The following is a 275,952-nucleotide window of genomic DNA, read 5'->3' as shown; positions in this document are numbered from 1 at the left end:
TGACTCTAATTTTAAATTTATTTTTTGCCAACCTGGATATTATAAAAAAGATATCTCATAGTTTTTTTTTGTTTGTTTTTTGTTTTTTGGTTTTTTTTTTTTTGGACTGGGGATTGAACCCAGGGAAGCTTAACCACTGAACCACACCCCCAGCCCTTTTTAAAATTCTATTTAGAGACAGGGTCTCCCTTAGTTGCTTAGGGCCTTGCTAAGTTGCCGAGGCTGCCTTTGAACTTGAGATCCTCCTGCCTCAGCCTCCCCAGCCACTGGCCGCTGGATTACAGGCATATGCCACTGCACCCGGCAATATCTCATAGTTTTAATTTTGATTTTTCTAATCATTAGGCAGTTCCTTTTTTCACATACTTGGTGACCATTTGGACTTCTCTCATATGAATTGCCTGTTATGGCTGTATCCATTTTTATACTGTTATTTTTAACAATTCCTCTAGTTTTCCTCTTGATTTTTTAAATCATGGATTTCTGTGCCAGAATGTTTATTTTATTTATAAAATTTGATCTACATCCAATAACCATTGCCAGTGTTGACCATTACAAAACATTTATCTCCTGCTCCATTACCCACCTGTCAACTCTGGTTTGTTTATTGAACAAAGATCTCGTATTTTTCTGAGGTCACATCCATCATTTTTCTCAGCTATAATTTGTGCCTTTAAAATCTTTACTCCCTCAAGGTAAAATAAGATGTCCTCTCCTGTGTTCAGCTCTTAGTTCGATGGTTGTTCGTTTTTTACAGTTAGATACTTACTCCACGAGGGCAGTGGTGGTTGGTTGTGTGGTGAGGGGGATCCTACGTTATTCTTCCATTCTGATTTGCCAGCTGTATCCACTACTCACAGCTCCCACAGTGGCCTGGCAGCCAAGTACCAGGAGAGGGGCACAAGGCCCCCTGTGTGAGGGGCAGGGACTGAGCTCTTGGGTGATTTTCTCTAGCAGCTATCTGGCATGAGGCTGGATCGAGCCAGTGCTAGGGTTATTCCAGTGCTTGAGTTGGAAGGACAAGGAGGGAAGGAAGGTCTGGATTTGGCAGGGGATCAGGTAAACATGATGGACCAGTACTGGTGTCCACACAAGGGTCTTAGGCCGGGTGTGGTGGCACTCGCCTGTAATCCTGAGGCTCAGGAGGCTGAGGAAGGAGGATCTCAATTTAGAGGCCAGCCTCAGCAACTTAGCAAGACCCTGTCTCTAAATAAAATATAAAAGAGGCTCAGTGGTTAAGTGCCCCTGGGTTCAATCCCCAGGAGCCCCTCCCCACAAAAAAGGAAGGGTCTTAGCATCCCAGTCGGAAGAAGCAGCTGCTTGGAGCACAGGAGCATGCTCACACTAGGACGAGCTAAGCAGGAGCAGGGACCGGTGTGCGCTCTGGCGCTGCCAGCAGTTGGCCCTTCTGGCTGGAGTGGCAGCTCAGCCATCGTCCCACGTGGGAAAGACTGGGCTGAGCCAGAGGGTGAGAGCCCTCACTGTGTGGGGTCCACAAGGCTGGGGTGACAGTCGCCAGGATGGAGGGGTGCATCAGCCTGGGTGGTGGTGGGCTGGCCGCCACCACTTGACGGATTCAATAGACTAAAAGGACAATGGAGGCCGGGCGGTGGCGCGGCGGCAGAGGCTGGGCTTTCGCCAGTGGGAGTGCGCAGAGCCAGCAGCTGCACGCAAGGGGCCCAGAGCCTCTCTTAAACGTGGCGGAGAAGGGAGCAAGCCCGGCCTTCGCTGGGACGTAGTGTCGCACTGGCTGGAACTTCTTACTCAGGGCGAGGAGGCCGGGCCTCTGTGCCTGGCAGCGCGGAGTGGGGCCAGCCACCACCCACTGAGCCCTGGCCCGGGAGGAGGCTGCCGGGCGCGGGGCACACGGGGGACACTCAGCAGAATGGAGGAAGGCGTCTACTGGCCACGGCACCTCCAGTTCGAGTCAGGGGACTGGAGAGCCTTCACGACTGCCTTCCTGGGTGCTGGGTTTTCTGATGTCACCGCGCGGCAGTTGGACTCCCTCCTCTCCGCTCAGGAGAGCAGACTCCGTCAATGACCGCAGCCTCCGCGCCGCCTAGGATGCAGAGGCCTGGGACCCGCCCGGGGCACCCCAGACGGGCCGTGGAAACGCAGGGGCGGCGGGGCCCAGGGCTGGGCGGGTGTCGGGTGGAAACAGGATGTGAGCGCAGGGGGCCGAGAAGAGGTGTCTCCCAGCAGAGGCGGCCACCTGGCAGGCCCTTCTGAGCCTCGGAAAAAGACCCGGCTGCGGGGGCGGCCTCACATCCTGCCCCCCGCGGGCCTCCCCGCCTGCATGGCCGCCCGCCAGGCCAGAGTCCCCATCCCGAGGCCTGGTGCTCCGGGCCCTGTGGAGGAGGACAAGCAAGTGGCTCCGGGCTGGGCTGTCCAGCCGGGTGACTCCGCCAGGCTGCCCTCCCGCACCCGCACCAGCTCAGCAGCCCGGAGGGCGCCTGCTGCCCTGGATGCCAGGCGGACTGGCCTCCTCCCGTGGGCCCTCAGGGTGCCAACCTCCACCCAGGAAGCAGTGGAGCCCAGCCAGCCTCCCGGCGACAGCTTTCCTCCCACGCACTCCCCGCGTGTTGAGAGCTTCCCCCGCACATCTTGGCTGAGACACGTGCGCAGGGCGCCATTTGCCACCTTTCTTCCCCTGGTCTTGGAGCCCTAGACCAGCCTGCCTGGACTGGCCTGCTGTCCTTTGTGGCAGAGCCTTGGTCACCCTGGAAGCATCTCATTTCACTTCGCCCCCCAGGACCGACAGTCCTGCTTCGGTACTGGGTCTGCTTTCCAGGGTCCATGCCCAGAAAAAGAGGGGTGCGGGCGGGCGTATGCTGCCGTGCTTGGACAGGGCCGGCCAGATTGCCCTCTGGGAAATACCAGAGGGCTCCGCTGACCATTCGCCCAAACCCTGCCAGCCAGGTGGCAGTCACTGAATCGTCCCAGCAGCAGACCAAGTTCTGTGCCTCCGGGCACGTGGGGTCCATGGCCTTCTCTGCCCGCGTTTCCACTGTTCCTGGAGGACCTCACCTCTGTCCTTGCTCTCTTCTTCCTTGTTTGACTTTTCCCATGACCTCCGTCTGACAGGCCACGTCTTCATTTCTGTCCCTTCCTGCGGTGTTAGTGTGAGAACCAGCAGGACAGGAATTTTGACATCTGCTCATGCCAAGGTGTCCAGCACCCAGGACGGTGGTGGCTGGCATGCCGCGGCGCCTCCCCGTTAATTGTTGGATGAGTGAATGGATTATAATCCTGCATCTGTCATTTGTTTTTCAAATATGTTCTCCATGTCCATCACTTTTACCTTTGTAATGCACGCGAGCATGCAGAAACTTCTTCTTCTCTCTTTTTTGGCACTGGGGATTGAGCCACATCCACAGCCCCTTTGGTATTTATTTAGGGACAGGGTCTCACTGAGTTACATAGGACCTCTCCAAGTTGCTGAGGCTGGCCTCGAACTCACAATCCTCCTGCCTCAGCCTCCATGCTGGGCACAAAAACTTTTTAATTCATGTGAAACTAAATGGATCAGTCCTTGCCAGAGACCTTTCTCTACCCCAAAGGTATATAGTCATTCTATTTTCCTAATTCTTGTATAGCTTGTTCTTATTTCAAGAGATTTGATGTGCACAGAATCTATTTTTACAAATGATAAGACATATGGATAAAAAGTTTTAAAAGAGATGCTTCCAGCTGGGGTGTAGCTCGGAGATAGAGCACTCGCCTAGCAGGAATGGGGCCCTGGGTTTGATCCTCAGCACCGAAAGGAAAGCAAACGACAAGGAAGTGGTTCTGACTGGTTCCATCAGTTGGGTTGTCTGCTCCTGTGCCAGGACACACCTTTAAAATCACTTGACATTTGTCATTTACTTTTACAGGAAGTGGGACACGTTCCCTGCTCTTTGTTCTTGACTTCCAAAAATTTCTCTGCTATTTTTGTGCATTTTCTCTTTCAGATGAATATCAAAACCAGCTTGTCCGCTAGGGTTTGGGTCTTTTTTTTTTTTGGCACTGGGGATTGACCTGAGGGGCACTTAACCACTGAGCCACGTCCCCAGCCCTTTTTGTATTTTATTTAGAGACAGGGTCTCACTGAGTTGCGTAGGGCCTCGCTAGGTTGCTGGGGCTGCTTTGAGCTCACCATCCTCCTGCCTCAGCCTCCCGAGCTGCGGGGATGACAGGCGTGCCCCACTGTACCTGGCGAGGTTTTTCTGTTGCGATTTCTCTCTCTCCCTTTCTTTCTGTCGTGTAGAAAGGCAATGGTTTTTGTCTGAGCTTGTGCGTGGCCTTGCCAAATTCTTCTTAGTTCTGATACTTGTTGCTTAGATTTTCCTTACGTTTCCTCCAAATTACGAGTGTTCATGCTTTGCCCCCGCATCTCTTCTGTGTTCCAGGAAAGACCAGCTCACCAGGACAGCCCGGCGGCCGTTCCACTCGTCTTGCTCCTTGCTAAGGGAAAGTGGCCCGAGTCCCTCCATCCCTATGTAAACCTGAACACTCTTCTATCCACCAAATTACCTCTCTCCCCGTCCACCTGAGTGCCACCGAAGGGTTTTGCTATGGGTCGTATGTCGCCCAAAATTAATGTTTGCAGACTTAACTCCTTAGTGCAGCAGTGTTGGGAGGTGGGGCCTGGGAAGTGTCTGGGTCGTGGGGGCCAAGTCTGGTGAGTGGAGTAGTGGGTTTGCTCTTGTGAGAGTTGAGTCCCCAACTTTTGAACATGCCTGTTGCCCTTCTGCTCTCCACCATTGGTCGAAGCAGTCCAAAGCTTCCATGGATGCCAAGCTCTTGAACTTCCAGAACCATGAGCCAAAATAAACCTTTATTCTTTATAAATTATCCAGTGTCAGCTATTCTCTTATATCAGCAGAAAAGTGGACTGATGCAGGTTTCAAGCAGGGGGTGATGTGACATGTAACAAGTTCATTCTGGATGCTCTGGGAGGGTGGATGAGGCAGAAAACCAGGGTGAAGTCAGGTCTGTCAGTCCAGCCAGAGACCACCAGGATCACACCTGCAGCTGAACAAGTCGGGCTTCTCTGTAGTGAGAACACACAGCACAGGAAACCACGAGTACGAGGGTGTGAGAAAGATCCTGTGGCAGGATTTGGGCTGTCCTTGTAACTGGCTTGGTCGCCGCCTCTGGGTGGGAAAATGGCAAGCTATCATGGCCGTCTATGCACTGAATCACAGAGCAGTCCTACTTTAGGTCTGGAGGAGTGAGGAGAGGGAAGAGAGTCATCAAAGCCCTGTGACATCTGTGGTTCTGCAGAGCGGCCATCCTGTGGGACCAGGAGACCAGGAGAAACCCAGCCACTGCCCAAGCCTGGGACAGGGCAGAGACAGAGGTGCCCAGACACCCTCTCCTCCCTGTGCTTCCTGGGGCCTCCGGGCTGAATCCTCAGGAAGCAGAGGGCAAGGAAGCGTGGACCATGTGTCCACTCAGACCAGCCTTGAGGCAGGATCTGGAGCAGAGGAAGATGGTCTGGGGAGAAAGAGGGGCAGAGGGTGAGTTCCCAGCAAGCATGGCGTTGAAGAGCTGCCCTGGAAACTGCTGGAAGAATGACCCTCCTGGTGGCCTCGGCCAGCCTGGGCCTTGATGCTGGCTCCTCCTGGGCAGCTTCGGGCTGGAGGAAAGAGCCCTGTCCCCACGACTCCCCATTGTGGCCCTCTCAGCTGTTCCTGCCCCCCGTGTGACTGGGCCACCGTGGTCCTTCCTCCCGGTTCCTGCCAGCCCCAGCCTGCTCTGCTCTGCAAGCCTGTGCTGGTCATGCACCCGGCAGGGGGCCGGGAAGTCCTCTCAGCAGCAGATGACTGCAGTGGACGAGTCCGGATTTCTCCTGGCCTGAGCCCACAGAAGGGGCCTTTGGTCTTTGTGGAAAACAAGCCTCGTGTGGGTGGACAGCGCAGAGACTCCGGGGAAGGGAGGGTCCGGGTGGGCTGGTGGAGCGTTGGCTCGCTGTTGACCGAGGGCTCCAGGTGGACCACAGGGGCCCTCTCCTCTCCCCACTGCACGTCTTACCCCAGAGCACCCACGGGGGACTCAAGGGCTTCGCGAGGAGGGTCCTGGGGGAGAGGTCTGTCCTCTGCCGTGAGAGGAGCTCACCCGCGGCCGGGGCAGCCTTGCCTGGGACGGCCTGGACGGGGCGGGTGGTCTCCGTGCAGGAGGGGCTGCCCGGCCCGGGAGGTCAGCCTGCTGTCTCGCCCTCACGCGTCTCTTTTTTCTTAATTACTTAAGTCATTTACCCACGATGGCCCTTCACAGTTTCCAGGAGGCTTCCCGGACGGTGGCTCATGCGATCCCACAGGCGAGGCCGCTCCGGCCCCTTCCCCAGCGCGGTGGCGGCCGTGGCTGGGGTGACATGACTCATGCCTGCCTGCCACCCGCACGGAGGGGCCGCCCCGCCGGGAAGGGCGGGTGCTCTGGGTGTCCCACTGCCGCTGTGGAGCGGTTTCTGCTTCCCTCAGCTGACCTGCCCGGCACCTGCTGGGCGGCCTGGGGAGCCGCTCTGGTCCCCGCTCATCCTGTGGTCCCATTCCTCCGTGGCCCAGACGCCCGTCAACCCCTCTTCCTTTTCTGCCACCGGCCTCAGGCCCCTGAGGCTGGCCTGGTGGCTTCTCTGTGGCCTGTGGGAACCACAGTGGTTAGCTGCCCGCAGCGCTGTTGCCCTGGGTGGCTCTGAGCCACCCCTGGGGCCCCACAGGCCCTCCTGGTGAGGCTGTGATGGCGCTCGGCAGGCAAGCTCTGCAAGGGGTGGAGGAGGGACAGCTGCTCTGGGCAGCCCCAGCGGGACGACGCACCCTCTGCCCGCCGGCTCTGTGCTCTGGGCTTTGCCGCACGACTCATTTCCCCTCTCTGGGTCCCGGATTCCTCGTGGGTAAAGGAGGGCTGATGGCAACCCCTGGGTAAGGACAGAGGGGCCACTGGAGAGGCCTGAGGGCCACAGAGGCAGCTGTGGGCACGGGCTCACGGGGAGCAAGGCCCAGGGGCCCCCAAGGAGGCCGGCTCCGCCAGGCTGCTAGGGGGGCTGCCTAGGAAAGCTGGGGTGCGAGGGAATGCCGAGCCTTGAGAAGGGCGCCTGGGCAGGGGCTGCTGTGAGGGCCAGGGGCGGCCAGAACCGGGTTTGGCCAGGCAGAGAAGTGACCAGAGAGAAGGAGGAAGTGATGGGGCCCTGGCTGCCCCACTGAGGGGCCTGGACTCTTCCCAGGGCCACTGGGAGCCGTGACTCACCAGCCGTCCTTCCTGGGGAAAGGGTTCCGACTGCCGTGTGGACGTGGGGGCTGGGAGCAGGTGGCAGCACCTGAGCGGGAGCCATCACAGTCTGGCTAGAGCTGACAGGGCCTGGCTCCTTCAGAAACCAGCTAGATGGCTTGGGAAACCTCTCTGGCACCTCACATGGCCTCAGACCAGGTGCCAGCGTGGGCCCAGACTGGGTGTCTGGTCCCCTCACACTGGAATGAACTACCCTCGGCCACTCTGGTTAACATGGCCTTCTTCCCATCTTATTTTATGTCCTCATCCCCTGAAATAATAATGACTTTTAAAAAAGACTGGAGGGGCTTCCCCAGCCCTGGAAGGTGAGATCTGGGTCATTTAGTTTATAGTCACATGTGAGGTCCTGCACCTGGGGTCCCGGATGACAGAACCTCTACCCCACTCCTGTTGGGTGGGGTGGGGGCTGCCAGGGGCCCAGCGAGGCCACTGCCCGCCCTTGGAGTGTCTGTCCTTTAGGACACAGGGGCAGGGTGCAGGCCCAGGTGTCTGGACTCTCTTCCCTTGGAGGAGCTTATGGCTGCCAGAGAAACGGCATCAGTGCCAAGGGGACAGGGACCTCACCAGGAAGGGCGGGGCGGGCGTGCCAGTCTGCATTGGCCACCTTAGGGCCAGGCCCTGAGTCTCAGTTTCCACATCTGCCACGGGGGTGGCGAGTCCTTTCTCTCAGAGCGAGGAGGAGAACAGGAAGGTGGCTGGTGGCAAGTCCTCGGCCGTGGGAGCTTTAGAGACAGGGACAGGGGTTCTTATTTTTGGCCTGAGCGAGGCTGGAAGCCACCCTGCATCTTGACCTTGGTCCCTCCTGGGCCTCTGGCTCTCATCCTCCTGCTGACGGACAAGTGCCCTGGCCGAGGGCAGGCCTGCCGGGAAGCTCAGGCCCTCTGCAGACCCAGCGTCCAGGCAGGGTCGCCTGCTCCTCTTCTGGCCAGGAGATGCGTGCCCTGGGCCGGCGGGGCCTGCAGCAGGTTGGGCTGCGTGTGGAGTGGACTGTAAGTTGGGGTGCTCAGTGACTGGGTTGCCCCGAGTTCTCCCAGCCAAGCTCACGAAGGAAGAGGGGCCTGGGAGAAGGGGAGAGGCGGCGAGGAGGCGAGAAGAGAGCAGGTGGGGACGGAGGAGGCCTGGGCGGCCCCGGCCGTGCGCCTTCCCCGCGGAAACCCAGAGGGCTGTCCAGGGCGCCTCTTGCCCTTCCCTGGGGTCCCCTGGGGGGTCTGGGTAGGGGTAGCACTGTGCCCAGCCTCCCATGTCCTGCGTCCCGCCCTCGCCTTAGCATCCTGGCCAGGAGGAGCCTGGTGCTGGCCGGGGCTCTGGCCTAATGAGTGTCCTCTTTGGGGCTGCGCTCTAAGCTCCGACCTTGGACCCATCCTAGCCTGGGAGGCCCATGGTGGCCACTGGGAGCCTCCTCTCCAGGGACCTTTCCTGTCTCAGACTAAACCTTGGTCCTGCCCCTGCCTATGGGACAGGGACTCCTTGCTTAGGCCCTGCAGGGAGCAAGTCAGGCTGGAACCACTGTCAGATGCCTATCCGGCTGGGGAGGAGAGGGGACAGCGGGCACGGCCTATTCCTGGCATTCCTGGGGGTGTTCTTGGGAGGGGCCCCAGGCAGCTGTGCTGGGCTGCGTCTCCCAGAGTGGGTGGGGCAGCAGGGCTCCGTCCACGGGATGATGAAGCCAGCTCATGGTGACCTGTCCCTGGGGTGGGGGCTTATCTGTATTTACCAAATCAAAGACTGAGATGATAGGTGGCGTGTGTAGCCATGAGCTCTCCAAGGTGACATTCCCTCCACGGGAGGACCCAGACGCGGGAGGTCCACCCTTTGCCGGGAGTGTGTGACCGTGTGGTGCGTGTGACCGTGTGGTGCGTGTGACCGGGTATGTGTCTGGCATGTGTGTCAGCCTGGGTGAGGAGAGGGCAGAGACCAGGCCCCCAGGAATGGCCCTGCCAGATGTGCCCCGTAGACGGAGCACATGTGCCTTCCTGGGGGTGGGGACAGGGCAGAGCTGCTGAGGAGGGAAGGGGACTGTCACACCGAGTGGCCGGGGTGAGAAGCAGGTGCAGGGTCTGACACTGGGCAGGTGCCCAGGCAGGGCCCTGTTCCATGTTAAGATGGACAGGTGGCAGGTGGGCGTCTGGGGCCAGTGGTCAGGTGTGAAGGTCGCTGGGCTGCAGGGCGGGGCAGGGCTGTGAGGAGGGCTGGCCCTGGGCTGGCAGGCCCGCTCATGGAGGGCTGCTGTGGCCCCTGCTGGTATTCGGGAGGCCACGACGCAGTGGGCGAGGGACAGCGTGTGGGTTTGGCTGTGGCACCGTGGGTCTGAGGACAGGTGTGCAGTGAGACCGAGTGACAGGCCTCGGCACACACCGCAGTGTGTGTGTGCCCGCGGGACCCTCTGGGTGTCCAGGGACAACGCTGTGGCTCTGGAGGTGCTTCTGGGAGCCGCCATCTTGGAGGAGGCCCAATCTGACTTGGAACCTGGTCCTCCCTGATCCCTCCTGGCGTCCACCCCCGGCCCTCTGTGCTTCTGATCCCAAGCCTCTGCCCGCAGCCTTCTCAGGTGGTGGCCAGGTGACCTCACTCTGGCCGGCCTGCGTTGAGCCAGCGCCCTCCCAGCTCCTGCGAACCCATGTGGGCCTGGGTGAGCCGGCGCAGAGCCCGGCAGGCGGTGGTGCCAGGAGGGAGGGTGAAAGGCCAGCCTCAGTCTTCCTGGGAAACTGCGCCCCTCTGCCCAGTCCACTGCTGGTCCTGGATCCCTCCTCCGTTTTCTTTTGCCCTCCGGGTCCAAGCCACTGTCCCCTGTCCCCTGTCCCCTGTCCCTGAGCACTGCAGCAGCCCGAGTGCTCCTGCAGCAGGCCGGCTCCCACTGGGCTCTGTCTTGAGTTCCACTGCAGGGACGGCTCCTGCCTGCCCCCTCCCCGCTGGCCCCTTGTCACTCTCCAAGTTGCAGCTGAAAGAGAGGCTGTCCCATGTCCCTCTCCTGCTGTCGCCTATCTCCCTGGGATGCTGCTCACAGAACCTGCTGCTCTCCGCTCTGCTCTCCGGCATGAGCTCATTTGTTTATTTACTGTCTGGTCCCTGGCTCCACTGCAAGGTCATCCCAGAGGGCAGGAGCCCATCTGTCTTCCAGTTGCCACCATGACTGTCATTGTGGCTGTAGCTGGGCCTCAGTCGAGTGTCAGAGGGCCCAGCATGGGCCAGCCATTGCCTAAGGTGGGAAGGAGCAATCTTGGGCTCCTTTGTGCCTCCAAGTTCCTTTGCCACCTGCCAATGGGACTGCTTTCCCCGGGGCCCTTCGGGGCGGTGGCTTCCTCCTTGCTGGGTGTCTTGCTGGGTGCCGCTGCAGGAGGGAGGAGCAGATCGCGGAACTGCTCGGAGCTGCCCCTGCCAAGGCCAGAGTTGCTGCGGCCCGTCCCAGGCAGGGTGTCCCGACTCTGCGTCGCCGGCCGGCACCTGTGCTGCCCAGGTGTTCCGGTGCCATCTGTGTTATTATTTCCCTAATGGTCTTCCTGAAGTCAACTCAGTTTTTACAAACCTAAAATTTATTTTGAAAGGAAAAGGTATCATTACTCTCAGTGGATAACTACTATCACTTGCCTCGAACACAACATAATCACAAAAGTAAACATGATCGAAACGATGAGGTCAGCTCCCCAGAGGCCGTGGTTTGGGATTTACTGCTGTATCCCCAGTGCTCGGAACAGTCCCCAGGATGTAAGGGACTTGGAGTACAATTTTTTTTTTCCTGTCTGGGGTCTGAAACCAGGGGCTCTCTTCCACTGAACTACACCCCCACACCTTTTTGAGACAGGGGCTCTCCAAGTTGCCAAGACTGGCCTTGAACTCTTGATCCTCCTGCCTCAGCCTCCCTGAGCTGCTGGGATTACAGGTGTGCACCACTGTGCCAGGCTTGGAATACAGTTTTGGAAAGATGGTTTGAGTCAATGAATAAATGCAGAAGGGCATGGGAGACATGGGTAGTGTGCAGGGGAAGCTGCTGTGTCTCTTTGTTAAAATGAGGAAAAGTGGGCTGGGGAGGTGGCTCAGCTGGTAGAGTGCTCGCCTGCCAAGCACAAGGCCCTGGGTTCGATCCCCAGCACCACCAAAAAAAAAAAAAAAAAAAGAGGAAAAGCGAGTATGTCCCCTCCGGATGGAGACCCTCTTCTTGACGCATTCAGAACACTGAAAGGGGCAGAACTTCCTCAGGGCCTCGTGGGCTGCTGCCTCGGGCATCCCGGGCATCACCTGACTCCCTGCTGGGCAGTGCGTCCAGGGGACTCACAGCTCCCCTGCGAGGGGCAGGGCAGGGTCAGGACGTGCTATGGCGTGGGGAGACCTAGGGAGCTTCCCCGGCAGGGCTGCCACGTGTGACAGAGCCCCTAGGCCACTGCAGGTCCACTTCTGAGCCAGCCTTTAGGCTTCCTCTGTCCCTTCCCCAGGAGGAGGCCGGTGACTAGGCCGTCACAGCGGAGGGCTGTCACTGAAGCCTGGCACAGGGGCTCTGGGCCCCTGCCTGGCGGGAGCCCTGACGTCAGCCCTGACTCACCGTGAGGGCCGGCGCCTGCCCGCTCACCGTTAGTGGTCTGGCCCAGGCATCTCGGCCAAGCCCCTCACATCCTGGCATCTGCTCAGGCCGAGTCAGGAAGGAGCAGGAAGGAAACCTCAAGGCCACCTCCGCAGGGAGGTGCAGCGTCACCATTGTGGAAGGGAAACCTGCTTTGCATGGGGCTGGGTGGACATGCCAGGAATCCCAAAGATGGGAGGTGAGTGACGCGAAGCACACGCAGAACAGTGGGTCACAGCCAGGGTCACAGCGTCAGCGTACGGTCCAGTGGCTCTCACAGGTTTCTTTTCTTTCTTAGAGGAATCTATGTTTCTTTGCTTATTTATTTTTGAAATTTTTATTTTGAGACAGGGTCCGGCTAAGTTGCTTAAGGCCTCACTAAATTGCTGAGGTTGGTCTGGAACTTGTGCTCCTCCTGCCTCGGCCTCCTGAGTCGCTGGGATCACAGGCCTGCGCCACCACGCCCGGCTGAATCTCACCAGTGTTTGATTTAAAAGAAAAAAAAAAAAAAGAAAATGAAAACCCCAACAAAACCAGAAAAAACTGAGTGTGGCACCCCACCTCATGTGGGGTCCCCTTACAGTCTGCTGATGAAGAGCAGGGTCCTCCCTCTAGGCCTGCGGGGCACCCCGTCTAACCGCTCCCCCTGTCCACCATGTGCCCAGAGCCCTGCTGCCTCTCTACCGGGGTCCCGAGTGTCAACTCCAGGGGTCCTGAGGGGGCGACGGGGGCGGCAGGGAGTAGCCCTCTTGCACCGTGGCTCAACCCGGGCAGCACTCGAGGGTCGGGATCTTTGGTCAGAAGTGGGGAAGGGACGTGGGTCTTCCACCCCAGCCTTGGGGTTTCACCCAGGTATTGGGGTGGGGGCTCCCCAGTGTGAGAACAGGGGAAGAAGGCAAAGGAGAGCCCCTCCTTCATGGCTAAGTCAGGCCTCGAGCCCATGTCCTAGAGCTGAAGAAGGGACTGTCTCAAGAGAGTGGCATTGAGGGGTGACACACACAGCCTCCGCAGGGTCCCAGGAACTGTGACACTGGCACCAATCACCTTCTTCAGGGCACTCCCACCCTGCATGGGACACGCCGCCGTTCTCCAGGAGGCTAAGACTGCAGCCTCCAACAGGGCTGAGCTGATTTCACTCTGCGTCAGGGATCCCTGCCCGCAGGGCCACGGAGCTGGAAGGCTGTGGCTCCACCCGGCAGGTGACGCAGGCCCCATGGGTCAGCAAGACTGGACCTGACGCTCCTCCTGCTGCTCTGTAATTTGCCCCTGGAATCAGGCATTAAGTCATTTGGCTGGTCGATGTCAAGGATAAGAGCCCCTATCAGCCGCTGGCATCTGTGGCCCAGACTCCCCGGCTCTGCTGTGGGCTCTGCTGCATCAGCCTCCAGACTGGCCGGCAGGGAGGCGCAGGCCCTCGGCTGCAAGGCCCCTGACTGTGGCGTCGCCTCATGGCCTTGGAACCAATGTGGGAGAAGGGCTGGTTTGTTGTGTGCTCCCATCTTACAGATGGGGATGCTGAGGCACGAGAGGGCAATATGGCCCAGGAATCTCTGGAGTCTCTGAGGTTTCTCTCCCCTACACACCCCATGCTCCCCAGCGCCATCTCAAACACAGAACTGTACGTAAATTATGCTCGGACACACAGCCCTTCAACACACCATCGTGAGGAATCCCACAGGGCTTGGGGGTCCACGTGGGTCCTAGATGTAGCCCTCAAAGAAAGTGGGGAGATAGGGGCCTGCAGGGGAGCTGGAAGGGTCTTATAGAAGGCACCTGGGGGGCTGGGGCTGGGGCTCAGTGGTAAAGCACTTGCCTGGCACGTGTGAGGCACTGGGTTCGAGTCTCAGCACTGCATATAAATAAATGAATAAAATAAAGGTCTATCAACATTTTTAAAATTTAAAAAAATTTTAAAAATTAAAAAAATAAGGCACCAGGGGACTGGGCTCTAAAATCCCACGCAGCTGGGGGTGGGTTGGGATCAGCTCCAGCTCAACACTGTCCCCGCCTACCTGAACTTCTCCACTCCAGAGTTCAGCCACCCACCAGCATCGCTTGCCCCCAGCCCAGGGCTCAGATCCTCCTGCACACCTGGTCTCACCACATCCGCTGACGTCTGGGGTGGGGGAGGGCAGCAGGGGTGCGATGGCCCGCTCTGTGTTCTTATTGCTCAAGAGCTGCGGCAAAGGGTCCTGGGCCCTGGCCTTGTGCGGAGAGAGTGTCACGCTGATGGGTCAGGGGCTGTGGCGGCTCTCCCTCTTCCCCTTGAAATTCCCGCCAGGCAAGGCCCAGGGAGAGCCCGGCAGCGTCAGCAGAGTTCCCCTTCTGAGCAGGCCTGCGACATGGGGAAATGCTGCTCTCAGGGCCCCTGGGGGTTTCCCTGGGCCCCAGGGGAAGAAGCTCGGCTCCACTCATAACTGGAAACTCATCACTGGCCCCGGTTTCCCCCCTGAAAAGACCCTCAATCCCACGACGCCAAAGGCCAGGGGTTTGGGATCAGGGAACTATGTCCGGCTAGCCCGGCCACCAGCCTGCCTCAAGACCCTGCCTAAGTGCTGTTCTCATCCAGGCAGTGGGGGGGGCGGGGGGGCTGGGGAGAGAAAGACCCTCCTGCTTAGGGTCTCTCACTAGGGACGCCCATCCTCCCTTAGAATCATCTGCAGCCGCAGATTTTTGTTGTAACTCCTGGGACGGGGAACCAGAGGGAGACAGGGAAAAGGCAGAGGAAGCGGGGACCAGGGGACCCCAATGGCCACAAGGACATCCTTTGAGAGAAGCTGAGTTTCCCAAGGGCTGAGCGGCTTAAAGTCGGTCAGAGGGCGGAGTGCTCTTCCGGGATGGGGTGCAAGGACGGGGAGGGGCGCGTCTGGACCCCACGACTCGGGCGAACACCCCCACCTTAGGAACTGGCCCCGGTTCCTCCGGGGGCTCCCCTCCCCAGCCCGCCTCGGGCCGCCCAGCCTGCGCCCCACGTGAGGCTGCGGGGGCGGCGCCGGCGCCTTCCTGCTCTGCCCTTGTATGGTGACCCGGGAGCCCGGCCCCCCAGTACTTAAGCCCGGGCGCGGCAGTGGGTGCCCAGAGGCGACAGATCGGGTGCGCGAGCGCCGCGAGAGCCCGGGAAGGCGAGAGAAGAGGGACGAGGAGAGGCCGAGGCGAAGGGCAGCGACTCGCCATGGGGCTGGAGGCGGCGCGGGAGCTGGAGTGCGCGGCGCTGGGCGCGCTGCTGCGGGAGCCGCGGGAGGCCGAGCGCACGCTGCTGCTCGACTGCCGCCCCTTCCTGGCCTTCTGCCGGCGCCACGTGCGCGCCGCGCGGCCCGTGCCCTGGAACGCGCTTCTGCGGCGCCGCGCGCGGGGCCCGCCCGCCGCCGCCCTCGCCTGCCTGCTGCCGGATCGCGCGCTGCGGGCGCGCCTGGCCCGCGGGGAGCTGGCGCGCGCCGTGGTGCTGGACGAGGGCAGCGCCTCGGTGGCAGAACTCCGGCCCGACGGCCCCGCGCACCTGCTGCTCGCCGCGCTGCTGCACGAGACCCGCGCCGGGCCCACCGCCGTGTGCTTCCTGCGAGGTGAGACCCGCAGCCCCCGCGCCCCGCCCTGCCCAGCCCTGCCCAGCCCTCCTGGCTAACCGACCGGTGCCCTTCCTGCAGGAGGCTTCGACCGCTTCCAGGCCTGCTGTCCCGATCTGTGCTCCGAGTCCTCTGCTCCCGTGCTGGCCCCCGCAGGCACCGAAAACGGCAGCTCCGACCTCAGGGTTCCCATCTATGACCAGGTGAGCTGAGAGCAGCGCTTCTTGACACTGTCCTCGCGCCCCTTCTAGACTCTGGGGAGAGCGAGGAGTGTGCGCAGGCACATATTCACCTGTGTGTGTGTGTGTGTGTGTGTGTGTGTGTGTGTGTGTGCGCGCGCGCGCGCGCGCGCACGTGTGTGTGGCCCCTGCAGAGGGTATGGGTTCTCCTTGTGTCTGGTTATGAGTACTTTGGGACAAGAGGTGGGTGTGCGAATTTTGAGTGCGTACTTGTCCTCTTATGTCATTGTCACAATCCGGAGAGCTGTCTCTGGTCAGGCGGACTGAGGGCTCCTCTGGTCCGGGGCTAGTCCCTGTCTCTGCCCTCTTGTGCTCCCACTCTCTGGCTAAGACTGAGACGTCCCACCCCACCCCCTCTCTCCTGCAGGGTGGACCGGTGGAGATCCTGCCCTTCCTGTACCTGGGCAGCTGCAGACACTCCTCTGACCTGCAAGGGCTGCAGGCCTGTGGCATCACAGCTGTCCTCAACGTCTCTGCCAGCTGCCCCAACCACTTTGAGGGCCTTTTCTGCTACAAGAGCATCCCTGTGGAGGACAGCCAGATGGTGGACATCAGTGCCTGGTTCCCGGAGGCCATAGGCTTCATCGGTAAGAGGAACCTCTGGGGTGAAGGGCAAGGGCAGCATCTTCTGAGCTGGGTGTCTTCCAAACTGACCCCCGTCCCCCGGCTCCTTTGCAGACCTGGTGAAGAACTCGGGTGGCCGGGTACTGGTCCACTGCCAGGCGGGCATCTCCCGCTCTGCCACCATCTGCCTGGCCTACCTGATGCAGAGCCGACGGGTGCGGCTGGATGAAGCCTTTGACTTTGTTAAGCGACGCCGGGGAGTCATCTCCCCCAACTTCAGTTTCATGGGGCAGTTGCTGCAGTTTGAGACCCAGGTGCTGTGTCACTGAGGCAGGGATCCTCTGCCTGCCTCCCCACCATGCGGGTCCTCACTGACTGTGGACAGGTGGGCTCTTGATGGCCTAGAGCGTCCCCTCACCTGACCGAGCTGCACCCTCGGGGGTGCCTGGAACTTAGGGAGACTGGCCTTTCCACCTGGTGCTCTTCTGCTGGGAGTTCAAGGGCTGGCCCTTAGGAGGGGACAGAGCAGAGGCCCATCTGCTCTCTTCTCCACTCCTGTGGCAGAAATTAACTGACTCTACATTCATGGACTCTCTGGTCCCATCGCCATGTTGAAACCATTGGCAACCTGAGAGCCCTAAGGAACAAGCTGTGACAACCAGCAGCCCCGTCTAGGGGTGTCCACCCCTGGGCCTGGAGCCTGAGCCCTGTGCTTCTGGGGGTGCTGGGAACTTGGGAAGTGAGGCGCGTGTCGTGTCCTGGACCTCAGACCTCTTGCTTACGTACGTATGTACGTGAGCGTTTCTCAGCCGCCTGCGTTGGCGCTGGAAAATTATTTGTGTTCAACTGACGTTTAAGGCTCCCTCCCCCACTTCCTCCCAGCCCTGTGGCGGGGGTTGGAAACTTAGCACTTTATATTTATACGGAACATTGAGGATGTGTCAATAAAATATCGTTTTGTTTAAAAAAACAGCTCCCCAAGCGTCTGGTCTCCAGTTCATTTCTGGGGAGGCTTGGAAGCTGCCGCCTCTCAGCTCTCACTGCACCCCCAGGCCAGGCCCAGGCCTGACCCGCACTTGTCCAGGCTGGGCTGGGACGTCCGGGGCTCATCCACGACAGGGCGTATAGAAACCCCTGTTTCCGAGCTCGTCCCTCTCTCCAGGAGGGACGTGGTCCAGTGCCGACCGGTGCAGGGAACGTGTCGTTAGGGATTAGCTGCTTTCACACCCCCGCACTCGTGTGTCCTTGCTGCACATCAGGTGGGTGCCCAGCAGAGGACACCTGTCTGGACACCCCAAAAGGGGAACCATCCCAAACCAGAAGTAGAGGGGTACATGCCGAGGCTGGGGCCAGGTGCTGTGATCGGCCAGGGAGCAGGGGCACTGAGCCCGTGGGGATGGCCATGTAGGAGCCTCATGCTGACACTCCAAGCCTCTCAAAATGTCACCTGGCCCGATCCATTTTGTCCTTCTAGGTTCACTCAACCTCCCGGCCCCCCAGAGCTGTCTTAGCCTTCTGAGTGCCATGTATGTAGGGGGGCAGTGTGTTCAGTGGTTAGGGACTCAGTTTTCTTTCAGTACTGGGGATTGAACTCAGGGCCACTTAACCACCGAGCCACATCCCCAGCCCTTTTGGTATTTTATGTAGAGACAGGGTCTCACTGAGGTGCTTAGGGTCTCGCTAAGTTGCTGAGGCTGGCTTTGAACTCATGATTCTCCTGCCTCAGCCTCCTGAGTCGCTGGGATTACAGGTGAATGCCACCACGCTGGACTTATTTTTAATGGTGATAATAAAACAACAGTGTACCATCTTTACTGTTTTAGGTGTCGAGTAGTGTTGGGTATAGTCACTGCTGTGCACCGCCCTCTAGAACTTCCCATCTTAGAAAACCAATAATCAGCCCATTGAACACTAAGTCCCCAACCCCATCCCTGGGTGGCCCCTCTTCCTGATTCTGCCTATGGATTTGACAACTCTAGGTACCTCGATAAGTGGATCTTACAGTTCTGTTTTCTTGTGACTGGCTTGGTTCATTTGTCAGAATGTCCTGAAGGCAAGTTGCATTTCTTGCAAGAACCTGTTTCTCTGCCTGAACGGGGTGATTATTATCTTTTTTCTGAGCACCCAGGTGAAGTGGTCAGCTCCATACGTTCTTTTTACAGGTCATATCTTATTTTTTTCCAGCAGTACAGAGGTATAACTGACAACATTTGTTTAAGGTGTACAACACGGTGCTTGGCCACACAGATGCAGTGTGAAACGATGATCCCAACAAGCCTGTCTGCGTGTCCATCCTGGGTGTTGAGGCCCGCCAACTCCTGCCGGGCAACGGGCAGCTGCCTCCACCCCCTTCTCCCTGGGATCCCCTTTCTGACTTTTGAGAAATGCGGGACTCGAGGCATGGTGGGAATGTGAGAAGCCCTAGTGGGCCAGAGCCAGGGTCCTCGGCCCTGTCACTTCGGTCACTGCGCATCAGTGGTGGTTATGAGTGCCACCAATTCCTGACCAGGGCGGACTTGTTCCAGGATTTCAATCCAGGTGGGGTCCCTGGATGACCTGGCTGGTGACAGAAGAGGAAGAAGATAGGTAAGGAACTTTCTGAATCTGAAATGGGAAGACTGGCTGATTGGGCGGGGCTGCCATGGGTCCAGATGAGGGTCAGAGGGAAGCCAGAAGCTTCCCTCATGCCACACGCAGGCTTCTGGGTGCAGGTGGTGTGGGTGTTTGGTGTGTGCAGGTCCACAGGGTCCGTGCTTATAATTGTGCATTTTTCTACCTAAATGTTAAAAAAAAAAACCAAAAAACCTTATAACTTTTGAGGTCTTTCCCTTCATCCACAGACACACTGGGGCGCCTCAGGGACTCAGGTGACTTTTCCATGTCTGAGCCCGGGGCGGGGCAGGAAAGGGGCCCAGGAGCTGCAGAATGAGGACCTTTCCAGTGCTGGAACCTCAACCGTACCCCCAGCTCCTTCCACTGCGTTTCTCTGCCCTCTGCTGGTGGCAGGGGATCTCCCAAGTGCATCAAGTCCATCAAGTCCATGTCCACGCCCATAATCCACTTCAGCCGTCAGGGTTTGGGCCAGGGTCCAGAAGGCTCAGGCCTGGGCTGGTGGAGGGGACCACGTGCAGGAGCGGGAGGGGCCGCAGCTGGAGGAGCATCTGCAGCTGGAGGCGGCTGGGCGGGGCCGCAGATGGAGGAGAGGCCGCAGCTGGAAGTGGCTGGGCGGGGCCGCAGATGGAGGAGGGTCTGCACGTGGTGGTGGCTGGGCGGGGCCGCAGATGGAGGAGGGGCCGCAGATGGAAGAGGGTCTGCAGCTGGAGGTGGCTGGGCGGGCCGCAGATGGGGGTCCGCAGGTGGGAGCTGGGAAAGCTCTTTAACGGGCGGTGGGGGGAGGCCTGCAAGTGGCTGTCTCCTCCCGCTGAGGAGCCGTCCTTGTGCTGCTGGGGGTCTGCCGGGACCGGCCACCGGGAGCATGGGGGGCCTCTGGCTTTGGGGGCTGGGTCTGCTGGCCTTGCCAGGTAAGCTAGCTGCCTGTCCTCCTCCCGCTGGCCCCAGCCTGTCAGGCTCCATGGAGAGGCCGGGAGAGGGTGGCCGCAGGGATCTTAGCTGAGTTTAAGGGCACTTTCCAGGATGTTCCTGGAAGTCAGCTCCTGGGGACTGCGGTGGGGACCCCCTGAAAGCCTCCGGAGCAGAGGGCCTCCCTGACCCACTAGTTTTGGGGTGGGGGGTTCCCACTCCAGCCCCCTCCAGGGTGAGAGTCACCCACACTGAGCCCATTTTCCAAAAGCCTAGACCAGAGTAGGTCTGAGGCTAGCCCCAGCCCGCCATGTCCTCGGGCCCTGTGACTCCGTTCTGTCCCACTCCTGCCACCATCTTCTAGCAGAACACATTTTTGAGCCGAGTGCTGGTCCTGGAAAGGACCTCCCTCCTCGAAGTCGGCTGGGCCTTGTCACCATTGTGGATGAGTAGGGAGGCCAGGCAGGACTCGAGGACTCCTGCAAGGGGTCTGTCCTTCATGAAGGACTGGGTCTTACAGCCTGACACCCCAAAATCACCCCGAGTCACCCCTTCTGCCTCACTCCTGGGCACTCTGCGCTTCTGTGTATTTGTATCCATCTGTCTGGGCCAGGTTGGATCCTTGGAGCAACCTCAGCTTCCAGATGTCCAGGAGTCTGTGACCCTGGAGTCCCGGAAGACCTCACCCCTGAGGGAACCCAGGTGTCCTGGGACGAGGACATCCCTGCGATTAACCAAGGTGAGGACACAGTCCTCTTGTGGCCTGGAGGGGCATGACATTGTCCATGTGATGTAAAAACCACTCCCCTTGGCTTTGCAGAGAACCAAGAGGCAGAATCTGGCTGGGTAGGTGCTAAGTGGGTAGAAGCTCTGGAGGGGAATTCTTTTTTCTTTGTTTTTTGTACCGGGGATTGAACCCAGGGGCACTCGACCACTGAGCCACATCCCAGCCCTATCTTGTATTTTATTTAGAGACAGGGTCTCAATAAATTACTGAGACTGGCTTTGAACTTGATTCTCCTGCCTCTGCCTCCTGAGCCGTTGGGACGCCCGAATGGAGGCAAAGTCTTGCAGGGACTTTTTCGGTATCTTTTCTAGTGGGTTGTAAGTACCACAGGTCTTTAAAAAAAAAAAACAAACCCGGTCTGATGGAAGTAGAGCTCACTGGGCTCTTTGACCTGGGAGCTGAGTTTAATCATCAGCACATGTTGGAAAATGCCTCAAGCACTCCATGAGGGACAGGCTGCAGGTGTGATCAGGCTAGGGGTGCAAAGGCTCAGCACCCCCTGTTTGGAGATCTCTGCTGAAACTGAGGACATGCAGGTAGCCTGGGACAAAGGAAGAAAAGGAGATGGGAGTTCTGATGTCGGAGGCGTCAGGGCTGAAGCCCTGGGGAGGCAGGCGAGAGTCTCCTGGCTGTGGGGCCATCTTGACCTTGGAGAGAACTCCAAGCCCAGCACCTTCTCCTGCCCTGGTCGTCCTGAGTGGTCTGCAGTAGCCATCACCAAGTGTCTTTCCTGGCACTGCCTTTCAGAGGCCATGGAGAAAGCCCCTGTGCTGGGGCCCTAGAGCCTGCCTGAGTTGCTGAGGCTGCCCACGCCCTGGGCAGTGGCCCTCACTAGCAGCACCTGTGAGCTTCTGCCAAGGCTGCACAGCTGTCCCCGTTTCCTGAGCACAATGGTGGCCAGAGGGCGCTGCCTTGACCAGAGATGCCTGGAAGGCTGCTCCAGCGGTGGCCAAGGTGCTCGGAAGGGTCAGGAGTCCGGCCCCTGCTTCAGGACGGGCCAGATCCCAGGTGCCGCCTGTGGCCCCGTGCTCTGTGGGGCCAGGCCCGCCTGCGCTCTTCCCTGCCCTTTCCTGCTTCCCTCGCGGTTCCCCTGGGGACCACTCCCTCCGTAAGTCACTTGCAGAAGGCTCCTTACAGAAGGCTCCTTGGCCTCCAGAAAGCAGAAGCAGAGACAGCAGAGCTGGGGAGGGGCGTGCGAGGCTGGTGCTTGCCCTCCCTGGGGCTGTGCCAGTGGAATTGTGTCCTGCCACCTCAGGGGTCCTGAGTGACAGGTGGGCAGGGATAAGATGGAAGATGAGGTGAGCAGGAGACAGGAGCATGTCCTGAGGAGCGGGAGTGGGGGGGGCGTCCCAGGAGGCCAGCCCTGGACAGCAGAGGCCCTGGCTGGGGACTGGACCGTGGGATTGTGGGAGCTGTGGGTTGTGAGTGAGCGGGGTGGATCCCACGAGGCTGAGGCAGCACAGGCATCTGTAGGCTGGGACCACGGGCCCTGTGACCTGCCTGAGGTCACGCAGGAGCCTCTGCCGGGCCTGTCCCTGGAGCCTGTGTCCCGACATCCCTCTCTCCTTCTCCCAGGGCTCATCCCGGAGGAGACCCCAGACAGCAGCTTCCTTGTGGAGGGGGACATCATCCGGCCGGTGAGTGTGCCCGTGTAGGGACAGGGCCTCTGCCTGCCCATAGGTGTCTGGGGGGCTTGACTGGGAGGGACCCCGCTGTTCCTCATACTTGGATAGACACCTCTCTGCCGAGGCAGATGATTGTTCTGTCAGGAACAAGGAGCCTGAACTGAGGGGGGGCGATGGCTGACGTGGCACAGCCTCAGCTCAGGAGGGCTTCCTGGAGGAGGAGGTCGAGCCCGCAGGCCCCGCTTGGTGTTCAGCCAGGGCAGGTCCTCGGGAAGCCCAGGAGACTTGAGCATAGGCTGCAGGGAGCGGGGAGCTGGGTGGCCACGATGACTGGGGCAGGGGCTGCCAGAAGGAGCCGGTGGGGTGGGCTGGGGGCCTGGGCTGGGCTGCTGGGCGTGAGGATCTGTTTAGGATTCGCTGTACTTAAGCCACTCGGCCGGAGGCTCCTGAGCAGGCCGTGTGACAGTGTGAAGAAGGAGCTGTGGCTGCCAGGCCCTGATGGCTGCGGTGGAGGGTCGCCGGCCAGTGTGGTCCCTGGAGCCCCTGGGCAGGGAGGCCCAAGGGGGAGGCTGGTCACGTGACCCCCAGAGCACTTGGGAGCCCTGTTTGGCCTTGAGGGGGGACAGCTGGGAGCTGTGGCGCTCACATTCCCAGAGTTTTGGGAACTACCAGCCAGGGTGCTGCCTTGGCGTCACTCTGAAGGTCCCCATCCCCGTCCACAAGCTCTGTGACGTCCTGGACCAAGGTCTGGGTGTTGAGCATCATAATTCACATGGCTAGTACCAAGCGTAGTGGTGGCACCTACTATCCCAGCAGCTAGGGAGGCTAAGGCAGGAGGATTGCAAGTTCAAGGCCAGCCTCAGCAACTTAGCAATGCCCTGTCTCAAAAAATAAAAAGGCTGGGGAGGTGGCTCAGTAGTAAACACCCCTGGTTCAATCCTCTTAAAAAAACAAAACAAAAAACTCACACGCTGGCCCGTTCACTTCCTGTGCTTCTGTCCCTCTTCCAGTGGCTGCCCTATCCCCACACCCATGACCCGCATCCCACACCTTTAGGGCTCTGGTGGCCTGGGGTGTGGCACCCTTGGGGGCCCAAAGCTTGGGTGGCCTGTGTTCTTAGAGACCCCTGAGATGCCCTCTCTCCTCAGAGTCCCTTCCGACTCTTGTCGGTGACCAGCAACAAGTGGCCCAAGGGTGCCAGCGGTGCTGTGGAGGTCCCCTTCCTGCTCTCCAGCAAGTACGGTGAGCGGGGCCGCCCCTCCTCCTGCACGGGGCTGCTGTCTGGGCCTCGCCCCTTTCCTTGTGTGGCCACGTCCTTTGCTACCCAGAGGCCCTTCTATGAGGGTCCTTGCAGTCCCAGGGCCTCCTGAGCCAGGGAGCACTGACATCTTGGAAGAAGAGATGGAGAGGGTCCCCACGGGGCTGTCTGGTCCCTGCAGGCCGCATGGGCACATAGCCTTCTTCCCTGAGGCTGCTGTCTCTTGACACGTTTGGGGGAGGGTGAGCCGGAAGACCTGTCCCCAGCCCCACATGGACTTCAAAGGCCGGGAGGGCTCTGGCAGCTGGGAGGGCTGGGGGTTCAGCCAGGGTGTGTCTCCCCCAGATGAGCCCAGCCGCCGGGTCATCCTGGAGGCGCTGGCTGAGTTCGAACGCGTCACCTGCATCAGGTTTGTCGCCTACAAGGGCCAGAGAGACTTCATCTCCGTCATCCCCATGACTGGGTGAGTGTTCCTGGGGTGTGTCTCGGTTTGCTTCTGTGGCCAGCGCAGTAGGACCTGGGCTCCGACTCCCCCTGCCCACCCGGAGGATTTGTCCCGGGAGAGCTGGGCCCACAGGCTGAAGCTGGGGACGGGGTGGGCGCTGGCCCTCGTTTACAGAGCCCGCATCTCCTGAAGGCGCAGAGTGCGTCTGGCCAGGTGGCGGGTGTCCAGGTGAACTGAATTCCCTAACTTCTCAGCCTCACGGTCTTGCAGGTGCTTCTCGGGCGTAGGGCGCAGCGGAGGGATGCAGGTGGTGTCCCTGGCGCCTGCCTGTCTCCGGAGGGGCCGGGGTATTGTCCTGCACGAGCTCATGCATGTGCTGGGCTTCTGGCATGAGCATTCGCGGGCTGACCGGGACCACTACATCCGTGTCAACTGGAACGAGATCCTCCCCGGTAAGCCAGGCCGGCTTGGGGGCCTGGGCCTCTGGGGGAGGGCAGCGGCTCAGGCCAGAGTGTTGTCCACCTCCCATGAGGGAGGCTGTCCACCCTCCCCACCACCTGCCTGACCCCACGGGGAAGACGGGCTCCCCCTTCTCTCTGGTGCCTGGAGAGGGTCCAGCTGCGCTCACTCTGGGCTCTGAGCCTTCACCTGCCCTGGTAATCGTGCCGGAGCAAGAGCATCACCGTCTGCTGGGTGTCTCATTTCTTCTCACTGGCCCATCGGTCACTTGAGCATGGCAGCTGGGTGGGTTGAGCAAGAGGGGAGCCGGGAGGTAGCAGGGTGCCTGTGCCAGGCCAGGGGCCCAGGGTAGCACTTCAGGGCTGGGGCACGAGATGGGCCCTGACAGGCACGAGCGTCAGAGGAAGCCCAGGAGACCCAGGCTGGTGTTGGGGAGCCAGCGAGCAGCAGCTGCAGATTGGGCCTCTGATCAGGGGGTATGGGATCCCCGCTGTTGTGCCTGGGTGGCCTGATTTCGGAGGTAGGACTGAGGACAACTGGCTGATGTGGGGAGGGTACCAAGGAGGCGTGGGAGAAGTCAGAGGGCTGAGCCCAGAAGTGGGAGCTCTCCTGGAACTGTGGTGTTGGCCGCAGGGAAGGTACCTGAGGGGAAGGCAGGTGCACGTAGGTAGCACCTTACAAAGGGACTGGGACTGGATGAGGCTAGGTGGGGGGACTGTGTGGCAGTGATGGAGGACTCCGCACCCAGCACCCTGAGACCACACCCTCAAGTGCTCTTGGAACACTTGTGAGCATTTGCCCCGAGAAACTCTGCATCTGAAAAAGCAGAGTTAATACAAAGCTTCTGGTCATGACCGTGAAGTAGAAACTGAGAGCAAATCAAAATCAAAAACATCTCCCACTCACGTTCGTTTTTCATGTTTCATGTCTTCCTTTTGGCTCTGGAGTTAAAGAAAGGGCAGGAATTCTCAATCAGGGAATGCTATGTTAAAACCTTCGGAGGTTAGTGGTTCTGGCGACCTTGGGGGAAAACGTGTGGATGCACCCTATTCATAAAATAGGGGCTGGGCTGCCTGCAGCTCAGGGGTAGAGCTCTAGCTGAGACGGTGTCGGGTTTGACCTGAGGCGGAGAGAGTGAGGTGGAGTTGCTGCTGGGGGTCGGGGGCTTCGTGACCCCAGCTGGGTGGGCTATAGACCTCTAACGCTGGGTCCAGGAGCTGATGGTACAGGGCATCCAGGACACTGGGCAGCCCGTGGCTTCATGGAAGTTGTGTGTGCACAAAGATTCAGCCCACACAAGGTGACTTTAGCAATGAGAGGTAGAACTGGCGGGTGGCGGTGGCCAGCCACGTGTCCCTTGCTCTGCATTACCTGGTATGGGTTTGGATTCCTCCCAGGGCTGGGTGTGCGGGAGGCCGGGACCAGTGCAGGAAATGGCACACTTGAGCGGAGGGTCTGAACCACAGCTAAGTGGGTTATAAATTCCTGCTCTGCCTGCTGGTTCTTCAATCTCTAGATTGCGTGTTTTTTTTTTTTTTTTTTTTTCTTTTTTTTTGAAGGCTTTGAAATCAACTTCATCAAATCTCGGAACAGCAACATGCTGGCGCCCTATGACTACTCCTCAGTGCTGCACTACGGCAGGTGAGCGTCCCTCCTCTGGCCCTCCCGCCCCGCCCTCCCAGCCCCAGCATGACTCTGCTTCGCCCCACCCCTGGGTTGCAGGCTTGCCTTCAGCCGGCGTGGGCAGCCCACCATCATACCGCTCTGGGCCCCCAGTGTCCACATTGGCCAGCGATGGAACCTGAGTGCCTCGGACATCACACGGGTCCGCAGGCTCTATGACTGCAGCCCAAGTGCCCCTGACTCCCAGGGGAGAGGTGAGTGATAGGGAGGTGACCTGGGCGGGAGAAGGCTCTGGTGCTGAAGTGGGCTCAGGGAGGGTGAAGGGGTAGAAGACAAGGTAGCAGAGGGTAGAAGGATGGGGTCACCAGAGGGTTACCGAGGTCCACGTAGGACGAGCACTGGGAAATGTTAACACTCACTCAGGACGAAAACCTCTTGGCAATTAGAAATGGAGGTAACTCTCTAGATAACAGATGTTTACAAAAAACCAGAACAAAATCCTTTTTTAGTATTAAAACTTTAAGACCAAGACATTATTTCCCACTATTGTCCCATTAGTAAATATTGGAGTGGTAGTCCTAGCCATTGCAATATGACAAGAAAAAAGCAAGGTTTGAGAATGATGAGGGAAGTAAAAATTGTCACTAATCATAGGTGACTATAGTAAAAGCAAAATCCATGAATTACTAGAATTATAATTTTAAAAGATAAATGCAATCACTACATAAGAATCGATTCTAGGGCTGGGGAGATAGCTCAGCTGGTAGAGTGCTCGCCTTGCAAGCACAAGGCCCTGAGTTCCATCCCCAGTACCGCGCCAAAAAAAAAAAAAAAAAAAAAAAAAAATCGATTCTACTTCCATAAACCCTCAGAAAGTAGAACTTTTTGATAGAGATCATTATGATACTGACAATAAAAACAGGGCCTCAAGGGATAAACATGACACAGCTTTAGAAAACTTCCATGGGGGAACATTTAAAAAATACTTAGGAATATAGAAACTGGGTGTGATGGGGCACGCTTGTAATTCCAGTGACTTGAGACTAAGGCAGGAGCGGGGTTGCAAGTTTGAGGTCACCCTTAGCAACTCAGATGGTCCTAAGCAATTTAGCAACAGGGAACAACCCAAGGAAGGGTCTGGAAGGCGAAGGCTGTGGTGACAGTTCAGGTGGGCTTTCCGGGCAGCCTGGGGCTTGAGGGGAGATCTTCTGGTGATTTCAGGGGCACATGGGGAGGAGGGGGTGACTCTTGTCCTAGTCTCTGGGAGTGCGGAGGTTTGGGTCTATCAGGTAGCTACTTAACAGGACCTGGTTGGTCATCGACCCTGTGAGCTGGGCCGGGCACCCGCTGGAGTAGAGCTGGAGCCAGCGCTGGCTCTCTGCAGCTGGACCATGTCCCTCTGATTCTGGGCCCGACATCCTGTCTCTTGCTCCAGGGTTCCAGGACCACACCAATGGTAGGAGTCGCACCCCTGACTCCAGGCCACGCCTGCAAAGACTTCTGGAGGCGCTGTCGGTGGAGCCCAGGAACCCGAGGGCTGGAGGCCAGCCTGTGGCTGCCGGGCCTGTTGAGAGGAAGCTCCACGTGGAGGCTGTGGTGAGGCCAGCTCAGACCGCAGCTGCAGCAGGCACGCCGGACACGGCTGCAGAGCAGCCCCAGCTGGCTCCGTTCCCAGAGGCAGGAGACCCGCCAGCACCTGCGCCGGGGAGCCCAGCTCTGCCAGGAGACTGTGTACCCAGAAGTCCCTTCAGAGGAATGTCCAGAGATTGAGCCTGTGGTCTGTCCCCAAGTGGGAAGACACGTTCTGCCTGGAAGAACTGGTTCGCCAAACTCTCAGCCCCTCTGGGCAGCCTCTGTCGTCACCGCTGACCTGGCCACACTCTGAGGCCAGGTCACTTTCTTCTCATCATGTTCCCCAGAGGCTCCTGGGATAGAGGCCCTTCAGGTTCTGTTGCAGCAGAAGGCAGACCTAGCTCTGCTTGCTCTTGACTTTTGCTCTAGCCCCGGAGGATGCAGAGAAGGGGAAGAGACATTCTCCAGGGCCAGGATCCTGGGAGGGATGAGGAAGAAGCAAGTTCCCTGGAAGCCGCCCTAGAGCTGAGGCCCAACCCCCAGCATGGACAGATGGTGCTGCCCCTACCTCTGCCTTGGAGTCGGGCCTCGCTGAGGATGTTGCTCTGCAGCCCTGGCCTCCAGCCCTGTCCTCTCCTCTGCAGAGCAGGAGGCCTGTGGCCATGGGGCCCCACCAGTGGGAAGACCAGGAAGAGGCAGGGCCTTAGCAGGAGCCCAGGCTCTAGAGGACTGGATGCTCATCACCCAGAGGAGGCCCTGGACAGGGCGGGCTGGGGCCACGCTGCTGGTCCTCAGCCGAGCTTCACTCCTCTTCCCAGGCCCTGGCCTTCCCTGGGAAGTCTGTCAGGAGCAGAAGTGTGTGCCCGCGTGTGGGTCCGGGCAGGGGCACCAAGCTGGGGCCTTCCAGGTCAGAAGCCCTGTGTAGGGCGGGAGGGGAGCAGGAGCCAGTGCTGCCAGGAGCCTCAGCTGTTTGGGGCGAAAACAAATAAAGTTGGGTGCTCGCCGCACACGCAACGCCGTGCTGATCCCCTGCACAGTGGGACCTTTAACCCTCTGGCCGGGTGTGAGGGACCCCGGGGGTCGGCCTGCCTCCCAGAGGCTGTGGACTTGCTGGAGGAGGCGCATGGAGGGATGAGGCGTGGCCTCGAGTTCGGGGAGAGCTCGGCTGTCGCAGGCTGGGCTGTCGGGGGCCTGAGGGCCCGCTCACGGGCCTTTGCAGCCTCGGCCCCCGTCTGTCCGGTGTGTCTAGAGTTTTCTGAGATGGAGCAGAGGTCCAGTCCTGGACATGAGCTTCAGGGAAAGGTCGTGGGGGGGACTGACCCTTTTCTTGCCCCTGGACTTGGGGCAAGGGGTCAGCCTGCGATATCCAGAATGGGCGCCCCGGAAGGTGACAGCCCCGCAGAGACACGGCTCAACCCGGGATACAGGATAAGTGCAGTTGCGCCCCCAGCATTCAGAAGCGTGGCTGCCTCGCGCCTATCGGCCTCTCTGGCCCTGGGCTGAGGTCCCTCGGCAGCCACGCTGGCTCAGAGGAGGTGGTGTGCTTGGCACCAGGAGGCTGCCCGTCATGAACCTCGGCAGGAAGTGGCTCTTGGTCTCTGAATCTGGACTCTCCACAAGATGGGGCTGGGTAAGGCTGGAGGCCTCCCACTTCAGAGGTCATCCTGACCAAGGCTGCCCTTGTCACATCTTTCCCGGGAAGCCACCCGCCACTGCAGAGCCTGGTCCCCAGGCAGCTCTAGGCCTGTTCTACAAGCCCACCCTGCATAACGCCAGGTGATCCCGTCCTGGTCCAACCCTTTGAGCCCCAGTCTGGGTAACGATGGGATGGGCCTGGGGCCCCGGGGGTTAACCAGAGCCAGGGGCTAGCATCCCTCCCAGGGATCCAGCCTCCTCAGCTGCTCAGTCCCCAGCCACGGAGCTGTGCGGGGTCACTCCTCGATCCATTCACTCATTAGGAAGACATTTACTGGATGTTACGGGCCAGGCGGGCTGCTACGGGTACCATGTTAAGGCAGGGTTAATATTCTCGTGAAGCTTATCAGGGGTGGAGAGAGGACTGCAGAATAACCTGGCAAATAAAGCATCTGCTGTTGACAAGTGACAGGGGAGGAGGCCTCCTTTAGGTTGTTGGTCAGGAAGGGCCCCTCTGAGGATGTGGCATTTCAGTTGAGGCCTGAATGACAGGAGGAGGCTACCTGTGAAGATTCAGGGAAAGAGCTGCAGGTGCAAAGGTCCTGGGGCAGGAAGATGCAAGGTGTGCTGGACCACGTAAGGAGGTGGGGGAAGCGGGCAGGGCCAGGTCAGGGGGAGATGGGGAGGGGTCATTCCGAGAGCAGCGGGGGCACTGCAGGGGGTTTCTAAGGAAGGCAGCCACACGCTGTCTTGGGGTTTCAAAGTAATTCTGATGTGCCTGGAAACCAGTTTGGAAGTAGAGCAGGTGGCCACTGCAGTCATGCAAAGAAGTGATAGGGTGGCAGCGGATAAGGGCAGGAGCCCGCGTGGACGGCAGTGCCAGCCACAGCACCAGGAGCCACAGGGGGAAGCCAGGACGGGACGTAGATGTGCCAGGTCTGGGATGACTGGAGACCTCACTGGGTGGGTCAGAGTGGGTGGGCTCGGCGGGCAGGGGTCTCAGGGAGAGGGCAGGGCAGGAGGGCAGGCTGCAGTGTCCGTCAGCCTCCAGTGGAGGCTGCGACTGACTGGATGTCAGCAGCAACCTCCCTGCTCCAGGGAATTGACGGTCAAAGGCACCTCCTGCCAAAAATCCCTTGTGGGGGAGGGGGTGCCGCTCAGAACCACTGAGTCTGGCGGCTGAGAGGGAGCTGAGAAGGAGCGGGCTCTGACGAAGAAGCAGACACTGTGCTTCCAGAAAACTGGGCAAGGAACCACCATTTGACCCAGGTCTCCCGCTCCTCGGTTTACACCCAAAGGACTTAAAATCGGCATACTACAGGGACACAGCCACATCAATGTTCGTAGCAGCTAAACTCACAATAGCCAAGCTATGGAACCAACCTGGGTGCCCTTCAACAGGTGAATGGATAAAGAAAACGTGGTATATATACACAGTGGAATATTACTCAGTCATAAAGAGGAATGAGTTTGATTTTTGCTGGTAAATGAATGGATCTGGAGAATAAATATCATGCTAAGTGAAATAAACCAATCTCAAAAAAACAAAGGCTGACTGTTCTCTCTGATAGGCGGATACTAACACAGTAAGCGCGAGAGGGAGGGAAGGGTAGAAATTCAGTGGATTAGACTAAGGGGAATGAAGGGAAGGGAGGAGGCTGGGATTAGGAAAGACAGTAGAATGAACTGGACATCACTTTCCTATTCTCATATATGAACACACGACCAGTGAGACTCCACACCGTGTACACCCACAGGGACGGGATCCTAATTAGAATAAGAGATGCTCCATGTGTATACGTCAAAACACTCTACTGTCAGTAGACCTAGGAAGAACAAATAATAAAAAGAAACTGGGTGTCCCAAGAAAAGGGAGTGCTCCCCTAAAACTCCACCTGCTGAGAAACCGAGGAGAGGAGGAGCCAGAAATCGGCCCCCAGGAGCGGATGTGGAGGGCCAGCTGCAGGGGCCTCCTCCCCGGGGTTCCCCGGGAGCCGGAGGATCAGGGACGGGGCCTGGACGCGGAAGGCTGGAGCAGGCGCAGGGGCGGGAGGGCTGGCGCCCTGAGGGGGAGGCAGTGACAGATGAGAGGGAGGGCCCCCAGGACCTGCCGCCCTAACAGAGCCGAGGGTCTGAGCTCAGTGCGGTGGGCGTGGGGGTCGTTCCGCGGAGGGCTTCCAGCGCCTGCCGGTGTGCGCATGCGTGGGGGCTGGCTGGGCGCCTAGGGTGGGAGGGCGGCGCCTGCGGGGTCTGGTGAGTTTCAAGCCGGTCGATGCGCTGTGTTTTCTCCGGAAAGAGCGGATGCGTGGTCGACGGCGGATGTGGGCGGATGCCTGAGGCTGGGCCGGCTGGGCTTTTGCCAGGGGGTGATGACCGGGCGCGATGACTCGAGGGCTGGGAAGGGGCGGTGGGGCGCGCGGGGCTCTGGGGGAGGGTCCCGCGGGCTAGAGAGGCTGGGGCGCCCGGGAGGCAGGCCGTCAGCCCCAGGGAGGGCAGTGCTGGGAGCCGCAGGGGCCCCGGGGTCTGGGGCCACCGCTCACCTCTCAGGCCCCGAGAAGAAGCCACTCCAGGGCTTTCAACTAAGATGCCGCCCATCTCTGTAGGCCCGACCAACCGAGTCAGGGACAACTGTCTTGTCATTCTCTGGAAAATGTGGCCTCACTTACAGGCCAGGTCACCTTCCCCTGGGTCCCTCTTTCCAAGGACATCCCTTGGGGCACCTTCACTTGGGCGTGACCCGTCTGCCTCACCACCCAGCAACCTTGGGCCAGATGTGGGGAGAGGAAAGTGGCATTTGCTGTGACCCCTCGCCCTGGCTAGGTGTGGCGTCTAGATGTGGCTGTGCGTGTGGTGACATCGAGACCTGGAGAAGAGAAGCCTTCCTCCGCCTGGAGGGTGGTGACAGGCGGGTCGACCTTGAAGGCGGAAGGAAGGGTGAGGAGGGGTCTCCGACAGAACAGACGGTCCTGGGAAGGACTGGAGGTGTGGGGACTCGGGGTCGTCCAGGGGTGATGCTAGCTGATGGGCAGGGTCCTGACTGACCCTTCCCCAAGTAGCTGGGATGCTCTAGGCAGCCGCTGCCACGGGCTGTTGGAGTTTGGGGCTGAACTCTGCCTGTGCTGCTGGAACCTGCAGCCCTGTTGTATGCGGGAGGTGGGAAACTGGAGGAAGGAGCAGAACTGCAGTAGCCCCCACCACTGGGACAGCTGGAGGTTTCCAACACAGCACTCGTGGGTAGGGGTGGGAGGAGGTGACAGGGGTGGCAAGGAGCACACAGAGCCTGGGGTGCCCTTCCAGCTTCAGGTGAGCATCCCCCAGGTCTGCCAGCCTGGAGACTCTCCCCCTGGCTGTTCTCGCCTGGACTGGTGTCCAGTAGTTGTGCCGGCCACGACTTGGCACTTGGTAGAGCTGGAGTTGCCCTTCAAGGAAGGCCCAAGTGAGGGCCTTCGGCAGGGACTCACCGTGGGAGGGAGAGGGACAACCCTGGCCTCAGTTCCCAAAGCATTCTGCAGACCTGGCCCTTTAAGGGGAATGCCCTTTAAGGGGAATGCTGGTCATGGCGTCTGGGGAGATGCTTTCTGCTCAGTATGTTGGGGGGGGGGTGAAAAGGTGCCCCTTGGGGGTGCAACGGGGACAGGCAGGAACTTGCTTTAGTGGCTGTTCCCAGGTCCCCATGGCCACGTTCCTCCTCAGTGAAGAGGCATCTCCATCCCTGGTACTGGTGGGGCAGCCCCAGCTCCATCCATAGACCCTCTCTGCAGTGGTCTGCTGCAGGGTAATACCTGGCGTGGGCACAGAGGGCAGCGGCCATCCCATCAGCCGGGGCAGTCCGCTGGGTGGTGGGCGGGATGGTGGGTCAGCGGAGATCAGCACCCCCACGTGGCCAGGTGACTGGTCTGGGTACTCCCTGTCTGAGCCGGGTAGGGGCAAGACCGTGGGCACCCGGAGGTCACACATCTTGTGCCCATGGAGTGAGGCTGCAGCTGGTGGCTGCTTGTGCTGGGGGGCTCGTGGGAGAGCCCTGCTTTCAGAGATGCACTGTTGCTTTCTTGCACCGCCGTCGCCCTGCAGAGCTGGGGGCTGCAGATCAGGAAGCCCAGCCGGGGTTTATGGCATCCGGGACCACACAAAAGCAAGTGCCCTGGAGCTGCCCAGGCTGGCGCTGGTGACAGTAGCTGCAGGGACAGTGCCGGAGGAGGGTACCTGAGCGAGAGCGGTAGCTCAACAGCTCTTCAAAGGCGGGCGTGGGGAGGCGACCCAGTGGGCAGTTTCTTCCACCCTCCCCTCTTTCCATGGCTGCCCCGGGGGGCTGTGGTGGGTGTCTGCGGGGTGGGGGGCAGGGAAGCTTCTCCCCTCACCACTGCCAGCGAGACCCGCTTTTTCTGAACTGCCAGAAAAAGACCCCATCCCTGATCCGCACTGGGGCTCCTCGCTGTGCGCCAGGGGAGGGACCTTTCTTCCCATTGGTCAAAATGCTGGTGATCGCCAAGTCCCCATCCAAACCTTAGTCCGCCTCGGCTGCTGCTTGAATGCTCGCCACAGGAAAGCCAAGTCCTAAACCCCAGGCCGAGCAGCCCTTCCCACCTGGCTTGGGCCTTGCCAACGCCTACGGGACGCGACGGCCCGCGGGCCGCCGACTGTCCCAGCACGCGGGCGGCAGCAGGGGGCGCTCGCCACCCGGAGACGCTCGCCTCGGACCTGCAGGTCCCTCGAGTCCAGTCGGGGTGGAGCAAGGGACTCGGGACAGTCTCCCCGCTCTCACAGCCTCTCCGCTGGGCTTCCTCATTGCCGGGGTGGGGTTTACTATGCTCCAGCGCCCCAACGCTCCCCCACACTCTTCTCTGGGCGACAGGAGGAGAGATCAGCTCTCGCCCTTGACCTGGGTGCTCGGGTCCCAGCCTCGCAATCTGCAGAAAAGCAGACCCTTCGTAGTGCCGCTGACGAGCAGCTCGGCGGCTCCCGGGTCCCCGCACGCACCGCCCCTTCCTCTTCTGCACGCATCCTTCCCAGAGTCCCGAAGACCCCAGACCTTGGACCCCTCTGGCCTCCCTCCGCGCGGTGGCCGGGAGGAAAAGGGGTAGGGGCGCCAGGCGGAGGCCAGGGTGCGGGGAGGCAGCGTGCGGCTCGCCCGCCCTCCTGCAAAGTGCACCTTCCACCCACCCTCGGTCCGATCGCCCGCCCCACCCCGCCCCTCCTCCCGCTCCCGCCTCCATCTCCTCCCTCCGCCCGCCGCTCCCGCTCTCCTCCCCACTCCCCGGCTGCGGCGGGCTGCCTGCAGGCGCGGCTCCGGGCGAGAGCCAGCGAGCGGAGCGAGCGCCTCGTCTCTGCGCTTCCTCCCAGGACCGCGGGGCACCCCCAGTCGGGTCCTCTGGGCCCCGCGCCCTGCTCTGCATCCTGCTACCCTGTAGCGCAACGGCGCTACTTTCCTGCAGTCCCAGGCGGGACGGGGACGATCGCGGGACAACTTGGAAAACTTCTCTGGGGCAGCCGGCAGGGACGCTGGGCGCTGGTGGAAGAGGATGTAGGAGGGCGGTGGCTGGCCCCGGGTGTCTCTGGACCTCCTAGGCACCTCTCGGCCCCGCCATGGGGCTCCAGCGCCTTCAGCGTCGCCGGGGAGACCACCCCTGCGTCTGACCCAGCCGGGGCGGTGCTCTCTCCCGCCGCACCCGCTTGGCGAGCAGCGCTGCCTCTGGCCATGTCCGGCCCCACCATGGACCACCAGGAGCCCTACTCCGTGCAGGCCACAGCTGCCATCGCGGCTGCCATCACCTTCCTTATCCTCTTCACCATCTTCGGCAACGCGCTGGTCATCCTGGCAGTGTTGACCAGCCGCTCGCTGCGCGCGCCGCAGAACCTGTTCTTGGTGTCGCTGGCTGCGGCGGACATCCTCGTGGCCACGCTCATCATCCCTTTCTCGCTGGCCAACGAGCTGCTGGGCTACTGGTACTTCCGGCGCACCTGGTGCGAGGTGTACTTGGCGCTCGACGTGCTCTTCTGCACCTCGTCCATCGTGCACCTGTGCGCCATCAGCCTGGACCGCTACTGGGCGGTGAGCCGCGCGCTGGAGTACAACTCCAAGCGCACGCCGCGCCGCATCAAGTGCATCATCCTCACAGTGTGGCTCATCGCAGCCGTCATCTCGCTGCCGCCCCTCATCTACAAGGGCGACCAGGGCCCCCAGCCCCACGGGCGCCCCCAGTGCAAGCTGAACCAAGAGGCCTGGTACATCCTAGCCTCCAGCATCGGCTCTTTCTTTGCTCCCTGCCTCATTATGATCCTCGTCTACCTTCGCATCTACCTGATTGCCAAACGCAGCCACCGCAGAGGTCCCGGGACCAAGGGGGGGCCGGGCGCGGGTGAGTCCAAGCAGTCCTGTCCTGTCCCTAGGGGGACTCCAGCCTCTGCCAAGGTGCCAACCCTGGCCTCTCCTCTGTCTTCTACTGGAGAGGCCAATGGACACCCCAAACCTGCTGGGGAGAAAGAGGAAGGGGAGGCCCCTGCAGAGCCTGGGAGCAGAGCCTTGCCCCCCAGCTGGACTGCCCTTCCCAGGGCAGAGCAGGGCCAGCAGAGGGACCTCTGTGGGGCTTCTCCAGAGGAGGAAGCTGAAGAAGAGGACGAGGAGGAGGAGTGCGACCCTCAGTCGGCGCCAGCAACTTCCGCCTCGGTTTGCAGTCCACCCTTGCAGAAGCCACAGGGATCCCGGGTGCTGGCCACTCTGCGTGGCCAGGTGCTCCTGGGCAGGGGTGCGGGCGCTGTGGGTGGGCAGTGGTGGCGTCGACGGGCGCAGCTGAGCCGGGAGAAGCGGTTCACCTTCGTGCTGGCCGTGGTCATCGGCGTCTTTGTGCTCTGCTGGTTCCCCTTCTTCTTCAGCTACAGCCTGGGCGCCATCTGCCCGCAGCGCTGCAAGGTGCCCCACGGCCTCTTCCAGTTCTTCTTCTGGATCGGCTACTGTAACAGCTCCCTGAACCCCGTCATCTACACCATCTTCAACCAGGACTTCCGTCGTGCCTTCCGAAGGATCCTTTGTCGCCAGTGGACCCAGACGGCCTGGTGAGCCTGCCTGCCCTGCCCGTGTGGGGTTGGTGCCAGGGCCACCCTGTCTCTTGCCCTGCTGTACGTGGCTGTCTCCCGGGGCTCTCTGGTCCCTGCGCAGTTCCTTCAGGTTTCATCCTAGGCCTGCCTTGGACGGGGAGGGGGCAGAGGTGCTGTCGACAGGGGTCCATCTGAAGTGTTCCTTGCTGGCTCTGCTGTGGGGGACGGCTTCTCCACCCCATCCTGAGCACGGGCAGATGGGTGAAGCTCAGCCCTTCCTGAATGTGGTGACCAGGTCAGAATAGAGCACCTCTGCACCAGCCCCTGCCGGCTGATGGGTGGGCGTCCCTTTCTTAGGACCCTGTGTGCCTTGGCAGGTCATTCGCTTGGGGTGTTTCTGTTTCTTCTGCACCCCGATCCCCTCCAGTCCCTTCAAAGAGCAGGAAGTGGGCCTTCCACTTTCCCCAGGAGGGCCTGCTGCTGAGGAGGATGAAGAATGGAGACTGTTCACCCACGTGGGGCACCATGGTCCTCCCTGGTACTGGGCCGGGGGTGCTGGGAAGGCACTCTCTGGGCCATCTCTCCCCCTTGCCTCTGCTTTCGGATCTGTGGTCCTTTAAAGACCAGAACCGGGCATTGGCTTCCCCTCCCGACACCCCTCTGGGAGGCAGGTGGGCACGTGGATGCCTCTGTGGGGAGGTCTGGAGGCCTGGCCTTGGCCTCATGGGAGATCCCTGATCATTGGCATTCACCCCTGCAAAGGCAGGGTGACAGTAGCTGGCCACCCACTCGCTGCAGGAGATGAAAGGCTTGCAGAAGGCTCGGGCTCCATGGGGAACTCGCTCGAGCACCATCCAACGTGATTATCCGGTGATATAAAAACCCCTTTCCTCTGCGTTTACCGCCACCCGAGTTCCTGTAGACTTTTGTTCTGTCCCTGGGGTGCGTGAATTCTACCCCAAACTGGAAGCAGAGAGCGGCACACAGCACGGCTATTTGAAGTCACAGGATCTCTTTGAGAACGTGTTCTTCTGCCCACAGAGGTTTGAGTTATGATGCCGGGTGACAGCTTCTCCATGTGTCACCTGCAACATTAAGAGGATTTGCATGGTTTGGCTCCCACCCCAGGAGGGAACAAGTCTTTTGTCATCAAACAGGAAAAATTTCCCTGAAGACAGCTAAAAATACCCACGCCATGGAAGCAGTCTGAGCCGAGAGCCCGGGGAGGGAGGCAGAGCCCGCCGCCCAGGTGGGGTGCAGAGGCTGCGAGGCCCGGGGACGACTGGGGGAGCCCCAGCTGCCATGCTTAGCTGGTCTCTGAGCTCCGCGTGGGTTCCTGGGGAGCGTAACTCGTCGCATGCCTTATTGATGGCGGGGAACCCAGCCACGGCGCAGCCCTGAGCTGAGGGACTCTTCCTGCTGGTCCTCTCCTCCACTCAGACCCCGGAACCCAGACGTCCATGCCTTACCTGTGCCCCAGGGTGGAGGTGGGGTGAGCTGAGCAGCATAGGGTGTTGGCACTCGGACGAACCTGCCAGATCTGGAAGGTGCCCGGGGTGATCTGGGATGCAGAGAATGCTGGGGACCAAAAAGAGCCCAGCTTGGTCCTTGGCCGGTTGCAGCTGTGAGGCCAGGACCTTGCTTGGGGTGTGGCTGGGGGCTGGGCCCAGGGGAGGGACTGACGAGACCATCTGCTGGACCGTCTTTTGTGCGGCCCCCTTGTGACATGCAGGCGTTTTTAAAAGTCTGAGCTATTTTATCAATAAAGGGTATTTTGTAATAAGCAAGCAGTGTCATCATTGTCCCAGGGACGTCACGCTCTGGGTGTCGGCCCAGTGAGCTGGGGCTCTTCCAGGGCCGGGGTCCTCTCCTCCCCAGGTGTGGCTGACTGTCCCGCCCCGCTCCCCTCTCACAAGGAGTGGGGTGACCCTGCTAGAGACGGCCTGAAAGAGAGGAAGGGCTTCCTGGAAGAGGGGGCCTTGGGTGGGTCCTGGGAGAGGAGCAGGAATCCACCAAGAGGCGAGGTAGGAGGGAAAAGGAAGGCCGCGTGCAGAGGCTGGGGGTTGGCTCGGTGAGTCACAGGGTTTGAGAGACAGCCCCGGGCTGGGTGGCCGGGCCCAGCAGAGGTGGCTGGACACCACCACATGGGGAGGAGGAACACAGAGTGTTTGTTTGAACTGGGGATTAAGCCAGGGATGCTCGACCACTGAGCCACATCCCCAGCCCCCTTTTAAAAATTATTTTTAAATATTTATTTACCTTTATTTTACTTATTTTTATGCGGTGCTGAGGATGGAACCCAGTGCCTCACACATGCCAGGCAAGTGCTCTGCCACTGAGCCCCAGCCCCAGCCCTCCCCAGCCCTTTTGAAAAACTATTTTACTTAGAGACAGGGTCTTGCTGAGTTACTTAGGACCTCACTAAGTTGCTGAGGCTGGCTTTGAACTCATAATCCTCCTGCCTCAGCCTCCAGAGTTGCTGGGATTTTAGGTGTGTGCCACCATGCCTGGCCAGGAAGGCCATTTTTGTGGAATGGCATTAAGCTGCTGTCTTTGGCAAGGCGGGGGAGAGAGAATGGAGCTGCTTCCCTCCCGCTGTCCCTTGCTAAGACTCAGCCCCAACGCTTGGAGCTGGAAGGCCTGCGGAGGCCATTCCCCTGATGAGATGTGAGGTCCCCAGGTCCCCCTAGTGGGGTGAAGAATGAGTCCTCCAGGCCTTGAGGGCCCCACGCCAGGCTGGCCTGGCTCCAGGAGAAGGAGGTGACAGTGAGCTGCTATCAGGACACCGTGGGCAGGGATGGCAGCCTCGGCAGACCCCAGGGAGGGGAGGCTGGGGGGGGCAGTGAGGCCAGGCTCGAGGTCTGAGGTGCAGGGGCACCTGCTTTTCCCACGTTGGCCTAGAACCCCCACTTTCACTGACGCCATACCTTCCCGAGGCCACACCTCTGCTAGGAATGACCATCGGAGGCCCAGTGTGCCTGCCTGCTTGGTGAACATAGGCTTTGCTGAGGCCTAACAAGAAAGACCCACCCTGCCCCATTCCCAGCCTCTTCCAGTGGCCAGCACACCCTGTGCCAAGTCCCTGAGGCCTCGTACAGTGAATGTCTCAGTCCGTCTTGGGATGGCCCGGGCTCCTGCTGTCCCTCGGCTGAAGGTCTGGAAGGGATAGGTCCTGGGGCCAGGGAGTGGGCGGGCATCTCTGGACAGGAGGCAGAAAGCTAGCCTTCTGCAGCAGGACTGTGTGCAAGCCCCGCCAAATACACGGTCTCACTGAGTCCTCATAACCTTGCTGCAGTGGTCACTTTTACAAAAGAGGAAATCGAGATTTGAGGTCACCCAGATGGGTCATAGAACCACAAAACTGTAAAATTCAGGCACAGAAAAAATGTGGTTCCATCTCTTGAGTGGCTCTCATTCAGCGATACGTCTGTCTGGAGATACTGAGACTCTATAGGGCTGGGTTCAGTAGGCAGCAGTGCTGTGATCGTTGCTCATGTCTGTCATGGTCATAAACTATGTAAGCAACGGTATGTGTGTCTTGAGTTTTCCATCCCTGAAATCTAAGCACAGTCCATGAATTTTATCTAAGAAGAGACTATATTCTAGTGCCTGGTCTCACACAGGCACATGGTAGAAGGACTGGATCTAGAATCCTGGTGGCTCAGCATATTGTACCTTCTTACTGAAGGAATTGCATTGCACCCAGACTCAAGGAGTAACGTGCCTGCATTCAGGAAACTTCTACTGGCAGCCTGCTGTGGGTCAGGTCCTGGGCTAGTCTTATTCTCATTTCGCTACTTTATTCAGTTCTTATATGAGGAAGGTGAAGGTCAGAGTCCCAGAGACCTGTCCAGAGTCACACAGCTAATAAGGGTTGCAGGTGAAGCTGGATCTAGGAACCCTGGTTCCCAGCCTGGTTTTCCCTTCTCTCATGCCCCTGTTCCTGCAAGTCAGCCCAGAGTGACAGAGGTGGGGAGCGGGTGGTGCAGGTGGGTAGCCTCTTCTTCCTAGGGACCAATTCTGCCAAACACCATGGAGATGAGTGAAGGAAACCCCAGTAGTTCATCAGATGGAAGTGAGCTGTCTCGGCCGGCACATTGACCTTCTGGAGACCCCTTTCTTAATGAGATATCCCTGCTGGATGTGGAGGAACGTACCCATAATCTCAGTGACTCCGGAGTCAAAGGCAGGAGGATCACAAGTTTGAGACCAGCCTCAGCAACGTAGCAAGACCCTAAGCAACTTAGTAAGATAGGGTCTCAAATTTTTAAAAAAGAGCTGGTGATGTAGCTGAATGTAAGGTGTCCCTAGGTTCAATTCCTGGGACCAGAAAAAAAAAAGAAAAAGATCTCCCTGATAAAAGGGCAGCCCCAGCCCAAACCACAGGGGGAGGAGACCCCTCTGCCAGCCCTGCTCCGGGAGAATCAGGGGCCTCAGTTCACAGGGGACACCCTCAGTCCCTGCTTCAGGTCAGCTGCTGAGAATCTGGGTCTCCCGAGAATTCCTTTTTGGAGCACCTGGTGTGGGAAACTCTGACAGTCTGCTCAGAAGTTACTGGAGGCAGGAGAGCGTCTCTCCAGAGACCCGATGTGGAGGGCGGCTGGAGGGTTAGTCAAGTCCTTGCCCCTCCTGGTCCTCTGTGTGATCTCCTTTGTGTGTGTGTGTTTGTGTGTGTGTGTATGTGTGTGTATACATATACATATTGTGTGTGTGTGTATATACATATATATTGTGTATGTGTATGCATATTGTATGCCTGTGTGCATATATTGTGTGTAAAAGTATGTGTATATTGTATGTGCATATATATTGTGTGTATATGTGTATGTATGTGTGCATATTGTGCAGGTATATTGTATGTATGTGTATGTATGTGTGTGTGCATATATATATATATTGTGTGTGTGTGCGTGTGTGCACGCACGCGTGTGCATGTGCATGTGTGTGCATGCGTGCGTGCGCGTGTGTATGCGCGTGTGTGTGTGCGTGCGCGTGCGCACATACCCATACACGCCTGCGTTGTGGGTGCTGGGACGGGCGTGAGACCCTGCCTGCCCAGCTCCACTGTGAACAGACAGTGGCTGGGGAGGAGGCTGGGGAGGAGGCGCTGCCCAGCTGCGGTTGGCACCAGCCACCTCTGGTTTCCCTGGCCCTGGCTGCTCTGCTCTCCAGGCCTGGTGGCGGTGTGGCAGGCCGGGTGGGACGGCCCTGTCCATGGAAATCACAGGAGGGGGAGCCCAGGGCCCAGGTCCTGCCTCTGCTACATCTGTGGGGCTGGCCCTGGCCAGAGCTTGGTGCCTCCCTGGGCCTCCGTGTCCTTGCCTACCCACAGAGGATTGTCCTTTGTCGCTGGGGACCCCAGCCTGGGCTCCTCTCTCCCCTTCCCACTGCCCCTGCTCCCTACAGCGTCCCCACAGGACACAGAGGTTCCTGGAGCCAGTCGGCTGTTCTCAGGTTCGTGGACAGCGTGGGTCTGTGCCTCCATGCAGAATTGGGCACCAAGTCTGGAGTGACAGTCCATCTGGGACCTTCTGAGACGTGGGGTGGGGAGAATCAGGGCAGCGCTGAGCTCTGGGGGCCTCGGGAACGACTGTCATCCCAGTGTGGTGCGAGGAAACAGCGAGGGCATTGAATCCAGAGGTGCGGCCGGCCTCCCTCCCCGCCTCTGCCTCTATGGGAGCTGCAGGGTCTCTCCTGCGGAGGCCCGTGCAGCCCTGGGGTAGCGCCCCTGCCGGCTGCTGCCCCCGCCCTTCCCTGCTCGGTCCCTGTCAGCAGGGGGGCGGGGCCGCCTGGCTAAAATTAGATTCCGGGATTCTTGCTGCTCCGCATCCGCCTCAGTTCCGTCTTCCATCGGCCTGGGGAGGCTGCGGTCAGGAGGCCAGGATGGAAGGAGCCGGGCGTCAGCAGCACCCGCCCTGTGGGCTCTGATCTTTTCACACGCTAGCCTGGCCCGTGGCTTGGCCTGGGGCCTCTGTCGGTCAGCAGTGATTCCAAGCGAGAGCCCCCTGGGCGTCCTCTCCGACCCTGGGGCCTGGCGCCCCTCGGCTCCCGCCCGCCTCCGCTTCCTGGCCCTCCCGTCTCCCATGTCTCCTGTGGACCCTCTGACTTCCGACCCACCCAGGGGAGATCCTGGCGCTTCACAGGCCCCGGAGGCTCCGTGGCCTCGTGGTGATGTGAGGGGACCGGAAGAGAGGAGAAGAGAGAGCCTTCCTCCCCAGAACGTCGGGCTATTTCTGTCCCTGGTGGTCCTCTGGGGCCCCGCTCTGGGCAGGGCAGGTGGGGCAGGAGCTGGGCGGGCCCAGGGTGCGAGGTCCTGACCTGACTTCCCCCGGGGTGGGCAGTCCCCTTGGAGCTGAGGGCTGGGTCCCTCCAATCTCAGGGCAGTCAGGGCTCTGATGCAGTGACCACCCCCACTCCTCTGGGGACCTGGGGTCACTCCAAGAGGAGGAAGTCCCGGGCTATGGCCTGGGGGGACCCAGGTGTCCCTTTCCCACTGGCCCGGCTGCAGCTGTGAGGGAGGAGCCTGCGAGGCTGCTGGGCCTGGGCTTGGGTTCCCTGGACACCATGGGGGAGGGGCCAAGGGCGAAGCCCAGCTTCCCTCCCAGGCATCACTGTCCGCGGGCGCCCCTGGCCTCTGTGCTCAGACTCCGGTGCCTCTCTGACACAGCTGTACCAGCTGCAAATCCAGGCGGTGGCCCTCCTTCCTCTGCGGGCCTGGCAGCTGGAGCCAGGGTGGGCACCCAGCTAGCAGCCTTTGAAGGATTCCTTAGCTGTTTCAGAAGCCCTGGTGGCCATTCTGGAGGGGCCACCGAATTGCTGGGTGACCTGGAGCAAATCCCTTCACCTCTCTGGGCTTCAACGTTTTCATGGTCAGGTGAACCATGGGACTGGAACTTGCTTCGAATAATGTTCTGGTTGCAGGCCCAGGAGCCACCAGGCGGGAGGACAGAAGGTTCCCCTGCCCTCTCCGCCCGGGCTTTTTTGCTTATCTTCCTTCAGGAGGCAGCCTCTTCAGGAGGCCCCTCCTCTGCCCTGCCTCACCTGCACAGCCTCTACCTCCACCCCTGCCCAGGCTGCAGTCACCTCCTGGTCCTGCCCTCGGCACACGTGTCCCTAGGTGGCAGAGTCTCAAAAGGGTCATCCTGGAGGACACTCACCAGGGCAGGTGGGAGCCGGAGGGACAAGGGAGCGGCCACCTTCCTGGGCTTGATACGGGATCTACAGCAAGGCTGGGAGTGGAACCCGAGGGGGCACAGGAAGTGAGACCCTCGGAGGGAAGGGGCGGTGGCCTCAGGGCAGCCTGCGCCCGCTGGGTCCCGTGTGGAACCAAAGGTCTCCTGACCACAGACCCGTGTGCACCCGGCCTTGGTGGCAGAGGGACCCATGGAGCGGGGCAGCGACGCGTGCCTCTGGGCCTCCCTGGCAGGGCAGCCCAAGGCGCCAGGGACGTGGCGGCCTCACCTCGTGGACCATACTGGATGGGTGAGTTTTCCAGCAAAGTGGGGACAGTCTTGGCTCGAGTCATCCAAGGCTGGGACCGTGGGCTCTGGGGACACGCCTCTGATGTGGGTTTTGCATTTTCTGTTGTGTTTTGTTTTCTCTGCAGTTTCCTAGAGAAATTCTGGCGGGAGATTCCATCTGTCTCGGCTGAGCTAGGAATGGGGGAACCGTCCCACAGAACTGAGGGAAGCACAGAGGCATCCGAGGGGGTGACAGGGACCAGCCCTGACCTGTGGAGGTGTAGATGGGCCTGGACAGAGAGGGACAGGAAGAGAATGAGCATAATTGGGGTCATGCTGGTGGTAGCCTGAAAAGGACACTGGCTTTGGAGTTCCGCCTGCGTCTCCCCAGTCTCTGCTTATTGGCTGTGTAGCCTCAGATGAACGGCAAAACCTTTCTGAGCGCAATTTCCTCACATGTAAAGTGGGACAGCATTGGCTACTTTAAGACTGGAGAGAGGTTGGGAGGTAGCGATGATGTGTAAGATGTCGCTAGGAGTGAGAGATTGGCGCCTGTGCGTGGCAAGGCCGATGATGTGTAAGATGTCGCTAGGAGTGAGAGATTGGCACCTGTGCGTGGCAAGGCCATCGTGGTTACTCTGGAACCTCTGGTCCTCTCTAAGGTGAGCTGGCTGTCTCTTGTTCCAGCTGTCCCCTGACACTGCTCAGTGGCCTGGAAGATGGCTCTGTTCTCTACCTGCCTTCCCGCATGCCACGCTTCTCTGGGCTCCAAAGCCTCTGGGGAGCTCTGGCTGGTTTTCTTGTGGCACAGCTGGGCCAGGGAGGTTCTCAGGCAAATGCGTCAAAATGCTGCATCTGGGCCCTCACTCTTATTGCCGTGCCCATGGCAGACATCAGTAATGGATCCCAGAGCTCCCTCCATGAGCACAGGCAAGGCCTTTGCAAATGGCTGGTGTGAGGTGAAACCAACTTGCCCCTCAGTTCTGGGTAGAGTCCCAGCCCTGCCTTTGGTGGGTAGGGGAGAGGGCTGTCCATCCTGGTGTGAGCAAAGCCATCGTGGGCAGTAAAGAGGGTCATCTCTAGAGACCTCAAGGATTCCTGCACGACTGTGCAGGGGGTTCAGGGAATCCCAGAAGTGCTGAGGACCCTGCATCCGGGGCACAGCTGGCGAGCAGAGGTTGGGGCAGGCCAGGCCAGGCCGGGCATCATGGCGGGTGTGGGTGAGGGTGAGGCTCCTCGGGCTGGCCTGCCTTGACCTGGGCCAGAGACGGGGAGGCTGGTGGGGAGCCAGGGTGGGGACAGTTTGGAGGCGAGGATGGTCCAGGGTCACCCAAGCCACACCTGACCAGCCCCTGCAGTTTGTCCCCTGGCTGAGGGTGGACGTGGTCACTCCCTGCGTTACAGGAGTGAAGCTTGTGCCCTGATTCTCTGCCTGCGGCCCCGTGCACCCCTGCCACGGGCCAGCCCTGCAGGGACTGTTGGCAGCGGGGGGTCCCCACAGTGGGCATCCAGGTATCTGTGGCTTGTTCTCGGCCACCTGCCGGTAGTGACCACATGAGCACTGCCCCTGACGCCATCTCTCAGGTGCCGGAAGGTTCCTGGGAAGGGTGGTGAGGTGGAGAAACTGTGCCCAGGGAGGGACAGACGTGAGCAGGAACCGGTTTCCTGAGCGACCCTCGAGGAGGCACAGGCCGGGTCCCCACAGCACGGCTCTGGCGTGGCGGAGTGAGGGTGCAGGTTTGGGGCTGACAGGGACTGCGGGGACCCTGGAGGGGGCTGTGTCCTCTGTCCCCTGAACTCCTCTTGCCTGTCACAGGTGCACAGTGGGTCCAGCAGAAGCAATTTGGAGGGCCCCGAGTTGAACCTGCCTGGACCCCTGGGTCCCTTCCTGCCCTAAGTCTCTGGTGGCCGAGCTTGGTGGCCGGCTCCATGGGTCCAGCAGGAGCCTAGGTGTCCAGTGGATGGGGACAGAGCAGCAGCGACTGACCAGGTTATGGAGCACTGAGGTGACGCCTGGGGAAGGGGGTGGGCCTTGGCCAGGCGGGAAGACAGCTGCCGAAGTGCGCCCTGCAGAGGCCGGAGGTGTCCCAGGCAGGACAGGGACAGGGCCACCGAGGCGGGGGCTGGGGCTGGGGCCTGGCTCGTCCTGAGCTGCCTTCTGGCTCCGGGCTGCCCCCTGGGGGCAGAGGACAGGGTGGAATGAGGCCCAGGCCTGGGGCTCCAGAGGCGGCCGACTAAAAATAAGTTGGGATGTCAGGGTCCCTTGTCTCCAGGAAGTGGGAAGAATGCGGAGCGTCAGGAGCCAGGCTGGATGCGCTGGCGGGGAGGAGGCACAGGGAGGGACCAAGTCACAGCTGAAGGCGTCCAAAAACCTTGTTTGTTTATTTTCTTCTCTCGGCCTGACATCTCTCAGGCTGCCACTCCCTGGGTCTGGGCCTGCAGACCAGCAGTGTCCAGGAGCCTCCCTACCGCCCAGCTCCTGGTGGCCCCTGAGAGATACTGCCAGGGGAGCCCAGGGGTTCTGTGGGCAAAGGCACAGGGACCAGGTGTCACAGGCCTGGTTTGGAGCATGAGAATGACCTTCTGCGTCCAAGGTCATCGCTGGCCCTCCCAATCATTCCGCAGATGTAGAAGCAGGCCCTGGGCAGTATGGGGACTTGCCTCCGGTCCCACAGCTGGGCCTGGGCTCCTGTCCAGACACGGCAGCCTCTCCGCCCTCAGCGCCTTGGAGGAAGGGGCTCGGGAGGGCTGGTCTGCAGAGGTGACAGGCCTGTGGTGTGGGGGGCCCGAGTCTGCCACAGGCTTCCCGACATCGCCAGGGGGTCAAGGTGGCAGGCCTGAGCCTCTGCCCTGGGCCCCAGGCCTGTGCTGCCCCTGGGCGGGCCTCAGGAGATGCCGGGCACTCTTGTCCGGCCTCTGGTCTCGCCTGAGCACCCCACCCCTGCAGGGAGCGCCCCAGGCCAGGGAGCCCGCTTTCCCTCACTTCCTTCCTGTCCTCCTCTCACTCCTCGCCCAAAGAGCCCGTGTCAGGCGAACCCTGACCACCTGGATGTCACGGCCCACTGGCCCGGCTCCTCTGGGTGCCTGTCCCCGCTGAACTGTGCCCTCTGGTCACCTTGGCCTGGGCACAGGACAGTGCAGTCAGCAGCCTGGGTGGGTTAGCCCTCCACGCCACCCACAGCTGCAGGGACTGGCCATGTCTGGGGGCCCGTGAGGGGGTCCAGGGCTGAGGGCCAACCCACAGGAGGGACCGGTCTGCCTGGCCGTCGGGCTCCTAGATTCTTCTCTCGCTGTTTTATAAATCTCCTGTTGTTGAATGTTCTAGAAGGGTTCAGAGTCCTCGGCCTGCCTTGCAGTCACGGTGGGATTTCACTGGGAACCTCTCGCACACCCTCCTCCCAGCGGCCCCCAGCCCGGTTCCCTCCTGTCCCCGCGGGGCCGCCTCTGCCAGGCTTCTCAGTCCTGGGGTTGTCTCAGGGAGGCGCGGGGGTCTGGGTCTCCTCCTGCAGGAAGCGCCTTGGAATGGGCCTCGCGGGGTGAAGAGGCCCCGGTCAGCCTGACGCCAGCCGGCCAGAACTCTGGGCCCCGAGGCCTGTGAAAGGCCGGAGCCTCGTCCTCCCGCGACTGGGATCTGCTCACCAGCACGCCCTCCTGCTGAGGCCCAGTGGCCTCCCGGCTGCCCTCACCCCGCGGCCAGGCCAGGCCACTCCCTCCTCTGCCCTGGGAGCTCCTGGGAGCTGGGAGGTCCCATTGCCTCCTTTCCCTGCCCACCCTGAGGCCAACGTCCAGGAGGCCGGTGGCACAGAGGCGGAGGGAGGAAGGGCGGCTAGGCTGTGGCCGAGGTTGTCCAGGTGGGGGGCTGGGTCAGAGCCTGGGCCTCTGCCTTCCCCAGCCCCCAGGCTCTGGGGACCCTGAGCAACTGAGCGTGGGCCCCCCAACTGTGCAGAGCACCCTGATTCCCAAGACGCGGGCATCGGGAAGTTGCAATAGAAACAATGTAGCCGGGCCAGAGGACGTTATCTGTCTCCCTTTTCTTCTCCTTCACAAATGGGTTCTCTCACCCTGTTCAGCCGGTGCTGGAGTAGGTGAGGTTTTCCAGAAGAGCCTGTCCTAGGAGCAGCCCTGGCTCCTGGGAGTCACCTGGGGTGGGGCTGTGCCAAGCCCAGAATGGCTGACTTGCTGTGTTACCTCAGAGAAGTTACCTGACTTCTCTGGCTATTATCATCTGTAAAATGAGGCTGCTGTACCTCCGGAGGGGTATGTTGAGATGCTCGTCAGTGCCTGGGAATGCCGTCAGCCCTAGCAGGATGCGGAGGGAAGGCAGGCCTGGGGACAGGGCTGTGGACCTGAAGGTCAGCCCTGGGGCTCCGGCTAGGCTGAGGCTGAGGCTGGCTCAGGATGGGATGCTTCTAAGACCCCTGCACCCCCTGGGGCTGCCAGCTCTCCTCTCATTCCCCTGCTGCCTCTGTTGCCATGACGACGTCACTACCCATCCTTAGAGAGAAGCCCTGTCTGCAGTGGAGTCGGGCGTCTCCGGCTCCCAGGCTCCCATCGGAGACCGCGCCTCGGGTTCCCCAGCTGGGCCCCTTCCTCTTCCCTGTGCCTGACTGGTCACGCCAGCCTTCCGCGGCTCTTAGAGACGCTCTGTTACTCGCTTTCTCTTCTGTCTCTGCGTCCCCAGGCCTCTCTCCCCTCTCCTCCCTCCTCCTCCTCTCTGGATCCCCAGCCTCCTCTCTCTGGACTCCCCACTCAGCCTCTCTCGCCCTCCCTCCTTCCTCCCTCACCCAGGCACAGTAGGACGGGGGAAGGCGGGCGGCGGGGACAGGAGGGGCTGTGGCTGGGTGGTGTGCTCGGCAGGTGGGCAGCCCCAGAGCCCGGGCCCACAGGCTCTGCTCTGCCCGCTCCAGCCTGCCCTCCCCGGGCGCAGGACGCTCTCCCCTCCCCGGGTGCAGGACGCTCTCCCTCCCCTACCGCCCTGCAGCGCCCGAGGGCCCCACCACAAGGGGCCTTCCCACAGCTCCGGGAGGTAAGGGCATTGTTCCATCTTCCAGTCCAGGAAATCAGGGATCAGAAAAGTCAGGCAGCTTGCTCAGGCCAACAGAAGAGGCCAGATTGAAATTCCATTCCGCAGCCGTGTTCGTGACCACGGCGCCATAAATAATCCTATGCTGATGCTCTCTGCTGAGTTCTCACTCTGCCCCTGACACGCGCCTAGGGACGTCTTAGACTCACTTAGACCACACTGCAGCCTTACGAGACCCGGACCCTGAGAATCTGTTCATTTTTATCAACGAGGGAATCAGGGCACAGAGAGGCCAAGTCACTCTCCTCAGGTCACACTGCAGTCCGGGCGTGCTGGGATTGAACCCAGGTCTTTGTGCCTTTTCTCCGAGTGCTGCCCCCACCTCCTCTCCTACGTGCAGGGGACGGCAGTAGACAAGGACGCAGGCTCCACGAGCGCCCAGGTCCCTTCTCCCTGCTGGCCCCCCCAGCTCTCCCTGAAGTCCCAGCCAGAGGTAGTTTTGGGAGTCAGAGGAGGACACCATGTTGCTCTAGGCAGCCGCAGTGTCCCCTTCTGAGTTCCAGGCCACCAGGAGAGGCCCCTGGGTCTAGGGCCTGTGCCTCAGGCCACCACAGCCCCAGAGTCCGTGCTGCTCCGGCCTGGCTCCGGCTCTCAGGCATGGAGGCAGGGGGACCAAGGTGAGGTGCGGAGCCATGTGGGTCGGGAGCGGCCACCGCCCGCCTTGCCCCACCGCTCGTCCCCAGAGAGCGGGCGACTTGGGCCTTGGAACACACTGTCCCCAAGCGCGGCTGTCGGGATGATGAAGAGGCGGGTTATTTTTAACAACCAAGACTCATGGACAGAAGCCTCTTCCAGGCCAGGGGAAGGGACCACGCGCGCCGGGCCCTTCCTCGCTCCCAGCCCTCCCTCCTCCTCCCCGGGGCCCTGGGAGCCCTGCGGGTTTGGTGGCCGAGAGCTTTGGCTCTCCATCTGGGAGGGGTCTCAGAAGAGAGCCCTGTCCCTGCTCTGGAAGCTGCAGGTCTGGGCTGATCAGGGCGCGTGGCCACACCAGGACGGTGAGGAGCTGCCCGTCCCGCGCTGCCCGCCTGGCCCCTTCTTCTGACCGTTCTGCTGCCTCTGAGGGGAGTGACTTGTTTTCCAAGACCCTTCTTGGCCTGAACTGGACCCCCTTGTCCTGGGTGGCAAGTGCCCCCATCAGGCGTCCGGCTTGTTCAGGTGCCTCTGGGCCACCTGGGTCCTTCCCGACCCCTCTGAGGAGCGGCGGAGACGCCTGGGCTCCCCACAGGCCTCAGGTTGGCCCTCTCCTGCCCTCCTGGGTCCCCACGTGGAATGTCCCTTTAGGACTTTGAAAGGACACGGCCACCTCTCATCATCAGAGCACATTCTGAGGAGCCCACTGAGCCCCGGGTGGGAGGCCGGGGTCTGACCGCCGCCCAGCTCTGCAGCCATGTGTCACGGGCCCCGGGCCACCTGGGCCAAGGTGGTGTGCGGGGAAGGAGTGCCCAGGGCCGACCCCAGACGTGCGGGAGTCTCTGGACCCCACGCCTCTCCCGTGGCCTGCCGGCCGTCAGCCAGTGCCACCTGGTCTGGGCCGAAAGGGCATCTTCTCCCCTGGACAAGCCCGACTGGCCTTCTCGGCCCTTGCTGTTCCCTGTGCCCAGAATGCTTGTCCCTGAAGTGTCACACGGGTCCCTTTATCAGAAGGAGCTGCTGGAAGCGTCTCTGTAGTTGGGCTTCTCCTTGCCACTGTCCACCACAGGACCCTGTCTCCAGAGTGTCCTGGCTCCGGGGCCGGAGGAACCCGCACGTACCGGCGCTCGGACGATTGCAGAAGGGAGGCGCCGGCTGGCAAAGGCCTTCACCTTCCCGCTGATTCAATGGCTGCCACCCGTGTCACTCCCCCGCCCCTCCCGGGCTTCCCTGGCGGCAGTGAGGCTGTCCCCTCCCCTGTCGTGGCGAGGGTCGGCCACGTCAGCCTCTTGCGCTCGAGTGGGGGCTCTCTGAGGGCAGGAGCCCCACCCCGTGCCCCGTGGCTCACACAGAGTGGATGCTGGCCGTGGGCAGGCTCTGTCCTGACCCCGAGCACAGAGAGGACTGGGTGAAGGGAATCTGGGTGAGGGACTTGCCAGAGCCGGGTGAACATTTCAGCCAAGAGACATCAAAGATGACTTCATAGGCCGGGCGCGGTGGCGCACGCCTGTAATCCCAGCGGCTCTGGAGGCTGAGTCAGGAGGTCGCAAGTTCGAGGCCAGTCTCAGCAACTTAGGCCCTAAGCAACTTAGCCGGACCTTGTTGCCAAAATAAAAGATAAAAAGGGCTGGGGAGGTGGCTCAGTGGTTAAGCGTCCCTGGGTTCTATCCCCAGTGCCAAAAAAAAAAGAGAAAGAGAAAAAGGATGATTTCGTGGCTCTTGGCTTAGGAATCTGGGCATGACTGTCAGACTCATGTTTAGAAATGTGAGAATTCGAACATTATACACCTGTATGAAAACATGAAAATCTGGACACTGTACGCCTGCATAAAGGTATTTTCTTTATTTGCTTATTCTGTAAATTCTTTCTTTCCTTTTTTTTGAACTTGTTTTATTAAGAACCAAGAGATGAGCACACCTCAGCCGAGACGGGGCCTGGAAGTCCTTCAGGGGTCAGGACATGGGGCAGTGTGGTCATGACAGCAACCCTCCTAGAACACTCCCGAGGGGCCTCCCGAGGCTCCTGTTGAGAAGCTGCTCATGGGGGTTTGCCTCTTTCATCACAGATTTGCTCGAAGACAGAAAATACCCCATGAACAGTCCTATTAATGAAAACCTTTTGGTGTTGGGCTCCATGTTTTCAAGCTTGTATTTGGAACTGGGGATTGAACCCAGGGTGATTTTCCACCGAGCCACATCCCCAGCCCTTTTTATTTTTAATTTTGAGACAGCATCTCATCCAGTTGCTGAAGCTGGCCTCCAATTTGTGATCCTCCTGCCTCAGCCTCCAGAGGTGCTGGGATTACAGGTGTGTGCCACCACGTCCGGTGATACCTTCAAATTTTTTTTTTTTTTTGGTGGTGCTGGGACTGAACCCAGGGCCTTGTGCATGGGAGCAGTCACTCTACCAACTGAGCTACATCCCTAGCCTGTATTTTCAAACTTTTAAAGGAGCTTGTTGAGGTCTGCAAAAATTTCTGCTAAACCTTTCACCAAATTTTCCTGAGGGTTCTTCTTTTCCTTCTGCAATTTATTTTCTCTTGCTTCTTCCTCAGTTACGCATTTGTCATGTGACAGGAATTTTTAAACTCCATTATAGTGTTATGAGATCGCCATTGTGCATGAGTCCATTGTTGACTGAAGCATTATCATGCAGAGCCGACTGAGCTCTTTAAGCAATAGTTCTGAGTTTGATGGGTAGTGTTTTTTCTTCAGTCAATTAGTAACATTTTTCCTCTATCCATTTTCAAGCGCTTTGGATCCACGGGCAAGGTGAAATGTACTTCTAACATGTAGGCAGGTTTAATTTTTATATAATTGTAAAAGCGCTCCGTGATTGACGGGCCCAGTTTTTGTTAATTGTCTGTGTTTTTTTCCTGATTCTGAATTATCTTTGCACCTTTTACATACCCCACTTTTCTTATGGGAAAGCTACTTTGGGGGAAGCATAAAGGAAAGAACTTTATTTTCTTTGCTAATGAAGTGTTGGTATAAAAAAGAATGTGGACGTTTAGGGTCCGTGTGGCTCGGTGGTGAAGTCCACGCTCAGCAGGTGCCAGGTCACCGGCACTGCTTAAAAGACATGGAGGTTAATTGAGGAGCCGTTGTGGAAACCAAGATGACCAGCTCCGTCTTCCAGGGTGGCAAGTGGCAAGTGGACGGCAGCGGTGCCCGTGGGACACTCCGACTCCGCAGGTGCCGCGGGAGCTGCAGATCGCCCAGCGCCCAGGATGGCCTGGGCTGCAGGCCTGGGATCCTCGCCACCAGCTGGAGCAGCCCCCTTACAAACTGAAGCTGAGAGAGGCGTGACCACTGGCCCAGGGACACACAGCTCTGAAATTAGAGGGCAGGAACACACACCTGGGTCTCTGACTCTCAAGGCTGAGCGCCCCTCCCCTGGGCTGTCCCTGGAAGGACTAATGCCCCGGGGGGCTATTTCTGCCAGGGAATTGCCCGGATCCTCTGCACCTAGGATGACCCCAGAGAGAGAGGGAGTGGGCAAGACCCAAGCAAGAAGGAGGTAGGGCAGCCACGACTTTGGACAGAAGCTGTCTGTGAAAGAATAAAATATAGCCGGGGCACGCCTGTAATCCCAGTGACTTGGGAGGCTGAGGCAAGAGGATCGAAAGTTTGAGGCCAGCCTCAGCAACTTAGTGAGGCCCTGTCTTGAAATAAAAGGGGCTGGTATGTAGCTCAGTGGTAGAGCTCTGAGTTCAATCCCCAGCCGCTCCCATCCCCCGCCCTGCCACCAGCACACACAAAACAAAGAGTGAAGTACCTGTGATTTTCACCTAGGCACAGGTCTGTAGGCAATGCCCCATTAGACTAAGTGGTCGAAGTGAGTGGAGTCTCAACTAAGATTCCCTGGGCCTCCTGTCAGCCTTGCTCTGTTTTTGTTTTTTTCTGGTACCAGGAATTGAACTCAGGGGTGCTTAGCCACTGAGTCACATCCCCAGCCCTTTTTATATTTTATTTAGAGACAGGGTCTTGCTGAGTTGCCTTAGGGCTTTGCTAAGTTGCTGAGGCTGGCTTTGAAGTCACGATCCTCCTGCCTCAGCCTCCCGAGCTGCTGGGATCAAGGGGTGTGCCACTGTGCCTGGCCTCAGCGCTGTTCTGAGCCCTGCTCATCAGGAAGCCGTGTGCCTGCGGTGCCTTTGGGGCCCACTGGGCTACCAGCCCCACTGCTTCCCTGCAGGGACCGTCTCTGGCCACGTCTGCCGGGGCTTCTTGTTTCCCATGGTTCTGGACATCCAGGAAGTGCATGTGTGGGGGTACAGTCAGGTCCTCAGTGCCAGGGGACCAGCCCACCTGTATGTGGCTTCCCTAGATGGAGGTATGGTGTCCTCGAAGTTTCTCCAGGCTTCCCTTTTCCCTGGATGAAGCTCCTGGTGCCCGCCCACCCCTGGCCAGAGGGGCAGGCTCTGTCCACACACACCGTGCATCCCCAAGGAGTCCCGTGGTATTTGCGACAGCTTCTTAGGCCTGAACTCTCCTGCCCAGGTAAGGGCAGGGGAGAACTGCAGGAGGGAGGGTGGATGTCCCGACCCGCGGGACATCAACGCGGACGGCAAACCTAAGAGAGAAGGAATGAAGGGACAAGAGACGCAGGGAGAGACAGCAAGACAGGAATTCTGATCAAGCTGCAAATTTTTATTGTTCACACAGGGGTATTTATATGCTCAGGGAATGAGGGGTATGACGAGGTGCAGCCTGGTTGGTTGTATTCTTCTGCTGGGTTCCTGATAGGGTGCAAATTCGCGCTGGCGGGAAGGTGAAGTTCGCGCCGGCGGGAAAGTGTAGTCCCGGAAGAGAAGCCGTGGGCGCCATAGGCGCCATACTGTCAGAATTATCAGCCAGGAAGGGGGGGGAGGGGCGCTGCTGCTTATTGTAAAGGTCAGAATGTTCTCCGAATGAGAACTTCTTGGTCCCTGACAGGTGGAGGTCTGAGGATGGAAAGGAGGTGACCAGGGTGGAGGGAAGGGATGGAAATTCCTGATGACAGATGGACTCACAAGTTTGTAGTCTGATCCTACATCAAGTTGCTGTGTGATCCCAGGAAATCTCCCTCCCTCTCTGGGCAGCAGTCCATCCTCTGTGGTTGGGCGCAGTTCTCAGGAGGTTCATGAACGTGAGGTGAAAGAGGGCCGGTGAACTGAGACCAAGCCAGCACCGGGAAGGGGGCCGTTGTCAGGGGGTCTCTGGAGTCACCTGGAAGGCCTACGATGAGGAGCGAGGACAAGGGCCAGCAGCTTTCAGGGTCAGGGGGTTGGAGCGAGCCAACAGGGTGCCCTTACAAAACTCCAAAGGGCCGGAGGAGATGGAGGAGGGAGAGCGAACCCCAGTAGCTTCGGGGGGTCTGAGGAGGCTTCCAGGAAACGCAGGACCTGGGCCTGTGGGCTCAGGCCTCTGGAAACACCTGTCCTCTCTGGCCAGGGAAGAGCCAGATCCGGGCCTCACCCTCCTGTCATGCTCTGCCCTGGGGAAGGGCACCGGCCATGCTGGTCCCTGCGGAGGCAGCGGGAGAGTCAGGGCCTCCGGGTGCCCAGGCAGGGTTGTCAGAAGCCGCTGGCCTCCCGGATGGCTCCACCAGGGCCAGGCCCTGCCCTGAGAAGCCTGCTGGGACGGTTCCCTGCAGAGCCTGCTCAGCCTGGGCTCATGGCTCCCGCTGGGCCTGCCTGAAGTCCTCGGCGTCAGCAGAGTGTGGTTATGGGCCCCTGGCCTCTGCCAACAAAGCCTCACGTCTGCCCTGCAAGCTGCCGCCAAGAGTCAGGGCGGCCTTCCTTCGCTGTCCCCTGGGTGGGGTGAGCGTGTTCTGCCTAGTGTCCCTGCAGGGTCCATGCGGGTGGCTGAGCGTCTGATTTGGGCTGGGACAGAGGTGGATGAGCTCTGTGCAGGGCCCGGAGTCGCGGGGACAAGCTCTGGGCTGCTTTTCTAGGCCCTGCCCCCACTGCTCTCTCCGAGGCAGCCTTATCTCTCTGCGGCCCAGACTGGCCCAAGGCACTTCCCTGATTAGAGCAGTTAGTGGCTCCTGGCTGCCCACAGGACAAAGCCCAGACGCCATCAAAGCCCCTTGTCAGGTCTCCAAGCTGCCCAGGTCCTCCTGGTGTGTGGCAGGCGGCAGCCTCAGACTGAGGACAGAGGCTCGGGATGGGCCGGCCAGCCCCTGACCTTCCTAGCACCTCCGTTAGGACCACCCACAGACCCGTTCCCCAGCCCCCTTGGTCTAGGACTGAGCCGCCTGGCAGGAATCCGGGAAGAGAGACACGCACCACTTCCACCCGGCCCAGAAAAGTCTCCCAAGCCTGGTCTTTCCTCAGTCCCCCTTTTGTAGCCACCTTGAAGGCCACAGGGCAAAGACGGTGGCAGCAGGGCCCAGATGGAGCCTGGGTCCCTGAGTCCCCCCACCCCCCACTCGGCGACGGAGCTGCAGACGCCTGCAGGGTGAGCCTCGGGTTCTCATCTGTGAAGGGAGCTGACCACACAGGCCTCTCGGAGTGGAGGGAAGCAGGACGGAGGGCACAGCACGCTTGGTCCTGAAGCCTGCGGGTCCCCACTTGGCCTCTCCTGCCCACCTGCTCTATTCGGGGCCCTCTTCCGGGCTCCTTGCTTTGGGAGGCTTGGCTGGCCCCCAGGTTCCATCCTGGGCAGAGGACACTCTCACCTGGCATGTCCCTTGCTGCACCTTCTCAGCTCTCTGTCTGTCTGTCTGCCTCTCCCACACTGGGTACCGCCAGCAGCCTGTGCAGATACACCCGATACAGGACCTACCAAGCACTTTTTGTCTGTGCAGTGGGTTTGTCTGTCTGTCTCTCTCTCCTTCCTAACCACCGTGATGCGAGCTGCTTCCCTCCACCACCGTCTCCTGCCATCATGTCCTGCCTTACCTTGAGCCCCGAGGAATGGAGCTGGCCTTCTATGGCCTACGATCTCTGAAACCATCAGCCTGCAAATAACCCTTTCCTCCTCTGTAACGGCGCTGGTCCCGTCATGTAGTCACAGCAGCGAAATCGCTGGCTAGAGCAGGTGGCAGGAGGCGGATTGAGGACCTGCGTTGGAAAGAGGGAAGACGCTCAGGACAGGTGCTTCGGGCCCTCTGTGAAGCTCCTCCGCCCGCCTGTCTCTCTGTCTCTGAGGCCCCAGGACAGCAGTTGTAAGGCAGAGGGTGCCGAGCGGGACTCAGGTGCAGTCTGGGACCTGGATGAGAGGACAGCCGTCGCCGGGTCCCCAGGGGACTCATCCTCCACTGTGGTGTGAGGGCCTTGCCCTGTTCCCCAGCCTGTGACCTCCCGGCCCTACTAACTGCTGGCCAGACACAGCTGAGGACAGCTGGAGCCACAGGACAGCAGGGCTCTCAGGGCCAGAGCCCCATGCCAGCCGTCCTGGGGGCTCCTGAGACCACAGCCTCCGGTGGCCATCCCTCCCCTCACACTCCTCCACCTCTGCCCTCTCCACTTCCCCCAGGTGCGGGGATTAGTATCATGGGGTTCCTGCCTTTGTCCCTGTGAAGTATGGGGCGGGGCGAGGGACCTGAGGGCTTGTCCCCAGAGGGACAAGGCTGGGGAAAGGGAGGGAGTGGGAACTCAGCCCCACACCCTGCCCACTGGTGACTGGGGCCATGGTCGGGAGGACAGCTGTGCTGAGTGGACACTGGGCCAGGCCTGGCCTGAGTGAGGAGGACCCATCCCAGCTCCCAGGTAGAGGAGCCGGCTGGACTGCAGGGCTGCCGAGCTCCCTCGGCCACGCTTCAGGTCACAGAGCCAGAGAGGAGGGACGAGGATGGGTAATGAGTTGCAGGGTCTTTGTGTGGGACAGTGATTCCCCTCAGAGGGAACCCCATTTCTTTAGGGGGGTAATCCAGGTTGGTCCCTCTCAGCTGCCCGAGGCTGCTCTCCACTGTGTATGGGCAGGACTCCCTCCCGGGAGCTCACCAGGGTCCATGGCCGCTGCCCCTGGGGAACTCTGCCACTGGGGACCTGAGGCACCTGGGCACCTGAGGGGCAGCTTGGGGAGCCTCCATGAGGCCTGGCTTCCTTGTCCCCAGGCCACTGTGGCCTGCAGGTGCCCTGGGCCCACCGCTCACACACACCAAGGAACCATCTCCGGCCTACAGGTGCACACACAGCCTAGGTCTTATGGTGATTTTGACGGGCCTCTGGGTAGCAGAGGGAGACCCTGGCAGCTCCACTACTTCCATGTCCCTCTGGCCCCAGGTGGCCCATCCCTTGCTTGCTGGTGACGTTCCTGGGTCATCGCCACGGTCCCACTCAGCTCCCCGCACTGCCTCGGCCGACGTCCCAGCAGCCGCGCGTCCCACGTGACTGTGTGTTTATGGGCCCTGTTCAAACAGCGCAGCTGCGGCCCGTCATTTGTACAGCCCCTCTCTTGCTGGGGAACCTCAGGTGGCTTCCGTCGTCCACCACAGCACAAAACGCTGCACTGAACAGTGCTTTCTCGTCCATGATGACAGCTCCCGGCTAGACTTCCGGACCTGGGGCTGCCGGTTCCAAGGACCCGAATGTTTGAGTCATTACAGGTCAGGGATGGAGGGGCCTCAGACATCACCCGGCCCTCCCTCCTCGAGGTGAGGAGACTGAGGTCAGAGGGGGCAGGGACTGGCTCTGGTGGCCCAGCAGTTTGGTTACCTGGGGGGCAGGTGGTGCCGTGGGGCTCTGGACCTGGTGCTGGTGCTGCTTCTCCTGAAGTTTCGTGCCTGGAGAAGCTGCTGCCGGTGGCTCTCCAGTGTCTTCTGACGTAGACACCTGCTGTCGTGAGCCTCACACCGGGCTGACAGGGCTCCCTGGCTGGAGAGTGCACAGCCGGCCCAGTAATCCCTGCTGAGAAGTGGCGGCAGAGCAGGCAGCCCGGGCCTGAGGCCTGGGGGCCACGTTGAGGCGAGCCAGGGCGCACTGACCTCTCACCTCGTGGTGCCCGTCCAGGACTGGTGGGCGCCAGCTTCATGAAGTGCTGCAACCCTGGACCCTGAGCATGCAGATCCACTGCCCTCGACCTTCTGGGAGGCCGGAGAACTCGGAAATAAGGCGGCCCGAATGCAAGTTTGCTCAAGGGCTGACCAACAGCTAGTGCTTTCCAAACCCTGATGAGCGTGAGCCGCGACCAACGGCATTGACCCGGTGCTCTGCAAACCCCTGCGGGGTCCCCTCTCCTGTGGGAGTCCCTCACAGGTGAATAAATCCTCTTCTGCAGACGGCACTTTTCGAATTCGGGAGAAGACATTGACGGTGAGCTGCTGGTCTGCGGCAGCCCTGGGGGGCATGGTCCGCCATGAAGATCTGCACCCCTTCCTGGCTGAGAGGCCTGCAGCTTACGCACACCCGCCTGCCAGCACAAGCAGAAAGACACTGGTCTCAGTGGGTTTGGCTACGGACCTGTGCCCCCCCAGACCATGGTTCCTCAAGACCTCATCCTAGCTCAGAGCCCAGTACGCACGGCAAGCTCTCCTGTGGCAGGATGGACGGGCCAGCGAGGGATGGATGAAGGGGTTTGGGCCCCGGGGCAGCTGCTTCTGGAGCTCTGGCCAGGGCCCTGCTGCTGAGTCCCAGGCCTGCCTTGCTCCTTCCCTCCACCCACTCAGGGAAAAGGAGGCATGAGGGGCAGGCTCCTGGCACTGCCTTGAAGCCTTTGGAAGAGAAGGGCCCTGGGAGAAGGTGAGAGGAGGACATGACCCAGAACCCGAGGAGAGGGACCCTGCGGGAAGAGGCCCTGGGGCATCTCGGCAGCCCCTCAGAGACAACACCTCTTCCGGAACCCCACCTCCACTTGGCCTCTCTGCCTCCTTCTCTTGCCTCTTGATCCCTGTTTGTTTGGTTATAGGTGACAGTGGAGAGTTTTGTCATATCGTACACACACGCAGCATAGCTTCCCATTCTGTGGCTGAATGTGAGGGGGAGTTTCACTGGTCGTGTGTTCGTACGTGAACACAGGAAAGTTCTGTCTGATCCATTCCACTGTCTGTCCCACTCCCACCCCCCTCCCTTCCCTTCATTCCCCTTTGTCTAATCCACTGAACTTCTATTCTTCCCTCCCCTGATGCAATGTATGTTACATCCGCAGATCAGAGAGAACGTTTAGCCTTTGGGTTTTTGGGGGATTGGCTTATTTCACTTAGCATGATAGTCTCCAGTTCCATCCATTTACCAGCAAATGCCATGATTTTATTTTTCTTTATGGCTGGGTAAGATTCTATTGTGTATTTATATCACATTTTCTTTACCCATTCGTCTATTGTAGCTGGGTTAGTTGTGAATTGAGCTGCTATAAACATTGATGTGGCTGCATCACTGTAGCATGCTGATTTTAAGTCCTTCGGGTATAAACCCAGGAGTGGGACAACTGGGTCAAATTGTGGGTCCAATCCAAGTTTTCTGAGGAATCTCCACACTGCTTTCCAGAGTAGTTCCACCAACAATGTATGAGTGAGCCTTTTCCCTACATCCACGCCAACACTTGTTATTGTATTCTTAATAATTGCCATTTTGACTGGAATGAGATGGAGTCTCAGGGTAATTTTAACTCGCATTTCCCTCATTGCTAGAGACGTTGACATTTTTCCATATGCTCGTTGACCGATCTTGATCATTTCTCTCTCCCATCATTTGCCTCTTTAAACGATGGCTTCCGGGGCCCCTCCTTGGGTGCTCTCTGCTGTCCACTTTACCTTCTCCCTTGCCAATCACGTCCTCTTCTGGGCTCCTGTGGTTACTCTGCACCCCAGCCCTGACCTCCAGTGTGGTCCAGGCCTGAGTTACGTGCCTCGGCGAAGCCTGCTCTCCTGAGAGTGTTGGCAGGCGTTTGAGCTCCGGGTGTAAGCAACCTGGGCCGACCAGCCCTCTTCCTGCCTACTCCAGAGGAACGAGGCCTCATGGCAGGGAGCGTCCTGCTTGTCCAGCTGCTAGGGGCTGCGCTGCCCTCTGAGAACCCCCTTGTCTTTTCAGCTCCGGCTCCATCCTCCTCTTCCCACACCCAGACACCCTCAAACTAGGAGTGAGCGTGAGCTTCCCTAATGCTGGGCCTGTCTGGAACATTCTCCGACTCGCCCCATCCAAACATCCCAAGCCTGCCTTTCACAGTCCACTCAAGTCCCACGTCCCCTGTGAGCGCTTCAGGCAATTTCTCCCTCCTTTGGCTGATCAGTGGGGAGCTGCCAACCAGAGAGGAGCTCCTTAAGACAGGGTCCTCTCTGGTCAGTGCTCTGTTTTGGGGACTTGTTCAGGATTTGCTGAATGAGCCAAAGAAATACAGGTGCCCAACCTTCCCAGGGAGAGGCAGGCCCCAGGCCTGGAGAAGGGAACCCACCCTTCAGGAATGTTGGGAGGGAGCCTGCTCCTCCGGGAGGCTGGCCCATCCCTTCTCAGGGCCTGTTCCTCTGTCCTTTGAGGGAGGTCCATCCCCCACCCTGCATCCAGTCAGGTGGAAAGGGAGTGACCCCAGGATGATGCACAGCATAAGTGTTTCAGGGAATTCATCAGAATCCACCTGGTTCCAGAAAACACCTGAGGCAGTGTCCAGAATACACACCAGGAAGGAAGAAGCACCCCACCCCCTGCACAGTAAGCAACACCACAAGAGAGAGACCAGGATAGGGGCATCCTGCAGGCTCAGGACAGATGGTCTTGAGGGTGGCCACAGAAGCCTGCTCAGGGACATGATTTGGGTTTCATTAGTTCACAGCAGAGCTAGACTCAGGAAGAGCTCAGGCAGCCATGGGGTGGAGGGCTGGCTCTCCCTCACTCCAGCACTGTGACATGCTGGGCAACACCAGCCACACCTGGATGTCAGGGCACCTTCCTGCCCTTAGGTCTAGATGCTGTGGTCAGGAGCCCTGAATCTCATGACTCCTGACTGCCTGAGGCTGTCCTGTGCCTACCAGGGTGGAGCTCAAGACCCTTGTTCCCCCAGCTTGGCTACTGCCCAGGTGTCTAGCCACACCACAGCTACCCTCCACGGATCCCCAACTGCCTTCCTTCTACAAAGCATTATGGGAGCAGTGGAGGCCATTGAGCCTCTGGGGATCGAGGAGGGGTCTCTCCAGGCTCTGCAGAGCAAGTAACTTAAAAATGACCCTGAATTTACCCATGGGCTCCTCCCCTGGCCTCCCTGACACCCTCAGGCTTTGCCCCATCAGCACCTGGCTATCACTCTGGGGTGTCTGTGTCTGTTTCTCTTTGCATAAGGATGCCAGTCATAGATGAAGGTGCACCCTAATCCAGTGACCTCTTTTTTTGTGGTACTGAGGATTGAACCCAGAGGGGCTCTACCACTGAGCTGCATCTCCAGCCCTAAGATGCCCAGGCTGGCCCCTGCACTTGTGACCCTCCTGCTTCAGCCTCCTTATTGCTAGGGTTACAGGCCTGTGCCACCCAATCTGGCCAGTGTAACCTCTTCTTAACTTGACCAATATTTAAAAAAATAATTTTTAGTTGTAGATGGACACAATACCTTTATTTATTTTTATGTGGTGCTGAGGATCGAACCCAGTGTCTCACACATGCTAGGTGAGCGCATTACTACTGAGCCACAACCCCAGCCCTGACTTGACCAATTTTACCTGCAAAGATCCTCTAGCCAGTTAATACCATATTCTAAAATTCCAGGAGGACATGAATTTGAGGGCAAACTATTCAACCCAGGACAAACAGGAAAGTTGTTGAAGAATCCTAAAGGGTGCATAGGTTCACTGGCTAGCTATCTGGGTGGGACCATGTTGAAATTCTCCCCTGATGGTTGGCACCTGTTGTGGTCAACGACCCACAAATTACAGTTTAAATGGCCTCACCTGAACTCACGTTGAAATTCAATCTGCATTGTGAGGTATTAAGAGGGTGTAAATTTAATCTATGGGATATGGGAGTGGGACCTTTGGGAGGTGATTGAGATTAGAGGCCACCTGGGTGGGGCCCTGATCCAATGGGATTGTGCATTTATGAGAAGGGAAGAGACCTTGTTGGCTGGTCTGTCTTACCTTGTGGTACCCTGTGCCACATCAGGAAGGACTATCAGGAAGGACTCACTAGATGAGGCCACACGATCTTGAGCTTCTCAGCTTTCTGAACCATGAACCAAGTACACTTCTTTTCCTAATAAATTAGCCAGTCTGTGGTATTTAGTTACAGCAATAGAAAAATGGTCAAGATACCAGCTTCCCCACTTTTAGACCTTGGTGAAACACCACCCCAGAGGCCACGGATCAGCTTCCTCAGAGGCCCTAAAGGACCCAGGTGGCCCACCGGGTCGGTTGGAGGAGTCAGGGCCCTGATTCTCTCTCTGTTCTCTCTCCCACCAGCAGAGTGCACACAGCTGTGGAGCATCCTCGTGTGCTGCTTCCCTCACTCAGAGCGGTAACCCATCAGACTGCTTCTTCCCTTCCTCCTACTCTCGCTTGTAGCCCCCAAGTACAGTTTAGTGCCTCACCCCTTGCCTCAGGCCAGTCTTGCTGGAGGCCCCTCTAGAAAATGGCAGATGGCTACCTCCCTGAGGCGGCGGAGGCTCCCGAATGTCCCAGGTTTCCTATGGTTGACCGCAAGACGGTGGAAACCTGGCTCACTGGGAACTCCGCCCCTGCGCTTCCGATTGGTCAGCATATCACTGGTAGCCCCGCCCCCGGATCATCCGAATGGCCCACATAAATCACGGGAGCCCCGCCCTGGCTCTTCCGATTGGTCGGCATCTGGGCCTACTGGCATCCCATATTTTGAATATCTCTGGGGGGACTGGGGCTGCCCGAACTAAGCACCAAGCCAAGTGGCTTCACGTTGATTTCTCAGTTCTGGAGGCCGCAAGTTGGAGACTGGGCGTGACAGGACGGCTTCTTCTGAGGCCTCTCCTCTCCACGACTCTTAAAACAGCCTCTTCGCCTTGGGATCTCACGCGTCTCCTGTCCCAATCGCTTCTCAAGCACATCCTAGTCGTCTTGGTTTCAGGCCCACCCTAATGACCTCATTTTAACCCAGTCTTCTTTTTAAAAACCCTGTCTCCAAATACAGTCTTATTCTGTGGTACCTGGTTGGGACTGCATCGTTGGCATTGGGGTGGGGGTCACAGTCTCCACTGCTGCATTTCTGAAGAGATGCTCTGGATCATTTGTGACAGAACAAGCCGGTGAAAGTATCCACGCCCATTGGAATAGTATAAAGAAGGAGGATGGATGAAGCCAGGCTTGGTAAGGTTTGCGAGAGAAGCAAAAACCTCTAGCTACTAGCACCAAGCAAAGATAGTCCATCCCTCTGGGTGCAACTGGACAGTCCCTGCCTTGTAATGCGTGTGTGACCCTGTGAGCTGCCATCCCACTGCTGGGTATTTCCCTATATGGTGATGTTCCTTGCAGTGTTATTTAAGCGTCCAGTGGGGTTAAATTAGTGGTCGGACCTTAGGAGGATGGAAAGGTGTGAGCCACCAGAAACCATGAACACAGTGACATATGTCACCCAAAGATCCTTCAAGTTCAGTGCGTTGGGCAGAAACCCTACTGCATATCCACTGGTGTACACATGGCCACGTGCTGACTCACGTTGCATAGTGCTGAGGACACATGTGTCTGTGAGGGGGCAGAGGAGGGGGAGGAGGAAGGAGAGGAAGGGAAACAAAACAAACCTTACAGGATCTGCAGGTGAGACTGGGTGGGACAGAGGCACATGCTTCTCCAGGGACTCAGGAAGGGGGCGGCCGCTGACGGAAGAGTTCGGAGCTCAGGCCCTGCAGGCAGCAGGGGTGGCAGGGAGCCCAGGCAGGGCAACAGCCTCAGGAGGTCAAGTTTGGAGTGTGCATGGCCTCTGACTCTGAATGCCGGGGCAGGGCAGGGCCCCGGAGGGCTTGGAAGACATGGCCCTCTGCATGCCTCTCTGCTGAGGTCTGGTTCGAGGCTGGGCCAGAGTTTTTGGGTCACCACTGGCTGAGTGCAGAAGGCCCCAGTGGAGGGGCAGAAGCCTCTGGCCCTGGAGTATGTGGATGATAAAAAAATGCACGATATGAGCAGCTCTGTGGTCCCTGGCCTCTTACTGGGCAGCCCCAGTGCCAGGCCTGACATCCCCCCCTCTGCACTTGGCCCCTGGAGGCCCACAGACATCCAGGCTCTGCAGAGGCTGAGCAGTGGCAGGGAGGGACAGAAGGGAGGGGTCACTGTGAATGTCTTGTTTGCCTCCTGATTAAAGTGACATTGCGCAGGACCTGCCAGTCAGTGGGTAGATGGTAGTGGTAGATGGAGTTCTTCCCAGGCTGGGGGCGCAGGTAAGTGGGCTTCTTGTCCACTCCAGGCAGCCCAAGAACTGGGCTCCAAGAGACCACATGTGGGCCCCATTCCTGTCTGTCCTGCCAGCGGCGTGGCTGCTTCCCTCCCCTCTCAAGAAGTTCTGAGGTCAGACACACTTCTGGGGCTGGAGAAGCGTCCTTTGTAAACTATAAAGTGCTGCTGGACTGGAAGGGAAGGGAAGGGCTTCTGACCAACCATCTGATGACCTCAGCTGGGCCAGCAGGGGACAGGCAGGTGTCTGGGCTGCAGCCTGGCACCTCTCTCTATGTCGTGCCTCTCAGGCCAACGGCCGGCTGGGGCAAGTGTGCGTGTGAGACTGGACCCCACCCTGGCCAGGACGCGGGCTGTCAGTCTGGATTTTGCAAACAGGAAAGGATGTCCTTGAGAAGGGTTATCACTATGACAGGATGGGCCCGATGCCTCTGGAAGCACATCAGCAGCAAATGAGCCGCCAGGCTCCCTACCGACGACAGGCGCATGGCGTCACTGGGATGCTTTCTCAGGGTGAGGCCCGTGTTCACAGCCCTTGCGTTCACAGCCCTTGCTCGGAGACTCGGAGACACAGACCAGCCTGGGCCAGCACCCTGGCCTGCAGTGGGGTCCCTTGCACAAGGTCACAGGGATGATCAACAATGGTCCTGGCCAGAATTCCAGGTCTGGGAGCCCTGGGCAGCTGAGGCTGGGGGTTTTCTGCTTTGTGGTCCCTCTCAGAAAACGTGTTTTGAGAAGCCTGGTTCTGAAGCAGCTTAGTTAGCAGTTCTGCAAGGGACATGTGTGGGTGACAGGGTGCTTAGTGTCCCTTCCAGGTGCCCTGTTCCAAGGGACTCTTGGGGAGCCAGTCCCTGGAGTCTGTCCTGTCTTGCTCCCTCTGGTCTGGCTGTCATGGGACAGCCCCTCACATTTGCTCATGTCCAACCAGGGACAGGGATCACTGCTGCAGGGGCAGCAGGGCCCGGGTGTGGAGGAGGGTGGAGCACAACAGTGTCCTCCACCATGCTGCGCCCCTGGAGGTGCCCAGGTCACACGCGCCTTCACTGCACCCGTTGCTGAGCAGTCCTTCTGATCAGAAACTGCTTCCTGTGGTGACCAGAAGCCAGGGACTCCAGCTAGTGGAAATATCCTCAGGCTGCCTCTGGAGCTGTGCAGAGCAAGTCTTGTCCTGTGTCCTCTAAAATGTTTGGAGAAACCATCTTGTGGTGAGGCAGAACGTCATGGCAGAAACACATGGTGGGAAAAACTTCTCCCCTCATGGTAGCTGCAAGGCAGAGATGGTCATGGTCCCAGTAGCCCCCTCAAGGGCATGCCCCCAGTGACCTCACTCCCTCCAGCCAGGCCCCACCTCCTTAAGTTTCCACCACCTCCCAAGCTGTCATCAGCTGGGGACCGAGTCTTCAACACGTGAGCTTTTGGGGGACATTTAAGATCCCATTCATAACTGGGAAGCTCTAGTCACTGTTGGTCAGTCTGTTGCACTTCTTCCTGCCAAATGATGGAGCATCTGCATCCATCTGAACCAAGGTGTGGCTTATTTTGGTCAATAATATGTGGGCAGAAATATCGCATGCCCCTTTCAGGCCCCTGAAGAGCCAACTTGTGCTTTACCATGTCTCTTTTCTTTTTGCTTCTAGATAGGATGTTCTAGATAAAAACTACTTTGTCACCTGGGGTCCCAGGGCAAGGAAGACATGGAACAGAGCCACAGCCAACCCAGAGCAGACATGGAGCCTGAGAGAGAGGCTAATGATATTTGGGGATCTTTTGTTACTGCAGCAAACTTCAGCATATTCTGACTAATGCATACTCGCTTGCCAATGTCTCTTCAAAAGTGAGACCTCTCATCTTAAGAGGATTTGAGCAGTTTGGAGTAGTCATGTCCAAGTCCATGAAATGGAGATATGAAAAACTCTTATCAATTCAGCTTCTCTTAGAGCTGCTGTTCCTAACCTTAGGTACAACCCATCCATGATACATGTGAATAGTGGGTGGAAAATGACTTTCTCATTTCCTGTCTAAGTAAAGGAACATCTGTGCCTGAAGAGACAACTTGCTCTTCAGTGGCATTAACTCTCATCCAGCTGACTCAGACCCTTCTCCACAACTTGCTGGGTTGATTTTTTTTTAACACTACTGTCGAATTTTCAAATATAACAAAAAGTTGAAAGCGAGCTGGTGGGTTGCTCAGTGGTAGAGCACTTGCCTCGCACATGCAAAGTCCTCGGTTTGATCCCCAGCACCACATACAGGCCACACGCTCCGTATCATGTCACTAAGGAACTGCAGGGTAAAACAACAGTGAGATGCGACACATAGTTATTAGAATGGCCAAACTCCAACACCAAGAGTGGACTTTGGTTAATAATGGTGCAATGTAGATTCATCAGTTTTAACAAAAGAACCCCTCTGGTGAGGATTGTTGTTGGGGGGAAGTCATGTGTGTGTGTTGCAGGGGGCAGGGGATGCATGGAAATTCTGTGTGTTTGCTCAGTCTTGTTGTGAACCTAAAATTTCTTCAGAAAATCAAGTCAATTAAAAAGAAAAATAAACAGAAAATGCCTATTAAGCAAGAATGGAGGAAGGAGGGACTGTATAGAGGGAAAAGAGGGGTGGGAGGGGTGAGAGGGGTGGGGGGGAAGGAAAATATAACAGAATGAATCAAACATCATTACCCTATGTAAATGTATGATTATGCAAATGGTATGTCGTTACTCCGTGTGCAAACAGAAACAACATGTATCCCATTTGTTTATTGTAATGTACAAAGCTGCTCCCCGTGACCTTTCTGGTGCAGCCATTTTCCCCGCCTCCCAACCACTTGTCAATCTGTGAACATCCTAGCTAGCTATTGGTTCATCAGTCAGCTTGCAAGTATCCTTCTCTGATATTGGTACCCTGTTAGCCCTGCGGAATTCAATTGCTTTACTGTAGCTACCCCGCCATCTTTCCTCATCTTTCTCTCCTACTCACTTTCTCTATCCTCCTTGCGTTCACACTTTCTTGCATGTGCCCTTTCTCGTTCCCTTTCTTTTCCTCTCATTTTCTCTCTTACCCTGCAGGGAGACACTCTGTTTAATAAACTCCCTTATGTGATTTCCTTATGTCCGGCGTGGTTTCCGTGGGATCCCTTACATTTACAATAAAAATAAATTTAAAAAAATAAAGAAAAAGAAAAAAAATAAAGAAAAAAAAAAAGAAAATGCCTATTAAAAATAAGCAAGGGTAAAGTCTAGAACTGGAAAATATGTTGAAAAAGAAGTATTTCTTTAATAGGCTTAATAACAGAGGGGATACAATGGAAGAAGGATTGGTGAACTCAAAGGGAGGCCAATATAAACTACCCATGCGGAAGAAATCATCACAAGCATAGTAAGTGTCTGCGAACTCAGGCCCATGGACCAACTCTGATTGGCTGTGTGCTACTATGAATAAAGTTCTATGGGAACCCGGGCACTCTAGACATTGCTTTAGTGCTACAATGGTATTGCTGAGCATTATGACACAGACCACAAGGCCCAAAAACCTAAAACATTTTCACTCTTTCCCTTTGGAAAGAAAGCCTGCCAACCTTCATAAACAGAGCACCTATGAATCACCTGTAATCCCAGTGACTGAGAGATGGCTGAGGCAGGAGGGTTGCAAGTTCCAGGCCAGCCTAGGTGACTCAGGGACCCTCAACAACTTAGTGAGATCCTGTCTCAAAATAAAAATAAAAAGGGCTGGGAATGTAGCTCAGTGGGTAAAGTGAACCTGGGTTCAATCCCTAGTACCAAGAAACAAGAACAAACACAAAAACACCATGTGAAAGAATATTAAAGGGTATGATATACGTATAGCTGGAGTCCCAGAAGGAGAAAAGAGAGAGAGGATGGGAGAAACATAACCGCTTAAAGAGAGACTGATTGAACATTTTCCAAAATTGCTGAGAGACTTCAACCCACAACTCGAAGACTACTACTGGCCCCAAGAAGTATGAATATAAGGAAAGCCATACCTAGGTACATAAATCAAAGTAAACAGCAAAGGTGAAGAGAAAACCTTAAAATCACCCAGAAAATAGAGCTGTGTTACATCCAGGGGAAAAGGAAGCTCAAAGGTAACAGAAGGGACTACTTTACAGGCCTAAAGGAAAAAAATACCTGTGAACTTAAAAGTCGACTTGCAATAAAAACATCCTGGTCAGGGGTGTGACTCAGTGGTAGAGGGTTTGCCTAGCACGTCCCAGGCCCTGGTTCAATCCCCAGCACGTGCACACACACGCACATGCACACCCTTCAAAAACAAAGGCCAAAAAGGGCATTTTCAGACAAACAGGTTAGAGAATTCATTGCTCAGAGGCCTACTCTATAAAAAAAGACTAAGCTTGATGCCGTGACAGAGTTCACAGTCCTGGCGACTCAGGAGGCTGAGGCAGGAGGGTTCCTGGAGCCCAGCTTGGGGCTGGCCTGGGAAACCCAGCAAAACCCTGTCTCAAAACAAAAACACTCGAAACAACAACAACAACAAACACCAAGTCAGAGACGTCTGGGGAAGAATGCTGGATGAAAGTCCAGACTCTCAGAAAGAAACGGAGAAGACCAGAAATGGTAAAGACATGAACACTTAGGAGACTCATTTTTACTTAAAAAAAAATGCTTTTGACTGTTTAGGCAAAATAATAGACATGTAGAAGTGAAATACGTAGAGGTACCAGACAAAAGGCAGAGATAAAATGATATGCCAGTGTAAGGCATAACCTAGCTGTGGGTGGTGGTCATGAGGTATTAACCCGTTTTCTCTTGCTAATAACACAATGCTGCAGATTGAGTGCTAAAGCAAAGGGGTTGACTGTCACTCATTTCTCTGAAGCTGCCGCATCTGTGGTGGCCTTCTTGGGGCAGAGTCCTGAGGCTGTGCGGTGCCTGCCATGGTGAGAGACAGGCTGAGAGTGTGTGTGTGTGTGTGTGTGTGTGTGTGTGTGTGTGTGTGTGTGTTCCGGTGTCCCTCTTATAAAGCCACCTGGATTCACCATGGGAGCCCACCCTGATGACTTTGTCTCATCCTAATGGCTTCCCTAAGTCCCCGCTTCAAGCACCACAGTTGGATCAGGTTTCTACCCTCTCCCCCCAAACCCCGGTGCTGGGCACTGAACTCGAGGCCCTGAATGTGCCAGGCAAATGCTCTACCTCTGAGCCATATCCCCAGCCTCTTTTTAAAATTTGTATTTTGAGACAGGGTCTTGCTAAATCGCCCAGGCTGGCCTGGACCTTGGGGTCCTCCTGCCTCAGTCACCCAAGCAGCCAGGATTACAGGTGTGCACCTCCACACCCGGCCAGTGTCTGCCTGGGAGTTTAAGCTGGGACACACAAAGCCCCGGGGGATGCACCCAAGTTATAGTCGAAACACAGTGTGGGGTTTGTGCATCTGTAGGACTCCTTCAGGCTTCGTCCCCAAGCTCCGTGCAATTTATGACTGTCAGTGCAGGACAGAAGGGACACAGCAGAGCGCTGTGACAGGTGCAGGGCTCACGAGTGGAGCAGAAACCACGCCTGTCACTAGTCACGCAGGAGTCGGGTCCTCCTCCTGCAGAGGTGGCTAAGCGTGGGTGGGTGGGTGGGGCTGAGGCTCAGCCCCTTTCCTGCTCTGGGGACAAGGCAGATTCCCCCTGTGCTCACCTGTGGCAGCCTTGGCTTCCAGCTCTTGGCCTATCTGAGGGAGGGCCCCGAGGCCAGGCCTTCCTGTCCTGGGCCTGGGACTGGGGGCGCAGCCAGGTTGTCCAGCACTTCCTGGACCCCTCTCTCCTGTGGTGAGGAAAACTGGAACATCAGCCTGGAAGGGACTTCCAATTCAGCCAGTTCCCTGCTGCCATTTTACAGGGATGGAACCTGGGGCTGAGAGTGAATGGACTCCAGAAACGGGACTTGATAGTAGGCCTCCCTTCTGTACCAGAGCAATTGTCTGGGACCTCCTCCCCATTTATATCGGTCCTCCCTGAACAAAGCTAGAGGACCCATAATTATCACTCTCTGCTCTTTTCGTAAAAATTCCCATCCCACCAATGTCCCCTTATTAGCCCTAGGAAAGCAACCAATAGAACTAATTCATACTGAGGTGTGAATGACTGACACACATTTAAATCCTGCCTAAAAGGGCTTTCATATTAGCTACCACCCAGAAACCATTTTAATGGTGAATCTCCTTCAGTATGGCATGCCTTGTTTTGGGGCAAGGTCAGACAAAGGTGAGCAAAGGATTGCCAGACTGGAGGGAGCAGAGTCCAGGGGAGAAGAAGGTGTCTGCTGTGGCTCTAACTCACGTTCATCTTGGACACATTATCTGACCTCCGAGGGTAGGATGGCATAGAGCCTTCTGCTCTGTCATCCTTGCCCTTTCCACTTAGATCCTTAGTGCACATTTTTGGGGCTGAGAAATTACAGAGGTAGAGAAATGCCAGGTTACGTAGGAGGTGGTGACCTGGCACCTGCATCGTGTGGCAAAGGTAAGTGAGGTTGTGCATGTGAAAGTTTAGGGCACAGAGCCCAGGACACAGAAAATGCTCAGTTCATGACAACTCTTTTTTTTTTTTTTTTTGTACCAGGGATTGAACCCAGGGGTGCTTAACCACTGAGCCACATCCCCAGCCCTTTTTATTTTTTTTAAATTTGAGACAGGGTCTTGCTAAGTTGCTTAGGGGCTTGCTAAGTTGTTGAGACTGGCCTGGAACTTGCCATCCTCCTGCCTCAGCCTCCTGAGTCACTGGGATTCCAGGTGTGCCCCACCACGACTGTCTTGACAACTCTTAGTTTTACTGTTAACGCTCTGACGTCACCTGAGAGATCCTGGGCAAGACACTGAGCATCCTCTCTTCTCACAGAAAATAAAGGGTCTGTGCTTAGCGCTTGCCTAACATGCACTGGGATGGAAGCACTGGGTTCCATCCCCAGCACTGAAAATAAATAAATAAATAAATAAATAAATAAATAAATAAATAAAAAATAAATAAATAAAAGGAAAAAAGGAAAAGAAATAACAGTCAGTCGGTCAGACTCCCCAGTGTCCCTAGTGTCCCCAGCACCCAGCTCTGCCATGCTTCCCAGGAATGCTGAGGTTACGGGTGCTTGGTCAGGATGGTTGCCGGGGTCTGGAGAAGCAGGAGGACCCAGCGGGGTACCGCGGCCACTTCCCACGGCACTGTCCCTCTCGCAGCAAATGCACTGGCCACTGCCCAGCAACACAGCAACAGCAGCCTGGGTCCTGAGAGCCCCAGAAGAACCTCTCCCAATCCCCAGCGAGAACCCCAAGCCCCCCTCTGCTCTCCGGCTTGGGGGATTTTGAATGGTTTTATTTCCAAATTATAGAGAGCAAAGCCGGTCCTGGTGGTGGCGATGATTGTGCCGTGATAAAAGGAGGCTTTGTGGGCTCCCTGGCGAGGAAGGAGACAGCTCTGACCAAGGGGAGGGGGGGGAGGGATGGACAGCAGCTCCTCAGGGACCAGCGGGAGGGAGGGGTGCTGGGGACTGCCTGGGAGGCACCCGCCTCTCTCCTGCCCTGGACTGTGGCTCCTCCTGGCAAAGGCTTCCCAGAGGAGAGGCTGGCTGCAACCACCAGACCCCCCACCCCCCGTCCGGGTCCCCTGGTGGCCTCACATGTGCCAGGAAAGGACCTGAGAGGCCATGGAGATGTGTGGCCTGGGCCACATCTGACCCCCTGTGTCTATGCCCCCTCTGTCCTTCCAGACCCCAAGGAAACGCCCACAGATCCTGGGGAAGAGGGAGTGGCTCAGGCGAGGCCGAGGCCTGGGCAGCCAGCTGGCCAGGAGCCCCTGCCTCAGTTCCCCCGGAGTTCGTGGGGAAGCACGTGCGCCCTGGGCAGCCGAGCGCCGCACACCTTCTCCCTTCTTTACGGGTTTGTCTTCCCTGATGGGTCTCAGGCTCCCAAGTGTGGAGGGTGTTGGCCAGTGTCTCCCGCGCGCTAGCGGCCCGGGTGTGGAGGCAACTGACAGGCGTGTGAACCCCCTGGTCACAGGTGGGGAGAAGATGACGTGCGCGGGGGAGGAGGGGCGGAGCCCGAGGAGCGGGCTTCACTTAGGTGGCTGCCCTCTCCCACCGCCTCCCACTGTCCTGCTTACCAGAGGGGCGGCTGAGCTCCCACTGACGCAGCAGGAGGGAGCAGTGGGCAACCTGCACAGCAGGACCGTGACCACGCTCCAGCACAGACCTGAATCCCACCTCGCCCCTAGGCTCTTCCCTCTCCTTGAGGACCACTCAGTGCCCCCCATTCTCTGACCCAGTTCCTCTCCGGTGTTCCTCAGCCTGGAGCTGCACGCAGAGCCCTGACAGCTTTTAGGAAACCGCTCAGTGACAGGATTGGGCCTGTGTGATTTTCATCTCTTGTCTGGGTGGAGTACAGTTTCTAGATATTTCCTGGGGAACGGAGCCATAGAGAGAGGCAGCCTTTGGTGTCCCCCACACGGACCGTCAGAATCTGAGCAGCAGATTGCTCCTGGGGGCAAGGGGCATCTGGCTTCCTGGCTGGTTGACCCTCTTGGCGACCAGGGGCGGGGCAGCTCCCCTGACCTCCGGGGTAACATCCTGTCACTCAGGAACCTCAGCGATCATGGCAAACAAACAAACAAGGGAAATGGCGAAGGAAACGCTAATGAACTGCCGCATTAATGACCCGTGAGGCACGTGGAGTCGCATTCCGTGGAGTCGCATTCCGGGAATTGTGTGCGCGCGCTGGGGACAGAACCCAGGGCCTTGCGCATGCGCATGCGAGCCAGCGCTCCACCACCGAGCTGCGGCCCGGCCCCAGGAATGTGCTTGAACTAGAGGTACCTCCCAGGAAAAAAAACAAAAACAAAAACGAACGTACTGTCCCTGCCTCTGCGGAGCCGAGTGCAGCAGCTTCTTGCTGTTGCTCTTTGGAGACTTGCATCCCAGAAATATTAAATTTTTATTGTTTTATTTTTTATATTTTGGTGCAGATGGTGTTTATTTTGTTTTTTGAACCAGCAGCAGCAGCAGCAGGAGAGGGGCATGGGAACCTGGAGGCAGGCTCTTGCCAGGTCGCCTTGGCTGGCTGTCCTTGCCTGGGGACTCAGTGGTACTGGGAGGGAATGGGGCCATGGGGGCAGGGGTGCAAAGCAAGCATGCGGGGTTGGGACTTCCGCCAGGACAGCGTCCCTGGGGAAATCGGAAGGACTCTGTGGGGTCCGACCCCCCAGAGTGCAGGGGTGGAGAGACACCCCAGGGCACCTGGACTGAGGGTCTGTGCTGTCCCCGGGAGCTGAGAACCAAACAGAAGAGACCCCAGGCATCTGCCCCCTGGGGGCATTGGCTGAGAAAAATGCTGGAGGGGAGTCATGAGAACCCCGAGAGTCAGGATGGCACTTTGGGGACCCACTTGTGTAGACCAGTAATGGCCGTTATGGAAACACCCAGTATCTCTGCCCGTGTAGGGAGCTCAAAAGATGCAGAGGAAGCTCAAAGGAACCATCAGTGATGGGGGAGAAGGAAACACCTCACCTTAGACGTCTGATATTGCTTAGGGGTGTGTGTGTGTGAGAGAGAGAGAGAGAGAGTGTGTAGGAGAGACAGAGGCATATATTGTCTTCATTAAAAAATACTACCTGAAGAGTTACCTCTGGGGACAGAAATTTGTTTGGGGGAGGGGGAGTTAAGAGATACATTAGCATTGTGTAGAATATTTTTTTAAAAAAAATTGCAACAAAGAGATGTTCTTGGGCAACGAAATAAAATCTTTAAAACCTAGTTTGAAAAAATAAAAAAATAAAAAAGCCCGAAACTCTTGACTCCTGACCTCCCCTCTCCTGCCTCCGCCTGGGGGCTGGGGGCCTTGGGAAGGCAAACCCCTGTCTGCAGAGCTGGCTTTCCGCAGGGCCCAGGCCCAGAGAGGCTGGGGCGTAGGGACCCAGGAGCCAGCCCAGCTCCACCTGACATTGATCCCTGCCTCCCACACAGGCAAAGCACCCCGGCAGGCTCACAGGCCCCCACAGCATCTTTTTGCATTGGGCTCCCAGGAGCTGGGGTGGACCTGAGCCCCGGCCCAGAGGAGGCTGGACCCGCCTCCCTTGCCCGTCTCCTTCACCAAGGCCTCTCTGGTTCCCGAGGCTGAGGGAAGTGGCGGGGTGGGGGTGGGGTTGATCCGCGAGATGGGGGAGGGGTCTCGGGCGCTCCCGCTCCGCGCCACCCCCTCCTCCGTGACTGACAGGTGGCATTGTGCGGCACCTCACTTCTCGGCTCTCTGCTCCTGCCTGCTGCTGTCATGTCAATCTGGGCCGCTGCCTGCAGGCCCTGGAACACACCCAGCTTCCCCGTGGTGCAGAAGCGCGCTGTGCCCAGCAGCCTGGGCCCCAGGCGTCCTCCGTGTCTGGTGGAGACCCGGGAGGGTGGATCTGTGGGCACCTGTTTCCAGGCTAGGAGTTCGCCCACTCACCGGGGGTCAGGGGGTCCCCACAGGGAGTAGGTAAAACAAAGAGCAAGGGAAGCATCCCCCAGGGATGCTTCAGGAGGGCAGGGTGGACAATGACCCAGTGATGCTGAGCAGGCAGGCTGCTCTGACTGTAAGTAAACCCGTTATTCAACCAAAGTGTGTGAAGGCAGACACCCTCTTATGTTATTAACCAAGCCAGGGAGTGGCCAGGGGTGGTTAACTCAGCAGCTCGACCTTATGATCAAGAACAATTTCTTGGCTGGGCACAGTGGCACATGCCTGTAATCCCAGGGGCTCAGGAGGCTGCGGCAGGAGGATCATGAGTTCAAAGCCAGCCTCAGCAAAAGCGAGGTGCTAAGCAACTCAGTGAGACCCTGTGTCTAAATAAAATACAAAATAGGGCTGGGGATGTGGCTCAGTGGTTGAGTGCCCCTGGGTTCAATCCCTGGTGCCCATCCCACAAAGAAAAAAGAAGAATTTCTTCCTTAGGCTTGCTTCCTCAGGGTCACAAGAGGGCTGCCACAGCACTAGACAGCCTACCTTCACATATCCAGAGACAGTGAAGGGGTATTTTCCCCCAAAGCTTCTTCCTCCCAGTTTACTCATCTAGGATTGGGGCACATCACAGTGCCTTAGCTGTAAGAAGGGCCGGAAGCCAACACCGGCATCTTCTCTGTCCTGGAAGGCTGCCTGGGCCAGCAGGGAGAAGGGAGGAGGCGGGTACCTGGGAACCTTCACGCCCAGGACAACCGAGGCCCGGAGAGGCTGGCTCACAGCTGACAGTGTGGGCGGCAGGAAAGGAGGCCCGGCTTCTGCTGGTGCCTCCCATACGCCGGGGGCAGGGGCTCCGTCCCCACACGCCTTCCCTCGTGGGGCAGAGCCATCGCGTGTCCCCGTCCCCACAGACAGGCCTGAGGAAAGCTCTATCCTGACAGCTGTTGCCCATGGCAGAGGGGAGTCCGAGACCCTGCCCTCTGGAGTCCTTGGAGGTGACCGGGCACCGTCACCACGTCACCTCCCACAGGACCTGCCAATGCCCGCAGGGTCCGCTGAGCCTTCCCATTTCATAGGGAAGAAGACCGAGGCCCAGGGCAGTGATGGTCGGCCCAGAGCACCCACAGGTGCTTCCGGTCACACACACATCCTTCATGGCCATCCAGTCCCAGATCCCCAAACGGCTGAGCAGCCGGCATTTGTAAACAGACACGTTGGCCCAGAATCGCGGCTGACATGCCAAGGACAGGCATTTTCTTCAGTCCCGGGTGGTTCTGAAGACCAGAGCTAGCCTGACACAGAGAGGGAAAGTGACCTGACTAAGGTAACACAGCCAGCCGGAGCTGAGAGCAGAGTGGAGGCTGTCCTGGCTCCCAGACCCTGCGGGCTGCAGAGGAAGTGGGAATTTGCTCCCAGGAACGTCTGGGGCTAGAGGAGGAGGGCTCTAAGGGCCCAGGGTCGGTGGCTGGTTTGGAGAGCTGCGCAGATGGTGTATTCAAGCGTTTGCCTGTCCTGCCTTGTGGTCAGGGGCACGACTCCCGGGCAGGCCACTGGTCTGCTTTCTCCACACTGGTGTCACCTCAGCAGGGCGTGAGGTGTCACGCAGGGCAGGCTGGCTCCTGGCTCCTCCCTGGGCTCTGGGCTCTCAGTAGGAGTGAGGAGAAGGAAACCCCTGGGCAGGAGACCTGGCCCTGCCCCTCCCTCGCTAGGTGGCCTCCGTCAACATGCGCCTTCCCTGGCCTCTGCTTGGCCAGGGACGCGCCTGGGCGGTAAGAGCAGTAGATGGTGGCTGGCGGACTCCACGCCCTTCTCCAGGTGGAGCCTCGGTCCATCCGTCCACTGGACATTCGGCCACCAGGTATTGTCACCAACTTTGTGCCAACCTCTGGGGAGCAGGGATACCATGGAGGACAGGCCCAGCGGCAAGCCATCCTGCTTGTGGAGTTGATGCCCGGAACCTTCCAGACTCTCAGGTGGAGGCGGGAGGGAGGGGTGGCAGATGGGCAGCTGGACGGGTGTGGCAGTCCCCGCAGTGGGCAGCGGCAGGGAGCCTGTATTCGCCCACCGCCCATGGCCATCCCTCAGGCTCCCACTGCTTACGTCCTCCCCGATTGTCCCTGAGTCACCAGCACCGTCCTTCACTTCGCCGGTCCCTGCTGCACAAGGCTGACACAGGCAGAGGCTGCAGGGGGCGGGGTGGGTCTCAGGCAGGCAGCGCCTCTCGCCTCCCAGGCCACCCGGTCCCCTCTGGGGCCAGCACTCTCTCCTGCCAGGTGGGCAGGCTGACCAAGGTGGAGGCTGAGGACAGACGCAGGCTTGGGGACGAGTTCAGAGCATCATGGGATTTGCCAGGTTCCCAGGAAGAGTGGGCCTGCCCCTGCCTGCCCCCAGGCTGTGCAGCCCCCAGAGAGGAAGAGGCCAGAGGCCGCTGGGGAGGGTCCTCCGCCCTCTGGCAGAAGATCTTCATTTCCCAGGCTGCTTGGACAGCAGCCTCCGCTGGGGACAGGTCCAGATCCCCAATGGCCTGGGGCCTGTGTCCCTCAGAGCCACAGAGCTGGTCTGCAGTGCTGTCCCCCGGGCCTGGACACCCCTGTTACGGCAGAGCTGATGTCCTTTGAACTTTGACCTTCCTTCCGGCTCCCGCAGTGAAACCAGCACCACTGCTGTTGGCAGCTGTGTGCGTGGGGTCAGGTCGCGGAGCCTCCCGTGTGAAGGAGACAGCGGAAGTCCCCAAAGGCTGGACTTGTGTCAGAAGGATCCTCACTGCGGCGAACCGCTGTCCCCCATCGCTTGCCAAGCGCTTTCAGATGAGCTGTGGGGCCCTTCAGTGCCTGCTGCTAGGGTACCTTCACCCCCAGCTCATCTCGGGGCAGATGCAGAGGTGGGCCTCGCCTCCAGGCCTCCAGGTCCCTGTCCCTAGGTGAAGAGCCAGGCCTCAGGGCTAGAGCCGGGCGGAGCAGCACAGCTGTCCAGCTGTGGCCCTCCTTTCCGGGGTTGGGGCGTCCCTGGGAAGGCAGTGACTGGGAAGGCATGTGGGCGTGGCGGGGGCGGGGGCGGGGCGGGGGCGGGGCCCTCCCCAGGTGCTGGTGCGAGGGGGCGGAGACGCTCCTGACAGCTGTGCAGATAATGGCCCTTCTCCATCGCTGCTAATGGCGTGTTTAGCGTGCCGGCTCCTGTGTTTGCCTGGTGCCTCCCACGGCCCGGAGCTGGGAGGCTCTTCGCTGCCTGGGGTGGAGGGGCCTCCCTGCTCCCTGCACTGGGCACAGCCGGGCTTCACCTGGGCCCATTCACGGCGCCTCAGCGCCCCCATCCCAGGAAGCGCTCTCCAGGCTGGGAGAGTGGAAGCCTCCAGAAAGCCCCTACCAGGACCAAGCAGGGAAGGTGCTGGGCCCGGGGCTTCCTCTTGTATGACAGGCCTCACAGAGCTGGCAGGACTGGGACCAGTGGACACTCCCACCTCTGTCTCCAACTCCTCCCTCCAGGCCACCGTAGGATGTCTCCTGGCCTTGCTGGGGCAGGCTAGACCCCCAGCCCCTCAGAAGCCATCACTCTTAAGACACCACTTACCAGGTTGGTAGAAAATGCAGCTCACACCCCAGGAGACTGCTTCTCCTGGCGCACCCACAGGCCCTCAGGGTCCTGGGCTTCCTGAGAGCTGCCCGGCAGACTTTCCCCCTGTAGGCAAGGCCTCCCTGCCTTACGGCATCCCTGGCTGGACTCCTTGGCCTCACTCCTGCCTCAGGAGTTTGTGGACCTCTGCCGGGCCTCTGCCTGGCCACCAGCAGCCCCAGCTGGATGGGCAGTAAGGGACAGCAAGGGGCAGCACAGAAACCCGCCTGTCTGTCCCATCCCCCCACCTCTGCAGAATTCTTACCTGTTGTTTTATCTACCTGTTCATTGTTGACCCTGAGGCTCATCTCTGGAATGTTCCCTTCTGTTCCTCTGGGCAGGCCTTGGTCCCTTTCACTGTGGGCTCCGGCACTGGGGCCGCTGCGTGCTGGGAGGGGCACCCCATTGTCATCTTCTGCTGGTGGGAGGAGATTCAGGTTTGGATTCTCACTTCCCTTCACATCAGTGCATGAGACCTTTTCCAAGCTGACCATTTTTCTTGGGTGTATAATAAGCATTCTGCCTATGGACACCCCTTCCTTCCGCATGCAGAGCATTTTGGCGGCTCCGCTCTTTCACTATTATAAATAATGTTGCTATAAACAGCTGTGCATGTCTAGCTATTTTCCCCCTTGCAATTATGTCTCTGGGAGGAATTCCAAACAGTGGGATTACTGGGTCAAAGAGCATAGCATATTTATGGCCCTGGACGGGACAGGACTAGCTGGGCCCCCAGGCTGGCCCAGGGTTCCCCAGGCCTCATCTCTGGGTGACTGCCCACAGACGTCCCTTCCCTTTGGCGCCTGAGTCTAGCCCCCCACCGCCTAGAATGCTCTCTCTGGCTCCTGCTGGGCTGCAGGGCAGACTCGAGGGCAAGGGAGGGGACAGCGGGAGAGCCCGGACCAGGATGCTGTGGGAACCGAGCAGAGGGGCAGGCACTGTTCTGAGGACAGCCAGCCTCCTCCCTCCCATGTCCCTGCCTTCTCCAGGACTCCAGTGACACCTCGCCCCAACGCCGGCCCGTCTCCGAGGGATGCTGGGTCCAGGCAGGTCGGGGAGCAGGGATGTTCAGGAGCGAGGGCCCCAGGAAGCAGCCGTGGACGCTGGATGTTGGGTGAAAAGGCTATCATTCCAGAAAACGGGTCCGAGGTCTGCCTGTCCTCTGCCAAAGCCCCGCAGTCCTCATTTCCCTGGCTCCCCACATCAGCCCTCAGACCTGCTGGCCTACGTGGTGGCAGGCAGGGGTCCACCGTGGGTCCCTCAGGGCCCCTTGCAGAACCTGGCTCTTCTTATTTTTGTGGGGTGGGTGCTGGTGGCTAAACCCAGGGGTGCTTAACCACTGGGCCACATCCTCAGCCCTTTTTATTTTTTATTTAGACAGGGTCTCACTAAATTGCTGAGGCTGGCTTTGAACTCGCGATCCCCCTGCCTCAGCCTGCTGAGCCGCTGGGATGACAGGCGTGTGCCACTGCTATTGCTGGAGGTCAGGGTGCCCCCTCCCAGGCAAGCCTCCCTGTCCCGGGACGCTGACTGAGTCTGGGGTGTGAGTGCTCAGAGGTCGCCTGCATCTTCTGGCCCCTGTGAGGCTTTCTCCCACCTTGGAGGGCTGAGTTGGGGGAGAAGGGGAGCAGGTCCAGTCCCTGCCCCAGCAGTGGCCGGCAGGGACAGGCAGCAGCACTGGAGCTGTGGGGGCACCTGTGTCCCCCGAGTCTCTGCAGCAGGAATCCCTGTCCTTGGCTCTCTTGCCTCCTAGGTCACTAGTGGCCAGAAGTCGTGGGAAGCAGGGTGGAAGGAGCACAGAATCTGGGAGTTCTGATCCAGTTTCTGCCTCCAACAGGCATGTGGTCCTCAGCAGAACACGGGGTCACCTGCCGCCTGGTGCAGAGGGTTGGGTCCAGGCCCAGCAGGGTGGGCCGAGGGTGGCCAACCCACCCAGGCCCAGCGCCTGAGCCAGCCCCAGCTGGAGCCCGGCATGAGAGGGTTCAGACGGGGCGTGGCCTGGTGCGGGCATCCCTGAGGCTGGGGACGTCAGCCCGCCCTCGGCAGCTGCCCTGCTTCCTCCCACGCTTCCATCTACTGTTCTGCTGGCTGTTGGAGGAGACAATGGCTGTGGGCGCCTGAGGGTGCTCATGGGAGAAAGTGTGGGTGCACGTGGGCAGCGTGCGCGTGCATGCGGGGGTGGGGACGGCCTGGATGCACGTGGGCAGCGTGCGCGTGCATGCGGGGGTGGGGACGGCCTGGGTGCACGTGGGCAGCGTGCGCGTGCACGTGGGGGAGCCTGTGGTTTGTATAATTTTCCAGGACAGGCAGGTGCAAGAGGTAGAGGGAAATTTTTCTGGCTAAAATCTCCAAGATGAGTTCTCCAAAGCTGAGAGAGTGATGCTTCCTGTCTGGGGAGCGGGAGACAGGTGGACCATTCCAGGGTCGGGAGCCAGGCAGCACAGGGAAGGATCCTGGGAAGGCCACTGTAGCATGAGGACTGTCCTGACGCTTGCCCAGGTGTCGTCCCATAAAGAGGATAATGACACCCGCCCTCCCAGCCGGTCCTCATGAGAATGCAGAGGTCCTCTCAGGCAGGCAGACATTGCAATGACCCAGTTTGCAGATGAGGAAACCGAGGCTCTGAGGGCAACTGATCTTCCCAGGTCACAGAGCCAGATGGTTAGTGACAGAGTCAGGGTTTGACCCCAAGCCTCTGGATTTCAAAGTCCACAACTCCTAAATGACCACGTGGAGGTCATGTCCCTGAAGGCAAAGCCTGGGAGGGACCACCAAAACAAACAGCAGCTGCAGTTTCTGGATTCTGGGCTCTAGATCCAGGACTCTGGATTTCCAGGGATTGACCAAAGTCCTCAGTTCCCACCTTCCCCTCTCCCAGCCTTTTCCTTCAAAAGTGTGTCTTTCAGCCAGGTGTGGGTGGTGCACGCCTGTCATCCCAGCGGTTCAGGAGGCTGAGGCAGGAGGATCTCAAGTTCAAAGCCAGCCTCAGCAACTTAGCAAGACAAAAAGCAACTCAGCAAGACCCTGTCTCTAAATAAAATACCAAAAAGTGCTGGGGATGTGGCTCAGTGGTTAAGTGGCCCTGGGTTCAGTCCCTGGTATCATACACACACAAAAAAAGTATGTCTTTCGTGCTGGGTTACTTGGGAGAAGGCTGCCTTTCTGGGACTCCAAGCACCAGGGGTGGGCTTGACTATCCTGGGAGTCATAAGAAACTGTTGTCTCCTGGTTCTCTGCTGTGATTTTCTTCCTCCATGGAAAAGAAGCCAGCTAACAATGACTAGCAGCAGAACTGGGCATTCTGGTGACGTATTGTGACGGTCACTGGGGCTGTTCACAAATGCTCAAGTCTCTTTCCTTGCAGGCTCACGGGAATTGACTTCTTCATCCACTTCAGGCATGGCCATGTGACATGCTTTGACCAATAAAACAGGAAAGGAAGAAGTGATGTGGAATGTCACATCACGCAGAAGCTTTCAGAGCCTGTGGGGGCCGCTGTGGTTCTTTTTTGCTTATCTTTGAGATCCTGGACATACCTGTTGAGATGAAGTCCCCATTAAACTGAGTCACTGAGTGACTGTGGGGCAGAGTCCTCCTAGGGATCCATAGTGGCTGTGTTGCTTTGGCAAGACACACACTACTGTTCAAAGCCACTGAAACTTTGGGGATGCTTGTTACTATAACATAACCTACTCTTTCCTGACTGATACAGCCACCAATTTGACCAATAAGAGTCCTTGTCTAGGACTTTAGCTAAAGAGCTCTCTGGTGGGCTGGGCCCATAAGATGTAAACCCCGTTGTTATGTTTCCAATCATAAGAATGCAGAAGCAGAGAAATCATATTTCAAAGAGAAAGAAGAGAGCAGGAGCCTAGTGAAACGCAGAGCCTCTTCCCCATCATGTTTCCTGCTGAGATCCGGGAACACAGACCCCGTATCCTTTGACAAAATATCTCCCCTTTTCTTTATGTGAGCTTGGGTTGGCTCGCGTTGTGTTCAGCCAAGAGTCCTGATGCAGAGTGGAAGGGGATTTGGGTCAATCCCTTATTTTACGGACAAGGCAACTGAGGCTCAGAGTGGCCAAGTGACTTTTACAAGGTCATTGAGCCATTGAGGACAAATGTCCACTTGCTTCCTTCTCCTGGTAAAATAATTCAAATGGTAAAGATTCAACGTAGGTCTTCCTCTCCCGGCCCCACCCCCTCCACTCTTGTCAGCTGGGTAGGTGCCCCGGTCTGCTGGTGTCCCTGGGTGCTCACAGGCTGCCACCTCACCCTCAGGTCGGTGGTGTTAAGAGGTGGGACCCTTGAAGGGTGATTAGGTCACAAGGGCGCCACCCTTGAGTGGCATTAGGTGCCCTCCTGAAAGAGGCCCCAGGGAGCGGTTTGCTCCTGTGCCAGCACAACTAGGGGGCGCTATGGAGCAGAGAGCAAGTCCTCCGCAGAAGCCGCATCAGCTGGCGCCTAGGTCTCCGACTCCCCAGCCTCGGGCTCTGTGAGCTACACATTCTGTTGCTTATAAATCACCCACTCCAGGCCATTTTGTTAGAGCAGCAAGAGCGGACGAGATAGTGGGCTGGGGGCCCAAGGTCGCGGGCTGATCCCCAGCATCACACACGGTTGTGCATTTATAAACACGCACGCACGAGCGCATGCCACTCATGAGTTTCGTTAGGAAAATGGGATCATGTTGTACCCTCTTCCCTAAGTTTGCTGTGTTCATTCATCGGAGTTTTTGATACTGACCATCTCTATCTCTACCCGGCCAGCCAGGTGACGCACCAGGAGAGGAGTGGCGAGGGAGGGCAGGGCCCACCTGGAGTCCTGGTGCCTCTGGCCTCAGAGTGCTGCCATCAGGAAGTCCTCCAGGAGGGCCGAGCCTCGAGGGCTGGTGGCAGGACCTTCCCGCCCCAGCAGGACCCCTGGTCAGGCTCCTGCAGCACCTCAGGCCGCGGCCGTGGGACCAGCTCCCAGCCAGGCCCTTGGCTTCAGTAGCAATCTGCTCCCCTGTGTCTTCCGACCGCCCACTGGCACCTCCTCCCCGATGATTTCTGGGGCAATTGCTCCTGCCTCCCATGGCAGAGCAGGCAGGGCTGTCTCCTCTGTGGCTTGGGGGTGACACCCAGTCTTACACCTGCAGGGGTGAGCTCTGCTGGAGGTGGCACTGAGCACATGGCATTGGCATCGGTGACCCTGAGACAGGTCCAGGGCTCAGCAGCCTGGGGGACCATGCCGGAGCCAGCAGAGTCAGCCAGAGGCAGGCGAGCCATTAAAGGAGGGGGCTGAGTTTTCAATTAACAGGCTCCTGGCTAGAAGCAAATAATTAACGGATTAGCAGGGCCGTTAGCGGGCGGCTGCCAGCTAGGGTTGGGCAGGCAGGGGCAGGAAGGACGGCTCCAGATGCATCCAGATTCCGCTGGAATGAGAAGGAAACTTGGTGCTGGGCACTGGAGGGAACCTGAGGGCAATGGAGGAGGGTTGGGACTCGGCAGGGACCTAGCGTGCCAGCTGGAAGGGTTGGGGTCATGTGACCCGACTGTCCCCTGCTGAGAAGAGGCCCCTCTGCCTGGGCCTGGGTGCAGGAGGCAGTTGATGAGAATTACCACCCTTGCAGTTTGCGAATCACCCAGCAGCTCGCCAGACGTTTTTGCAGTTGTTTGGGGGTCAGTTCTGTGCCTCAGAAGTCAGAGCGAGGACTGCGTTGTGAGGCTCTGGACTGAGTATCTTGCTGCCGCTTCCTAGCTGGGCAGGGCTCCTGGGACCTCCGGTTGCTTCCCCAGGCTTCTCAGCTCATCCCAGCACATCACACCCAAGCATAAAAGACTGGTGAGCAGCTGCCACCTGTCATCTTGCAAAGACCGCTGGCCCAGACTGGTTAACCAGCTGGAAGCCCCAGAACCTGCAAGTTGCAGGTTCTCCTGCCAGCCTCAGAGGACCCGGCTGGGTGGAAGAGCCAGACTGTTGAGATTTCAGAGCCGATTGTTACAGCAGCCTAACCAAGCCTGTCCTGCTGTACAGGGCTGTCCTCCGTGAGCCTCTGTTTCCTCAGCCCTGCCTGTAAAGTGGTAAGCACGGTCCCCCTCTTGAATGATTATTGTCAGGTTAGGTGAGATGATGGAAAGATGGCAGAAGGGGAGTCTCAGCTTCTGGACCCCACACCCCTCCACAGAAAACGAAGGTTGCCCTGGGTCAAGGTCAAAAGCCAGGCACGTGTGATTGGCCACAGTGAGTGGGTGGGACTCTTACAATGCTGGGCAGAGGGCTTCAGGGTTCAGCCCACACGGGAATGGGCAAGGTCTGTGGGTTGCTGGGGCCTGGACTTGGCCTTCCCAGGAGGGGTGTTCAGCTCCCTCCCTGTCCAGTTCTTCCAGTTCTCTTTTGTCAGCATGGTGGGGAGAGGCTGAGTCCGTTCCCCATCTTCCCTGGCCAGGTCCTGAGTGTTTCTCCTGGTCTCATTGGGCTCTAGAAGATCTCACTTTTCGGTTTGTTTGGATGCACAACTTCCTTTCTGCCTCTCCCATGTTTTACAGCAGCCTAAGTCCTTTCTCTGTTGCTATAATGGAATACCACAGGCTGAGTAATTTATAAAGAATAAAGGTTTATCCTACTTATGGTTCTGAAGGCTCTGAAGTTCAAGATCAGGTGGCATTTCTGCTGAAGGCCTTCTCATTGGTGTGGCACAGGACATCACACAGGGAGACAGCACATCTAGCTCAGATAGTTCCCCTTAAAAAGTCACAGTCCTGCCACACCAGGGCCCATTTAGCCTTACCTCCCAAAGGGTTGCACCTCCAAATCCGGCTGGGTTACATCTCTGCCCTCTTGAGGCCTCTCAAAGGGGTACGTTGGTGGGGACTTTAGAGCACCAAGCCCGGCTCTGGTTGCTCTCCTGGCCGCCCCCTCGCTGCTGCCTGCATCATGAACTGTCAGCCCTCCCTGAGCTGGCCCACTGTCCTCCAGGAGCAGGGGAGCAGGGAGCAGGAGGCAGCTGCTGTCCCCTGCTCCTCTGCTGGCCTGCTCCCTGCGGCTACTGTTCAGCCTACAAGATCAAACCCAGAGTTTGCAGCTGACCTCATTCCTCCTGGGGTTTCTGATGCTCTGTGTCCAAAGCCCGAGCCACTGCCCACTTTCTGTTCCCTTTCCAAAGACGAAGCCCGCTCGCGCCCCACCTCTCTGCAGCTGGCCCCTGCTCTGAGCTCCCAGTCTTTAGAGGTGGAACATTCCAGGTGCAGCTTTTTAAATATTCCTCTTGGCCCGTGCAGGGTCCACGGGGCCTCCTCCGGCCTCAACCCCATGCGGTATCCTCTCCCTGCAACAGAGGTGCAGCCATGAGGCCTGTGCCTGCAGAGCACTAGCCCTGGCCACAGGTGACTCTGGGGCACTTCGATGGGGATCCGGAAACAGACGTGCCCTGAGTGTGCAGCCCTGGATTCGGAAGGCTTGGGGCCAATCAGGTAAAATGGTCGCTCGGGTTTTTGTGGTGACTCTGTTGAAATGGTAGTGTCCTGAACACACTGGGTCGAGTACATGACTGAGATGAACTTGACCTCGACTGGGACTTCTAAAGTGTAGATCCAAAATCTAAGATGGCACAGGGGCCTGTGCTACCTGTGGATTCCCAGGTGGTGCCAGCTCGGCTCCTTCCCTCCTGCGATGTATCAGTCTCCTGTCGCCGCTGTAACAAATCACCCCAAACTCATTGGCTTGAAGTGACCCCCGTTTATTCTCTTAGCTTCTGGAAGCTAGAAGCCCAACACAGTGTGGCTAGGTTAAGATCAGGGCTGTTCCTTCTGGAGCCTGTTGACTCTCCCAGCTTCTCTGAACCGCCCACGATTCTTGGCTCATGGCTCCCCCTCCAAGCCCCAAGCCAGCAGTGGCTGGTGAGTGGAACCCCAGCACACTCTGACACTCCCCTTCCACCCTGTCTCCTGGAGGTTGCCTGAGGGCCACCGGGCTGATCCAGGACACTGTCTTAATTCGTTCACTTATTTATCCAGATGGACTCATGCTGTATGTTTTCAGGCTGGCCTTGAACTCCTGGACTCCAGGAATCCTCCTGCCTCAGCTTCCCAAGTTTCTGTGACTAGAAGAGCTCCACCAAGCCTGGCTGAGAAGCTCTCTGAGGTCAGCTGATCAGCACCCCGATTCCCTCTTGCCACGTGACCGACCATGGTCCCGGGCTTGGCGGGCAGGACGTGCACATCCGGGGCCGTTAAGCTGCCCCCTCGGGTCGGCAGCCCATGCATCTGATTTCTCGTCCTGTTCAAACTAGCCAGACCTTGGAGATGGCATGTGGGCCCTTGCTTCATTCCCCCTCTCCTTCTCTACAGCCCCCCAAATCTGTTTGAGGTCCCTGTGACCCCGAGGAAGTCCACTGCATCCCGGAGGGGATGTGGAGAAGGAAGGATGTGACTTGACGGGTCCGTCCACGAGCCACCCCTCCCCCTCGACACAGGAGTTGGTTTGTTCGGGCTGCACACGACAAGAGCCAGGCCAACCAGAGAAAGTCCCGGCACTTCTCTGAAACACAGAGATAAAAAGAGCTCCCCTAGGGTCGGGGTTCAGACCAGATGAAAACTTTGGAAACGGCTGTAGCCTTTTTCTTTTCTATAGAGGAAAAGCCAGTCTAAAATGAAACTGTCTTGCCGAGAAATAGAAATAGAAGTGAAACTGATATTCAGAGAAAATATTGTGAAGAAGTAGTGCCATCTTGGACCTCTGGATCAAACCATACCTGAGTCCCTCTCTGGCATGACTTCTCTGTGAGATCAATCCACGAATTCCCTTTGTAGGCTAAGCCATTTGAATCAGAGTTTTTGCTACTTATGAAATAGGGATTTGCAGTGACCCAGAGAGAGGTTAGTAGCACCTAATTGGGACACAAGAATACCTAGTCTGTCTTTCCCTTGGGACCGAAGCACAGGTCCTCAAAGGAACACCCATCCCTCTCCTGGATCCTGGAGAGGACCCTCGCCCTGGCTTCTCTCCCTGCCCAGAGTCACTGTTTAGGTGTGTGTCCACCTTGGCTAACGCTGCTGGAGCCCCTTGGCGGAACTGATTGACCAGGAGGCAGACAGCAGGATGAGCCGTGTCCAGGGACCTGGAACAAATTCAGGAATGCCAGGAGTCTGTTATCGGTGGGAACGCCAGAGCCGGGGGCTGAGAAAGCGCCTCTCCCCACGCAAAGGGAAAGGAGGTGCTGGAGGCAATGGGGAGACCCCCAGAGGCCAGGGGGGCCAGGGAGAGCAGCGGATCCTGTCTCTGAGGCCTCCCTAGCCTGGGGCCCAGTCCTTCCTGAGGTCTGCCTCTCCTCTTGCCTATTGGACCCTATTGGACTCTCTGTCGCCTGAAATCAAGTTACTTTCCCAATCCCATGCCAGCCCGAGGTCCCTCTGTCCCACGCAGAGGGCATTGTGCTAAGGGCCTTAGATGTCCTCCAGAGGTCCATGTGGTAAAGCCTGAGCCCCAGCTCCATGCTGCTGGGAGATGGTGGCCCCGCGGGAGATCTCTGGGTCACAGGGTGTGTCCCGGGGGGGATTCTGGGGCCCAGGTTCCTCCTCCTTTCTCTCATCCTTAGCCAGGAGCATCTTCCTCTCGTCACTGTTACGGTGATAGAGAAATGGCCAGCACTGCAGCCTCAGGGACCCGCGTGGAGGCTGTCTTCTTTCCTCCCCGTGTGCCAGGTGGACGGGGACACTGAGGCTGGGGGCGTGAACTGAGCCACCCAGAGTTATGGAGTGCAGAAGGGAGCAGTGCTGGCCTGCGTCTTGGGTGCCTGTGGACAAACGTGGCGCCCACGACCAGCTCTCTAGCCACCAGCCATTCTCCCCTGCCTCCCCTTCAAAGCCAAGGATGGCTTCATAACCAGGAGGACCAATGGCAGGCGTCCTCCACGTGAGCCTCCCAGGACGGTCACTGCTTTCCTGTGAGGCCCAGTGACCCCTCCCCTTTGCCTTTCCCCTTCTTCCTCCTGGGATAAGAAGCTGGGCGGAGGATGTGGCAGCCGTTTTGTGACCATGAGGATGGAGCCGCCCGCCGAGGACTGGAAAACAGGGAGCTAAAAGGACCCCGGTCCCTGAGGCCGCACCCCAACCCTGGCGGCTCGACATCCCACGGTCTCCTGGCTTCCGACTTCTCACCTCTTGAGGAGAGAGGGTCTACTTGCCTAAGACTTTGTCAGGCTTCTGTGGTTTTGTTCTTTGCGATTGTGACTGAGCCCCACCTGTGTCCTCTGGGCATTGTGGTCATGGGGCAGTTTGCCAGAGAGACAAGGAGGGACTCAGAGACAGGCGACTCACCACTGGGCACAGGCTCTGGTTTCCTCCCAAGCTCGCAAGGCCGGGGGGCAGGCCAGTGGGTGCCCTGTGGGTGGACCCTAGGAGGCCCCGCCATCACAGGCACGAGAGCAAGACAGGTCTCCGCCACTGAGCCTCTTCTCCGTTCATGGACGAGGGAGCTGAGCTCTGTGTCCGCCACGGGGTACTGGCTGCAAGTCTGAGCTCAGCTGAACAGTTTACTCACAGAACAAATCTGTGTGGTACCAGGATTGTCTCCCGGCCCATCAGGGTCCAATCCTAGGGTTGGCAAGTCTGCGACTTCCTTGGTGTTTCCCTCTTTGATGCCAAATGGCTGCTTTTGCTCCATACATCACATCCTCACATGGTGAACAAAACCAAAAAGGTAAGAAAGGGACAGAGAGGAAAAGGGGGAAAGGACGTTGCAGGAGGATGTTCCCCAGCAGGATCCCGTGGAGTCTCCCTTCCTTCTCATTGCCTGCGAAGTGGCCAAATGGTTGTCCCTTGTCACAGTGGAGGCTACCCCAGCAAGCCATCAGAGGGCAGAGTGCTGCCACAGCCTTGCACAGTCACGATCTGTCCCCTGGTTGGTGACTTTGCCTCCATGTCAAATCAGGGTTGTGTTGACAGGCGACTGGCGGGGGACATCTTGTCCAGGACCAGCAACTAGTGGAGAGAGCAGGAGCAGAATTCCACTCCCTTCCCGCTGATCTCTGGGTAGGAAGAAGCTCTGTGTCTGGTGCAGCAGACACACCCGGGCGTCTGCTAGAGTGTTAGAATCTTGTGCTATTGGGATGGTCTACATTCTTCAGGCCAGTCATGGGTTTCCTGTTCCCCCTGCCAGAGGCTGGCTAAGAATGGGTGTATGATGCAGATCTGGTCCCACTGACACACAGCAGAAAAGCTGTTGGCAGGGTGATGGTTCTGGGAAAAATTCCCTCACTCTTATAAGAAGTGCCCAGGAAGAGGTAGTCTCCTGTGCTGGGTGCTGTCAAGTCTGGATGTGATGCCTGGACCCATGGCAGCCATATTGTGATCATGAGGGAAACTGGCTTGAGAACAGAGATGGCCCACGGAGGAGGGCAACATGCAAAGGCAGATGACACCCGGATCTCTGTTGATGTCACTGCAGCACTGAACTAACCACACCTGGGCTGTCCTACCTCTGGCTTTTTGGCATAGGAGATGCATCTTATCATTTAAACCCTTATGAGTTCATCTTTCTTGCAGCTGAAAGAATCCTAACCAACCCACCCGTTGCTGCTCTGCTCAGTTTCTGGGGCCAGCTACAGACCAGCCCTGAGCAGCAGCCCCACTCTGGTCTTTGCCCACCCAGTTGGAGCTCAGCTTTGTGTGACTGGCTGCTTATTATACAACCACGCTGCCCGCCATAAAAGGTCTGTGGGCTGCGTTCAAAACCCGGGAGTGGGGGGCGGTGGTTTGGGGGAGGTGCTCTGGGGGCTGCACAAAGGAAGGCCCTACCCCTGCCCATAGCAGCGCCAGTCTGCCATCACCCCCGGCGCTCGCGGAGACAATGCCGCAGCCACCCACCAGCTGCCTGTGGACCCGGGGCAGAGAGGGTGGTGGTTAAGAGCTGGGGGACCTGCAGGCCCTGGGGCTGGGCCAGAAGGGCTTTTGTTGAGGGTGACCATTTCCTCCCCTGCCACTGCGCCCGCTGCAGCCTGCACACAGGCCGGTTCAGCGGTTCCCTGGCGGCTGATTATACAGATTTGCTTCCACCTAAGGGCTCTTTTTCGAGGGCCCAGGACGCCCAGGGCCTCCCCCACACAGTCATCTGTGTTTAAAACACTCTGGTTTATCCTCTGCACCCGGAAAAAACCACCACCACCCCCAAACCCTGAACCCTGCTCTAGGAAAGGGATTCTGTCAGGAGAAAGATCTAGAAAAAGCTCTTCTTGAGGAAACGCTCAGGGGTGTAAGAGCCACTGAGCCCCCTGAGGCCACTCTCCCACGTAGGGCCTGCCAGCTGCAGAACCCGTCACGACGGTCCCCTGCCCAGAGATAGCCGCCATCCTGCTGCCCTGGGATGGCCAGGCCAGAGCTGGGCAGACGAGAGACCCCGATTCCATCTGTCCAGCTTTCCGAGGTGTCCACCTTCTCGGATGTCCAACTGCTGGTGCTGTTGCCTAGGAGGCCAGGATTCCCCTGCTGTCCTGGGGTCGGGTGACCCGGGGGTATTGGATGTGGAAAATAAAAAGCCCTAAGAGCGTGGCCTGGGAAAGGGAGTGAAAAGAAAGCCATCCATTGAAAGCTTTTGTCTCTTCCAGGAGACTCCTCTCCAGGTGCTGGCCGCCGGCCTCCCACCCGAGGCTTCCCAAGTGCCCAGAATGACACGCTCACTAAGTCACTCAGTCTGACCTGTCGCAGGCCAGTCTCTTTCTTTGTTCAGAGGCTCATTTTCCACCAGAAAGGTGGGTCCCTCAGAGGCGCATCACACCATCCCTGTCCCCCCTCATTCCGGCATGAAACCTCGTTCCTGAATAAACAGCTGAGCTGATTTGTGAAGTCTGAGTCTGGCCTGGTCGTTTTGTGCTAACAGGTCTAGGCCAAAGAGGGCCAGCCTTGGAGATTGCGTTGACACTTCTAGGAAAGGGACACCCACGTGTCTGGTCTCTTAGTGGGAAGTATGCACCTGGTGTTGGCTGCCCAAAGCAATCAGCCCAAGAATGAAACCCACACAGAGTAAAACAGATTTGGGAAGTTAGCAAGAGCCTTCTTGGTGACGCCATCTGAGCACCTGAATCCACTGATGCCTGAAACCTACCCCTGAACTTTTCAGTCACTTAAGTCAATAAATCAACATTGTTTAAAAAAAAAAAAAAATTGGGGGTGGGTGGGTGTGGTGGTGCACACCTACAATCCCAGCGACTCGGGAGGCTGAGGCAGGAGGATGGCAAGTTCAAAGCCAGCCTCAGCAACTTAGTGAGGCCCTAAGCAACTCAGTCTCAAAATAAAAAATAAAAAAGGGATGGGGATGTGGTAAAGTGCCTCTAGGTTCAATTCCCTGTATAAAAAAGCGGGGACTGAGGGTGTAGCTCAGTGGTGAAGCACCTGCAGAGCGCGCATGAGGCCACGGTTCCATCCCTGGCTCGCATTCACGCACAGGCACCCTGAGCAGAGGCTGGAAGTCATTAGTAACGCAAGGCACCCCCATCAGGCCCACTCAGCCTCTCCTTCCCTGTACCCACTGCCGCCTGCCCCGCCACTCACCTTGGGAGCATGCTGTTTCTCTTCCTGTGGGGCTGAGCCCCTCGCCCCTTCTGATGGGTTCTTGCAAAACAGATTGTTTTGTGTTATTTATTTGTTTCATGTGTCTTTGTGTGTGGTACTGGGGATTGAGTACCACAGGCACTCCACCATTTTTATTTTGAGACAGGGTCTTGCTCAGTTGCCCAGGCTGGATTTGAACTTGTGATCCTCCTAACCTCAGCCTCTTTACATCCTTTTTTAAAGGGCTCATCTGATTGGTTGGACCCACTGGGGACAATCTCTCTTTTAATTAACTTAAAGTCAACTGACTGGGGGCTTTAATCAAATCAGCAAATTCCTTTCACCTTTTCTAGGTAGTATATGTGTTGCCTTTGACCTTCACTGATTAGAAGCAAGTTATAAGTCCTGCCCACACTCAAGGGTGAGGATGATATAGGTTTTTTTTGTGTGTGTTTTTGTGTGTTTTTTTGTTTTTGTTTTTTTGTTTTTTTGTTTTTTTGTACTGGGGATTGAACTCAGGGGCACTGGACCACTGAGCCCCAGCCCCAGCCCCTTTTATATTTTATTTAGAGACAGGGTCTCACTGAGTTGCTTAGGGTCTCACTAAGTTGCTGAGGCTGGCTTTGAATTTGTGATCCTCCTGTCTCAGTCTCCTGATATATAAGGTTTTAATAACTGGATCTCATCTCAGAATTCTGCCTACTCTTTAGGTGGAAGGTGGTATCTAGCATTTCTTTCTTTCTTTAGTGGTACTGAGGATTGAACTGAGGGGGTCTCCCCCACTGAACTACTTCTGAGCCGATTTCATTTTATTTTATTTTTTATTTTGAGACAGGGTCTCCCTAACTCGCCCAGACTAGCCTCCAACTTGCTACCCTCCTGCCTCGGCTTCCAAGTCGCTGTGCTACCAGGCCTGACTGGTCTTTGTTTAAACGGTGGTAAAACACATAAAATTTACTAAGCCAGGTGTGGGCAGACCCTTCAGTGGTGGGATGTGTGCTGGCTCCTGCTACCTGGGTCCCGGCCAGACTCCCACGTGTCTTGGTTCCTGCAGTGTCACAGTGTTCTGAAACCTGGAACCTTCTGCAAGTCAGGTGGGCTCTGGGAAGGGCAGGCGGGGCAGAAGAAAGCCCAGTCATCCCCTCGTTATTCTGTACAGCATGTCTACCACTTGCAGCTCTCCAGCTGAGTGCTGGGAACACAGTCAAAAGATCAGTGAACCCGTAAGGTCTCCATTCGCAGAGCTTAGGGCTGACACAGGAATTGGGTATTAACTAAACCACCTCCTGTGGTTGCAGAAGGTCCCCGAGTACCGTCTGGAGTTCTAATTAACAGAGGAAAAGATGCGGAACGCCTGACTTGGTGACCCTCTCTCTTTTTGCGGGGCAGGTACTGGGAATGGAACTCAGGGCTGCTTAACCAATGCGCTACCTTCCCAGCACGGACGTCACTTTCTGTGGCATCAGGGATTCAAGCCGGGGCCTCAAGCCTGCTGGGCAAGGGCTCTACCGCTGAGCTCCATCCCCGGTCCTTTTGGTATTTTTTATTTCGAGACAGGATCTAAGTTGCAAGGCTGGCCTTGAACTTGCAGTCTTGCCACAGCCCCCCGAGTCGCGGGGTTACAGCGTGTGCCACCACACCCGGTGTGATCTTTGTGTCCCCAACTTGGAATTCTGCTAGAGCCAGAACTGTTTGGTGGCGGGGACACCCTGAGACCCTCTTTCCTCGAGGGTGGACTCTGCCTACCCTTGAATCCTCGTCCAATTTTTGGGTACCTTGGGTCCTGCATACGTCTTGGAGTCCCTACGAGGCCTAGGGGCCTATCTGGGAAGGCAAACGGCCCGCGCACAGCCAAACGCGCGGGTGCCCACGGCGGAGGGGCCGCCAGCCCCCGCAGGCCCCGCCCAGAGCATCCGCACGTGCTGCGTGCGTGTGGGGCGGGGCGCCACGGGGTGCGGCGAGGCGCCACGGGGTGGGGCGGGGCTTCGGGCCTGGCGCACGTCCCAATTGGCTCTCCGGACTGCCTGTAAGACTGCACGTCGTCGTTGCGCAGCATTACTGCTTTGGCGGGAGTTGACTGAGGGCGTGAGGTGAGAGACGTGGAGCAGTTTCCCGCCCAGGGCCAGATTCCTGGGCCAGTCAGATCTGGCCCTGGGCCGGGAACTGGGCCTGGTCGGCCTATTCCGTGCTGGCTGCGCGGGGCAGTGGACAGGGTGGAGCGCAGGCCATGAGGTCCCTGAGGCGCAGAGGAGCCCCTGGGGGAAGCTTGGTAGCGGGTAGTGCTGGGCCGGTTGCCCCGTCATCGCCTGTAGCACCCAGGACGACGGCCAGCCGGCGCCCGGCTCCCGGCGCCCTTGGGGCACCGTAGGGAGCGCCCATCGTGGGTCTGAGGCCCAGAGCTCCGAGGGGCAGCCGGGGCGCTGCGGGGCGGAGAGGCGGTGTTGGAGTCTCGCCTCGCGAGATCAGGTCTCTCGCGGTGCTTGGAGAGCGTGAGCGGCCTGGACCCAGGGACGGATTCGCGCTCGGTGCTTTGATCCAGGGCTGCGTTCTCAGATGTGCGCGGAGCAGGATCCATGCAGTGGCGGGCGGGAGCATTTGTGCCCCAAGCTGAAGAGACAGTGGCCTTTGGGCTCCCCCCAGCAGAGGCTCAGTGGAATACATGCTCAGAGATGTCAAATTGCACATTATTTTTACAGCAGCAGCAGCTGGAAAACCTGATTTTTATATAACAAGCTCTCTTGTTTCAGACATTTTTCCCTAATTGATAACGGTTTTGTGCATTATAGAGACAGAGGAAACAGATATGAGAGAACTGCATTTGCCCTTTGGATGCCAGCTTGCAACCTCTGCTGGGGAGGGGGGCATCAGGGCAGGGGCTGCAGAAGGCCGTGATTTCTTTCCTTTTTAAAAAATTTAAAGAAATTTTTGGTGGTAGGGATTGAACCCAGAGGTGCTTAACCACTAAGCCACGTCTCCAGCTTATTTTATTTTATTTTTTTTATTTGAGACAAGTTCTTGTTAAGTTGCTGAAACTGGCATCGGACTTGGGATCTTCCTGCTTCAGCCTCCCCAGTTGCTGTTGTTATAGGTGTTTGCCCCCATGCCAGGCCGGATTATTTTAATCTTATTTTGTCAAAGCCTAGCTAAATTGACCAGGGCTGACCTCAAACTTGTGATCTTCCTGTCTCAGCTTCTTGAGTAGCTGGATTACAGGTGTGGGCTACAGTGCCCACCTCAGAGTCTCTATTTTGAGAACTTGGGTCCTAGAAAGATACATCCCAGAATTGCCTGGATTGTGTGGGCTGACTTAATTGGCAGATGGAAGATACCCCTAACCCTTGTTGTTTCCACTGCCCTTTTAGGATTAACCCAGTTCTAGTGGGGCTAGATTTTGAGAATGGTAGTGGTTTGAGGCTGGGGGGATCCTCCTTGTGAGGCAGGACTCCCCAAAGTGCAGCCTGGGCTTTGAGTCTTCCTGTGCCAGCTGGCTGTAAATGGGACTGTGAGAGTAGTTTTTAAATGTGCATTTGGGATGAGTCCCCCAGAGCCTGTGCACTGTTGGAATCAAGATCCTGTCCCTTGGCTTTGTGTTTCTAAGTTGTGTAATTGGGCAGAGAAGGGGAGAGCTTGAGGAATTCCTGGAGGGCAGGCACTGTCATCCGGCTCCTCTGCTCTGACTCCCTCCATGCAGGTGCTGTGGGGCCCAATGAGAGGCAGCCCTTGCAGCCCTTGCCTCTGGATACTTGGGTGTGATGGGAAGTGAAACCTGAGCCTGGAGGGGGGCTTGACATGGCTCTTTGACCAGCAAACTTGGACTGGGGAACTCAGGGAGGAAAGGGAGACCTAGAGTGTATTCCAGAGGCATCTGAGCTTAGAGCCATGGGCAAAATTTTGTGGGTGGCAGGAAGGGGAGGCCACTTCCAGACGGGCATGTTTATGGTGTTTTGAGGGTGATGAGTATAGATAATTAGAACAGCCTACTAATCGGGGACTTGGTGAGAGATCAGGGTAGAGGGGACTTAAATGGGCCGTTTTGGGGCCAGGCATTGGGGTGGGGTTCCATGCTGTATTAGGGAAGGTAGACATTTGCTAGTTAAGGGGTTTGTTTTATACCAAGTGATGTCTTCTGTGGAGAATATCATGTGAGAGGGGTTTGATTGTGGAAAGAGCTCTTTCATACCCAACTGGATGTGCATTCCTTGTGAACAGGTCTGTGTGGCGTTTCTGTTCTGACTACCCCAGCTGTCCCTCATCTAGTGTTCAGCCCACATTCCTATAATGATTGAGTAGATGAAGGGCTGTCTTCTGGCAGAGAGGGGAAGAGCAGGTAAGCAGGACCTGGTGCCCTTGTGGCGATGATTCTGATCCTCTTTGGTGGTCCCGTGCCCCTATCCTGCTGGTCCAGTCCTGTGCATTCCCCCTGCACAGTAGCAGTCTTGGTCTCCAGTACAGCCTTGGTCAGTTCTAGGAGTTGGCAGGGTGAGTGTTGATGGTAAGACAAGCAGTGCCTCTCATGTTGATCTGGGGGGGGACCCTGACCTGGACACTGGGAGACCTTTTAAGGACAGCTGGCTCTTTGGGACAGATGGTTCTTTGATCTGAGCAAACGCCTAGTTTCCAGCCTGGGTCCTCCTCATGGCTGCTCTCCTGGGTGTTGCCTTTCTGGTCTGGGGGTGGGACCCTGGAGTCCCTCTAGGAACTCCTGGGTTATGGCTCAGATTCCATATGGCTCTATCTTTCCACCTTTCTGTAGGTCAGATTCCAGTGGGAAGAAAGGTGCCTGGTTCCCAGATCTTGTAGACCCTCATGACCACAATGTTGAAATCCAGATGCCCAGTCCAGCAGAGAAGCAGCCATAATGGCCAGGAGGTAATGTGACCCCTCTCATTCTCAGGATACCCTCTGTCCTTCCATTTCCCTGCCTGTGCCCAATTCCTGGTGCCCATCTTCCTCTGCCAAGGATCTTGAATCCTTTCATCTCTCTCTGTGGCCCTTTTCCAGGGCAGCCTGTGGTCCTCAGGCTTTGGGATGAAGCTGGAGGCCATCACACCATTCCTAGGGAAGTATCGTCCCTTTGTGGGTCGCTGCTGCCAGACTTGTACCCCCAAGAGCTGGGTAAGTGTCAGTCAGGTTGGCCCTCACTGGAAGCTCGGGTTAGCTTGGTTCTGGGAGCCATGGTCCTGGGAGCTGCTTTCTTTGTCTTTCCAAACATTGCCCTTCTGTACCCCATGCCTCTGCTTTTGTCTTTTGGGGACTAGATGCACTGGTATTGGTTTTGCTGGGCTGTGGATAGTTCCAAGGCCAGAGGGGCCAAAGGGAAGATAGGGCATGCCCAGAGGGCTGGTATCTGGCCCCATCTGCCTGAGTCCTGTTGGAACACCTTTTACTCAAACTTCCCTGGCCTTGGGTGCACCCACGCTGTGTGCTGATGCTGAGGTGCCTGGAGTTCTGGTGAAGATCTAGGTTACATGTCCTCTAATGTTGATAAGAGAACTCCTGGACTTTTTTTTTCTTTTGGGTACTGGGGATTAAATTCAGGGGCGCTTAACCACTGAGCCACATCCTCAGCCCTATTTTGTATTTTACTTAGAGACAGGATCTCATTGAGTTGCTTAGCACCTCTCTGTTGCTGAGGCTGGCTTTGAACTCAAGATCCTCCTGCCTCAGCCTCCTGAGCTCCTGGCATTATAGGCATGTGCCACCACGCCTGGCTTTCCCAGACTTTTGATCTGCTGCTCTCCAGGACAGCAATTCTGTACAGGATGCAGCACTTCCATTTTGAGCATGGAACCCTTCTTCCTGAGCCAGCATCAGGATCTGGGTCAAATGTCTTTTGGAAGATGCTGTGCTATAATCCTTTCTCCTGGTAGAATTGAAGGGCCACTTAAAGGGGCGGAGCAGGAACTCCTTGGCCCATGCAAAGGCCCTCCAGGACATGCTGTCCCTGCCCCCTTGGGCAGGAGTCCCTCTTCCACAGAAGCATAATGGATCTGGGCTTCTGCAACGTGATTCTAGTGAAGGAGGAGAACACCAGGTAGTCAGAGCCGGGGTGGCCAGGGTGGTGGGCAGGGCTCTTTTGGTGGAGGGCTGCTGGGGGTCCTGCTTGGTTTTAAAGTGCCATTTTCTTCCCATGATGGAAAAGAAGGGTCCTGTCCCCTGCCCACAGTGGGGAGAGGCGGGTGAGCACTCCTGCAGCTCTTCCTGTGAGCATGTATGGACCGCCCACTGCACGTCAGGCTTTGAACCTGTGCCCCTCTTGGTGGGGAGAGGGGTGGGGCCAGGGCACACACGGGTGGGCAGTTCTCCCTGCCTTGTGGTAAGTGTGCTCAGTGTCTTGGAGACTCGGGCCTGGGCTGGGTGTGATGGCTTCCTGAGGCATAGCCCCTCGTGGGCCCCACGTGAGGCCTCTCTGAACCACTGTCCCCCTGCTCTGGGGGCTGTGCCCAGGTTTCGAGGCTGGCTGGTTCGCAGGCTCTGCTATTTCCTGTGGTCTCTAGAGCAGCACATACCCCGCTGCCAGGATGCCTCGCAGAAGATCATGGAAAGCAGTGGGTGAGGAGGCAGGCGGGAGGTTGGCTGGCACTTCTGGATCCTTAAAGGGGTGGTCGAGAGGGCTGGCTGGGGTAAGGCTTCTAGAGTGTTCTCTTTGCCTGGGCCTTTTCTCAAAAGGAGACTGGAGACCACAGGCCACGTCCTGGGGGGGCCATCTGCACCCTGCCTCAGTCCAGCACCACTCCCCCCGCCCACAGGGTTCAGAGCCTCCTCTCGGGGAGGGCTCCTGGAGGGGCCGGGGAAGGCCGGACGCCAGACCTTGTGGAAAGAGAGATTCAGCGCATCCTGGGCCATATCCAGGCTCCACCCCGCCCCTTCCTGCTCAGGTAACTCTGAACCGAAGGCACTTGTCCCTGGGCTGGGGCCTCTGCCCTTCTGGAGAGTGGGCTTGAGGAAGAGCTGGACGGTATTTTCCTGTGTGGGCTGCAGCCTGCTGTCATCACATGCTCCCCCGCCCCATCCAGCTCAGCTCTGTGTGCCTGTTAGATGCAGGACACTGCTGGGAATGGAGGGGTGAACAGAGATCTAGCTGCGAGAAGGAAGGAGTAGGGCTGAGACCCAGACGACTCGGGGAAGACTCGTATGCCAGGACCAAAAGGGGGCAGGAAGCTAACTTTCGGGGTATAGAAGTGAGGGTAGGGGAGACAGTCCTGCTGAGGGAATAGCATTAGCACAGCCCTGACCAGGAAAGGGTGGTTGGAAGCTGGCAAGTAAAGCGGGGAGAGCTGCTAGAGGGGGCTGAAAGGCGGAAAGAAGCAGATCATTGGGACCATAGAAGAGGTTCAGGCGGGTCTCTAGGTGGCGTGAACGCAGGTTCAAAGGTTTCAAGCAAGGATGACACCGAAGGGTTGGGGTTTGGAGCAGAGACCAGAGGAGCACCTGGAAAGCTGCCAGTGCAGGTGAGCTGTGGTGACGGACAGGAGAGGCTGGAAAATGTGGATGAGAGATCAGGGTGCTAATAATGGGCAGGGAGGAGGAAAGGGAGCCATCGCTGCTCTAGAACCTGGTGGCAGGTACAGAGGGGAACAGGCTTAGGGAGAGGGCGTTGGGCCCAGGAAGGATATTTTAGACCTAGAAAGTTCCAGTTCCTGACTGGGGACTCAGTTGCATATGGGGTCTGGAGCTCAGAAGAGTCTGGGGCAGAGCTGTAGCATGCAACTGGTGTTTAAAGCCAGGGATGAGTGAGTCACCGAGGGACTTTCCGGGTAGTCTGCAGAGACAGGCTGGGTTCTACCTGGAGAAGTCTGGGTCTTGGTCTCCTTTGGGGTGAATGGAAGTAGATGGCTGTGAATCTGACGTGAGCCAACGTCCCTGTGAGGTCTTGGGAGAGCATGGCGCCTCTGGGGCCTGGGCTGTGGCCTCTGGCGCCTACTGCTTAGCATTCTTTACTCTTACGCAGCGTGCGGCCTCTCCGAGCCTCACTTTCCTCTTCTGTAAAAGGGATGGTGGTAGTGCCTGCCGTAGAGGGGTTCTGGGCAGTCCTTTGAGGTGCTGTGGGGCTGAGCCTCGTGTCAGGCGACCCTGCTGCTCCTCAGGCTGGGCCTTGCTTCCCAGGCTGTTGAGCTGGGTGCTGCTGCGGGTCCTGAACTGCCTCTTCCTGAACGTGCAGCTGCACAGGGGCCAGATGAAGATGGTCGGCGAGGCCGCCCAGACGGTAAGGCCCAGCCCACGCTGGATGACATGGCAGGAGCAGAAGCGAGGCCGAGCCTGTCATCTGGTGGGAAAAATGCACTGCTCTTGGGCGACCTTCCCTTGCTGTCTCACGGTCCTGCTCCCATGGGGCTGCTCCTGACGTCTTTTCATCATGGTCTTGACGGCCATTACTTCAGTGCATTACCTTAAAAGTTTTGGCAAGTGTACTCGGGAGGAGCTCTTCCTCTGCTCCCTGCTCCCTCTGGGGCTGCCTTGAGTTTGCAGGTGCTGGGTTTGGCTTCCTGTGACTTGGGGTGGGGGCGGGTGGGCACTTCCCTCTGGCTCTCCCTGGAGCAGGGGTCGCCGCTCGTCTTCCTCTCTACTCACAAGTCACTCCTAGATGGAATCTTGCTGCCCTTTGTGCTGCTCTCCCAGGGCCTGGGTGTGCTCCGTGTGGCCTGGGACTCCCATGCCTGCTCCCCTGCTCTCAGGTAAGAGCCATGTGTCCCTAGTCACAACACGGGAGAAGTCCCAGGCTGGGAGGGGTAACTGGGGACGGGCATATGCTGACAGCAGCTTCCCCAAGGCCCTCTTTTGGACGCGCTGATCCCAGCCATATGGGAGCCCATCCTGTGGGTCCCAGGGCCACGGTGCCTCAGCATGTTCAGACAGGGCACAGGCTGGCCCTGGGCGAGACAGGCTCTCACAGGCCTCCTGCTCAGTCCCCAGTCTCGAGCCCCTTCTCTCACTAGGCTCTTCTGTGCCCCACAGAGCCCTGCTGAGGAATCTTGGGGGGCTCTTCTTGCCCCCAGAGGCCAACCTCTCTCTGGACAGTTCTGAAGGGGTCCTTGCAAGGGCCGTGGTCCAGGCGGTAAGTGCTCCCATTGGTTATGTGGGAGCCAGGCCGAGGGTATAGGGCTCTGTTTCTGCTCTTGCCTTGACTCCTGCCTCCCCTTCCTCCTGTTCCAGGCCATGGAGCAGCTGCTGGTCAGTGGGCAGCCCCTGCTCATTTTCCTGGAGGAGCCTCCTGGAGTTCCAGGGCCACGGCTGTCGGCCCTAGGCCAGGCCTGGCTAGGACTGGTGGTGCAGGCAGTCCAAGTGGGCACTGTCTCAGATGCTATGCTGGTGCCAGTGGCCATTACCTATGATCTGGTTCCAGATACATCATGTGACATGCATCAAGTGAGACCCTCCTGCCCTTGGGGATTCCAAGTGGACACCAGCTCCAGACAGGCATAATATTGTGTCTTGTGGCTGAATCCCCCTTAGGGCTGGGGTCTAAGTGGGGAGTGAGGTGTGTCATTGTATAGCAGGTATCAGCTGTTACATCATCTCATTTCATTCTTGAAAAATCCTCTTAGGGAGGGATTTGTTTCCTGCATGAGAAAACGGGAGCTTGGAGAGGGCAGGGTCATGCATGAGGTTGGACTTGAGATAAAGCTACAGGCTGGGAGCAGAGGGACCCCTGGAGAGCAGGATGGGGCAGGCAGCCCTGAGACCTGTCCGAGAGCAGTGTCCACAGCAAGCCAGGTGCTCAGCCTTTCCTCCCCATAGGCCTCCGGCCCCCTGGGGCTGTGGAGGGGCGCTCTGGCTGTCCTGTGGAGACTGCGCAGTTGCTGGGGCTGCCTCCGCAGGGTCTGCGTCCGGGTGCACCTTGCCCAGCCCTTCTCCCTGCAGGTACGGAGCCAGGGGCCAGGATGGATGTCTGTTAGGGCTTCTGGCAGCCTGGCCTCAAAGCCACTGGAGGAGAGCCTCACCTGCCTCAGCGGGCTGTGTGCAGGTTTCCTGTGGCCAGAGCAGGTCACCTGAGGGTCTCGTCCCAGCAGGAGTACACCATCAATGCCCGGAGCTGTTGGGGTGGCAGGCGGACCCTGGAGCACCTGCTGCAGCCCGTCGTGCTGGGCCAGTGGTACAGCAGGCTGTGGGGGTCTCAGGGCCCCATAGGCAGCCCCCAGCTCTTGAAGTGGAGCCCTCCCTCACCCTGCCCATACACACAAGCACGTCGGCACCCCTGCCTCTCACGCAGCCTGGGTCACGGGCAACTGCCAGATACTCGCCTTGCCTGCGGTCTGAGTGTAGAGCAGGGCACACAGGCCTGAAGGAGTGGGGGCGACAGGAGCCATCCCCTGGGCTGGGCTGGGCTGGGCTGGGGGCACACCTTCGTGAGAGCTCTGGGCTTCCCCCACACACCTGGTTTTAGATTTGGTCCCTCATTCTTTGGTCTGTGTCTCTGTCCCAGCACTATTGTCCCAGACACAGAGAAAGAACAGGAGTGGACCCCAACAACTGGCCTCCTCCTGGCCTTCAAGGAGGAGGACCAGCTCCTGGTCAGGCGACTGAGCCGGCACATCCTGCATGGTAAGAGGAACTAGGTGTAGGCCTTTGGGGCAGGTCCTAAATGGTCCCTTCTCTCTGGTTGACCAGTCACCAGGGACCCCTGTTCCAAATGGATGTTTGCACCTGACCCATTAATCCTTGGTGGCACACTTGGGACATGTGAAGAAGAGTGGACCTTGGCCCTGCCCAAGGCATAGGGCAGCTGGGCAGTAGCTGAGTGCACAGACTGGCACTTGCTCAACTGTGGTCACTACCCCAGGTCCTACCTGCCCTGCCTTGGGTTCAGTGTCCCTTTACCGTGCCTTTAGCTGTAAATGGTAAGGACAGCGGGATGGAGCCCTGCATGTATGGGGCTAGACAGAACCTACAGAGGAACAGGCTGCAGAGGTCCCTTTACCTTCCCAGCCCCCTGTGGGCCTTGCAGACCAGGGCGATGCCTTGAGCCCCAGGACTGGCTCTGCATACATGTGACAAATGCCAGTTCTCCAGTCCTGCTCTCCCCTCCTGGGGTGGAGCTGGGCTGTGTGGCTGGGAAGACGTGCCAGGTGATGGGAGATCAGGCCCCTGACAGCACCCACCTCCGGCCCCAGCTAGCGTGGCGAGCTCGGCGGTGATGAGCACGGCCATCATGGCGACGCTGCTGCTGTTCAAGCACCAGAAGGTAGGCCGCAGGGTGGCGGGGCCTTGGGGGCAGCGCTCCTGCTCAGCTCTGTTCTGCCCCCTAGGGCGTGGTCCTGTCGCAGCTCCTGGGGGAGTTCTCCTGGCTGACAGAGGAGACGCTGCTGCGTGGCTTTGATGTGGGCTTCTCGGGGCAACTGCGATGCTTGGTGCAGCACACGCTGAGCCTGCTGCGGGCACACGTGATCCTGCTGCGCGTCCACCGAGGGGACTTGGTGGTGGTGCCACGGCCTGGCCCAGGCCTCATGCACCTGGCACGCCTGAGTGCAGAGCTGCTGCCCGCCTTCCTGAGCGAGGCCGTGGGTGGTGAGTCCCGAGGACTGGGGTGGTAGGGTGTGGGTGCAGGGAGGGGACTGGCCCCTTCATTCTCCCCCACCTCCACCAGCCTGTGCTGTGCGGGGGCTGCTGGCAGGCAGAGTGCCACCCGAGGGGCCTTGGGAGCTGCAGGGCATAGAGCTGCTGGGCCAGAGCGAACTCCACCGACAGATCCTGCTGCTGCTGCACCTGCTGCCGCAGGACCTGCTGCTGCTGCAGGTCAGCCCCGCCTTCGGGGTCCTGGGCCTCCCCGGGTGGTGGTGGTGCAGCCCTGCCGTGCAACCTCCTTCAGTAGTGTGTCCTTCCTTTGGCGAGGCCCTGGCTTTCCTGGGTCCCACAGGTGTCCCTCTCTCCCCAGCCCTGCCAGTCTTCCTACTGTTACTGCCAGGAAGTGCTGGACCGGCTCATCCAGTGTGGGCTCCTGGTTGCTGAGGAGGTAGGTGTGGCGGCCGGAGGCAGAGTCCGAGCGGGGGCCTGGCTCGCTCTAGCCTCTCCGAGTGCCACATGCCCAGGCTGCCCTGTCCTCTGTGCCCTGGGGGTGGGCTGCCACTGACTGCACTGCGCCTGTCGGGCCCACGTGCCATGACAGACCTGGACGTGCGTAGCTGTGGTTTCCTTCACCCCTGCCCTGGCCCGTGCATCCTTCGGGGCTCCCTGTGTCTGCTTATCCTGGTTTGACTTTCATGGACCCTGTCTGGGGATAGAGGGGCTATTCCCTGGCTGGCCTGTCAGGGACCAATGGCTCTCACGGCTTCCAGACCCCAGGCTCCCGGCCAGCCTGTGACACAGGGCGTCAGCGTTTGAGTGCAAAGCTGCTGTGGAAACCCAGTGGGGACTTTACTGACAGTGACAGTGATGACTTTGAGGAGGTGGAGGGCCGGTACTTCAGGGTGTGTTGGGAGAAGCCACTCCAGGAGGGAGGCGGCAGGGAGGTGCCAGGAGCTGCCCTCACCCTGGCCTGTTCCCTTCAGCTCAGCCAGCAGTCACGCTGTCCCGACTTTTTCCTTTTCCTCTGCCGCCTGCTCAGCCCGCTGCTCAAGGCCTTTGCACAGGCTGCTGCCTTCCTGCACCAGGGACAGCTGCCAGATACCGGTAAGGCTCCCCTCTGCTTGCTGTGCTCAGGGCGGGGATCTGCCCAGGCAGGACTTGGATCTCCGCCTTCCTTCTGCAGAGGCAGGCTATACAGAGCAGCTGTTCCAGTTCTTTCAGGCCACGGCCCAGGAAGAGGGGATCTTTGGTGAGTCCAAGCAGCCAGCCCAGGTTCCTGGAGTGGAGTGAATTTGCTGGTGGCTGCTGCCCCCTGCTGGCAGGGGCAGCCCCAACTCCAGGAAGAACTCCTGAGTACAGAGGGCCTTTGGGCCCCTCAGTCCCATCAAAGCCTTGTCCCTGGGGTGTTCCCTTTTTAAACAAAAGGAGGAAAGCTGCGTTCCCACGAGCTACCTCCCACGAGCCTTTGTCTCTCCTCTCTTTAGAATATGCCGACCCAAACCTCGCCGTCAGTGCTGTCTGGACCTTTCGAGACCTGGGGGTGAGGGCCAGTGTTTTCATCCTCCTGCTTCCAACCTCTGACAACTGCTTAAGGGAACCAGCTGTGTCCCCCACTACACAGGGCTGGCCCTGATGATAGCTTAGACACTGGGATTTACCTAGGAATAGACATGATGAAGGACTGGGTGGTTTTCCACCCAGCTTGGTCTCCCTAACCACTGGCTTCCCCTACTTCCAGGTGGGGTGCTGTGGGTGGTTGGAGACACAGGCCTGAGGGGCTAGAGGTCTCCCTGCAGGTTTCTGAGGACCAGGCTTGGCCATTGGCTCCGTGAGCACAGCCCCTGGAGGGAGCACTCACAGTCCCATCTCACGGCACAGGTGCTGCAGCAGATGCCCAGCCCTGCAGGTTCCCAGCTCCACCTGTCCCCTGCATTTGCCAGCCGGGACAATCAGGACAAGCTGGAACAGTTCATTCGGCAGTTCATCTGCAATTAGAACCATGAGGCAGAGCCTGATCTGAAAGCCCTCAACCCAGCTGGGTCCTAGACAGCAGACAGGAGGCTGCAAGCCCTGGCGGGACTATGAAGTCTGTGGTTTGATCGTGTCTTGGTTTCTCCATTCTTTGGTGTAATAAACAAGGGGAATGGATGAGTCTTCTTTCTCCAAACCCCAGAGTATCTTTTCGGTGTGTGTCTATGTGACCTCCTTCCCCAGTCCTGTGAAAATGTCATCTTGCCCTGATAAAAGCCCAAACATGACAGAAGCAGAAGCTGAGTTAAGCTTTGCCTTGGTGAGTTTATTACGGAGAGCTCCACCTTCCTTTCTCCCGCCTAGAAGAGCAGCACTGGGCCACGTGGCACACCTTAGCTGGAGCTTTGAGGAAGCCGTCACACCACCTTGTTGACGATGCTGCCTAGTTCTTCAATCTCACACTGGACTTCATCCCCCTTCTGCAACAGCAGGTCACCAGGGGTTCAGCCCTGGCATACACACCTCCACAGCCTGCAGTTCCCAAGTCGGTGCCAACCCTGCCAGGCCTTCTCAGCCCTTGCCCCCTCTCCTCCTCTAGCTAACCCACCTTGAGAAAGACCGGTGGCTTCCTGAACACACCGACACCTGGGGGGGTCCCGGTGAGGAAGATATCCCCTGGGTACAGAGTGACAAACCTAGGGCAAAGCAAAAGAGCCAGGTGAGACCAAGGGCCAAGGTGGCCACATCCAGGGATAGAGGGCTCTGCTAAGCTTCCAGGTGTGCAGAGGAAGGCCCCACCCACTTACCGGGAGACCCAGGCTATCAGCTCCTCTGTCTTGAACACCATCTGGTTGGTGTTGCTGCTCTGGACCAGCTCCCCATTCACGCGGCAGCAGATCCTTAGGTTGTGTGGATCTGAAATGAGAGTCCATGAGGTCGATCTCTCCCACATCTGCAAAGATGAAACTGCAGGGAGGCTTCAGCCTGCAGGTGAAAGGGACCTGTTGCCTGGCTTGGTACCCTACTCCGAGGCTTCCTGTGCGCACGTGGCTCCTCTGCATCCCCACCACCTCCAGGCGCCCGGCAGCAGCCCCTGGGTGAGTGAAGGAATGGGGGAGAAAGTGGCTGGGTGTTTTTTTTTCCTTAAATGGACATCTGTCCACAGCAGAGGCTGACAACTGTAGCTATAAAAATGTCTGAGCATCTATAAAACTTCAGGGTGATGGCTCCAGCAGGTACAGTAAAGCCCCATGTTGCTGTCACCTGATGCTGGCTTGCAGTGACCTGCCCTCATAGTGTCCTGGCCAGCCCACATCGGTATCTTTCTTGGTGGCCGTTCTGCACACCCAGGCAGAGCAACTGGAACAGTTTAGCTTTACTGAGGATTCTGCACGGGTGCTGCAAGGTTCTGCTGCCCTGGGTGTGCTCGCCCACGTGGCCATGCCACCCCGCTGGTGCTCCCTGTCCTTCCTGCTGTGGCTGGTGCTGCTCTGTGTACGCAGTGGCTGGCTGAGGTCCAGTTGGGGCGCCTGCCTCTCCCTCACTGTGGAAAATGAACAGGCTGCTTTTAGCACCAGGGATTAAACCCAGGGTTGCTTAACCACTGAGCACAGCCCCGGACCCTTTTTGGTTATTTTGAGTCAGGTCTTGCAGAATCCTTAGGGCCTTGCCAAATTGCTGAGGTTGGTCTCAAACTTGCACCCCTCCTGCCTTGGCCTGCTGAGTCTCTGGGATTACAGGTGTGCACCACCAGGCCCAGCTAACCAGGCTTTATCACAGTGGTTCTCCATGCTGAAGGGCCAGCTTTGCTTCCGGTCCAGATGGGCAACTAGAGGAAGCCTGGCCCACCATTACTGCAGGGCTGTTTGTGATTCACTTTATGAATGTGGTTTCACAAGCACTACACTTGTGGTCCCACTGGGGGCCCAGGAAGGACGCCTGCGGGGACTTCAGTTGAAGGTGTGCATGTGCCCTGTGCAGCAGCCAGGGAGACGGGCTCACACGTGGCTGCACCTGCACTCCGTGGAGCGCTGCTTTCTCCTGACGCTGGGGTCAGCCCCAAGTACAAAGACCAGGGACCCACCTGCTATACTGTCCTTGGTAACCAGGGCAGGGCCCAGGGGGCAGAAGGTGTCGAAGGTTTTTCCCAGCAACCACTGCTTCCCATTGCGTCTCATTTGCCAGTCCCGAGCACTCACATCATGAGCCACAGTGAAGCCAGCCACGTGAGCCATGGCATCTGTGGCCTAAGGGGGCAGGGGATTCAGCCAGATAGGTTACATCACAGGTGACACCAACCCCTGAAACAAAGGATCTCAGAGCAATCATCCCAAGTTAGGTGGTAGGTAAGGCAGTGTCAGCCAGCAGGTAGGAGCTGACCATGTCCCAGTACTAGGGACGCAGGCACCCTTGTCTTGGGGAGTGTGGTCAGCATCAGCAGGGACAGAAGCTAGGGCCTCTGCTCTGAGTCTGGCCTGAGAGCCCCTCTTCCACCTCACCTTGATGTGCTTGCCTTTCTTTCCAATGACCACGGCCAGCTCCACTTCCCAGTCCACCTCCTGAGAGTGGGAGAGAAGCAGTGAGGAGGTGGTGGGAACCAGTATGATAGTCACCTCTGGCTGCAGTGGCCTTGGGCCTGTTCCCAAGCCAAGAGGCTGTGCACAGGGCCTCAGGCCCGGGCCCCTGACAGTGGGCCTTGGCTGCCAGTCCACATATACAGTCCCCACAAACCAGAGCCAGGGAATGCCAGGGAAGAACTGCCTCATGGACCGATGGAGGCTCCAGCAGTGGAGGCAGCACTGCTGGCCCCAGGCACAGCTCCCCAGTGTGACTCGAGCTATGACTGTTTGGAGGACTGAGCTCAGAGACACCCTCGATGCCTGCAGCAAAGGAGATCAAGTAATAATCGCTGGCAACAGGTAAGGCCAGCTTGTTCTAAATGTTATAATGTTTTAACTCACTTCAGTGATAACGAGAAAAGGTCAGCATTTGTGCAAAGAGCTTCAATGAGCAATTCACAAAAAGAAATAACACAGTTACAACCAAGAACAAATGCTCCACCTGGTCCCCAACTAGCAAACTGCAACTGCAAAGAATTCAGCCTTCTGAATTGGCACTGTTTCTATGGCTGGTGTAAGCACACCGGACTCCTTGCAGACATGAGCAAGGAAATGCTCAGTGAGGGACATGGGAACCAATACGGTAGCCCTCTGCCCAGCTGAGGTTGTAAAAAATGTCTGAGCTAGGGAGTAGGACCAGCTGCATATAAATCAAAAGCAGGACTCACCCTGATGTTAAAGGCATGGAGGCAGCTTTGCCTCAGAGAACACCAGCAAGTGACGGTCGAAGGCGTCACAGAATCACGTGCAAGAGTGAAGCAGGTAAGGACCCCAGGACCCCTGGAGGAGCCACTGAACCCACACTCCACCCGCAGGTCACTTATTAACTACAACAAGGAAAGCGCATTTCACAGGAGAGAAAGTTGGTGAATGAAAACGAAGCCAAGGGGTCACACTGGACCACCTCACACGAGCCTCCTGACAAGAAGTACACAGTTCCTGTGTAGACTTCTAGAAAGCATTTAATGAAGAAAACAAGATGGAACTAGAACATGGGATGGACCACGAGAAAACCTGACAGGATTCTTGGAAGTGTCACGAGCTGGGCACAGTGGCCCACACCTGTAATGCCAGCAACTCAGGAGGCTGAGGCAGGAGAATTGCAGGCTCAAGGCCAGCCTGGGCAACCTAGCAAGACCCTCTCTTAAAATAAAATGAAGGGGGATGTGGCTCAGTGGTAAAATGCCCAAGTTTGATTCCCAGTACAAAAAAAAAAAAAAATCCCAAAGTTGCAAACAAGCCCAACAGTAGATGATCAGTGAGGAAATTATGGCCACTGGTACAAGAGAAAACTACATGGTAACCTAAAATATGCCAAGGAGACTATTTAACAGTATGAAAAAGTGTCCTAGATGGAGTCTTAGGTAAAACGTACGTATGTGTACAGTGTAAACATACACAGGAACAAAATGACAGTGGGAGGTACACAACCAACACGGGTACCAAAGCCCTGGACAGCGGGAATATGGTGACTTAAATTTTTTGTTATCTATATTTTAGTAGTTTTCTAGTTTTAATATTTACAATCAGGAAAAGATGTCATTCCCCACCTCCCACAGCCAGTATTATCCCCTATAGTTTCTGCTCGATGCATTATCAAGTGACATAATTCCTACAAGCTGAATGTGCCCCTGTGATGGCACAGAAAGTGACCCGGAAGGTGGTAGGGAGGCACTGACCTGGCTCTCCGGGGGGAGGACCACCGCATCGTAGGGCCCCACGATGGAGCTGGCAAACTTGCTGAAGATGATGGGTTCCTTGGGCACAGGCACGTTCTGTTCTTTGCAGTGGTCCACATAATTCAAGCCCACACACACCACCTTGTCTGGACGCGTGACTGGGGCCAGGAGGGTCACCTCTGACCGTGGAAGGACAGGCAACTGGGCTGTCAGGGCTCTGTAGAGACCAAGGAGGAAAGGGGCTGGCTGGGACAGGCTGGTGATCCTCGCCTGTCCCAGGATTGGGGGCAACCAGGGAGATGACTGCATTTTAAGACGTATTTTCTAGCTCTGTCAGCCATCAGCTGGTGTCCTGAGATCAGAGAGTGCTCTGAGCACTGGGTTTATCCAGTGTTTGTTTCTTCTCCCTATCAGGTCATTTATGTCCATGCAGGAGAATTCAAAAGGCACAAATGGGAATACAGGGCAAGGTCTCTGACCCGTTCCAGTCATGCCCTGTCCCTCCCTGGAGACATCCTCTATGTCCTGAGTAGTCCTTAAGAGCAACTCTTTGATGGCCTTTCCTCTCACCCTTCTGCATGCAAAGCAGTGTACTACATGCCACTTACACACACACACAATTTTTTGAAGATCCCTATACCACAACAAATAGTTTTATTCGTCCCCCCTGTCCCCACTTGATGGCTGCATACAACTGCACTTCAGAGGTGCACACAAATCCCTAGTGAGGGGCAGGGATGCTGTCTCCAATCTGGAGAAAATGACAGGATTGGAGTATACTGTCATCAACGCCGTATGCTGTCAAGCATTTCTATTTTTGCCATCAGTAGGTGAAAACGTCATCTTCAGGTGGTTTTAATTTGTGGTCATAGATCCTTGAGGCAGACTTCACAGAGCTCCCGGCTTCAGAATGCCCCACTCCCACAGCCCCAGCTCAGGGAACAATGATCTCGGAGAAAATCTTTTTGATCCCCTCTTCCCCAGATGCCTCCCTCTTAGAAACCTTGGTCCCAGACTCCTCAGGCAAGCAGGACTTAATCTGCTGGTGAAGGCAGTAGATGAGGTTGAGTCCTGGCTGTACCACTCATGTGTGGCCTTGGGAGAGAATCACCTCTCTGGGCTTCAGTTTTCTCCTCTGCACACGGGGAATGTTGCTATATAAGGTTTCTAAGGTTCTTAACTAAGTGAAAAGGTGAAGAAGGAAAAGTGAAGTTGCCTTGCTCCCGCAGGGAAGGGCCACCTGCTGGCTGTTTCCCAGGTGGAGTGTGTGGAGGCAGGAAGGGACGGGCAGTGGCGCAGGGTGATGCTGCCAGCTGACTTACCTTCTTGCCACTGACAAGGTTGCCTCTCCCTGCTCCAGGAACTGTACCATCGTCTCGGGGAGTGTGGGGTCAAATGCGTTGAGGTCAATGACCCCCCCACCATTTCCTGCCTCCAGGCCCAGGTGAGGCCCCGCCAGATGGGGTGCCTGGAACTGCACCAGTCTCATGTCTCTGGAGGGCTGCAAGGGTTGCTTCCGAGCCTGCAGCAGGGCTGTGAGCAACCTCCTCCTGGCAGCGACCAGCATCAGAGCCTACGGAGGGAAAAAAATCAGAGGCCCTGAAAGACAGCATTTCAGAATCATCATCAGGATCCCCAAGTCCCTCTGCCCCACCCACCACTCCTGGCTCACGACATGGCAAGTGCTGTTTATGTCATTTCACCTGCTGTATTTCATACGGTGAAAACTTGCAGGGAGCGAGTGACCCCTTCATGGCAGGCTCTGGGCTAGTCCCAGGGATCCCAGTGTTCCTTCAACCACTGTTTTTTGAAAGTTTATGATGTGCCTGGCAGTGCTGTGGTCATTGGGGAAACAAATGCAGGTCCCACAAACTCAGCCCAGTCGTCCTGCTTGCAGGCAGACAGATGGGAACTGAAAAAACAAGCTACTGAGCCTGTTACTATGGAGATGGTCAGGGCCTCGGCCTTTCTCCTGCTGCTTGAGGAAGTGCCGTAAACTGAGTGGGACTAGGAAGGAGAGCGGCAGCCCCTGCCAACACTGGCCTCATGTGGTTCCTTGAATGCTAACTTGATTCTGTGCTCTTCAACTTGAAATGCTTCTTAGTGCTCACACGTGCAGGCCAGGCTGCCCGACTTCTGCAGCAGCCCCCACCTGCTTCTTTAGTAGCCATCAGTTTCCACCGCTGGGGGCTGCTGCAGACCAGCAGTGCTCTGCTGTCTTGGAAAGGTAGGGCTTTGCTACTGAGTTTATGGAGTCGGGCTCTGTGCCTGCCATAGAGAAGGCTATTGATGACTTTAAGGAACATATGACAGACAGGCTTAATCTCCCTTTATGGGAGAGACTGGTGACTGTCAACCCTGGGATAGATGGCTGTGCCTTCCCTCCTCAGATCATCTAGAAAACGTCAACACAGTTCGGGTACCAGTTTGAATTTCAGCTCCACTTAATGACAAACCCCATGCTCTCTCTCAAAAAAAAAAAAAAAAAAAAAAAAAACAATTTTTTCCCCTTAGCACTGAGAATTGAACACAGGGCTTCACACATGGTAGGCAAGTGTCTACCCCTGAGCTACATTCCTAGCCCCTCCCATTCTCTTTATTTTGTTCTTAATCTAAGTAGGGTCTCTACCCTTACCACACTGTCCCTCTCCTGCATGGTGTCTTTTAAAAGTAGTACATGACGCTAAAAATGGGCAGATAGCTCTCTCAGCCCCCAAACTCTTGGTCCTCACCCACTTAAGTGAATCTACCCTGTCCAGGTAAAGACTCATTAGACTTAGGTCCCCACTGTGCTAGCCTCCAAGTTCAGCTAGAAAACCAGGGGCTTTATGTCTCTTGCCCTGTTTTCTTACACAAATACGAACCATGCCACTGTCAAAAGGCTATTCCAGTCAAAATGCATGCACTTGGAAATCCTACACACCCAAATAATACTAAGGGCTCCCATTAAACACAAGATACAACATCAAATGTTCCACCTAAATGTCTCATTTAATTCTCTTGACAACTGTGGATGGTAGGTACCATTAGCCCCATTTTACACAGGGCAAAGCTAGGGCTTAGAGAGGTTAAGGAATGTGTCCAATGTCCAAGGGTCACACAGTTAAGAAAAAGAGCTCGTATTGGAATTCATGCCCAGGTGACGTTGAAGTCGAGTGTTGTGCAAGTAAATCTATGGGCAACCCTTCCACTCCTCCCAGGGTACCATTTTCAACAGAAGAGTCTCCAGAGGACCTGTCATCAGCCCTATCTGCCATCGGTCATGCCTATGGGCGCCCAGTGGCCTGCTGCCTCAGAGAAAGGCCTAAGCATCTGCTTCTCTTTGATAACCCCTGGCCCCCAGACTTTGCTCTTCCCACGTGAGAGGAACATGCACGTTAGTTTCACCCTCACAACAATCTCCTGGGGTAGGACGCCCGATTCTACAAAAGGAGGCACTGAGGCGTAATGAAGTAAAGTCACCTGCCAAGGTGACCCCGATGCTTTTGCAGTAACCGTCATGCCTCAGGGCCCGAGCTCAAGCCAAGTCCTTGAGCAAACAGGCTGCAACCGGAGGTGGAAACCGCTCAAGCTTGGCAGCCTGAGACGCGGGTTTGCACCGCGTCCCACCGTCTGCTCGCCTGGAATCGAAGTCGGTCCCTCACTTTCCTAGATCCCCAGCTCTACAGAGGCAGTGGGTAGGCGCTCACCACGGTGGGCCCCGCCGTCCGTGTCGTAGGAAGCGACCAGGTCTAACCGGCCCTCTGCGGGAGACGTCCTCTCGGTCTGGCCCAGATCCAACCTACCTGGGCGCGGCTGCGGATCCCGCCCGGTGCCCTAAGCTTGGAGTTAGGGCCCGCTGTAGGTCAAAGGCCGCAGGAACCAGCACACGCGCCAGCCCGCACTACACCTGTAGTGGACTTCCCAAAACAGGCGCGCACAGGTGACGTCACGGAGCGACGGCCAATAGAAAGCGCCTGGTTCTTCCCGGAAGCTGAGTCGCGCAGGGCGGGTCCGTCGCGCAGGGCGAGTCCAGCGCCGGTGCGCGGGTCTCCCCCGGAACGTTCCTTCCGGCCTCGGGGCGTCGAGGCGCGCAGGCCGGACTTTTTAAGGGATGCGCACTCTCAGGGCGACCCAGCGCTTTCGGGGCCGCTCTTTCCGGCCGCCTCGTGGGCCTCCGCCCGGCCAGGCCCTTCGGCCCGGCAGTCACCGTTCTGATCGTTGGGCAAAACGGCGTGGGCGGCGTACCCTAGCGCGCCGGTGGAGGGATATTTTTGTCTTGATGGACATACCGAGGAAGGGAGGGAAGGGCGTTATCTGATTTACTCGTGGGGACCCCAAGGCTGAAAGTATTCCGCCCGAGGACCCAGGCGGAATGAGTAGCGGGTTCCCAGACCCCAAGGCCAGCCTTTTCCACCCATGCGACCTGTTCAGGTGCAGGGCGAGCTAGTGGGAGAGTGAACTTATCCTGCAGCGCAGAGAACGTTCCAATGGAGAGGCCGTTTCATGAGACGGTTGCAACTCAGCTCCCCAGGCCAGGAGATGCCCTGGGCAAGGGGCTCCAAAATAATCAAAGACCAGATGGAGTATCAAGGGCTGGACTTGTCCCATGAGAAAGGCTGAACCTTATCTAAGTGCACAGGCCATCACTGGAAGCTCCTCAGGGTGCCATGACCAAACTTCCGGAAGATTGACTGAGCCTCTCCCAGGAAAGGTGCCTAGGAGTGGTGCAGATGAGAGCGATTGGGATTTGGTGTTGGGTGGAGATGGTGCGTGTTCAGGGATGGTTAGGAGGAAGAACCCACAGCCCTGGATGACTCTCCTCTGCCTTCCAAGCCCTTGACCATCCAGCCAAACCACTAGCAACTACATGTGAACCAAAACCAATCCCTATCTAAGGCCATGTCTCTCTCTCTAGACAGCCACATATAGTGCTCAAAGTTTATCTGGGAGGATTATTCTTCACCACCGACCCTCGGAGTCATTCTGCAGCTGATAACTTTTGGGTGTTACAAGTATATTGTGCAGACCCATCCACAGTCAGCCTTGAGTTTTCTCTTCCTCAGGACTGACCCCAAGAACATCCCTGGAAGCCACAGGCGTGGATTGAGGGAGAGGAACGAACACAACAGGATTTGGTGTCAAAGGAGTCTGAGATACCTGCTCTTAGGACTTTACTGTACCTCCCACCCCAACCAGAGCTGTTTATTATCTCCCATTTCCACTTGATGACAGATTTCTGCTGCACATGGCCATCTTTATGATAAGGTGGGTCTGACAACACCCAGATTGTTTTGGGAAGCTCAAGTCAGATGATCACCTGATGTCCCATGTTTTGATGTTCAGTCTCCAGCAAAGCCAAGCAGCAAGCCAGCTGTCTCTTCATAGGAGAGTTGTTATGTGCAGGAGTGGGTATAGATTAGCTCTAAAATCCCAGAGGTCTGGACTCTGATGATTCTCCTATGGGTGCTTTCTTGAGTTTCCATATTGCAGCTCTATTAGCTTATTAGCTATTAATTGACATCATCTAGTTGCAACTGCATGAGAAGCCTGAACAGGAGTCATCTAGGTGGACACGGTCGACTTCCAGTGCGATGAGATGAGATAATGTTCAATGATTGTTGTGCAGCATCGACTGAATAGACCAATAGAACAACCTCCTCGCTGGTTTCCCTGCATCCACGTTAGTCACCTCCAATCAGGTGTCCGTGTTTCTGTCAGGGTGGGATTTCCAAAACACTAATCTGACATAATACCCGTGTTATGGCTTGAATATGGTTGATCCCCCTGAATCTCATTTGGAAACTTGCCATGGCTGCAGTCTTGGGAGGTGGGGTCTTAAGAAACGAGGTCACTAAGAGGGATCGTCATGGCACTGGTTTAGTTACCATGAGAGTGGGTTGTTATAAGCTCAGCCCCTCTTGCTTGCCTCTCTTCTGCGTGTGCCTGTTTATCCTTTTGAATTCTGCCATGTTATGAAACGGCAAGAGGCCCTCATGAGGTAGGGCTGCCCAGTCTTGCACTTCCCAGCCTCCAGAACCATAAGCCTAAACAAACTTTCTTTATAAATTACCCTGTCTCTGGTGTTGTGTTATAGCAACAGAAAACAGACTAAGACAACTGGTAGCTTCCTGCTACCCACAGGCTGAGGGCAAAACCTGTGGGTCTCATCCCACCCACTGTTCTGCCCTGCTGACCTCTCCCTTTCCACTGGCATTAGTACCCAGTGTTCTGGGTTTTGGCCCCCTCGGTGCAGCCCCAAGCCCCAGGCAGTGCTGTCTGTCTCCCTACAGTGCCTCACCTGCTCTCCTCCTCATCCTTCAGGCTCCCTCAAATGCTCCCCTGGGGAGCTCCTGACCTCACATGCCCTGCCCAGAGGTCTCATCTCATTGCCTTGACATTGGTTGTAAATTTATACTGTTTTGTATGATTCACTTTATTAATGTCTCCAAGGAAGTATAGGCTCCATTGGGGAAGGGTTTGCAAATATTCTGCTCTTCTGTCACCCCTCTGTCATCCCTCCCTGGTACCTATTGTAGAAAAAATGAACAAGTGAAGTAATGGGCAGGGGGCGGGCGGGTGGTGGACCCTGGAGTGCAGATGCCTCCCGCCCCCACGTGCCTGCTTCTTGCTGCTTTCTGCGGTTGCGCAGGAGCAAGGAGGTGGGGAAGGAAGCAGGTCCGAGACCAGCGTCTCTTCCCCCAGGGCCCCACTTGGCCTGCCCGGGAGAAACGTGCACCTGGGGCTGGGAGAGTTTGTCAACAAAGGGAGGAATTTGAAAACTTTACAATCTTGGTTTTCTGTCGGGAACTAACTGATGACCTGTTCTGTGGGGTCTTATTTTTAATTTCTGGATGTTTTACTGTATTGGTGATTAAAAAAAAAAAAAAAAAAAACAACTGGAAAGCAGTGCTGCCTGGCCTCCTTGTCGTGCCTGGTGGGACACAGCCAGAAGGGCTTGGGAGAGGGAAGTGGCAGGCGGAGGGGCAGGCTGGCGTCGCAGGAGCCTGCTCAGGCCAGGGCGCCCCACAGTGCAGAGAGCCCACCAGAGGAGATGGTTCCAAGAGACCGACCTGGGCAGCCTGGACCTGGCCCCATGACCTGGCACCCTTGGGGCCTGTGGCCTCGCCTCACCTGGGAACCCTGCCCAGGCTTCCTGGCCAACTGCAGTGGCCTCTGTCCTTCTGAACTTCAGCAGCATTTACTGACCCCTCCCCTACCCCACAGGCCAGCTCTGGGGACCAGGCGTGAATTCTGTGGCTCCAGCTGGGGAGCCGCTCAGTCTGGTGGGATTGGATGCTCTGGCCACTCCCCCAGGCCCTCCTGGAGCCTGGGAACCACGTTCGCCTCTCCAAGCTGAGCTTGACCAACTGCAAGTGCTAACGTCCAGTTCCTGCTGGCCTAAGGGAGGGGGCCAGGGCACTTTCAGGGTTCCTGTAAGTGACAAGGAGAGATTGGAGGGGAGTCGCTTAAGGTACGCTTTGATTTTGAGCTTCAGGACCCGCGTCCCTCTGTCTCCGGGTCTTGCCTTCTGTCTTCACCCTTAGCCAGGACCCCACTCTGACCTGAGTCTCGTGGCTCCTGGACGTGAGGAAAAGCACCCAGGACTCCCACAGCCTCTGCTTCAGAGGGAGTTTCCCAGCATTCCTGGCAAAGGGCGCCCTGGCCTCCGTGACTTAATTGATCATGGTGACCTGGGGAAGTGCCCCGTCAGGTGACGTTCCTCACTGCCTACGGTGCCCAGGGACCAAGGCGAGAGAGGAATTCCTAAAGCCCTCTATTGAAAGGGGAGCAGAGGGCCACCTCAGGCAGAGGGACCCTGCTCCTCAGTGTGAGAACTAGAAAGCCTGGTGGTCCGTTTTCAGAATACAGTTTTAGCCGTAAGCAGAAAGTTGGGCTGGGGAAATGGCTCAGTGGGGAGAGTGCTTGCCTGGAGTGCACAAGGCCCTGGGTTCGATCCCCAGCACCGCCAAAAACAGAAACAAAACAAAAACGGTAAACTTGGGATCCAGTGGTAAGATCCAGCTGTAGCCAGCCACCTACAGTCCTTCCCTTCACAGGCCCCCAATTTCAGATTAGCCAGTCGTGTGGGCCATGGCAGAGCAAGGGGATAGCAAGGCATGCGTGCTGGCGAAGCGGGCCTTGCCGAGGAGTGTGGAGCACGGCCGGCCGGTGTTTCTGCCAACAGTGGGCGGACGGTGCTCAACGCAGGCTGAGCGAACTGATTGGAGGGGACCCTGTGTGCAGCTCAGAGTGTGGGGACAGAGGCAGTGTAGCTGGGCCCTGTGTTGACAGGCAGCCAGATCCTGCTGAGGAACAGGACAAACAGTTGCCCAGCAGTGGCCAGCCAGCCAGCAGGGGGTGGACGGACCACTGATGGGCGCCACCACCCAGGAGAGGCCTGTCCTCAGGGGCCTGCTCGGGAAGAGCCTGACTGTCCCCTGGGCCCGGACCTTCTGTCAGGCCCGCTCCAGCACAGGGCTCTTTCCCACCACCGCCTGCCCAGCGCTGCCCAAGGCCTGAGTCCATCTCCCCCTCCCGATGTAGACGGTGGTGACGGCGGGGGCAGGAGACTCTCCCCGCTCACCCTCATCTTGGCCCCACTCAGCTGGTACTTCTGGCCGTGCTGGCTCTGGTCCAAGGTCACAGGCACTGTCCCCTCACTCCTCCAGTCTCTGAACCCTGCAGACCTCACTGCAGTCCCTGCACAGCAGCTGGTTTGGGTGAATCCAGGCAATTGAAACTCACCCGTGTGTACCCAGCAATGTCCTCTTTGGGGACAGCTGGCCTTTGGTACTCCCCTAATCTGAAGGGTTGGGCCCAGTGGGTGAGGGTGCTGGGAGGGCTGGTGCCTGCTCTGGGCTGTCAGTGGGCTTGGGGGCTTATCTGGGATGGAAAAGGCTGATGGGCATAAAGAATAAGGACGCCCACACTGTCCAGGACCAAGGAGGTCCTCCGCAGGAGGTCTCCGTGGAGTGTGGCCCCTGGGTGGCGGGCAGCAGGGGCTCCCCGGCATCTGGGCAGCCCTGCTTCCTCCCGAGGAGCCCCCGCAGCCCCTGGCTTGGAGCCGGTTTGCTGTGGTTTTCATGGTCCTTCACATCATTCCCTGGCAAACTTGGTCTCCCATCCTGTGCCCACAGTAACTTCCGGTATTGCTGGGTCACTGCCTCCATCCCGCTCTTTCCCTCTGTGTCCCGAGACTTGAATTTCCCCACCAGAGAGGGTAGCAGGCTCACTGTGGTCTCAGGTGCAGCCCCTGCCTGGTGTCCAGCAGGTGCCCAGTCAGCACAGACTGGGGCCTCCCTTGGTTTAGTGCTGGGACCTGGGAGCTCGGAAGGGGCGGGGAGGGGACTGTGCCATGTTCTGCCTGGCGTGGAGGGAGCAGGAGCCCATAAGAAGCAGACATGCAGCTACCAGATGCTCAGGGAGGGAAAGAACTCTGCAGCCTTATGAGCCTCCTGGGCCACCGTGAACTTGAAGGACAGCTGGTGTTCCTGACCGCTCCAGGCCACCAGATAAAGGTCAGCACAGCGGGGTCTGAGGCTGCAGAATGATCACCTGCACGAGGGAGGGGTGGTCATTTTCAAGTTCAGTTCTATGAGAACAGTGCCCTCGGCTGTTTGAAACCCAGAGTCCAGGGGTGCTCTTTCCCACGGGGTCCCTGACACACCACCAGGGCCCACGAGGACCTGTGCAGTCTCAGTGGGGTTCTTGTGCTCTCTTCAGGACTTGGAAAGGCCCGGCTGGTTGTGTGTGAGGAGTTGTGTGTCCTACTCATGCGTATGAGCGGTCAGGTGTGTCCAGTTTAATGAAACTGAGGACAGTCACTGTGTCCCCTCTCCCCAGCACCCAGCCTGGTGTACTCTGATGCACTTGTTGATTGTTTGGGGGAAGCAGGTGGAGGACAAGGAGAAATAGGGACAAGTAGCTTCCCTTCCACGCAGCCTCCTGGGACACCGACTGCAGGGCAAGGCAGAGGTGTGTGGCACAGCTGCCACCTGGTGGTCACTAGGGGACACAGCACTTCAACTGCAGGCACGTGGAGGCCAGAAGCCTGGGATCCTCTCCGTTGCAGACCGGCCACTTCTCTGGGACACTGTGCCCAGGGCAGCACTGGGGAAGGGCGTGGGACCTCAGTGTCCCCATCCTGTGCTGTCAAGGTAGCAAGAGGCCCACGGATGGGCTGTGGGGAGGGTGAAGGAGGCCGGCCACGCCCACCGGATGCTCAGCACTTCCTGGGCCCTCTGAGGCTGGTGGCCCTGGCCATGCAGGGGTGGCAGCAGGACGGTGGGTGTGTGGATGGCAAGCTGCCCGCTGTGGCCTGACTGGCATCGACTGCCCCTCCATAGCTGGCTGGTCCCTGTAGGGGCTTTGGAAGAACCGTGGAAACTGAGGACTGTCACAGACTTATTTCCAAGACCTGGAGACGCCTCTGAAATGTCTGTCCTTCCTCCGCTGGCTTACTGAGGGGAGCCGCCCTTCTCTAGGAAGGGAGAAGCACACAGAAACCTCAGAGGGTGGGAGGGCAGGTTGCTCACTGACTCGGAGGCCAGCTTGCGTTATCGCACCAGCTCTGCCAGAGGGAAGGAGACCGAGGCTCAGTCAGGTAAACTGATCCGCTCAGGATAACCCAGAGGGCTCTAGAATGGAAGCAAGGGCCCTATGCCCTAGATGTGGCGTGGCATGTGCTGAGGAATTTCCCCCATGTGTTATCAGGAACTTAGTTCTTACATATCCTCAGGCGGGTGGGGGACAGGGGTCCCTCTACAGCCCCGCCCCCACCACCCGGGCATCCCTCACCCACTTCCAGCCTGCACTTCCTTGTTGGTGCGAGGGGGCAGCAGCATCCTGGCCCCATAGCTGATTGGACCAGCCCTGACACCTGTCCCAAGGACAGCCAATCCATGGTCCCGCCGGCAAGAGGGAAAGCCACGCCCAGCAGGACGGGCAGTCAGGGTCCTGGGGAGGGGGGGTCAGTGGAGTGCACCCTCCAGAGAGAAAGAGGATCATGTGGAGCAGGAAGACTGCGCAGGACATCAGAGCGGCCGAGACAGAGAGCAGACAAGTTTCACAGAAGCAGCGCTTGGAGGAGAAAATGTCCGGGACCCAGGTGGCCCAGCTCCTCCGTGGGAGCTGAATCTGGTACCTGAACCTGTGCTCATGTAGCCCTGGTTCTGTAACGCACCCTCTGTACATGTGTCTGTCACACAGCTGAGGAAACTGAGGCACAGAGAGACTGTGCATCCAGCCCAGGGTCACACAGCGGGTGCATGGTGAACTGGGGTTTGAGTTCCAGCAGACTGGCCTCAGGGCCACCACCCTTGATGACTATGTCACAGGGTGCTTGTGAACTACTGGCAGCCCTGTGCTCTCAGGGCTGATGCAGGGTCCCCTAGAGCTGCCCCACGGTCCTCATTCTAGTCCTTCTTTCCAGATGGACCATTTACAAGGGTCCAAGCCCACCTGCCGCACCCTGCCCGTGGCCCGTGTTCCAGCTGGGTACTCAGCCACCGCTGGGTGTTTCGCCCTGGGCAGGAGGGAGTCCCCTCCTCTGTGTTCTGTTTGCAGTGTATAAATGAGACCAGAGACAGCCTGTGTCTGTCACAGATATTATGTCCACATCCCATCCGTCACTCTGAACCTACCCCCATCCTGCTTGCTGCTTTGGGGTCAGCCAGAGCTGAGTCACCATTCCGTCCTCACTGGGGACAAGGCTGGGTCAAGGCAGCCTACACCAGTGCCTGACCCCAGGGCTATGAGTGCCACGTGCCCAGGGACCCTTGGTCAGTAAGGGTCCCTACCAGTCCTGATTTGATCGTAAGTGCGTGTGTGGGGGGTGTTTTTCATGCTTTCTCTGCATCTAATAAAATGATCATGAAGATTTTTTTCCTGATTTGTTATTCCAGTATCTACTTATGTGTCAAAACCGCCCCCAAAGGTAGTAGCTTCTAACAACAGCAGGGACATTGATTTGGCCATCGATCTGCCGTGGGGGCCTGGCTCAGCCTCCTCTCTCCCCTGCAGGCTCATTTCTTTCCTGTCCCCTGGCGGAACCCTCAGAGTTTACACTCCAGAAAATAAACACCAGGAAAGGAAGGTGTCTCCGGGCTCCTGCTCCCTTCTGCCCTGTGAACTGCACCCTCCAGCCACGGGGACACCCAGAACTGACGGATTTGGAACCGGGAAAGAACACTCAGGGGACAAAGCACACTTGGCACCTCAAGAAGTTACTCTGGGGGCTGGGGCGGGGCTCAGTGATAGAGCGCTCGCCCAGCACGCCTGAGGCCCTGGGTTCGATCCTCAGCACCACATAAAAATAAAAAAAATAAAGGTACTGTGTCCACCTAAATACATATGTATATAAAGTCATGCTGCTCTGCCGGCTTCACGTGTAGCCTCCTGCTGGAGGGTCCCCAGGGCCACCGTGGACACCCGTCTCTTCCAGACTCGACCTTGGCCATGTCACACGGGGAACTTGGGAGCTTCAGGGTGTTTCCCCCTAAGCCAGCTGCCAGCATTCGTCAGCACAGCCTGCACGTGACTAAAAGTAGCAGAAACGGGGGCCCAGAGCCAAGTTCAGAGTCGAGATAAAGCCAGCGAGAGTCCCTCTCCTTTCTCAAGTTTATTTTATTAAAATATATGGGACAGAATATGGGTGGGCGCTGGGAACAGGGACCACCAGGCCGCGCCCGAGGAGACGCTTCTGCCATGCAGACATGCCGCGGCCTGTGTCCCAGCGTGGGAGACAGAGCCCTCCCAGCCATACGGGCAGCCATGAGGCGAGGGCGTGAGGGCCCGTGGCCACCCTCTCCCGTGGCCTCGGCCCCTACAAGCGCAGCAACACCAGCTAGAAGGGCCCGGCCGGGGAACGGGGAGGGAATCCCTGAGCCAGGGAAGCGGATGCCCTCCTGGAGGGGAGGGGACCCCCCAGTCAGACTGGAGATGGGGTGTCAGTGCAATTCTGAGGGGGCAGCCCACCTGCACGTGGGTGCCAAGGGCTCCCAAGCCTCGGTCGTCTCACCTTTCCTCCGAGGTCCCCACTCACCCTGGGGCCAGCCTCCTGGGATACCCAGGGACTCCTGGAGCCAGGCCTGAGCAGAGGGCGCAGCAGCCGTTGGATGGAATGTATTGTGAGGGAACGTCCCCTGGAGGGCCTGTGTGCCTGGGACAGGGTCCCCTCAGGGGGCCTGGCAGGTGGGGCAGCCCCTCTCTCTTTCTGAAGGTTCTGTTGACGTGCCACGGGCTCCTTGGTGCTCACGACTGGCTCCAGCCTCCTGACACGGGCCTCCATCCCCAGGGCAGAGCCCAGCCAAGCAGGTCCCTGGGTTTGTGCTTTTGAATGTTGGTGATCTGGGCTGGGAATGGGCTTCAGGACCCCGGGGGCTCGGAGGCACGAGGGGACCCCTGAGCTTATCCCCAGGGCTGCCCTCATCCAGGCTGTGGGACCCAGAGCTCAGCGTCCTTGGCTCCCCTGGGGTGGCCGAGCCACAGGTGCTTGTGCTTTGTGTACAGGGTTGGGGTGAGGGTGGCCACAGAGACCCGGAGGGCGCTCAGCCCGGCAGGGGCCGCAGGAGAGGAGGGAAGTCCTTGCCCGCCTCTCCCAGCATGCCCGCTCCCTGGTTGCCAGTCCCGGAGCCCTGTGGCTGCCCCCAGGAGCTGAGAGGACCTTGGGGAGAAGAGCCTGGTGCCAGGAGGACTGGGGCACCCACTGCGTTCCCACACAGACAGGAATGGGGTCAGGGGAGGCTCCTCCTGCCTGGCGCGGGGGACAGACAGTCCCCTCTGACACTCCAAGAGGCAAGCCCGGTGAGAGCCCCCGCTGCTTCCCAGAAGGGAGGAGAGTGGAGACAGGCCCCTCCCGCCCAAGCTGGCCTCACAGTGGGTGGCCTGCACAGCCCAGCTCCTCCAGGTGGGCGGAGCGACAGGGTCCCAGGACCCTAGGGAAGCACTTCTAGGAAGCAGAGGCTCTGACCCCTGGCCATCTCTTCCCTGGTTAGGCCCCCCACCCCCAGCTGGTCCTGCCAGGGTCCTGCAGCAAGGCTTCCTGGGAGGCAGGTCCTTGGGCGAGGAGTAGCTGGGGAGGCCAGAGGAGCCCTGGGGCCAGGCCCCTGGGAGGCGAGGTTGGGGGAGGGCTCAGGGACTCACGGGGGGCTCTGCTCTGGAGACCATGCTGTCCCCCCACCCTGGGCTCTTAACCCCCTTCCAGGTAGTGGCCAGAGGAAGTGGCCTCACCCCACAGGCCCAGGACACAGGTTGGTGGGGGCTGGGCCCCTCCTGCCAGCTCCGAGGAACTCTGTGTGTGTGTGTGTGTGTGTGTGTGTGTGTGTGTGTGTGTGTGTGTGTCTCAGGAGCACACTGCTCACTTTTTGCAAATATATTACAAAAAAGTTTGTCACGGAGGCTGCTCCTGGCAGGATTGAGGTTTCTTGGGGGAGGAGTGGCAACGGCCACCCAGGGTTCCCACCACACGCCCTAGATGACGTTCTCGAACAGCTGCATGGAGCTCATGATGTTCTCATCCTGCGCAGAGAGAGCAGTGACCCGGTCAGGCACGGGTGCACGGGGTGGGGCCGAGGGGAGGGGTCCAGGCCCCACCACCCAGGTGGCTTCAAGCCAGCGAGTCTGTCTTGCTGGGCGACGCGGGTGCTGAGGAGCAGAGAGGGCTGCCGAGACCCCTGCCATCCAGGCACAGCCTGTCGGCAGCCCTCAGGCCTGGCTGCAGGTGGGCCTGGTCACCGACCCACAGAGACATCCCTGGCTACCCGTCCTGAACAGGCTGGCGGCGGAGAAGCCAGCTGCTCTGGGAGAGAGGCGGTGTGAGGCTGGTGGGGCCCAGCGTCCTGCCCCGAGGGTGCTCTGGCTGCAGTGTTGGGGAGGCTCTGGGTACATTCCCAGTGTGACCCTGTCCCAAGGGTCACTGGGCTGCTCACCCTCCTGCTGGCCACATCGGCCCACTGTGATTCCAGGTGCGAGGAGGGCAGGGCTAAGGGAGGGTCTTCACAGGTGGGTGTGGGCTGGCAGGAGCAGGCGGGGGATGGGGAGGGCCCTGGGATGCCCACGGCATCCTCCCTGGTCCCCAGCCGTGGCAGGCCCAGCATGTGGGTGAGGCGAGGGCCTGGGTGGCCCACCTCCTCCTGGCACCCAGTCCCCAGCACCACCTACCTTCTGGCAGGTCTCCAGGAACTCGTCGATGGTCACTACTCCATCTTGGTTCCGGTCCATTTTCTGAAACCCAAGTTATATCCCAGGTGAGTCTGTCCCCGACCAGGGACGGTCCTTGACCCCAGCCTGAGGGATCTGTGGTGGGCAGGTGGTGAGCTCCCTCATCCCAGTGTGTTCCTCTACCCCTGCCCTGGGCATGTCACGTGGTCCTCCCCGGCCACCTCCCACCCCCGGGCTGACCTGCCTGGCGCCCGGCACTCCTGCTCAGCAGCTTCCCAAAGGGCCACCTGGCTTCTGCCTCCGGTTCTCCCCTGCTCGTCTGAGCCTCACCTCCCTGGGAGGCACCCAGGGCAGCTGGAGTGATGGGCGCAGGATGGCGAGGGTCTCAAGCCCTGGGCTCCTTCTGCTGTGTGGGCCCCAAGGCCGCCCGTCTCCCAGGCCCTCGGGAGCTGCTGGAAGTGCTGCCACCAGGCACCAGAGCGTGGTGGGCATGTCAGCTGCCCCATCACCCACGGGCCCCAGCCTGCCTGAGGGGGTTCAGTGGGGTCGCATGTCAGAACTGTGACCACCAGCCAACTGGGGAGCCAGGCTGGACCTCCGGGGGAGTGGGAAGGCCCAGCGGGGGCAAGTGGGCCCCCCAAGGCTGGCCGGGGGGCAAGCTGGGCCCCTTCAGCTGGGCTCCCTCCCCAGTGCCAGGTCGGCGCGGCTCACCTGGAAGAACCGCTCCACGTGCTCCAGGGGCGCGTCTTCCCGCAGGATGGGGTAGGTGTGGCGGCCCATCATGTCATAGATGGACTTCATGATGGCCAGCATCTCCTGGGAGCGGGGGACAGAAGGGCTGGCGTGAGCCCGTTGGGGCACCTGGAGGCTTCCAGGGCCTCAGAAGAGGGGGCTGTTTCAAAGGACAGGTGCCACCTCTAGGGGGTGGTGAATGAGCAGGAGAGGCCCTGAGAGCCACAGAGAGAGAAGGGCGCAACCTCTGTGGTCACCCAGCACCGGCTTCTGACTCTCTGCGAGGCTGGAGAGAGGTGTCATTTGCCATTTCAGATTAAAAAAAAAAGCTTGGACCTGTTTGCATTTCTGCCTTAAGGGACCACACCGACCGTCTCTCTTGGGAGAGGCCGAGGCCAGGTCCCCTTATGTCCCTCCTGACCCTCTCTGTAGCATAGATGACCAAGAACACTCATTGGGCTGGATCAAGATGTGCGGTGGAAACCGCACTCTGTGCCCAGGTGTCCAGGACCGGGCGGGGGACAGGAGGACTGCCCCCTGAGAGCCACCAGGACAGTGGCAGCAGCAGAATGGGCGGAGAGAGCTGTCCAGCGGGGCGTGGTGAGGGGACAAGGGTGCAGGCCGGCCGTACCTCCTTGGTGATGTAGCCGTCCTTGTTAATGTCATAGAGATTGAAGGCCCACTTGAGCTTCTCATGCACCGTCCCTCGCAGCAGGATGGAGAGTCCGACCACGAAGTCCTGCGGAGGAGACGGAGGCGCAGGAGTGACACCCCAACCCCGTTCACTGGGCGGCTCTCCGGCAGGGCGGGTCTCCGTGCAAGCGGGGCTGACGGCCCCCATCTCCGCTGGCAGAGAGCGCGTGCGCCTTGCTGGCCAGGCCTGTGCCCCACCCAGTGCTGCCATGACTGACGAGACACACGGTTTTCCTGTGCAAAGCCAACTCGTTATGGCAGCCGGTGGAGGACACGTCCTGTCCCCACCTTCTGAAGTCTGGGCTCCATGGCTCCTCCGGGGCCGCTCAAAAGAAAGGGACTGTCCCTGGGGAGTGGGGGTGGGGGATGACCAGCCGCGGAGGGACAGGGCAGTGCCAGAGGACTTAGTTCCCCCTGAAATGTCAGATTTTCTGGATCTGAGAAAGCCTGTTCTGCAAGAGGAAAAAACTAAGGGGGACAGAGGAAAAGAATCTGGAAGGCCAAAATGATCACAGGAGAAAAAATTTAACAAAAGCCACCAGAGTCAGAAATTAGAAATCTTGTATCCCTAAAACAAGAACAGGATACTACTGAACAAAAAGAGGTAACATTGGAAACAAGAAGGAGCTCTTGGGAATTAAACATAAGAAAGCAAGATGACAGACTTAGGAGGAGGCGGGAAGAGCCAGTGGGAGCTTCCACAAAGAGCTGGAAAACAGAAGGGAGGACTGTGCAGGTCCCCTCCAATGGCAGGCCTGCAGGGGTTCCAGGGAGAACCAGAGTGTCATGGAGCTGGGGCCTCTGGAGAAACTGAGGCACCACGAAGACCCACTCTTCAAACCCCGAGTCTTGTGACCAAGTCAGAAGGATTCCAGACATGTCACACAGAGTAATAGGCATGAGTTTACTGAAGGGATAGGAAGAGGGAAAGGGAACACTCTCAAGGGAGAGGGTGGATCCTCTTGTAGGGACATCTGTAGACAGATGTGAATGTTGGGAACGTGAGGTTGGGAGTATTCCACACACTGGCCCATGGCGCAACCTCCATATGGTCTCTTTTCCAAGAAGCAGTTAACCTGCAGCCTCGCCTGGCCTCAGTGGACAGGCTAGGTCACATTCTCAGCAAACCCCCTGTTCCCTGCAGGAGAAATGCAGGCCCAAGATAATGCTGATCAGAGGAACCCAAGTTACCCTGAAGGAGGAGTATTTTTGGGACCAGATCCTGAAACTCTGGAAGATAAGGACAGTTCCTCCTAACCATAAGATCTATAAGAACGTATGGTTAAGAATCCAGTAGAACCGGTCAGCATGGGCCAAGGTGACCTAGAGTTGCCATAACAGTGGGGACTCGAAAGTCTGATGTCACCCTACTCTCAGTCAAAAGTCAAGAGGTGGCCCTTGGTGGGACTCTCTGGAAACTTCTCTGGGATCCCCAATAAAACTGAAGTGCAGGAGAGGCACATTGTCCCTGTCCTCTCTGACAGGACCCACTCTCTCCCTTGAGAGTGTCCCCTTTCCCTTCTCCTGTACCTTCAGTAGACTCATGCCTGTCACTCTGAGTGACAGGTCTGGAATCTGTCTGACTCTTGGTTGCAAGAGTCAGGGTTTGAAGAGGGGGTCTCCTCAGTGCCTCAGTTTCTCTGAAGGTCCCAGCTTTGTAACAAGAGGGAAGAGGGCAGCAGGTCCGAGATCGGGAAAGAAGAGTGGCCACGAGGGAGTCTGTGGGTGACTCATGTCGCTGGGTGAAGCAGCCTGCTGGAGAGTGGGGGGTGGTGTGCCTGTCCCAGGAAGGGCCGACGGCTCGTCCCCCACAGAGGACCAAGACACACCTGAACCAGAGGGTCAGGAGGGGCCATCCAGGCACAGCGCGGCTGATGACGGCCTTTCCCAGCGCATACCTCCTGCGGTCCCGCGGACTCTGCCGGGGGAGGCCACGGCGTGGGGTCCTGCTTGGCCCCCATGCTTCTCGGGTGGGTCCTGGGGGTGCCAGCACCACCCTTTCCCATGGCCAGCTTCTAACAACCGAGAAATGTGCCAAGCCGTGCCCCTTAGCACTTGATACAGAGGTGACGATGTCCCTAGCCAGGCCCCGATGGGCCTCATCTGCAAGGGGAACACACAGAACCCCCAGTGTGGCCAGCCCAGGTCGGCGTGCTTGGCTGTTCTAAGACTCTGGCCACATGGCACCGTGTCTTGTGTGGCTGTCACCAATTGTAACTCCTTGCTCTTGTCACCAACACCCAGGAGCTTGTCCTAGCAGGGCCCCTGCTCTGCCGCTGTCCCAGAGGCCATGTCCAGGGAGGTGCAGGGCTCCCACGGTGGTCCCGCAGTCCTAGGTCTCCAGGCAAGGCCCCAGGGTACACAAAGGGCACCTTGCAGAGCCCAGGGCAGGTGCTTGGCAGACAGCAGGGGCTGAGGGTGACTTGAGGTGGCCAGCTGCCCCCACCAACAACACTCATCATGGCCAGGGATGCCCAGCCTGGCTGATGGCCTGCAAAGCAGTTTACTGTGTGTGGGGGGGGTGGTAACAGAGAGGTGCCCACGCCCTCCAGGCACGTGCTGGCCAGTACTCTCCAAAGGCACAGCTCAGCCAAGGCCGCGTCCAACCTCGCTGCCTGTCTGCATCCTGGGTGCTGAGACGCACCCACGTCAAGAGCTGTTCTGAACACGTCAGACCTCTCCGGCATGAGGAACCGGCGGAGTTAAAGGACCGGATGACGCGGAGCACTGGGGACGCGTTCACTGGGGAGGGCGGCCTCCATGCCGCGGAGGCCCACCCAGGCTCCCTCCTGCTGGGACTGGAGCAGGTGCCAGACCCCAGGCGGGCAGGGGACTGTCTGAGGTTCGCTGGCTCTGCAGTTTCTTTCCTTTTTTGGATCTCACTTTGGTGAGGGGAGGGAGTTACGATATTTCATTATCCCAGTAAACTGTCAGGAGTGCGTGCCTCGTCTCCAAGCACCCTCAGAGGATTGGGGTCACCCTAAGTACTGATAGACTGACTCGATTTCCATTTTAAGGGTGCATGGAAGGTTCTGGAAGCCTGGAAGTAAGGAGGGCTGTGTGTTCACTGGATCCGATCCTGCAGCCCCTGCCTGGAAGGATCCTTCTCTGCCTCTGGGATCCCAACCTGTTGTGTGCCAAGGACAGGCTGTGAGGGACACGGGAGGCGAGCGCTGATGTCAGGAGGCCCCTGGAGGGATCCATGTGAAGCCAGGGGAATTCGTTTCACTTGCAGAGATGTTCAGGGAACATTCGAGAAGATATCGGGAAGGACGGCCTTCTGAGAAGTGGCCAGCAGGGCGGCTTCCGCACCTGCTCCAGCTCATCGACAGACCCCTTCCCACAAAGACCCACCACCGACTACCTCCAAGGACCCGCAGAGCTCCCTGGGGGGAGCATGACCATGACCTTCCTGAGCATCCCCCATGCAGAAGGGCCCTGCTAAAATGTTCCGCCATCTCATTTCCAAACAAACAAAAACCTGTGCTGCAAAGCCCGGGGCTGTGGCTCTGGGCCCCCTTCCTCTGCTCGTCCTCCCGAGGTCCAGCTGCCTCTGAGAGGCCACACGGGAAACCGGCCACAGAGGGGGGCGGGAGGAAGGCCAGGAACCCCCCACTCACTCCTTCTGCGGGTGACTTTCCCTGCGTGCTGTGGCATTGGTGTTTTGGGTGACACTGAAAGCAAGCAGGAGCGCTGTGGGGGACTGTGGTCACTGAGCAAGGCCCAGGCCGGGGGCTGCCCCCGCCCGGGCGTCCCCTGTGTCCGCGTGTGGCCAGCACACAGTGTAAAAATAAACCGGGTGGTGTTACGACCGGTTAGCATCACCCCGGCGCGGGGCCTGCAGAGCGAGCTTTTCCGCAGGGCTGGCGCCCGCGGCCCCCAGCGCTGCAGATCGATCGCTGCTCTCCTGGCAGTGAGGCTGGCCTCTCCGAAGAGGTCTCAGTGTTTCGCCTGCAGCTATTTTTAGGGGCTCAGGCTCCACAGATGGGGCCTCTCTCAACCGATCCCCAGCCAGGCTGGGAGGAGCCCCCGGCAGAGCAGCCAAGGCCCCGGGGGAACCCTGGGCCTCGCTCCCTGCTTCCAGCTGGGAGGGTGGCCTGCGGCCCACTGGGGCTGTTCTCTGGACGTCTCTGGCCTGCTCACACAGTGGCCAGGAGCATGACATCCCACGCCTGTCACCAGGACGCTGTTAAACCTCCTCCCTTTAAAGCCCACGTTCACACTGCCAGCTCCCGTCGGGAGCAGCACCCTTGGAGGGCAGAGCTGGCAGCCGGCTCCTGGAAGGAGGAGAAGACTCAGGGGACCTGGACGGCAAGGTCCAGCCCCCTGGCCCTCTCCATGGGTGGCAGGGGTCGCAGGCACCTACCTCGAAGCGGATGGCCCCGTTCCCGTCGGCATCGAAGGCGTTGAACAGAAAATGCGCGTAGGTGGTGGCATCTGGGGACAGCAAGGGCGAGGCTGGGTGGGGACATCGGCTGCCTGCAGCCCACCCCCACCCTGGCCACCCCACCAGGGGGTCCCAGCTCTGCCTGGGGCAAGAGTTCCTCAAAAGGGACAGAGGCAGCACCAGGCCTCGGGAAGGCCAGCAGCGGTCCCCTCCCTGAGCAAAGGTGGGAGGGGCTCTGGAGCAGCCCCGCCCACCTGGCCGGGGACTCACCTCCCTGAGGGAAGAACTGGGAGTAGATGAGTTTGAAGGTGTCCTCGTCCACCAGGCCCGTGGGACACTCCTGCAATGGGAATCACCCCGCTCGCAGTGCCGGACACACCCGCGCCGGACAAGCCCTGCACCAGGCTGGACCTCGCAGCGCCTGGCCTCACCCTCCCCTGGCGGGGCTGGCTCCCCTGTGCCAGGAGCACAGTGGCCTTCACAGTGCCCACCCTGGGGCCTGCCCAAGCCCCCAGGCTGCTGTCCACAACACCTGAGCTCCGTGGACGCCCCTGCAGTACTTCTGTGCTCTGCAGAAGTTTCTAGGAGGTTCCCTGGGCCGGGGTCCCTTCACTTGGGCTGGGCGGGGCAGCCAGGCTCCAGGGCCTGTCGGGGGCACAGGGCCTCTCCCGCACACAGGGGACACTCACGTTCTTGAAGCCCCGGTAGAGTGACTGCAGCTCCTTCTTGGTGAACTTGGTCTGGGCCTGCAGCTGGTCCAGCCCCTCTGGCTGGTGGCGCACTGTGGACAGCTCCAGCTCACTGTCACTGCTATCTGGAAGGGACACAGACCCAGGAGGGAGAGACATGTGGTGTGGGCAGGTGCCAGTGCAGGAGCTGAAATGGGGGTTGAGGGACTCTCCTTGCATGACTACCACCTAGGTTACACAGGCTGTGCACTGAACAAATGGTGGGACTGTGATTGAAAGGCATGCTCGGTGAGTTGTGCCCAATGGTTTCCCTGCTCCCTGACAGACTGGGTCCCCACCTGCCTCACCTCAGGGTGCCTACCCTCTCAGGGTGCCTACCCTCACACAGTGGGATGGAGTGGGAGCTGTCTTGTCCTAGAGAGGCACTGATAAGGGGAGACCGGAGGAAAAAGAGCAGAGTAGGCAAGAGGGACCCTGGGCCTTCGAGAGGCCCTCCTTAGACCATCCCTTCCTGGAGGCTCTCCCCGCTTGCCCAGGAGTGGGGGTGCTCCTCAGGCCCGCTGCAACTCACATGCTGCAGTCTGGCCACATCTGCCACAGGCTGTTATTCCTATTTGGGGAGGGGGTCAGCTCTCCAGACCACAGGACAGGGACCAGACCTTTTCATTAAAAAGAAGACAAAACAGGGACAATGGCTACCGTGGTGGGGAGAGGGAACTCCAGGCAGTCTTTACTATTCGTGGTTCCTTCCTTCCTTCCTTCCTTCCTTCCTTCCTTTTTCTTTTTTTACAGCTTCCTGATTTCTTTTGGTATGGCAACGCTTTCACAATAAATAAAGCCGTGAACAAGAGCGCATCCAGGGCCCACGCCTTGCTGGGCATCGGTTCACCCTGGGAACGTCACTGCACTGCCTTGGGAGGGACAGCCCGAGGCAAAGCACCGGCTTCCCCGCGCAGGTGCAGACCGGGAGCCCAGGATGGTCCGCAGAGCCCGCGCCTGCTGCGCCCTGCAGGGGGCGCTCTTCAGGGGCTTTCCGCCCCGTTGGACCAGGGCCTGATGCCTGGCTGTGCTGGGCCGGGTGCAGACCTGCTCCATGCTGCGCCGCCCAGGCTCGCGTCCAGCCTCCACAGCAACTATTTCCCGTCTTCCTTCTCTTCAGGTTTCCCTGCCTCCTCCCCGCCTTTACCCTCAGGCTGCCTCCTACTTCACCAAGGAAGCAGAAACCACAAGAAATTCCCCAAGTTCCCACCAGCACCCCTGCCCGCTGCCTGCACGGGGCCCAGACCCTGCTTTCCCTCCTCTGTCTCTGGTGAAGGCAAACCTTCTGCCTGGGAAGGGGCTCGGCTCCTCGGACCCACTCAGTCGCGTGGCTCCAGAATTCTCCCCACTTCCTGACCGCTTTCCCTCCGCCATTTGGATCCTTTCCCCCCTCAGATGGGCATGTCTTCAGACTGGATCAGAAACCAAAATCCAGCTCTCTGCTATCTACAAAAAGGATCCCCTTCATAGGAAGACGCAGACGGGTTCAGAGACCAAGTGGGAAAAGAGAGAAAGCCGGGCATTTCCTAATGATACCAGAAGACAGAATAATCTGAAATAGAGTAGTTATCACCCAGTAACAGAGCGCTAAAATACATGCAGCAAAAAAATTCAGAGCTGAAAGCAGAAACAGATCACCCAAAACCATAGCTGCAGACTTTAACATCCTTTTTTCAACAAATGGCACAAGTAAAGATATGAAAGATTTAGAAGCTATTATCAACCAATTTGGCCTAATTGGTATTTATAGAATAAATGTAGAATACACATTTTTTAAGTGCACATTTCTGTGGTCACCAAGCTACATCAGGTGCAGGGAAATAAAACAGACTCTGACCACAATGGCAATAAGTTAAGTTCAACACAAGATATTTAGAATGTCTCAAATATTTGGAAATTAAAAAATGTACTTCTAACTAACTCAGAGGCCAGAGAAGAAAAACCGCGAGGTGAACTTTGAATTGAAGGACCATGGAAACACAACGTGTCAAAATTTGCTGGGTGAAGTTAAAGCTGTGCTTCAGGAAACTGTGTAGTTTTATATTCCTTTACTGGAAAAAAGACAGGTATAAAACCAGTAACAAGGCTTCTAGAGCTAAGCTTTAAAATCTAGAGAAAGCAGAGCAAAGTAAATTCAAAGTAAGTAGAACAAAGAGCACAATGAAAATAAGGTTAGAAAACAATGAAAAAGAAAACACACTGAAAGGAAAACCAATCAAGGCATCGAGAAACTCAGTAGGCAAGTCACAGACGCCAGATCATAAAGGACTCATTTCCAGAATATGTAATGAACTTCCTCCATTTTCTTAATAGGCAGAAGACAAGGAACTTCACAAAAGAAGATATATAAGGTCCAATCAACTCAAGAAAAGTGCTTGACAGTGTTGATCAAAGAAATAAAATAATCCAATTCAAAATGCAGAAGCCAGGTGCCCACCTGTAATCCCAGAAGCTCGGGAGGCTGAGGCAGGAGGATCGAGAGTTCAAAGCCACCCTCAGCAAAAGCGAGGCACTAAGCAACTCGGTTAGACCCTATCTCTAAATAAAATACAAAATAGGCCTGGGGATGTGGCTCAGTGGTCCAGGGTCTCTGAGTTCAATCCCTGGTACCAAAAAACAAACAAACAAACAAACAAACAAACAAAAACCCCAAAACCAAAACAAAACAAAACACAAAACAAACAAACAAAACATCCACAATGCAAAAATGCCCAGTCACCTGCATCAACCTCGACCTACTTGCACGAGGTAAGCAAAGATAAAGTGAAGATATTTGTCTACAAAAGACTTGTACAAGAAAATGGGTAACAGCTTTGTTCTTTTTTATATCTTGCCTTAATTTTACTTTTTGACGGTTCTGGGAATTGGACCCTGCTGATCCACGGCCCTAGTCATTTCTAGTTTTATGTTGAGATGGGGTCTCATGAAGTGGCCGGGGCTGACCTGAGCTGGCACCCTCCTGCCTCAGCCTCCTACCAGCTGGGATTAGGAGCAGGGCCACTGACCTGATTTCATAGTCCCCAGCTGGAAGTGACCAATCGACAGGGGCCTGGAAATGGGGCACATTATTATAATGGAAATGCTGTTCTCCACCTTAGAAAAAGCGAACCCCTGATACGTGTCACAACGTGGATGCCCCAGGAGAAACAGCAGGGGTCAGAGTTTCCACGGCCTGCTCCAGGTGGGCGCAGGCCCAGCCAGGCGGCCAGTGGCCCTGAGAGGGACCAGGCGGGAGTGGGGAGCACGCTGCCACAGCCCAGGGGCCCGTGGGACCTCCGCGTCTGCTGCACGTGAGTCCGATCCCAACTGAGCGACGACGAAAGCAAACAGCCTGTTGCGACTTCTGCTGTCGCTCGCGACGGGACAGGAGCGCCCGGCTCACCTTCCCACTGCGCACGACCGTGGAACTGGGGGAAGCCGAGTGTGGCCGGCGGGGAACCTGAGCGAGCGCCACGGCCTCCAGGGACTGCTGCCAGGTGACACTTTCCAGACCGCGGCTCAGTGGGTGCGCTAAGGAGCAGCTGGTCAGGCGGAGGACAGCTCCGTTCAGAGCAGGGTCCTGGAGGGGAGGGGCCGCGGAGGCCTGGGCCCGGCTTCCCTGGGGTCTTGACCAAAGGCTGGGCTGCAGGATGAAACGCATGGAGGCCAGAGGCCAGGAGAAGGCAGCTGCCGGAGCGGGAAGGTAGGACGAAGGGGCGGAGGCCTGAGAGGCATATCAGAAGTCAGCAGGGATGGGACCCATTGGAGAACTGGCCCAGGCAGAATGGAGATCCCACCTGAGCACCTCAGGGTGGAGACGAGGTTCCAGAAAGGCCGGGCTTGAAGCTCAAGGACCCTGCCCTGAGGAAGAGCAGGCTCTACGCCTAAGCTCAAAACAAACACGCACCTACTCTGGGGACAAAGCCTAGGATGAATTCTACAAAAATCAAGCCATCTGCCGCCATGGGGTGCACACCTGTAATCCCAGTGTCTCGGGAGGCTGAGGCAGGAGGATGGCGAGTTCAAAGCCAGCCTCAGCAACTCACTGAGGCCCTAAGCAACTTAGCAAGACCCTGTCTCAAAATAAGACATTAAAAGAGGTTGGGGGTGCGGCTTAGTGGTTAAGCAACCCCTGGGTTCGATCCCAGTACAAAATAAAATCAAGCAATCTGTCAGTAACTTAACTTTCTGCCAAAATTCAACAGATTTACATCAAGATACTATAATTTAGTCGGGTGCCATAGCACTTGCCTATAATCCCAGCAGTTCCAGAGACTGAGGCAGGACGATCGAGAGTTCAAAGCCAGCCTCAATGGCAAGGCACTAAGCAGCTCAGTGAGACCCTGTCTCTAAATAAAATACAAAATAGGACAGGGGATGTGGCTCAGTGGTTGAGTGTCCCTGAGTTCAATCCCCAGTACCAAAAAAAGTATTATAATTTAGACAATATCATTTCATAGGACATAACATTCATAATGTTTAACATATAATAAAAAAATTAAAAGACATGAGAAGCAGCAGGAAAACGTGATTATACTCAAAAGGTAAAGGAGTGAGAGGAATTATCAGATTTTTATAACAACCATTGCTCCATGTTGAAAGAACTACAGGAAAGAAAAGAGCAACAGATGGGAATCTTGGTAGGAAAATAACATTATAAAAAATAAGTGAAATAAAAGTTTAAAATCTGAACAAAAAAATCTAAAACAAAAATTCATTCGATGAGTTTAAGATGGACATGACAATGGAACCAACCTAGATGCCCTTCAATAGATGAATGGATAAAGAAAATGTGGTATATATACACAATGGAATATTACTCAGCCTTAAAGAAGAATGAAATTAAGGCATTCGCAGGTAAATGGATGGAGCTGGAGAATATCACACTAAGCAAAATAAGCCAATCCCCCAAAGCCAAAGACTGAATGTTTTCTTTGATATGTGGATGCTAATTCACAATAAGTGGGGGTGCTAGACAAGAATAGAGGTACTTTGGATTAGGCAGAGGAGTGTGAAGGGAGTGGGGCTTAGGGGTAGAAAGGATAATAGAGTGAATCAGACATTATTACACCATGTGCATATATGATTACATGACCTGTGTGATTCTACATCATGTACAACCAGAAGAATGAGAAGTTGTACTCCATTTATGTATGATGTGTCACAATGCATTCTACTGTCATATATAACTAATTAGAACAAATTAAAAGAAGTAAAAAAAAAAAAAAAGGATGGACATGACAGAAGATGAAGTCAATAAACTTACATGTGAATAAAAATTATCCAAACTGAAGACAAAGAAAAAACCCTGACATCATGAAGAGTATTAATGACAATATCAAGCAGCCTAACATGTATGTATTTAAGATACCAGAAGCAAACTGGTTGGGTGAGGTGGTGCACACCTGTGATCCTGCTATTAGGGAGGCCGGAACAGGAGGATCATGAGTTGAAGTCAGTCCGGTCGGGTAACATAACAAGACTGTTGTAAAAAATACACAAAAACTAAACAAAAACAGGAGCAGAGGAAAGAGAAAGTAGGATGTAAAAAATATTTGCAGAAATAATGGTCAAAGTTTCCCTGAATTTGTTAAAAATATCAATCTACAGATCCAAGAAATTCAGGGAACTCAAGAAAGACATATCAAAAGAACATCATGCCTAAACTGATGAAAACTAAGGACAAAAAAAGGGCAATTTCTTTTTTTTTTTTGTGGTGCTGGGGATTGAACCCAGGGATTTGTGCATGCAAGGCAAGCACTCTACCAACTGAGCTATATCCCAAGCCCAAAAAAGGGCAATTTTTAAAGTAGCCAGTGATCATGCTTGAATTTTTGTTCTAAAATCACAAATGTTCTCAACAGTTCCGAGTCCCTTAAAATATTGTTCAATATTTGTACCTAAAAAAATTACAGTCTAGACTTATGGGATGAACTTCATTTGGTTTCTGTGAGGATTAAAAGAGATTAAAGGTGGAGAAAACTTAGAATAGTGATTGATTCATTGTGAGCACTCAGTTCATAAAGTCTGCTGGAGCCTAAAAATAAATAAACAAATAATAAATAAAGTAGCCAGCACGGAGGGGAACCATACGGAACTGCAATGAGAAAGACAGCTGACTTCTCATGAGAAACAACAGAGGTCAAAACAATGGAACAAACTTTTAAATTGTTGAAAGAAAAAAATGTCAGTCAACTTAGAGTGAAATAAAGTCATTTTCAGATAAATGAATGATAGAGAATTTGTTGTCATTGAAATGCTAAACGAAGCACTTTGAGATAGAGGAAAATGATATGATATGAAAATCTACATCTGCAGGAAACTAACAGGAATATTTTGAACTGAATATATATGGAAAGATAACATCAGGATTTGGTGAGTGCAGCTAACTCAGCACTTTGAGGGAAATGTAAAACATTACATGCCTATTTTAGAAATGGAGAAATTTTTCAAATAAATAATATAAGCTTCCACTTTAAGAAACTAGAAATAGAAGAGGAAAATAAACACCAGATAAACAAAAAGATGGTAACAGGAAAAGAGAAGAGAGAAATCAACTAAATGAAAAATAAAAAAAAAAATAGAGACTACCAAGGAAACCAAAGGTGAAAACATTAACAAAATTGATGCAACTCTAGGAAGAATAAAAAAGAGAGGCAAAAGACACAAAATTCCATAAAACAGGGAATAAAACAGGGAAAATACAGATCTTCAAGATAGCTAAAGGATAAAAATAAAATATTATGAACAAGTGTTTGCACACAAATTCAACAACTTTCATAAAATGAACCTAATTCCTCAAAAAGTACAAACTACCCACATTCACCCAAGATGGAAAAGATAACGTCAACTGTCCCAGTTGATACTCCTTATGAACACAGGTGCAAAAGGTTTGGACAAAATATCAGAAACCTGAATTCTTGGATGCATAAAGAGAACAATACATCATACCAAGTAGTGTTTTCCAGGGATGTGAGGCTGATTCAGTATTTGAAAACAAGCCAATATGATTCACCATATTAATAGTCTAAAGGAGACATCAATTGATGTGACATGATCATCCATAATCGGGGGGAAACTTCAGTGAACTAGACCTGAAAGGGAATTTCTCAACTCAATAAAGGGCATCTACAAAAAAAAAAAAAAAAAAAGAATCTATATTTCACTATATTTAACATCAAACTTAATAGTGAAACACTGACTGTCTGTCCCCTAAGATTAGATGAAAGGCAAGAATATCTGTCCCTCCCACCCTTGTTTAACAGACTGAAAGTCCTAGCCAGTGCAACAAGGAAAAAGAGCAAATGAAGGGAGGAAGGAAGGAAGGAAATATAATGAATTGCAGTGGTGATAAAACTGAAGGCCCCCATTCTTGTCTCTTTTATTTGTTTTTGAAGCTAAAGAGAAAGAAAAAGCCAAACCATTCCCACTTGCAGATGACGTCTACATGGACATCATTGTCAGATATAGATAATCCCAAGAAATCTACAAAAAAAAAAAAAAAAAAAAGACCCTAGCAAGTGAGTGTAACAAGATCACAATAAACAAAATCAACATACAAAAATCAATCACATGAGCAATGCACAATCAGAAAACAAAATTTAGGCAAAGGGGTTGTCTTGGTCCATTTTCTGTTGCTGTAGCTGAGTATCCCAGACTAGGTAATTTATAAAGAATAAAGGTTTATTCAGCTCATGGTTCTGGAGGCTGGGAAGTCCAAGGTCAAGGGACATATCAGGTAAGAGCCTTTTTGGTGGGGACTCTGCAGAGTCCCAAGGTGGCATAGATGAGACAGAGCCAGCAAGCTAGAGAGAGCTGCTTTTATAACAAAGCCATCCCCATGATAACCCGCTAACCTACTAATGCAATGATCTGTGAATAGATGAACCCACTGATGAGGGCAGAGCCCTGATGACTGGATCGCCTCTTCCCGTTATCACTTGGTGCCTCCTGACACTTCACAATGTGCGTTAAATTCCAACATGAGATTTGGTGGTGAGATCCAAACCATACCAGGGGTCTTCTGACAAAACTGAAGGTCCCCCTATTGACTTTTATCTGTTTTTGAAGCTAATGCGGGGAAGGGCGAGGGCGGTGACTTTCTGTGCTGTCTGGAAGCTTCTGGACAGTTGGATTCTGATGGGTGCAGGAAGGCTCTAGGCATGGCTTTGCCACTAGGCAAAGGAGACTGTGTCCAAACCAACAGTGACGATCAGTCGGGCAGGCGATGAAGCATGTTTAAGAACACCAAGATTAGTTTCCAGCTGGGAGGGGAGCTGGAGGAGAGCGCAGCGGGTGACAGAAACTGACTCTATTGTTAGCCAGGATGGAGACAGACCTGTTCATGTGCAGAAATGGGATGGCAAAGAAGCGAGTTTTGTAAGAGAAATTAAGGATGGAAAATGATCATGACTCTTCCATAATGTTGCTGCTCACCACTATGAGAAGGCATAGGAAAGTCCCTGGTCTGTGACTGGAGAATTCTTCGGTTTTCCTGTTTAGTCAAGTCTCAGTGGGATCTTGCACAACTGCACAGTCGATCGCTAATTACAAGGTTATCCTTGGTGTGGAGGTGAAAAGTTGTGATTTAAAAATTTGTTTCTCCAGGCAACTAGCCTAATTTTGATCTGCAAATTCATTATGTTTTATAATTTCCATTAATATTTTAAGTCACTTTAAAAAAATAAGAAACTAAATAGTTTATAATTCCCTTTGAATGCAAAGCAAATTGGAATAAAAATCTTCTACTGATGTAAAAAATAAGTAACCACTTTTAAAAAAACAACACTATGTATAATCACTGTCCCCACAAATGAAATATGTGCACGTGTGCAAAACTGAAGTGCCAATGAAAGAAATCACAGATGATGTAAATAAATGAAGAGATATACCATGTTCATGGATTGGAAGATCCACTATCATAAAAATGTAAATTATCTCCAAAATGACCTATAGATTTAGCACAATTCCTATTAAACCCCCAGCAAGTTTTTTGGTACATATAGACAGAGTATTCTAAAATTTACATAGACAGAGGGACTAGAATAGCTAAAACAATTTTGCAAGAGAAGAAACACAGACTGAGACAAACATTTGCAAATCACATACATATATGACAAAGGATATCCAGATCATATAAAGAACCCTCAAAACTCAGCAGTCAGAGAACAAAGAGCCCAAATTAATAAATGGGCAAAAGATTTGATTAAATGCTTTGCTCTTAAGGATATATGCATGGTACATGGAGATGCTTAGCACCCTTTTCTGGTAGAGAAATACAAGTTAAGACCACAGTGCATCACTACTGTGCACCTATTAGAACTGCTTAAATAACAAACTCTTATAGTGTCGGGTGGCACAGATGCAGAACAATTGCATTGCATTCTGCTGACAGGGGTGAGAAATGGCACTGTCACTCTGGAAAACAGTGTGGTGATTTCTTATGAACACACACGGGCCATAAGACCCAGTCATCCCACTCCCTGCTGCTTATCCAAATGAAATAAAACCCATGACATTCCTACCATCTCGTTTAGGCCAACGTCCACAGTTACTTGATTCATAGTTGCCCCAAACTGGAAGTAGCGCGGATAAAGTGTGGTGCACCGTGACGCCCAAGAACAAGAATGAATTTCAAATGCAGAATCCGAGAGAAAGATTCCAGACACAAGAGGAAAGTAACACAGGGCTCCATTTATACGATATTCTGGAAAAAAATGGAATCATAGAAAATTATAGCAGAGACCAGTGACTGCTGGCACCTGGGTCCGGGGCAAGAAAGGGGCCAACAATCAGTGGGGGTGTGGGGGACAGTCTTAGTCTTGATTGTAGACCTGGCGACATGACTATGCATTTGTCAAAATTCATGGAACCGAACACCAGAAAAGATGAAGTTTACATTGGAAAAAATTAAAATGAAATAAAAATTAGAATAATTGCCTATAGAGGAGGAGAAAATAGAGGATAAAGGGTAAAAAAAAAAACCCGAGAGATGTTTTAAATGGTTCAAAGCTGGCGATGCCCATGAGCAAAAGAAGAGAATTACTTACTATCTCTCCTGAAAGTCACGAGACAAAAATCCAAAACCTGCTCTTTTCTCCATTAAAAAATAAGAACAAGAAGTCTACCTTGACCTCACTTTCCCCAAGTCTTTTCCTGATCTTTTTCTCTCCGACTTCACTTCCTCTGTTCCTATTCTCCCTTGAACTAACTCCACTCCAAGCAAATGGCTCTTAAACAGATGATCAGGTAATCTCCAACTGTGAATCCGCTGATCAGTACAGTAATTTTGATTTCAAAATCATTTGAGGGTGATATAAGAATTAAAACCCACATGCCCGGCATACTCTGAAAGATAGATGCAAACCCTAACCCCAATGCTGGCTCACTGAGTCCCACTGCACAAGTACACAACGATCAGGAAGGTTTCCCCCGGAAGACGGTAAGAAGGGGAAATCATGTGAAAATCTTAATGCAGGAAAGGCATTGGGTAAACACCACACCTGTTTATAATTAAAACAAGCAGAACTTGTAGCAATCTAGAGGTCCAAAGGAACTCCCTTAACTTGTGCTTATAATTAAAAATCACATATTTATCAAAAAAAGTACAGAAAATATAAGATTTAATGGCAAAAACTCAGATCATTCTCTTTAAGATCTAGGATAAGACAAATTGGCTGTGATCATTAGTAATCAATGTCCTGCTGATGCTATGAGGAAACTTAGAGAAAGGAATGTGTGGTGTAAGAACTGGAAGGAATGGATAACGCTTACATGATTTTCAGCGGTATGGTCCTGATGGTGATCAAAAGAATCAACAGGCATGAGAGTTCAGTAAAGTTGTCAGATGCAAAAGAAAGTTACTAAAATCAATAGTTCTCTACATAAGTAATAACCACCTGGAAAATATAACTTAAAAAGTTAAAACTCATACTAGCAACAAAACTAAAAAGGATCTAAGTGTTAACCAAAACTCCAAGGACCTCTATATCGAAAGATAATCTGAATAAATTAGACATTGCACCTTACATAGGGCCATATCATTTTATAAAGATGGCATTTCTCCCTAAAGTAATCTGTAAGCAAATTCAGTTCAAATCCAGGGCAGGGCTATCGCTCAGTGGTGAAGGGCTCACCTCTGACCGTTCTCCCACCTCCAGATCCCCACCCAGGCCCAAGGCTCCATCGCCCCTAGCTGGTGTCCCCTGTGTGTGCGAGGCCCTGGGTGTGATCCCTCGCTCTGCTTTTAAAAGAAAAAGTCCAGTTGGATTTTTTGAGAACCTTGGTAAACAAACTCTGAAATGTATGTAGAAGAATTTTTAAAAATTAAAAAAATCAAGTGAAAATTTAAAGTAAAAAAATCCACAAAAAACTAAAAAGTAAGAATAAAGAAGTTTTCCCTATCTGATAATAATATATATTGCACACTCACTATAATAAAAATTGTGTGGTTGATATAAATATGAACACACTAAAAGACCAGGGAGCTCAGGGACTTGGGTTTTTAAAAAAAAAAAAAAATTATGTGTTCTTTTTAGGTACACATGACAGTGGCATGTGTTTTGACATACTATACATGCATGGAGTACCACTTCCCATTCTTGTGGTTGCACATGATGAGGAGTTTCACTAGTATTGTGTTCTCATGTGAATGTAGGAAAGTGATGTCCGTGAGGGGAACTTTACAAAAGTTCGGATTGTTTAGTAGATGGTGTTAGGGAAAACTAGATCACTGTATAAAGAAAATAAATCTAGATTTCTCCCTTATAACGCATGCAAAAAAAAAAAAAAAAAAAAAAGAAAAGAATTAAAGATCCCTATGTGAAAGGTAAGCTATAGAGTTAAAATAAAATCGAAGGGCCTCTTGTCACCTACAGGTGTAGAAAATTTTCTTAAATCTTCAAAAGCTCAAGCCATAATGGGGAAAAAAATAATCTATGGACCCAATTACGTGAAAATGAGAGTTTTTTGCTGGACAAGGTGCAGAGTTTGAAACGCATAGGGTTTACCGCGGCCTAGAACAGACGACCTACTGAGGAGACCCGGAAGACGACAGGGGCCTGGAAGATGCCCCACGTCAGTCAAAAGCAGGACAATGCAAATGACCAGAAGGCCACACCCCCTAGGTGCGCGGTGATGCCGGGGATCCCTCGGCGGTGTGGGTGTCATCTGCACCTGGACGTTGGGGGGTCGACCTGGGGAACGCGGCCACATGGGGTCCTCGCCCAGCCAGCTCCCCGGGCCTTCCCGCTTCCCCTGCCACGCCTCTCCCTGGTCCACAGCCCGCCCAGGCCCCTGGGCCCATCGCGGCCCCTTCTGCCTGGACTCCAGCCTGTTCTTGGCGGAAGCTGGCGGAAGCCGTTGAAGACACTCCAGGCACCGCCCTGCGCCTCCACAACCCCTAAGTAGCCACTTAGTGTCCCGCTGCTCTGACCTCATCTGCCACGTCTCTCCACTCCCTTCGCTCTGTCAACCCCTCGGTCTCTGTTTACTGGTGCTGTGCACCGAATTCTGAGTCCTGTCCCCCTGCCCCCCAAGGCACAGTTAAAACCCGCACGCTCGGTGTGACTGTGTCCAGACGGTCTCTAGGAGGTCCTTGGTAAGGTTTGGATGAGTGTCTCCCAAAGGTCCCCATATAAAGGCTTGGTCCCCAGGGGGTGGTACTGGGAGGTGCTGCGCACTTTTCCTTAAGAGGTGGGGCCCGCGGAAGGTCCTTAGTCAGGGTGGTGCATCTTCCACGGGGACTGTGGGGGCCGCCCGTCCTCTTGCTCCCTGCTCCTTGGCTGGAGCTCAGTGCAGCTCTGGCCATGATGGGCCAGCCTCACCAGAGGCCCAAACCAGTGGCCTGCCTGATCCTGGACTTGAACTTCCAGAAACGGAGTCAAACTAAACCTCTCTGAACTTCATAAGTCACCCCCACGCGTGCCCCAAGGAGCAAGAAGGCAGCCAGAACAACCCTGTTGGCACCCAAATCCCAGACCTCCGGCTGCAGAACTGTGACGTTGAAGCCCCAGCCTGTGGGATTTTGTGGTGGCCTCCTGAGCAGGTGAGACAGGTGGTCTCCCCTTGTCTATGGGCCTCAGCTGGGACTCCAGGCTCCCGCTGCTGCGTCCTCCCCAGAACAGAGACTGCGCAGGGAGCACTTCAGAGCTGGCGGTGGGTGGGGCGGGGCTCCGGGGGTGCATGGACCGCTGCCTTGGGCTTCACTAAAGGGCTCCAGGCAGAGCCCGCCCTGTGGCTTGCACCTGTTGGGCATGGTGGGGATCAGAGAGAGGTGACACTGTAAGACTCCAGGCCAGTGACAGCGGGCAGAAGGGTCATGGGGCAGCCTGGGAGAGGGTCTCAGGTGAGCCACCCAAGTCCCCAAAGCTGGGAAGGTTCATCTGACCTTTCCAGAATGGCCTCCTTGGCCACGGTGTCATGAGGAAGCGATGAAGAGAAGGGAGTGGAGGGGACCTGCGGGAGATGCAGAGAATGCCGCTGGACCAGGGCACAGCGGCTGAGACCTGGTGCCCTTCACCAAGGCTGGGGTCGGAAGCACCCGGCAGCAGAGGAGGAGGCGGGAAGAGCCCCAGTGTGGTCTCCGGAACTTGGACTTCCTGTCTCCTGTCAATCGGGACTCAGGCTCTGTACATGCAACCTGTCGAGGCTGCAGGGGCACAACTGTGACATCCACATGTGCCCAGTCTCCCACTGACCTCTCCCTGGGCTCGGTCCTCCTGTCCCTCCCAGGAGCTAGTCCTGGGCCACCTCTCCCATTGAAGCACCCATTGGCAATGGAGGGTCAGCGAGTGTTCATCCCTCTCGCCAGCAAGCGCCTTGCCAAGGGGTGACAGCATGAGGCTCTTCTTGATTTTTTGAAAAAATTTGGTACTGGGGAGCGAACCCAGAGGTCCTTTCCACTGAGCTACATTCCCAGGCCTTTTCAGTTTTTTATTTTGAGGCAGGGGTCTTACTCAGTTTCTGAAGCTGGCCTTCAACTGTGATCCTCCTGCATTGGCCTCCTGAGTCTCTGGGATGGCAGGTGTGCCCAGCTGTGCCTGGCCTTTTCTTGATATTTTAAAGTTCAATGTCCCAAAGTCACATAATAACCTGACAGAGTACAAGCTGGGCTTTCTTCCAACATGTAAAAGCCCCAGTCCTGATTCCTGTCCTGTACCCCTGTTGCCCCTTTGTGCCTGACCCACCACCAGGGGCTGGGCAAAGGGAGCTCCCCATCTTTAGTTCAGTGAGTGGAGAGGCACCAGGTGCTGGACCCGGGTCCTCTGGGGCCAGCGAAGCTTCTCTGAGCTGCCCCCGACACCTCTGAGCAGTTGCTCTGTGGGCCTCCACAGCTTGTCACCAGCGAGGCAGAAAGAACGAACAGCAGACTCCCTCAGAACCGCCTCGGGAGCCCGCGGTCCCTGCCAGCCATTGCCTGTCCTTGCCCCTTTGCGGCCAGGTCCAAAGCACCCTCTGCACTCACTGGCCCCTGCCTCCTGGGGGCAGCCATCCACGCGGCCCCCTCCCCAACACTCCCGAGGGCTGCTGGGCAGGGTCCCATTCGCAGTCACCTGTGTGCAGCTGTACCCAGCCAGGTACCTGGCACACGTAGGAGCCAGGGGTAGGGGAGCTGGCAGAACCAACAGAGACCATCTCTCTCGGGTCTCCAGTGAGGCAGGGGCCAGCAAGGCAGGGCACCAGGCATGGCTGCTATTTCAGAAAGCATCCATGCGACCCCCAAGGGAAGGTTCACGGACCTCCTTACACCCATGCCACCTTCCAATGCAAAGTTTAATCTGATTTACTGACGGGAGGCCCCAGAATTCTTGTAATCTTGGGGCCTCTGAGGGTCTCAATGTGGGTCCTACGGTGGTGACTTAACACCATACCTCACCTGAGTGACTGTGTATTGAGGAGGACGGCTGGATGACCTGGAAGGTCCTCTGGGGACTGGGGGAGAAAGTGGCCCAGTCTCTTAGGGCTGGGAGGCATAAGTGGGCCTGGGCCTACCTCACTGGGGCCTCTGGGTGACAGCAATCACAAGGGCTTAGGGAAGAGAAGGAGTAGGCACTGAAGGGGGCTCCCCACTCCTGCCTGGGCCGGTGGGTCTCAGCCCTCACTTAGACTTTGCTTGTCAGGTGACTCCTGAACCCTTTGGTCCCACAGAGAAGTCTCAGAACTGCTGTGGGATGAGGGGAGACTGTGGGACAAAACCCCCTTTTCAGACCAAGCTGCCCCTTTTACCTGTCCAGAAGCCCTGGACTTCTAAGTAAGAATTGTGTGTTAGTCAGCTTTCTGCTACTGTGACAAAAAACCCAGACAAACAACATATGAGCAGGAAAGGTTTATCCTGCTTCACAGTTTCAGAGGTTTCAGTCCATGGATACTTGGTCCTTGTCACTCTGGGCCTGTGGCAGCACAGTACATCGTGGTGGGAGCATAGGGCAGGGGAGGCTGCTCACCTCATGAGGTCAGGAAGAGAAGAGAGAGGAAGAGGAAGGGCAGGGTCCCAATCTCCCCTTCAAAGACACGCCCCCTAACTTTTCCTCACTAGGCCCCACCTCCTAAAGGTTCTGCCACCTCTCAATAGCGCCACAGGCTACAGACTGTGCCTGTAACAGGGTCTTCAGGGGACAGTCCAGACCCAAACTGTAGCAATCCCCTTTGAGAATCTGTGGCTAAACACCTTGAATCCATGGCCAGGGTCAAGGTACAGACGCAGAGCCCGATGGGGGGAAGCGGGGGGCCTTGCCTTGTCCCCCAGCCTCCAGCAGCATGAGGCCCACCATCTCCTGAGATGTCGCCTCAAGACGGAGCCCCCACTGGACAGCAGCCTCCAGGTACCTGACCCCACAGAACCCCCGACCTGAGGACAGGCCACTTCCACTGTAGCATGGGGCTTTGGTGGCCTTGGGCTGGGACAGCCTGGACAAGAAAGGAGAAGATCCACTCCCATGCGAGCCATTCTGCAAGCTCAGCACACGACGGCCGCTGAGTCTTCACGGTGGCTCCAGTGGGAGACTTTTCCCACTCTGGCTGTGAACCCAGGCAGCTATTCCAGAAGGACTGGGACATGTGTCCAGTAGCCCCCTGGCCTGAGTTAGGGCAGCATCCAGGGCAGGTGTCCCAGCGCTCTGAAAGTCCTGGCTCTGCCACTGTCTGGCTGGGCAACCTCAGGAGAGTTGCTGGCTATCATGGAGCCTTGGTTGTCTCATCTATAAAATGGGCCTGCTGATGAGCACAAAATTAGGACATGCCCAAGGTGCCAGACACTCCCGTCATTGACATCAGGAGCTGCAGGAGTCCAGGAGTCCTTGCAGTTTAAAAATGGTGGTGGATCCTGCAAGGAGAGGGCATCCAGGATGCTCAGAGCACCACCACGGGTGACAGGCCATTTTCTGTGGCTGTAACAAAATACTTGAGGCTGGGTAATTTATAAAGAGGTTTATCTGGTCCATGATTCTGGAGGATCCAAACGGCATGGTGCCAGGGTCCTGGTGAGGGTACCCTAGCTGCGTCACAACATGGCAGAGAAGCAGAAAGGAGACTGGCCAGGAAGGGAAGAGATTACATGGTCCGACAGGAAGCTAGAGGGTCTCAGGACCAGGCTTGCTCTTAGCGCAACACACTCTGTGGGAACGAGCCAGGTCCTGGGAGAATTCACTAAACCCTTCTGAGGACAGCGCCCCAGGGACCCCACCACCTTCCATTAGCCCCGCCTCTACAGGTGAGGTGGCAGGCCACCTCAATGCCACACACAGGACCAAGCTCCAAGCATGTGAACTTTTGAGAAGCCGCCCTCCCTGCCTCCGCGTCCGCTAGAGGGACCCTCCCCCCAGAGGCCTTCTTCCCAGTGGTCAAAGCCAGCAGTCACTGGTGTCCTGGTGTCCTCACCCTGCTGGGCCCACAGTGGGTGCCTGGGATATCTGCTCTAGGAGGCCACAGGCGGTGGGGACAGGAATGTGGAAAATTTGAGTGCGGTGTCATCTAAGGGGCAGGCAGGGGAAGGACCGGGGAATGTCCCTGAGTGACCGGGCCTCACGTGCAGAGGAGGAAGCAGAGCTCAGAGGGGGCAGCACTGGCCTGGGGAAGCTCAGTGGCAGCCCTTCTGGAGTCTGTTTCTCAACCTGGACACTACTGTCCTTTGGGTCAGCTGCTTCCCCGTGGCGGGGGCACCTAGCGGGTGAGCCTGCCGAACTGTGGGGACTCAGTTCCTGTCGGCACAAGCAGCTCCCACTCTGGGCCTCTGAGTCTCCTGTGGTCCCCAAGGCTCTCTCAGCTGGGCCTCATGGCTCTGCCCACTGAGGGCCCTGCTGTGTCCCTGGTCCCACTTCTTTTATCTTTTTTAAGTTTTTTGAGATGTCAATGGACCTTTATTGTATTCATTTATTTATATGCAGCATTGAGAATCGAACCCAGTGCCTCACACAGGCCAGGCAAGCGCTCCACCACCAAGCCCCAGCCCCAGCCTCGGGCCCCACTTCCGACCCCCCACCCCCAGGTGGGTCTCTCCCTCTCCCTGTGGTCTTGACCCTGCTGGAGGGTTGGGTCCAGCCAATGGCCTGACCTGGGGGGCAGGGGATGGCAGGCTGGTGGGCTGCAGGGATTCCTGGCGGCAGGGGGGTCTGACTTGAGGTGTCAGACGTTGGCTCTGGGGCCAACAACCACCCATCAGCAGCATCTGACCCGGGGTCGGGGGACGCCCCCTCCTCCTCTGGCCTCCCTTCCTCCTCTTGGCTTCCAGGACATGGCGCTCCATAGCCTTCCTGTGACCTCTGGGCCTCTCCTCTTTCTCTGTAAGCCCTGGAGGGCTTCAGCCTCTGAACCTGGTCGCTTTTCCATCTCACTCCCATGGTGACCTCCCTAGTCTCCTGGTGCCACGTCCCCACCACAGGCTGAGGGCTTGTGAACTTCTCTCTCCAGTCCATCCTGCTCCCCCACCTCTCTGATGCCCACGTGGAGTCTGGTTTTTTAAAAACACTGTCCTCGGCAGAGAAGCAGCTCCAGATCCCTCCTGTGTGCTGCCGAGCCTGGGACTGTGGATGCGCCTGGTCACATGGTGAAGGGCTGTTAAGCTTGCAAATGGATTAAAGCTGCAAACTGACTGGCCTTAAAATAGAGGAAGGAGCCTGGATTGTCCAGGTGGGCCCAGCACCATCACACGGGCCCTTAAAAGTCAGGGAGGAGCCAGGTGTGGTGCACACCTGGAATCCCAGCGACTCAGAAGTCTGAGGCATGAGGATCTCGAGTTTGAGGCCAGTCTCAACAATTTAGCAAGGTCCTAAGCAACTCAGTGAGATCCTGTACCAAAATAAAAAAATTTAAAAGGCTGGGGATGGGGTTCAATGGGAAAGTGCCCCTGGGCTCAATCTCTAGTACTCCCCACCACAAAAACCACTGAAGGCAGAAACAGAACAGAAAACCAGAGAGGTAGCAGCAGGATGCTGCTGACTGTGGGCCCCGAGGAGGAGAGGACAGTCCCAGAGGGGAAAAGGCACCCAGCAGGGTCCTCCCAAGAGCCTCCAAGAGGCTGCTCTGCCACCCCTGCCTGTGCCTGATCTGCAGACTCTAGAGTCACACACATGCCATGGCTGTGGGGCTACCGTGAAGTAGAAAATCATACACCCCGACTCACTGGGTCCAGTTGGAACTGCTGATCACCCCATAAACCTGTGCTCCACCTAAGTCTCCGCCATGTTGGCAAATGGCAGCTCCAACTCCAGGTGCTCAGACCTGTCTCCCTTGACCCCCTCTTCCACTCAAACCCCAAGATAAACCCTACCAACTCTGCCTCAGCAATATATCCAAAAGCCACCTGCACTCCCCACCCCAGCACAGGCCCCTCCTGGACGGCCGGCTAACACATGGCTTCCACTGGGCCTCCAACCCGGCCTCTGCTACCTTGCAACGGGGCAGCCAAGGAACCCCATTAAAATTCAAGGCTGCCTCACTCCTGTGCTTGGAATAAAAACCAGTGTCCTTTAGGAGGCCTGTGTCTAGACAGCAGGGGCCGTCAAGCTTGGGTGTATCCCGGTGACTCTGGACAAGAGACAAGCCGCTGGTCCCACACTAGACCCCACAGGTTTCGGGTGGAAGCCTGGAGGGGCGACTCTCCAACAAGCCCCTGGGTGCCGCTGCCGTTGGACTGGGGAACACACTTTGCGACCCACTGCTGCGGAAGGCACTGTGGCTGCACAGCCTCCCGAGAAGCTTCTACCTGTCCTAGTGTCTGGGCTCCATGCCCCATGGCATTTTTTGAGGCTCCCCTGGTGATCAGTGAGTGGCCCCTTGGGAGGCGAGGCCCAGGTCCTGGCCAGCCCCCACCTGCTCCCTGGCCACGGCTCCCCACTCCCTGCTCCGGCCACACGGACCCCGTGGACACCCAGCGCCCCCCCTCACCAGCCTGTGTTCTCTGCAGCAGATCCTCTCCTGCCACTCAGAGGCCCGCCTGCCAACTGGCCTGCCGCTCTCCCCACCCCACCCCGGGTTCAAGGGCAGGGGCCGGAGCGTGGGACGGAGAAAGTTCCAGTCCTCTTTCCTTGTTGGCAGGAGTCCCTCCTGAACTCACCAGGCTGCATCGAGCTCTGCCTGGTACCAGGCTCTGTGGCAGGCCGGGGAAGTACAGTGAGCAGGACAGAGTCCCTGTCCCCACGTGGCTGGCATCAGGCAGACACAGACCACAAAGTGACAAAAGAAAAAAGTGGGACACCCAGCGCCTTAAGGTGGGGATGGGGCTATGGAGAAAACTATCAGGGAGTCTAGGTTCCTGCAGGAAAGTGGAGAGAGACCTGTGTCACCAGCGTGTCAGGGTGGCTGGGGCCCCGCCCCCTCCGCCATGGTCCCAGGCACGATTCCCTGGCTCAGGGGCCAGTCTTCCCGCCTTGTGGGAACATGAACCCTCCGAGAACTCCATTTCAACACTTCAGGGGAAGACAAACAAACAAACAAATGCCACACCCCCTCTGCAATGTTCCCTAACCTCAGGAGCTTTGTGGGTTCCACCGTTAGGCACCCCAGAGAAGCCTGAGCCCTTCAGCCCTGCCCCAGCAGCCTCCGGGTCCCAAAGCTTGGAAGGGAACCCCTTGATGGCCCTCTAGGCTGTCCCTCTAGCTCCAGGCTCCTCGGTGCCGAACAGTCCCCAGAGCCTCGCAGCTCTGTTCCCTTGCAGATGAGGACCGCCAGGCTGGGAGAGGACAAGAGGCACAGCGAACCCCACATGAACCCCACATGCGCGTGCTCGCAGTGGCCCTGGGGCACAGCCCGCTTCCTGCCCCCAGTGGCAGAGAGCAGTTCACATCCAGCTGGATGGGACAGCCCAGGCTCCTGGCAGCTCAACTGACAGTCTCTTAGACACTCTCCAGCCATGGGGTGCTTCCAGGCCCCCGCTGGCACCGCTTCCCAACAACAGGGAACATCCAGAACTCACCACTCTCCCTTTCTGACCCAAGCAGGGGGGCGACTGGCGGAGCGAGAGCCGTTTCCAACCCCGAATCGGTTCTGATATTACGAGCAATCAATCACTCCTTGCTAGTTCCTGCTGAGAGCAATGGTTCACAAAGTCTGCACCCCAACTCACACTGGCTGCAGTCCCAGGAGACAGGAAACATTACTGGCCCATTTTACAGATGGCGCAACGGACGCTCAGCATGGTAAAGGGGACTTCGCACCCAGTCTTTGAGGATGAGAGGATCCCGGCTCAGGCCTGGCTGTCTTAGGCTCTGAACTCGCCCAATGGCATCAAAGCCCCAGAACTCCGGGGAGCACCTGTGAGCAGTTATGCCACAGGAGAGAGATGTGTCAGAGCCTGAAGCAGGCTGAGATACCCTGTGTTGTCCTGTGCAGACCATCCACCTTGTAGAGCAACCCACTCCTCAGAAATCACGAAGGCAAACTTCAACCCTTCCCAGACTGCGAGTGAGTCGGCTCAGAACGAAGGTTCTGCAGCCCTAAGTAAAGCCAGGTTAGCTGGTTCCGATGGGGGATGGCTAGGAGAGGGCAGAGGGCAGAGGTGCCTTCCAGGGGGCATAAGCTCGCAGGGACACAGCAGCGGGGAATGCCGGCCCTCCCAGCCCCTGCTCCAATCCCAGGCACTTCCCACCAAGACCGTGGTCACAGATTCCCCAGCAGCGAAGGCTTGGCTTGGGCCAATTTCCTCCCCCGCTCAAACTAAGCTAAGGGGCAGCTCTCTGAACCTCTCCAAGAGCCCCAGAACTCCCCTAGGAAAGAGGTGTGATGGAACCCCAGGGCTTCTCAGGGGCCGGGGACCCCAAGGTCAGGTACAGAGCCAGCCCCAGCTCTGCAGGCAGAATGGAGGTAGGGCCTTCTTCCTGGCCTGTGTCCTTGTCGCAGGGGCTCTTCAAGAGGCTGCTGGGCAGCTCAGAATCAGGGGAAGGGCCTGCTCCCTCCCCTCAGGCCTCTGGGTTCCAGTCTCAAGGGCTGGGGCCTGGCAAGGTCAGCGGAGTGCTGAGGCAGGCAGATGGCCGTCCTCCTTGAGTCGGGACCGGCACAGCCAGCCCCTTTCCAACTGACCAGAGTTGCACCTGTATCTTGGGAACAGGGGGAGGGTAAGTTCCCATGCTGGGTCAGGGTCTCCTTCCTGACCAGGTGCACCCTGGAGGGGCTCCTCCTCCTAACCTGCAGAGAAGCGGCAGGGCCCTGCCAAGGGCTTGGGAAGCAGCTCCAAGGGCGCCTGTCAGGGGTCCAGGAAAGCCGACCGCCTCTGGTTTCAGAGTAGTTCTGTCTTCTCGGTTAATATTTTATTGGGACAGAAGTGTGGCGCTTGCAGATTTGGTTACTGATCCCAGGGGCCCGAGCTTTGCTTGAGGAGGGGGAACTGGATACGCTGGGGGACTGAAAGGGGCGGCCCCATCATGCCGCAAGGGGTCTCAAGTCACTTGCCCTCTGCCAGGCGCGGGGAAATGAGGGTCCTTCGGGTCATATTCACCCTGTGCCACCTCCTGCCAACCGGTGGCCCAAGCCAGGGGCGGTTGGAACCAGCAGGCCTGGAACAGCCACGGATGCGTGGTCAAGGTGTCGCTGGGTACTTAACTCAAATCCACCCAAGCGCCGCAGCCCTGTCCCTCTGGGCCGCCTCAGAGCCCGAGCTTCCCCTGCTCCCTTACTCCCAGGCCCAGCCCTCCAGAGCCGGGAGGAGGCGGCGGCCGAGACCTCCAGGGCCGCTCCTCGCCAGACCCGCGGAAGAAGCGGTGCAGCTGCCCCCCCACAGCCCGCTGGCCCCTGGCGAAGGGCAGCGGATGGGTAGGTGGCCACGCATTACCTTCCATGGACATGGGCTCCAGGATGCCGAACTGCTTGAGGACGGCGATGAACAGCAGCACCACCACAGCCATGGCGCACAGCTCCATGCCCTGGATGCCCATGGCGCCTGGGCTTCCTGGGGCCAGGGCGCACCCCTCGCCCACGCGCGCCCGGGCCGGTGCAGCCCACCCGGCCTCTCGGGGTGGCGGCGGCTTACATGCCCCCGGCAGGCGGGGCTGCGGCACTGGCGGGGCCGGGACCCCACGGAGGGCGGCGGTGGCGGCGGCGCCGAGCAGCACCGGCCTGGAGGCTGGACACCGCGCGGCGGCCGAACCCGAGCGCAACTTTCCCAATCAGCCCGCAAACTTCGAGGCGCGGCGGCGGCGCGGAGCGCAGCTCCGGGGGCCAGCGCGGGCTAGCGGCGCCTCCATACCCGGGGCGGACGCCGCGCCTCTGTCGCCCCCTCTCCTGCCCCGAGGGCGCGGGGCCACGGCGGCGACAGCGGGGGTCCCGGGCGCTCCCGGCCGCCCCAGCCTCCATCGCGGCTCCCCGCGCGCTCATTGGCCTAGGCGCGGCCACCGCTGGGGGAGGCGTCCCCGGCCGCGCCCCTACCCCCGAGCCCGCCCGGGAAGGGGCGGAGGGACGCGGCCCCGCCCTGCACGGTGGCCTGGCGCTGGGCCACCGCTACCCGGCCGGCCCCAGGGAGGCCACGCGGTCTGCGGTTTCACCCACTCGCCCGCGCAGGGTCGGGGCCGAGTGACCGGGGGACTGGGGAAGCCGAGAGGAAGGGAGTGGCGGCCACGCTCTCTGCAGGGAGTCGGGGCTCCGCTTCCTCCAGGAGGGGTGCCGGCCCTGGCCACCGCCGGCCCGCCCCGCCCCGTGTGCCGGCCCACGCAGGTGGCCTGCGGAGGATCCGGGAAGCCCTCTCTCCAGGGGTTATTTCCCGCAACCCTCAGCCCTGGGCCGGAGACTGAACTTGGCCCTGATCTGGACCCTTCGAAAACGGAGAAGTTGATATCCAAAGTTCTTCAGTTTTGAAAACCTGCGTGCGCTCAGGGCCTGGGGAGGAAGCGCAGGCTTTGGCACTAGATTCTAAGGAACTAAGTTCAAGTCCTGACTTTGCCATGTGACCTTGGTCGAGTCAGGGACTCCAGCCGCTCCCTCCGCAAAGGACCGATCTGCCTTTCCGGCTGTGCGGAAGCGCTAAGCGTCTGCAGAGTGTCCCGCCGGGCAGCGCGAGGGCGTGCTAATGAGTTTGCGGATGGTTTTCTTCCTGCCGGGGGCTCTGGTAGAAGCGAAGCCGCGCAAAGGAAGGAGAATCAAGGAGAGGACGGGGCGTGGCAGGGCGGAGCCCGGGATGCTCGGGGCGGGGCAGCCGCGGGGCTGGAGGGCTGGACCCTCGACTCTCTGCTGCCCCCGAGTGGGCGCCGCGCGCCGCGGCTGTCCTCGCAGAAGAATTTGGAGGGCGGGAAGCGCCAGATGCTGCGCACATGAAGGCACACCAAATCCTTCTGCTTACTGTCTTAGCGCAGGAGAAATCTCAGCGTCGCTCCTCGCCTGGGGTGTGAACCCCATTTGGACCTACGGCATGAACAATTGCAGCTGCATTTCGGAGTCTTTGCTACCATTTGGCCATTCATTCAAGCGCCCTGTACTTTGTGCCAGGGGCTGAGCTGGGGGCTCCTGGAGGGGTGACAGGCTGCTTCCTGCGGCTGCTGAGGGCCCTCCTGGCACTCGTGTTTCTGGTCCAAGCCTTTGGGTTTACTCGTGATCCTTCAAGGCTCCCCCAGTGGGCGTTCCTCTCCCCCGGACTGTACAGAGAAGCAAACTGAGACCCACAGCGTGAAATGCCCAGCAGGGCGCGGGTACGCGCAAGTCCTGGGGGATTCTGGAGCGGATGCTTTCCGGGTGGAAACTGACGCGGAGAGGCGCTGCACAGTCCAACCTAGTTCACGTGACTTAAAAGCATTATTTTTTAGTTGTAGGTGACACAATACCTTTATTTTGTTTTTATGTGGTGCTGAGGATCGAACCCAGTTCCTCACCCTGCTAGGTGAGTGCTCTACCACTGAGCCACAACACCAGCCCCGGAGCTGGGTGACATTTTTAAAGAATTATTAATGCGTAGCTTTTATTTAATTGGATGCAGTGAATCCCCACTCACCAAGGCAAGGGGGTCTAGGCAGAGAGGCCGAGGATCACCAGCGAAGAGGACGCTGCATGGGCATCCAACTTGCTAACATGTTTAAAAGTCCAGGAAGAGTAAAGGGGCTCTTGCAATCTGATTTACATACTGGAGTGCAGAGCAGAAGGTAGTCCATGTCCCAGTTAGTTACCACAGGTCCTAAGTCCACCTCCTGGTTGAGAGTCCAACAGTACTTAACCTTTCCAAGCCTCACTTTCCTCATCCATAAAATGGGAATGATAATCCACTTCTTCAAGGGCTTGCCTAGGATTGAATGTAAGAGAAGTAGCATGGGACCGGGCTCTGATGGCCCTTCACGGTGTACCCTCAGGGCCCAGCTGTGCGGGGTGACAGATGTGCCCAGCAAGGCAGAGAACTGAACCTGCAAAGGAAACCAACTCGGGCTTCTCCCGAGGCTGGCAGCCAGCCCTGCTCCGGTGCCTCAGTTTCCCTGTGCTCCTGAGCACCTTCCAGTCCCAGCAAAAGCTCAGTGACGGGCTGTAAACACTGAGCTATAAACGAGACATCGATCCCCTGCTCTGTGGTGTAAAATATTAACGATGCCTAAGTGGCTGGCAGGTCTGAGAGCAGAACGTCCGCTTGAGATCCGCGGCCGGGCTGCAGGCCTAATGGATGGGCCGGCTCCCAGCTCACTCCTAGCTTGGGCCTGTCAGCTCTGGGGCTGGCCCGGGCCCCCGAAGGTCCTGTCACATTCCCCTGCCCCAGGCCCTGGACAAGGGTGCCCAGAGAAGTCCCAAGTCCCGTGTGTCCTCCCCCGCCATGAAGTGCCCGGCCAAGCCCTCCCAGCAGCCTCTGGCTGGCCCCGGGGGACGTCTGTCCTGGCAGGCATCCGCCCTTCCCAGCAGGCTCCCAGCGCGGAGGGCTCTGCAGCTGGGGTAAGGGCTGCCTTGGCGGTGGGGACAGACGAGGGCCGTGTGGGGGTGGCCAGGGGAGCCAGGGCTGTGAGACTGCCCTTGAAGACCCTCAGGGGCGCCCTGCATCCTGGTCTCCTTCAGGAAGTTGTCAGGGAAAGGCGCTGGGGGTCTCCGAGCCCGGCTTGCACCCCACGCCCAGGTCTGTTCTTCTTGCCCGGAAGGCGGAGGCAGCCAGGCCAGTGCTGCCTCTGGGAAGCCACCCAGGCTCAGCGGCCCAGTGGGCGCCTTCGCCCAGTGCCCACTGCCTCTGCTGCCTGGGCCGCCGTTCCTCCCAGCCCTGTGGCCGTCTGCGCCATCTCCACCCCTGTTGTCCCATGCTCCTCTGTCACCACAGCAGTGGCGTCTGTCCCCGAGTCAGGGGGCCTCTGAATCTGGCTGCCATTCACTGGTCCCTCCATGCTGCTTCTTGGTCCTGAACACCTGGCTGCCCGAGAACTTCAAGGGGTCTTCTGACTCTCGCGGGAGGGATTGAGGAACAGCCTGGACTCATCCCTGAAAGCAGCCCAGCAAGCTGGTCCCGTCTTAGCTCTCCTGGGGGTGGGGGACAGCCCCCAGTTCCAAAGCATTCTACTGGGCCAAGCAGACATTAGCCAATTTATTTGTCCGTCTCATATTTCATAGAAACCAGACAAGAATGCCGCATCCCAAGGAACGCCTCGAGGACCCTCCCCATGGATGTCCCCACGATGTCCCAGGCACCGCAGACTCAGCAGATCTAAAGCTGACCCAGCTTCCCCAATCCTGTGCCGCCCCCAGCCTCCCAGCTCTGTGCCTCAGACCCTGGAATCCACCTGTCCTCACCTCTGCCCATCAAGCCCTGGCACCGTGCCCCCTTGTCCACCCCACCCCCACAGCCCAGCCGCAGGGTCTCTCCTGGACCCGACGCTGATCCCTGGGGCCTCTCTCTCCCCACCTCTCTCCTCTCCTCCTGTCTCCTTATCACCTCAAGGTACAGATCGGATCTCGTCCCTCCTGTGTAGCCTCCAGTGGCCCCCGACTGAACCCTGGCTGCTCTGCCTTCCCCACGACCACCCCAGATTTGGTAACTACCCTGCTTTCTCCTGTAGCGCCCCTGCCAGGCTGCTGCACGCCGCCCTCCACTGCCACCATGATGGGCTCATGGATAGGAGCCAGAACAAGTAGATCCCTCTGTGAGACTGTCTCTGGGACAAACAGGACACCTATGGGAGCTAAGTGATTACCTGCTCCCAGGTGGGAGCAGGGAGACTGGCAATGTAGTCACCCAGGAGGAAAAAGGGAAGAGATAAAAACAGGTCTGGTGGCCGTGTTTGTGCCTGGATCCAGCTATGCCTGATGACACGTTCAAACCTCTACTTTTCAGTTATAGTGGCTTAAGCCAATGTAAGTTGGGTCTCTGTCCCTGGCAACCAAGAGGGTCTTAATTAGTGCAAAATCCCACAAAAAGGCCCCGAATGAGAGTAGGTGACATCTACTGAGCCCGTACTGTGAGCCAGGTGTTTGAACAAAGCTCACCTCACTCACAGCTGCGGATGAGGTGGGGGCTTGAGAAGAACAAGAAACCAAAGCACAGAGTGACTGATACTTGGCTTTGGGGCCCACAGGCCAGCTCCTGGACCTGCCGTTTCCGGTTGTCACGGCCAGTTCGCCTCCCCCTTGCGCATGCGCCCTGACCATCTTCGCAGCGAGCCGGCGCCCTCCCACCTCCAGGGCGGTCCTCGCCCCTGTCTGCCCTGGGCCCTGCCGCCCTCTCCTCCCGGCTCCCAGCTCGTCCCTCCACATCTGGGTCTCAGCTTCCATGACACCTCTGCCCTCCTGCGCTGCACCCCCGACTCGTCTCCGCCGGGCCCTCTTCCCCTCTTTGCAGCCGCCCCTGTGTGAACGTGGGGTCGCTCCTTGTGCGTTCATTTATGTCCCTGCTCGGGGCTGTGAGCTTCCCGAGGGGACGGGTGTCACCTGCCTCAGATGAATATCTCTTTTAATTAATGGGATGCCAGAGGATTCCTTTCCCTATTAGTCTGGCAGAAGCGGGCTGGTGTCACCAGAGCAGGGGACCAGGAGCGCAGGGCTGAGCCCCCACTCCATCCCTGACCTGTTGTGGGCTGGCCCCAGCACACCGCCTCTCTGAACTTTCCTTCCCCTCCTGCAAAATGGTGGCACTGGTGACATTCACCTGCTTGTTGCACGGTGGGCTGTGGATGTGGACTTCTCAAGAAGGCACGTGGGACCTTGTTCCTACAGGCACCTCTGAGCCAGGAGCTCCTGGGAGTGACCCCAGAGAGTCCAGTTATCTTATATGTATGGTGTCTCCTGTGACTTCCAGTCACCCACAGGGCACACAGAACCCGTGCCCAGTCTCTGCTCCAGCCATCTTCAGATGAAATCCAGAGCTTTCAGGCTACAGGTAACAGGAAACTCTCATTGCTCTGGCTTACACCAACAGGAACCCTACCTTGTGGCACAATAAAAACCCAGCAAGAGGGTGACTCCAGGGCCAGCCAACTTACATACAACCACCTGAGTTCTCACATCTACCTACGTTGCCAGTCTCAGAGCACCTACTGTGTCCACAGCTTGCTCCCCTCATTATCACAAGATGGATGCCTAATTCCAGACATCACATCCTGATGTGAAAATGTTCCCTCTTGAGTGTCTCAGGAAAACCCCCTTGTTTGATTGGCTAGAACTAAATCAGTAGCCAGCAAGGGGAGTAAGGCCACCGCTGTCGCCCTCCACCGGGAGCCAGATCCCTGAATGACTGCATGAAACAGAACCTCCCACCAATCTGGGACAGTCACTCGAGCTGTTAAGAGGAAAAGAAATAAACTTTGTTCTTTTAATGCCTTAAGGAAAGAGATGAGATGAGGTGGGAACTATTGATTTTGAAAACAGATGTGGGAGAGAGGTGGAGATAGTGGATTTTGAAAACTGTTTCACAGCGTTAGAAAAGAAAATTGCTTTTGGACCAAACAGAAGAAATAAGATGTAGCGAAAATCATTTTTCAAAGATTTTTTTTAAGATTTCTCAATCAAACATTGTCAAAAAAAGTAGCCTCAAGTGAGAGAGAGAGAGAGAGAGAGAGAGAGAGAGAGAGAGAGAGAGAGAGAAAGCCGAGACTTTTATACCCAGAGAGGACCTGGATTGCAGAATGCAGAACTAACTGGGCACAAATGGACCGGACTGACCGCGTCTTCAAGGGAGTTACCATGGCAGGACCAGAAGCCGGGCATTAAAAAGCCTGTGGCTAATCAGGACTTGCAGAAAGCCAGGGCACGTTTTCCTACACCGACTGCACTGGTGGATCTCCAGAGGGCAAGGCTGGGGTCACGCAGGACAGTGGACGGGGCTTTCCCATCCCACCGCAGGGAGCCTGGGTGCCTCAGCGCATGTCTCCTGATTCCAGAGGGGCAGTTGTCGCAGTGACTTTGAGTCACCAGTAGTGAGTTGTGCCATCCACAGCTGTTAGAGTCGCGTTGGGTTGGCAAGCGGCGAGGGCTCAGGAAGGACAGGTGGCTGTGAGTCTCCTCAGTTCCTGGGTTTGATAGGCGGTGACATGGGTCCTTGCTGTGGACACTGCCCATCCTTGTCCTGCCTCCCCTGGGAGGAGGAAGTACCTGACATGCGCAGAAGAAGATGCTGGGCGTGCCTGTGGTTTGTCCCCCACGGCTTGGGTGTTGGAGGCGTGTCTTCAGTGTGGCAGGGCTGAGGTGGGCTCTCCTAGAGGCAGAGCCTGGTGGGAGTTCACTGGGGCACTGGGAAGGGATTAAGTAGGTCTTGTGGGATCTGAGTTAGACTTGTTATAAAAAGAGCAAACTGGCTCCTCCCCACTTCAGCTTCCTGACTCTCTATGTGATCTCTCCCTCTTGCTTGGGCTCCTGCCATGATGCCTTTAGCTATAAGGTGATACAGGGCTGGTGCCATGCTCTTTGTACATTCAGCCTCTAAAACTGTGAGTTAAATAAACCTCTTTTCTGTATGAAGTACTCGGCCTCAGGTATTTTATTATAGTAATGGAAAATGAATGAATGCAAAGGATGTGCACAGATGTTTGCAGGTGGGCAGCAATAAGAGACTACCAACCTCCCATAAAAATCCGTTCTACTCTTCTTCTCTGGTGACAGAGTTGTTACTGAACATGCATAACTTGGGACCACATTTCCAAAACTTCTATGGCCTAGAAGCAGGCCATAGAGGATGTGCTCTGCTATAAAACTACATTTCCCAGCTTCCTTTGTGGATGGAGCTGGCCAAAGGGATGTAAGGAGAGGGCTCTGGGTAGGACTTCTGGGAAACTGCATGAGGAAGTGGGGTGGGCTCCACTGCACTCCACCTCTTCTCCCTTCTCCTTTCTGGGATGGGGTCATGCTGGATGTCCCTGTGGTCATGGAAGAAGGACTCTGATGAATGGAGAGGCCAAGCTAAACCTAACAGCCACTTGCTCTGGATTTCCATTGTAGGAGGAAGCATGTCTCATGCGGTTCCCTGTTAGGTTTTCTGTTCATGAAGCTACAACCCGTCTTATACAGACTGGAGGAGAAGCGGAGGCTTGAGAGTCGTGTCCCAGTGTGCCCCACTGGCCAGAGGCAGAGCGGGGTTCGAGTTCCCCAAAGGCAGCTGCATAGACAGCTCACTGGGGTGTCCCTGCCCCCCGTCCCTCTCCTGCCCTGGCTGCCCTGCTCCTTCCCAGGACCCCCTCTTCCTTGCGGGTTGCAGGTCTCAGGAATGGGAATTTCCTCCCCCAGGCTCAGTCCTTCTCGCCACCCCAGATTGCTCCTCCCTGAAGCCAGGTGACGCTTTCTTGACCCCAGTCCTCCTCAGCAGCTCTGGGCCAAGTTGTCAGCCTTTCCTCTCTGGTCTGTCGCTCAGGCATGCTGTCTGAAGTCAGGACAGGGGAGGGCCTGGGGGACGGTGTGGCCTGGTGGAGGTGGAGGCAGAAGGACTGGAGAGACCCCGTGAAGCCCGCAGCGCTGGAACGTCCCAGACGCAAGGAGGAAAACTGAGTCCCCAAGGCTCTGATGATACAGAGATTTTTTCATCACTTATGTTTATAACAAAGTCGTACACCGTTGAGATTGTTCTAGAACCACAGCATGTGTAGTGGGTCCTATGCAGGCTTGGCAGTCAGACCGCCCAAGTTCAAAACTTGGTTGTTCCCCTTACCAGCTCTGTGACTTTGGCCAATCAACTCAGTCTTGAAATGGCTCAGTTTCTGAAACTATAAAATGGGAAGGACAGCAGCACCTGGGCCTCAGAGTGAGTGTGAAGGGGAAATAAGTCACTGTGTGTCCATTTGAGGGACTCAATAAGGCTGCACTCTCTGCTGTCATTGCAGAGAGAGGGTTCCTTGGGCATCCTAATGGCACACTCAGGGACCAAGCAGGAACACAGATGAGTCTGAAAAAATCTGCATTTTTCACTGTAGAAGCACCTTTCCCTCCTGACCCTCTTCAATCTACAGAAGCAAAGTTCCCACCATGGTAGAACAGCTGGTATCAGACTAATTTTACTACTGAAAACAACAACTATAAAACCTGGACAGAACATGCAAAGTCACTCTATGAGGGCACCAGAGAGCAAGTAACAAGGGACCATGACCCTTGAGAGAAGGGAACCATGCTACAGTCTATGAATAAGGAAACACTGAAATAGACCTGCCCTAACAGAAGTCAGAGCAAACCTTAATGGGATCGGGGTCTTTGTCGGGAATTTAGCTGCTTGCCCAGACTTTTTACGGGAAGATAAGTCAGAGCCTCTACAATGCAGTCACGATTTCCAGCATGTGATTGAAAATTGATAGACACGAGAAGATGGAAAAACTAGATGATCGTGAACTCTACAGAAAGAGAAGCCACAGAAGATCCAGATGTGGGAGTTAGCAGATAAGGACTTCAAAACAACTCTGGTCAATAGGTTTTCAAAACAGAAAAAGAAAAGGGCAAAATGAATGAGAAGGTCAAGTTTAAATTTTAATAGAATTGGGATCTTGTATTGGTTAATGTTTGGGGAAGTAGAACTACTTTGAAGGATATGGAATCTAGGTTTTATTTTAAGAATGAGACCCATATACACTTGTGGGAGCAGGGACAAGGTCTACCGAAGGCTGTTCCTGGGCATATGCATGGGGTGGCGGTAGGTCAATAGGAGGAGGAGGTGGGAAGAAAGCTTGGACAGGAAGTGAGAGAAGTCAGAGTATATTGGAGCTCAAAAGGACAAGCTGGGACCTGAGTCTGTCTCTGACATTGCTTGGATGTTGAATGTCCCCCAAAGGCCCCTGTGTTGACGGCTTGGTCCCCCCAGCCCCACCCCATGGCTTTATTGGGAGGTGGTGGGACCTTTAGGAGATAGAGCCCAGTGGGAGGAAGGAGATCACAGAGTGTGCCCTTGAGGGGAATATTTGAACCCTAGTTCCCTCCTCTTCCTCTCCCTTTGCTTTCTGGCAGCTATGAAGTGAAAAGGCCTCCTCTGCCCCATGTTCCCACAGGCCCAAAGTGACAGGGCCAAGTAACCATGACCATGCGCTAAAACCTTAAAACCTGCAAGTCAAAACAAACATTTTCCCTTACTAAGTTATCTCGGGTATTTTGTTACAGTAACAGAAAACTGATTATCACAGTCTCTTACTCCTTCCAACCCTGACAGCACAGGTCACCTACCGAAGGAGTCGACACATCTGTAACAGAGCAGTTCTCAACAACAATTAAAAGACACGTCAGGAAACAAGAAAGACAACAGAGGGCAGTAAAGGAGAAAGGAACAAAAAGACATGAGACCAATAGAAAAAAAAAAAATAGCCAAATGGCAGACAATTCTAACCACATAAATAATCACATTACATGTGAATGGCCTAAAAGTGAATGGGGAAAAAAAATGCCCAGGAAAACAAGGGACAAAGTAAAAAAGTCTAACAATGTGTAGTTGGAATCCCCAAAGAAAAGGACACAGAGAGAGAAGAGTCCAGAATTCTAATTTGAAGAAATCGTAATAATAATTAGAAAAATAATTTGAAGAATATAAAATAATAGAAAGTAATAGAAGAATAAAAAATAATTTAAATAATACAATGTAAAATAATTTCCAAAATGAACGCGGGAGATCAAACAGATTCATTAAACTCAACAAACCCTAATCAGGAAAATGGAAAGAAAACCACAGCTGGCCAGAGCATCGTCTAATTGCTGGAAATCAGAGTTAAAGGAAAAACCTTAAAAGCATCCAGAGGAAAAGAGACACATTACGTGCGGGGGAATAATAACACCGGCCATGGTGGACCTTGCCACAAAAACCACAGAGGCCAGACTGGAATGGAGGACCATTTTTCAAAGTGCTCAAAAAAAAAAAAAAAGAATGGTCAACCTAGAATTTGATACCCAGCAAAATGTCTTTCGAAAATGAAGAGTGAATTAAGATGTTTGGAGATACAGACACGTTCCTCAACAAGGACTGAGGAGGTGAGACTCGTCCTGTGGGAACCGATTCTGGGAATAAGTCCTTGCCCAGCCCTGGGAGGACGAGGTCTCCTGCGTCCCGGGCCCCCATCAGGGCCAGTGATCTGTTGAAGGAAAGGAATTTTTTGCTCCTTAATTAAACGGTTCTGGCCCCACAGTTCTTGTGGTCAGGAAAGACTTGGGAGGCATGAGAGGACCCCGCTGTGTGGCCACGTGGGCACGTCCCTGAGTGTCACTGCCGTCTTAAGGGAAGCCTCCCTCTGGTTGCTGGCACCCCTTGCCAGCAAGAAGGTGCCCCTCTGCAGGCCTCCGTCCTCAGTGGGACATATCAAATCCCCACCATCTATACCATGGAACAAGTGATGCGAAGGGACACTTGAGGGCCCCTCATCCTGCCCCCGGCCCCTGGGATGGAAGAGCCCCTTCCCCTCTCACTTGGGACTGGCTATCCTGATGCTGTCCAGGGGAGGTGGCCAGTCCAACCTGCCAGGTGGATAGAGCCAGCTCCACACAGCAGACCTTGGAGTTTCTACAACACCTGCCACTTTGGTCTGCGAGTTTCTTTGGGTGCATTTCTGTTTCTTGGGTGATTGTGTTGGCGAGAGGACAGGGTAAGGATCAGTCAGGAGACACAAGGCAGCGTGACCTGTGCCCTCATCTCCTCGAGCCTCAGTTTCCTCTTCTTCAAAGCCAGGGAACATTCCAGAACCCCAGACCTGCCCCTCAGTATTGCGCACATCCCTGTGACGGTGCCCGGCAGCCGAGGGGCTCTGGGCACCTGCTCACTGGCGCAGCGTTGTCGGTGTTATTTTGACCCGGGAGCCTAGGCTGGAGCCCGGAGCCTGAGGCACCCGGGGAGCGTTGCTGGCTGCCCGGCGTCTGCCTGCTGCCCCTGGCGCTGGCTCCAGTCACATGGGGCCATCAATCCTCAGCTTCTAAGACACTGACGCAAAGTGCTCTCAAGTCACCTCTCGCTGCTGATCTGTGCAGACATCTGGACAAAGCAATTCTTTATTTGAACTCAAGCCGAGGGCCCAGGGGTGTCTCAGGGAATTTCCATCTGGGTCGCTAGGTGCTAGTCTCTCAGCTCCTACGGTGTCTTCTGACGCTCAGAGAGGCATTTATCACAGATGCCCCACGTCAGGTGAGGCAGGTAAATGACCTGGGGTCAGAGTTCAGGGTTGGAAGCAGAATTTGCAGGCTTTGGACGTGAGCCCACTTCCAAGCAGCGGGGTGGCCTCGGCTGGTCCCTCCTGCCGATGGGGGATCTGGGTGACAATAATAATGCCAATGGCTTTGTTCATGGAGTGCTTACTATGTCCTAAGCACCGACGTGTGGAATATTATTTAATCCGCACGACACCCTAAAGGCATAGCCACGTTCCTGTTCACAGTCACAACCAAAGGGACTGGAGGGCTCGCCCCTGGCGTCTCCAGAAGCACTGGGACACCCACTCTTGTGGACACGCAGCATGCCCGTTCCTCAGGGCAGGTCAGCCGTGGGCAGGACTGCTGAGGTCATCATGGAGGAGGGTCCAGCCCAAGGAGACTGTCAGCTAGACCCAGAGCAGGGAAATCGTTTGGGGTTCTTCTCTCACTCCGGAGAGACGTCAGATTCCATACTGAGAAGGGGCCCGGTGCCTGCGCTGGTCCTTCAACAGCTATGTGCTGGCTGTCTGCACAGGCCCTGCCACACAGCCGTCACGGTGGCAGCCAGGACGCCTGGCCTCAAGGGGCTTCTGGTCTAAAGGAGGAGATGGACCATGAGCCAGTTAGAACTGGGTCTGGTGAGATGTGCCAGGAGAGACTCAGGAGGAGCTCCCATCTTAACCTGGGGCCACAGCAGGTTTCCCAGAGGGACCTGGGATGTCTCCAGCCTAGGATGGAAGGTGTGGGGAGATGGGACAGGAGCAGGGGTGGGAGGGGACGGTGGTGGCCAGTACACAGTGGTGGGTCTCAGAACACAGTGGGGAGGCGGGGCCACGAGGCCAGGCTCAGAGGCGGAGGGCTTAATCCCGAGGTGTTCCTGTGCTTTCTCACCCCTGAACTGCAGCGTGACCACAGGAGGAAGGGAGGGTCTCCCGGGGCACCGAGGAGACAACTGAGGCCCAGCGGGGGCTGCGGGGTCACATGGAGGCAAGAGCACAGGATCTCTACTCCTCAGCTGGCCTCTTCCTGCTTGGACATCTAAATGTCTAAATGACACCTGGTGGTAGCATGAGGTGACAGGGAGGAGCTGGCATGGCCCTGTCCCTACCCCCGAGCAGGAGGGAGTGGCTCTCGGTCCCCACGTGCTGTCCCAGAAGGTGCGTGGAGGACAGGCAGGTGGCGATGCCGCCGCCACCCCCGGCTCTTCTCAACACGCACACACCAGGCAAGACTCTGGGGTCCAAACCTGTGAACCGCGCACAGGAAGTTGGGTCAATACGGCCTGCCACCACAGCCAGGAGCAGCTCGCGGCAGCGGATCTGGTGACAGAACTCAGGTGAGACAGGGTATCTCACGCTCGTGGGTCTCGGAGCACCTCTGTGCTGTGGGTCCTGTTCCTCCCTCAGTGCGACCCGGGGTGTCTTGACTCGAGAAAGTCCTCCTGATTCTGGCCCGCAGAGGGCTCCCCTTCCCCTTCCTTCCGATCTTCTCCGTCTTTCCTGGGAGGGCAGGAGGACTGACGGCGCTGCCTTGGCCCGTCTCCTTTGCCTGATGTCACGTACCCGTGGGAACTCCATCTCCGTGACTTCTCTGTGGGTGCGGCTTAGATGCTTGCAGGTGACGGGTGTTGTGAGCATGGGCCCTGAGCAGAGAGGCCACCTGGACGCTGCCCCACGGCTGCCTGCAGCTGGCTTGTCCATTGGTAGGGAGGCTGCCCGCACCAACCCAGGGACCTTGTGGAAGCCTGTCCCCAAAATTCCACGGAAAGGGACAGACCCTGAGCCGTGAACCCCAAACCACACCCGACCCATGTCTACCTGAATCACAGGCCCAACCTGAGATTCTTGGTGGGGGAGGTATCAACAAGCAAACAGGAAAACCTCCATCTAGGACCCAAAGGAGATAGGACTGACCTCAGTCATGTTTAAAACAGCTGAATCCTTGTAGGTTCTGACCACCACCAAGTCGTCCATCAGTCTGCATCTGGCCTGGTCTCAGGGGCCCCTGGTGTGTCACCGCCCCTCCTGGGCCTGGCTCGGGCAATCTGGTCTAGGGGTTAGGAGATTCAGTCCCTCCTGCCATCCCTCCCCAAATTCTCCTGTGCATGCCACGTGAGGGCCCGAGGTGACCTTGCTCAGGCACAGGGACTTACTAGCCTTAACCCAAGCCACAGGAAGGGAAAGGACCAGGGATGACCAGGAAGGTGGGCTCCAACATTGCCACCTGTCACATGCTGACTTCCTGCACCTTAGCCTCACTCTGCCCAGATGGCTTCTTCCATGCCCCTGAATACTGGGCCACCAGAAGTCACCAGACCTACATGTCACAGCCTCTGTCCCCCAGATGAGGGGTCACTCACTGTCTACAGTCCTTGGAAGGGATCCCATTGGCCAGCCCAGGTCTGGGCAGTGGGTATTCTGGCCTCGACTGGCCGTAACTCTCTCTCATGGCTACCAACAGTCAGAACAGGCCACTTTTGGAAAGTGGGTTGGTGCTTTGCTGGCTAGAATTGACAACGGAAGCTTGCTGTTGACATCACAGGCCGGCTCGGAGGCTGGCTGCAGCTGAGGGCCCAAGCGGGCCTTGGAGCTCTGGTCCTGACTGCCTCTGTCTGGGCTTTGGGCTCCAGGTCCCACCTCTGAGCCAGTGACCGCGGACGCCACGTCTCTAGTCCCAGCCCTGCACGTGGCCCCTGCCGCCTGGCACTTCCCCTGGGATGCTTCAGGTGTCCCGAGATTCAACGCCCCCACCACGCTCCCACCGTGCAGGACCGGTGGGCTTGTTTTCCACCACAATAAATATCCCTCCGTTCTCCTGGGTGCTCAGGACGCAGCCCCGGCTGTATCTGACCCCAGATGCCCCTTCACCCCTCTGCCTGCCTGCTGCTCGCCCCCAACCTGCATGCCAGCCAGCCCGGGGCGTGGGGGTGACACAGCGCCCTGCATCCTCCTCACCCCTGAGCCTTGTTCTACCGGCAGCGCAGGAGGGTCCTCTCCCTGCCCATCACCCCCATCTCTGGCTTTGGCTCTGCTGTCCCCTGCCTAGACCACTGTCCCCTGGGCGTCCTCTCCCCTGTCAGATCTTTATTCAACTGCAGATTCCCTCCGGGCCCGCCCTGGGTGCCGCGTCCCCTCCCCCGTCCGGTAACGGTTCCGTCACTCTATCGCCTTTTAATACATCATTTATTTATCAGTTTCACTTTATAGCCTCGAACTCTAGAGGGATTCTGGGCTGTGAGATCCCCGCAGGGATAGGACAGCCCCTGCTGAACAAGGAGTTCCGTGACTTGTGGAGTGAGCGCCCAGTCGAATGCCCGGGGCCGGGCCTTAGGCGTGGGCCACCGGAGAGACCAGGGCCAGCCCAGCAAGCTCCCGGGACTGGGCTCCGTGACCCCAGTGCCCCAGTGCAGAGGTCCCCCTGCAGCAGCAGCCACAGGCTCAGGCCACGCTCAGGTTCCAGTCGCTGTGTGCTGGCCTGTCCTCTGTGTTGGTCCTGGGACATGGGACATGGTTGTGAGGACTTCACACTGGCAGATGCTGTACAGGGGACATGGGCAAATCTTCCCTAGCATCCTGCTGGGTGTCGAGGGAAGGGGAGCTCAGAGTGGCGCTATTGGTGACCCCTGGGTCATCTCACCGCACAGTCAGGGCCAGGACACCATGCTGCCTGCCCAGACCTCACCCCACACAGAGATGGCTCTTGGAGGGCACTGGGGAACAGGGCCAGCCGGGAATGAGCTGCAGGAGAACTTGTCTACCCACACGAACTTGGCTTCACCCCCACGCCCGCCATGGCAGTGGTGGTCTCTGGCTGGAGGCCTGTCCACAAACCCATTTCAGCGTCGGCTTTCCCTGTCACCTCGTGATCCCCATGTCCTCCCCTCCCCTCCCATCTGCAGCACTTCAGGGGACCCTGGGGAGCAGCGGCTGGATTGACCCTGCAGCTCAATCACTCCGGTTCTCCTCCTCCACCAGTGGACATGACCCTGGCTGTAGTCAGATATGAGGGATGCCGGAACCCCAGCTCCCAGGCCCCTCCCCAGAGTGGCCACAGGCAGGGCCAAGATGTCAGGTCTGTGGCAGGAGATGGGTGGGGGTTTGGGGAGAACCGGGTGAGAGGAAGCCCTGAGTTGGCCTTTTCAAGTTTGCAGTTTGGAGACAATTAGGAGCTGAATTATTCAAGATGCCCGGGGCAGAGGCTGTTTTTAAGAAAGCATGAGTAAGCAGGGTTTGCTCACAGCAGCAACGCAGGATCGAAAGCAATCAATTGCCATAATGCCTGTAAATATTTACCCAGCTTGATTGTGAATGTGTGCGCCAGCTGTGGACTTGACACCAGAGACCGTGCCCGACACACCCTACCCAGGCTGGCCGCTGATGCACGGCTGCAGCCCCCTCCCTGCCTGCCCCTGCTCCCTGGCCCCCAGGCCTCATCTGTAGAATGGGCTGGTGATGCCCACCGTGGCACAGGGGAGTCCAGGACAGCACCCGGGGTCAACACCAGCCAAACTGGCCTTTACCTAGCAGCAACAAAGGCGGAGGCAGACGCCTGGAGCGCTGGTCTTACCCCAGATCCTTGGCTTAGTTAAAACACAGGCTCCATGCATGTCTCCGGAGAGGGGCACTCTGAGTACCAGCCCGGGAAGCATGAGGAGGTGGGGTGGGCCACAGGCCGAGCACCCACTGAGACTGACTGCAGCGTTAACTGGGCACCAACTCTGGCACGGCATGCCTGTGCAGATCGCTGGGTCTTATTTAATCCTTGCAGCAGCCCAGAGAATTAAATTCCTCTGTTTTAAAGATGGGGAAACCGAGGCTCAGAGAGGAGAAGTGCCTTTCCCCAGGTCACATGGCGGTACGTGGCAGAGGATGACCACAGGCCCTGGTCTAGGAACCACGTCAGCATTCCCTCCTTTTCCTCCCACCTGGCTACCAGGTGCCCTGCCCCTTCCTCCAAGGTGGGAGCCAGCAGTTCCTCCGCCCACAGTTCTGCTCTGAGGGGCCCTGCAGCCGGGCTGCCTGTGGTCAGGGGTCAGACCCTGAGAACCTCTGAGTGTGGACCGAGATGCTGCTGCAAGAGCAGCACCTGGTCTCTACCACACACAAGCGCACGGACCACAGACGACCTGAAGGTGGTGAAGGCGTGCGCGCATGCACACGCATGTGCACAGCTCAGCCAGCGCGCTGTGGCTTCCGCCTCCCCACAGACCCACCTCAACCGCATCCCTGTGAAATCAGTGCTTGGAAATAGCTCAGTCGCCCACTGAGTGCCTGTCACCCTCCCCCAGGTGCTGAGACAGAGCCCACAGCCTGCGCCCCTCCTGTTTTGCAAGCTGCGACACCCAGCCTGAGACAGTCACTTGGCAGCAGAGGAAAGAGCACTGTCCTGGGGGTCCCCGGCCTGTAGAAGCCACGTGCAGCTCACGTTTTCTTCCCAGGCCTGTTGCCCCGTCTGCCATGAGAGCTCAGACGGTCTGAGATGAAGCGTGGGGGAGCTCGGGAAGGGGTGGAGGGCACCCTTGGGTGGGGCATTTCCCCTGTCCCAGGAAGCTTGAGGGCAGGAGTGGATTTGAGAGCCTCATGGGGGAGCCACAGGGATAAACTGTGCCTCGGTCCTTGCCTCTGCCCTCTTCCCTTTAGAAGGGGCTGGGGACTTGGAGTCCCTGTCTACAGGCTGACATCAGGTCCCCAGATATACCCAGTTCTGGCTTGGCCCTGACATACCAACCACAGCAGGTTTCCAGGTGTGTTTGGGGTGAGGGAATTAGAAAGGCTCTGAGAGGTGGAAGAAGAAGAGGGAAGGCTTCCCTGACTCCTTCCTTGGTTTCAACTTGCCCCAAGAGCACACCTGTTCTGTGCCAGGTGTAGGTGCTTCCTAAATATGTCCTGGATGGGTAGATGGGCGGGTGGTGTGTGGATGGATGGGTGGATGGGTGGATGGATGGACAGATGAATGGATGAGTGGACGGGTGAATGAGTGGATGGATGGGTGGATGGGTGGATGGATGGATAATTGGATGAATGGATGGACAGATGGGTGGATAGATGAATGGATGAGTGGATGGGTGAACGAATGAATGGATGGGTGAATGAGCAGATGGATGGTTGGATGGATGGATCATTCCCTCTGTCATTCCCACAGTGTCCCCCTGGAAGGTGGAGGTGACAGTGCCAGCCACTTTGCAGGATTAGCCAGAGGCATAGTCAGGAGTACCAAACCTGCCCCACCCAGAGCACACTCTGCTCACTCCAGCCCCCTCCCTGACTTGCTCATCCCTTTGCTCTGGCCACAGGAGGTGCTTAGAAGCTGCACATCTCCCTCTGCCGCGGGGCAGCCCCACTGTGTTTGGAGCAGGAGACAATGTGAACCTCCCTCTGACCCAGGGACGCTTGCTGTGTGATAGTCCTGCTCTCAACCAGACCCCAGTGCTTCAGGAGACTCCTCAGTTCCTCTGCAAATGCCTCCTCTTACTGGGCTCTTCTTTTTTTCTTTCTTAAAACATAGAGGTGGCGTTACCATGAGAAATCCTAAAAAAACCCTCTACCTTTCCTTCCTTTTAGTTTTCTTAAAAACCTCCAATTTTGGAGGTCACACAGCTGGGCTGCACATTATTAGTCTCCCGCTAGCTTTGCTGTGCCTCTGAAGTGTGGGTTATGATGCCAACAGTTGCCTAGGTTACTCTACAGGGACTTGAAGACCACTTGTTCTGAAAACATGGACCCTTCCCTCTGGCCTAGAGGTGACTGATGGGTGACTGGCACAGGAGGACAAGGCTTGGCCAGTCTGCTTGCATGTTGTCTGTCTCCTTTGTTGACCATCTTAGAAATGTCTTGTCCAAACCTGTAACACAAGATTGACCTGCCTCGTCTCTCTCATTCCTTTCCAGTCTAAGACACAGACCAGCCTCCAGGGCCAGAGCCACCAAATCATGAAAGGAGTGAAAGAGGTGGCCTCCGAGTTCTTGGAAGCTCTTTCCCTGTTCCAAGGAAAGACGTGACTCTTCCTCCTTTTGTTGGCCCCCGCCCCACCTTTCCTACCCTGAGCTGACCCCCAGCCCCCGGAAACGAGAAGCTGATCTGCGAGCACAGCTCCTGCGTCTCCATTCTTCCACTGGAAAACATCTCTCTCCCCAACACATCCCTGAGACATTGTGTTTCCTGTGGGATGGGCTCGGAGCTGGGCTTGGTGACAGTGGTGTGACAGTCTCGTGAGCTTTCACCCTGCTGGTTGCACTGTGGTCAGCACCCCCACCATCATGGCTGCTTCCTCCTTCCTCCTGCTCGCTCCCTTGCTCCTGACTCGTGGACCTCCTCGCGGAGCTCCTGTGTGGTCTCTGTCCCTGCTTCTGTCCCCACATTCTCGTCACTGCTTAGGCCTGATTCCTCCTGTACCCTCCTCTGGGGGCCAACTGTCAGCACCAGAGGTGGAGGCATGACCTCCCCAGCATGGCTGTACCTTGCCTGGAAGGGAGGCAGGGAGCTGCTCCTCTACGGGCCCCAGCCAGGACATCTTCCCCCACAGCTTGCCCCAGGCACTGCCTGTCACTCAGCCGGCCTGTCACTGTTACTCGAGCCCGGCTCCAACCTCCAGACCAGAGGTCTACCAGGCTGTGGTCCCCAGGCTTTCATAACCCCCCTCACATTTCCCCCCAAATTGGAAAAGGCCATGAAAGCACCATCTTTCATTTACAATATAGGGGCATTGGATATATTTTTTGAACGAACCCAACTTCTCAGCATTTTCAGCATTATTTCAAAAGAGAATGAAGAGTTGAGTCCATCTATCCATCTACCCATCCACCCATTCACCCATCCACTCATCCATCTACCCATCCACCCATTCACCCATCCACTCATCCATCTACCCATCCACCCATTCACCCATCCACTCATCCATCTACCCATCCACCCATTCACCCATCCACTCATCCATCTACCCATCCATCCATCCATCCACTCATCCATTCACCCACCCACTCATCCATCCATTCATCCATCCATCCACTCATCCATCCATCCACCCACTCATCCATCCACTCATTCATCCATCCACTCATTCATCCAGCTAGTTTACTGGCAAAGTCCATTCATAGCCTATTTCCCACCATTTCACCTCAGAGGCTCCCCAGACTGGGCCGTAGGTGGGGAGCCCTGATCTGTGTCCAGGGAAGCATCCTAGATGAGATAACTGAGGACTTCCCTCCACCTCCCCCAACTCTGTCAGGTGTCAATCAGGAGACCCACCCTGAACCTGTCCCTTCATCCACACACAAATGCAGAGGACAGCAAAAGACTCTCTTAAGCAGCATCCTGGGACCACCCACCTTCCTGAAGCCTCTGCAGGTGACATGGAATGAGGCTATTGTCACTGTAAACCACATGGAGCCCTAGTGACCAGAGCAGAGATCTCACGGGCAGCAAGGGCTCAGCTCAGGGCATCCCAGATGAGAGGTGGCAGCCTGAGAATGCCAGATCCCTGTGTCCAGAAGCCCCAAAGGTGTGAAGGGTGTGGTCAGAAAATGCAAAGCCTGTGACACAATGTTAAAATGGTCTCCGGAGATGGCCATGTTGGCACTTGCTGCCCCTGGTGGGGAGATGGGGAAAGCCTGTCCAGAGAGCTCCTGCAGGCAGGGAGGCAGGGCGGGTTTGGTCCCTGTCCTGGGAGAGGACTGCAGGCCAGTGGGATCCCAGATCCCCAGCCTGGGGGCTCCAAGCACTCAGCGACCCAGCATCGTTCTGCCTTTCCCTTGAGTAGCCCCAAGTGTGGCGCAAGATATGTTTCCTCCCATCCCGGACATATGGACGCCGTTCCAGTCTCCCTTCCTTCACCCAAAGGTCCGCCAAAGCCCTCTTCCTCAGATGGCAGGGACCCCCAAACATGCACACCATGCCAGGGGAGGGGTCTGGTGCCAGGGAGGTGGTGATGGGGCTGGAGGTCCCCCCGTCCGGGTGGGTAGCTCCTGAACACTTCGTGGACACTCCCCTGCCCACCTCATCAGCTGGTTGAGTCCACCCTTCCTGCCCACCCTCCTGCCCATTGGATCTGTGTGGAGGCAGGCCTTGAGGGAGGCCAGGTGGGCAGAGGCTGGAGTGGGGGACACAGCTGCCTTCTCTGTCCAGGGAATTGGACTGCTGGCTAAGGAAGAATGCCCAACTCCTCACATTGGCTCTTAATGAACTCCAGCTCGTTAGCAAGGGCCTGGGAGATGCTCAGAGCCAGGAAGTGCCCAGGATCTCCCAGGACTCAGAAAGGAGGGGCTAGGGTCAGAGTTACATGGAGGTAAGACCAGGCACCCCACACCTGGGAGAGAAATCAGGGGATGAATAGCTGGCCCTTGACCTTGAAAATCACCCTTCTGAGTCTCCTTTTCACAGACAAGTTAACTGAAGCCCAGAAAGGGAGATGCCCCAGCTCAGGGCCGTGAAGGTCCCCAGCAGCACCAGCCCAGACACTGGCTGTGAGGGGTAGCACTGCTCTGGTCCTTGACTGACACTGGTACAACCCTCAAGAGTACCCTCTGTGATGTCGGATTGATGGACATATGTCCATCCATATGGTGGATTGATGGATGAGGATGGTGGATGGATGATGGAGACTCAGGGAGACGGAGGGGTCACACACCAGTACGGAGCACCCACACCAATCCAGGAGCCCATCTTGCTAGTGAGATGAAGCCCAAGGCCACCTTGGCGGGCTGAGCTTTCCATGGGCGCCTGGCAGAGCCATCTCCATGACCTCGTTGCACCTATGACCACTTCACAGGTGAGAAACAGGCTCAGAGGGGTTAGAATTTGCTTTGCATGGAGCTGTGAGAGGCAGAGATGAGATTCTGTTTTTAAAGCTGTGCAAATAAAGCCTAAAGACCATTGAGTGACCTTTGAGGTCCTACCAGGGTATCATTCCCTTCTTGGGGCATCTGACCCTCCTGAGGGGCAGAACTCAGTGGTTCAAGGAGACTTGCCAAACGGATAGGTCTCTGGCAAAGAACCCTGCAGGTGGTGGCTTTGCTGTCCTGGGTCTTTCTTGGTTTCCCAACCCCGGCGCCCATGGAAGCAGTCCTATCTCTGTCCCCCACATTTCCACCCTCTGTCAAGCTGCCTGCATTTCCCTTGGGAATCGGCTTCGCCATGTTGCTGGTTTCCGCATTTAGGGTTCAGCAGAACCTTGACACACACTCCCGAGTCTATTTGTAGGCGCGTGATATTTTTAACACGTCAGAATGTCACTTTGGCAACTCAGGCCAGATGTTCCCAGCTTTGTCCCTGCTCTCCCAGCCTCGTCCCTGTCCCCTCCCTGCCTCTGGCCCACATCTGCTTGCTTCTGGGAGCCCTGGGCCTGGCACCTGCTCTATGATGGCAGGAGCTCTCTGCTGCCACGGGGCTCCACGTCTCCTGTCTGTCAGATGGAACTCTTCCTGTGGCACTTGGGCAGAAGTCCCAGCAGCCAAGAACAACACAAGAGATGGTGACCAGCCAGGCGGGTCACACTTGGGGACTGGGGAGTCTGCTCTGTGTCTTGCCTCTCCTCATTCCCTGAAGGGCAGAGCAAGTGGAGGTTGGTGACTTGGAGGGAGAGAATGTGCTGGAAAAGGTGTGTTGGGGTGCTTTCCTCCGTCCCCCACCCAAGGGACTTTTGTCCCACTTCATCCAGTTATCTGATGTGTCCCCTGGAGCTTGGGGGATATAGGGCCAGGGGCTCTGACTCACCCATGGAAGAGGTGAGGTTGGTGGCCATGGCTACACTGGCTAGAGGCGGCCAGGATGAGGGCATTGACCTGCACATGCTGCCCTGGGACCATCAGAGAACTAGGGCTGTGGACAGGGGCATCCCTCTTCCAGGTTCCATCCACCTGCAAAAGACGGCTTGGACAGGAGATGGCTCAGCACCTGAGAGTCAGGGTCAAGGGCACCTGGCCATGGGAACTTCATGAAAGGGTCCCCTGGGTGTGGCTGACACCCAAAGACTGCAGGGGCTGCACAGATTACATCCAAAGGGCAGGCAAGAGCCACCCCACAGCGTGGACTGAAGGGTCAGAAGTGACTGACCTGGGCGCCCCCCCGCCCCCCGTGGCCCCATAGATGGGCGTCCGGTGTTAGTGTTTTTAGCAAATTTGTGCCCACACAGTTCTTGGGGCACCACAGGGTTCACACGCAGCCTGGCTGGCCTGGGCATTTTCTACGCCTCGGTGGCTCCTCCTCACCTGGCGAGATCCCAGAGGCAGCAGCGGCCAGCAGAGCTGGCAGGAGTGTGGAGGTCGACCAGCAGGCCCAAGCCTTCGCCACCCGCATGCTGCACCCAAGTCCTGGGGAGGCAGGTTGTTCTTCAGGAGACACGGACCTTCCATCCTTGCCCTCCCCACCCCGCAGCTCAGAGCCAGGGCTCAGTGTCCACCTTGGGGACTGCCCTACTAGGCTCCTAATCAGGCTTGGTCTCATTCCCCTGAAGGAAGGGACAGGAGACTGAGAGAGGCATGCAGAGGGAGTCGGGAGCGCAGGGCCTGCAGGTGGAAAGGTCTGAGAAGCTGCCAGGTCACGAGGACCTCTGCTTATTGCAGCTCTGTGGCAGTGACTGACCCTCCTGCCTCCTACAGAGCAGGCTGTTTATATCCCACTGGACAGAAGAGGGGCTGAGGCCAAGTGTGGTCAGGAGAGATGCTCAAGGTCACTAACCAGTGGGACCATGCAGGGGCTGCAGTGTGGTCATGGCCAGTGGGCCAGTGACCTGGTTGTGTCCCTCTGCTCTAGGCTGGGCCCCCAGAGTTCTCACCTCACTCGAATTCCATCCTCCTCCTTCCTGGAGACAGGTGTGCTCTGCCCCTGAAGGCACGGCCAAGGGCATCATGAGCATCATGAGCTAAGGGCCTGGGGTCCCCACCAGAGCCACCTGAGCTTGCACAGAGCTCCACACCCAGCCCCCATCTGCAAACCTTCATGACAGCAGAATCCTCTCTTCTTCTTCTTCTTCTTTTTTTTTTTAACTCCATCTGCTGTTATTTTTTAAAAATTATTTTATGCCGCACATGTGCTAGGCGAGTGCTGTACTACTGAGCCACAACCCCAGCCCCAAATCCTCTCTTCTGCTTTCCAGTATTTTCCACTGATTTTGAGAGGTTTGATTCTGTGCTCAATTTGGTGTTTTTATTCTTAAAATGTTATTCATTAGTCTGACAGGTGTTCAACGTGCCAGGCTCTGTGCTAGGTGCTCGGGATGGGGAAGGGACTAAGCTGGGCACAAGGCCCTGTCCCCAGGGAGGGGACAAGGTCAGGGACTGTAACCCAGTCCTCTGGCTCGCGGGGGTCAGAGGGCATCATAAGCAGCTTGTGGCTTTGACTCCTGGGAAGTGTGCCTCCCACACCCATTCTGGCTCATGGGGATGTTTTAGGGGTTTCGATTTACACCCCCAGGGAGTCACATGACTGCTTTAGCCCACCTCCCTGCGAGCCTGCCAGCAGCAGGACTGGACAAAAGAGCCGAGAAGTCCTTGCTGGGTCCCCCAGCTGCTGATGGCCAACCCTTTCTGGGTCTGAAGCTCCTGTCACCACCCCTTCCCAGGCATCTTGCCAAGGAGACTCCGGGTCTCCACGCTCAGGGCTCCCTCCCCTCTGCCTGCCTCGCTGTCCCCAGGACTGAGCCTGGGTCCTGGTCCTGCTCAGCCTGAGTCGGGGCAGAGGAGGCAGAGCCGAGGAGGGGGAGACGTGGCCTTGGGAGTCACCCCACCCCAGCTCCTGCCCAGCCTGGACCTGAGGGAACTCGGGTGCTCAGGGAATCCCGCATCCCCGCGCCTCCAGGGAGGTTGGATTTCATGGATTTTGGAAGGTGGGTACCTACTGCCCTGCGGCTGGGGCGCGCACTAGCTCATTTTCTTTACCATCATCACAGGTGGAGAGAGGGAGTGGGGAGGGGCCTGGAGCCGGGTCTGTGCACACCCGGGAGGAGGTTTGTGGCCTCCCCCACCCCGCTCTCCCTCCTGGGAGGCCCTGACTTGACCTCCACTGCCCACGGCTCAGAGCAAGAGGGGCAGAGCCAGCTCAGAGACGGGTCCTTTCCAGTCCTGTCCCCAGGCCTGCTGCCCCTGGTCCGCGCTGCGCCAGGGCAGGCTCTGTGTCCTCCACCAGGCGACCCCGTCCCACCGAGCAGCGCTCACCTCGAGCCAGGTTCCCAGAGATGAAGCGGAAGAAGAAGCTGATGATGTCGCCCAGGTGCTTCCTGCAGCCAGGCTGGCACTCCTGCAGCCTCGGGCGGGGCCCCTCGCCGCGCCCCGCCATGCCCTGCCCTGCCGGGGCCCCAGGCCCAGCTCCCGTCCCTGGCTCTGCCCAGCAGGTCACAGCGCAGGCTGCCCCGCCCTGCGCTCCACCTCCTCTGCCTGCCCCTCCCCAACCTGATGCTCAGTGCCTTTCTTTTTCTAGAACTTTCTCTCCCGGTACCCACTTCTGGTCTCTCTGTCTCTCAGTCCCAGTGTCTCTTCTCTCGACCCCAGCCTATCTCTTGGCCTCTCTGTCTCTGCCTCCTGCTCTCTTGGCCTTTCCAAAGACAACCTGCCCCTCAGTCCAGAGCCCCTGCCCCTGCCCTGGGCCTGTCCCTCTGCCAGCCCAACCCCTGCCTGGGACCCTCGGCCTCGCACCTGACTCCTCAGCCTCCCAGACCCAAGGCTGCGCAGCTTCCTGGGCCGGGAGGGGACGGGTGGGGGTGGCATGGCTCCTGAGCTCCGGCACCCGGGGAGGAGCTGCCACCAGTGTGACTCTCACGAGGGGTGTGATCTCACCGCAGGGCCCTCGCCACGTCTCTGCCTCCAGCCGGGAGCAGCCTGCTCCTGCCAGGAGCCACCTAGGAGGCCAGCTCTCAGGGCTCCAGGCAGGGCTGGGCCAGGGTCCCTGGCCTTTGGCTTTTTCTCGACCTCTGACCTCTACTCACTGACCCATCCCCCAATTCTACAGGTGCAGAATGAAGAGGTGGGAAGGGGTCCCTCCGAGGGACGTGCCTGGAGCAGGAACTGCTGACCCTGGCCCCCATACCCCCGGAGCGCCAGTGAGCGCCCAGTGCTCAGTGTGACCTGGGAGCTGTGTGCGCTGCTGGCCGGGATGCCAGCTCTGCCTCCGATCTTCCTGCGTCTTCATCTATGGATGAGATTCTGTTGGAGATGGAGATTGCCCAGCCCCCCCAAATTACCATCCCCCTGCCTTCCCTGCCGTCAGCACAGCTTAGTTACGGCCAACGAAATGTAAGCCTAAATCTTCCAGAGATTTTGGTAGGTGTTGCCATTCTGATGTAGGCATCACCAGTTACCCTGTCTACCAGATTTCTCCTTCCTCTTGCCTGGAAGGAGGCCATGATGGTGGGAGCCAAAGCAACTATTTTGCAACTGTGAGGAAAAGGGCAAAAGAAACAGACTTTGACTCACAGCCTCAAGCTACCAAACTAGTGCCAGCCGCCTCCTAGCTCAGAGTAAGCCTTTGCTATTTGGAGCTTCGGCTATATACGAGCGCAGGCAAATCACAATATCCCCTCCAAAGTAAAAGAAGAATGTTCCATCTTGTAGGTTCGGCCAGTCAAAGAAGATGCAGAGTTCCTGGGCTTGCTTATGTGCCATGGGTTGGCCTGCTGCTCTGAGCTGGTCACTAGGTTCCAGGAGAGGCTGTGCAGCAGGTCTGGGTCAGGGACAAGAGCTTTTGTGACGGGCTGACAGATCTGACTCCATGAGAATGTTGTAGGCTAGACTCTAAGGGAAATGACTAAACAGACTCCATTTTGCTCTGAGACTCCATGTTATGTAGGAAATAAGCTTCTCCCATGGGAACACCCTGCCTCTGTGCCCATCATCAACTACTTAGTGTGACATGTTTAACAACACAGAATGATGATTCCTATGTAAAGAAAAATTGCTCTCTTTTGATTCCTATTGCTCCTAAACAATGTACCATGTGAACAGTGATTGTGTGGATGTTAGCAACCATTCTTTAGTTTGTACCTAGGTAAGGGTTGTTTTGACCCACTTCCCCCTCTGTCGATGATCTCATGATGTTAGTTTGTAATTTTGAATCATAGCAACAGACACTTACGATTAATGTGATTTTTGGTATAAGAACCCCTCAACCCGTGGTCGGGGCTGTTCTCCCAATAGCCATTTTTGGGGCATTGTGTGAGATAGTCAGCCAACTGGCTTAATAAAGACTCTCAAGTTTGGACTTCTCAGTGGTGATCAGTCTGTTCTTAAGTTGGCCCCATAACACTCTGCCCTGGGCCTAATGAGCTGGCACAGTCAATGTCACAGGGTGCCCAAGGCTGGATGGGACACCTGTGGCGCCACAGCTGGCCTCGGTGGGAGAATTTCGTCTCTCAGGTTCTGTTTCTTTGGCAAAAATGTCCTCTCCCTTTGGCACACAGCCAGCTGCTCGCTGCTGGGCTGTGGCGGAGGTGGAGGTGGAAGGACGGGTGGACACCAGGTGGCCCTGAGTCCTGAGCGGCCCTCCAGCTCGCCCCCTCCCCACAGCCTACAGGCTCCGGCGTGTGACACTCTCGATGACGCACAGGTGCTGCACGAGAGGTCAGAGCCGGGGTGGGGTGGGGATCTGGAGGCCAGCTGTGTGAGCAGGTGGCCTAGACTCTGTGGTGTCTGCTACATGGTCACCGTCCCCTGAACCCACACCTGTGGCCCCCTGGTAAGTCCCTAAGACTTCTCGAAGGGGGCGAAATTCAGGTCTGATTTGTAGACGGAGCTGTAAGAACTGCGGGCAACGCGCGGACGGGAGAGATGGGACATGCTCCTCGTGGCAGAACTTTGTGGACATCTGTTTGCCCCTGTTGCCTGGAAGGAGAGACGGCCGACGCACAGATTACCTGGACGACAGGCTCGGGGAAGGCAGAGGGGACAGGACTGGGGCAGTGGTGACAGGGAGATCTGGGGAAGAAGCCAGAGTGAGGCTATCGGAGGCCTCAGTGAGTGTTCTTGAAAAGGTGCCCAGGGATGGGGCGCCGGGGACTCAGGTAGATCGAGGCCCTGCCCTGCCCTCCCCTGGCCACTCCAGTGCCCATTCAGAAACAAAGTGCCCTTGTAGTTGCCCAAGGTCACACACGGGTCCAGTACAAGAATCCCCCCAGCTGGCCTGACTGGCCTGGTGCATCTGGTGTCGAGTGCCCAGCCAGCCACCAGGTGGCAGGTCAGCCACGTGTATCCACACGTCACAGAAAGGGCCACCGTTTCCCTCCCGGCAGCAGACGCACATCTGGCTGTGGACCTGCCTGCACAGCTGCCCTGCTGCTGGGGTCCTACAGGTCATCGGTGCTGACCAAGGGGCATGCTGCGACAACGTGCTGACAAGCCCCACTCCCTTATGTGTTCCCTACGTGTTGGCCTTGCCCAGAGCTGGAGAGGTCTACTGAAGACCCCGGTCCACCAGCTGAGGTCACGGCTGTCCTGTTGGATGCTGGATATACGGCTTCTCCAGTCCAAAGGACAGTCCCAGGAACTAAGGGACAAGAGGAGGCGGCCCCTCTCCTCCACCCCTGCTCCCTGCCCGGTGCCCAGCATTTGGCCTCTGTCTCAGTGCTCTGGGCTCTGGATCAGAGACGTTAGACTCCAGAGGAAGAAGGCGTCCCCAAAGGCGAGACACCATGACTCTGTGGAACCACAAGTTGAAAAGGCCACCCGGCCATTATGGGCTCCTCGTATCACTTAGACCAATGGGCCAGGGGATGAAGACGCCGTAGCTACACAGTGAGGGACCCAGAGGACTCCATCTCACATCCAGCGAGTGGAACACTGCCAGACAGTGATTAAAGTTAGAGTCAGCCGGACAGAGTGGACCATGCCTGTGATCCCCGCTGTGCGGGAGGCTGAGGCAAGATGACCCCAAGTTCGAAGCCAGCCTGGGCAACATAACAAATCCCCATCTCAAAAAAATAAAATTAAAAGTTGGTGAGGTGCATAGAAACCCACAGAGGCAGGACCACAGAGGGCTCAGATCTCTAAGGAGGGAGGCTTTGGATTTCTCTACAGGGGACTCGTAGCCGACGCCCCTGTGTGGGTTAAAGATGCCTGAAGGTTCATACCACAGCTCCACACAGAGGCGGAACCTGTTTTCCCTCCCTTTGAATAAGTGCCCCTGCACTTATCTTGACTGGCTTCTCCCTTAACTTCACTTTTGGAAGGGGTGGCCATGTAAGAAGCTGGTTCACCCTGAGATCGCCATGCTGTGGGGAAGCCCAAGTAGCCTCATGGACAGAGACACATGCAGAGACCATCGAGGCGCTTCCCAGGAGCTTCCTGTCCATGCCAGCCACCAATTAAAGGCCAATTATCACAACTGAGGCCATACACAGTAGAAGAACCACGTAGGAGGAGGCCTGCCTAAATTCCTGGCCCACAGGATTGAGAAAAATAAAATAGCTGTCACTTTAAGGCACTACATTTTGGAGCATGTCATTAAGTTACAAGAAGTAAACTTTCCCTTGGACTTCGAGGGTGGTGGGCTCAATGCCCCTCTACATAGAAATCCCCTCCACAAATCACCTCTCTATGGCTCCACCTATCCCACTTTCTCTACTTTTGGTGATGGTGGCAGCTTCCCAAATCACAGAACCAGTTTTCAGAAAAATCCTTGAACATTTGCTTCCAATCTGACATTTCACTTGGAAATATAATATCAATTGAATCTTGGTGCTTCAAACCTGTGAAATGCTGGCCGTATATACTGATGTATTCTTACGTATTAGACACAGGTTAAATTGCCTTTTTGATGTCTTTCTGCCATCACCTTTTCAGAAGGATACTGGTGGTGGGCTCCTGGTTTTGCTCGGGGCTACAACAGGAGCCGGGGAGGAGCATGTCCCAGAGACAGAGTGGTTGGGGAGACTGTGGCTCCACTCTGGGAGAGGGCGGGGCTGTCCTTCTGTCAGCAGTCGCCCTGTCGTATAGGAACATGTAGCTGCTGCCCCTGCGGGAACAGCCCAAGGTGGGAGGCACTTCCCATGGTGGCAGGGCTTAGTCACAATCCTGGTTTTCTGTCCCTCCAGAGAACTTCTCCAGGCCTGGAGCCAGTGCCTCCCTGCTTAACCCGGCCTGGATCCGGCTGTCTGCAGTCAAGACCCAGGGAAAGCGGGTATTATTCTGGCTAAACAATCCAAGAAACCTACGTCCCACAGCCCTAGCGGGGAGTCAGACTTGAGAAGCAGGTCTGGTGGGTTGGTCTCCTCAGCCACGCCCCAAGAGGCGCCCTGCCAGGAAGGACCTCAGTTGCTGGGGAGACACCCAGAGCAGGTCAATCCTGGCTTCTGGGTCATTGAGAAGGGGTCCCCGGAGCTTCTGGGTCGAGGATGGAGTGCTTCTGCTGGTTGAGGCCCGGTCCACCTGTCTTAGAGGCCACCACCTCCCAGCTCCAACTTCGGGGTCTTCACAGCCAGGAGCAACTTCCCAGGTCAGCTGCAGCTGGTCCAACCCTTGCCCATTCTTCTCCAGGTCCCTGAGTCCCTCTCCCTCTTTGCCAAGGTCCCAACCTGCCCAAGCCCTGAGGCGGCCCTGGGCTTCTGCTGTCTGCCATCACAGATCCCATCTTTCTGGCCACTGAAATGTCTGCTGAATGGAAAAACCCGACCAGGAGGGCACAGTGTCTGAGTCACCTGACTTCCATGGCATCCAAGTGCTCAGGACTATGTGCCCAGCCTCTCTGAGCACGTGGACAGAATGGCACTGAAAGGCACCCATTGTCCTCTGCACCCAGAGCCCACGGGGGCCCCCAAGGAACAAAGGCACCTCACCTGCACACATGTGCACAAAGCCCCCGTGTGGCCACACCGTGGAGTCTTCCTTGAGGACACAAGGATGCACAAGGTGTGTTTGGACTCAGGAAACAGCCCAGAGAGGAGGGCTTATCAGGGTCTTGGTTCCTAAGTCTGTGGGGTCCCTAGGAGACCCATGCCAGGGTGGCACCCTGCTCAGAGCAGGCCCCGGTGCTCCAAGTTCCAAACCTCCCAGGGCCCAAAGCCCTGTGACCTGCTGAGCCCTGCAGCCAACCCTAGCATCCATGAACACTTATGTAAAAGAGGGTGAGAGATTTTCGAAGCCTGCTTCAAACAATTACATAGAATCTAATTTTTCTCTTTCATCTGTTCTCACTGCCTGGTATGGGGTCCAGAAAAGGCGGTCACCCAGGGGAGGGCATCAAACTGGGGACCCTTCCATGGCGCCACCCTACCTTTCAATTGTGCTTTGCCAAGAGCTGACGCGGAAGAGGCTCCGCCCATGAGGAAGCGCCCTGAGGAAGTACCCGTGGGCGTGGCCGGTGGGCGTGGCCGGTGGGCGTGGCTCTTTCCACCTCTGCTCTGGCTCCCCAGCTTCCTCCTCCCACGTCGCCCACACGCAGCGCAGCTGCTGCTTGGCTAGGGGGCAAACCAGCCTCAGCCCTGACCTGAGGCACCACTGCCTGCCAGCCGGAGTCGCAGAGGTGAGAGTGGATGCCCATGGGACCTACAGGAGAAGGAAGGCTCAGTTCCGTCACCCCCTTGGAAGCCACCAGGAAGACTCAGGGACACAGAGGCCAAAAGGGACTCTGAGTTTCAGGGGTACAGAGCTGTGCCTGATAGAGTGGACCTGAGTCCCCTGGACACACAGGCTGCACCAGAGCGCTGTGGCCCACCTCTGCTCCCGGTTCCCTGGCTGATGGAAGATGGGGTGCTTTTGTCTTGCTGCAGGACACGCAGCTCTGTGAAGATGTGATCAGCATGTTTCTACTGCCTGTAAAGCTTGTCTCCCCGCCCCCACCCGCGAAATAAGGGCCCCAAGTGTGCACTCAAGTGTGCCAGCACTTCCATGGGAAAGGCTAAGGGACAGATGTTGGTTAAAGGTAACAGATGGTCAAGGGCTCCTGCGCTGGAATGGGCAGGCAGGATGGGGACTTGGTGGGTAGCAGCCCTGTCCCCACGCGCACACTCAGGACACTGTGGGTGTCTGCTTGTCACTGTTTACTGCCTATCCTAGGCAACTCGGGGGTCCCCCCAGGCATGACCCCATCAGTCCTGGGAGGCTGGGTTCCTGATTGTGCCCATTCTCCAGCCAAGGAGACAGAGGCTTCCTGGAGACCACGCAACTAGAGAACCTCCAAGACAGTGAGCAGGAGACGCAGCTCTAAGGCCAAGTGTGTACCTTAAAGTCCAAGAGGCTGACTCTCACATGTGTGTGACCCCATGAGTGTGTGTGTGCGTGTGTGCGTGTGCGTGTGATGGGCAACTGTGCATGGCGTGCAGGCGTGCGGCACACGGGCATGTATGCACAGGTGTGAGCGAGGCGTGTGTGTGAGATCGTGGGCTGCCTCTCCGTCTCCTGCTCTGTCACACTCAGCAAACGCCAAATATGGTCATTGGCAAGCACAGTGCTGCCGTTTCTGCCAGTTCCTCTGTGAACCCCTAGGATGCCAGCCCTGGACGCGGGCACACTGGGCAGGACCCGGGAGGGCTGGCGGCAGGCCAGGCCCTGCACGCACATCCTCACATGTGCCCCGTGTCGGGGGCACCAGGTCCTCGTTTACAGCGGACAAGTGAGATGCCCAAGGAGACCTGTCGGGTGGGCGCTGGGTGGGGAGGACCTGGCTTCTCAGACCACGGCTGCTGTGTCCTCCCAGCCACCCGCTGCCAGCGTGGCCGCAGCCCTCTGCCCCTCTGCAGTCCTGCCTGGAGCTCGTTGCCCTGGGGCCCAGCGTGGCCCAGCCTGGGGCCAGGGGGAGGCGAGGCCTCAGAAAGGACAGCGCTCAGGGCAGGGCCCCTCCCTGCCCACCCCAGCCCACCCCAGCCCTACCTGAGCCCTGAGGGGCCGCGCTGGACAGGATCCACTTGACCAAGCAGCACCGCATCAGGGCCTGGCGGGTGAGCCGGGGCCGCTGCCACTTGACGCTCTCCTTCTTGCTCAGCGGTGTGCGCCCAGGGTCCCCCAGGAGACTGCCATCCGACGCCTTCATGGCCTCCTGCAGCAGGAAGGGGCAGAGCATCCCTGAGCAGCTGACGGCCGAGGGGCCTCCAGAGCATGGCTGGGCCATCCGACATCTGGGTGAGGTCAGCCTGACCCTGCCTGGGGTTGGCATGCTCGTCCTGCTGGACAGGCCCAGGGCTCTGCTGCCCCCGGGGACCTTGGTTGCCCTTTCCCAGGTCTTCTCTGCCCGATCTCCAAGGATGTCTCCCCTCTGCGACCTGGCTCTGGCATACGACGGGGCCCCCAAGAGGAGGCATGAGGATTCTAGAGGGAGGGCGAGGGTGAGCCTAGACATGCTCACTGCAGCCCCGCCCCCAGCTCAGGCCATGTTGCCAGAGCCCACGGTCACTCAGAGATCCCAGTCCAAGCCCCTCTCTTCACTAAAGCCCACGGACAGGAGCGAGTCTCCCCGCTGCCCCAGGGCCTTTGCTCTGCCTGCCATTTTTACCTCTGGCAAGCTGAGGATGAATGAAAGACTGATGGTCACCATTCGAGGCACACCACCCAGCTGAGCAGTGACCTGAAGAAGCAACTCAGATGGCTAACGGGAGGAATCCTGGGTTATTAAGAGATGGTGGGACCTGACTTTGAGTTGGGGTGAACTGAGAAGGGACAGGCCCAGAGCAGTGAGATTTGTTCTCTTGTAACAATATCTGAGGCTCCTCGTTAATCCTGGTTCCCAAACTGTCCACCATCTTTAGTTCCTGAGGGGGCAGCAGCGTGGCCCCTTGCCTGGCAGGCTGCAGCCAGCCACAGTGGCCCCTCTGAGCACGGCTGAGTCTGCTTTGTGTCTGTGTCTGGTTCCTGCGGCCATGGGACAGGTATGGTCCCCGTGATTGGGTCAAGGCCCCAGGCCCATTCTATCCACGGTGGGCTGCCTGAGTGCCATTCTGAATGGCCGGTGGTCGGCCATCCCGAGCGAGGGCCTTTTGGGATGTCTCCAGGCTGGGAGGTTTCACAGGTGTTCCATTTTTTCTCTAGTGTGACAGACAGACATGCTGTCGAGGGGGCTCTGTGGACGCAGCCCCAAGGCAGCCGCGCCTGTCGGGCTCTCAGGGACAAGGGCCAAGACTGACCCAAGCGATTTGGACAAGGTGTGCGGGGAGGGGGGCAGGGAGCCAGCTCAGCAGGGTCTCTCAGGAGGGCAGGAGGCCAGGCTCAGGAGTGAGACCGGGACAGCCAGAGGCCAGTGAGGCACCAGGCCCAGGACCCTCAGTGACATCGTGGCTGCTGCCTTGGAGCCAGAGGCGACTGCAGGGCCATCTCTGTGCAGACACGGCTCCGGGGTCCGCGCCCAAGCCCTGGTCGGATTCCTGCTCCCTGGCTGCCTCGGGCAAAGCAAGCGCGTGGCTTCTCGGCTGCCTTGCCGCGCCTTCTACAGGAAGCGTCTGGACACGGGGGAGAGGCCCGACCAACCATCCCCGGATGCGGAGGAGTCCGCTGCGTCCTGGAGGCTCCAGGTAGGGAGGACCCTCCGTGACCATGGCTCATGGCCCCATGGGGTGACTCCTGGTCCAGTCTGGCAGGCCAGCGTCCAAACCCCTCGTGCCTGCCGGCCCTCAGGCCTCCCTGGCCAGGTCCCGGCTGCCAGGTCCCCTGTCCTCAGCTGTCCCCACCTCCCCAGCACACACGCCTGGCCCCTAGGGAGGCATCCATGGTGCCCAGAGCCGCAGCCAGGGTAGGACTGATGGTCCTGATGGGCAGAAAGAGGGCGAGGTGGGGGTGGAGGGCCGGGGACGCCAGGGAGGCACCTGCCTCCGTGTACTGTGCCTGAGCACACGCGGGGACCCTGCCCTGGCTGGTGGCAGAGGCACCTTCTGCATTATTAAAGGTCTCATTCAGGAGAGAAATGGCCTCAGTGAGCGGAGGCTTCGCTTCAGTCAGGAGGAGGCAGGGAGACCGGCAGCTGCAGCTGCTTAGCTCACGGGTTCCTGGCTGAGGGTTGGTGAAGGCGTGCGAGGGGGGACCCAGGCGGCGGACCTCGGGGTCCAGCCCCGTGAGCCCACCCACCTCCGGATGGCGTGGCGAGGGCAGCCCTGGCCAGGCACAGCCTAGTCACGGGGATTTCGTCTCGCAGCCCCAGCCAGGCTGGGCGAGGCCCTGTGGGTGTCCTGGCTTCCAGTGGTGGGGGGTCTACCCCCTGGGAAGGTTGGGAGGCCAGGGGTGGGCTGAGACCCCTTAGGGCATGTGTCTTCTGAGCCTCATCGCGTCACCACCCGTGAGGTGGGAAAACCACCCAATTTTATAGACCAGGAAACCACAACCCCGAGACATTTTGGGACATGCCAGGACCACACCGCAAGTGCCAGGACCACACTGGAAGTGCCAGGGCCTTTTGATCCCAACGTTCAGGTGGCCTTGGCCACAGGCTTTGCCAGAGTGGCTGGTTGTAGGGCCAGGACTCTGGAGAGTTCGCAGAAGTTTTGGGGGGTTCCCAAGCCCCCTTGACCTTGTCAACAGTCTTTGAAGAGTAACAGATGTTGGGACACATCCTGGTGTGTTTTCTCCCTGGTGGGGAGTTCGGGAGGGGTGGTGTTGGGAGACCTGGACTGGGCTTGCCTGCCTGGCTGCGGGGCCAGGATCCCACCTGTGAGCCCCAAGGCGGGGTCTCTACCGCCTCTTTGTGAGAGGAGCAGATTCCTAGGAGGCTGGAGAGGGGAGGCTGAAAGGGGGAGGACGCCCGTCCACACAACCTCACAGAGGAGCCATGGCCTGGGGCCAGGCCCGTCAGGCTGTGGGAGAGGGTGGAGGAGGGAGAAGTGACCACCAGGTCGCCCTCATGAATGTTTGACACTTGTCTGAGGGAGGGTCTGGCGGAGCTGTCAGGAGTGCTGAACGGCCGCGCCAGGCACCCTCTCCTGGCCCAGGAGGCTGCGGGGCTGACAAGCGGGAGCTCTGGGAGGCCACAGTTGGCCTCACCAGGAGGGCTGGGGCAGGGAGGAGGCCATAGGTCACACCCCTCCCGCCTGTGCTCCGAGCCCCCAGGGGTTTCCGGCCCACCCAGCCCTGCCCCCCTGCTCCAGGCTTGTCCCCTCGCTGACGGGCACTGATGCCCCTGCACTGCCCACTGGACCCGCCGTATGCCCTGGACTCGCTGGGGACTGGGACCCCGTCAAGATGAGGCCCGGGGTCCCTGGTGCAGCACCTGCTCTACTTCACAGCCTCGTCCTGTGGGGACGCGTCCCATTTTCCTGCTTCCAGGTGCATTTTCTCTCTTCCCCCCAAAAGTGGCCCCTGAACACTCCAGGGCAGTGCCTGGCCCCTGGAGATTCACCCAGGTTGTTTGTGCTCTTGGCGAGCTTGTGACATGGACGTACTACTGTGTGTTTAACCCTTCCCCCAGGGACACAGTCCTGCCCTGTGTCCACTGCTCCTGGCTTGGCAGAGCCTAGCGCCCAAGAGACCCTCACTCCCCAGACTCTGCAGGAGAAAACCAACCATCCAGCAGGAACGTGGGTAAAAGACGTGCAAACGCAGCCCTCCGGTCACAGGGACATGGAGGTGGCAGAGGAGCCCCTGACCACAGGGCACTCCGTTAGCCATTGGGGTCTGCAAGCAGAGCCCCTCTGAGAACCGTCCCGTGCCCTTTCTGAACCTTTGAGGTAAACCATGGTGACAGCATGGCTGTTGATGAGGGTGGGGACCTGGACCTCTCCCCCTCGCTGGTGGGACGCAGAGCAACGACTGGGCAGGTTCTCAGGGAACGGAAAGCACGGCGACCACCCAAGCCGCCCATCACACTCCCAGGCACGGGCTCCAGAGAGCTGAAAACTTATGCTCCAAAACTTAGACATGAATGTTGGCAGCAGCATTATCTCTGACAGCCCCAAACTGGACTCTCTAGGTGTCCTTCCGTGGGGGAAGGGTTAGACACACAGTAGTACGTCCATGTCACAAGCTCGCCAAGAGCGCAAACAACCTGGGTGAATCTCCAGGGGCCAGGCTGGATGAAGACGGCCAATCCCGAAGGTCATGTGCTGTGATTCTATTTATGTGACATTTTGAAATGACATTTTAGAAATGGGGAACAGATTAGAAGGATGGGGTGAGGGAGAGGGGAGCGGCAGGCGGGAGAGAGGGTGGCCATCAGAGGGCAAGAGGAGGGATCCTATGGGACGAGACTGTTGTGGCTTGACTGCATCTCGGACCCGGGATGTGCACACGCCCGCGCGCGCACACACACACTCGCCTAAATGCGTACATGTAAAACCAGGGAATCTGAGTAAGATCCGGGAATCCGTCCCCATTGATACCCCGGCTGCCATATTGTACCAGCTGTGTAAGAAGGAAGTTGGGTAAAGAGGGTGCAGGACTCTGTTCATTTCTTACCACAATTAGATCAATAAAAAACTCAAGTTGCAAATACTCTCATATCCACAAAAAAGAGTAGTAAAGATACAAACACAATCAGACCTTCCGTAAATACCCATGAACGGCGGGTGGAGTCCCTACCGCTCCCCAAGTCACTGGAGACCTTTGCTCCACCGGCTCCTGCCTGGTTCTGCCTCATTCTAACTGGTGGCAGAGCTGTCATCAGCGGTGGCCTCAGAATGGCTGGGGCACGGTGGCAGAGACTGAAGAAGCCAGATCTGAGTCCTGGGGATCCATAGAGCCCCTGGTGGCAGAGGTGTGCTGGGCCACGTCCCAGAGCCAGCGCCCAGGGAGGCTTGCGCCATCCCTCAAGGAGGCCCTTGCACAATCCCAGCAGCTCGGGAGGCTGAGGCAGGAGGATCTCCAGTTCAAAGCCAGCCTCAGCAACTTAGTGAGGCCCTAGGCGACTCAGCGAGGCCCTAGACAGCTCAGTGAGACCCTGTCTCTAAATAAAATACCAAAAGGGCTGGGAATGGGGCTCAGTGGCTAAGTGGCCCTGTGTTCAATCCCCAGTACTAAAAAAAAAAAACCCATTAAACAAAAAAAACCCAGATTCCCTCAAGGGTAAAGGCTGCAGGTGGCTGGGCAGCTCTCTACCAGTCACCCCAGAGCCAGGACTCACAGATCCCCCCACCAGGTAGGCCAGGGGCAAGTCTAAGCTTCCTTCCAAGTCCCCCTGGCCTGTCGGGGCACAGGAGGGACAGATAGGGTGTCCCACGTAGGGTGACATGCCTGTCATGTGCTGGTGCTGGGCTACGTGTCAGGAAAGGTCATCTCATTTAATGCTCACACCAACCTTTTGGGGTTCCTCAAAAAGACCCAGGTCATCCACCCATAAAGATGGGACTGTTCTTCTGCACACCCTGTTACCAAGCCCACTAGGACCCCCGAGGTATGCGCTCTCCCGGGCTTGACAGGAACACTCCCCACCTGTTTAGTGCCAGGGTGTCCAGGTAGGGGTTGGCCTGAGGTCACAGGCTGCAAGGAGGTGTTCCCGCCTGGTATGGGAGAGGTCTGAGCACCCCTCTAGCTCCTGTCACCCCCTCTGTACAAAGAAAGGGTACGGCCTCAGCAGGCCACGCATGCAGGTGGACATTTGACACGGTTGTTCTGTTTTGGTGGCATTGCTGGGTCACCTTCTACTTCCAGGAAGGCTACCAGATTTCCATTTACCATTCTGATTTAAAGAGGCCCCTTAGCTGGGCACAGTGGCACATGCCTATAATCCCAGCAGTTTGGGAGGCTGAGGCAGGAGGATCGTAAGTTGAAGGCAGGCCTGCCTCAGCAAATTAATGAGGTCCTGTCTCAAAATTAAAAAAATTAAAAGGGCTGGGGATGTGGCTCAGTGGTTAAGTGCCCCTGGGTTCAATCCCTGGTATTAAAAAAAAAAAAACAAAAACAAAAAAAAACCTTCCAGGGATGTATTAGAATTTGAAATGCCAGTTAATTAAGAAAAAACAAGAGCACAAGGCGAAGCAGATAAGGCACAAATGGCAAAGGTGGATGCTGTGATTTGAATGATGCGTCCTCACACTCAGGCAGCAGTTAGTCCGCAGAGCCTAATGTTAATTAAGGGTGGAAACTCAACAGGACAACGAGGGGTAGAGGTGGGCCTCTGGCAAGTGGCTAGATTAGATGAGGTCAGTGGTGGGGGGAATGTTTGAATTCTGTGACTTTATAAGGAAGAGGGAGAGACCCCAGACTCAGACACACGTGCACTCTTGCCTCGGTGTGATATAACCCCAGGGGACCCTCACCAGAGCCTGTGCCATGCTGCTTGGTCTCCAAAACTGTGAGCTAAGTGAACCTCTTTTCTTAAGAAAGCAGCCTGCCTGAGGTATTTTGTAATAGTAAGTGAAAACAGACTGCTACGGGGGAGGACAAACAGGCTCAGAAGCTTGCGTTTCTCGTCCCAGCTGAGCCTGGCCCAGCGACAACCCCTCCAGGTCTGAGCTACCCCATACAGTGGCCACTGACCACATGGGATTATTGAACAGGTGGTGTGTACCTAGTCCAAACTGAGATGTGACATTCTGTGTCAACACACACTTGGGTTTCAAATATTTGTGTACCGGAAGCAAAAATAGCTCATTAATAATATTTACATAGATTACACATTGAAAAGATAGTGTTTACATTGGGTTCAAGTTCATGAACCTGGCTGGGGGTGGGCTTCAGGCCAGCTGGCATAGCGTCAGGCCACTGAGTAGAGAGCGAAAAGGTCTGTGGTCAGCCAAACTAGAGGGCTGACCTCAGAGGCCTTGAACCTGGGACCCTCACGACCTCACTGGGTGAAGTGGACAAAATACCCGACGGCTCAGGGCCTCCGTAATGCACCCTGGCTGGTTTACAGGCGGTCAGGAGGGGGAGTGGACGTGAAGTCCCAGCGGGAGACCACCATGCTTTCCCAGCCGTCTGGCCCTGTGTTGGGGCCTGGCTGCCCAGGGCAAGGCAGAGATGGTACAGTGCTTGACCGGGTAACGGACAGATCCGACTTGCTGTCCTCAGTGGGTGCTCACCGGAACTGGCTGAGAGGTTTCCCTGTGTCTGCTCCTCTGGGCTTCATGGTAGCTCCTGGGGCCTGGGCTTCTCTATTTTTATGAAGTTCTTGCAGCTGAGGTTTCGAGTGCTAATCCCACCAGACAGAAAATTCTGGCCCTTGCCTGTGAGGCACTGGGGTCCAGGTTCTTAACCTGCCTCCCTTCCAGGAGTGCTGCCCAGAGGCCCCGGGCCGGGCCAGCTGGGGCCACCTGGGGCAGCGACCTGCTCCCCGTCCGTGGCTGTCTTGCCCAGCGCCCACTATGGTTGGCTCTATTCCCATCACTCTGCAGATGGCAGGAAGCAGGGGTGGGCGTTGTGTCGTGCAGGCCCCCGGGTTTGGGACGGGGGGCTTTGGGAACCTGAGCTGGCTACTCCCGGGGCACAGACAGATGTGGCCCGGGTGGTTCATCTCGTCAGGGGGACCTGGGACGGTCACGGGTCCCCACAGATGCGGCACATGGTGCACACGCCCGCCCACGCACGGGCTCATGCACACGCCCGCCCCTGGCCTCAGCTCTCTGGAGCGCTGGAGCAGAAGAGGTGAGGAAGCTGCCCCGGCCGGGGGCTGGTGGCTGCCAACTCCCAGGGCACAGGCTCCCCCACCCTGACCACAGGGCATTGCGTCCGACCTGTGCGGCTCGCTGGCCTTCCCAGGCTGTGCCCAGCAGCCACACAGAACGCTCACCAGTGCCAGGCCAGGCTGAGCGAGTTGGCAGACTGTCTCGTTCACCTGGGGGGGTGATATTTTCCCAGGAAAATGAAAAGAGCATGGCACAGAGCAGCTGAACAACTTGTCCGGGGTCACACAGCTGAGGGCGAAGGGCCAGGCTGACTCCAGGGACCAAGCGGCAGTCATGGCTAGAATCCGGCTGCCCTGGGTGCCTGTCCTCACAGAGGGTCTCCAGCAGGGCTGGGTACAGGGGCGTGCCATCAGGGGCCGAGCGACTTGGATCCATGCCAGAGGTCACCCACTGCCCACGTGCTGAAGGCAGGGGGACAGGCAGAGGCCAGCAGTGGCTTTGTCCCCTCTGGTGGAGGGGACAGCTGGGCAGAGAGCTGAGGCAGCAGATCAGAGACAGGAGACGGAGCCAACCGAGATGAGGGACAGGGCCCTCCCATGTCCTCGTGTCTTGGCCGAGCTCGGCTCCTCCTCCCCCAAAAGCTGGCACCTGCGGGTCCCCTTGGTTCTCTCCCCGTCACGTGGCTTCTCTGTGGGCTCCGGGACGTGGGCGCGCACAGCTGACAGACACACCTGTTCCAGGAGCATCGGTCTGCCGGGCGGGGGTGTGCGCCACATGAGTCACTCAGGCGGTGCCCTCCCTGCTGCCCAGCAGCTGGGCCGCCCCAAAAGCCAGCTGTGCCCACCCCTCAGGCCTCTTCTTTCCCTGCTTTGGAAGGTAGGGTGTCCTTCCGCTTGCGGAGGCCGTATTCTGAGAAGCCTGGTGGTGGTTTTGGAAAGAAAAGGGCAATTGAATGTAAAACCGGGTCCTTTCCTTCACACCCCTGGACGCGCAGCCCAGAAAGGGACGGGGAGCCAGGCCAGGGGCTGGAGCGGGCGCTTCCGGTGGCCTGGGGAGAGGCATGCCCTCGCCCCCTGCCGGCCTCCCCTGAGGCCAGAGCCCAGGGACCCAAGCTGCAGAGAGGGACAGAGTAGGATTCAAGTCCCAGTGACCACGCGGTGCTCGCAAGCCAGGACCAGCCTCTACATTCCCGTCTGTAAAGTGGGAGCAGGAGGGAGGTGGAACCCCAGGCGGACCCTGTTCTGCTCCCCGACCCCACCTGGACAGCAGGGCCACTGGCCTCCCATCCTGTCCTGGGCTCTCAGTGTCTCTGGAAACCAGGGAGCAATTTAGGACTCATTTTACACAAGTTCCCACAGCGAGGCGGGCGGTGGGCAGGAGATGGCCAGCTGGCCTCCAAGACTCCACGCCCGGAGCCCAGACAGCACCAGGCCATGCGGCAGAGCCCAGGCTGCTTTCTCCTGAGAGCTGGCGGAGCTCGTGCTGGTGGGGACCTGGTGCTGGGGCCGGTGGTCCCTACTCTGGGCCTCAGTGGCCATGGACGGGGAGTGGCCATGCCTGCCCCAGGGCTGAGCCAGGGTTCGGGAATGAGTGACGGGGGATGGGGGGAGCAGGGCGGTGCTGGGGCAGCTCCTGACGTGGCCGTGATGGGAGGGGTCCACTCCCAGCCCGTGCTGACCACAGTCCAGGCTGCCCCTGGGAGGAAGGCTCATTTCCCAGTCGCCCATAGTGAGGGACCAGTGGTGGCCCAGCTTCCAGGGGCATGGGGTCCACTCTAGTCCCTGGCCAGGCCAACACAGGAAGGCCTCTGGTGGACATAAGGACAGCGAGACCCACAGGGACCCAGGAGCTGGTTGTGGGGCGGGTAGAGGGAGGAGAGGGGGTCACAATGGCCAGGGGAAGGACCAGATGTGCCTGCAGGACTCAGGCCGTTCGATCTGCCCATGTAGCAGGGCTGTGGTGGACAAGCCCCAGGGGTGACCTCCCAGTAGAGGCAAGGAAAGGGACCCTGTCCTCTGTGGGTGGATGGAGCTGGGCATGTGCACCTCCAGCTACCACTGGACTGTAGGAATCCCTGCCCGTGGACACAAGGTCGCCCGGCATGACCTCCTGGGGACACGGCCCCGGGGCTGCGTGAGCGCAGGTTGACGTGGCTGTATTATGCGCTCACACCAATGCCCTGGGCGCACATGACCAGGCCTCGGCGGCATGGCCGGGCAGGGAGCCTTGGTAGAGCACAGAGTCTCTCTGAGTCTGCTCTGCCCTCCTGGAGGTCGCTGGGGACACTTGAGGTGACAGGAGAGAAAGCCACTTTTCAACATGCCTTGTCACCGTGCTCAAAGCTCTCATGTCATCACCGCTGCGGGTCCTCCTGGCATCCCTGAGAGGCAGACGGACAGGGCAGAGGCAGCCTGGGCTTTGGGACAGTGTGATCTGAAGCCAGCCTTGAACCCTGTCTGGGCTGCTTGTCCTCAGGGGTGAGAGGCAGGACGCGTCTCCTGGGAGGCGAGACTGAGAGACGCTAGCCCACTATTTATTCTTTCTGACTCACAAGACCCGGATTTTGTTGGGTCCTTTTGCCCTTCCTTCTTTATCCTTACTTCCACCTGCATGTGCTGGCTGGAGCTCCAGCAGCCATGTTGGGCAGTGAGACAGATGGAGCCTGGGTCTCTGCTGGCTGAGGGGGTGGGGGCCTGTGCCAGCCCTCTGTGACCTCCCTCTGGACATCTGCAGGAGAAAGGAAATGAACCAACCTTTTTCTACCTACTGTTATTTGGGGGTAATCTGAGCAGCCAGATCTAGTCCTCCTGGTGCTTCTTTCCTTCAAAGCAAAACTGTCCCAAGCCTGTGCGCAGCCGCAGGGCATGGGACAGGATTTTCTGGAGGTCAACTCTGCTGGGAGCTGGCTCGTGCTTTTCGCCTCGATCTTCCACATTTAATTCTCCCTCCTCCGTGCCCTCTCCCGCCTCCGTTTCTTGAGCCCCGTATCAGGTGTTTTCCTTGCCTCCTGCCCAACCCCCCGGCAGCCCCACCGCAGCAGAAGAGGGCACTCACTGGCCGCTTGAGCAGTTAACTGAAAGAGGCTTCCAGCCGAGACCCAGACCAGCCCCCACCCTGCTCCTGCCTCCCCTGACCTCAGGGAACCCGCTCCCGGGCTGCCTGCTGGCCTCTGTCCTGGACCTAGCTGGGCAGGGACAGCCAGGGGGCTCCCGTCCGCCCTTCTCTCTGCTTCACCTGGGGCCGCTCCCCCAACCCCAGGGCGCCCCAGGAGCCCGCCTTCTTCCCGACCAGGACACCCGACATTCGCTTTCCCCAAAACTACCCTAAAGGGGACAGCAGGGGATGGGGTGAGAGAGGGGGCACCGCAAGGACCTCCAGGAGGGTCCCGGGTCCAGAGCCGTCCCCTGAAGCCCCGGGTCACCTTCCCGACCCAGGCGAACCCCAGCCCCGCCGCGCCTACCTTGGCCCGCTGCATCCTCGGTGCCCCCGGGAACCGCTGCCGGCCACCCGGCTCCGCAGCCCAAGCGACCAGGACTGCCCGGCCTGACTGGCAGCTGCCTCATGTTTGCTTGGACCCAACGTAATTGTCACCAGTGGCTTCTCCCCCGCCCCCCGCCCACCCTCCCACCCTCCCTCCCTCCCTGCGCTCCCAGCTCCGCCCGCCTGCTCCGCCTGCCTCTCCCTCTCTCTCTCCCCCTCCCTCCCCTCTCCCCCCTCCCTCTCCCTCTCCCTTCTCCTCTCTCTCCCCCCTTCCTCTCCCTCTCTCTCTCCCCCTCCCTCCTCCTCTCTCTCCCCCTCTCTCCCTCTCCCTCTCTCTCTCCCCCTCCCTCCTCCTCTCTCCCCCTCCCTCCTCCTCTCTCTCTCCCCTCCCTCCTCCTCTCTCTCTCCCCCTCCCTCCTCCTCTCTCCCCCCTCCCTCTCTCTCCCCCCTCCCTCTCTCTCTCTCCCCCTCCCTCCTCCTCTCTCTCTCCCCCTCTCCCCCCCTCCCTCTCTCTCTCCCCCTCCCTCCCCCTCTCTCTCTCCCCCTCCCTCCTCCTCTCTCTCTCCCCCTCTCTCCCTCTCCCCCTCTTCCTCTCTCTCACTTCCCCTCCCCCTCTCACACACAAGTCAGTCCTGCATCTCTCTGGTCCCCTCCCAGGCACTCTCTGTACATGGCTTCAAATCCTGGCCCCTCGTCCTGCCCTGGTCCCTCTGTCTCTCCAGGTGGCGCCCCCTCCATGTCTCTCTCTGACTCTCTCTCTGATCACCCCTCTTCCTTGTTGCCAGGGGAGGTTGAGACCAGGGGTGCACAGGGCAGAGAGGGTGCCCCAGGTGCCAGCAGCGGGGACCCGAGGGAGAAGATCCCAGAGCAGAGGTCCTGCCCTGCAAGGGGACTCAGGAGCCTCCCGGAGGCATCTGCCAGAACGGGCTGGCCCCTCCTCTGGGACGCAGGGTGGTGAGACCCTCAGATCCTGGAGGGGTCCAAGGACAGCCAGGAGACTTGAAGTGGGGATGCTTCTCCTGGTCTGGACCGCTGTCCACTCAGGGACCTTGCCCAAGGCACGGGTCTGCCATGGCTTTGCGGGTGGGGGTTTGCCGCCTGGGTGATTAACAGCGTGGGGACATCGTCAGGGTGACACTGAGGGGTCCTTCCACCTCTTTCGTCTGTCCCTCCAGACCCCTAGTCACCTCTCTGTCACCCTGGTAGTTCCTGCAGTGGGGGGTCTTCCCCAGCGCATGGGCTCTTCCTGCTTCCCAAACACCATTGTCCTGGCTGCCTGGCTCTGAGGTCAGGACAAGCATTCCGGGCCGCAGAGGGACCTCCCCAGGTCCCCTGGGGGTGGCGGTGGCGGAGGAGGGGTGAGGCCCCCGGGCCTCCCTGGGAGGGCCTCCTTTCTGCCCTTTGGGAGGACGGCTCCTGAGCCTCTTCTCTGCCCTGGGGAAAGCACCCAGGAGCCAGGTGCCTGAGAGCTGCGCCAACTTTCCCCTTTGGGTGCCTGAGGAGCCAGGCTGTGCGGTGCCGTGGTTCCCATGGAAACAGCCCGCCGCCCCCTCCTTCACAGCCAGCCGGAGCTGAAGCCTCCCCACCCGCCTTTTGGAGCCAGCCAATTAGCTGCAGCGTCCAGAGCCGGGGGAGCCGACAGCCCGGAGCTGTTGACCCACTGAGGCAAGGATGACTGTTCCCAGAGGGAGGAGACAGCCCTGCAGGATGCAAGCTGGACCTCACACTGGGCAGACCCAGACTGCAGTCCCAGCCTGACCAGGGGAGGTGGGCCTGGCTCCCCCAGCCATCTGCATCAGGGGCAGGGACGGCCCTGGGGCTCTGAGCCGGGTCTGCTGAGCCTGTGGAATCTTGGTGGTGGCCTTGGGAGAAAAGTGTCATTGTCTCACTCTCCATAATGACGATAATGACGGAAGACCCAGTGAAGTTGAAAGATCAGCCGAGTCAGGGGCTAGACTGGGAGGACCAGTCCGTGAAGGCTGCTCCTTTATCCTGAAGAGCACTGTGGGTACGGCCTGCCAGCCCGTCAGCTGCCGAGTCCCATGACCCATCCGGACGCTTCCTCATGAACGCACAGGATGAGGAGGCAGGACCCCAGCAGCCTGCCCTAAGCCAGCGTCCCCTGCAGTCACCCAGTTGCTGACGTTCTCCTCCTCAGAGGGCCTTCCTGGGACTTCGTGAGCTGCCTCAGATCAGACTGCTCTTTTCCCAAGGGCTTCTGGGAACTTGCACTGCAGCCCCCTGGGATGGCGCCCCCATAGAACACAGAGGTGGTGTGGGTGCCCCTGCCAGGGTCCTGTGCCACCACACTCTTCCTCCTCCCGCTCCCTGTGGTCCTTTCCCGGATTCCAGGGATTCTCCACTGGGCCTCTGGGAACACAGGGGTGCGAAAGGACCAACGCAGGGCTCCCGGCCTGGGCCCCGGCACACGTCCCCCAAGACTCCTGGAGTGGGCCACGTCAGCCCCGGACAGGTGAGGGACTCCCGCTGCCCCCAGCCACCCGTCTAGGGGTCTTCTGGCCGTTCCTCGATTCCTGCTCATTATCTCCTCTGCTCCAGACTCAAGTTCAAGTCCCTCCTCCCCAGGACCCGTCCCAGCTCTGTGGAGCCCCCGCCCCTTGTCTTTTCCTCAGACCTCTGCTTCCGCTGGGCCAGCCGTGGCTGAGGAGGTGGAGGAGGGACAGGGGCTGGCCAGAGCCTGGGTCCCTCCTCCCCCGGGAGGCCCTGCCCGTGAGCAGGCCCCGTGGCTGGAGGGGGTCTCGCCGTGCACATGGAGCCCCCTTCCATTCGGACACGTCCGCTGACCCTGACGCTCCTGTCTGAATGCCGTGAACTTGGGGGGGTCAGTGACGCGGGCTGGCACAGCTGCGGGCTGGGAACCCACCCTGGCACCTCAGCTGTGTCTCCTAGAAGTCACTTCTGCCAGGTGCCCTCGCAGAGCCCTCGGGACCGCTGACAGGCCAGGACGCTTCTCGGTAGGGTTCCCCACGGCGCCACGTGACACGGCACAGCCTCAGACTCTTCAGACCCCATCCATGTCCACGGTCCGTCCTGCTCCAGGGTGGGACAGGAGCGGCGGGACAGGAGCGGGGGAAGGCGCACCGCCTGCAGGGCCTGTGCTTGGACTCCAGCAGAGCACACTGGGCTGGCGAGGTCGCAGACGCCACCTCTTTCTCTTTAAGGCACATCCAAGGGTCCCCAGAGCCGGCCACTGCTGGGAGGCTTCCCACTGCCCCTTGTCTGGATTCCCAGGGGACCAAGGAACTCTCAGTGCCTAGTGGCAGACTCGCCTTCTCTCAGCTAAGCTCTGTCCCCTTTCTGGGTGGCTTCCTGGGCCTGGGCTTAAAAGACCCCAGGCCAACTGTCACAAGGGCCTTCGTGGAGGCCAACTGCCCTCTTCCTAGACCTGCCACCAAAGCCACCAGCTCATCTCCCACCTGCTAGACTCTAAGGAAAGGGACCTTGTCGCTGGATTTCTTAAACAGCAGGAGACCCCTGACGCTCTCTCAGGGCTCTCTAAAGCCACCTCCCTTGTGGCTTGAAGGGGGGCCCTCCTCACCGTCCCCAGGGCGGCCCCACTCACCTCCTCTAGCCCCGCCCCTGCTCCCGGGCGCCCTCCGTGTGCGGGACTCCGTGGCTCCTCCTGCGTCCTGCACCAGCCTGGTCACTCAGGACACAGGCCGGCTGGTGGAGGTCTTCTCCAGGGCATGCCCCACCCCCTCCTCACCCAGGGCTCCAAACCCATTCACGTGACAGAGGACTGTCAAGTGTTTGGGATGGCATGTCCTGGACGGTCAAGGAGGACTGGGGACCAGAGAGGGCTTTGCTCCAGCAGCACATGGTGTGTGGGCCAGGCTGGCCACCAGCCTTCTGGGTCAGTCCCTGGCATTCCAGCCTCTAGAGGCAGGGCCCTCGGTGGTAAGCAGGGGCCCCCGCTCTGGGAGACTGGGGAACAGGGACACCGTCTATGGCCACTCTGAGCACGGCCTCAGGCTGTCAGGTTGGAAGCAGAGGATTTGGAGGTCACCACCATCGTGGGTTCCTTTGGGTAGATGCTGCCCCTCCTCCTCAGCCCCGTCCAGTCTCCATGCTTTGCTTTTCTCAACCAAGTAGGTGAACGGCAATGGCTACCTCGTCGCTAGTTCAGGAAAGTAGGCAGCGCCCTTCCTGGTTGACTCTCACAGCTCAGTGAATGTGTGTGAAGTCACATTGTCCTAGCCTTGCCGTGTGGCCCTCCCTCTGCCCCCCGCCCAGCCGGAGCTGCTCTGGTCACCGCTAGGGACCTCAGATGTCCTGCCCATGTGTTATTTCTTTGGCAGAATCTGCCACAGGGCTTTGAGCTGGGCGGCCAGGTGGAGCACCTGGCAGAACTCCTGGGGCCCCCAATCTGTCATCCCTCCTGCCAGAGGGACACCAAGGACATGGATTGGAATCTCCCTGGAGACAGGACCTTGTTTCTGTGCACCCGCAGGGGATGGAAACAGTGGCATCCGGCAGGAAACCCCCAGGGTCAGCACTGGGAGCCCGAATCCAACTGTGTGACCTTGAACCAGACAGGTAACTTCAAGGAGCTCCGTCTGCTCAGGCACAGATGACCACCCCTGCTTCAGGGACCCCCACTGGGGGCCTGACATCCACCTCTGTTGGGATGACAGATGAGACTGTGACCACGGGGGCTTCGTTTCACATATGAAGTAGGATTTGCCTTGCAGAATCCCAACATTCTAAAACCAGGGCCCGAGGCAAGTTTTCTACATCTATTCCCATCTCTTTGTCAACTGCTGGGTGCCATTTCCATCCCTGAATGACCAGGGTTCCCTGAACAAGCTCCCTTGCAAAGCCAGTGTTCAACTGGCCAGGCTGAAGCTTCTGGATACTAGATTTGACGTGGGGCAGCCACTGGCCAACTCACAGGAGGAATATCAAAGTTGATTTTTAGGACTACGATTCTGGTAATGGTGGAAAGGTGATTTGTACCAAATTCCCAGTGGAGTGCAACTTAAAAAGCTGTTCAAAGTGACTGTGTGCGTATACATGTGCACACGCGTGCACGCACACACACACACACACAGAGAGGAGCACCTGCACAGCAGTGAGCAGCTTTTTAAGCTACAGGTGTATTTAGTGTGTGTAATGTTTAATATGTATAATGCATACATTTAATATTTACAATGGATACTTGTGTATGTATATTGAAGGGTGATTGAAGGCACCAAGAAGCAAACTGACAGCCACGGATCACAGTGTCAAGATCTGGGAAAGAAGGACACCCCCAGACATGTGCCTGGCATCTGGACTGCTTTCTCCCTAAGGGGTCCGATGATTCCAAAAGACACTGCAAAGATGCTGAGCAGAGTTTTGAACAACCTGTGGAGTGACAAACCAGGCCCATGGAGAGGGGGTGTGCCTGGAAAGTCTGTTGTGCCCTGGGCTGGGACCCCGAGGCCTCCACACTAGGGAGGTGAACAAAGTGGAAGAAGAGACTTCCTCCCAAGGACTGAAAAATCATCTCCTTCCCACATGTGGATTCAAGTGACCCTGGTTTGCTAGGTCCCCAGTCACCTGCCAGATGTAAACATAATTTTCCTGGAGGAAGAGAACGTCATCCTAGACTTCCTGCTAGTTTTCAGATACAGTGAGTACCCAGGCTCAATCAAAACCCACCAAGTGTGTGAAGAGGGAGGAGACAAAACTAACAAAATCCAAGGGAAACAACAGCCACTAGAAACAGAACCATGAGGTCTCCATACAAGAGAATCACTCAATATTAAAATAACTCTGCTGCTGGGGATGTAGCTCAGTGGTGGAGAGCTTGCCTACCATGCACAAGGCCCCGGGTTTGATCCAGAGCACACAAACAAAACAAAAAGACAAAACTATGTTCAAATACATTAATAAGAGGCGATTCTAATAGAGCACTGGACATGACTTTTAAATTATTTCTACTTCATTTGTTTTCTTTTGTTTTTATGATATGGGAGAACTCTACCATTGAGCTACATCCCCAGCTCTTTTCTATTTTTATTTGGCGACAGAGTCTTGCTAAGTTGCTTAGGTTCTCACTAAGTTGCTGAGGCTGGCCTTGAACTTGCAACCCTCCTGCCTCAGCCTTCTGAGTTGCTGAAACCACAGGCGAGCACCATGGTACCCGTCTCGACCTCATTTGTTTCAGTCTCATCCACTGCATTTTTAATGTGCAGGGTCACCCTTCCCCTGCACAAGCCGGCAGATGAGCAAACAGCAGAAGCAAACAAACAAAATCCTCGGGGAAAGACAACAAGAGCAACTGTGCTGAATCTGAGGATGCTCGTTGGAGGTCAGCTCACTGTGCTCAGTAGATCACAGAGGCACCCTCCTGGTTCCCGGCGGAAAATCTGTCGCTGGCTTTAAGATGCAATTAAACACAGACACTCCCTGAAATTCGGGAGACCACCACCTTAGTGGACTTTTGGCCTTTGAACACGGCCATCTCCCCTCTCCCTTGTGCCCGCCAGACCCTAGCTCTGCCTTTGGTCCAGTGTAGTCTTGATGCATAGAGCAGCTCCCACCCAGGGCCACCCTCTGCCGAGGGCCTGCCACTCATCATATTTCATTTTCACAGAGGCCAGAGTCTCCATCCTATAAAAGGAGAAACGGAGGCCAGGGACCTACAGTACACGTTCAAGGTGCCCAGCCAGCCAGCACGGGGCCAGGCGTGAACCAGGCTGCTGCTCCCGAGCATGCTCCAGAGGGTGCCGCTCCCCGTTTGCTGACTGCTGCAGGGATCCCTGGATGCCTGGAGTCAGGGAGGCCCGGGGACTCTTCTCTCCACAAACACTCATGAACACCAACTGTGTTCAGGGGCCCAGCCTGGGAGGCCTGGCTTCTGGGACCTCAAACCAAGGCTTTAATGGAACGAGAGCTGCCATCTCTTCTCTCTCCTCTTCCTCTTTGTGGAACTCGGTTCAGCAGGGCAGTGATGACGGGGACGGGCTAGGGTGGCCTCGGGCCACATACGCAGGGTGGAAGGGGGAGTGTGAACTCCCATTTGGGCCACCGGGTCCCTCCTGGGAAAGCTGCCGGGCCTCTGTGGAGGCGTGGGGTGGCGTGGGGCAAACGCCCGAGTCAAGGTGGAAGCAGGTCTCAGCCACCGAGGTCTGATAAGCGAGGCGGGGCCGGGCTGCGGAGGGCTCAGGGGTCGCCAGCGCCCAGACCGGGCCATGGCGGCCTCTGTCTGGTGGTTTACCTGGCCAGTGTGGTCGGCAGGAGGGTCCCTGGGGCCAGCAGCATGATAGTGGAGACAAGAGAGAGAGGGGACCCAGGGGAGGGAGGACTTCCCTGGAGGAGGGAGGAGAGGGCTGGGGAGGGAGCAGGAGGGAATCTGGGCTGATGGGAGGCAGGAGCTTGCGGAGGACCAGGGGGAGACCCGCAGGGTGGATGGGGACAGGGCAAGGCTGGCTGGCCTCTGCCCCAGCCAAGGGGCCGGCAGGTGAAGAGCAGGCCCTTCTCGGGGCCGAGGTGCCCCTGGGAGAACCGCAGGTTCCGAGCTCCAGGCGGGGAGTGAAGGGGGTCGTGAGCAGAAGGTGGGCCGGGGCAGGCAGGGCGGCCCAGGGCAGCTGGAATGGTGGCAGTCCAGGTCTGCGCCGCCTGGGCTCTGGGCAGAGCCGCGGAGCCTCTAGTCCGGGCCGAGCTGGAGTCAGGGCAGGCGTCCCCGGGGGCAGCTCGCCCTGGCAGGAGGAAGCAGCCATGGGGCGGCGGGGGGCTCGGCCCTCAGATCTGCCGCCACTGGCCACAGCCAGACCCAGACCCCCCAGGTCCCCGGGCCTCTCTGCCTCCTGCAGACCCCAGGCCCTGGTCCCTTCGCTCTCCACCCCTGAGCCTCCAGCATGGAGGGGTTGAGGGGTAGGAAACTCACCTGCTGGGTCCTACAGCTTCAGGGAGGTGACCCGGGGGATGTGGAAGAGCTGAGTCTCCTCAGAGCTGGTAGAGCTGCAGCACAGAAGGAGAGTGTCCCCAGAACAGAACCCCAGCCCCCACTCAGGGACCAACGCGAGTCCTGATGCTCCCGCCTCCGGGGCCCTCCAGGAGAGAGGAAGAGCTTCAAGAAGATGCTTGGGTGGTTGTGTTGCAGCAAGAAGGATGTGGGGCAGACATATGGAGGACTTCCAGGCCCTGGAACTCCTTAGTGCATGTGTCTCTTTAGGCCTAGACTCTGATCCTTCTCTGCCAGGGAGGTTTCAGAAGTGGGTATGGCAGGGGATGAGGGCCCAGTGTCTAGGAGGACTCCTTCCTGGGTCTCTGGTGTCCGCACCCCTACCCCGTCCCCTGAGATCCTGGCAGCCCCTCACCTGAGGCGTTTCCGGATGGGGCGGAAGTATTTAGAGGTCTTCACAGCAAAGATGATACTGGGGATGAGGAAGAAGGTGCACCAGGCCAGGCAGAACCAGAAGGCATTCTGGACGGGGCGGGAGCTCCGTCAGCTGGCCACCTTCCCGGCTGCTCTGCCCCAGGCTCGGCGAGGGCAGGGGGCGGCTGTGACCAGTGCTCATGCTGCCCCCCAACGGGGCTTGAGTCCACGGCCCTGGGGAGCCAGGCACTCACCCAGGGGTCGGCTACCATGTCGCACAGCATCACACGGCCATTGTCCAGGGCCCCGGAGAGGGGCTGGCAGGTGGCGATGTGCTGAGTCACCTGTGTTGGCAAAGGAGGCGGGCACATGCGGGGACACCCAGACCCACGGGTGCGCCAGGCGTGCGCCTCACATTCAGCGAGAGGTGGACAGGGTCGCGCAGGAGTCCGGGGCAGCCGGGCAGGCGCGGAGATGGAGGCACCGGGCTGCTGCTCCTGCCCTTGGCCTGGGGGCGTGGCCTGTGCTGTGCCCACCGTGCAGCCCTCACCCGACGGCCAGCACAGACGTGGGCACCCACTTGCACACGCGGCCTCACGGGCGTGTAGCGGGCGCACACACGCAGACACGCCCGGGCCAGGCCAGCCTGGCGAGGGGTCCAGGCCAGGGAGGGATCCCGGCAGGGCGGACGGTGTGTTCTGGACAGGCCAGGGCCACCCTGCTCACGCTGGCACTGGGCAGAGGCGGGCGGGAAGTGATTGGCCATGAGCAGGGAGCAGAAGCCAGGCCCGGGAGGTTGGGTCTGACCCCGGAAGCCGGGGCACCCCCGAGGGGCTGGAGGGCAGGGTGGCCGGCTGCCTCCGCGTGGGGACACCAGCGCTCTGAGCCAGGCCAGCCCAAGCGCCACTCACCTCCTCTCTCACCCAGGCCACGTACTGCGAGAAGTAGCCCAGCCCCCGGGTCAGGAAGCAGGTGCTTTCCTGCAAAAAAGAGGAGGCCGGCTGGCAGGAGGCCCAGGAGGCCCAGGAGGCCCCTGCCCTGGGTCTGGCGCCTCAGGTCGGGATGGGCCCCCGGGAGTGTGAGGGGACCAGGCTGGAAGGGCAGCGGGTGGAGGCCCGTCCCAGCCCCACTCACGCTCCTCAGGATGTTGCTGACCCGGGCGGGCAGCTCTGCCCGGAGGCGGGAGACGTTGCTCAGGACGCCCGCGGTCTCCAGCTGGAGGAGAGAGGGGCCTCGGCTCAGGGAGCGGGACCCAGCCTTCCCACCAGCGCCGCGCCCGCCCTGAGCGCCCAGAGGCCCACCCACCCCTGCAGCCACCTGAAGACGCGGGGCAGAGGACTCCAGGGCCCGGGCGCTGAGGTTGAACCTCGCCTGTGGAGGAGACGGCTGGTGAGGGAGGGGTGCGGGGCGGGCAGGCGGGTCCTGGGCCTGCTGCTCCTCCGCTGCCCCTCCCCCAGGTCACAGGCTCCCGCCAGACTCACCGCCAGGTTCTGTTGAGGGACAACCTCCTCCTCCAAGAGTTTCCTGAGCCCTTGGGCCTCCTCTCTCAGCTGCTGCCCCAGCGAAGAATTGCCCTGAGAGGGGACAAAGATTGAAATGTCCCCCACCCCCGGCAGGACAGGCTTTGCCAGTGAGTCCGTGGCCCAGACTCCCAACCTGACACACCGAGGAGGCGCAAGTGCTAGGATCAGAGGCAGAAAAGGAGGCTTCTCCAGCTCCAGGGAGACCTGGGCCCCAGCTCCAGCCTGCCCCTGGCCTGCTGGGTGCCCTAAGTTAGCCCCAGGACCCTGCTCACGATGGCATCTGCTGACACCGAGGGGCGCTCCTTGCTCTGCCCAGGAGGCCAGGCTGCGCCAGGGTCTCTGAGATGTCTCGGAGAACTTCTCGAACTCTAAGTGTTTGTGCATACCAAGTGCCATCTCTTCCCCGGGAGGGCATCCGTCATGGTGTCTGGCACGTGTCACTGTGAGGCACCTGTCCCTGCAGATTCTGTGACTGGCGTGTGCACAGGAAAACTTGCCTCACTGCGTGATATCAGGCCAGTGACTTCATCTGACCTGAGATGGGCATCAGTCCACTTTACAGATGAAGGAACTGAGGCTCAGAGATGCCGAATGACTTGCCCAAGGCCACACAGCCAATTGGTGGCAGAGCTTGAGCTGGATCAGATGGTGCAGAGCCTCCAATCCAGTTTGGTGATTAGGAGCCCCCCCATCACTGGTGAGGGGACCCTCCACCTCCCGCTCGGCCCTCATCCCCTCTCCAGTCCCAGCATCCCTCCCACCACCCGCTGCCGTGGGCCCAGCGGGGTCTCTGCTTGCTTCTCACTTGGGCCTGGGCCAGCCCGTCCAGCTCCAGAGCCAGCTGCCCCACGTCGGTCTTCACCACAGGCTTCCGGATCTGCGGACAGATGGGCTGAGTCCCCAGGGGCCACCTGGCCTGCCTCCAGCCCCCAGTCCCCAGCCTTGTCAGAGCACACGGGTCACAGGGCCTCGACCTGGAACTGGGCAACTCTCAGACGTTTTCCAAAACGACAACAGAAGGGGGTGCCCTGAGCCGCGGGGGTGCAGCGCTGGGGGTCCGACCGGGGAAGGCGCTCCGCCAACAGAGGTGGGGCCCCGCCCCGCCCCTCAGCCCTGCCGCCAGCCTGAGGGGCTGAGGTGCCACCGTCACCTGCAGGAGGAACTCCTGGTAGTTAACGGTCTCCAGTCCACTGCTCTGCAGCGCCTCCAGGTCCCGGCGGGCCTCGGGGCTCAACAGGTCCAGGTCCTGCACGTCCAGCCGGAAGCTCTGCAGGTCCTGCTGCAGCTTGTGCGTGTACTGCAGGGAAGGGGCGGGTGGGAGCGGGCCAGGGGGCAGGCGGATCCAGACCCCCCAGGCAAGCGGTCACCAGCCCTGGGACCTGCGTCCCGGGCGTGGGCACCGCCTTCTCTAGACAGGCCACACCCCACGCAGCCTCGGGCCTCTGCTCCTAGGGTGGCCCCAGCTCCCCGCCACGCCCACTGTCTGCCGGCTGTGACACAGACCTCCTGTGCCATCCGGGCCCTTTATCACATCCACAGCGCCCCGGTCTCCGCAGGCCCCAGGTTCTAGATTCTCTTGGGTATGCGTGCGCTTGTCAACTGCCATCAGCTGCCTGGCGGTGGGACCTCGGCTACCTACTCTACACCCAAGCCCGGGGCATCTAGGGCGGAGATTCCCATGTAGGGGCTGAGGTCCAAGTTTGTGGACTGTGTGGATGAATGAATGAATGAATGAACACAACCGCATTTCCAGGAAAGATCCTTCGCATTTTCCTACCATTGCTGCAAGAGATTTAGGGCTCATGAAATTTAGGGCTCAGAGTTTAGCAGATGAGAAACTGAAATCAGAGAGGGGCATTCACCTGCTAGACAATGCACAGCAAATTATCTGCTCACCACTTCGGCCAGGCTACTTTTCCCCAGTGGGCAAAAAAGCCCTAACCCTCTTAGAGGTGGGGTCTTGGTATGGGGGATCCGTGCAGTAGCCCTGAAAGGCAGGCCTTGCCTCACGGATCTCTGCATCATCTGCCTGCCGCTTTCTTCCTTGAGAATGCGTATTTCTAAGTCACAATGGTAAGTTGCCAGATGGACTCTGAGGACCTTAATTCCCCTCCCAGGGGAGAGACCAGCGCTGAGACCTCTCCATCTGAGATCCAGGACTTCCAGTCGGTAGGGCAGGGAGTCCCCCGAGCCCAGGGCCCTGCTGGCAGTCCTCATCCATGGAGTGACAGGAGTGAGCCGCGGCCCTAAGCCAACAGTTCCAGGTCACACCGCTTTAGGTCTGGGGCTTGGACTGGATCCTGTGGCTGAGAATGGGGGGCGGATCCGAGAGGAGTTGGGGGGTCTCTCGGGACAAAGCTGACAGAGATCAGCATGCTGCTTCCAAGTGCAGCTGGGGGCGGCCGGGGAGGGGACGTGGGTTTCCCAGGACACCTCAGAAACGAATGGCCCACCTCCCACCTCAACTAGGCACCCAGAGAGGCTGGGAGGGGAGGTTCACAGCCTCCACACATTTAGAGTCATGCTCTCAAAGTATGTCCCCTCTGTGGGGTGGCCTCTTGGTTTGTTCTAGACCTGTCTCTGGCCAGCATAGGCAGTCCTCTCCACCAACTTCCGGTGGGGCCTCTGACAAGCAGATATCCCAGTCCCAAGGGGCACAGGGAGAGTCCTGGGAGTCAGGCTGGCTGTGGATGCTGAGCAAGGCCCCAGAGGGCCCTGCACCAGTGTACCCAACGTGCTCCCCACGGCTGGACGCCACGCCCCTCCGTCCCTTCCTTTCTGCCCACAACCTCGGCTGCACCGGTTTTCCCTGGAGCACGGTGCTCAGGGCTGGCTCAGCCTCCAGGGGCTCACCCACACATCTGGAACCTTCCCTGGCTCTGGTCCTGGGCCAGGCCCTGAGCGCCTCAACTGGACTCCCTGGGTTCCCAGAAACTGAGACAAGACCTGAGCAGGGGCATCTGTAGGAGAGGGCCTCACAACCTTCCGGAATGTTCTACCTGGCTGATATTCAGGTGCTCCTCCAGGTTGTAGGAGTCATTGAGCTGCAGGACCTTCCAGAGCGCGGCCCCTTCCCTGCACTGCCTGAAGGGAGGGCGAGCCGGAGGAAGGGGGCTGGCGGGCGCCCACTTCACCCTCGGGACACCGCCTCTGCCCCTCCCGCAGGCCCCGCTCGGCCCCCAGCCCCGGCTATGTGCTCACTGATAGGCCAGGAGGATGCTGATGTTCTTCCTCAGGCCCAGAAGGTGGGACAGGTTCAGGGACGGGGGCAGGTTCCCCGGGGTGTCTGCAAACTGGGAGGGACGGGGAGAAACGGGCGCTGAGCGTGGCGGCAAGGCTGCCCACTGCCCTGAGCCCACCCTGGCGGAGCAGAGACCGGCTGGACACACCTCTGTGACTCAGCCCGATCTGGCCTCAACTCCAATGGGCCCCGGGCCCACCTGCTGGCGGGGTCAATGCCCGCGAATCTCTAGGAGGGCAGTCGGCCTGACCTTCCGAGAGGACCCAGGCCAGCGCCCCGGCTCACCCACCAGAATGCACACGGGCACCAGGATCCCCAGGTCCCGGGCTCTGGGTCAGGGGAGGAAGGGGCCGGGTGTGAGTGGAACCTGGGGGGCCCTTGTCCCGAGGCCCGGGCAGCTCCCGGGAGCTCACGGCTCTGCCCGTCCCTGTCCGCCGGACCTTCCCTCCTCCGTCCTCGCTCTGCCATCCCGCTCGCCCCCTCTGCCCATGCCTCCCTCGGTGCCCGGCCCGCGGTGGCGACCCGCCCACCTGGTACAGCTCCCCACTCTCCCAGCTCTGGCACACCAGCGTCTGCACGTTGCCGCCCACCAGGAAGGTGGCGAAGACCAGGAGGACGAGGGGGGCGGCGAAGAGGAAGCTGAAGCCCACCCCTCTGGGAAGGCGAGAGAGAGATTGAGGGACAGCGGGCCCCGGCCGCCGGCCAGACCTCTCCCCAGTCACACCCGGGGCCAGCTCGGCCGAGGGGGCTCCTGGGCAGTCCCCGCCTGGTCCCCCTGCACCCCACCTTGCTGCCAGGGTCCTGCTGGCCCTGGTGGCCCAGAGGAGGGGACGGCTGGTTTGCTCACAGAGCCAGGTCTACCTGACACCTAGCAGCTGTGGGGGTGACCTGGTCCAGAACCCAGTCTTCAAAAGGGTCACCAGGCAAGCCTGGCCAGCAGGGGCAGAGTGGTAAGGACCCTCAGACCAGGAGCTACTGATGCGTAGGCTCCTTTGGGAGGTGGTCACAGCCCCGTTCCAGGCTGAGAGACTTGGAGAGGGAAACAGGGTTGGAGGCAGCCCCGACACGCCCATGCGGCCTGCACCCTTGTGCAGTGAATGGCCTGCCCAACCGTACACAGCAGCCCTGGCTAGGACGACATCTAGTCTAGGGAAGGCAAACAGACAGGGTGCCACCTGGTGTTGCTGGTGCTGCTGCCTGGATTCCAAGTCTCGGTCTGGACCCAGTGGGAAAGCATGTCCACTGAGGGCCACAGATGTCCCCGGGGTCTCCCAGGAAGTGGGGGGGGGGGGCTCTTACACCATGAGGAAGCGGGCTCCGGCCTCGCCCTTGGCTTCTGAGTGGCTGGGGTCCTCTCTGGCAGATAGTCCCCAGATGCCCAGGCTGAGGCCCAGCAGGTTACAGGCCACCACAAGCAGGACCACGGAGCACAGCACGCAGCCCAGGATCCACCTGCCATGGAGAGGGGTCGGGATTCACTGGGAAGGAAGGCAGCGGGCTCTGAGAGGCTACTGAGGGACCCAGAGGCTGGGCAGGGCCTTCACTCAAGGCGAGGGCTCTGAAGAGCTGTGTAGATGCTTTCTGAGGCCCCGCTGCTCAGTCCAGGGGCACACAGCCAGGTGGGGACCCCAAGGCCGAGGGGCAGGAGTCCTGACTTAAAACAGGCAGAGGTGCAGGGCCGCCAGGGGTGACCAGGGGCCAGAGGTAGGGCCCTGGCAACAGAGAGGCTAGATGCCCACCCTCCCGGCCGGGGCCCCTGGCACCTGTATGTCTCGTATCGCTGCACCTCCTTCAGGTACGGGCGGCTGTTTTCTTCCAACTCCTCCAGAGCCTGGCTCCAGCGGGAAGCTGCCTCCAATTCTGGGAACCCTTCAGCCAGTGTCCCCATGCCGTCGGGCTTCTGGGCCACGGCCGCCTTCAGATCTGTCCAAAGCCATGGGCTCAGGGGATGCAGAGGGCGCCCAGGGGTCAGGGAAGAGCCTCTGGGACCCACAGAGGGCCCGCCAGGGAGGACAGCCCTGCCCACCCCTGCCCGACTCCGCTCCTCCGGGCAAGCCTGCCTGGCAGGGGAGGCAGCAGACTGGGCCAGCGCGGCCCGGAGACCTCACCTTGGATCACATGGTCCATCTGCATGGCCACCAGGAATGGGAGGCTGTTGAAGGTACTGTTCTCCTGCAGGAACCCAATGGCGATGTGCCTCCAGCCCTCCGGTGGCGTCCCAGCTTGGGGGACCCCAAGTCACCAGGCCCAGAAGGAAGGCACCCCACTGGTGGCTCCCTGCTCAGGTCACGTTCCCTTGGTTCTCTTGGTCAGCCGACCTGACTTAATGCCCTTGTTCCCCAGAGACCCCTCCCTTCCATTCGTCCTTCCCGGACAGCAGGTCACTCAGCCATCCTCTCCTCTCCTGTCCCTCCTGCAAACCACTGCCAGCCCTATGCCCCGCTTCCCTCTCCCCGGACGGCTGACTCACTGTTTCCCCAGCTCCAGGCCCTGGGTCACAGGTGCTGACTCACCTGGCATGCTCCCCCAGGGCGGTCCCCACCCAGGAGAGCCCGCCCGCCCTGCGGAGCTCAGTCAGAGTGCTGGCGCTTGCCCCGACCCCAGCCCACCCCGACCTGCCTCCCTCCTCCCAAGGGCTGGCACGTGAGCCTCTAGCCCGAGGTCACAGGGGTGGCCTCGAGTCTTAGGCTCAGCTGGGTTCCCACTTCAAAATGGGTAAACTGAGGCCCCCACTGTGAGTTCCCAGGCAGGTGGAAGAGGGGTCAGGCGCCAAGTGGACACGCACCTCCTGGACCATGCTGGAGAAGTTGGCCTCTGGGACATCCTTCAGGTGGCGCAAGACGTTGTCCACAGGGGGCACCTGCAAAGGGGCGGGGTGTCTACAGAAAGGCCTCTGAACCCTCAGGTGTGCAGTGGGGTCCACTTCAGCCCAACCCCCTGGGTAGCAGTGAGGACTCCAGAAGCCAGCGCAGGAAGCCCAAGGCTCGGTGTGTGGCCCAGGGGGAGCCCCTGACTCCCTGCCGAGGTGAAGGTCCTCAACCCTGGGCGCTCGTGCCCAGCACAGGAGGAGCAGCCTGAGGGAGGGGATAGGGGAGTGGGTCTGAGGAAGCCCCAGAGCACCTGGCGGCGGCAGGCTCCCCCGTGAGCCCCAGGAGACTCTGCCCGGCCGCACCTGCGTGAAGTCAGCGCCCAGCTCCAGGGCCCGGGCCCGGTCCTGGGTGTCTGTGCAGTCCCTCCTGCAGCCAGCCTGCTGCAGCAGGGCCAGCAGGCGATCCCGATGCTCCCGCACAGCCGGGCCCAGGCGCTGCTGCCCCTCCTGCAGCTCCACCGACGTGCTGTTCAGGGCCCGGAGCTGGTCCACAGAGACCTGCAGGGCTAGGAGGGCCACACCTGGCCTGAGCGGGGTCCTGGCCTCCCAGCCCTGCAAGAGGCAGAACATTCCTTCCCTCCGGTCAAAGGGACTGGGGTCATTAACCTTTAAGGTCACAATGGAAACTGCCCCAGGGCACGTTAAGCCAGGACGTAGGCCGGAAGCCGGAGGACATGGGATCTGGGGTGAGGGGATGGGGACGGCACAGGTGGGGCTGGGGCAGCTGGCAATCCAGGGCTGGGGAGGTGGGCCTGCCCTGCCCTGAGGACGTCTGTTGGCCCCGCCCCACGCGGGGCACCTGTCCAGCTCACCCTGGCCCAGGTCGTGCACGGAGGCCAGCGCCAGGTACACGGTGCTCCTGAGCCGACTGTGGATGGCGGTGCCGATGCTCTCGCCAACCCCTGGGAGCACAGGGCACAGGGCTGTCTCAGGGCTGGCCCCCAGGAGCGGGGGTGACTCCTACCCACCCCTCCTGCTCCCCAGGTCCCAGCCCTGGGCTCTGCAGGGCAGGTGCTGGCTTCTCCACCACAGCAGGGTGGAGAAGGTGCTCCCAGGGGAAGGCCAGACCGGGCCCTGGGCTTGCCGGCTGTCCCGCTCACCATCCAGCTCCTTCAGGACTCGCTCCTGGGGCACAGAGAACTGCTTCGCCACGGCCTGTAGCTCCTAGACAAACACAGGGCTGTGAGCCACCTCTCCTGTCCCTTGGCAGCCTTCTCTCCTGGGGACATTGCAGTGCAGTCACTCAGGGCAGTGACTCCCCAGCAGGGGGTGGCCACGTGTGCGGAGGAAAGGCATCCTTTCCCGTACACAGAGCGCCCTCTCTGCTCTGTCCCGCCTGGGCCTGGTGCTCAGGAGGCATGGAGGGACAAGGTGCTCACCTTGGGGACATCGGAGACCAGGCCCCGCAGGCTGAGCAGGGTCTCAGGCACGGCTTCGACACTGGGCCCCGTCTGCTCATGTGTGCGTTGGTTGGTGACAAAAGCACAGACCACACCAGCCCTGCGGGAGGGAGTCGGGGGGAGGGCTCGAGGGTGCCCGAGGGTCAGCCATGCCCAGCCCCCCGCCCGGCCCGGGGCAGCCCTCACAGCAGCACGAGGGTGGTCAGCAGCAGGAAGGCCATGAGGGAGCCGCGCTCACAGGCCATGGCCTTGTGCTCCGTCTTCACGCGGCCACCACAGCGCCGGCGACTGCGGCAACAGCAGAAGCAGAGGCCGGTGGTGGGCAGCGCCAGGAAGTAGAGGCCGGCGATCACGGCGCACACCACGTAGCCCGCCTCGTACCGCACCACCTGGCAGGGCAAGGCGTCAGGGCCCACCCCTCCCTCAGCGGCTCCCGAGAGCGGGGGAGCAGCTCCCTCCTAGGTCCATGCAAGAGGGGCGTGGTGTCCCTCCTGGCTACCATCTCACAGGTGAGGAAGCTGAAGTTTAGGGAGGTTCGGACCCACTGCAGACTCCACCCCAGTGAACTGCAGGGCTGCGGGGGGAACCCAGGCCCGCCACTGCAGCACCCGTGGGGGCGGGAGGGATGACCCCACCCTGGCAAGCACCCAGCAGGGGGCACTGAGCTGGCCAGATGGGCCCCTCCTGCTCAGCGGGGCACTGAGCTGGCCAGATGGGCCCCTCCTGCTCAGCCCAAGCAGGTCCCCCTTGGTTCTCACCTCGTCCACCTTCAGGGAGGCTGGCTCATTCAGCAGAGCCTTTACCAACTCTACGGGGAAAGAACCGAGCTGAAAGTTTGGGGACAGCCACTGCCCTGCGTCCCCCTCCCCACTACCAGGCCCAGATGGGATCTTTGAGGTCATCCTGCTGGGCCTCAGCACTGCCCCAGGAGGGAGTCCCTCAGGGCAGGCTCCTGGACCTAGAGGGGAGGCCAAAGCCCCTCCCCTCCTCCAGGTCCCCACCCCATCCTGTGGCCCTCCCAACTCCAGGGCCACCAGACCCAGAGAATGAGCCAGGTTTGTGCTTCTAATGCAAGGTCTCCTCTTTAGAGGAGAACAGGTTCAGAGAGGAAGAGGGGCTTGCCCTAGGGCACACCGGAAGGTTCTGGAATCTTCTCCAATGCTGCCCCTGGCACCCCAGGACTTCTGGGAGGAAGAAAGCTGTGGAGGATGCTGGGGACCCTCCCCTCCCCAGAAGCGCCCATTGACAGGATAGGCGCAGGGAGGCTGCGGGACCGCGGGCCAGGCGCAGGGGCGGGGCGCACTCACCCGAAGGGAAGGGGTTGAGCTGCACCACGGAGAGGAAGCGGCGCACCATGCGGTAAAGGGGGTCCAGGGGCCCCGGCGCCCTGACGCGAGGGGCCAGCCAGCGGGTCCTGGCTGCTGGGGAGAATGCCAGGCGCGCGGCCGGGCCGAGGGACCCGCAGTCGGCGGCCACCGCCGGCGGCAGGCTCAGCGCCAGCCCCAGGCCCAGGCCCAGCAGAAGCGCCACAAGGCCCGGCGCGCGCATCGTGGGGTCGGGCAGGCGGGCAGCGGCGCAGGCAGGTCGGGCTCAAGCGGCGGAGGGTGCGGGCGAGCACGGGGCAGGCCGCGCATCCTTCGGCAGCCTTCCTCCCTCTGTCCCCGCGGCTCTCAAACCGGCCCGACAGGTTTGGGCTCCCAGCTACCTGGGCACCCGCCGAGAGCTGGAGCGTAGGAGGCAGGGGCGGAGGCCTGGGGAGGGGCAGGGCCTGGGCCTGACGCCCTTGGCTGTGGGGAAACCTGAGCTCCCCTCCCTCCCCAGATGCTGGGCCGGGGCTGTGTAGGAGCAGGTCCAGGCGGCGGCTGACGATTATCGGGGTGGCCCGATTTCAATCTGGTAAAACAGCCACCCAGTGCAGCCCTGCCAGGGGGCTCAAAGACCAGATGACAGGCCAAGGGAACCTCTCACTTTCCCTGCTTCCTCTGGGACCTGCTCTGTCCCGGGGGGTCATGCCCAGCCAGGCAGCCAGGCCAACTTGGAACAGAGGGGCACCTGACAGGCAGGGCAATCCCAGTAGGGGAGGGCAAACCTGGTAAGGGTGTGCCCTTCCGCCCAGCCTCGCCCCACCCAGGCTGGAGGGACTGATCAGGGAGATGCCCAGGGATGTGCCTCCACAGGCCTCTGTCCTGTAAATGGCTTTTGCCGAGTGCCCCAAAAGTTGCCAGCAGCAGATCAGGTCATGCGGAAATCTCACTGAATGGGCGGAGGAGGTCCTGGTGAACGCCAGAATCAGTCCCAAAGGCCACCCCTGAGGAGCTGACAGGAGGAGCATCTCCCGGGCACGCTGGGCACGCATCAAAGTCAACCTTGTGCAGATGTGCCTGTTGACAAGAAACGATGCGTCAATAAAGAACAAGTAGCAGGTTCCAGAACAGCGCAGGGTGCGGAGCCGTGAACAGGACGGTCTCTGGAGAAACGCGAGTGATTTTAAATTCTCTTGCTCAGCCGTGCATCCTCATTTCTGTGCACTGAGCACCTGCCACCATGTCTCAAGGCCTAATAGGGGTTCACGAGTTTTCACACCAGTCCCTCCGCTATTGGGGGCCCTGCTGGGAGGGGCTGGCTCGATGGTTTGGGGTAAACTTGGGACCCCCAAGTTTAGTCCAGGGCAGTAGCTCGGGACTGGTTTACGAGGTGGGTGAGAGGCCTGGGGATCGGGGCCTGCCCGGTGGAGTGAGTGATGAAGAGTCTGATGTTGGAATGGCGGGCAGCAGGTTCCTGAGCCTTCCGGTCGCTTCCACTGCAGCTTTCTCAGAGCTGGGGAACAAGAGTGCCCAGCCATAGAGTCCACTTAATAACGGGGTGCGGATGGGAAATGGAACCTCATCAAAGAGTGATTCAGAGTTGAGGATCAGCACTGTGGTGAGTAACACGAGGGGGTGCCCGGCACCCTGGCACCCTGGTACAGTGGCAGCGGGCTGTGCCGGGGAGGGTCCTGTGCCAGCTCTTCCCTGCAGGCCTAGCCCTGGGATATGGAGGGAGGCCTGCCCACCCTGCCTGCCCAAAGGCTGACTGCAGGCCCAGCCCACCCGCCCTGCCCCACAGCCTTCTCCCCAGACTCACCTGAGCCCAGCACCTGTGCTGGGGGCTCCTGCCTCTCAGAGGCTGCCCGGCCTCTCCAGGGTTCCTCTGCTCCTCCTGTCTGTCCCTCCCCCTCCAGTTCAATCAGTTAGAAAGAATGGCTCCCCGCGATCACTTTCTAACTTTAGCCCCATCACCAGCAGATGGAAATAGCTCTTGCCTGGCTCAATATAACCCACCTATGGGGAAATTAGTAACTGCCATTGAGGCTTCCTGGACTTTCTGCACACTGGTGGCACAGAGGTTGAGGTCGCAGCTCTGAGGGAGGACCGAAATCCTCGAGGACTTGGGAAATAAGCAGGTGCGTCACTCTTCACTCTGTCTCCCCTCAATTATTATAATTAAGCCAATCACCGGCTGGTGCTGTTGTCTTCACAGATGTCTTTATGTGTACTTGGAAGGTGAGATTGCCCTCAGAAGAAACTCCGAGCCTCTTCCTCGGCCTGGGGGCAGGAAGGCTGATGAAGGTACCGAATTCACCTGTCGACAGGTGGAGCAATAGAGGCCTGGATGAAGAGGTTTCCTGAATCAGGGGCCAGGCCGGAGTCAATCCCTAGGTCTCCTTGAGCAGGTTCCTGATGGAACAATCCATCATCAGATCTGCTGGGGAGCACAGGAGGACTCAGGCCGGCGACGGAGTGGCTGCTATAATCGGATGTTGCGTTAGCCTACAAAAGCCGATTTCATAACTCGGTTTTGGAAGACTCAAGGAATTTCTCGGAATCTGTACTACAGGGGTCTGGGTATACTTACGCGCCATGAGGTTGAAAAACCACGAAGTCTGGCCATCGTAAGTCAGAGGCCATCTGCACAGAGATATGTTCTCCTGACTGGAGAAATGGAAAGCGAATGGAAGTCAGCAATAGATAGAAAAGTTCCCAGACGAAAATTCTGTGCATGCGGGGTGAACCTCGTGAGGAGGGGCGGGATGGGAAGGGAGGCGGCTCCTCAGCGAGTGGCCTGTCCCTGGGAATGTCCTTCTGAGCCTCCCCAAGCAGTAGGGATGGGGTGAGGCCCAAAGAGAGGCCACAGCAAGCCTATGAGGTTTCCAGCAAAGTGCAGAGTCCCTGTGCCAACCTCTGCAGGTCCTGGGAGGCTTCAGCAGGAGGACAGGACATGCAACAGAGGCTGGAAGGGAGGGCCCAGGCCTGAAGGTGGCCGTCCAGTCCCATGAGACTGGGCTTAGTGGGGCAGCTGGGTTGACACACAAGACCCAGTGTCTGCTGGAAGCTTCTGGTGGTGCCGCCTGCTCTGGATCAGAGCCTGTCTCTGCTCAGCACCTAGAAATCTTTTTATCAAAACAGCCAACTGTGTGAAACGAGGTGAAAGGGCACGTGGTCCTGAGGACAGAATGAAGAGTTGAAAGAATCTTGATGGACCGGAACGATGGGCTCAAACCCACAGCTCGAAAAGGAGGCCCCAGAATGTGACAACCAATTCATAGACCCCGGGTTCACACGACCGCTGTGGACAACAGGATTCTAGGATTTACTGCCCACCAGTTAACACGAGTCAGGAGCGCAGAGAGACAGCTAAGACGTCTTGGTAATGCTAGACGGCCGAGAGGTCAGAGGTCTGGTGGCGGAGCCCAGTGACATTGTCCTGCACTGCTCTGTCCTGCTGTGCAAAGTGGACTCCCTCTAGAGAAGCCTCCACCAACAGAGGCAGGGACGGGGCCTCCAGGCAGGACCAAGGGTGCCAAGCCTTGAGAGGCCACCTGTGCTGAGGACGGAGGCCACCCAGGGGCCAGCAGGAGAGCAGGTAGGTCGGGGAAACAGCGAGCCTGACTTCTGGCCTTCCACACTGGAGGGAGCCGTCCCCTCCTCACATTCTGTCCCTGTACAGAGCTGGCCGCCTCAGCCTGGTCCAGGGCCACAGAAGGACCAGGATTAGTGCCGCCCTCTCAGGGTCCCCTCCCAGCAGCGCCCCCTTTCCCATGTCTCTGGTGCCCCCTGCAGGCTGAGGATGGGACTGCAAGTCACTGCTGTCACCCAGACGGTAGGAGAGGAGGTGACGCCTGACCCAGGTCCCAGGCATTCCTGCTCATTGGAAGAAAAATAGCATGAAATGTAAACTGTGGGCATGTTCCCATACAAGTGACAGTGAGCGGGTGTGCCTTGTGCAGCAAGTCCCCCGAACCTAAGGGAGTGACATAAAACTGTGAGGGGCTGGTGGATCTCATACCCTCGTCCAAGCACATGCCCACTGTCAAGGACGGGGTGGCAGCAAAGCTATGTATTCCCCCGGGACACCTCTTCCTGGTGACACGCAAGTCCCCCACGTCTTGACTTTGGAGGATGGTCTTTGGGGGTTGGAGAGATGCAAGGGAACTGTCACCTGAGCAGGACCTTGACACCCAGCCAGCAAGGTGGGACAGGGTGAGAGTAGAGAAGACCGAGGGAGGGGCCTGGGGTCTCACCTGCTGCCCATGGAGTCACCCCAAGGCGGGTGGCATCCCAGAGCCCCTGCGTGAAACCCCCAGGCCCTGGCATGGGAACAGCTGCCCTGGAGGGCGAGGTGCACCTGCCCCCACGCGCCCGCAGTTTCCATGTGAAGGGGGATGTCAGGCTTTCCTGCCCGTGGCCACCTGCATCCCACCTCCCTAGCCCCACGGCAGATGGCCTTGACCTTAATAAGAAACCACAGTGCCAGGCTCGGGGCCCGTGCCCACAGGTCTAGGGAGTATGAGACGGGGTGCCGGCCGGCAGGGGTCCTCTGGGCTTGCAGAGGGCGGGGCAGGAGCGGCTGGGTTGCAGGGACGGGCTGGCTGCGGTGACCCCAGCTCTTCCCCTGCATGTGTGCAGATACAGAAAGCTCCCTGCCCAGGTCTGGACGGCCTTCGGGTGCCCTAGGGGACCATCGAGGGCCAGTGAGGACATAGTGGAGCTCTTAGGGAGGGGCTCATGTGCCAGCAGAGACCAGACGAGGTCACATACCCAAGCAGTTCACTGCAATGAGGGCCTCCCGCTCAGGTCCAGCTTACACCAGGAGTAGGGGACAGCAGGGGAAGGACCTCGGAGTCATGTGACCATGCAGTGGTGACATCCAAATTCAAGGCCAGCCTCAGCAGCTTAGCAGGACCCTGTCTCAAAATAAGAAATAAAAAGGGCTGGGGACGTGGCTCAGTGGTGAAGTGCCCCTGGGTTCAGTCCCCAGGACAAAAAGAAAAAGAAAAAGAAATGCAGAGAAAATATGGGAAAATAATCAAGAGAAGGAAGTTGGTTGTGGGCAGCCAGGGTGGGCGGGGTTTGCAGATTATGTCACTATTTTCCTGCTGTTTTATTTTTAACCATGTGCGTGTGATATTTTGCCAATCATTTAATATTTTGAGTGAAACGAATCAGTTTCAGTAATAATTTTTTTACTGTTGCTGAAATAAATAACCACAAGCTTTATGGCCTCAGACAAAACAATTGCTTCCAACGCTGCTCGGTGGGTCAGCAGGTGGGAGGCTCCGCTGGCTGCTCTGCCCTGGGCCCTCAAATGGAGGCTCTGGGTAGAACCGGCTTCAGGCTGTCGGGAGTGTCCTGTTCCTTGTGTCCTGTTCCCTGTGGGCGGGCAGCCCTGGGCTGCCTTCAGTTCCTGCAGTTCTCTGATCCCTGCAAGAAGGTCCCTGCATGTCAAAACCAGCAGTGGGGCACCAAGTCCTTCTCGCCCTTGGGGTCTCTTTGATGTCCCCATTTCTGTGTTTCTTTCCTCTTCAGCTGATCTCTCTGACTTCTCTTGTTTCTAGTCTATATTTAAGGAAGCACAGTGGGCCCATTTGGATATTCCAGGATGGGCTCCCTGTCTGTGTTGGCCCTTTTTTCATTACTGTAATGAAATACCCAAGGCAGACTACTTTATAAAGAAAGGAGGTTTACTTAGCTCACAGTTCAGCGATTCAGGGCATGACACAGATGGCGGGGTGGTGCACGTCTGTAATCCAAGCAACTTGGGAGGCTGAAGCAGGAGGATCATGAGTTCAAGGACAACATTTTAGAGAGACCCTGTCTCAAAATAAGCACCACTGGGTTCAATCCCAGTACTAGTTGAGGGGAGGGCACGACACTGGCATTGTCTCGGCTCCAAGCAGGGCCTTCTTGGCTTTGTCACATCATGGCGTGTGCACCTGTGTGTGAGAGAGACTGCATGCATCTCAAAACAGGAAGCCAGAGGAAGATGGAAGACAGGCCCCACGACCCCTTCTGGCCCATCCCCATAGACCTAAGGGCCTCCCACTAGGTCCCACCTCTTAAAGGGTCCACGTCTCAATACCACCACCCTGGAGTCCAAGCAACCAACACATCCAAACTTTGGTGGAGGTCACACTTAAACCATATGCAAACCACTGTACTCTCTGAAAGTCAGCTGCTGAGGAAGTTCCATAACAGCCACAAGCTCCGGCAGAGGAGTAGATTGAATGAAGTTTGAATCTTCAGGGGACATCCCGAACTCTGCCTCTGAAGTGTTTCTTTATTGTGAAGTTTCTCGCTGTTCCTCTGTGAATGTCCACTGTTTCTTCAAGAGGTGATTTTTCCATGTCAGGTGTCTCTTAGGATTAGGTTCAGTTGAACATGTCAGAAAACTCAAAATAACACTGGGTAAACCAAAACAGAAATGTATTCATTCTCATACAAAACAAGACTGGAGGTTGGTTATCCAAGCCTGGCTTGATAATACCAGAAAGCATCAAAGACCTGTGACCTTTTCTTTCTACTGTATCATCCTAAAGCAGTTTCTAACTTGGGATTGTGTTATGGAGAAAAATGGCTGCTGAGAGTCCAGCCATCACATCCACATTCCGGGCTGGGGCTGCTATACCTGAGGTATCTTTCTTTAAACAGCCTTCCCAGAAGTCAGCCCCCGACCTTGAACTTTTATCTCATTGGCCAGAACCTGATGATAAGGCCACACACGGTAACAGGTAGTCCAGGAAACAGTCTCTGGAATCCCAAGTGACCTGAGCACAGCTGCCCTTGTTCTCAGCGGGTGCTGGCCCTCCGAGCACAGTGACCAGGTCGTCTGCTCCCCCACCAGGCCGCCCAGTAGGCTGCATCTTGCTCCGCCCCCGTGGCTGACAGCAAATCCCGTAGCACTGAAGAGGACGAAGGCAGGCGCCCTTCCCGGGACCCTGCACTGGCCAGCGGAACTGTCCCGCCTGTCTTCTCTTCTCTGCGGGGATGTGCTGCTGGGGCCGGGGTGCCAGAGCAGGGCCCCTCATCTCCCTGTGACCGCGGGGACGGGCGCCCTGGACCCTGCCCGGGGCCACTGCGGCCTGCTGTGTCCTGGAGCAGGACCGGTCAGCCCACATCTGAGCATTCCAGGCACATCTGCCTGGGGTCCAGGTCCTTTCTGCTGCGCACCTGCCGGCAGCTCAGCACCGCCTCGGTCATACCCCTGCCTCTTTGCAGCGGCTGCCTCGTCAGGGGCCTTGGGTCCAGGAAGATTCTGTCCCTTGCTCACTCTGCTGCTGGCCACATCTGGAATCAGTGAGCCCATCCTGATCCCTCGTGCTGGAATTTCCACCCAAGGAAGGTGGCAGGGTCTTCGACTGGTGGTCAGGGGTCAGGGGAAGGTAATTGCCACAGAGGGAGGAAGGCCTCTCAGTCAGATGCCAATCGTCACGTCCCTCAACCCTGTCACAGTGCTCTGCCCAGGGGCGTGTCCCCTGGAAGCCCTCTGTCCGTGTGGAAGCCCTCTCCTCCAGGCGACTCCACACGTGGCCAGTGTCCCTGGGTTGAGTAGAAAGGCCAGCTTCCTGCACACGGGAGGGCTGAGGCAGGGCCGCCAGGGCCGGGAGACGGGTGGGCCCCTCGCTCCTGTGGCTGGAGGGCAGCTGGGTGGATGGCGTGCTCCTGGGGACCTGGGAGTCCTCAGGGTGTGACTCACTGCAACCTGGTGAGCAGATAGCTCCAGGGGGGCCAGGAACGGAGGCTGGGGAGGCCTGGGCCTTGACAAGCGGGCGGGACACTAGGAAGGTGGGGCTCGTGGGTGTCCCCGGGACAGGGCCTGGAGGGGCAGAGCCCGGACGTGCTGAGTTAAGGACCCAGGCGGTCAGGGAGCGGCGGGGAACTCGGCCTCAGGCTGCTGTGGTTGGGCTATGTGCCCCTGGGTGAGACCACGCAGGAGTGTCCAGAGGGGGCTGATTAGCTGTGAGCGCTGCACTCTACTCGGCAGATAAATCCACCCAGACAGATGAGCTGGGTGGTGACTGGAGGCAGGTAGGTGTGGCTGGAGGAAGCAGGTCTCTGGGGATGTGCCCGCAGGGTTTATATTTTGTCCCTGGTGAATGGAGCTCTCTGCTTCCTGGTTCCTCCTCCTGAGCTGCTGTGCTCGGCCACACTGGTCCACCATGACATTCTGTCCCACCTCGGGCACATGGAAACAGTCGACCATGGACTGAACCTCGGAACATGGGAGCCCAAATAACCCTCTTCTCCTCTAAGTTGTTCTTGTGGGGTCTTTTGGTCGTAGTGAGGAAGAGCTGACTAACACACAGGCACAGGCGTTATTTCAAAGTCAGCAGCAGTCTGATCAGAGGAGGATGTAGACAAGCGGGCGAGTGCAGATATCTGAGCGCCCAGGAAGCACAAGGCAGGCAGTCGGCAGCCTGGACAAGCCAGAGGCAGGGCAGCAGGCATGAGGCCTCAGCTCTGTGTGCAGCTGGGAGCCCCAGGGCAGTAGCGTCGAGCATTAAGCTGGAAGCAGAAGCTTCCAGAACCAGCTCAAGGATTCCAGACCCTACTAAAGTACAGATCAGGCCACCAAACCAGGGTCAAGCGCTGCTCCTGCTGGGTGAATGTCAGGCTCCCCGGGGCTCCTGGCAGATGGCCTTTGCTTCATGTGGGGGAGGGGCACCCCTGGAATCCCCTCTTATGACTCCGGCAGAAAGTCCTCGGGGCTCAGCACACCAGCCATAGTACCCGCTCAGTTGCACCTGCTTGTCAAGGCCCAGGCCTCCCCAGCCTCCGTTCCTGGCCTCCCTGGAGCAATCTGCTCACCAGGTTGCAGTGAGTCAACCCTCTGAGGACTCCCAGGTCCCCCAGGAGCACGGCATCCACCCAGCTGCCCTCCAGCAGCCCTGACCTTGGAGCCAGTGTCTTGGTCTCTCTCTCTCTCTCTCTCTCTCTCTCTCTCTCTCTCTCTCTCTCTGGCCAGGAAGACCCCGGGTCTAAGAGCCCTGAGCCTCTGCATTTCAGAGTTGGCCAAATATAGTGACCTGCCTTTCCCAGAGCAGAAATACTCATGTTCTGCCTGTACTGTCACAAAGAATGGCCCACGTGAAGTCATATGATGACACCCCTCCCCCCACTTAAATACCTCAGGGCTACCCAGTGCCACATAAGAAAGTTCTGTCCCAAACATTTGGCAACCACTAGAGCCAAGATAATTCTCCATGTTCACCAATGTTTCATTTTCTTCTCCCTGATGCTGGGGAAGGCTGCACATTACAGCCTCCTTTGTGGTTAGTTTGGGGCCATGTGACTAATTCTGGTGGTCAAGCTATAAGTAGAAGTTAAGTGGGTGATTCCTTGGCTAAAGTTTAGCAAAGCGTGTATGAGGGCTGTATTAGTCCATTTTGTGCTACTGTAACAAAATAACCTGAGGCTGAGTACTTTATAAAGACAAGAGGTTCATTTTACTCATGATGTTGGAAGCTGAAAGTTCAAACAGCACAGTACCAGCTCTGTTGAGGTCCCCCTTGGCTGCATCACATCATGACAGAAGGCATCATGGAAGGAGTTCCTGAGGGAGGAATCACAGGAAGCTAGAGAGCAGGAAGGAGCCTGTAATGACCTTCCTCTATGCCCCACCCCTTAAAGGACCCACCACCCTCTTAACAAAGCCACACTGGGGACCATGCTTCTAGGACATGGACCTGTGGAGCTCCGTGGCTCCCTTCCCCCACAGTGGGGACCCCAAAGCTGCACATTGAGATGGTGATGAATAAGACGGCGGTGGCTGGGTCCTCGAGTCTTGGGAGAGCCACCAACATGTACCCGACATGTACCACATGTCCAATCCCAGTGGAGGAGGCAGAACACGGGCCCCAAATGTGGCACGTTGACAGAGGATCACCTAGAGCCAAGGGCAACTTGACGAACCTCAGGTGCCAGGAGGGCTCTCTGATCTCTCCTTCTCCTCCTGAAATCGGCTGAAAGCTCCCATGTAGAGGAGGCCCTGTCACTGCAGGAGCAAGGGATGTTCTCCAGCGAGGCTCGACGGCCAGGAGAAGCCTCCCCATAGACCTCGTTAAGATGTTTCTTACCTCCCTTCGGCTGCCCACGTAACAAAGCCTCTTTGTTTAACCTGATACGAAGCGTGCAGGTTTCCCCAGGTCGTTGGCTCTTTATTTCCTTGTGTCACATAAAACTCATTTTAACTTTCGTGCTTCTTCCTGGCTTCTTTGTTCCTGCCATGCCTCTGCCCCAGTTCAGTCTCATTCACAGGCTCAGCCAGGACCCTGAGAAGGGAGGGAGAAAGCTTGACCTCACCTATGTCAGCCAGCATCAGATGCTGACCAGAGTGAAAAACAAACCCTCACTGAATAGAGACGCTGGGGTCCGGAGCTACCTGTTGCTGAAGCACAACCCAGACTATCCTAGCTAACTGCAGCCACCATATGCAACGCTCTAGACTTCTTCACGTGCTGGCTCAACCGCTCACAACCTGGCATCCACTACTGTCCCTGGTGCCACCTGACACACCACTCTGACCCCAGGACACTGCCACGCTGAGGTTGTCTCTGCCTCCAACTGCCAGTCTTTCCAGTCTTTCATGCCTCTTCCTGACCCAGAAACCTTCCCCTAGTTTCCCACCAGCTAAACCTCCAACTGAATCATCAGGCGGGGGCCCTGGTGGGCCTGAAGACCTACTTTCCTGGCTGTACCTCTCCTCTGGTGGTGCAGTCCACTTGACCTTGGGTTTCTGAGCAATGTGTCCATGTCACTGGAAGCAGTCAGAGCAGGCTGGACAGCATGTGGCTCAGGACAGCTTTCCTGTGTGAAGGAAGGCCTCACTCGGGACAGGACCGTCTGGAGGGTACGTGAGTGAGTCAGTTTTCTGATACTATGACAAATTCCTGAGCTGAATCAACTTATAAGAGAAAAGGTTCATTTTGGCTCATGGTTTTGTAGGTCTCAGTCCAGGGTCAGCTGGCCTGTCGCTTCGGAGCTGTGATGAGGGAGCACATCATGGCAGGAGCGTGTGGCAGAGGAAGCTGCTCACCTTGCACAGGCTAGAAAGCGAAGGGAGGGGAAGAGGGGGTGCCAGGATCCCAATGTCTCCTCCAGGGCACGGCCCTGTTGCCAGCTTCCTCTCACTAGGCCTCGCCTCCTGAAGGCCCCCCACTTCCTGCTGGCACCAAGGGCTGGGGACCAAGCTTTCGGCATGTGGGCTTTTGGATGACATTCAAGATCCGGACACCATCCGTTCAGTTCCAGGCGAGAAGTCCAAGGTCTCGCCTTCACACAAAGCCTCTAATTTGGGGGTCCCAAGTCTTCCCTAGGTCCTTTCCTAGGGCACCTTCCATGAGCTGTTGTCTCTTCCCTCTGACAAGGAGGGGTCAGTACCACCTCCCCACCATGGGCCCCCATCTGCCTCCCCATCCTGAGGCCTCTGGTGGTTTCCATGGCAACAACTTTACAGACTTGGTATGATGGGAAACCGGGTGATGAGTGGGTATGCTGGCCACTGTCCCACCCAGGCGCAGACCGAGGGAGGGGCCCAGACGTCAGCTGGGAAGAGCCTGCCCCGCCCTGTGTGTGTAAAGGTAAAATAAAGAGCTATAATTTGGAGGCCTTACAAGAAAGCAGACAAGGATGAGCTTCCAAAGCAAGGAAACAAAACAAACGAGAGACCAGAGACCAAGAATGTGACTTGAAGTCCTCCCTTGTAAACTGCATCTTTCAAAAACAATTCGTCACACAGGGACATAATGAGACCAGTGATAATAGAAAGGTTTCCGGCGTGTTTTGCCATGAATTCCACAGGACATTCAGTCCTACGCCTTCGCTCAGCACCCGGGCGGTATCCACCACCACAGGAATATCTCCGCAAGTCTGCTTCCTGAAATCTAGAACAGGAGCAGCAACCCGCCAAGGGATCAGGTCCAAAGACCGTGCTGCCAAGTAGAAGGGAGAATGAGTTTCTTGTTCTCCTTTCTCTCTGTGGATAAGGCAGGCCAGCAGGTAGGCTGGAAGACCAAGTTCACACCTGAGCAGGGACACCCAGAGTCTAAGGACAGGAGCCTGGAAAGCAACAGGAGGATCTCTGCCAAAATAGGTGCGCCTTGCTTTGCTCAGTCCTGGGGGAGGAGAGTCGCTGGCCCCACCTGGAGTCCACCGCCAGGTCAGGGCCAGCTGCCTCCTCACCAGAGCCCCTTGCGATCTGTTTCTTTGCCTGAAAAAGAAACGTTCTCCTAAAGCAGAGATGGAAACGGTGCAGGCGTGTGCATGGGAGGTGAGACACTCTTCTGAAGCCGGGGCTCTCTGCTGGGAGTGGGGCGCAAGGCGAGAGGCCTCCTCTGGGGAGGAGGAGCCCCGACGCCTCCGCGGGGCCCCTGCAGGGGCTCCAAGTTCGTGCACGAGGGAGAAGTGACATTTCAGCAGGCTTTGGGACTCCTCTTTGGGACTTGCCAGGCCTCGGACATCTGCGAAGGCAGCACGTACACACTCCCTAGATATCATTTTTGGAAACCGGTAAGAGTCGTCTCAGGCTGAGCCTGGTGAATTAAGTGGGGATTCGCCGTGATACCATCTAGTCAAAGGTGACATCCTCTTAGAAGGCTGCAGAAAGCGCAGTTCCGCAGGGATCCGACCTCCGCGGGCCCCTGACGGACGGGCGGACGCTGCCCCCTGGCGACGACGGAGGGACTTACAGAGCAGCTCTTGAAGGTAAATGAACCCCTAAAAAAATGCAGCCACATCTCAGGACAGCAGCCCTGGAATCTGGAAAGTGCAGAGAGCTCCCTGTTCCCCGCTTGGCCAGAAGGTCCCCCTGAAGTTAGATTCATTCGATCTACTCAGCTAACTGATCGTTTGCCAGGAGTCTATTTTCATCCTTTTTAAACTTTCTTTTAAAACTCAGAGGCCTAACATAACACTACATGCACTCGCACATACAGTTATACAAACGTTGGGAAAGTCTCACATACACTGCGTATGTCATAAACACACATACTTGTGTAACCCACACCCCAAGCAAGGCAAAGGAGCAGGTCTTCACCCTAGAAAGTCCCTGTGCCCTTCCCAGCCAGCCCTCCCCTGAGAGCTGATGACTCTCTGACTTTATGTCCCTCTATCTCACTTTTGATTTTTCTAGAGTGTCACTTTAAAGGAATCTTCTGATGTCAGACAGCAGCCTTCTGACTTCTTGCACCCAACATCGTGTTTAGTCATCCCTATGAAGCCCTAGCGCGTTCTTTCTCTTGTCGAGTGGCAGGGTATTGTGCAAACACGCCGCGACTTGGTTTTCTGTTATACTGCGAAGGGACCTTTGTGTTGGGATATTTCCAGTTTGGGCTACTATCAATAGCACAGCGAGGACCACGCTTGCCCAAGTCTTTTTGTGAACATGTTTTCATTTCTCGTGGACAAACATCCAGACACTAGACTGCTGGTAACTTTAAAAGAAACTGCCAAGCTGTTTTCCAAAGCAGCAGGAACATTTTTACCTTCCCTCAAGCAGAGCTTCCTTTCATTTTGAACGCTGGGAGGATAATTAAGTTAACATAAACAATTACATCAGCGGTGCTGGGTGAAGTGTTCTCTAAAACGCTTACACTTTAAAGTGGACATGCTGGGTGGAAACACAGTAAACCAGCTCACAAAGTCATAAGTTACCCCAGAGGTCAAAACACAACAAGGTCATTCCTCACTAAAAGGAACAGGGGATCCTTGGAGGACGGCGTTTCCAGATTTGGTACAAGGAGCCTGGTACTTCCATTGTATCAGAAAATAAGGAGGTGTCCAAAGAAAAGGGCAGAGGCAGCCTGAGGGTCTCCTCCTTCCTTGCATGTTGTTATAGCTGAACGGTGGAGATAGTGTTTCCAGTACAGACACAGTGATCCCCCCTTATCCACAGTTTCACTTTCTGAGGCAGTTTCCGTTACCATAGACAACTTTGGTCTGGAATTATTAAATGGAAATCCAGAAATAAACAATTAATACATTTTAAATTGTGCTCCAATCCGAGTAGCATGGTACTTCATCCTACTTGGGAATATGAATCCTCCCTTTGTCCAGTGTATCCACACTGTATACACCACCCACCCGTCAGTCAGTTCTGTCTTAGTTATCAGATTGACTGTTGAGGGATCACAATACTTGTGTTCAAATAACCCTTATTTTACTTAATAGTGACTCTAAACTGCAAAAGTAGTGATGCCAGAAATTCAGATATGCTAAACCAGAAGCTTTTAAAAAATAATATGCATAGATTTGGGCACTACTTGGGGTTTCAAGCATCTACCGGGGATCTTGGATAAAAAAGGACTACCGTGTCTAACAAAGGACTGTGTCAAGAATGTATGTACAGAACTTTCACAAATTAACAGAAGTAGAACTTTTAAAAATGGACAAAAGTCTCAAACAGGGGCTGAGGGTAGAGCTTGAAGGTAGAGTGTGTGCTCGGCATGTGCGAGGCCCAGGGTTCAATCACCAGCAAACTCACCCACCCTAAAGATTAAGATAGCCACCGTGCAAGTGAAGATATCCAAATGCCCAAGAAGCATTTACAAAATGATTAGTATCTGTTGGAAGGATGAGAAGAAATGGCCTATCTCGACCTAAAGCTAGGGGTGGCTCCACCAGCTTCTATCTATTAAAGGGTTTCTCAGGCTGTACGCTGAAGCTCTGTCCATATTAGGAATGTTCAACCTCAATTAAAACATTTTTCAAAAGAATCCGTGAATCCACAGTGATACTGAAGCAATGGGCAGGAGGTGCGGATAGAAAGCTCCTTTCTAAGAATGCCAGGTACCACGTGCGGGAGGAATAGGGAGCTGGGAACCCACTGGCAGGCACTAGCAGCAACTGGTCAGGCAAGGGACATCGGCGGGGACCAAGGACACTAGTGAAGAGTGGCTCGTGGACGCAATTTCCTCAGGCTGCCTCTTAAGTATGAAGGGAGAGGCCATCGATGGGAGAGAACCCGGGCAACAGTTGTCGGCAAAGTGGTCACGAATGTTCAGCCTTAAGAACAGGATCGATTGGCATCTTGCCCTCTTGATGAGATTTAACGAGAGTCATATAACAGCTGTGTAGATTTTTTGCCAAAAATGCTTAACAAGAGAAAAGACAGACAAAACAGCTGCCCTGGACTCCCCAAAATATTAGTGTCATGAAAGACAAAAGGAGGTGGAAAGATCATTCTTCTTCTTCTCCTTCTTCTTTTGGGGACTGGGGATGAACCCAGGGGCACTTAATCATGGAGCCACATCCCCAGCCTTTTTTATATTTTATTTAGAGACAGGGTCTCACTGAGTTGCTTAGGGCCTCACTAAGTTGCTGAGGCTGGCCTTGAACTCACGATCCTCCTGCCTCAGCCTCCCAAGCTGCTGGGATGACAGGCGGACTCCACTGCACCTGGCAGAGGGATCATTCTTGACTGAAGGAGACTGAGAGGCAGGACTGATAAGTGCAGCGTGTCATCACTGATGGGAAGCTGGGCGGGGAGCTGCAGGTGGCATCTGGGTGTCCTGTGGATAGATGAAGCTGCGTCAGTCAGCATTCTCGTATCAGCATCAGCTTCCTCAGGTCGGTGTAGCATGGTAAGAGGCACCTGGTGACTGGGTCATATGCACAGGATCAAGAAAACACCATAGAGATTCCTCAAAAAATCAAAAACGGAGTCACCACACGATCTGCTGGTCCCCTTTGGGGATTGCTATGGCGTGGGTAAGGGTGCCCCAAAGGCTTGGTTCCAAACCCGCGGCACCACTGGGAGGTGGTGCTGAGTGGGAGGTCTTCTGGTGTCTAGGGCTGTGCCTCTGTAGGGGATATCGGGACCCTAGCCCTTCCTCTTTCATTCCTGGCCACGAGGTGAATGTGCTTCCTCTACCAGGTGCTCCCACCAAATGCACTGCCTGGCCACAGGCCCAAAAGCAGAGGGGACAATAACCGTGGACTGAAATCTCCAAATCCATAAGCCAAAATAAGCCTTTCTTCTTAAGTTGATTATCCCAGGTATTGGTTATAGTAACACAAAACTGACACAATTATATATCTAAAAGAATTGAAAACAGGATCTCAAAGAGATATGAGCCCATCCATATTCATTGTAGCTTTGTTCAAATAGCCAAGAGGTAGAAGCAACTTAAACAGTCATTGACAGATGAATGGATAAAGAAAGGTGGTATGGACACACAATGGAATATTATTCAACCTTAAAAAGGGAGAAAATTCTGACACTTGCTACAACATGGGTACACTTTCAGGACATTATGCTAAGTGAAATAAACTTGTCACAAAAGACAAATGCTACATGGTTTTGCTTATATGAAGTATCTAAAGTAACTAGAATCTTAGAAACAGAAAGGAGTGTGGTGGTTGCCAGAGGCTAGGGAGAGGTAGAAGAGGAAATTGGTGGACTTTTGTTTTTAATGATTTTAAAATTTGTTCTTTTTAGATACACATGACAGTGGAGTGTATTTTGACATACTATACACACATGGAGTGTAACTTCCCATTCTTAAGGTTGCACATGATGTGGAGTTACACTGGTTCTGTGTTCATATATGAACCCAGGAAAGTTCTGTCCCATTCATTCCACTGTAAAGTCAATTTTATTTCCCTTCACCTTGCTGATATCAGTTGCCCCTGAATAATTGGTAATCCCATGTAGACTTGCTCTATTTCATCAAATTGAAAATTTCTGAAGTGTTTTCTTTCTTTTTAATTGTAAAATTAACTATTTGGGAATAGGTGTATATTAGCAAGAAGCTATTTTGGTTATTGGAGGAGTTCTCTTCCTTTGTGTTAAGAATGTTTAGAAGAACAAGAGGTGCTGATAGAATTATTATGTTTATTCTTCCCACTTTATGATTTCTCTCCTATAAACATTGCATTATTGGGATCCATATTTCTTTTTCTCATCTGATGTTTTACAAATATTTGTCTAATATTTGTAAGACAGTGTGCTCCCATAAAGTTAAATTGAGTTTGGATTGGAAAAAAAAAACAATGAATTCAAAGGATAATGATGAGGGGGAAATGAAGAATCGGCTGATTAAAAAAAAAAAAAAAAGGTTCCTGCAGGCACAAGCTTCCTGTGGACATCCTCCATCCATGCCCAGCACGCCTCCAACTTATACCACCTCCCATTAGTGTCTTCACGTATGACTGGATTATTCCACTGCAAGGTCAAGGCATCCACCATCACATGATTTCCTGAAGCCCATGTGTGAACACTGCAGCTCCAACACAGGAGCCACTGATGGCAAATCATGATGCAAACTCCAGCATGGTCTCCGTGGTAGGATCTACCTGAACAGAGAGGTCCTGGGGTCCAGGGTGCTTTCTGTTGGAAGCTGCTAGATTGGTTTAGATCCCGTGCATACTCTTTCCTCAGGGAAAGTCCCTGAGGATGCCTTCGGTGGAACATTATCTAGATTGGAAGGCCCTCAGGTCTAGAGCTAAGCCTGACCTGGCAGAGGCTGTGAGTCGTGGGGGGTGTTCTGTTGTGTACTCCTTGAGTGTCACTCACCTTCCGACCTCTGCCCTGCCCTCTCCAGTGCTGAGGATCCCTGCTGATGGCAATGTGTTCTATGCCATCAATCCCCACGTGGACTTTGATTTTGTCCTCAGGAAAAGACTCACCAGGAAGTGGGCCAACAGCAAGACAAAGGAGGTAAACACCCACCTCACTCGCTCTTTACCCCTGGTGCTCCTTCACATCCACCAGGGCGACAAAAAGCCTCAGTTCCCGGACCTATGTTCTAGAATGCCCACAGAGCACCCTGACAGTGGGGGTGGCTGACAGTTTCTGGGCTCTGCTGATGTTTCCATCCCCCACAGTTCTTGGAGTCCACTTCTTCAGTGACTCCCAGGATCCCATGAGCTGTGAGCAGCAGTTCTTCAGTGGCAGCCACACCACTGCCCCAGGCCACTGAAAGCAAGGACTCTGGTACCAATACTGTCACCAACAGCGGTTCCCTACTGCCTCATTACAACGAGCAGGCAGAAGACAGCAGCTTCCTACAGGTCCACCTGGAGGAGCAGAGCAGGAGGGATTCCCAGCGCATCCTGGTGAGCCTGCTAGCAGGGCTGTCTCCTGCGTGAGCACAGGTGGGGGTGGCCGTCAGTTTCTGGCCTTTGCTGATATTCCATCCTCCACAGTTGTCACAATCAACTTCTGAGGTCTCAGCCATGGTGTGTGACATCAGTCCAGCCTCCAGTCACATCTCTTCAGGTGAAAGACAGCTGCCTCATAAACATCAGGCTAGAGCAGCAGAGTGCAAAGGATGGCGAGACTGTCCTGGTAAGCCTGGCAGAAGAGGTGTCCCCTGGTGCTATCCCAGGGCAGGGAGCAAACACAAATCCCTTACCATGGGCTACTCTTGCCCTCTTGAATTGGGAGTTTTTCAATGGTCAGGAAAGAGAGATGGGAATAAAGAAGAGAGAGGTCACTGTTAAGGGCTTGACCTGAATTGAGGGAGAGCGCGACCATTTCCACGCTCATTTGTGAGGGAGTGTGTGTGTTGGATGGCAGTGTGCAGACCAGAAGTGCAGGGGCAGGTCTTGGAAGGTGAGAAAAGGACAGCATGCAGGATGCAGGATGCAGGCTGCACTGTGGGATGGAGAATGCTGGTGCACATGGAGGAGGAGAGCAACACCAGATTCTTCCTACCCCTTGAACAGGGCGCCGAGGGTCTCGCTGTAGAAGCGATATTCATGTGGATGGATCACACTCCGCCCCCAGGGAGGGGCTGTACAGGGGCCCGTTCCCGTGCCACCCTGGCTGAGTGAGGTGTCCTCCTCCATCCCAGGCAGTACTGAGCCTCTGGAGGCCAGGAGCCCTCACGGCGATCATTGGTCTTCCCTCTGAGTGTGTTCTGTGCCCTGGCAATCACAACCAAAGTCTCTTGGGTTTCTGCCTGGGCCACCCCCAAATTCACCCTGCATTCCGCAACAGCCCTGGGAGAGAGGAGGTCACTGGTCCATTCCTTCCATCATGGTGGCATGAGAGTGTTTCTCTACCCAGGCTGTGGCGTCCTTTGACCCTGAGTGAAATGTGGCTCCACAAAGGGCAATGGCAGGGCCAGGCAGACCGTTGTAGGAGGATTGGTGTCATAGCACTGAGGAAGGCCCCAGGCGATTACCAGGAGGCCACCCTCAGGTACTGGAGTAGTGAGTAATGATGGTGCCCCTGTATTTAGAGCTGAGCTTCCCCCTGAATGTCCCTGACACTGTTCTTGGGTAGCCACCCCAAGGCCCATTTCCTCAAGGCCTATCTCCCACGTTGATGCAGGTGACATGCAATGACAGGGCTCCTGCCATCATTTGCAGGGCCCTGGAACATCACTTGCTGATGGAGGAGGAGCCAGAAGACTATGAGCTGGGACAAATCATCTCCCAACAGCACAGTAAGTGGGACAATCAGATCGTGGGGAGCCATGTTGAGGAAGTGCACTCAGGTCAACTTGTAGCCCAAAAGAGCAGAATCTGACCCAGAAGAACACTCCAACAGGGACTGGTGGGCCTGGTGCACAAAGAAAACCACACTGGCACTGCTGCAAAGGTCTCCAGGTTCTCTGATCAGCCCAGGGGCTAGTGCACCTCCCCACCCGGTGTCCAAGTCTGGACAGCAACAGGCATTCAATGCTGACATCAGTGAGGAGCGAGGAAGAAAGCATTCTTGCAGGGGTCATGTGGCCCCAGGGCTCACTGAGAGGAGTGTTTGCAGAGGAAGACGGGCACACAGGGACTAAGGATGCACTTGAGGCATTTGTGGACTGACGCAGTACTATTGAAAGCCTTCTCCACGACCAGAAATCCACTCCCTGTGCAGAGCATTGTCAGTATTCTAGCAAGCAGGAACAGGACGAAATCTGAAAAAAGAACAGACTGGGAGACAGCCTCAACAGTCTGACACTGCACAAATGACCAAGCCTTCTGTGCCTGAGTCCACTGCCTAGATGGAATCAGTAGAGCCAGGTTATTTTCCCTCACTAAAATCAGATGAGGGCTTCCTAGCACGTATGCCACAAAGCTGACCTGTAATTAATGCCATTGCTGTTTTCTTTTCTGTGAGCCAAAACCCTGCAGCAGCCATGATCCCTTCTGTCCACACTGAAAACCGCATCCAAAACCAGCCTATGAAACATTCTCTCATATCCTAATCCACTAATTCTGTTAAGTAAGAAGAGTTCATGGAAGTAGAAGGCTAAAGCCTTGGTAGGCTCGGAAATTCATAGCACAGGTCCACCCATCCAAACCCAAATAGAGAACAGGCCCTTTTTAGAGGAGGGTGGCAGGAGACAGGTGTTCGGACCAGGGACTCACTGGCCATCTGAAACCCACTGGGGGTTGTTGCGTCCCTGGACCATAGCAAAACGTGGGAATGAAGCAGTCCCTTTCCTGGTCTTTGGAATGATTGATCTCAGTAGGGCAGCATTTGGGATGTGGCCTCCCTTGTAGGATGCCTGGTCCACATGGAGCTGGCTAGCAACAATGGCAGAACATGGCTAACACGAGGTGTCTCAGTTGGTCACACTTTCCTCCCTGTCAAATACTTGGGGAAAATAACTGAGCAGGGGACTCCTGTTTTGGCTCTGGGTTTCATAGCATTCCATTTGGTTCTGAACTGAGACTGTGCATTATGGCAGAGGGTGTGGCACCTGTAAGCTATGGAGCACTTGCCAACCAGGTGATAGAATGGGAGATAAGGAGACTGAGAGAGGGAAGGAGAGAAGGACGGGAAGAAGATGAGGACTACTACTAGGAGAATGAGGATTAAGGGGAGCCCCCAGGGCTGGGGAGATAGCTCAGTTGGTAGAGTGCTTGCCTCCCAAGCACAAGTCCCTGGGTTCAATCTCCAGTACTGCAAAAAAAAAAAAAAAAAAAAAAAAAAGAGGAGCCCCCAGGAAAAATATATGTGTGCTAGGGCCTCTCCCTCTTCAGGTCTTCCTCCATCCATGCCCAACCTCCTTCCATTTTCTCCCACTGCTTAGTGTTGTCTTCATCTTGACTGAGTAGTTCATGATCACATCAGAGCACTCATCATGGAGTGCTTCCCCCAAACCCACCAGTGAACCTTGCTGAACTGGGGGTGAAACCTTGAGCACTTGAGTCACCTGTGTAAGATTTCAGATGTAATCTGATTTGTAATCTACTTTGGCACAATCAAGAGGAACTGTGATCTTCTGGAGCCCAAAGCCTTTGGAGGCAACAGGCGTTAGTCCTGGTGATGTCCTAGACCTAGTTTTTCCCCAGGGAGGATGGTTGAGGATGTGTCTGCTGGTACTGGAGCTGATCTGCACAGCTCTCAGGGCTATGGCTCAGGCCTTTCCTGGCAGAGGCTGTCAGATGTTGGGGTGTCCTGCTGTGCAAGTCTCGAGTGCCACCTACTACACCTGTGTCCCTCTCTCCCCAGAAATGAAGATTCCAAAGAACGCGAATATCTTTCATGCGATGAATCCCCATGTCAGGAGAGACTTTGTCCTGAGGAAGAGGACCTACCCTCAGGAGGAAAATGATGACTGGATCCCTCCCCAACCTCCCTCTTATGAGGCCACTCAGGTGCGAGGTCACCGCTAGAACCTGTGGACAAGAATCTGCTCCTGTCTGTGCTGAAGCATTGCATCATGGAAGATCAATGAGATTGATTTCTCAAATGGTTACTCATTGATTCCATATATAATTTGACCTTAGGTCTTTGTTATTTATAGTTTTAGTAACAAGATTCTCACTATATTATACATTTGCTGTTTAAACTATTTGCACTTTCTAAAATATGTTTCTGTATTCTGATCCACTTTCATGATTTGAATCGATTAATTTTACCAGTAATTCCTAGTGGAAACATTCAACCCTAGATGGAAGAATGTTTCATTTGATCAAAATGACATTTTGGTATTGGGAGTATGGCAGATTGCATTTTCTGACTCAATTTCCAAAGGGAGAAATGAAATATTGGATATCCTGACACTCACACGCATGAAGGCACACACACGCACACACTCAACAGACATACAAGCACACACGCTCAGAGAGAGTTCGAGTTGGTTACGGTGAAATGTTTTTAATAATCTGCATTCTCCAGTAATGGGAGGATACATATATGCTCAATACTTAGGAAATTATAGATTAAGGAAAGAATTATATATATACGTATACATATGTGTATATATGTATGTATGTATGTATGTGTATATATATATATATATATATAAACATATATAAATACACACACACACACACATATATATATACCCATACCTCCCGTGTGTGTGTGGGCATGCATCACATCTGAAAAGAAAGGTTTAGTCTGAATCAATAAAAGTAATCATTGATGCTGCAGGAGCTGCAGTAACTGAGAAGGAGTGTGGGTAATAAGGTCTGCAGCCACACCTGGTCCCCATGGTTGTGACAAGGCCAAAACTAGTCTCTTCACTGCCACTTAGAATCTAGTTACAAAATTGGAGTCTATTCCATATAAAGAAAAAAGTATGAATGAAGCAAAAATAATTTTAGTTCATAAAACTAGAGGACAGGCAGCCCTTTGTCCCAGGACACACACGCGGGAAACTGACACTGAGATGCTCACAGACGCCACTGGCCAGGGGGAGGAACACTTGGTTGACACCTGAAAACCCACAGGGCCGGCACCGTCCGCTGCCCAAGTCACACAGCAGGAATGACACGAGAGCCACTAACGGACAGGGGAAAGGCCGGCTCCCCCTCTGCTGTCTGAGCCCTCAAGAGAGCCCTTGCTGCCCAAGGTCCGCGGTCACCTCTCCACCTGGGTCCAGAGGAGCTGGTGCTCAGGTGCCACACCCTCCATGGTCATTGCCCAGCCTCCAGTGCCCATGGCACAGCAGGGAAGGAGTGGCCTCACCCACCAGGCGGGAGTCAGGGTTCTGGCTACCCAAAGGCTGGAGGACGACGGTCAGGGGTCCAGGGTGCAGAGGTGGGATCGTGTCTTCACGCTCCTTGCTGCTGTGACAGGACACCATTTCAAGATCCCCAAACTTGTGCTCACTGCACATGCTTGTCAAGTACAAAACAGGTCATGTGTGTCCAGCCTTTAAAACAAAACAAAAAAAAGTAAGAGGAAAATATGCACCATTATTAAGTATTAGTTTAAAATGTGTTTTTAAAAGTATATGTCAATGAAAGTTCTAGAAGGTGAGGCTCTGGCAGGCCCAGGTCCTTTTCTGCAGTCATCCAACCCTAAGAATGAGGGAGCACCTCTCTCAGCAGGTTCTGTCTGTTCCAAAGGGCATCAACCCCTGCAACCTTGGGGTGTGGCAGCACCCCAGCCTGTGAGGAAAGTGGGGGTGCCCGACAATCCCTCTGGACGTGGAGGGGCGTGTCTGGTCCACACCCACCCAGGGAGCACACCACCAGCCCCACGAACCTGGGGGACACCAGCTCAACCCCTCCAAGCAGTGGTGTGATTCCCAACCAGCCCCTCTATCGCGTTCAATGCCCACTCGGGACACCCAGCCCATCAGAGGTGACACCAGACTCACACCCCCAACTACTGGAGGCCCAATCATCTCTAGCACATTGTGTGCTCACACCCAAGGGGGTCACCTTCCTGCACATGCCCTCTGGAGCCCACTGACACAGAGGTGGTGAGAGGGGGACTGTCACGTCACGGAAAGCCACCATGCTGCAGGCTCCTACCGTGTCCTTGTCATTGGTTGAGGTGTCATAGTGCACAGGATGGTTGGCGTGGACCTGCTTCCGTCTCTCAAGCAGGGTCTCCACCAAGGTCTCTCTATCCTTGAGCTCGATGAACTGGAAGGCCATCTTGCTCCTGATGCTGATGAGGATGGGGCTGGGCAGCAGACTGGTGTCCTCCATCTTCTCCATGCTCACTACCTGATGCAAAAGACGGCACGTGAAGGGGAGGTGCTGGAGAACGGAACTGACCAATTACGTTCTGTGCATGATCCAATACGGAACAATGAATCCCACTGTTATGTATAATTGCAAGGCACTAATAAAAAGATTGGAATCACAGGAAGGGCCACAAAAAAGAAGGAAGGCAGGCCTCCACGTACATGCTCAGAAGTTAATCTAACATGGAATAATGGCAACAAGGACCTGGTGTAAATGTTGAAAAGTATGCAAGGGAGCATCAATCACAATCACCAAAAGGTAGAAGTAACCCAAGCTTCCATGCACAGATGAATGGATAAGGGAACTGTGATTTAGGCTGCCATGGAATATTACTCAGACTTCAAAAGGAAGGGAATTCTAACAGATGAGAGGTGGATCAACATTAAGGACATTGTGTAGTGGAAGAAACAAGTCACGAAATGACAATGCTGTGGGATTCCACTTACAAAATGGTTACAAGGTAAATTTGATGCTATGTGTAATTCCAAAATCAATTTTTTAGGTATGTAGGTCATCATGTCTGTTTCTTGCTCCACGGATAATAATGCTTGCAAAATGAAGACATCTACTGCAGAAGGAGGGAATGGAGGTGGGAAGTCATATGAGGAAAAACACTGGGTTTCTAAACAATCAGGCTCAGGACCTATGTTACAAGAAACGAGACCCCAGAGGTCTTGATGTGCAACAGCTGTGGTACCCCCTCAGCAGAGATCCCTGAGATCAAGGCCGAGCTGCTTGCATTCAGAAGCAAACTCAGGTTGCCCACACTCCCGAATCACAGAGTTATAGGAGGGACCTGATCCCAACACAAGGAGGCATTTTTAAATCTTTCACAAGTTCCTCGAGAGTATAAACACCAATTTGCCATGTATTTTCAAAAGGTGAAGCTTTTTATAGTCTGCCTTTTCCTTTGTCATTTTTTGGCAACAAAAGGGGAGGATCCCTTCCTAAGAGTTGTAGGAAAAGCTTGAATTGCGAGGTATGTACTTTTGAATGACAGCTTTATCAACAGTGTGGGCTTAGGGTATGCTGTTCTTACCATCACTTCTAGGCAACTTCTGGTTGCTGTAGCAACAAGAGAAAAAGGAAGGCTGAAGGGGTAGTGGTGTAATTCAGGCCACGCTTCCCACCTGGAGCCTGGCATCAGATGACCCAAGTTGCTCTGGTTGGGATATAGTTGGAGTGTGTCCCCGAAAGTTCTTGTGTTGACAGCTTGATCCCCAATGGGGCAGCATTAAAGGGTGGTGGAACCTTAAGAGGTGAGGCCTAGTAGGGGATGGATGGGTCACTGGAAGAATAGCCCTCAGTAGGGATTATGGGACCTGGTTCGTTCCCACAACAAGGTTGTTACAAAGAATGGTCCCTCCCCATTCTCTGGCTTCCTGTCTTCACACATGATGTTTCCATCTACTCGTGCTCCTGCCATGGGGACACTGTCCACCACAATCCCTCACTGGTGCTCACCCACCACCATGTTCCTGAGCCTCAGGACTGGGAGTTCATTAAGCCTTTTCTTCCTTTTTTTTTTTTGGTTAATAAGTAAACCTGGCATCATGGATTTTGTTTTAGTAACAGAAAATGGACTCAACCACATGGGTTAAAAGATAAAAGCGTGCATCAAATTGTGCAGGGCAGGTCAAGCAGAGGGGAGAGGCAGGGTGTACCTCTCTGAGCAGAAGGACAATATTGTAGCAGCCATCTTCTCTGCTGGCAAAGCAGGTGGAGCTGTCAGAGGAAAACATGCGTCCTGCAGTGTAGAACCGACTGAAGGGCGTCCAGAGGAGCAGTCCACCACAGTGTGCAGCTTCTCCTTTCTTGGTAGCCTGAAAAAGGTTTGAAACAGCTCCTTCTGTGCTTGGGTTTCAAGGTCCCTGGTGAGAGGTGGGGAGAGGTCAAGATATGGAAAGGTCAACAGACACGAGATCGAAAAGGAAAACACTTTTGAACTCGCTGGCACAACGTGATAGTTTAGTGACTGAAAGAAAAAAAGTCATGCCCCTCCAGAGCCTGTGAGCCCCACGGTCCATCCAGACATTCAGTTAACCTTCCGAGCAAGTGCAAGGAGCAGAGTCCGCTGTCCCCACCAGCAAGAAATTCAGAAACTCATGAACTCAAATAAGCATTCCATCCTGGTTTGAATAACTGAGAAGTACTCCAAAAATGGCAGCAAAGGCCACGTGTGGAGAAGGCAGATGATAAGCGGGGTGAGCATCGATGAGACGTGGGGAAGGTGGAGCCCTCGCACGCTGCTCGAGGAAGGTCAAATGACGCTCTCACATTGGCAAACAGCCAGAAGCCCTCGAACGTTGAAAGTGGACCTAGTGTTTACCCAGACATTCCCTCCCAGGTGAATGCGCCCAACACACTTGAGAACTGACGTCCACTAACTGGCACACAAACACAGCAGCAGATTCATAGTCGAGGGTGGAAACTACCCCATGTCCACCAGTTGATCAATGGACACACCAAATGTGGCACATCCCCTCAAGCAGGGCAGATGGTACTCAGATATCAACAGAAAGTGTGCATGGACAGAGCTTGGAAACCTCAGGCTGAGTGAAAGATGCCAGACACAAAGACCACAAGGTGCCAGGTTCATTTACATGAAATGTCCCCTTAGGAGGCTGACAGACAAAAAGAAGGAGTGGCTGCTCATGAATGCGAGGCTTCTTTGGAGAGTAATAAAAGGTTCCGTGACTGTGGTGACAATTGTGTGGTCCTGTGATTCTTGTAAAAACATGAACTACCCATTGAAAGGGTTAAATGTTCAGATGTGAATAACCAAAAAGGAGCCTGACTTTTCTCCAGAGGAGCACCAGGGAGCCAGGGGAAGCCAAGTGCACTGCGCAAGTTCACACACTGAATCACACAGTTTCCTACGTTCCTGTATGAATATACACCTGGGGTAGCTCCACATCTCGTACGAGCACAAGGGAAGCTGTACTCCACGGATGTAGGATATGACAAAGGACACATGACGGTCAAGCATAACTACAAAGAACAAAGAAAAAGAAGTTCACACAGTGCAAGAATGAAAGGTGAGGTCCCTCAGGGGGACCCCAAGGTTGCTGAGAGCCAAGTACATCCAACACGTTTACATTGAAATCTAAAAATGTTTCTGTCATAGCAGTTGAGGGTAGAATGGTGGAAACTAGAGGCCAGAGAGGTTGCCTAATGGGCTCTGAGCTGGTGAGAGAAGGAGCAGGAAGTTCCGGGGTGCTGCCGCAGGGCAGGCGACTACAGGTGCCAATCCCACACAGAATGCTTCAAACTGCTAGATGAGAGGATTTTGATTATTTTCACCTTAAAGAAATGACGTTTGGGCAGACAGGTAGGTTTACCCGAGTTAAACATCACACAATGTGCACCTGCATCAGAACACCCTAGGGCTCCCCACTGAAATGTACAATCCCTAGGTTTTTATGTATCTGTTAAAAACTAATTTAATTTAAATAATACACATAAAATGAGTTGGAAAACTGACGTCCTCTTCCCCAAAACATGCTGGCCACACTGGCTTGAGGAACGTAAAGTCCACGCTTACTCCTTACACACATCTTACTCCTCACACACATTGCACAAGCGTGCTTCAGGCGCCAATGAATTCCTCCCTAGAAGGACATTTCCCTTCCCCCTCAGGAGAGGGTCGGGGCCAAGGCACACCAACACAGTAATGAGCACAAGTCCCAGCAGCTCGCCCTGAGCTCTAAGGGCAGGAGGACTGCTATCTATTTTGCACCCAAGTCCTGAAATTATCATACGGTGTTCACGTGTCTGAGGGAACTGAGAACAGCAGTCTCCTCTCAGTTCCCCGCTGCCTCAGCCACCAGCTGAGGCCTCTCTGTGGCCTCTGAGCAGTTGGTTGTGCTCCACACCCAGTGTCCACACTCCCTCGGGGCACATTTGAGACCAGAAACCTCAAATTACAAGAACGAAATCCCTAGAAGGCCTTAAAGGCCTGCGTTCTTCCCTTCCTCCTGGAAAGCCGTCCAATTTCACTGTGTGTGTCTCAACACATGCTTCAATTTCTAGCACAACTCAAGTCAAACAGTGACCTGGTGAGAAGCCAGCTCTTCGTGAAGACAGGAGTGACAACACCCTTTAAGGTTCCAGGCAGGTGGCAGTTGTGACGCTAAACATATCGCTTCCTCGTTCTGAGCATCAGAAACCCGCCAGCCAGCCACGACTCGCCTCCTAGACCTTGCCACACTCACTGTCTCTGCTTCCCTCCACAGACGAGGTCAGGCCCCAACACTGAGAAGGGGGAGCTGACGGGTCTGAGCCAGGCACAAGCACCCCAGGACGGAGACCGGCCAGAAGCCAGGTGCCTGCAGAGCTGCAGTGCGCACAGGCCAAAGCAGACATGGCCAGAGAGTTCCAGCTGAAACTGCAGCAGCAGGTGCCACCAACCTCCCTGAATTAGCTCACACCGCTGCACGAGCCTGTAACGAGGAGGAGAGAAATGTGCCGACACAACGTGAGGCAGCACTCTGCAGGCGTGGTGCTGAAGCTGAGGTTAACGTGTGTAACGCCGCAGGACACCTGTGCAGGACGTTCTGGACGACAGGCATGCCTTTTCTTCCAAGATGCTGGATTTAGCACAAGGGAGCCAGGTGCTACAGATCTTCCACCTTCCTCTTTTCTCCTCAATTTGCCCCAAACCACAATGCCACATCTGAAGTGGAGCTGGCCAGGTTACACCTGAAATCCTGATGCCCCCGGGCCGCGCTGGCCTCCCGCGCCTGAGACTACGCAGAGAGAGGATGAAACCTGCAGCTGGCGCTTTTATGAGCCCTCTAATTATGCATACGCCACAAACTCGTTCCCTCAGGGCTGCTAACTATGGTCCTGTCATGTGACAGACCTTTGTCAGCTGGAGTAAAAGGACTTGGACACCAACTATCTCACTGCCACATGAAAACACCGACAGCCTGGCTGTCCCCATACTCTGTTGGGGACCATACTGGGGGTCCTGCAGCCAAGAGGCACATGAGCACTTGGGACCAGGAAACAAAAATAATGATCAGAGCCCCAAGAGTCTCTTTTGTAAGGAAGAGATAAGCACCATCCATCTTCCAAAACAACTGTCACATATCACAGGTGACCCAACACCACGTGGAGTTCATTTGAATTTAACCAATTTGGGAAAAAAGGAAAAAGAAACCTACCAAGAGCATTTCATTTTTTTTCTTTTTTGTGCCTCTTGTGGCAACACGTGACCAGTTTGAACTACATGCACACAGCTGGAAGGGACGGGAAGTCATTCTGAATACATGAAAACCCCAAACATGCTACTGTTCACGGACCACCACTGAGAAAGATGCACCCCCACCAGACAGTCAGAAGAAAGTGCATGTGTTAAGGAGGAAGAGATCTGCTGTTTGCAAAATGACTTTCTTTGTATTAGCACTGAACACTAGACCTCACGGCTTTCAATGAATTCACTGCAGGTTGATTCAGCCTTATTGCAAATGCTTGGAACCAGAAGAGTTACAAATTTCAGAGTTTTTCAGATTTTACAAGATTTATGTAGACTTTAGCAATTGAGCATCCCTAATTCAAACAATCAAAATGAAAAATGCTCCAAAATTGGATTACAAGAGTTTCAGATGCTGTAGTACTAAACTGCCTCAGGAGAAAAGACATTATAGCTATGGTTTACTCATCTCCTTGGATATTTTTAAGAAACGTCAATTTAAAAAAAAAATACAGGAATGTTAAAAGAGATAAACGATTTTAACGTAAAAGACTCAGGCTGATTTTAAAAAAATTGAACATAGAATTATATAATTTGGCTATTCCACTTCTGGGTAAAAATACTGGATAGAATCGAAAGCAGGTGTTAGAGAAATTAGTGTGCCCAGTTCACGACAGCATTGTTCACAATACTGAAGGTGAAAGTAAAGTAAGTGTGCACGGACAGACGAGTGGATAAACACAGTGGGGTATGTACATACGATGGATTATGATTCACCCGGAAAAGGAAGGACATTCTGACACATGCTGTGACAGAGATGAACCTTGAGGACATTATTTTAAGCAAAAGAAGCTCAAGGCAAAACACTGAGTGTTGTCTACTTATGTGAGGATCCAGCTGATTCCACAGAGACAGCAGAATGGCGGTTGTCAGGCAAGGTTGAACAGGGTGGTGGTGTCTAGTAGGTAGACTTTTAGTTTAACCAAGTCAGAAGAGTTCTGGAATGGGCAGTGAGGATGGTCATGTGTCAGTGTGAACGTACTTAATGCCACTGAACTGCATGCCTGAAAATGGGGAGGTCTGTGTTACATGCATTTCACAGTAAAAAAAAAAAAAAAAATCTCTGTTTAATGACTAGCAGTATTTGATCAGTCCTGATTCTGTAAGTATGTCAAAAACTTGAATCCAGGACAGTACTCTATGGTTACTGATTTCTCTAAGGATCTTTCATAACAGTTTATATTCACTTTTTTTTTTTTACATATTGTAATACCTTTATATTCTATTTATTTATTTATTTTTATGTGGTGCTGAGGATTGAACCCAGAACCTCACACATGCTAGGCAAGTGTTCTACCACTGAGCTACAACCCCAGCCCATAACAGTTTACCCTGACATCAGAGCTGCAGTTATTTACCCAGTAATGATCTGCAAACCTCAAATCAAAGTCCAGCTCACACACCGTGTTTGAACTTCAGACGATAAAGCTGAATTCCTTAGTGACATTGCAAGCAACTACCCTGACAGTCCCTGTGACCGGTGTTGCCGTGGGTCAAATTATAGAGAATCCTGACTTACTCTATTGATGACAAAGGTATCAAAATCAGTTCAGCTGCCCTGCCAGCTTTTTCTACCACGTAAGTTAAGAATAAAAGATGAGGACTCGGTGTAGCTCAGTGGTAGAGCCCTGGTCTAGCATGCATAAGGACATGGGGTCAATCCCCAGCACCACCAGAAAACCAAAAAAGGTTTCTATGCAAATACCATGCCTACTTATGGAAGAAACTTGAGCATTCATTGGGTTTGCTATGCACACAGGTCCTTGTACCAATGCCGCAGGGACACAGGGAAGACCTCACAACCAAAAGGTGCTAAGCAAAGCACATGAAAAGGTCAAGCAGCTGAGGGACACCATGGGACTGAAGCTCTACCTCTTGGTGATCTGGCTTGGTTCCTGCACATCTGGCTCCAGACCTCATTATCCAGCAGCCTCCGCAGCATCACATCTACCAGCTGCTCCATGATCTTTAAGACCACATCCAGGATCAGAAACATGTAGTGTCACACTCCTTATTCTGCGTGGTGATCTGGATGGTGTCCGCCAAAAAGACGTTGGATGTCCTTTCCAATTTCTGGATATCAACCCAAGGGATTACAAGTTGAACTGAAAGAGAGAAGATGCAAATTCAGATCCCCCATAAACTGGGAGCCAAACTTCAAGCATCAGCAAATAACAATCCAAAGTTCTATTTGTTTCTTTTCAGCTAAAATGCAAAAGTCTTCAAAGTCAGCGCAGGGGAAGAGTACACAACTGCCTGACAGCTGCTGGTGAAAGCCAATTCATGTGCCAATGGTTTTCTTAAAGATTTAAGTGTCATCTCCCAGGTTGCTGGCTACTGCATACTTTCAAGGGCCATCATTTTGCAATCCAACAGCAGACATCTCCAACAATATTTCAACACTCATGCAAAAGTTTCTGAATCACACAAACTCTAGATTCAAAAATAGCACTCACAGATCAAGGTGGAGGAAAAAGGAGTGTGCAAGAGGGTTATTCATGTCTCCTTTACATAAGAAGGCTGAGCATCAAGTCTGTGTCACATGACTCTTATTATGCTTAGAAGACAGTACAAGAAGTTTTTGTGAAATGCTAAGGTAATACAGTACAGTCAGGCACAGTGTGTGTGCCCCTCCCAGCTACCTGCAAGCCTGAGGCAGGCGGGTGTCTTGATCCCAGGGTTTTGGGGCCAGCCTGGGCAACAAAGCAAGAGTCTTTCGCTTAAGGAAAAGAAAGCAGGTGCTGGGCCAGAGCTCAGTGGTAGAGCGCTTGCCGAGTATGTGTGAAGCCCTGGGTTTGATTCCCAGCACTACCAGAAAGATAGTCAGGCGCTATGGCACACGCCCATACTCCCAGTGACCCAGGAGGCAGGCGGATCCCTTCTTGCTAAGGAGGCAACTTAGCAAATCCTCAGAAAGCAGGGGGCAGGGCTCAATAGTTAAGAGTTCTGGGTTCAATCGCCAGTACTACTGCTACTAATAAAAATAATGTAATATAGTGCAGGTGATACATTTTTATTCCAACATGCTAGATCCAGATTTTTTTTTTTGGCGGGTGTACCAGGGATTAAAGTCAAGGGTACTTGGCTACTGAGCCACATCTCCAGCTCAGTTTTGTATTTCATTTAGAGACAGGTCTCACTGAGTTGCTTAGTGCCTTGCCTTTGCTGAGGCTGCCTTTGAACTTGCCATCCTTCTGTCTCAGTCTCCAGGGATGCTGGGATTACAGGTGTGTGCCACACTACCCAGCCCAGAATTATTTCTGATACAGTGATAGGCAGTAGGCTAATGCAGAGGAAAGGGGGAGAAGATAAAGTCTTCTATCTGTTAGCCGATCCATCACACAGATAATAAGTTGAAAAACATTATTGAGGCCTGGGGAGAGAGCTGTCGGTAGAGTGCTTGCCTTGCAAGCACAAGGCCCTGGGTTCAATCCCCAGCACTGCAAAAAACAACAACAACAAAAAAAAACCATGAATATTAGCAATCATTCCTTTTTTCCAAATATCATCATCCTAACACAGTTAGGTTTAGTGACAATCCTTAGTGTCCCAAATTAAATCTTTTCCTTTTCACATCAAAGTAGAGAATGAATGTCATATTGTAACATTTCCTTCCACTTATTTAGCAATAGCATTTTCGATGCTTTTAGAATGTTAAACAGCCTCATTTCTATGTCAGGCCTGGGACTACTCTTTTCCAGCAATTCCAGCTCTTCCGCCCACACTAGTTTCGTCTACACTGCCAACTTGAGTTCATGAAGTGACTGCTGTGTGAAGAGCCTGCACTTAAGCAGCACAAACAGGAAAAACTAACCCACAAGCAAATAAGCAACACCAACTTGAAGGAATCGAGCCCAGAAAGACATGGTGTGCATTATATGGGACCCGAGGAAGGCGTGGTGGAGGTGACCAATCTGAATTGGGTTTTGAAGGACAAACAGGACTTTCTGAAGAGGCTAAGTCTAAGGACAGAAGGAAAGCAGGGTGTTCATTTGGAAAAGCATTTCAGAAAGAAGGAAAAGGAGGATGGCCAAGCTTAGGCCGGGGCCCATTCCAAGCAAAGTCAGGAGCGGCCTGGGCACACAGGGCAGGGTGCTGAGGCATCAGAACCGAGGCTGGTGAGACTGAAAGAGAAAACAGCATGTGCAGGAGGCTGCCACAGCACACATTCAGGAGGAGGCCTCGCACTGGCTGCACTTGGAGAGTAAATGAAGAAAACCACACATACGTGTGCGTCTCCCGTGCCACCCAGCACGGGCTCTTGAAATGGCTTCTGAAAGTGCTGTCAATGGCATGGCTTTTGAAACCTTGAACACACAACTGACACGTGTGGCCTCGCCTTTTCCCGTGGGAATGCCAATACTGAGGACAGTGCCCCCTGCTGGTGCGATGTCATAAATTCTTTCTGGATCTCAAGTGGACCCAGGTAAAGCGTTCTGCATATACAACAGTCATGATGTTCAGGGACGGGTGTTTTAAAAGATGTCCTTCTGCATTAAGAAGCAGAAGTACATGCTACTCCTTTAAAATATTACCCATCAGATATGATACTGTATCTTCAACATGATCTAGGATAGGAAAAGGTCTTGAGTAGCTATTTAAATAAGCTACACAGATATGCTCCCGAAAATAGCAGAAACATGAATTGTCTCCAAGAAACAAAATAAATAAATAAATAAAAACCAAGCTCCTTCGTTGTAGCACGTAGAATTAAACTTAATTATCTGCACAAATCATTTGGAAACTACTCCAGTATCACCTGCTGTCATCTGAACCACCCACTTAAATCTTTGCTGTGGGATTTAACCTTTAATGGCTTCTCTCGGGAGCCATGCCAATCAACCCCAGGGCCAACTTTATCTTGAAGGACCAAATCTCTGCAGATGCCGGCACTGGCCACACTTGACCAGGAGAAGGGGTAGAAGCAGAGGTGGTTGATGCTGATGTACAGCCAGCCTTGTGGGGCACCCGGCCCTTACAGCAGCAGCAAGAGCAGTAGGCGACCACCTTCTCTGCCTCAGGGAGGACGAAGCTGGCCTCCAACGTCACCGCCGCTTCTCAGAACTTCTTGGGCTCCCCTTCCTGCTCAGCAAGCCTGCTGCTGCTCTCTTAAGCAATCAGACCCTGACGCCAAGAGACAGGGCCTTCATCCAGGGAGCTGGGCAAAGGGAAGGAAGAGAGCACAAGGGACAGGAAGCAGGAAGGACAGACACACCCAGGCACTTGAGGAATCTCTGTTGCTTCCACGACAACCACCCCTGTCCACTACCCTGAAACAGCCACAGTCAGAGTGGGGAAAAAAAGGCAGAGAACGATTAACCATCACAAGGTTGCAAAACACAAGGAAAAGTCTCTCAGTCACTTAGTGACCATGAAGCTGTGGCTGAACCAGCTGACTTCTAAGGTTTTGAGAATTTTAATTCACAATTATTTCCCAAATCCTCCCCACACTCATGCTACAGTTTGGCTCTTCAATGCCTCCCCAAGGTCCATGTGTTAAAGGCCTGATTCCCAGCTAGTGTGCATGAGGTGGGGTCTGGCGGGAGGTCTTGGGTCACTGGGGACGTGCCCTTGAAGCCCACACTGGGACCCCAGCCCCCTCCTCTCTGCTCCCTGGCTCGCCATGAGTTGAACACTTTTCCTCTGCCATAAGCCGCTGCTGTGATGTGCTGTCCCATCCCAGGCTCACAAGCAAGGGGGCCGACCAGTCACGGACTGGAGCCTCCAGACCTGGGAGCCAAACCAACCTTCCCTAAGCCAGTCATCTCAGGTATTTGTGACAGCGATGAAAAGTGAACCAACACAAGAGACACGAAACCCAGTGACTGGCTCTGGTGTGGGAACTCACATCAGCCCCGAAGAACTACGCAACTAGGACCTAAGAGTCTCTTTAAAACACGAACGAATGTCTTCATTAGGTTCAAAAAGGTCAGTATAAAGCCAACGGCAGGATCTGGAGGAGACTAATGCCGTGCACCACCACCGTCCGCTCTGTACTTGTGAAGGTGGAAGGGAGGACCCTGGCCAAGCTTCCAGAGGCCGGAGGAACTCCTAAATCCCTGGGGTGTGGGGGAGACAGCAGAGGGCACAATCTGACACTGCAACTGTTTTGGCAACCACCACCACCAAGAAGGGACCTTTGTGATCTGCGGTGGTGACAACGGTCTAGAATAGAGTCTGTGGCCCATTTCTCAAGGGTGACAGTCTGTCGTTACCTGTCCTTTTCTTTTAATTAACATTTTCATTTGTGTTTGACAGGACTGTCTTTTGAGAGCCTATGTTTCTTAAGATGGGGCTGTTTTCTCGGGGGTGTTACCAAATCCTCATTGTAGAAGTATCTTTACAAATGAAACCTGGGCACACACATTCGAACAATCTAATCATAAATTACTTTTAAAATAAACCTGAGTGCTGGTGAAGTGAACTGTTTTCTTCATTATTCATCAGGCTCTGGAGCCGACTGGCATGGCTGAGAACAGGACCCAGTGGCTCCAAGCAGACGTGATGGTGGCCATAGGGCCTCCCCACTGTCACGGCTACAGTGTCTGGTCCCAGGAAGAGCTGAAGCAGAGGGATTTTTCAAGTTTTATGGAGCAGCCAAGGGCCCAGGAAAGGCCCACCTCTCAGACCCTGTGGATCTGGCCCGAGGAGTGGGGAGAACAAATGCCACGATGTGCTCTCGCTCCCCAGCACCGCCTCCTCAGGCTTCCTTTCTTTCTTCCTTCTTTTTTTAGGGCATATTAGCTTTGAAGTGTCACGGATCAAAACTGTCACCCCCAAACATGCCACTTCAGCTTAAGGATAATTTTGAGCCAAAGATAACCGAGAAACAAAAAAGACGGGGTACCAAAAAGACTGTCTGCCCTGCCCTGTCTGCCTCGAGTCAGGAGGGACTCTCCATCTGCACAGGCGTGTCCCCCCCTCTGTCCTGGGAAGACACCTTTGACCTTTTGATCTCAGCAGCATGAGGGGCTCACACAGCCTCACAGACACAGCCCTCCCCTGCCATCAGTTTCCCCCATGTACACCTCCCCGACCCTGCGCCACCCCAGAAGATGGACCCCTTTTCCTGTCACTTCAGTCCTCAGCCAACTGGTTGCTTTCCCTCAAGGTGCTGTGCAAGGTCGATTCTAACCACCCTACAGTTACACGTCTGAGTTTCTACTCTGCATGCATTCAGATCAACTCTTTCTCTCTTGCTCATCTGCTGCATAGCGATGTCATTTCCAGGGCCCCAACCACAGAACCTAGGGAGAGGACATTTTTTCTTCTGGCTACGTTAAACATGTATATATATATATGAGGCAAATTTCAAAGGGTGAAGTGACTTGTCTCAAATCTGTTTTTTTCATTCTTTCTTTGGTTGGTTCTCTATGATATCATGTATCAAATTAAAATTCAGACAGCCATAGATGGATAATACATAATTGGGGAAAATCCAAAATTGTAAACTCAGTTTTCCAGGGGCTCTCACATGCTCTTGGGACAAAGATACAAATGAAAAATATGAGAAGACTAATGCCGTGCTCCACCACCATCCACTCTGTACTTGAGAAGGTGGAAGGGAGGACCCTGGCCACGCTTCCAGAGTTTATATTCTTAGCCATCTGTCTTTCCTTCTCAAGCTTTTCATCTACTATTGAACAGGGTGTTTCCCCAGCTCAGAAAGTCTCGTCCCTCCAGGGCAGGGGAAGCAGCCTGTCATCTCCTCCTTTCCAGTGGGCAGCAGATCCTGGGGAACCAGGGAGAACTGCTCTCAGGTTCATTTCTCAGGGCTGTGCATGGCCACTGTGTGCCCCCATCCTTCGGTCAAGCTCTACACGACGCGATGTGCCATTTCAGTGTCCAGAGCTCGGCTGCAAGGGAAGGAAGGAGTGGTGCTTGCCCTGGCTCTCCCTAGATACAGCCCACATCCCGATGTCCTGATGTCCCGGATGTCCCATACAAGCCAAACACGAGCTTCTAAAAGGGGGACGAGAACGGACTGGCTAGGGACCAGGAGCCCAGGGACCCCACAGCAGTGAGCTCCTGGGACTCTTCTCACATTTTCTTTCCCAAACTGCATTGTGGAGAGGCTGGCAAACCAGAAATCCCAACAGCCATGCTTTGTTAAAGACGCAAGGAAAGTCTACCCTTTCTAGCAAAAGGAGCAGCCCGGTGACACAGAAGACTTTCAGGCCCTGTTCTTAGATACAGAGCGCAGGAGAAATTCGTAGCCCCACCACCAAAGATGGAGTGGGAGCCTACACTTCCTCCCTCTCCAGACTTCAGCAGGTTCCTCAGCCCTCCACCCCACCCTGGGGTGGTGTCGGAAAAGCTAAGGGGACAGATCTGTCCTGTCTGCACCCTGGCAGTCTCCGTGGAGGCCACGTGGGGAGACCAGGCTTCCACCTCTACCTTGTCCTTGCTGGTCAGTGGGCCCGGTGGAGTCAGGGCTTATGCCAGAGCCCAACAGTGAGGAGGTCCCCCCAGCCCAGGGGAGCAGCCAGACATCCCTGACTGGTGGGGAGTTGTGAATCCACGCCTGCCCAGCAGCACTGAGGACTCTGGCCCTGATCAACAAGCTCATAAAACTGGACTTGCAACACCAGCTGAGGGTGATAAGGCAGAGGGGCCTGTGGAAACAGAGACTCAAATGGACAGAGTCTCAAACTCCAGAATGTCCACATTCCCATGTAAACCACTCCCCACACCAAGAGCCAAGGAAATCCCGATTTGAATGGAAAGACAGTCCACAGATGCCAACCCACAGAGATGACATTGGACATTAGAATTGCCTGACACAGATTTCAGGGCACAAATTAAAAAAAGAGTAGTTTCAGGACAGAAAGAGATGAATGAATTGGAACTGAAAAAATATAGTGACCTTAATAAAATTCAGTGATAGGCTCTAAAGCACAATGGAAAGGACAGAGGAAAGAACCCTCTGTGAACTTGAAGAACAGAAAAATGTCCAATGTGAACAGACAGAATTGCTGGATTGAATTGCGCCCCCGCAATTCATTATACTGAGGCCCTGTCCTCCAATGGACTGTATTTGGAGAGAGATACTTAAGGTTAAAAGAGGTCATAGATGTGGGGTTCTGGTCCAATAGGTTCGGTGGCCTTATGAGAGGAAGGGGTCTCTCTCTCTTGCCACACACATGTACTGAGGTAAGGCCACATGAGGACACAGTGAAAAGGCCCCATCTTCAAACAAGGAAGAGAGCCCTCACTGGGAACTGAACCCTGCTGGACCTAGCCTTTGGACTTCTGGCCTCCAGAACAGTAACACATTTCTTATCTGAGCCAGCCAGTCTATGGCATTTTGTTATGACGACCTGAGCAGACTGCTTTTGGTACCCAAAAGTGGGATGCTGCTAAGAAATACCTAAAAATGTGGAAGTGGCTTTACAACTGGGAACTGGGTTGAGGCTAGAAGAGTTTTGAGGTACATCCTAGACACACAGAATTTAAAGGCCATGCTGGTTGAGTCTTGGTGGTTAGAGGGTAATGAAAAATGTTACTGGAACTAGAGGAAATAAGGTCCCTGTTATAAAGTTGCAAAGGACTTGTCTGAACTGCATGTTAGTGTTTTGTGGGAGGTGAAATTTGGGAGTGATGAAATTATTTAGCAGAGATTTCTAGGCAAAGTATGAAGGTACATCTTAAGGCCTTGCTGCTTCTAGGAAGAAGTAACAGGAAAGATGAATTAAAGAATGGAATGCTAAGCAAGAAGGAATCTGAACTTGAAAGATTTGGAAAATTCTATGCATATGGCAAAGAATGAGAAAGTTTGTTAGGAAGAAGAGACCAAGTGCGTGGCCGAAGGACCATCTGGTAGAGTTCCTGGAGGCGACTCCGTCCTTTCACCTTGGTTTCCCAGGCAGACATCTTCAGCTGAAGCCTTAGAGGCAAGACTACCCTGCAGAGCCTTGGGGGTGTGGCCATTTGGCAGAGCAGCAGTGGCAGGGTTGCCACTCCAGGGGGTCCAGAGACAGTCATCGAGTTAAAGAGGATACCCTCAAGTCTAAGGATCTAGTGGGATTTGCTTACTAGGCATAGGACTTGCTTGGAACCATTACTCACTGCCTCTCCCGTTTCTCCCCTTTGGCACGGATATGTAGCCTCTATGCCTGGCCCACAATTGTGTTTTGGAAGCACATAACTTACTTGGTTTCATAGGTTCACAGCTGGGGAGGAGTTTTGCCTGAGGATGACTCTATCTCGCTCATACCTGATTTAGGTGATATTTGGATTAAGTTGGAACTTTACACCTTATAGTTGATGGAATGAGTTACAACTCTGGGGGCATTTTTCATGCATGGTCATGAACTGTGGTGGAGGCGGGAGTGGGAAGCTGTGGACTGAGCTGTGTCTTCCCTGGAATCCATGTTGAAGCCCTAAGCCCCAGTGAGACTGTATTTGGAGAGAAGGCTTTTAGGAGGTAATAAACGCTAGGTGAGGACCTAAACATGGGGTCCTAACCTAAGGTGATTGGTGGCCTTATAAGAGGAAGATACTCTTTCTTTCTCCTAGTCCATGCACTGAGGAAAGTTCATGTAAAGACAGAACAAGAAGGTAGCCACCTGCGAGCCAGAAAGAGAACCCTAGCTAGCAGTGGAGTCAGCTGGTACCCTGACCAAGACCCCCTAACGTGAAGAACTGTGGGAAATAAACTTCTAGAGCCATCCAGTCGGTAGAGTTTTGTTATGGCAGATTAGGCAGACTGAGGCAAAAATAGACAAAAAAAAAAAAAAAAAAGGAAGAAAGAAAGAAACAGAACAGAGTTCTGAAATCGTGGACTGCAACCAAAGATCTAATAGTTCTGTCATCAGAGTCCAGAAGAGAGGAGGCAGGGCAATGGTCTGAAACTGTATTTTGAAGAAATGATGGCTGAAAATTCCCCAAAGTGGCAAAAGACATAAATGTACAGATTAAAGCAGCTCAACAAACTCCAGGGGCCCACTCAAAGAAATCCACATCAAAACAACACAGTGAAGCTTCCAGAAATTAAAAACTCTGCTCTCAAAATAATGTTTCCAATAATAACCTTCACAATTTCAATTAAATATGTTATACACAAAGATGTCATTTGGCTTGAGTCAAGAGAAAAACAGTGAAGGACAAGTGTTTCAAAGTCTCTTCAAGTTTTTCACAATCTAATATGCAATGTCAGTGCAAGTTTACAATTAAGTCTTACTATGGTATAAAAAAACTAAAGTACAAACTACAAACAACTGAGGTAAATCCTTATAAATAAACACTCTCAGGTAACTCAGATAGGTTAAAAAAGGCTGGACACATCAAAGGTCTCTTCTGTTCGCTCCCCTCTGAGCTGTAGGCAGTGACCCTTGGAATGAACTTGATTCTCAGTAGGGGACATCTCAGTAAGCAAGGTCTGATGGTCAGGAGTGGCAGGGCCCCCGGGCAGCATTCCTTAGCTTCGGTCGGTATGGTGCCTTCTGAGCAAGCCCAGTGCTGCTGCTGGCTGTGAGCACTTAGCGGAGCTGTTGTCTCCATCAGCACTCAAGGGCGCTCTCCCCAGTTCTCTCCATCTCCCTCCTTTGTATCCTTAGCTAAAGGCTGAAGGACAACCTTTGTTCCTCCACCATCCTCACCCTGGAGGATGACTTCATTGTGAATCCCCATCTCTAATTTCTACCCCTGCAACTTACCACTGATCTCTGTAGGACTCTATCCCTTAGCATGAGGAGATGCCCTTCCCCGCCCCCACCCTGGCACGCCCTAGTTCTCTCGAGCTGGTAGTTTACATACACATTAGACATAAACTTCCCCTTTCCCCAGGGGAAGTCACACGCCGTCCTTAGGACATCTTAAACCATGTAAACCCCCTTTAGCAGTCTAGTGAGCTATGTCCACATCGACGATGACCTTTTTAACAGTCACTTTTTCTGTGGTCCTCGCGGCATGTCCAGGAAACGCCATGAGTCCACCCTGACGCGCATTCACCCAGTGTGAACCCTCTTCTGTTGGCCGAGGGCTGGGTGCCGACTGAGGGCGGCTGCGTGTTCCTTCCTTCCCCCTCCAGCATGTGTTTTCTGGTGCTGAGAAAGGGAGGAGCTCTGGCTGAAGGCCCTCCCGCAGGCCTGGCACCAGTAGGGCCTCTCCCCGGTGTGAGTCTTCTGATGTTTGGTGAGAGAGGAGCTCTGGCTGAAGGCCCTCCCGCAGGCCTGGCACGCGTAGGGTTTCTCTCCAGTGTGTGTCCTCTGATGACGGATGAGCGCCGAGCGGTCACTGAAGGCCTTGGCGCAGTCGGTGCACTTGTAGGGCTTCTCCCCGGTGTGAGTCCTCTGGTGCTGGGTCAGGGCCGAACAGTAGCCAAAGGCCTTGCCACACTGGCCGCACTCGTAGGGCCTCTCGCCGGTGTGAGTCCTCTGGTGCTGGATCAGGCCCGAGCGGTCACCGAAGGCCTTGCCGCACTCGTTGCACTTGTAGGGCTTCTCGCCAGTGTGGGTGACCTGGTGCTGGGTCAGGAAGGTGCTCTGGCTGAAGGCCTTGCCGCACTGGCCACACGCGTAGGGCTTCTCCCCGGTGTGGATGCGCTGGTGCTGGGTGAGGTAGGAGCTCTGGTTGAAGGCCTTGCCGCACTGGCCGCACTCGTAGGGCCGCTCGCCGGTGTGGACGATGTGATGGCGGATGAGGGCTGAGCGGTGGCTGAAGGCCTTGCCGCACTCGTGGCAGCTGTAGGGCTTCTCCCCGGTGTGGACCCTCCGATGCAGGGTGAGGTGGATGCTCTGGCTGAAGGCCTTGCCGCACTCCTGACACTCGTAGGGCTTTTCTCCCGTGTGGATCCTCTGATGCAGCACAAAAGCCGAGTAGTAACTGAAGGCTTTGTCACACTCGTCGCACTTCCAAGGTTTCTTCCCTGCACACATCCTCTCATGTCTAAGTATGTCTGAATTTCGTTTCAAGTTCTTTTTAAATGAATCAAAGTTATGAAGTCTCTCTTCTTGTTGTTGGACCAGCAACGACCGCCGACTCGGATTCCTTCTAAACTCATCACGCTGGTAGCTTCTCTCTCCAGAAAGTTTCTTCTGAGTGACGACTTCTTGAATCAAAGGTTTCTCATGGTTTTCCTGCTGACTCTCTAAAGAGTCTTCATGTCCACTGGAACCTTCCTTTGGAAATCTTTCTATCAACAACCCAGGCGCTGATTCCTCTTCAGCAAAGTCCTTCTCTGGAGTTAGCTCCTTGCTTTCTGGAATGGTCTCCCAGTCTGAAAGAAGCGAAAATACACAGGCATCATTTCCTATGCTGAGAGACAAGTAACCCTGTGGCTGAAATAATAAACCAACAAACAATGCTTTCAGGAAGCAAATGAACTTCAAAGCTCTCAAAAGTAGCCTTCTGATCTTGAGGAATGAGAAAACAAGTGACTGGGAAAGACACGCAGTGGCATAAAGAGAGAAGGGGACAGGGCACTCAACATTCTCCGCAGCAGAGTAGGAAGTGAAGAAAAACACAGGAAGACTAAAAAGAGGTGACTTGGGAAATAGTAGACCAGAAAAAGGGTTTGTAAGCACCGGAACTGGGATCAAAAAAAGTGGCCTCCTAGATACTCCCTGCCACGCCCTCCTCTCCAGAACCCTCACTGCCCTTGCAAAGGCCACCTTCAGCCAATCTCCTTGCCACCCACCTTCTCCCACGCTCTTATGTCCCTGTCACTACTAACAGGCTCATCTCCCCAAACCATCCCTCTCACACAAACCTCTGCCAAGATTTCAAGAGGCCACTCTTTCTGGAAGCTAGCATTCCATGTGGTCTAGATTTACAAAGGGAAATCATGAAGCACAGTCATGAGGAAGAAACCGACCGGCTCTGACTGCTTACCATTACACACCTGTCAAACAGGAGAGGTAGGGGAAGGGAGGAAGAGAAGGAGCAGCAAAAGAGCAGAGTGTGGCGAGGTCAAAGCCCCGTGTGCTCAGATTGGCCCCTGATCTGTTGGGTTACCTGCCCCAAGATCCTGGGCTTCCAAGTAAGGGTGAAAGACTTCACTGTTCAAAATGTTTAAAGACTTCCAGGCTTCGATGGTGCTACTGTTTAGACAGGGTGTGAGTGTGCTCCCAAGGGCTCACATGCTGGAAGCTTGGTCCTCAGTGTAGCAGTGTTGAGGTGGTGGAACCCAAGTGGTGGGGCCTAATGAAAGGTAAGCAGATCACGGGCACCTCCCTCGGAAGGGGATCAAGGCTGGTCACAAGGAAAACGTATGAGTTCCTGCAGCAGCAGGTTGTTACAAAGTGAGGCCAGCCAAGTGCTTGATACAAGCTTTGATCCTTTCCATTTCTCTACCATGTTATAATGCAGCCAAGGGGCCCCTCACCAGTAAGGAGCAGATGCTAATGCCAAGCTCTCAAATCTCTAGAACTGTAAGCTAAAAGAACCATATTTCTTTATAAAGTACTCAGCCTCAGGTATTTTGCAACAGCAGCACAAAGTGGACTAGTATGGGCAGTCTTTACTATCCAACCGTGTCTCTAAATGAAATGAATCTATTAAACACAATACTATAAATTACATATCATATTCAGGGAAATGCCTGGTATTTTAAAGGATAAATAGGTAGTAAAAGTTTAAAGACAAATGGACTTCAAGCTAAGCAAAGTGGAAAAATTTAAACCCCAAATATTTGTGGAGAACATATGGGTAGAAGATACTGAGGAACTTTTCTTTGTGGTATTAAGGATTCAAGCTGGAGAACAGAGAAGGCAAATAATCTAGGCAGGTGGACTAACAAAGGCCTTGAAAATAGGTCGAGGAACACAGCACTGGCAGAGTAAGCAACTCGCTTGGGAATCTACCAATATTGGGCTGCCTCAAGAGAATCAGACTAAACAAGTGTAATCAGCTGATGGGCTACTGCAGTGATCTAGTTTGAGAGAAGTAACAGGATCAAATCCATGACATCTTTAAAAACAAAAATGGTACCAGTATTTAATCATGGCATTCACTTGGGTTTGGGGGTTAGTTCAGGGGCACAGTGCTTGCCAAGCAGGTGCAAGGCTCCGGGTTCAATCTTCAGCACCAGAAGATGGGGCAGGGAGCAAGAGTGTTCACTTGCATAGCACACAGCCAAGTACTGTTCTAGATGGTTTTTTTGTTTTGTTTTGTCTTGTTTAAACTGGGGATTGAATCAGGGGTGCTTAACCACTGAGCCACATCAAAAGCCTTTTTTATATTTTATTTAGAGACAGGGTCTCACTGAGCTGCTTAGGGTCCTACTAAGTTGCTGAGGCTGGCCTTGAACTCGTGATCCTCCTGCCTCAAACTTCCCAGCTGCTGGTTACTGGCGTGCACCACTGTGCCCAGTCTGTTCTAAACATTTCTCTTAGACTATTTCATTTTCCCCTTGCCATAATCCTAGTTAAGTGCCATGACAATCCCCTTTTTTTACAGTTGGAGAATTGAGTCACAGAGGGAATAAGTTACTTGTTAAAGATCACAGAAAAATTGAGTAGCTAAGATGGGCTTTGAACCCAGAAGACTGTTCTGAAGTCCGCACTCTTACCCACCATGCTATGCTGCCTCTGCTGGATAACAGAAAGGCAAGGTATCAATTTAGAGTCACCGGCCTAAGACTGGAAAAACGCAGCACCATCCTGCAGAGATAAAACAGCGTGCGTGAAGAACCCTGACTTAGAGCCTTCCCTAAGCAAATTCAGGCAAGTTATTAGCAAACATTACAATGTTAGCTTCATTTTTACCGTATTTGGGGAAAAGAATTGGTTTGAAAGAGTGGAAAATATTCAAAATCATACTTTATAAACAGATCAGCACCCTCAGAGCTGGGGTGTGGCGCGGGAGAGGCTGGGACTCCACTTCAGCATTACTGTGGGTCCAGGGAGACCTGGACGGCTCCCCCGCAGGCCTTTCCACCACCACCGGTGTTTTATTTCCACTGTCCCCATGTCACTCACCAGGACTGGCTGCTTTGGAGGCTTCTCTCTCCAGCTCCTCCCTACACTCCAGCTGAGAGATCACAGCAGGCTTGGAAATTGGAAGTCCTGTTCATGGGGAAAAAGGGAGTACGGTGAGGAGGTGGTGTCAGCTCCTTGGTCTTAAGGGAAGGCAGCAGAGCGAGGGGGTCGGCTCTGCACTTCCTCCCCAGCGGTGCTGAGGTCAGGAGGCTGATAAGCGGGTATTTAAGATCGGAACAATCCAGCCACTTGTTTTTATCTCTCCCTATTAAAGAATAAACACCATTCTCTTAAGAGTCATTTTCTGCACATCCTTGGTCAAGGAACAAAGGAAGAGGCTACAGGACCAGATGATGAAAGTGTCCATTTCTGACTCTGGGAGTGTTAGAACTACATCCCGAAACAAACAGCAACACACACACACACACACACACACACACAACCAAACCTTACAGAAATTAACTCTTTGAACCCAAGGACCTCACAGCTCTAGGAAGCCCAAGCACCGCCCTAGGTGGCTTCACAAGGGGCAGGGGAGCCCTCCTTACCCAGCAGGACCAGACTGCGATGCTTCTCAGGTCTATCTCCTGGAGCAGCAGCCAGCTGCCCCCACTGGGTGAGAGCCTCAGCCACATCCCTGATCCTCAACGACTCCTGAAAACACAAACACACCGATGCTTACCAGTGGTGGGCATTCTTCCAAAGGCTTCTGGGAAGGACCCAAAATGACAGCTTAGGAGTAGACAGGAAGGCTAGGAAGGTGAGACAAAATGATTCTGCCATCCCTTCCGACCCGAAGGTTCTCTGGCCCACGTGTGATCCACAGACTCACCATCTCCACCATGCACCAGACCTGCATGTCACCTACAGGCAGGAGGGAGAACGGACACCTTCAGTGTGAAACCTGAAGGAAAGCACTCTTAGCTCTCTATTATTAAGTTAGATGAAAGACTGGAGAATCCCTTACTATTAGGGTAAGGGAAGAAAATATAATTATTAACTTAAATTTTTTTAATGTTATGACTTTTTAAATATAAGAAGTTCATGAAATATGAACTATTTTTCTCTCTAGTTTTTTTTTTTCAGAATAAATTCATCCAATATATATTAAAAATTAAGATGTCTGCTTCATGTGTCACTTGAATATGGATGTCTTCAAGCCCAAATCAGAATGGAAGTTCCCAAGGTGTTCTTGTCATTGCTCACAAGGGCCTGTGGCCCGGCCCCTGACTCTGCCTCCTCGTGCTCCTCCGCACTCTGTGCTCCAGCTGCTCACTCTGTAAAATGTGTGCCGCAGTCCCTGTGAACCCTCCCCAGTGCTTCCTGCTCTGTTCTCCCTCTGCACCATCTTTTCAGCTATTTGAATCCCCACATTTCAGATCTCAACTCAGGGTCACCTCCTCGAGGAGGCCTCCTCCACTCTGGCTGTGGCACCGTGCTCCTTCCTTTCTCTCAGTACACAAGCTAAAGACTCTGTGATCAACATCTTTCTGGCCCACAAGATGGCAAGCTCCATGGAGCAGCGGCCAGGTCTGGTCTTGCTCATCAAAGCAGCCCTAGAACCTCCCTCAGAGCAGGGACTCCATAAGTGTCTGCTGAAGAGCTGAACGAGGGAAGGAACAAATGAATAAGAATTAGCAGAAACAAGTTTAAAAGGGTACTTTATAAAAGTGTGCATGGGATCAAAGGTGGAGAGGGAGAAGCGTACCTAACACTGACACACTGTGGGAATGTTCACCCTGATCTTTAATTAGATGACAGGCACCAAGTGCAGCTTGTCTACTAAAATGTGGGGAGAGGGAACAAGACAGGTAATATGCTCCTCTGAATCTGTTTACTGCTAATAAGACAAACACATAATCATTTTTCTAAACTAGTAAGGGAACTTCTATACGATACCCACTGACCTGAGACTCACTATAACATAGACCAGGCCCTAGACTGCTAGCAAAAGAATAAGTCTCTCACCTCTTTGAACTACCTACCACTTCTGCCACAGGCCCCGGAACATATACCACCGTGCATGATTTAACAATGATATAGTCTGAGGAATGCGTGGTGGGTGAGGCAATCCCACGCTGCAGCAAACATCAGAGGGTGATTACAGAATATGGCGCCATTGCTCGGGGATACGATCCTGAAGGCAGGCCTCCCCTGTGTGGCCTGTTGTTGACTGAAACGTCCTATGTGGTGTGTGATGGTACCTGAACAGTTAATTCTGCTTATGTTAGCATTCTAGTGAATACAACATAGCCCTCTCTTCAAAACAACTGATAAAGTCATGCACGAAAGGAAAGGAAGTTGAAAGAACCACCTACTTTGAAAACTGCCTGGCTAAAATAAACTCTTATTCTAACACTTGAAGTATGAAACACTGCACTTGGGCGTATGCTTAGAAGTGATCACACAAGCAAGATCAAACAATGCCAACACCAACAGACTAATCAGCAGCTCCTCTCAGACTCTGGCTCCCTAAGAAAACATCAGCAAGCAAACTCCTTTAAGAGCATGCACTGGGGCTAGGCACTGCCCAGCAGCTAATTCTGACCTCCTTGCCCCTATTTCTTGATCCCAGAGATCAAGATCCATACTGGCATTTTACCCACTATCACACACGGATCATGAGCACTTGTGTGCCCTGAGGTCTGATGTGACAGACAAGCTATCCCAGGTTCTGTACTAAAGGGGCTGCGGATCTCCCGTATCCTAGCTAGATTCTACAGAGGCATCTTTACTCATCTTCTCTCTTCAACTATGATGTGCTTCATCTGTGTGTGTGTTGGGTGGGGCAGGATTTACTAGGGATTGAACTCGGGTACTCTACCACTGAGTTACTCCCCAAGTCCTTTTTATTTTGAGACACCATCTCACTAAGTTGCCCAGGCTGACCTGGAACGTGGGATCTTCCTGCCTCGGCCTTCCAAGTACTTCCCAGTACTGCTGGTATAACAGGTGTGCACCACCACACCTGGTTTGACCTGTTTCATCTTGCTGGGCCTCTAAAGACCTTCCTGGGCCTATCTGCTTCTGGAATAACACTCAGCATAGATTTTCTTGTAATCTGGTTATAATGCATCCACATTTTCCTCACCACACTACAGCCGACCCCACCCCACAGTGACTCACACCCCTCAATGACCTCCGACTCTCTCATCACTTGAAGGTGTGTGTGTGTGTGTGTGTGTGTGCGCTTTGTTTGTTTTGCCAAAGACATTTTCTCTCTTAGAATATTCCTGTATTATTCTGCTCTTCAACTATGCACTCTCTCTTGTTTTCTAAAGTGCAGCTTTTATTCCAAACCTTCCCCAAATACTCTAGATAATGGGAAACTTTCAGGGTTGTGTATGACTTGAAGCAGTCATTTCTACATTTATAAATAAATATATATATATATATATTTTTTTTTTTTCACACTGTTTATTTTACTTATCTGTATCTTACTCCTCAGGAAACTCCACGAGGCAGGGCAAGTAGGGTACTAAGACTTTGTATCTCACTGTAAGGTCAATTACAGTACTGAGTGGCTAGTAGGTGCCAGCAAGCCCTTAGAGAAGCAGCAGTGCTGGGAAGGAAATTTTTGTGCAAGTCAGGAACGTTTCCCATGAGGTTCCTCACTCATCCATACACCAAGAGGAACCCAGTAGCCTAGGATTCAGGGCAGAGCAATTTCTTTTGTTCTTTCTTTTAAATATTTTTTAGTTGTAGACATAGTATCTTTATTTTATTTATTTTAATGTGGTGCTGAGGATCAAACCCAGTGCCTCACATGTGCGAGGCAAGGGCTCTACCACTGCGCCACAGTGCCAGCCCATGGAGCAATTTCTTAACAATGGAAAATATATCCATGCTGAGAAGGAAGAAAAAAAGAAGAAACCTAAACCTACCTGTGACCCAGGAGTCAGCAGCATGTCAGTCACACCACTTTCTTTTGGCTCTGCAGCACTGGCAAGGTTTGGGACCTCAGAAAAGGACCCTAGGAGTGGAGAGAGAAGTGCGACAATTACTGTGGACTTGCAGTCCAGCAGCAGAAGCGGCCACGCACCAGCTAACCGACCGAGTCGACCCAGGGCCGCTGAGGGCCGCACGACAGCCTGTACACAGGACCGCGTGGCCGTGGCTGCCTGGGGATCCTCTGCCTCCTCCACCGCTAAGGGCCAGCAGAATTCCCCTGTGGGAATGGACACTGAACACACGTTTCCTCACACCGGCGGCGCTCGGGGACGCAGGACCCGGGCCCGCGCCACATCCTTCCTGAATTCCGGCTCCTCGGGTTCGTGCCGGGCTGTCCTGGAAGGACGCTAGACTGGTGGGAAACGACGGCCGGCAAACAGAAGAGGGGTCGAGCCGTCCGACGCTGCCCGTGCGCCTACCTCCCGCCACGCTTCCTCGGCTCCTGTGAGCCCAGAACAGTCCTGACCAACCAGGGGTCGGGGCGCGACCCGCGGGCCCGCGGGGGAACCGCGACGCGAGGCCCACGGCTGGGCGGCGGCGCTCCCGGGAGGACGTGATGCCGCCGCGGGGCAGCCCTTCTCCAGCCCCTTGTCCCCAGCCGGCACCGCGGCCGCAGGCCTCCATCCTCACCTCGGTCCCCGGGCTCCATGGCGACTGCCTCCCGAGCCCGCGCCGGGACGGCCGCCGGGGGGAAGGCCCGGGGCCCCGGCCCCCCGCCGTATTTCTTCCGGGCACGCGGACTCTGAGGGACTCGCTCTTAGCCCTCCTCCAAGCCGGGTCGGGCCTCTCGCCCGACACGGAGGAAGCGGGCATCCGGCGACAATGGCATCTAAGAGCCGCCGCGCCGAGAGGCGCCGGCCGACCGCGCGGCGGAACTACAAGCCCCAGCATGCCCCGCGGCCGCCGTCGCGTCGCGCCTCCCAGAGGGCCCCGCGCCTGCCGTCGCGCCCGGCGCCGCCCCTCGCCGCGCGGGAGCGCTTCCCGAGGGCTCCCGCTGCGGACGCGGGGCGCCAGGAGCCCCGCCGCGCGTGGGACGTGGATGCGCGCCGCTGTAGCTCGGGACCGCGGTCTCCTGGTCCCCGCAGACGGATTCCCGTCTATGGCTGTGCACCCTCCGCGGGGACGTGCGCGGATGCTGCCCGCCGCCATTGCCGCCGCTCCGCTGCGTCCCCACCTTAACTTGGACCGCAGTTGTTGGAACAGGTTGCTTCAGTTTGCCTCAAGTGCCCAGGGCCGCCGGATCCAGGCTGCCCTTCTGAATGAGGAGAAATGGAGTATCAGTCCTGGGAATTACCTCAACCCAGAAAGAGCCCCAAGAACCACCAGGACCTGGTACTGCTGATCTCGAGGAGACGAGCCCGAAAATACGGCTTCTAGGCTCCCAGGAGCGCTAGGAGTGGGCGGGCCCGCGGCTGCCGCGTGTTCTCTTACCATCCCATAATAAAGGCGCCGGCTTCTGTGCAGCTCGCATTCCCGAGGGAGAAAATCCGGTTTGCTTAACCGTGTTTCTGTGTCCAGCTGTCTTTTCGCTAACAGAATCCCCGCACGGTTAGCTAGACCAGGGTTTCTCAAGGCTAATTTCCATTTCTCTTTATTCCTGCCTTTTGCTGGAGACTGAGAACACAAGTGTTTCTTTAAAAGGCAGAGGAGAGCTTTCCTCCATGCTGGCTGGAACATAGACAGGTGTCATCATGAGCCATGTGGACAAGGAAGGTTGACCCCTAGGAATGGCACACCAACGAGATAGAAGGAATGAGCCCTGGCAGTTGATTCAAACAGAGCTTGAAAGAAATGTAAACTATTTTGTCTAAGCCACTGTTATTTAGGGTTTCTTCTCTGGGGCACACTTATCTCCTAATTGGTTTGTAGATTTTAGTGTAATCAACTAGGGCTGGAGGAAGAAGGAGCTTGCTTGTGTAATAGAGTAGAGACTCTGATTAAAAATAAATACACAATGAGTGTAAGTAAAATCTTTGAGTTGTACTGACTGTGGTGAATACAAGGACGCCAACACTCGAGATAAAATAATGAGTTAAGGACATTGTGACTATTTCCGTGAAGCAACCCGTCCCTCTGGAGGCCCCAGAAGCTGCCAGTTTCAGATATGGCTAGTCTAGCTTCCCCCACCCCTCTTAGCCCACCCTGCTAACCGGCCATGTGCGGCCTAAAATAGATGAACTAAAGCGTGCTGTTTGTATTCCATGAGAAAAAGAAAAAAAAAAGACCCCTGTTGTGAGCCATCAAGTTTTTTTGTGTATGATTTTTCACTTTAAAAAAAACAACTTGCAGAAGTCACTGCCCCTGCTGCTCCGTGCTGCTTGGAGTGGTCGTCCTGACGCATCAACCTGTTTTTTTTTTCTTTCCCCAAAATAAACTTTTTCTAACTTTAGTCTCTGGTGGTCTCACTACATGTCAGTAACTGGGCCCCATAATAGCTTGACCTCTGCGGGCTCAAACAGCAGTGGGAGAGAGTCTCCTGTCCTTCTACCAGGAGATCAGGGATGGGCTGTTTCTTTGAGAAAATGTATTTGAAGGGCACCCCCAGCTGACGTATCTGAAACACCAGGGAATGCCTTCCTTCTCGCTAAATATCTTTACAGAAATTAATTGTTCCCACACCAATGGTCAGTCCTCCGTCCCTCACCTCATTTCATTTATTTATGCACAGCAATGAGAAAAGTTGACGACTGTCTTGCTCCTGGGAATACACTCTGGTTTTCTTCCTGACTAGTCACTCCTAAGTCTTTTTAGTTATGTCCTCCTCTTCTGCCCTTTTTCCAAACCTGTGGTTTTCAAACTGCCATGATCAGAATTACCTGGAGGTGTTAAAGCAGTGCTGGGCAGCACTTCTTTCTACTGGTCTGGTGGGCCTGAGAATTTACATTTCCCACAAGTTCCCAGGTAAAGCTGAAGCTGGGAGTCAGTTACATGTCCAAATGCCCCAGAGCTCAAACTTTGGGTCTCTTCTTCCTTTTCTGTCAACATTTGCCAACCAATTGTAGTCAACTCCCAATTTATATCTCCAGCCTGGGTTTCTTCCTTGAACTTGAACTGTCTCCTCATCTTTCTTTACTTGATGTTTAATAAATGACTAATGTGGCATATTCAAAACTGAACTGCTCTCTCTCTTCTCCATTGCCACACCTCTTCCATTGCAGTTTTCCCACCTCAGTAAATGGTAATTCCATCCTTATAGTTGCTCATTTCAAACTGAACCATGGTCCTCTTTATCTCACACTCTACTTTGAGTTCCTCAGTGGACCCTTTTGGCTATATTAAAACATGCAGAACCTGATCACATCTGAGTCCATCATAACCACCCTGACCCAAGTCTACATTGTCTTTTGCAAGAATCACTGCAGATAGCTGCTAATCACTCCCACTTACTCTCACCCTACACATTCTATCTCAGCACAGTGGCTCCTCCATCTCAGAATAAAAGCCAAAGTCCTTACAATGGCCACATCCCTTCATAACCTGCACCATGTACCCCCACTAGTTCTCTGAACTCATCTTCTATGGGTCCTCCTCACTTGTTCTGCTGCAGATGAATCGTCCTCTTTGTCATTCTTCTTCCAAGTGAAAAATGCTTTCACTGTGCAGCCTCTCTGCTAGTTCCATCTTGTCTCCTTCCCTCACGTGGCCACACGCCCTGCTCTTTCACCTCCAGTCTTCGTTCACCTCTGTGAAGCCTGCCCTGACAACACTTCTTTTCTCCACAGCATTTATCTCTTTCTAATATATAATTGTTTATTTTGTTTTTTGGGTGATCCTGAAACCGGTTTCTCCACATCTGCTGGCAGATGGGGTCTGCTTAAGCTGCAGGTCTCTGCACCTGAGAAACATGTTGCCACTCTTTTTTTTTTTTTTTCAGGTGAGGGTGGGTACCGGGGATTGAACTCAGGGGCACTTGATCACTGAGTCACATCCGCAGTCCTATTTTAATTTAGAGACAGGGTCTTACTGAGTTGCTTAGCACCTCACTGTTGCCGAGGCTGGCTTTGAACTCTTGGTCCTCCTGCCTCAGCCTCCTGAGCCACTGGGATTACAGGCATGTGCCACCATCCCAGCCATGTTGCCACTCTTAATGGCAGGCTACGCCCTCCAGTGTTGCAGCAGGCCCCAGGAGCTCACCACCAGTTTCCTCTGTGAGTTCTTTGTTGGGGTCTTCTCTGCCATATCCTGCGTGGAGGAGGAAAGGGTTGACTGCCAGAGTAGGATGTTGGCCATTTTTCTGTATTACTCAAAAAACTTATCTACTCAGTAAACACACGAGAGCCAATACTCTTTTTACGCCAGGTGCGTAACGGGTCCAGCCATACCAACGCAGGCCTCTTTACAACATTCGAACTCGAGAAGCCCAACTCTCCTTCATTTATAATATCTGGTAAAGTGGGCAGGACTGAGAGGAGCTTCTTCTGTGATGGACAGGATAGGGTGGAGCTAGGGGAGCCATCCTCTTAGGGGGAAAATTCCAGAAGGAAAAGGGAACCACTCCCACACAGCGCCACATATTTCCTGGCAGTTCCTAGAAGCCAGGCCTCTGCGTCCCATGGCTCAACCTAGAATGATTCTGCTAAATAAGGACGGCTTCACACAGTTCTTGTCTCATGAATTCGAAGAATGGAATCCATAGACAAGTATGAGTGAGTGTAAAAGTAGGATTTATTCACGTGTGCAGAGTAACAACTCCCACAGGGTGAGACGGGACCGGATGGGTTGCTAATCTAGGGTTTATATAGTACTTGGGAGAATGCTGTTGGTCCAGATTTATGCTAATCAGAGTTTGGAAAAGTACTAACACTGTTGGTTGTCCCTGCAATCCCATTCAGGACTGCCCTACTCCTGATTTTCTGCCACTCCTGGGGAAGCGAGACATTGAGGTCCTGGGATCCTGGACCTCAGAGGTTTGGGATGCAGCACTGTGTGAGTTTCTGCAGTAGTGCTGTGTGGGACAGGCTTCTGCAGGGGATGTCCACACCCAGGCCATGGTCAGGCCACTGGGGGATTGCAGGTCAGTGCACCTTGGCTTGCCTCCACATGGTGGGCTCTGCAGGACCGTGGCCCCATGCTTGCCACCTGTGCTCCAGTCTGCCTGGGCCACTATTCCACAGCCCTGGGAAAAGGGCTTGGCTTCAGCCCCAACTCACATACATCAGAGATTAAACTTCATGGAGCAAGGAGTATCTTCAGAATATTTACTGGTAGGTAGATAATTAGTAACTGAGAGCATACTCTTCTCTCTAGTTTGTAGAGAAGGGAAAAGTGCCTGAAGCTAATATGGTCCACATTGGTTTTCTTGGTTTTCATTTATGTGCTTCTGGGAAAATGGATTCCTCCATAACCCTATTTTTGCTTACATAGGCTCTACTTTGGAATAATGTGATCCTGAGTAGTAGCAGTCCCCTCAAGCATGTGAGTCGGTGTCACATGGCAGTAGAGTGGGGATGGAAGAACACCTTGGAATAAAAAGTCACTGGTCTCCAGTGGGTTCCCCTCGCCTGTCACAGGTGGATTGTCCTTGAGTTCTTCTAAATTTACTGAGGGCCTCCTCTTTGTTCTAGTCTCTCTTTGAATCTGCCACAACATTCGATCAGAAAAGTATTCTTGCCTTCCTTGAGCAGCTATAAAAAGTCATAAACAGTCATTTGCTTTTATATGAAAATTGATATTAAGAGAAAGGAATGAGGAATCTGTTAACATGGAAGAAGGCAAAACCAAAACACAAAGACGGATTTGTGTGGCAAACAGGTGAAGGTTTAAGAGAGAGGTGCCAAAGGTCTCAGGCAGTGAGAAGGAAGTCAGACTTGAGGGAGAAAGTGGAGCTTGGGATGGACTCACACGGGGAGTGGACAGGGCCTGTCTCCTGGGCCTCGTCCCATTACTGTGGGCACTTGCTGCCCCTCAGCCACCAGGGCCTTCTCGGCCATTGACTGCACCTCCTGTGGCTGCACAGCTGCCCGCACAGTGCTGGGCTCCCCTTGCCTGCCACAGGCCACGGCTGCAGACCTCAGATCTCTGACTGCTCACACCACTTCCAGGTGCGCTGAAGTGCCACACAGTGGGTTGTGGGCTCTGGCTTCCCTAGGAGTGACTGGGTGAACAACCTGAAGACAGAGGAAGCTGCTCAGATAAATCCTTCTGCTCATCTTCACCTGTCCATTCCTCCAGGTGTGGTTTCTGCAGTGTCTGAAGAATTCTTGCAGAGCCAAGTAGTTGCACTTTCTGACTGATCACTCTCCTCAGCTTGTGAAGGAGAGTCGGTGGATAATAGATCACTGCTTTTCTTCCCTTTCTCCCTACTTCACTTCCTTTTCCTTGCTCTTGCTGCCTTGGGTTTGTCCCTCATGAAGGAGGTACGATCCTTGCTTCAGGCTTTGTTTCCTAGGGAATCTGGGCTAAGACCGGGAGCCTGGCCATCTACTACCCCTGGTCCCTCTAGTGGTAGCATTGTTTCTAGGGAGAACTGTGGTCATGAGTGGGATTCACAGTGGAGCCAGAAGGGTGGTTAGGACCAGGCAATGAAGGAGGAGCACAGACCTGGATCAGGTAGGAAGGCTCTGGAGACAAGCCACTGGGAGAGACAGTTCTAGCACTTGGAATTTCAAGGAAGCAAATGCCCAAGGGACCTAAGAGTCTATGTCCAAATCCTTAAAGAAGTCTGTTTTCGTCAGCTTCTTCACTGCTGTGATTAAAAGGTCTGACCAGCACAATTATAAAGGGGAAAAGGTTTATTTGAAGGCTTTTGGTTTCAGAGGTCTTAGTTCATAGAAGGCAGCTCCATTCCTCAGGGTTTGAGGTGAGGCTGAACATCATGGTGGAAGAGCATAGCAGAAGGAAGCAGCTCTCATCATCAGGAAGCAGAGAGTCTCCACTCTCCAGATACAAATTATATACCCCAAAGTCAAGCCCCAATTCCAGTCTCCTACAGCCACACCCACCACTTCAATTAATCCCTTCAGAGATTAATTCACTGATTGGGTTAAGACTCTCACAACCCAATCATTTCTCCTCTAAACCTTCCTGCAATATCTCAGATGTGAACTTTTGGGGGACACCTCACATCCAAACCATAACAAATTCTAATACAGAGTAGCAGGAATTTACTTGTAAAGTTTCCAACCATTCATCAGAATAAAGGAGTCATGTTGTTTGCGGTCACTGCAAATAGAGTCCAGAAAAGAGCCCACAGTGCTGTTGCTGCCACCTTCCCCAGCAACCTCATAGATGCCCATCTGAAATGTTATCTGGTATTTGGAAAGGGCAACCATGAAGACAAGAATGTGAAGGTTTCTGAGATATGGAGGTCTACCTCAGCCATCAGTCATGTCTATCATGCCAAGTGACATAGTGGCCTGCGGCCACTTTGCCCAGACATGGGGCATTCAGGGTCCATTCAGCCTGACCCTGGCTTGCTGATTTACATTTGGTATTTTCACTCACAAGAGCTAAAAGAATCTTATGATTTAAAAATTTTTAATTTATCTTTTAATTTTTTACAGACTGCATTTTGATTCATTGTATACAAATGGGGTACATCATTTCATTTCTATGGTTGTACACGATGTAGATTCATACCATTTGTGTAATCATACATGTACATAGGGTAATGATGTCTGTCTCATTCCGCCATTTTTCATACCCCCTCCCTCTCATTTCCTTCTACATAATTGAAAGTTCCCCCATTCTTCTCTTATGATTTTATAAAATTCATAAAATTGCTTATTCAACTGAAGGGCATCTTACTCCAACTTAGGCTTCTGTCAAATAGACTTACTGATAAGGCTTTTCAAGGGAGTTATGGAAAACTGCTATGTCCTAGCAGGGTAGCTATTGGGGATTACTGGGGAACAAATAGTAGGAACAGACAACCAAATTGTGAGGGAAACCAGCAGATCTATAGGTGAGAAACAGCTTTCAGCCAATACCATGTCAACCTCTTGCCTGGAGACACACTGTGCTCCTTGCACCCACACACCCACACCAGACAACTAGCACTTGGAGGTGTGAGGCATCTCCAAGGCCAGGTTTAATAAGAGCCAAGAGATACATACTTTTTATAGCCAACTTTATCAGCTGAGATATAGATTTGGTTTCCCTCTAAATGTGACCTGTTGTTTTTCTCTGACAACCTTTAAAATTCTACCCTCATCCTGCTATGTTAGGCATTTTCATAATAATGTGCCTTGGTGTGAGTCTGTTGTAATTTTGTATATTTGGGGTCCTGTAAGACTCCTGTATTCGATTTTCCATTTCATTCTTTGGGAATTTTTCTGATTTTATTTTATTGAAAAGATTGTGCATTCCTTTTGTTTGTATCTCTGAGCCTTCATCTATCCCGATAAATCTTAAATTTGGTCTTTTCACATTATCCCAAATTTCTCAGAAGTTCTGTTCATGGTCTCTTAGCATATTTTCTCCATGGGCAACTTTACTTTCAAGATTATATATTTTGTCTTTTCATTGCCTGAAACTGTCTTCCAAGTGGTCTAGTCTGTCGGTGATGCTTTCCATTGAATTTTTAATTTGGTTTATTGATTCCTTCCCTTTGAGGATTTCTGCACGACTTTTTTTTTTTTTCAGGATCTCTATCTCTTTATTGAAGTGATTTTTCACTTCCTTTATTTTCTCTCTGCTTTCACTCCTTACATCATCCTTTATCTCACAGATCAGTTTAAACATGTATATTCTAAACTCCTTCTCTGATATTTCTTCCAATGTGGTGTTGATGGATTCTGTTATTAAAGTATCTTGGTTTGTTTGGAGTGATTTCTTCTCTTGCTTTGTCATGTTGTTTGTTTGTCTACCCATTTAAAAGTATGGATCTGAGGTAGTTTCTACCCCATGGTCTTACAGTGTTCCTGAAGGTTTCCATTACCTTACTGTTTAGGGGAAGGCAAATAATAAGAACCAATGCAAACAATATACAGCATCAAACCAAATAGTTTCTGCTATGGCATCTACAATGTTAATTCTGACAATAAACAGAAATGATGTGATCAATTATTGCCTGCAATAAAAACAGCAAGTTTGTAAAAGGATTTACAATTTCAAATAGTGGACAGGGAGAGAACAGAAATGATGTAGCATGTGATGATTATGAGGAAGGAAGAGAGAAGACAGAAGTAAAAAATTAAAGGAAGAGTGAAAGAGAGAATAGAGATTGGCTGTTAGCAGAAGAAAAGAGAGAAAGAGAATCAAGGGAAAAAGATAAGTGAGAGGATAAACATATATATATATATATATTTATTTATATATATATAAAGTAAAAATTTTTTTAAATAAAAAATAAAAATAAAAGAATACAAAACAAAATGGAAACATACTAATCAAACAGCCTAGTCCTCAAAATACTTCAAAAATGCTAGAAATGAGAAAAAATATGAATATGTACAAATGTCCATGAACTATTAAGGTCACAATGAAACACAGAAAAGAAAAAAAAAAAGATCTTGATGAAAAGTTAAAGAACTATTTCTGTCAGAGTTCAGAAGATTCTCAGCTTCCCTTCTCATCAGTGTTAGGTGGGGTTTTCTGGAGTGTGTTGCTTGCTCTACCATCAGGGGTGTCGCTGGAGTGAGAGAGGTAATCCTGTAGGTGTGACTCCTGGTGGTGAGTTTTAGGTTGAGGCATACTCTAGGTTCTTCAGTGAATGTCACTTGGTCTGGAGATTTTAAATCAGTGCACCTCCAGACTCAGCAATTTCTGGTGCACACTGGAAGACTGTGCCCAGAATCTCCCTTGGGTCCTATCTTGTGGTAGAGGAGCCAATTCTAGTCCACTACATCACCTGTGAACTCCATGTTTCCTGGTCTTAGGGTCAGCCTCCAAACTCAATATCTCCCATCATACCCTTTTGAATTCCCAACCAGGTGTGTCTCTCCTAGTCAGTCCTGCAAGCAGTTGTATTGGAGGAGGGGGAAAGCCAGGTGGGTTTCCATGACCAGAAGTATCCTGTGCAAATCTTGCTCCATGTTTGATATTCTCCTGGTCACTTAGACACACTGTATGTTGTGCAGTGTGGGTCTGTCAGGCTTGTATTTGGGGCCAAACTCAAATTTGCCAGGAATCGGCTCCCCCAGCTGCCAGCTCCCCTGCTGTGGCTGCAAAATTGTTCCTTCCTTTGTCCTCCACATGCAGCCAGGTGAGGTGGGACTTCTTTCCTGCAAAAGGATTTTGTGCATCGCACCTTTCAGTTTAATTGGGCAGTGTCTTTGTTCTCTAAACTCTCCCTACCCAGATATGGCTTAGGCCTCCTAAAAATGAGGGTTCCTTTAGTTTCCTTATCCCTCGACTTTGCTTGTGGAGGGACTGTTCTGGCACTGGGGATTTCTTCCTTATATTATTATATCCAACCTCCTGAGTTCCCAATCTGCTTTGAATGTTCAGTATTAAACTCCAGTAAAGTCCTCCCCTCTTTTATTTGTTCATTCACCTTCCTGAGAAGTTGCCAACCTGCTTTCTTGGTTTCAAACCACAGAACAGCCAGGAAAGTGACCCTCTCTATTCCATCATCTTGAAAATCCCCTGAGTTGATATTTTGTTGTTGAGTTGTAAGATCTCCATATTTTATCTCCTTATGAGATAATTTGCAATTAATTTGCTCACTCTGAGGGCTTGTTTTCACTGTGTAGATGGTGTCCTTTGATGAATGTAAGCTATAATTTCGAGGTAGTACAATTTTTTTTTTTCTTGTTGTCTGGGCTTTCGGTGTTATATTGAAGAAATTATAGCCAACTCCTATGTCATAAAGTTTTTCCTGTTTTCCTCTAAGAGATTTACAGTTTTACCTCTTAAATTTAGATCTTTCAAACATTTTGAGTTAATTTTTGCATATGGTATAAAGTAAGGGTCCAACATCATTCTTTCAACATGCAGAAATCCAATTTTCCCAAATCATGTGTTGAAAAGAC

At 55.9% G+C, this 275,952-nt stretch overlaps 9 protein-coding genes and 1 long non-coding RNA gene across 26 annotated transcripts; 5 read left to right on the top strand and 5 right to left on the bottom strand.

Moving 5' to 3' along the window:
- Window positions 1–14,880: 14,880 nt before the first annotated feature.
- On the top strand, window positions 14,881–17,171 carry Dusp2 (dual specificity phosphatase 2). Its single transcript, XM_047522757.1, has 4 exons — window positions 14,881–15,381; window positions 15,463–15,584; window positions 15,988–16,207; window positions 16,299–17,171. Exons 1-4 carry the CDS (start codon window positions 14,994–14,996, stop codon window positions 16,511–16,513), a joined length of 945 nt encoding a protein of 314 aa, XP_047378713.1. The 5' UTR covers window positions 14,881–14,993; the 3' UTR covers window positions 16,514–17,171.
- A 2,488-nt stretch (window positions 17,172–19,659) lies between these two features.
- Astl (astacin like metalloendopeptidase) lies at window positions 19,660–27,670 on the top strand. The gene is made up of 9 exons (XM_047523420.1): window positions 19,660–19,705; window positions 20,317–20,442; window positions 22,066–22,127; window positions 23,264–23,357; window positions 23,719–23,836; window positions 24,089–24,270; window positions 25,837–25,918; window positions 26,000–26,154; window positions 27,336–27,670. Exons 1-9 carry the CDS (start codon window positions 19,660–19,662, stop codon window positions 27,668–27,670), a joined length of 1,200 nt encoding a protein of 399 aa, XP_047379376.1.
- A 6,696-nt stretch (window positions 27,671–34,366) lies between these two features.
- Window positions 34,367–37,902, top strand: Adra2b (adrenoceptor alpha 2B). Of its 2 annotated transcripts, XM_047523418.1 has the most exons (2): window positions 34,367–36,157; window positions 36,517–37,902. In XM_047523418.1, exons 1-2 carry the CDS (start codon window positions 34,803–34,805, stop codon window positions 36,875–36,877), a joined length of 1,716 nt encoding a protein of 571 aa, XP_047379374.1. In that variant the 5' UTR covers window positions 34,367–34,802; the 3' UTR covers window positions 36,878–37,902. The 2 variants fall into 2 exon arrangements, with proteins under 2 accessions (XP_047379374.1, XP_047379375.1); XM_047523419.1 differs by having other exon boundaries at window positions 34,367–36,654.
- Window positions 37,903–89,521: 51,619 nt separating this feature from the next.
- Window positions 89,522–105,810, top strand: Gpat2 (glycerol-3-phosphate acyltransferase 2, mitochondrial). 2 transcript variants are annotated; one of them, XM_047522833.1, is made up of 23 exons: window positions 89,522–89,616; window positions 90,130–90,296; window positions 96,884–96,999; window positions 97,132–97,245; window positions 98,091–98,164; window positions 98,578–98,682; window positions 98,880–99,008; window positions 100,237–100,336; window positions 100,672–100,805; window positions 101,086–101,185; window positions 101,284–101,496; window positions 101,869–101,991; window positions 102,141–102,223; window positions 102,554–102,672; window positions 103,242–103,312; window positions 103,377–103,635; window positions 103,715–103,863; window positions 104,003–104,080; window positions 104,403–104,534; window positions 104,616–104,736; window positions 104,816–104,881; window positions 105,117–105,172; window positions 105,511–105,810. In XM_047522833.1, the coding sequence occupies exons 3-23, from the start codon at window positions 96,937–96,939 to the stop codon at window positions 105,625–105,627; spliced, it is 2,406 nt and encodes an 801-aa protein (XP_047378789.1). In that variant the 5' UTR covers window positions 89,522–89,616; window positions 90,130–90,296; window positions 96,884–96,936; the 3' UTR covers window positions 105,628–105,810. The 2 variants fall into 2 exon arrangements, with proteins under 2 accessions (XP_047378789.1, XP_047378790.1); XM_047522834.1 differs by lacking the exons at window positions 89,522–89,616; window positions 90,130–90,296; window positions 96,884–96,999; ... (2 more) ...; window positions 98,578–98,682; window positions 98,880–99,008 and adding an exon at window positions 99,910–99,979 and having other exon boundaries at window positions 102,138–102,223.
- Window positions 105,811–105,907: 97 nt separating this feature from the next.
- Window positions 105,908–113,815, bottom strand: LOC124963209 (fumarylacetoacetate hydrolase domain-containing protein 2). Of its 3 annotated transcripts, none has more exons than XM_047522783.1 (9): window positions 113,686–113,815; window positions 111,223–111,473; window positions 109,901–110,117; window positions 108,102–108,161; window positions 107,687–107,849; window positions 106,867–107,146; window positions 106,410–106,518; window positions 106,211–106,298; window positions 105,908–106,082 (listed from the first exon to the last, which is right to left on the bottom strand). In XM_047522783.1, exons 2-9 carry the CDS (start codon window positions 111,465–111,467, stop codon window positions 106,072–106,074), a joined length of 1,173 nt encoding a protein of 390 aa, XP_047378739.1. In that variant the 5' UTR covers window positions 111,468–111,473; window positions 113,686–113,815; the 3' UTR covers window positions 105,908–106,071. The 3 variants fall into 3 exon arrangements, with proteins under 3 accessions (XP_047378739.1, XP_047378740.1, XP_047378741.1); XM_047522784.1 differs by having other exon boundaries at window positions 113,590–113,809; XM_047522785.1 differs by lacking the exon at window positions 106,867–107,146.
- An 8,712-nt stretch (window positions 113,816–122,527) lies between these two features.
- On the bottom strand, window positions 122,528–197,409 carry Kcnip3 (potassium voltage-gated channel interacting protein 3). Of its 9 annotated transcripts, none has more exons than XR_007104763.1 (10): window positions 178,638–178,775; window positions 176,694–176,795; window positions 131,543–131,667; window positions 131,124–131,193; window positions 130,833–130,903; window positions 126,405–126,512; window positions 125,753–125,857; window positions 125,282–125,568; window positions 125,042–125,104; window positions 124,325–124,399 (listed from the first exon to the last, which is right to left on the bottom strand). XR_007104763.1 is itself a non-coding variant. In XM_047523471.1 (9 exons), the coding sequence occupies exons 1-9, from the start codon at window positions 197,352–197,354 to the stop codon at window positions 124,352–124,354; spliced, it is 771 nt and encodes a 256-aa protein (XP_047379427.1). In that variant the 5' UTR covers window positions 197,355–197,409; the 3' UTR covers window positions 122,528–124,351. The 9 variants fall into 9 exon arrangements, 7 of the variants coding, with proteins under 7 accessions (XP_047379427.1, XP_047379425.1, XP_047379428.1 ...); XR_007104764.1 differs by having other exon boundaries at window positions 125,282–125,502; XM_047523471.1 differs by lacking the exons at window positions 125,282–125,568; window positions 176,694–176,795; window positions 178,638–178,775 and adding exons at window positions 186,276–186,441; window positions 197,340–197,409 and having other exon boundaries at window positions 122,528–124,399.
- Window positions 197,410–202,456: 5,047 nt separating this feature from the next.
- Prom2 (prominin 2) lies at window positions 202,457–216,404 on the bottom strand. The gene is made up of 24 exons (XM_047523259.1): window positions 216,026–216,404; window positions 215,477–215,526; window positions 214,905–215,107; window positions 214,698–214,818; window positions 214,419–214,482; window positions 214,131–214,220; window positions 213,622–213,824; window positions 213,235–213,309; window positions 212,558–212,621; window positions 212,213–212,372; window positions 211,749–211,901; window positions 210,980–211,103; window positions 210,410–210,501; window positions 210,208–210,292; window positions 208,359–208,505; window positions 208,014–208,085; window positions 207,167–207,259; window positions 207,003–207,056; window positions 206,820–206,900; window positions 206,597–206,665; window positions 205,940–206,029; window positions 205,687–205,793; window positions 205,254–205,327; window positions 202,457–205,065 (listed from the first exon to the last, which is right to left on the bottom strand). The coding sequence occupies exons 1-23, from the start codon at window positions 216,264–216,266 to the stop codon at window positions 205,264–205,266; spliced, it is 2,502 nt and encodes an 833-aa protein (XP_047379215.1). The 5' UTR covers window positions 216,267–216,404; the 3' UTR covers window positions 202,457–205,065; window positions 205,254–205,263.
- On the top strand, window positions 216,401–218,757 carry LOC124963526 (uncharacterized). Its single transcript, XR_007104746.1, has 3 exons — window positions 216,401–217,640; window positions 218,000–218,160; window positions 218,238–218,757. It is a non-coding gene; the product is annotated as an uncharacterized LOC124963526 (long non-coding RNA).
- Window positions 218,758–238,493: 19,736 nt separating this feature from the next.
- Window positions 238,494–241,723, bottom strand: LOC124963508 (TBC1 domain family member 8-like). Its single transcript, XM_047523241.1, has 2 exons — window positions 241,576–241,723; window positions 238,494–239,890 (listed from the first exon to the last, which is right to left on the bottom strand). Exons 1-2 carry the CDS (start codon window positions 241,651–241,653, stop codon window positions 239,486–239,488), a joined length of 483 nt encoding a protein of 160 aa, XP_047379197.1. The 5' UTR covers window positions 241,654–241,723; the 3' UTR covers window positions 238,494–239,485.
- Window positions 241,724–256,009: 14,286 nt separating this feature from the next.
- Window positions 256,010–266,408, bottom strand: Znf892 (zinc finger protein 892). 5 transcript variants are annotated; one of them, XM_047522326.1, is made up of 6 exons: window positions 266,214–266,256; window positions 264,973–265,061; window positions 261,921–261,952; window positions 261,637–261,742; window positions 261,089–261,175; window positions 256,010–258,387 (listed from the first exon to the last, which is right to left on the bottom strand). In XM_047522326.1, exons 3-6 carry the CDS (start codon window positions 261,945–261,947, stop codon window positions 257,117–257,119), a joined length of 1,491 nt encoding a protein of 496 aa, XP_047378282.1. In that variant the 5' UTR covers window positions 261,948–261,952; window positions 264,973–265,061; window positions 266,214–266,256; the 3' UTR covers window positions 256,010–257,116. The 5 variants fall into 5 exon arrangements, with proteins under 5 accessions (XP_047378282.1, XP_047378281.1, XP_047378280.1 ...); XM_047522325.1 differs by lacking the exon at window positions 266,214–266,256 and adding an exon at window positions 265,670–265,716; XM_047522324.1 differs by lacking the exon at window positions 261,921–261,952 and having other exon boundaries at window positions 265,670–266,408.
- Window positions 266,409–275,952: the final 9,544 nt, after the last annotated feature.

Source organism: Sciurus carolinensis, chromosome 13 (genome assembly GCF_902686445.1).
Source record: "Sciurus carolinensis chromosome 13, mSciCar1.2, whole genome shotgun sequence".
Taxonomy (NCBI): Eukaryota; Metazoa; Chordata; class Mammalia; order Rodentia; family Sciuridae; genus Sciurus; species Sciurus carolinensis.
This window is presented reverse-complemented; position numbering and strand designations above follow the sequence as displayed.

Excerpts from the sequence above, each read along its gene's own strand:
- Astl (XM_047523420.1), top strand. The coding sequence starts at position 19,660 with ATGGGGGGCCTCTGGCTTTGGGGGCTGGGTCTGCTGGCCTTGCCAG. Across the intron at positions 23,358-23,718 it reads CCTGCTCTCCAGCAAGTACG|ATGAGCCCAGCCGCCGGGTC; the intron begins GTGAGCGGGGCC and ends TGTCTCCCCCAG. Across the intron at positions 24,271-25,836 it reads CTGGAACGAGATCCTCCCCG|GCTTTGAAATCAACTTCATC; the intron begins GTAAGCCAGGCC and ends TTTTTTTTGAAG.
- Kcnip3 (XM_047523466.1), bottom strand. The coding sequence starts at position 178,758 with ATGGCGGGGCGCGGCGAGGGGCCCCGCCCGAGGCTGCAGGAGTGCCAG. Across the intron at positions 130,904-131,123 it reads CCAGTTCTTCCCTCAGGGAG|ATGCCACCACCTACGCGCAT; the intron begins GTGAGTCCCCGG and ends TGCTGTCCCCAG. Across the intron at positions 126,513-130,832 it reads ACGGGGCCATCCGCTTCGAG|GACTTCGTGGTCGGACTCTC; the intron begins GTAGGTGCCTGC and ends TCTCCTCCGCAG.
- LOC124963508 (XM_047523241.1), bottom strand. The coding sequence starts at position 241,653 with ATGTTTTCCTCTGACAGCTCCACCTGCTTTGCCAGCAGAGAAGATGGC. Across the intron at positions 239,891-241,575 it reads TTGTCCTTCTGCTCAGAGAG|GTAGTGAGCATGGAGAAGAT; the intron begins GTACACCCTGCC and ends CTTTTGCATCAG.
- Prom2 (XM_047523259.1), bottom strand. The coding sequence starts at position 216,266 with ATGCGCGCGCCGGGCCTTGTGGCGCTTCTGCTGGGCCTGGGCCTGGGG. Across the intron at positions 207,057-207,166 it reads TCCCTCAACAGAACCTGGCG|GCGAGGTTCAACCTCAGCGC; the intron begins GTGAGTCTGGCG and ends TCTCCTCCACAG. Across the intron at positions 206,030-206,596 it reads TGGCCTGGGTGAGAGAGGAG|GTGACTCAGCACATCGCCAC; the intron begins GTGAGTGGCGCT and ends TTGCCAACACAG.
- LOC124963209 (XM_047522783.1), bottom strand. The coding sequence starts at position 111,467 with ATGCTGGTCGCTGCCAGGAGGAGGTTGCTCACAGCCCTGCTGCAGGCT. Across the intron at positions 110,118-111,222 it reads ACCTTGTCAGTGGCAAGAAG|AGCCCTGACAGCCCAGTTGC; the intron begins GTAAGTCAGCTG and ends TGGTCTCTACAG. Across the intron at positions 106,519-106,866 it reads TCACTGCAAGCCAGCATCAG|ATCCACACAACCTAAGGATC; the intron begins GTGACAGCAACA and ends CTCTCATTTCAG.
- Znf892 (XM_047522324.1), bottom strand. Across the intron at positions 261,743-264,972 it reads TGCTGACTCCTGGGTCACAG|GAGTCGTTGAGGATCAGGGA; the intron begins GTAGGTTTAGGT and ends TTGTGTTTTCAG. Across the intron at positions 258,388-261,088 it reads CTCCAAAGCAGCCAGTCCTG|ACTGGGAGACCATTCCAGAA; the intron begins GTGAGTGACATG and ends CGCTTCTTTCAG.
- Gpat2 (XM_047522833.1), top strand. The coding sequence starts at position 96,937 with ATGACCACAATGTTGAAATCCAGATGCCCAGTCCAGCAGAGAAGCAGC. Across the intron at positions 100,806-101,085 it reads GCCTGCTCCCCTGCTCTCAG|AGCCCTGCTGAGGAATCTTG; the intron begins GTAAGAGCCATG and ends TGTGCCCCACAG. Across the intron at positions 103,313-103,376 it reads TGCTGTTCAAGCACCAGAAG|GGCGTGGTCCTGTCGCAGCT; the intron begins GTAGGCCGCAGG and ends TCTGCCCCCTAG.
- Dusp2 (XM_047522757.1), top strand. The coding sequence starts at position 14,994 with ATGGGGCTGGAGGCGGCGCGGGAGCTGGAGTGCGCGGCGCTGGGCGCG. Across the intron at positions 15,382-15,462 it reads CGCCGTGTGCTTCCTGCGAG|GAGGCTTCGACCGCTTCCAG; the intron begins GTGAGACCCGCA and ends CCCTTCCTGCAG. Across the intron at positions 16,208-16,298 it reads GGAGGCCATAGGCTTCATCG|ACCTGGTGAAGAACTCGGGT; the intron begins GTAAGAGGAACC and ends GCTCCTTTGCAG.
- Adra2b (XM_047523418.1), top strand. The coding sequence starts at position 34,803 with ATGTCCGGCCCCACCATGGACCACCAGGAGCCCTACTCCGTGCAGGCC. Across the intron at positions 36,158-36,516 it reads CAGTGGACCCAGACGGCCTG|GTCATTCGCTTGGGGTGTTT; the intron begins GTGAGCCTGCCT and ends GTGCCTTGGCAG.